Source organism: Felis catus, chromosome B2 (assembly GCF_018350175.1).
Source record: "Felis catus isolate Fca126 chromosome B2, F.catus_Fca126_mat1.0, whole genome shotgun sequence".
NCBI classification, from domain to species: Eukaryota; Metazoa; Chordata; class Mammalia; order Carnivora; family Felidae; genus Felis; species Felis catus.
In genome coordinates, this window is record NC_058372.1 from 44,504,331 (window position 1) to 44,792,688 (window position 288,358).

The window sequence follows — 288,358 nt, forward strand, 5'->3', positions numbered from 1 at the left end:
CGGTTACATAACCACCAACACAGTCAGGATATAGAATATTTTCATTACTCCCACAAGTTTCTTTCTGTCCTTGGTAGTCCGTCTCCTTCTACCGCCATCCTTTGGTCCCTGGCAACTGCTGATTTGGATTCTACTACTATAGTTTTGCTTTTTCTGGTGTTTTATATAAGTGGAATCATACAACATATGGTCTTGTATCTGACTTTGAGAGCTCAGCATCACGCTTTTGAGGTTTATCCATGTTCTTGTGTGTGCCGATAGTCCAATTGTTTTTGTATTGTTTAGGAGTACTCAATGGTGACAGTGTTTTATTGTGCATTCTATTTTATTTTAGTAGAAGTCTGCTGTGATCTATGTGATCAATGAATACATCATGATATGTTCATCTATTTCCCTTTGGCCCATCTTTACCTTGGGACCTACTAGTAACGCTGAGAGATGCTTGCCTCCCCATGATGTTCACCTCTATCTAAGCTCCGTGAGGGCAAGGACAGTGTCTGTCTGGTTCACGGGTGTTTTCCTAATGCCTAAGACAATGCCTGGCACAGAGGACGTGCTCAATAAAGGAACTGTGGACAAATGCATGGATGAACAAAGGAATGAATGAACCCGATATGGTGGTCTAGCTAATCAGCTAAGAAGGAAACTTCCCTGGAAAGAGAACCACATTACTAAGCTCATTTCTCTGTTTTGATATTTTTCAGGTTCTGGGTACTATATACAACCTCTCTGAGCTCAGGCTTATCAAATGAGGACAACAGTTTTTGCCTTATGGGATTGCTATGAGAATTGAATGAATTGGCTTATGTAAAGCATCTTACACAGTGCCAGGTCATAAGTGCCTAATAAGTCATCTGGTTAGTATCATCATAATCGCTCTTATTTGGATTAGAAGAAATGGCGCTCAAGGTAGGAAACTTTGTAGGCAGTTAGCAAAGTGCTCTTCCCAGAAATTCTATTAAAAAACCTAAGGGATGGCTAGTTTTCTTCCTTTCCTGTTATGTAGCGTCACTCAGCCCATCCATTCACAGGACGTCAGTGACTGGCATCCTCGCTTGCATGTTTGTGCAGAGCGGTCCTCATGCGTGTTTTGCCAAGTGGCTGCCACCGTAGTCTTCCTGCTCTCGCCATTGGTAATTAGAAGATGAATTTATGTTTAAAAATTTGACTGGCATACGAATGTGAACAGACCGGACAGACGAATGTCAGGAAGACCTCTTAGCTCATCTATTTACTGAGACTAATTACTCTCAGAATTTCCAGTAATGTCCCCACATAGGTCCTCCTGATACCTTCCCCCTGTGCTAACTCAGATTCCTATTAAGGTGTCAGATATTGCGACTGGCCCTGAAAATAGGAGATGGCCACTTGCATAAGAGAATCCGCTGTCCCCAAAACAATTTTGTGGTTTTCAAGGGGAAATGGGATTGTAATTCCCATTTGTCTTCTAAAACGATTGACCTTCTTGTTCTCTGGATTGAGTTACATGTGTGACTTACCATCATGTTGCTTCCATTAAATGACATCTGAAACTGAATGACCTCTCCCAGGACAAAGAAAAATCCTCAAGCCAAGCCTCACCCATTCTTTCTCCGACAGCATCTCTTTCTGAAGAATTTCATCTGTCCCCGCGTGACTCACCCTACCCTGTAGCTTTGGTGTTATTCTCAATGACTAACACTGTCTCCCTCCTTAAAACACTTTAGAGCCCCCAAATCCTCAGATGGCCAGGAAGGTCTTTGTATCTAATAATTAAGCATCCCTTTTGCAATTTAAGCTTGTTTCTTTGTACCCTAACTTCAAGGACAGTAGTGTTGAAATAAATTTCCAAGCCCAGATGGAGCCACTCTTGCCCAGTAAACAGAACTTCTGTGATCCTGTAAATGCTCCGTGTGACCAGAAATGCAATGTATCCAGTCAACCAGTCCCCAGCCACCAAGCCGACCTCAGGCTTTATGCTTATTTCTTGTTCCTCGATCTAAATAAGGTCAGATATGCGACCCCAGTCGATCATGCCCTGTTTCTGTTGCCACTTCCAATGCTTTGTGGAACATGCTCTTGCCCAAAATCCCTCAGGAGGAGCACGCCACTGTTCGTGAGCCACAGTGCCCCCCCACCCCCATCTGTGGATTATTTCCCTTGGATAAGGGACATGAAACTTATTGCTCAGTTGTTTTACGTTTGTCATTTGACACTAGAAACCCGAACTCTTCCTCTTTAGAACCACGTTTCCTTTTAAACGAAAGCCCATCCCAATGGTGTTCCCTTGACTCAGGAATTCCCATGTGTTTGGTCTTCCTCCTAGATGCCATGGTCTAACCTGGCCTCTTGGGCAGTAATGATCTTTGTAATTAGCAGAGGTTATAGATTTTTCCTAAAATCAGGGGCAATGCTGTGTCTTTCCGCTGAGTCGGTTTCAACTTCAATACGTAGGAAGGGAATCGGCAAACAGAAAAGCAAGTCTCTTGTCTGATTCTTCCCCACAGCATGAAAGATGGGTGACTGTATGCTCTTTCGGTCCTACAAAGGAGGAAAAGCTGAAACCGAACCCACTGAATGCCGACCTGGATACGGAGAGTAGCTTATCAGGGGTCTCAGTGCCCAGGATAGTAGGACGTCTCTACTTGGCTCTCCAATGGAGGCCACTGGGATTGGTCTTGGTTACAGGGCAACGTGGAGTTGCCTGCGCAGATCAGTGGGTCTCATATTTTCCATATAGGATTCACCGTCATGCTTGTTAAAAATGCAAAATTTCAGGCTGCACCCCAGAGAGGCTGTTCCTGGACGTGTTCTGAAGTGGATTTCTGCACCAAAGATCTTTCTAATTCTTAATATTGTATATGTCCCTGCTAGGAAAAACTGGAGGCTGCTATGATCTTTTGATTTTTTTTTTTTTTTTTTTTTTATTAAAAAGGAGCCGGGTGTAAGCTAACTACTAACCACGGTCAGAATGGAAGCATCTGGTTATTGTCAATTCCCCAGGGTCCCGTTAATCAAAGTGTCTTCCATAGACTACCTGGCTGTCACCCTCAGGTAGATTCCTGGCTCTTACCCCTGACCTGAATTAGAATTTCCAAGTCCCAGGCCCAGCCATGTTTATTTATTTATTTTGAGAGAGACAGCGCAAGTGGGGGAGGGGCAGAGGGGGAGAGAGAGAGAGAGAGAGAGAGAGGGGAGAGAGAGAGAATCCCAAGCAGGCTCCACACCTGTCAGCACAGAACCCGATGCGGGGCTTGAACTCACGAACCTCGAGATCATGACCTGAGCCGAAAACCAAGAGCCGGAGGCTTGCCTGCCTGAGCCATCCAGGTGCCTCAGGAATCTGTACTTTAAAAGACTTTCCAGGGTGCTTTTGAAAGATACTATAGCTGTTTTCCTAGCGGCTAAGTCTTCTTAGTAAAAGGTTGGAGACGGATGCTATTGGAATGGGGGCCCTACATGCTGCGGCCTGATGGCCGAGCCTCTCGCCTGGGCTGTAGCTGTAGGTAGAAACAGCTGACTCACAGGTGGTATTTTAGGAACATTGCCAGGAGCCCTGTGGGTTTGGTCAGGTCTCTTCATCTTTCTGTGTCAGTGTTTTAGTCTTTACCATGGGCATGAGAGGAGTGCCTGCTTCATGGAATTGTTGTGGGGATTCAAGGAATAGCTACACTTTAGATCCGCGGAACAGCGTCTGGCCCACAGTAAAAGCTGTGGACGCGACAGTTGCTGCTGCCGCTCACTTCGACAGTTTGCCAGTTCTTGCTCTGAGCACCTTTGAGCCCCGGTTACACGTCGATCGCCTGGAGCAACAGCAAAGGCAGTTGTGTCAGAGGTTAACCGATGGACTGATAGTCTGTTGAGGGCAAGCTCGGTGAGTGAAGCAGAAAGGGGCACGTGGAGGAGGCAGAGGGCAGGGAGCATCCCTGAGAAGGGCCTGGGGGGATAGGACTTTGCCGGTCTGGAGGGGGGTCCTGGCCTCCGCTTGGACGAGGCGAGAGGGTGTGTGACAACGGGGGACGGCTTCCCCGGCCCCACCTGCCACTGGCTTTTCTCTTCCAATCGTCACAGCACTTTCTCAATCGGTCAGTTTATGAAACGTCCTCCCTGGGATCAAAGCAAACCGCTGCACCCAATAGCTTCAGAGAAAATCCCATCTTACTGTGTTTCATCCCACATGATTACAAAGTGCCTACTGTGCGCTAGACACCGGAGCAGGTACGGAAAGTAAAATGTGACCCTTGCCCCGTGCAGCGCCTGATCTAGCTTTGAACTGCAAAGCCATAAACTCTTTAAACCTGGGACTTAAGACTCCAGCCTTGCTCACTTGACACTCCGGGACATGAAGTGCCTAGGACTGCAAACAGCTGGTAATTGATTAACGTCCGCAGTCAAGATCATGAAAAGAGTCGTTAGAGACAGGTTGCGTCTGCCGAAGACCTATGATCCCATCAGTGGATGTTCGCCTGAGCAAGAAGTGTGCTGGGCTTTTGTGTTCTTATGGCCTGTCTTTTGCCAGAAGGCAGTGTGTATGGTGGGAAAGAGCTATAGCTTACTGAGCGCTTCCTAGGTTTCTGGTGCCTGTGGTTTCCGTAGGTTATCTTTCAATCCTTACAGTAGCTTCATTAACTAGGCACTGCTGTCCATTTCACACACGGAAAGCAGGTGCTCAAAGTGGCACAGCTAGTCAACGGCAGAAGTGGGATTTGAATTCCTGTCCATCCGATTCCCAGAGCCGTTGTTAGAGTATATCGTTTAGATAAGGATACGAAGGAAGGGAACGATAAATGCACATCGGGAGGCAGGGAAAGGTGGGGAGAATTCAACAGCCCCGCAACTGCCTGTTTGAAAAGCTAACAGGAGAGATTTTAGCAGGAGGGGGACCAAGGCAAGAGTGTTGCCCTTTTCTTTAGAAAACAAATAGCAAAGTCCTAAACCCCTGCTTCCTGGCTTTGGAACGAACAAATATTCATTCTTTGCTTCAAAATTTGAGAAAAATTAAACTATACATTTAAGAAATTAAAGCCTCCTGTGTTTTCCTCTCTTATACTCAGAGCCAATTATTCTCACAAAGTTTATGTTTCTCATGTCCTATTTATCTAGTCCCTCCCCACCCTCCCTTTTTTTTTAATTAAAAAAAAATTTTTTTTTAATTAAAAAAAAATTTTTTTTAATGTTTATTTATTTTTGAGACACAGAGAGACAGAGCATGAACAGGGAAGGGTCAGAGAGAGGGAGACACACAATCTGAAATAGGCTCCAGGCTCCGAGCTGTCAACACAGAGCCCCACGCGGGGCTCGAACTCACGGACCGCGAGATCATGACCTGAGCCCAAGTCGGCGGCTTCACCTACTGAGCCACTCAGGCGCCCCTTAAACTTTTTTTTTTAATGTTTATTTATTTTTGAGACAGAGAGAGACAGAGCATGAACGGGGGAGGGGCAGAGAGAGAGGGAGACAAAGAATCGGAAGCAGGCTCCAGGCTCTGAGCCATCAGCACAGAGCCCGACGCGGGGCTCGAACCCACGGACCGCGAGATCGTGACCTGAGCTGAAGTCGGACGCCCAACCGACTGAGCCACCCAGGCGCCCCCCCCCCCCTTTTTTTTTAATCATTAAGATTGTATTTGCTGACCTAAGCCAGCCATCTTTAGCCGTTGGGCAAGTTCGGGTCCTTTTTGAGAACACTGGTGGCTTCCCGTGGTTCGAGAGTGTGGGCAATGGCTCTCTACCCGCCCTTACGACCTCACACTCGATGGCTGCAGTGACAAGGAAGTCCGTCGCAGATCTCTGCCCATCCAAGGCTGACTCCGGGCTGTCATGCCTCCTGTTTTATTGCTCCGGAAGCCCACTCTCTGCCTGAGGAAGTGCTCTTCTGACCACAGGACTGGCCCACCTGCCCACAAAGTAGGTCTGAGATGGAGACAGGCAGGCCCTGGACCTTGAAGATTGCTGATATCAGAGACTGTCATACGTCCTGCATGCAAGAGTCGGAGGGCATGTAAATATACGCAGTCCTGTGCTGGGGCAGGTACAGCCCATACTGCACACCTCTTCCTCACACTGCATTCGGTGGCATAGTGTTGGTAGCTTGAAATTAACCATGGTAGGGATATTTAGAGCCAGGAAATCAACAAACGCTACAGGTAAAAGCTTGTTCCCTCTGAGATCTGGTTGTTGAACATTTATCCGTGCATCACTGATACTTTCTTTCTCCCAGTATAAATACATTTTTCCAGTTCTTTACTATTACAAAAGAAAAAAAAAACCACAATGATATGGTACTTCGTTATATGGTACTTTGTATACACGTCTGTGAATCTCTATTTAGAGTATATAACTGGAAGTGGAGTTTTTAGCTTGTAAACTATGCACATTTCAACTAACTAGATAGCATCGATTGCTGGTCTGCCAGCATTGTGTAAGATTTCCTATTTCCTCACTTTCTTGTTGACATTTGGTATGGCCAGCCTTCTTCATTTACGCCAATCTGAGCTTGAGGTAGCATTCATTGTTATTTAAACTGATATTTTTTGGGGCACCTGGGTGGCTCAGTCCGTCAAGCGTCCGACTTCAGCTCAGGTCACGATCTCGCGGTCTGTGAGTTCGAGTCCTGCATCGGGCTCTGGGCTGATGGCTCAGAGCCTGGAGCTTGCTTCCGATTCTTTGTCTCCCTCTCTCTCTGCCCCTCCCCCGTTCATGCTCTGTCTCTCTCTGTCTCAAAAATAAATAAACATTAAAAAAAACCTGATATTTTTCTGATTACTTGTGAGGTTGAAAATCTTTTTACATGTTTATTGGACATTTGGGAGGTTTGTGGTAAATTTTGTGTTCACACTTTGCCCGTTTTTCTCTTGGATCATCTCTCTCTCTATTTCATATTTATTTGTAGGTATTCCTTTATATACCCCGGATAACTTACTCTCACTCAATTATATGCAGTATCAATGTCTTCTTCCATCTGTGGCTGATCTTTTAACTATACTGTTGTGTCTTTTGTCACAAAAATTTTAAATCCTGATATAATCAAACTTACTATGCTTTATATGGTTTTTTTTAATTGTTTAAACAATATTTTCTGATCTCAAGGTTAAAAGCATTTTTTCCTATATTTTTTCAAAGTTTAGATTTTTGTATATACATCTTTAATCTATTCAGTTTGTGTGTGTGTGTGTGTGTGTGTGTGTGTATGAATGGTGTATGAATTTAATTTTTTCCTCATGTGGAAATGCTGTTGTCCCCACATTACTGTTGAAAGACTAAAGTTTCCCTATGGACTTTTTGGCTCCTGTCATGTGAAATTCCCATATAGTCTTGCATCTGTTTTGATAGTCTATTCCATTCTGTAGACTAATTTTTCTGTCTTTTTTGGCAATAACACACTCTCTACTATAACTTCAAAAAATTCTTGATATTCCATTAGGGCAGTTCTTTCTCCTTGTTCTTTCTTTTCAGTTTTCTGATCTACTGTTGGAAGTTTGCTTTTTCATGTAAATTTCAGAAAGGGTTTGTCAGTTCATCAAGTTTCACAAGAAACTTGGCAAGATTTTTATTGGAAAATCATTTAATTTGTAGACAAATATCAAAATAATGACCATCTTTATTACATGAAGTCTTCCCATTCATGAATATTTTATAGATATAAATATGTGTGTGTGTGTGTGTGTGTATGAATAGATCTATGTCCTCTGATAATTTCTCAAAACATTTCCATAAAATTTTAATTATTTTTATTGGATTTAAGTATTTTATAGATATTTTATAGATTGTTTTGATTTATACTGTGGAATGGGTTTTTTTTTATCTGTTATATTACATGAACAGTTTTTGCTGCTATATAGGAATGTTATTGCTGGTGTATAGAAATGTTACAGGTTTTTATATATTCATCTCAATATTATCCTTTTCAAACCTTTCCCTGGTCTGGGGAGCTGGAGATTTTATGTTAAACTTGGTATCTGTTCTTAAAAGGATCAATGACATTTCCTTTGGCTATTTTTTTTTAATGCCACAGTACATATGTGAGGGTCAAAGTTTCTAAAATGACGGCCAGGGCAAGGTCCGAAAAGTATTTATCACAAGGTGTATTTGCTAAATGTGTTCACTTGCAACAATGATTTGGATTAGATCCACTTGTGTTCTGTCTTTCATCTTGTTTTGTGCCCACATAGCAGCTGTATCTGTAAGTAGAGTTCTTCTGTTATGAGTGTTCAGAAATATTAATTCTGGTATATGTTATCCATTTTCTGTATATTTATTTCTTTCAGATTAAACATCTCTCTGAAGGAAATGGTAAGAATCCATTGAAATGCATAGAGAGTGTTTCTGAACTTTCTTTTGTTCAGCAAGATTAATAAGAATTTTTCCCTACTTTTGACAGTGCATGATGAAGATTTTGATGAACAGAGGGATATTTCAGAAATCAATTTTGGTGGGTATAATTTCTGCATTATTAATGCCTTGAAATAATTTTAAATCTTATGATACAATTGCTGAACAGCTCTTATCTCCATGATAGAGTATTGGGTAACTTTAGGGGAGAAATATCTATTGGTGTTTCATTGGAATTTGCTAAGTTTCTGAAAAATGGCAATGATAGACCACATTTTCTAGAGAAACTAGTGAGTGCTCCATGGCTTTAGAAACATATAACATGATTTTTGTTTACAAAAATTTCAGTGTTCCTGTCTTTATTTTGAAAAAAAGGAAAGAAAAGTAGATGATTATTCTGCTTGCTATATATATATATATATATATATATATATATATTTTTTTTTTTTTTGTATGTACATGTAATATATGCCTAGGGCTATATTTAGTGGGGGAGGGGGGAACCCAGCCCCTCTACTGGTGTGTCATATTCATTAACACCTGTTTGCTTAGGATTTAGAGAAGAGTGTAAAGGTATTCCATTTCAACATCTTGGCTACAAACATTTTTATTGAAGGACTCCAGCAATCTGGTCCATTACCAAGAGGAGACAGAAGCTTTTCTCTCTCTTGTTCTGTTTCTAAAATGAAGGAGAAGCCTTTACATTCTGGGTATGTTTGGTTAGGATCGGTGGGAAACAGATATTCACGATCCTAAATACCTTATCAAGAGCTTTCCTATCCAATTGCCAAATCCTGTAATAGAGTAAGTGCTAATTTTCATTTTGCAAGAAGGGACAGGAAGCTCCTTGTGGTGGAGGTGATCTGCCCAGATCACAGATGACAATGATGGGGCTCACCTCCAGTTCTTCTAACTCAACCCAGTGCTATTTGCAGACTACAAAACTGGAAAAACCCAGAGCTAAAGGTCGAGTTTCCGTGGCTTTGTCCCATTTACAGGACAGGGAGGCTAGTTGACATAGAATTGGAAAAGCTTGAAATAGTTTTAAAGAAATAGTTCGGTAAGGTAAATGGGTGAACGGGTCCCAAGACTTCAGAGCCAGGCATGAAATCATCTCTCTTTGGTCAGGCAATCAAGGTGTATGTACCTGAGAGGATCGGCTGTATTTTAAAACAGGGCTGGCACTAGAGTTAGAGTTTTTTCCTTATCACATCCTTATTTTTCTAGACAAGATCATTCTTCTATCTTAGAGCCATTGTTTTCATTTCCACCACCCGCTCTGAGCTGTGTGACTCCAATGAAGAAATTTTACCATGTGGGTTTTTTCTCTCTTTAGGTCATTCCAACCAAGCTGCTAGGATTGTTAGGGTTAGCTACCTAACAATGTAGCCGGATCCTACATCACAAAAACTGTTCGGGAGAAACCACACACTGGAAATTGTTACCTTTTGACCTATCTTGCCTCCATGCCTCACAATTTAACCTTTCTAGCCCAAGATTTGCTTTTTTTCAGACTTTTCATTTCACTTAAAGAAATTCCCCCCGTCTGGATCAGTAGGCTCAGATCCTCAGAGCTGCCCCGACTCTTATCTGTCTCCCAACATGCACACCATCTATCAGCAAATGCTGTTAGATCTACCATCAAATTACATCACGAGTTGTGACTTCTGAGCACTTTCCCTTTTCCTGTGTTGCTCTAAGGCATCTGGGTCTGGCCAGGTCCTTGCGGTGGCCTCATAACAGTTCTTGCCTTCCTGCCCTCACCCTGCACAAGGCTCTTCCTCCCAAAGTAGACAGAGCTCTCCTTCTGATATGATTCGGGCCATGTCACTTCTCTTATCCAATCTTCCAATCTTCCAACACTGACCAGTGCTGGTTGACATCTTGTCCAACACAGAATAAAGCCCCTGGAACCTTGATTCCCCAAATGTGTTCTGCAGGTCAGTATCACTTGAACCACCTAAGAGCTTTCCTAGAAATGCGGCATCTTGGGTCTCACCCCCACCTCCCTTTTTACAGACCCCAGCTGATTCCCTGCACATTAGAGTCTGAGATGAGCTGAACTTAGCCAGCTGTCTGATCTCTTTTTTTTTTTCTACTTTTTCCCTTAATTATTATTATTATTTTTTTTTTTAATTTTTTTTTTCAACATTTATTATTTATTTTTGGGACAGAGAGAGACAGAGCGTGAACGGGGGAGGGGCAGAGAGAGAGGGAGACACAGAATCGGAAGCAGGCTCCAGGCTCTGAGCCATCAGCCCAGAGCCCGACGCGGGGCTCGAACTCCCGGACCGCGAGATCGTGACCTGGCTGAAGTCGGACGCTTAACCGACTGCGCCACCCAGGCGCCCCTACTTTTTCCCTTAATTACTTGGATTTTCCAGCCACCCTGACCTCATAGCTATTCCTCTACAAAGGTGGTTCTCAGTGTGTGGTCCCCCAGCCAGAAGCATTAGCATCGCCAGAGAACTTATGAGAAAATTCTCGGGCCAGAAGCATTAGCATCTCCAGAGAACTTATTAGAAATGAAAATTCTCAAAATTCTCGGGCCCTGCCCCAGACTTGCCCACTGAGAAGCCCTGAGGGTAGGCTCCGCCATCTGTGTTTAAGAAGCCCTCAGGGGATTCCCAGGCTAAAGTTTGGAAAGCTGCTCTGAGACATCAAGGCTTTCCTCATTTCTATTTGCTGTTGCCTTTGCCCTCAATACTCTTCCTTTATTCCCCATTCCATCAGATTTCTGCTTAAATGCCACCTTCTCAGGGAAGCCTCCCCTGACCACCCTTTATAAAATGTCAACCCTCCCCTGCCTCAACACCTTCCCCCTGTTGTTCTTTTTTTCTTTTATTGCTCTTTTCTCCATCTGATACTCAAGTTCATTTATTTGTGTGTCTCTCCTCCCTCCCCAGTCAAGAATATCACCTCCTTGAGGGCTTTGTTTTATTCCGTTACATCCCCAGCAGGTAGAACAAAGTCTGGGACGCATTAGGCGCTTAATAAATATATGCTGCACGAGCAACTTGGGTAGTGAATCTCCTGAGGCTTCTTTTTAAGGGATATGTGCTTCTTTGAGAATTCCTCCCCCCAGCTGCTCTACTCTCTCACACCTCCATGACCTCATCTATGCTGACCGGCCTGGGCGCCAAGGTCTGAATGGGCTTGTTCATATCACTCTGGCAGAGTCCAGCTCTCACCTGCATCCCTAATCCAAACCAGGTGTCAGGAAATGTATGCTTTTGTTCATGACATGCCTAAGGCAGAGAGGGGATAGACCAGCACATACTACCCCTATCAGAAAGGCAATTCTACGCCGATGAGGCAGTCGTGTCATTGCTATTTGTTTTTGTTTAATTGTGCTGTGATTGTATACATAGGTTAGGCTTATGGAGGTTAGGAAATGTGTGCATGGAGGGGCACCTGGGTGGCTCAGTTGGTTGAGTGTCTGACTCTTGACTTCAGCTCAGGTCGCGATCTTGCAGGTCATGGGTTCAAGCCCTGCACTGGTCTCTGTGCTGATGGTGTGGTCCTGCTTGGAATTTTCTCTCTCTCCCTCTCTTTCTGTCCCTCACACACACACTCTCTCTCAAGATAAATAAATAAACTAAAAAAAAAAAAAAAGAGATGTGTGCATGGGGAAAGGGATGATACAAGGGTAGCCTTAGTCATTAGGAAGTGAAACCACAGCTTCTCCTAATACCTACAACCCCAGGGGTGTCCTTTATCATGAATGAGCCATCAGCTTTGCCAAATGGGACCTCTGTTACCATGTGAGGCTGCGGTGATAATTCTCTAGCTTGGTTTCCCAGCTATAAATCAGGAACTGTTCTCACAATGAAATAATCTACTGACCCTGTTTGAAGTCCTTTGTGTTTTACAGGGGAGGCTGCTTATCAAATATAAGGGTTATGATAAGAAGAGACATTCTTTTACGTGCTCATAATTTTCCCCACAAGGGTCTTCCTTTTTAAGAATCCTATTTTCAGAAACACAATGAGGCCAGACTCAAAGGATACCATCAGGGAGAAATTTTATCGTGCTAAGCTCCTGATAGATATTTGGAGATACAGTTTGAGTGGATTTATCCATATTTGCCTGGTCTTTATTGCAAGGGCATTATCTTGAGTTTGGCTTTGGAGAGTATCATTGTTTATTCATGGGGCAGAGAAAAATCAACCCATTTACTTACAGTCATGAAGAAGGATGGAACAATAGCAGAGAGTGCCCTGAAAAGGAAGTCAGGAGTTCTCAAGCTCCCTCAACTGTTGACCACCTAGTGCCTTACTTCCTGTCTCAAGATTCCCTTGTGCCCTCCTCAAGTATGAGAGATTTGGAGTCAATGATCAAAAAGATGCCTTCTAATTCATTGCTTACTTTTAAGATTCTTGGACCAGGTTTCTTGTTCCAAAATGAGACCAAGGATGTGATAAGACATGATATTTATGGGTTGTTTACATTTACTCAATTAGAGGAAATTTTGCCTATTTCAAAGTGACTTTTATCACATGAAGATGAACACTGAAAGATTTACAATGGAAAAGATTAATTTTATTATGAGAAATGCCTTTTAGTAATGCTCACTCAAATATGTATATTTTTAAATCTGCATCTAGCTGAAGGCTTGGACCTCTTTCAAGGGGACATCCTCCTAAGGGTGAGTACCTGTTAAGGACATAATGACGATCCTCAGTACTGGCTGTTTTTTATGACTGGGAGCCTCTGCTGTGTCCAGCCTTGGCATGGGCACTGTGGAGGACATGAAAGAATCTAATCTATCATCTGTACCCACAGGGGCTTCAACTGTGGCCGATGATGACAAAAACAGATGAAAAATAAGTAAACAGTACAAAGAGTCTATAATTACCATATTACGTGTTCACTTATTTTTCCCAGTAAGTGAATGAGAGAAGGAAATGGACCAATATATGTATCTATTTTTGAGAGACAGAGACAGAACACAAGCAGGGGAGGGGCAGAGAGAGAGAAAGAGACAGAGAATCCGAAGCAGTCTCAGGCTCTGAGCTGTCAGTACAGAGCCCAACACGGGGCTTGAACTCACAAGCCGTGAGATCATGACCTGAGCCAAAGTTGTATGCTTAACCGACTGAGCCACCCAGGTGCCCCAATGCACCAATATGCTTAAAGTGACTATCTCAACTTTTAGAAATTGTAGGTCTTTTAAATTTTGTCCTTAATAATTTCTCTGAAGTTTCCAAATTGTCTATAATGAACTTCAATCACTTTGGTCATCAGAAGACAAATGTGATTAAATTGTTTGAAATTGTATGACAGGTTGTTTGTGGTGTGAAAATTTAGTGAAAGAGGAGGCCAGGGGGGCCTCAAGGATTGCCTTCCTGGTCATCTTTGCCTTATTTCCACAGAACTCCAGAAATGGCCTGAGAGACCCTAACACCAGATGGAAGTTCCCCATCCCTTACATTCTGGCTGACAATTTGGGTAATATTAATTGTTTTAATTAGACACTTTGGGTTTTACTCTTCTCCCTCCCCACTCCTCCTGTTCATCAGCTTCAGATTGGGAGTAACACCATTGCATATGAGGGGTTCCAAGTCCGGATGGTTCTTTATCCCATGGAATGGAATGTATGACATTACACTGACACCAGGGCAGCTTAACTGGTTGGAGATACAAGAGGTAATTTTAAAAATTACAGAATATCAAATAACAATTTAAAAATGCATAACACATTACATGTTAATAAAACAAAGGGCACCATAAAGAACAAAAATACAATGAAATATAATTTGGCTTCACCACGGTGAAAACCTTACACTTTATTTTTTTTTAATTAATTTACTTTTTTTATGTTTGTGTCAGTATTTTCTTTTTCTTTCTTTTTTTTGTTTAAATATGAAATTTATTGTCAAATTGGTTTCCATACAACACCCAGTGCTCATCCCAACAGGTGCCCTCCTCAATACCCATCACCTACCCTCCCCTCCCTCCCACCTCCCATCAACCCTCAGTTTGTTCTCAGTTTTTAAGAGTCTCTTATGGTTTGCCTCCTTCTCTCTCTAACCTCTTTTTTTCTTTCTCCTTCCCCTCCCCCATGGTCTTCTGTTAAGTTTCTCAGGATCCACATGAGAGTGAAAACATATGGTGTCTGTCTTTCTCTGTATGACTTATTTCACTTAGCATAACACTCTCCAGTTCCATCCATGTTGCTACAAAAGGCCAGATTTTATTCTTTCTCATTGTCAAGTAGTACTCCATTGTGTATATAAACCACAACTTCTTTATCCATTCATCAGTTGATGGACATTTAGGCTCTTTCCATAATTTGGCTATTGTTGAAAGTGCTGCTATAAACATTGGGGTACAATGCCCCTATGCATCAGTACTCCTGTATCCCTTGGGTAATTCCTAGCAGTGCTACTGCTGGGTCATAGGGTAGGTCTATTTTTAATTTTTTGAGGAACCTGCACACTGTTTTCCAGAGTGGCTGCACCAGTTTGCATTCCCAGCAACAGTGCAAGAGGGTTCCCATTTCTCCACATCCTCACCAGCGTCTATAGTCTCCTGATTTGTTCATTTTAGCCACTCTGACTGGTGTGAGGTGGTTTCTGAGTGTGGTTTTTGATTTGTATTTCCCTGATGAGGAGCGACGTTGGGCATCTTTTCGTGTGCCTGTTGGCCATCTGGATGTCTTCTTTGGAGAAGTGTCTATTCATGTTTTCTGCCCATTTCTTCACTGGATTATTTGTTTTTCTGGTGTGGAGTTTGATGAGCTCTTTATAGATTTTGGATACTAGCCCTTTGTCTGATATGTCATTTGCAAATATCTTTTCCCATTCTGTCAGTTGCCTTTGAGTTTTGTTGATTGTTTCCTTTGCAGAAGCTTTTTATCTTCATGAGGTTTGCCTTTGGGGATGTGTCAAGTAAGAAATTGCTTCAGCTGAGGTCAGAGAGGTTTTTTCCTGCTTTCTTCTCTAGGGTTTTGATGGTTCCCTGTGTCACATTCAGGTCCTTCATCCATTTTGAGTTTATTTTTGTGAATGGTGTAAGAAAATGGTCTAATTTCATTTTTCTGCATGTTGCTGTCCAGTTCTCCCAGCACCATTTGTTAAAGAGACTGTCTTTTTTCCATTGGATATTCTTTCCTGCTTTGTGAAAGATGAGTTGGCCATACATTTGTGGGTCCAATTCTGGAGTCTCTATTCTATTCCATTGGTCTATGCGTCTGTTTTTGTGCCAATACCATGCTGTCTTGATGATTACAGCTTTGTAGTAGAGGCTAAAGTCTGGGATTGTGATGCTTCCCGCTTTGGTCTTCTTCTTCAATATTACTTTGGCTATTCACGGTCTTTTGTGGTTCCATACAAATTTTAGGATTGCTTGTTTTAGCTTGGGAAGAATGCTGGTGCAATTTTGATTGGGATTGCATTGAATGTATAGATTGCTTTGGGTAGTATTGACATTTTAACAATATTTATTCTTGCAATCCATGAGCATGGAATGTTTTTCCATTTCTTTGTATCTTCTTCAATTTCCTTCATAAGGTTTCTATAGTTTTCAGCAAACAGATCTTTTACATCTTTGGTTAGGTTTATTCCTAGGTATTTTATGCTTCTTGGTGCAATTGTGAATGGGATCAGTTTTTTTATTTGTCTTTCTGTTGCTTCATTATTAGTGTATAAGAATGCAACTGATTTCTGTACATTGATTTTGTATCCTGCGACTTTGCTGAATTCATGTATCAGTTCTAGCAGACTTTTGGTGGAGTCTATTGGGTTTTCCATGTGTAGTATCATGTCATTTGCAAAAAGTGAAAGCTTGACTCATCTTTGCCAATTTCGATGCCTTTGATTTCATTTTGTTTTCTGATTGCTGATGCTAGCACTTCCAACACTATGTGAAACAACAGTGGTGAGAGTGGACATCCCTGTCGTGTTCCTGACCTCAGGGGGAAAGCTCTCAGTTTTTCCCCATTGAGGATGATATCAGCTGTGGGCTTTTCATAAATGGCTTTTATGATATTTAAGTATGTTCCTTCTATCCCGACTTTCTCAAGGGTTTTTATTAAGAAAGAATGCTGAATTTTGTCAAATGCTTTTTCTGCATCGATTGACAGGATCATATGGTTCTTATCTTTTCTTTTATTAATGTGATGTATCACATTGATTGATTTGCGAATGTTGAACCAGCCCTACAGCCCAGGAATGAATCCCGCTTGATCATGGTGAATAATTCTTTTTATATGCTGTTGAATTCGATTTGCTAGTATCTCATTGAGAATTTTTGCATCCATATTCATCAGGGATATTGGCCTGTAGTTCTCTTTTTTTTTTTGATACAAGAGGTAATTTTAAAAATTACAATGGTCAAATAACAATTTTAAAATTGCCCAACACATTATCATGTTAATAAAACCAAGAGCACCATAAAGAACAAAAATACAATAAAATATAATTTGGCTTCACCACAGCGAAAAATTTACACTTTAAATAATAATAGAGGTGAATCTAAATATATTGTCAGCATACTGATGTCTTCCCCTGTTGTTGCAAAACAAACACTCCATCCTTTTGAGAAAAAGAGAAGTCTATATTTCACATTTTCAGAGCCCTTCCTCCTCAGAAGTAATAATTTCAATTCTTTTCTCTCTTAAGATAAAGGACTGGATAAGTTATAGTTCGCTCATTGTTAGAAATAACACTTGGGGGAAATAAATAAATATTTGAAGCCACGTGTGGACACTGCCTGACCTCAAGCAGGTAACTGACAGCTGAACAGCCACGATGATGCAATGCCTGTGAGGCCCATCTCATGGATGCGGGAAGGTCAGAGGAGAGGGGAGGCTGGGACAGGATTGCTCTATCTTAATGGGCTGCCAGGCTACTCCCACTCTCAGGAGACATAGCTTATGTTTCAATATTTTCCACCGCTGTTATTAGTGCTGATCCCTTTTCTGGAGAAGAGCTAGATATAAACAAATGCTGTTGTCCTCAGTTATTTATTTATTTATTTATTTATTTATTTATTTATTTATGGAAATTTGAGTTCTTATTCCCCCAGTGTTTGCCAGCACGTTTGCAAATTCATGGAGCACCCATATTTATTGACATGTGATTGAAGAAACATCAACTTCTGAGAGGGGTATTTTCCCCATTACACTTTTTCTTCCTGTCTGTCGCACCTGCTCTGTCCCCCTTCCATCAAGACATGGACATGATTTTTGAATCACTATTATGTGCTGGCCACTGTGCCTTCACCTAATATTGTATTTAAGCTTCGCCATGCCTCGGTGAGGCAAAAGTCAGTGCCTCACAGACTTTAATGTGCGTAAGGCCCCCCTGAGGATCTTGTGAAATTGCAGAGTGGGTCAGGGGTGAGGTCTGAGATGCTGCGCAGTCCCCCAGCTGATGCTAATGTTTTTGGTCTGCTGGCCATGGCTTGAGTAGCAAGGTCTCTTTAGCAGTAATGTAGGTCACAGATTAAAAGAGCAAGCTGGAAGACAGATGGCCTGAAATAAGGTAGCAGCAGTAAAGATACAACAGTGGTTCTTAAGTAGTATCACAGGAGAATCACCTTTAGGGTTAAAAAAAGTTCAGATGCCTGGGGCCAAACCATTGGAAAGAGCCAACTTACTAGTTTCATTTTCGTTTATAATTCTTTTATCAAAGTTAAATTTACATGGATTGAAATTCACAAATCAGTGTAAAAGTCAGTGGCTTTTGATAAACACGTAAACTTATGTAACCCATGCTCCCATCACTCCAGAAATTTCCTGTGTGCATTTCCAGCCAATCTCTACCCCACGCTCCAAAAGACACGACCATTCTTTTACCTTATACATTAGTTTTACTAATGTATACCGATTTACCGATTTACTAATGTATACTGGTTTACCGATAAATGGAATCACACAGTATGTACTGTTTTGTATCCAGCTTCTTTTGCTCAACATGTTTTTGAAGATTTTCAAAACATTGTTTTGAAATTTTCAAAAGATTGTTGTGGACCAGTACTTAATTCTTGTTTTACTACTCAGAAATATTCCTCAGTATTATGGCAGCTGTTTATCCCTTTTTCAGTTAATGGACATTGGGTTGTTTCACATTTGTGAAAGTCTTGTGTACAAGACTCTGATCATTGTGTACAAGTCTTTGTGGATATGTATTTTTTAATTTATCTTGGGCCAATGTCTAGAAACAGAATTGCTTGATCATATGGCAAATATATGTTTAACTTCAATAAAAATGCCAAGCAGGTTTCCGAAGTGGCTGTACCATTTTTCATTCTCACTAACAATGTAGCAGTGTTCCATTTGTTCCACATTTTCAATAACATTGGCAATGTTTACCTTTTTAATTGTAGCCATTGTGGTGGATGTAGAATGGACTCTCATTGTGATTTTAATTTGCACTTTCCTAATGACCAATGATATTTCCCACATTGTCATGTGCTATTGGTCATTTGTGTATCTTTTTTTATTAAATGTCTGTTCAACTCTTACCATGATTTTTTAAAAAGTTTTATTATAGTGAATATTTTCTCCCAGTCTATGACTTGCCTGTTTTTGTTTGTTTTTTAAGCAGTGTATTGATTTATTAATCTTTTCAAAGAAGCAACTTTTGACTTGTTAATTTTGTCTTGTTTGTCTGCTTTCTTTTTTTTTTTTTTATAATTTTTTTTCAACGTTTTTTATTTATTTTTGGGACAGAGAGAGACAGAGCATGAACAGGGGAGGGGCAGAGAGAGAGGGAGACACAGAATCGGAAACAGGCTCCAGGCTCCGAGCCATCAGCCCAGAGCCCGATGCGGGCTCGAACTCACGGACCGCGAGATCGTGACCTGGCTGAAGTCGGACGCTTAACCGACTGCGCCACCCAGGCGCCCCTTGTTTGTCTGCTTTCTATTTTGTTGCTTTTCGCTTGTCTTTATTATGTCCTTTCTTCTACTTCCTTCCAGTTTAATTTGCTCTTCTTTTTTTATTTTTATTTTTTATTTATTTTTTTAATGTTTTATTTATTTTTGAAACAGGGAGAGACAGAGCATGAACAGGGGAGGGTCAGAGAGAGGGAGACACAGAATCTGAAACAGGCTCCAGGCTCTGAGCTGTCAGCACAGAGCCCGACGTGGGGCTCGAACCCACGGACCACGAGATCATGACCTGAGCCGAAGTTGGCCGCTTAACTGACTGAGCCATCCAGGCGCCCCTGCTCTTCTTTTTTTAAAATGAAGGTGGAAATTTACATCATTGATTTTAAAACTTCATTTTTAGAATATAATATCTAAATCTGTACATTTTATTTGAAACTATGCTTTTACTGTTTTTCACAAATTTTGCTATGGTTGTGTCTTCATTAAAATTTAGTTTAGATATGCTCTAATTTCCTTTGCAATTTTTTTAAATCAATGGGTCAATTAGAAGTGTGCTTTTCGGGGCGCCTGGGTGGCGCAGTCGGTTAAGCGTCCGACTTCAGCCAGGTCACGATCTCGCGGTCCGTGAGTTCGAGTCCCACGTCGGGCTCTGGGCTGATGGCTCCGAGCCTGGAGCCTGTTTCCGATTCTGTGTCTCCCTCTCTCTCTGCCCCTCCCCCGTTCATGCTCTGTCTCTCTCTGTCCCAAAAATAAATAAATGTTGAAAAAAAAAAAAAGAAGTGTGCTTTTCAATTTACAAATGTCTGTAGCTCTTCTAGATATTCTATTATTAATTTCTAGTTTAATTTTGTTGAGGTCAGAGAACATATTGTATAAGATTTCAATCTTTTGAAATTTACTGAGACATGTTTCGTGGTCTACCTTTGTAACTATTCCATGTGCACTGGAAAAGAACTTGTATTTGGCTGGTTTGGGGCATGTTATTTTATCAACGTCAAATAGGTCAAGGTGACTGTGGTGTTCAAATACTTACATCTGCATAGAGTTTTGGACTTATTGTTTTATCTGTTATTGAGAGAGAGGTGTTAAACTCTTTGACTATAATTGCGCGTTTGTTTATTTCTTCTTTTTGTACTTGCGTGAAACTGCTCTTCTGTGCAAGCACATTGTCATATCATCTTGCTAAATTAACTCTTCTCATTTAGAGAAGTATCTCTTTATGTCTGGCAATCTTCTCTGTTTTGAAGTCTACTTTGTCTAATTTAAATCTAGCTACACCAACTTTATAAAACTTACTGTTTGCACTGTGCATCTTGTGCAACTTTTTACTTCCAACCTATCAATTTTTTTATATTTGAAGTGTCTCTTTTTCAGACAGTATATATTTGGGTCTTACTTTTTTATACTAGTCTATCAACCTCTGAATTTTAACTACAGTATTTGGTGTATTTATATTTAATGTAATTATTGATATAGTTTGATTTAGAACTAACAGTTATTATTTGTCTTTTATTTTTGCTTTTATTTCTTCTTGCCTTCTTTTGGTTAAATCCAAGAATTTAAAATTTCACTTGGGGCCTGTAGTGGCTTTTCAGCTCAATCCCTTCGTATTGTTTTGTGGGACTTTGCAGTAGGGATTACAATTTGTAGACCTAATATGTGACAGTATCCTTAGACTTAATATTGTGCTGTTTTGCATAAAATGTAAGCATTTTAGAACAGTATAGTTTCATTTATAACCCTTTCTTTTGTGCTATTGTGGCTTATACTTTTCAACTGTATACTTTATAAACCTCATAATACAGTGTTATCATTTTTGCTTTAATCAGTTGTCTCAAAGTAATGAATGAAAAAAATTATCTATATTTACTTTTATACTTGATATTTCTGGTTCTGTTCATTCCCCCTGGAGATCTGGGTTCTTAGCTGGTGTCATCTCTCTTTAGCCTAATGAACTTTCTTTAGCATTTTTTGTAGAGCAAAACTGTTGGTGACAAATTCTCTTCTTTCTTCAAAATCACCTCTTTTTTGTCTTCATTTTGAAGGACTTTTTTTTTTTTTACTGGAAATAGAATGTAAGCTGATAGGATTTTTCTTTCTTTCTTTAAAGTTGTAATTATTATCCTTTTCCACATTTTATTATGAAAAAACTTAAACATACAAAAAGCTAAAACCATTGTACAGTGAACACTCATATACTTATCACCTACATTATACAAACAACATTCTGCTATATTTGCTTTATCTCATCTATCCATCCTGTCCACCTTTCTAAACTTCTGTCAATGCATTCTATTTTTGGTACATTTCAGAGTAATTTGCAGGGACCAGTATGCTTTCCCCAAACACCTGAGCATGCATATCTTTAACTGAAATTTAATATTTATTTATAGTTCTTTTTAATGTAAGATGTACAGAGAGTAAAATGCATGAGTCTTAACTGAACAGTTCAGTGGGTTTTATATATTACACTTCTACAATGTAAACATATTCATACAACTCCTATTAAGAGCACTTTTATCGGGTGCCTGGGTGGTTCAGTGGGTTAAGCCTCCGACTATTGGCTTTGGCTCAGGTCATGACCTCCTGGTTCATAGGATTGAACCCTGTGTCAGGCTCTGCACTGGCAGCATGAAGTCTACTTGGGATTCTCTCTGTCCCTCTCTCTCTGCTCCTCCCTCCCTCTCTTTCTCTTTCTCTCTCTCAAAACAAATAAATAAACTTAAGAAAAAAAAAGAGCATTTTTATTATCCCAGAAAGTTCTCTCATGCTTTTTATAGTTCTTCTCACCCTTCCAGAAACAACTCCTTTTTTGTTGTTGTTGTTTTTGCCTGTTCTAGAATTTCATAGGAATGGAATCGTATTTTATGGGGTTTTTTTTTGATTACCCAGTAAAATGTCTTTGAGATTCACCAATGTTGTTGTGTTTATCAATAGTTTGTTCCTTTTTATTACTGAGTGGCATTCCATTGCATGAATACAGTATATCACAGCTTATTTAACCAATCTCCTGTTTATAGACAATGGGCATTGATTCTATGTTTGAGCTATGATGACTAAAGCTACTCTGAACATTCTTGCACATGCCTGTTTGGAATATATGCATTCATATTCATGTCTCTGGTGTAAGTATCAAAAGTGAGGGATGCCTGGGTGACTCAGTCGGTTAAGCATCCGACTTGGCCCAGGTCACGATCTCATGGTTTGTGGGTTCGAGCCCTGCGATGCACTCTGTGCTGAGACCTCGGAGCCTGGAGCTTACTTTGGATTCTGTGTCCCCCCCTCTCTCTCTGTCCCTCCCTGCTCGCACTCTGTCTCTCTCTCAAAACTAAATAAACCTTAAAAAAATATTTTTAAGTGAAATTGTTGGGTTATAATACAGACATAGGTTTAGTGTTGGATCTCTTTCAAAGTGCTCGTACCTTTTTACAAACTTCTACAAATGAGGAATGAAAGTTCATTTACACCACTTTCCAACATTTGTTGCTGTTATTTTTTTAAATTTTAGCCATACTGGTGGACATGTAGTGGTATGTAATTGTGGTTTTAGTTTACTTATTGTCATTTTACGTTCTTTTTTATTTACTTCTTGTTCATTTGTATGTCTTCCTTTGTAAAATACCTGTTTAAATAGTTTGCCCATTTAAAAGATTAGTTATTTGTCTGTCTTCTTTGAGTTGTAGGAGTGTTTTACATATTCTGGATGCAAGTCTTTTGTCAGATATGTATTTTGCAAACATTTTGTCCCAGTTTGTGACAACTTTCATGACAACTAAGCTGTCTTGAGTACAAATATTCATATTACAGATGTCACAGAGGATAGGTAAAACTTCATGAAAATCTTTCATGTTGTCGTTGTTACCTGTGTTGCTTCCATAAGTAATTTACTGATTATTCCATTGATTATTTATTTAATGACCTTGATCTAATCTTACGACATCTGAACCGTGAATCTCTAATTTGGTAGTTTATTAAATGACATAGGGTCAGGAAACCATAAAGTAAGTACGGAGTAAACTGCCAAGAACTATAAACTCTTTGAGAGAATGCACAAAAGCAAATGTACAATAAATATAATGTAACTTGATATAACATAGCTTAATTTTTAACTTAGAGCCCTACCTTCAATGAGCTGATGGGAGAAAAAAGGACACACACTAAGTAAAACATAATCTCTGCTCCTCCAGAGTATCTTTCCTCCCCACCCCATGCTTATCTTTTGCAATGCCAGCATGTGTGCTTGTTAGGGGACAGGAAAGACATTTGATCTTTGGTCATTGGTCCTAACCTACAGTTTACCAGTAAGCATCTATTGTGCTGGCCTCTTCAGGTCCATTAGGCTTCTGCTGCTTTGGTTCCAAGTTTGGGTCATAGAAATCTTTTCCAGGGGCACCTGCGTGGCTCAGTTGGTTAAACGTCCGACTTCGGCTCAGGTCATGATCCCGCGGTTCGAGTCCGGCATCAGGCTTTGTGCTGACAGCTTGGAGCCTGGAACCTGCTTCGGATTCTGTGTCTCACTCTCTCTCTTCTCCTCCCCCACTTGCACTCTGTCTTTCTCTCTCTCTCTCTCTCTCCCAAAAATAAATATTAAAAATTTTTTTCTTAAAAAAAAAGAAAAAAGGAAATCTTTCCCAAGGCTGTTTCCAGCACTGTTTAGTCTTGTCATCTCTCCAGAAGCCTTGCCGGGAAGCAAGGTAAAATACCAGATGCGCTTCTCATGCTCTTAGAGCCCATAAACTTCTCAAAACTCTGCTGTCTTCCTCCAGCAAGAAGGTTCTCTTTTTAGACTGCAGTGAGCACCATTCTCACTGCTTCTCTACAAGGTACTTTATTCACACAGAAGACAAATGGCTTGCAGTCTTCTGCTCTGCAACGGGACTTTCCTGAGGCAATTGCACTCAGGATCTCTGCTTGAATGGGGAAAGGGGAAGGGAGGAAATAAGGAAGTCAGTTTATAATTTTGTTCAGCTACACATAGGAGTGTATTCTTAGTTTGTAGTTATATTTACATTATATATTTAAAGTTTGCACTTAATGTTTTTAAAACAATTTTTTTAATGTTTATTTATTTTTGAGACAGAGAGACAGAGCGCAGGTGGGGGAGGGTCAGAGAGGGAGACGTAGAATCCTTAGCAGGCTCTAGGCTCTGAGCTATCAGCACAGAGCTGGATGCGGGGCTCGAACCCACAAACCGCGAAACCGTGACCTGAGCTGAAGTTGGACGCTTAACTGACTGAGCCACCCATGAGCCCCAACACTTAATGTTTATATACAGGACTAGTTTTATAGTTGTAGCTTCCAAAGAATCTACTAACTACCAAAAACTATACCCATAAACCTCTGTGGATTTCATGTGGTGGCAAGATTTTCTCTGAACCATGTTATATATATTATCTAAGGTTTAAGTAACACTCATTGATACTTTTACTGATTTCTGCAGGGCTGAACGCCAAAGGAGCCATTCTTTACGCCTTTGAAATGTTCCGCCTCAGGTCCTGTGTGGATTTCAAGCCCTATGAAGGAGAGAGCTCGTACATCATATTTCAGAAGTTTTCTGGGTAAGTATGAAATTTTACAAAGTGTGAAGCGACACATGTCTTTCAAAAGAAGAAACTGGAAAGAAATGGAAGGCAGAATCAAGTCTTGCTCTGTGAATTTTGAAACTATCGTATTTTTAATGTTCTAGATGAAGAATGAGTCGTTTGGCTATGTCTGGGCAACAGAGAGATTTATCTCAATTCTTTTCCTGGGTTTAGGTCATGTTTTAACTTGCGGAGTGTTTTTTTTTTTTTAGGTCAGGTGTATTAAAGTATAAATTATACTCTTTTTATGGTACTGTTTTAAATTATAGTACTCTATTGGGTGGACCTATACATAGAAAAGTTCTATGTACAGTTTTTACTTTGTATTTCTCCTAGGAAATAAATGATACATCAAGAAAGAAGCTCTTCTTTCCCAGTGGTATTTATGTCAACCAACCTGGGCTAGATGCAGTGGGGAAGCCAAGCTGTCATCTGCTGTGACGGCCCCTCTGTGTCTTTCAGCACAGACACATTTCCTCATGCTGCAGTTCCCCAAACTGCCTCTAGGTGTTGCCTGGATTTGGTTGTCTCGTTCTGATGGTGGTTTTGTTAATCATGGATGGATAGGAGATGGGGAAGGAAGTTAGCATATGATTTAGCCTCTCAAGAAAAAAAAATATGCAAAAAAATAGCAGTGAAAAAAGTAAAAGTTGTGGCAACCACTTAGACACAAGTTCCTTACTTACCTGAATGGTTTTTTCCTTAGCTCGGACTTTTATTAAAACTGCAATTTATGCACACCTACTCTGTGCCGGGAAGTGTGTTAGTCTCTAGACACAAAGAAGCATGCCGCAGGGTTTTAGATCCCACAAGGTTTACAGCTGGCAGCTGGGGGTGGTGGAGAAAAACAATAGTTATATATGCTAAGGGGAGTGCCGTGGGCCATAAGAGGGCAGAAGCAGGAACTCTCACTTAGCATGTAGTGAAGCATCAGGGAAAGCCACAGTGCTTGTTAAATGAAGATGGGAGAAGGACATAGAGGCAGAAGAGAGGGAGGTACAAAATGGGGGATGGGAAGACAGGGAGAGAAGGGGGGGAGAAGAAAGAAGAGGAAGAGGAAGAGAAGAGAGACAAGAAAAAAGCAAACATAAACACGAATGTGTCTTACTCGGAGAACTCATGTAAGGGGCATGTAAGGGGCAGTGAGATGAGCCGTGGAGCCAGGCGATAAAACGGAAGCCTGCTAATAGACAAACCACGCGTGCAGGAGTGCCCTCTTCTGTGTGTGATTCATTATATGTTCAGTTTTCCATTTTGGAAAGATTACTCTAGCAACCGTGGATAAAGAATCGAAGTAGGGGCAAGACTGGTGGCGGGAGACCAATGAAAGAATGTCCCAGTCGTCCACGACAGAAATGAAATGGACGCACACTAAAGAAGAGACAGTTGGAATAGAAAAAAGGGAATGGATTTCAAAACAATGAAAACAGGGGGACCTCTCGAAAGCTGGTGGCTAGTTGATGGGAAGGGTTAAGAAGAACGAGGAATCAAGGGTGTCTCTAAGATTTTTGATTCAGTGACTGCCGGGTGGTTACTTCATTCACCGAGCTTGGGAATATTGCCAGAAGAACCGCTTTCAGGGTAAGAGAGTGAGTGTGTTTCTGGACATGCTCTGAGGTTCTTGTGGGTCATGTAAGTGGAGATAACCAATAGTGTTCCCACAGTTCCTCTTTTTGTGAAGGAAAAACATGTAAAGTACACCTCGGACCTCGCCAAGAACACGGATTTTAGACTTTCTCTCCTTTTGACATGTTCATTTTGTCCCTTGGCGACCTTTGCACTTCAAGAAAGTACGGAAGCCGGGGTGCTGGCTGGCTCAGTTGGTTAAGTATCTGACTTCGGCTCAGGTCATGATCTCATGGGTTCGTGAGGTTGGGCTCTTATGCTGACAGCTCAGAGCCTGGAGCTTGCTTCAGATTCTGTGTCTCCCTCTCTCTCTGTCCCTCCCCCACTCACACTCTGTCTCTGTCTTTCTCTCAAAAATAAATAAACATTTAAAAAAAAATTTTTTTTAAGTACCAAAACCTTTAATTATTTATTGAAGGTTTCAGGGAAAAAAGTTCATTTTCTTAACACTTTTATTTCCATTTGTAGCTACCACGGTTTCTCTTTTTTTTTTCTCTTAAAAATAAAATGAAGCTAATGCAATCACTTTCCAAAAGTTCTCTTTCCCCTAGTAAAATTCTCTGGACTTCTTCTCAGTTTGTAACTCAATCCCCAAGTACTTGATGAAGGGGAAGTTCAGTTTTAAGGGATGTTCTTTCTTGTGGAATCTGAGTCGGGGAGATTCTTACTGCCTGTGGCTTAAGTTAGGGGAACGGAAAAAGGAGGAAGAATGGTGAAAAAACTGGACCAAAGGGCCCAAAAACCTTCAAGGCCCTGGTCCCCTGAAGGGGGTGGGGGAGTTAACTGGGCTCTTTCTAGAAAGACAAGGTAAAAGAGTCAGACAGGCAGATTTGTGGCATTTTTGCAACTTACACATTACTGTTGGGAGAGGGATGTTTAAAAACAAGATAAATAAGTACTTCCTCTGGATTGTGGGTATTTTGCAGAGTCAACTCTAGTTTGGAATAAAATGCCACCGTCAGAGATGCAAAATGATCATGGTGATGCTTGCATAACTCAATACATTTACAAAAGAGCATTGATTGTATTCTTAAAATTGGTGGATTTCGTGGTATGTAAATTATACCTTAAAAAGTTGTTGGAAGATAATTAAGATCTATCTTTGAGTAGAAACCAAAGTCATTAGCATTTGAAGGTATATGATGTTAGCAATCTTGGTGACAACAATGGTGGGTAAGACAATGTGATTGTCATCAAAGAACTTGTAATCCATTGGTCACACTTAAAAGTTGGGCGGGGCACCTGGGTGGCTCAGTTGGTTGGACTTCAGACGTCAGCTCAGCTCTTGATCTCACAGGTTAGTGAGTTCAAGCCCCCATGTAGGGCTCTGCGCTGACAGCTCAGAGCCTGGAGCCTGCTTCAGATTCTGTGTTTTCCTCTCTCTGCCCCTCCCCTGCTCACACTCTGTCTCTCTCTCAGAAATGGATGAACATTAAGAAAAAATTGAAAGTATGAGCAGATCTCTTATTCTGTTGGGCACTGGTTAGAGTATAGATCCTGTTCCACAACTTAAAGCAGAGGAGACAATTCATGGAAACCTTCAGATTTGCTACTAGAGGCAGAAAGTTGGATTTATGAGAAAAGACAAAAAATAATTGGGAAAAAAAGGGGCAAGAGACTGCACCGTGATGAATTTAGAGAATCGGCCAGCAGTTGCTGAGTCTATTGCTTTCTGTGAGAAGTTATGGGTCCTTCTTGCCCCGAGTCTTTAGAACTGGTAGGCAGCCAGCCCTGTGCTTTCGTAGTGCTGCAGATTGGCCGACAGCCAAAGAAGTAGACTCGTCTCTTTAATGAGGTTCTTTTTCACGATTGTAAACTTGATACCTGCTCATTATAGGAAATTTGGAAATTCATTAAAGTACAAAGGAGAAAAATTTAAAGCAACCACAGCCACTACCCAGAGACAACTTAATACTGTGGTACAAAGGCAATAGTGTTATACTGTGGAATGTCCTTTGAGTTTGTGGAGGTGAGAAAGAATGCCAACTTTTACTTTTTTCTACCTGGTGCATTATTAGGATTGATTTGCCTCTGAGTAGGTATCAACTGATAATCGACCATCACTTTTATTATTTTTTTTTAATTTTATTTATTTATTTTGAGAGAGAGAGAGAGAGAACAAGCATGGACCATTGGGGGACGGTTGGGGGGGAAGCAGAGAGAGAACCTCAAGCGGGCTCTGCATTGTCAACATGGAGCCCAATGCAGGGCTCGAACTCAGAAACCATGAGATCATGACCTGAGCTGAAATCAGGCGTTGGAAGCTTAACTCACTGAGCCACCCAGGGGCCACTGGACCACCACTTTCAAAGACTGTATGTTATTCCCTGCAGGGAATGTTGCTCAGTTAACTAGTCCCCTATTTTGAACTATTAGCTTATGAGAATGCCATTGACAATTCCTTTTTTAAAATCAAACCTAACTTCCTTCAAATTTGTGTTCTGGAACCCCATGAATTACAGCCACTTGAGAGTTCTTTAGGAGAAAATCTCCCTCTCCTTTTCTTTAAAGGTGCTGGTCTGAGGTTGGCGATCAACACGTGGGACAGAACCTTTCCATTGGCCAGGGGTGTGACTATAAGGCCATCATTGAACATGAGATTCTCCACGCTTTGGGATTTTACCATGAGCAGTCAAGAACTGACCGGGATGACTATGTGAACATCTGGTGGGATGAAATTCTTCCAGGTGTGTACAGACCCAAGGGAGATGGGTGGGATTTACCTTTATCGCTTGTTGGGACCAACCCTGGGATGTCTAAGCCACACCGGTGTGCAGACAGAAGCTTCAGCTAGAGCACAGCGGAGGAAAAGTGTATTATCCGTTGGCCTATTCTGTGGGTGTTGCTCATCTGATCCTAACTGACCCCAGAGAAGGGCCTTAGGGAGTGATGTGTGTTGGCTAACTCAATGCCAACTGAAAGTTCATCGGAAGCTTTTGCTTTGTTTCGGTGTTTTTGTTGAAAATCCATCTAGAATGCTATCGTCCTGTCATTGTAAATTGAATTAGGCTTCCGAGGATGTCATGGCCATTTTTCTGGGTGTGAAATCTCATGTAGGTCTAGGAGTCTGCATGAAGTTTAGCTGAACAAAAGACGACTCTAATATATACTCAAGAACTTTGCTGGTGCTTTACCAAATCAATGATAGGTGTTTAAAAACAGACCAAAACAGGGGCGCCTGGGTGGCTCAGTTGGTTAAGCGGCCGACTTTGGCGCAGGTCATGATCTCGCGGTCCGTGAGTTTGAGCCCAGCGTCGGGCTCTGTGCTGACAGCTCGGAGCCTGGAGCCTGTTTCAGATTCTGTGTCTCCCTCTCTCTGACCCTCCCCTGTTCCTGTCTCAAAAATAAGTAAGACATTAAAAAAAATTAAAAAAAAAAAACAAACCAAAACAACAACGAAAATGAATTCTTTCATCTGAAATTGTCTCCCCAATTGTGTTAACTCTGGCTGATGATCTGAGTTCTAGTTAGTCAAAATTTACTGGCCTTTCTTCCTCCTGTACCCCTCCTCCCCTTCCTTCTCCTCCTTCTTTCTTCCTAAATACCTCTCTCCTCCTGCCCCCAGCCACATTGTGCAAGGGATAATACAGTCTTATTTCACTTATTGTTATGCAGGTATGTTATTCTAACAATTTCTGTTCTGTTCTGTAGTTTCTTTAGACTTCCTTGGCATTACCTTTCTTAGTTGTTTGAGACAACTAAATGGTGCTCTTAGGTATATGAAAAACACTCTTTTATCGAACAGCTTCCCAATGTGCTGGGAAGAAAGCCAATACTGTGTTTCTGAAAACATCTAGTTTTTAATTAGGACTTAGTTCAGGAAGTGGGAAAACATCTTTTTTGGCAGCAATAGATTAATAAAACTTTCATGTATTAAAATGCCCTTACCATTACCAATCGTGGTTTTCACAAAGCAAGTAATTGTCTTATAATTGTCTGTTTTATTTAGATACCAGTTTCACATATGGGTTCATATACGGCAGTGCGTCTATAATGATTCGACTTTGAGGGACTTGTCAGAACCACGATTAACCCCCCACACACACACACTTCCACCGATCCTACTACCCAACCACTGAGCTAAAGTAATATTTTTCTTGGCCCTTCAGTCCAATCTGGAGATATATTAGCAAGTATTCACCCGGACATGAAATAACAGATCAAATTTAATGCATTTGTCTCCTAGATGTGTGTTAGAACTGGGTCTGTGTAGGAGGGAAAGGAGAGTGGGGGGCATTGGTCCAGGGCACTGGTAGACTGCCTGTATTTGCCTCTAGGCTTGACTTTCTTACCTCCCTGTACATATACTTGGTTCTGCTGAACATTCAATAAGGATGCAAAGAACGTTCACATTTTTCAGTCTTGGAGAACACAACGGTTAGTGTTTTAATATCATTTTAGGCCAAATGATTTCTCTTTCTCAGAGGGAGCCAACGCATTTGACAGGGTAATTTTCAGACTGGCTCGGCTCTTGGCTGAACACGAATTACTCAACACATGTTGTTTCTCTCCTCCCTATATTTTCATATTCCATATATCTAAATTGCTCACTGTCTCTGGAGAACTGTTCTCAAATGAGACATCGAATTAATAAGACAGTAAGGGAGGGCACTATTACTGCTCAGCGTCTCATCTTTCGTAGATGACAATCTAATTGTTCAACCTAAGAAGATAGTATACTGGCAACGTAGTTCTCTCCCCAAATCCGTCTCCGTCTCCGTCTCCGTCTCTTAAGCCAGAAGTGTGTTTTCTGCATCATTTCTCTCCCACCAAGGAAAGACCTCAATCTCTGAGGTCAAGCAGGATTCCGCAAACCACAGCTTGTGGGTCATATCCACTTGCTCTTGTAAATAAAGTTTTATGGCAACACAGCCATGCCCGTTTATTCACCTATTTCCTATGGCCGCTTTTGTGCTACAATGACAGAGTTGAGTAGCTGTGACAGAGACCACATGGCTCCCAAAGTCAAAAACATTTTCCGCCCGACCCTTTACACAAGAGATTTGCTGACTGGCCTCTCTGGGGTACAAGATGGCTCCCTCTTCGTGGCTCTCAGCTGCGAGTTCCCTGAAGGCAGGACCTGGCCCATCCTACTCACTGCCAGGGGCCACCACCACTTAGCACAGCTCCTCAGATATAGATAGTAGGCACAGCAAAAATGTGTTGAATAAAATTTAAAAAATTACTCAAAACATTTATGTCGTGAAGCATTGTGAAAAGAATCCTTGAGTAGTAAAGAATGAAATGATCTATTCTAACCCGGTGATTTTAGTTAAAGTTAAGGAAAACCTGTCCGGTGAATTTGAGAGTGCTTTTCTTAAGGTTTCATCACAGGTCACCAGGAGATCCCAGACCAAGCCTCAGTCCTCACACTGGCTGGATGTTCTTTCTAGTTCTATCCCTTAGGGTAGGACAACCTAGGGCCAAGTGCTCTGGAAGGAGCTACTTTCCCCTTCTGTTTGGCTCATTTGTTTCTTACAGTCCTGTGCCACCTTCGAAAATGCTTTGATCCCTTTCAGGTTAAGTCTCCATGAAATCCCATGAATTGGGAGGATGAAGCGTTGGTATTCTCATTTACAGTTAAAATCAAGTTTTGATCAGCAGGGTTCATGGCTTTCCCAGAAACATTTAGAGACTCCCTCCAGCACTCGCTAGACCACTTCACGTTGTGCCACTCTTCTTCAATCCTAAATGCACCCACGTTGATGTCTTCGTAAGGTAGTTAACAACAACTGGATGGGAAACTAGAAAAGGAGAAATACATGAAGACGGGAAGTCACTATTGGGGGAGTTATGAGCCTTCTCATACAGTTTTCCTGCCACTCCCTAAGAAGGAAATTAAAAATCTGTGAACTTCTCATGATTGCTGCTGAAACAGTAAATTCCTGATGGCTAGTGGATTAAAGGAACATCTGATTGGTTTTCTGATTCCAGCATTTCACTCTGCAATATATATTATCTTACTTGTGTTAATCTCATAAAAATATTTTCCTTTTCTATTTTGGATGGAAAGTCAATTTTGCGCTTCCTATTTTATTTTTCTGTCCATGAGGCCATTTCTGGAAAAAGATGTGAGCCTTGATTGACAGGACGCCCCTTCCTTGGCAGTACTGACCTTTCCTTCTGCCCCTTGAATTGACTTTCTAACCTATGGAATTGCTGACCAGGCACAGCTTTTGGTGGATGAGGTACTTGCTTATTAGCAAGATGTATCAATCCTGAATATTTTTCTGAATTCACAAATTTCCTTTTCCTGCCTTTTGGAACACCTGCCTCTACTTTAATGTTTTATCTTCTCTTTCTTAAAAGCTTATATATATACACACACACACACATTTATTTATTCATTTATTTGTGAAATGAATCTTTGATGTAAATGTATACAAATATTTAATAAATTGTATGCAAATTTATAAATTAATTATAACATGTGTTTTTATATTTATTTTTAAATATACTTTTAATTTTTATAAGTGGACATACTATTATATAATATATTAATGTAATTAAAATATGATTTGTTAGGGGCACTTGGGTGGCTCAGTCAGTTAAGTGTCTGACTTTTTTTTTAACATTTATTTATTTTTGAGAGACAGAGTGAGACAGAGCACGAGTGGGGGGGGTGCAGAGAAAGAAGAAGAGAGAATCCTAAGCAAGATCTCAACTCAGGTCTTGATCTTAGGGTCGTGATATTCAGGCCTGTGTTGGGCTCCACTCTGGGCATGAAGCCTACTTAAAAAAAATTATTTGTTGCTATTAATTAATAATATGTATTGATATTATGTACATTATTCTAGTATAAAATATGTTAAGTATATATATATATATATTTGTATATTTAAATCAAATGTTCATTTTTTCTTTGTGGTCTCTGCTTAAGTATCTAGTCAAAGGGGGCACGACAGGGGAAACGATATAACTAAAAAGGACCCATCGATGCTCTCTCTGATAGGTTTTGAGCACAACTTTAACACCTACGATGACAGCTTCATCACAGACCTCAACACGCCCTATGACTACGAGTCTTTGATGCACTACGAGCCTTTCTCATTTAACAAGAATGAAAGCGCTCCTACCATCACGGCCAAGATCCCTGAGTTTAACACCATCATTGGGCAGCGCCTGGACTTCAGTGCCACTGATTTGGAGAGGCTGAACCGAATGTATAATTGCAGTGAGTACTGCTGGGTCTGAGATGTAGGTAATCGAACCTCAACAGAGCTTCCTCTGCTCCCCCAGTTTCCCCTATATTTCCCTTCACTATTCTTTCCTGTTCTAGTGAAGGACAGTGGACAAGCCACATAACTTTAACTTATCGCTAGATTAGAAAAAATAGTAACACCTGCCTCACAGGAGGGTTATGAAAATCAGTTACGTGGTTGTGTTTTGCAAAGTAAAAGTATTGGACCAATGATGTAAGAAGCTGTAATTGTCCAGCTTCTTTAGCATCCTTTTGAATGGTGCATCATTCTGTAAATGTCAAGATAGGGGACAAGCTTGGAAGTATTTTTTATCCTGCAAAATTCTTTACCCAGAGTAGTTGTTCTAGAGCAATCTACTGCTCAGAGATGGGATGTTTTCTAAAATGACTCCACTAGTCTTGAGAGACACATTCTTTAATTCTGTTCAATATGTATGTACAGAAGACTTACTACATATAAAGATCTACTAGGTACCTCCTTCTTGATCTAAAGGAGTTCTTGGTTGGCATTTATAGCAAAGCATGATGACAGGTCTTTTTATCATTTGACTCTGTGAGGTGGGTAGGGCTGCATCTGTGTTGGATGTCCTAAGATGTAATAGAGGACAGCAGAATTTGCATTTGAGAAAAGTCAAGAAAGTGTGCTGTATCTGAACAATGAGGTCTTTTTAGCACAAGACATCAGGTATTTGAAATAAGAGGACTTAAACTTTAAACCAGGTGACAAAAATATCATTTGCAGCCACAACTCACACCCTTTTGGACCACTGTGCTTTTGAGAAGGCAAACATCTGTGGGATGATTCAGGGGACCAGAGATGATGCTGACTGGGTCCATGAGGACAGTTCGCAGCCTGGACAAGTGGACCACACCTTGGTGGGACAATGCACGGGTGAGTGAAGGCAGAAAGTAGGAACTCTGCAGTGGTTCACCAGGTTCAGTCAGGGAATGGCAGCTTACATGTTTTGTCTCAATTGCAATGTTAGTTATCCAACATGAAAATCTGAACAAGCACAAAGAACATTTCTCGTATCTTAATTATTAGCTCAACAAAAAGCATGCAGGTTCTGGGCGTGCAACAGAAAGATGCATTTAGGTCATGACAAAACTAATACAGACATGTGGTTGCTAATACATGATTTTGTAAATAAAGGTCATGTCTCTAGAACAGTGCCCTCCAATTGAACTATAATACAAGTCACATACATAATGTGAAATTTTCTAGTAGCTATGTAAAAAAGAAACAAGAGAAATTGTCTCTAGCTACACATTTTATTGAACCCGATATATTCAAAATGTTGGCATTTTGACATGCTATCAATATTAAAGTTATTAATAAGCTACTCCACACTTTTGTACTAGGTATTTGAAATCTGGTGTGTATTTTACCCTTGTAGCACATCTCAGTCCGGATTGGTCACAATTCAAGTGCTCAATTACCACGTTTGGTAGCCGCCATATTGGATGGCACAGCTTCAGATCGTTCCTAGGTGTGTTTTGTACAGTGAAAAATTCATAAAGTCAGATGGACCCGGACAGGAAATCTGGCCCCACCACTTGCTAATTGTAACCACAGAAAGTTGTTTTTGTTGGTGCCTTTTTTTTTTTTTTTTGAGTCTTTGCTTTTGTCAGACTCTCCGAGCATTCCAGGATTTTGACACTTAAACATGAGGATGGAAGGAAATAATGCATACAAATCCTCTGGCTGCAGACCAGCAGCTGCCCTCTCTATTTTTTTTCTATCTTCCCTTTCTGTCCAGAGGTTCCATTCATTTTTTTATTTCTACTTTAGCAGCCTTTTATTTAGCGCCTGTCTTAGAAAAACATCTCAACCCTATAGATTATAGTCAGTTTCTAAAGACTAGACTGTTACTGCCTGTGGGAGTTGGTTATATTTCCTTCACAGAAGGGACCCGACTTGTCACCCAGTTGCCAGGCCACTGGGCTCAGAGGTTGTAAACAATTGCCACTCTCCCTCCAGCCTCGGCAAAGGGTGAAAGTCTCTGTCACACATCATATTACTAAACACATAATCTCAAGTGTCCAAAGGGTGATCTAAGTCTGAAGTTCCCTCTAAATTCCCATCAGAGCTTCCCACCCACTCTCTCCCGTGGGCTGGCTGACAGGCCAATGTACAGTTTCAGGCTAAACAGAAGGGTGACCTTCATGTGAGAGGTCCCAGTACCCTAACAGGAACAATGTCCCAGCACCTTAATAGGAAAGGAAAGAAGAAATATCTAAAAAGTTTTATCAGGTTAGCTTGACAAGCCATTATGCATCTTCCACAGGGGACATTTAATGGGAGTGTATTCCCTCTGCTAGAGGGCACTGGTGGTGGTAAGGTAGATGTATGGACTCAAAGAGCACAAAGGATCCCTTGGGATAGAAGCCACCTCCCATCTGAAACCAGGAGAGATGAATGGGCACCTTCTAGTTAGTGGCAGAGCATGGGCAAGAATTCAGGTGCCCCGATTCCCAAGTCTGAGTTATTGGACTTTCATTTCCTACCCCTCATTGCACCTGGGTGAAATTCCTCAGCAAGGACCACCTGGAGACCCTCTTAGCCATGTGACCTCTTGTATTTGACCCAAGCACTCAGTAATTCACAACGCAGACAATTCAGGCTAGTAAGTTCAAGTACTCAGAAGAACATGCAAGAAAATATCATGTTTCCTGATATAACATTAAAGCCATTATGATATTGTTAAGCTTTGTATAAAGCTTATTTAACCACTGATGCTTGCTGCCATTGGGGAAGGTACAGTGCCCCATGTATGACGCTGGATGAAGCGGAGAGTCATATTGCCAAAGTACCTAGAACTGTACTAGAAGCTCACTTCGTTTGTACTTTGTGAGATATTTTGAGTGGGATGTTTGGTAAGAAGTTGAACGCTGTGGTACAGCTTGAAGGACTTCTTTATATGCAAGAATTGTTCTTTGTGGTTGACTTTGATGTGCTGATTTTCCATAGGACATATTCCTTGAGCTGCCTGCTTCTTTTGGGGGAGAGAGTTCTGAGGTTTAGGAGTTGGACAAATCCCAGCCTGGTTACAAATAGAGACATTTTGCACCCTCCTTTTCAGTGTTCTTTCAAAGCTTTCCTTACAGGCAGGAGAAATCTTCAACTAGTCCCCTTAATATGCCTCGAATGCCCCTTCTTAAGGCACAGTAAGTGTGATTCTTTACCATCAATAATACATCCAATTGCAGGCTAGAAACAGGTGGGACTTTATTATCATAAATATTTAAATTCCAGTTTCCAAGTATGGGGAGCGCACAGTTTGTTATACAACCAGGAAGTCAGCTCTTTTCCTTGGAATGAATCTCTAATTCAAACAAGAAAGCCAATGAGGAAGATAGAATTCATCTCAGAGACGAATTTGCTTGAAGCCCATGTCTCCTTAAGTCAGAAGTATACATTTCACAAGCTTGGGGACAAAGGCATCAGAAGAGGCACTGGGGTGCTGGGGCTTTAGCTGGGGAGTCAGTTCATGGAGACACAAAGGAGACTTACTGACAAGCCATCTTTGTTCATTTTCCCCAGTAGAGTTCTAGCTTGTGTTGCCTGGATAATGGCCGTTGTTCACTATTTCACTTGGCTGGCATCCAGGGCCCCCTGGGGTGTGGGCAGCTGGAGATGGGTCATTGGGGTGCTCTCGCCACAGGTGCCGGCTACTTCATGCACTTCAGCACGAGACTGGGGGTGGCAGAAGAGGCAGCCCTGCTGGAGTCACGGATTCTTTACCCAAAGAGGAAGCAGCAGTGCCTGCAATTTTTCTATAAAATGACAGGAAGCCCTTCAGATCGACTCGTCATCTGGGTCAAGAGGGATGACAGCACGGGCAACGTTCGCAAGCTGGTCAAGGTGCAGACCTTCCAAGGTACCTAAAGACATTCATGCAGGGGCTGATTTGGCTTAAATCTGGGATCCTGCTCCTTCTTCCCCTTTCCCTTCCCCTTCTGTTGCTCCCTCCCCCCCCCCTTTGTTCCTTCTCCTCTTCTTTCTCCTCTCCTTCTTCTTCCTCCCTTTTCCTGCATCCCCCCCCCCCCACTCCTGCTCTTCTAAGAGCCCAGCATAATGTCTGGTATGTTTTAACCCCTCAGTGAATATTTTAACCACTCAGAAGTCAGAAATAGCATCAAAAATTTAAGTGAGGCTGAAATACACTTTTGCAAGAGGTCCTAGACCCTCAAGATCCTTTCTGGTTTCTTACACTGTCCAGCACAGGACCCCATGTTCTAGAATGACCTCACTTCTTACTCAGTTCTTTATTCAGAATTATTACTTCCCATTCAGTCTCAGGAAAAAAGCAAGTAGACCTAATTTTCACTAGAATGTGAATATCTGGATAGTAGCAACCCTGATTGTATTATTTGCTTCCTGAAAGAGGATGGATCCCCTACTTGGTGGAATTTCAGATAATATAAAAAACAGAAAAAATTAGGTGTTACTGAGTGAGTCGGTTCTGCATAGGGGAGATCCAGCTTGTCCTGTATATGAACATTCAATGTAGAGTCTGTCATATATCTCTCTAGCATCAAGTCTTAGGTTGGACCATATGAAGTTGCCATTATTTGACTTTGAGTTTACAAAATGATTGTTTTATATGGTTCGGACTAATATTTAGGTATTCAGTGCAAACATTAGGGGCTGGGGTGCATTTATACCATGAAACCCATGGGGGAACACAGAACCTATGGAATTTAATAATAATGGAAAACAAATTCTGGTTAAGATTTGAATATGAGGGGTGTCTGGGTGGCTCAGTTGGTTAAGCATCTGACTTTGGCTCAGGTCATGATCTCGCCGTTTGTGGGTTCAAGCCCTGTGTCGGGATCTGTGCTGACAGTGTGGAGCCTGCCTGGAATTCTCTCTCTCTTCCTCTCTCTCTGCCTTTGCACTCTCTCTCTTTCTTTCTCTCAAAAATAAATAAACTTAAAAAAAGATTTGAATATGCATGTGAAAATAAATTATAGTGTATCTTTTTACAGTTATTTTCCTTCAGTAGGTATGTGACTTTGGAGAAGTTCCTTAACCAGTTTATAACAGTATCTATCTCATAGGGATGCTATGAGGATTACATTAGATAATTCATATAAATCTCTTGGCCTGGTACCAGATTCATAGTCCGTGCTCAATAAATGTTGGCCACAGTTGTCACCAACCTTATTCTCTGTCCTTAGGAGATTTGGACCAAAATTGGAAAATTGCCCATGTGACACTTAGAGAAGAAACGAAGTTTCGCTACCTTTTCCAGGGCTCCAAAGGTGACCCCCAGAACTCAAATGGGGGAATTTACCTAGATGATATCACCCTGACGGAAACCCCATGCCCCACAGGCGTTTGGACAGTACGGAATTTCTCGCAGGTCCTTCAGAGCACAGTTAAAGGGGACAAGCTCCTGAGTCCTCGATTCTACAATTCAGAGGGATATGGTTTTGGGTTGACTTTGTACCCTCATGGCAGAGCAAGCTACATTCCATCTGGCTACTTAGGAGTTGCTTTTCACCTGTGCAGTGGGGAGAATGATGCTATCCTGGAGTGGCCAGTGGAAAACAGACAGGTGATTATGACAATACTCGACCAGGAACCCGATGCCAGGAATAGAATGTCCTCAAGCATGGTGTTCACTACCTCTAAGTCCCAGACATCTTCAGGTAGGTGCTCTAAGATCTGCCACTCGACCCAAAAGGGCCAACAGATGTGGTTCCCATCTGTGTACAAGAGGTCAACACCTCCTCTCACATTTCCTCTTCGGGTGTATCAACTGCATAGTCATGTGGGAATAGTCAGCTGAAAATTTTCAATGTCATTGTATCTCCCTTCTCTTTTCAGAATTTACTCTTCAAGCATTTACTAAGGACTTGCACTGGGCCAAACTCAGTGCCCTGTACCCAGCATAGAAGCAAATCAGGCAGTTCCTGCTTCGTCTAACTCAGTCTAAATGAGAGGACAGAAACTGCTAATCATTTATCAAATACTCAGAATTTCCTAGCCTCTGTGCCGAACTAATGCACTGACTCCTAAAATATTAGTGATCGTCAGCATGTCAATGAAACAAGCTTGTATCGATAAAGAAATGCACAGACTTTTTAATTTTCAAATGAAGAACCTTAAGCCTTAAAAGGAAGAGGCTATCGCCATCCTGTCTTTCCCTCTTCACTGAGGAAGTGACCTCGTAATGGACAAATGACCATTCAGAGCTCTGGTTCTCTGCCCCTCCCCCTTCCCAATTCTGAGTTTTGATTCTCCTGGAAAGCATAAATAATCTGATTTTTTCCAACTTGGTTTTTTTTTTTTTCTAAGAAAGCTCTATATACTCATTAAAGACAAGTTGGAGAGTGAAGTATAAAGAGGTAATGTGATGTTATGTTACCTATAACTTTGCAGCCATAAATGACTCCGTCATCTGGGACAGGCCGTCGATTGTGGGATCCTATCATAAGGACTGTGATTGTTTTAGAAGCATCGACTGGGGCTGGAGTAATTTTCTCTCCCACGAAATGCTAAAAAGGAAGAGTTTCCTTAAAAATGACGACCTTATACTTTTTGTGGACTTCGAAGGTACTTTTCCTGATTTTCCTGAATAACTAAACCTATGTTCTGGGGCTTCTACTGATTTTACACCGATTTTTAAGCATCTCATGGGGGATAGGGATTGTTTTGAGGACCAGTTTAAAAAAAAAAAAAAGATGTGCTCTAGGAGAGCTATTGCTCAAGGACTCTCATCTTTATTTTAACAGTCCTTGGGAGAAACTAAAACTTCAGTGCCGTCTTTTTTTGATAATTTATCACATATGACAGTTTGTTGACTTCAATTTAGTTTGGGTCAGTGTATCTATGCTAGCTTGGTGCTTCTTTTTCAAGCTGGATAAATAAAAATGTGATTGCATTAGTCTGAAAAGAAAAACAGCTAGCATGCGAATCAGCCGGATTCAAAGCCACCTCTCCATGGCACTGAAGGTGATGTCCACGAGGGATAGGGGTGGCCCAGGGAACTTTCTCCAGACGTGGAAGTTAATTGTAGTCAGATATTAAGTAGAGATGTTCCTCACCGCCCTTTGTCTAATTCCTCAAGATATAACCCACCTTCTCCAGACTGAAGTTCAAATTGAAGACACAAGGCTGATTCCCCAAGGCCTCGTTCTCCAGGGCCGGGAGCAGCAGCCCTCAGAAGAAGGCACAGGAAAGGGCTTGTTAGAGAAAGCCCTACCCAGCAACCTGGACCAGGAGCAGCCCAGCCGACCGAAGCGGTCAGTGGAGAACACAGGCCCCTTGGAAGACCACAATTGGCCCCAGTACTTCAGAGACCCATGTGACCCGAACCCTTGCCAAAATGAAGGCTTCTGTGTGAACGTGAAAGGGATGGCGAGCTGCAGGTAGGCTCCCTGGCCATGTTGGGGGGGGTGGGGGGGCGGGCAGGCGGCGGGTCAGCAGAGGTGAGCCCAACATTTGCTTCCCCCTCGTAAAAGGTTAGGACAATGACTACATCAGATGGTCAACTGGACGTGTCCGTCCCTGACTCCACAAAGCTGTGCTCTGAATCAGTGGGCCTGTGCTGTCGGGGCACAGAAGGGGTCCTGCCAGGGCAAAGGGGTCCCACGTCTCCTATCTCTTGCCGTTTATCCCTTCCCCCGCTCTGGGATGTGATCAACAGGGTCTTGAATGTTGTGATTTTGAACCCCACTGCAGCGCTCACAAAAGTTCCAGGGACTTTCTACTCCATGACCTGCCTCAGTGGGACTTAGGGCCAAGCTTATGTTTACTGACTGCCAATGTCGTTAATTATGATTTCTGTTGTCTGTTCTGTTGTACTATTTTTATAGCTATGTTTTTAATAATAGTAATAAGGACATCTGATATTTTTTGACTACTTGCTCTGGGTCTTGGGGTCTCCTGAGTAGTAAACATGCGTACTCTAAATTATTCGTCACATCCACCCTGGGGCATAAGGACCCCCTTTATCCCCATTTGGTGCTTAAGGGAGCTGAAGTTTAGAGAGGTTAAATAATTTGTCTAAAATTACCCAGACATCAAATACTGAAGCTGAGACTTGCATCCAGGTCTGTCTGTCTGCACGGCTCGCTGTATTTAATTGTCCTTTTTATAATGTTTGTTGTTTGCATAAAATATTTCATGAGAGGATATACGTGAGGACAGAAGCATCGATTTCATCTGGCGGGATAGAAGCAGAGGTAGCGACCAGTCTGCTCGGCTCAAAATACCTACGTTTCTTCGGAGTTCTTTTCAATCTCCACTTTGTTTCTTCTTCTGTAAACTCTTAGTTGGAAATAATTTTAGATTTACAGGTACATTGCGAAAATACTGCAGAGCTCCCCATTCCCTAATGTTCACATCTTACCTAACCACAGTACAATCAACAAAGCCAAGAAATGAACATTAATGCAACAAAATAGTGTTAACAATAGCATTACACCAAAATACAGACCTTATTCAGATCTCTCCAGTCTTTTCACCAATGTCCTTTTTTGTTCCAGGATCCGGAGTAGGGCCCCACATCATATTTAGTTTCACCCTCCTTCAATCTAGGACAATCCCCCAGTCTTTCCTTCCCTTTCACTACTTTGACAACTTTGAAGAGTACTGGTCAACTATTTTGTAAATTGTTCCTCAATTTGTATGTATCTAATGTTTTGTCATGAGTAGGTTGAGGCTGTACATTTTTGGCAAGAGTCGGGACACCTGATGCCAATGGGCGTTATGACTGGTGCTTCTAACCTTGATCATGTGGCCAAGGGGTGTCCGTTCCTTACTCTGTTGCTAATATATGTCTTGGGAGAGACATTCAGAGATCATTCAGCATCCTGCTTTCCTAAATTCCTCATCCACTGATGTCAGTGCCCATCGGTGAAACCGCAGCAACAATATCTCTGTAATATTCCAATGGTGATTTCCCATTCCCCCCAATCCCTCCGCATCCATTAAGTGACATTCTTCTGTAAAGAATAACTGTCCACTCCTCACCATTCATTTATTCATGCAATTACTTATTTCTATCGCTAGGGACACACAAATGTTGATTTTATTCTATGGGCTATAGTCCCATAATGCCAGTATTTCTTATATTGCTCATATTGTCCCAGCCTTGGCCTTTGGGAGTCCTTCCAGACTGGCTCCTGTGTCCTTTTTGCACACACTCATTTTTCCATGAACACAATTTTACCTTCTGGCACCACAGGATACTCCAGGCTTATCTTTTATTTTCCCTGTCCCAGCCCTGGAACAAACCGCTTTTCCAAAGAGCCCTGGTTCCTTTTATTGGAGAATGTCCTCCTTGTAGAGGGCTCCACAGCCATGGGTCTGCACTGCTTAGCTGATAGGTCCTTGGATGCCAGATTTCCATATTTCCCAACTGGCTTCCTCCTCAGAGTAAGGAAAGCCAGTGGTTTCCACTTGTGTGTCATCCTCTGCTAAACCCAATGATTCCTTTTCCACAAACTTACAGCTTGCGGTATAAGCTCCTCTAAGGTAATGCGAGGGAATTAATTAAACTGTATTTTGAGGGGACTGGGCCAGAAAAAAGATTGAATGAACTTGCTGTTATGCACTGATTTTTAAGAAGCCAACGTCTAGTTTGGAGGAAGATAAAATAGTTCCGGCATTAGTAAAAGCAGTCTGTGACTTCTGATTGTCACATTCCACTCTGTGATTAGACTTTGTGGTGAGGAGATTGTTTGAAACAAAGGCTAGAATGGCTGCCATGGAAAGGATGAAACATCCCCCTCAATGCCCTGCTTCTGAGGTTAGTTGATCTCTGTACCAAATGACATTAAAAAACAAACCAGCAAACCCAGGGGGTGGCCCATTGTGTGCCTACTGCGTACCAAACATGACAATAAGCACAGTGTGCTCACGATCTGGCATATTTCAGGGCAGCCTGGGATACAGGTGACAGGATGCTCATGTTACAGCAACATTCAAATTGATATTGTTGGAAGATCTTGGGCTCTCACCAACGCACTGAGACAGACTCTTTCTGGAGAATTTCCCCTGTAGCTTATAGTCCGAGCCAGCGTGGACAGTGTATTCTTCAAGTACCCCAAACCTTCCTCCTAAGCCTTGCACGTGGTGGCCAAGAGTCCCCGGTCTGGAGACGGACCTCCGGAAATTAGGCTTTTAAGTGTGAAACACTAACCGTGTGACCCATTACAGCAACATTCAAATTGATATTGTTGGAAGATCTTGGGCTCCCACCAAAGCACTGAGCCAGACTCTTTCTGGAGAATTTCCCCTGTAGCTTATAGTCCGAGCCAGCGTGGACAGTGTATTCTTCAAGTACCCCAAACCTTCCTCCTAAGCCTTGCACGTGGTGGCCAAGAGTCCCCGGTCTGGAGACGGACCTCCGGAAATTAGGCTTTTAAGTGTGAAACACTAACCGTGTGACCTTGAGCAAGTGATTTAACCTTTCCTGCAAAGACAGGATAATAAGAATAAGGATAATAAGATAATAAGGATAATAAGAAGGATAATAAGAAGGATAATAAGAAGGACCTGGGAATAACTACCACCTCCTAGGGCTGTTACAAGGTTGTATCGACTCATGCAAAGCCTGGAATGGGGCCAGGCACGCGGAGCCCCTCCGCCGGAGGCTCGGGTGGCTCCCACACTCCTCCTGTGTCCTGTTCCCCTAGGTGCGTCTCCAGCCAAGCCTTCTTCTACACGGGGGACCGCTGTCAGGCCATGCAGGTGCACGGCAGCCTCCTGGGCCTGATGATCGGAGGCACAGCCAGCGTGCTCTTCTTGACCTTCACCATCATCAACATCCTGTCTCAGAAGCCAAGGCAGTGACACGCCTGCTGACAGCAGCCAGATCACAGAAGCACCTTTGCTACTTCAGACCTTCCTTTCTGGGCCTCAGCACAGTTTGGGGCAATTTTTAGCAGCCTCGCTTTGAATAGGCCTCCAGCCTCCGGTGTGGCCATAATGGTTCTTCTGCCCCTGATTCCCACATGGTTCTGTGACCCTACCGTGTGCTCCGAAGGGATCTAGCGTGTCCTGGGACAGCATCCACGACACTTCAGTGCGAATCACTTATTTAATTGGCTGTCTTTCCCGTAGACTGTAAGCTCCATGTGGGCAGGCCCTCATTTATCACGTTAGCTCCAATGCCTGGGGGCACACCTGGCTGGCGCATCATGAGGACTCAATAAATACGAATGAATGAAATACTAATGAATGAAGAGCTAAGTTATAGAAACTCTCACTCTTACTGCAGATAAAATAGATACAGTGATACTTGTATGCCATTTATATTAAAATCAAATACTTATTTTTCATCAGACACCATAGTACTCAATACACAATAGTACATCAGACACAATAGTGTCGTGGGTGAGAGGAGCATTCTTCCTTGCAGCAGACTTAATGGCATTTGCTTTCTTCCTCCTCTGATTCTAAAAATAGGTCTTTAATAAATTCAATAAATATTGAGTCGGTACCTTCTGTGTGTCCAGCATTGCATGTAAATTTGTGTGTGTGTGTGCGTGTGTGTGTGTGTGTGTGTGTGTGGAGAGGGAGGGTTGTCCAAAGCTCCCTCAGATCTGTTTAAGTTTAAAGTATATTTTATCTACTGTTCATGTATAAAATTACTATATTAATAAACAGAAAGCATCTGGTAGAAGAAAGTTAAAAATTTTTTAATGTTTATTTATTTTAGAGACGGAGAGGGAGAGAGAGAGGCTGAGTGAACAGGGAGGGGCAGAGAGAGAGGGAGACAATCCAAAGCAGGCTCCAGGCTCTAAGCTGTCAGCACAGAGCCTGACGTGGGGCTCGAACTCACAAACCACGAGATCATAACTTGAGCCGAAGTTGGACGCTTAACTGAGTGGACCACCCTGGCACCCCAAGAAAGTTTTAAAGAAGTATTTTTAGATGCCCTTTCTTTCTGCAGTTCCTAAGGAGATTAAACTGTCTGGTGCAAGAAAGTTCCAAGATAGGTCAAGCCATAGGAAAGCTGAGATTCCCATCCCCAGTTGGCACAGACACCACAGAGGGCTGGCTCTGGATGTTTTTAATAAAGGAAAATACATCAAGGAGCCTGAGTGGTCCAGGAGTTAGGGTACCAACTTCCTAAGTACACATTTTATGGCCATTCTGTAAACAAACATGATGGGTTAAGAAGAATCCCTTGAATAGAAAGGTGTGGGGAGGGTACGTAGCAGGTGCAAACAGCACCTCTTGGGAATGACTCTCTAGTCTGAGTGCGTCGGTGTCCCTGGGGACCTGGTCAAAGCACAGATTGAGGGCACTACTGCCAGAGTTTCTGACTCAGTAAGTCAAAGGTGGGTCTAAGAATCTGCACTTCTAGCACATTCCCAGGTGACATTACTGTTACTGGTCCCTGGATGGCACTCGGAACCGCGGCTCTGATGGAAAACGGGTCTGGACGTCAGATACCTTAGACACATCTAACCAGCCGTGCAATTTTAGTAAAGTCACGTAAGCTCTGGGTCTTAGTTTCCTCATTTGTCAAACGGAAGTAATAGTGGACCACCTCCTCTCACCCCACTTTAACACGTCCCGGGGTGCAGAGTAATAAAGTGGGATCATGGGTCAGGAACGTATTTTAGAGTTGAATGCGTGCAGATGTTACCTTTTAGTTTTCAGACCAGATGAGACCCTATCCAGCCACCAGCCTAGACTTCTATCTCCAAAAACCAAATTGAAAATAAACAGCTTCCCTATGGGCTTTGCAGCCTACGAACCCACACTGCCTTTCCAGCTAGGCCTGGAGGTCGTTCCCTCCATAACCTTCCAGTGTCTTACCTCAGAAGGGAGCTCCGCGGGGCACCTGGGTGGCGCAGGAGGTTAAGCGTCCTACTCTTTATTTTGGCTCAGGTCACGATCTCACCTTTGGTGGGTTTGAGCCCTACACTGGGCTCTGTGCTGACAGAGGGGAGCCTGCTTGGGATCCTGCCTCCCTCTCTCTCTCCCCTTACCCACTCACACTCTCTCTATGGCTGTCTCTCAAAAATAAATAAATAAACATTTAAAAATAACCTTGTCAAAACAACGGTAAGAAGGTACCAGAGTGAGGGTCAAATATTTTGATATTTCTCTGTAGGTTCTCACAACCAGTAGCACACCTACTATATAGGTGCATCTCCGTTGATGATTGATGGTCATTTCTGTCGGTTAAGAATTGGGTACCTCATGGACTGGACATGGCATTTAGCTTTTCTTTGAGCCTGAAGTTTTCAATCATTCCAGGAGGGTTGGAAGATATCTTATGCTTCTGAGGTGTCGGGGTGGTGATGGAAAAAATAGGCATTCGTGACAGGCGAGAGAAATGCACATTTCATCACCTCTGGGCAGGATGGGATTTAGACGGGCAAGGTGAGAAGGCAGGAAATTCTCTGTATCTGGGTGCTTGGTTTCTTGGTCTTAGTGGGAAGGAGGCAGAGTAGTTTGAACATCTGAAAATGCCTCGGGCTTCCCCCGGCTTCTCCCATCCCTGGTCCTTTCCCCTTCCCCCAACCGGCTCATTTCCGTCTGTGAAGTGGCCTGGGCCGATCTGGCCATCCACCAATGTCAAGTTCTTCGGTTACATCTGGAGCATGTGGGTGGGAGAAGTGCTCGGGACCTATATGCCTTTACTTCAAATGTTACAATGAAACAAGATTCTAAATTCTGTCACACATTAACGTATTTGTCATCCATCAAGCCCACAAAGGTCATCTAACTTGTTTTGTAAATGTAGTGAAGTGTCTGCTCTGTGAAGTTTCTCTCCAACGAGCATCTTAGATTAAAGGTTCATTCTAGGAACGTGCAAGCAAATAATTTGAAGGCCAGGAACAGAATCGTCCAGCTCACGATCTCTCACCTGGGCACTACTGACATTTTAAACTAGATATTCTTTGCTGGGGGCTGTTCCGTGCATTGTAGGATGTCAGCTGTGTCCTAGCCTCTGCTCACTAGACATCGATGCACCACCTTCCCGGTTACAAAGACTGAAAATGTGTCTAGATGTTGCCCAATGTCCCATGGGGGCTAAAATCATCCTGGTGGAGAACCACGGATCTAACTGGATCAGCCAATGGAATATTCCCTCAAGTGAGGAAAATCAGAACCAAATATAGTTGTAATCCGAGATTCTCTCCACATTTAGTTCACTGGGCCTGCCAGAGTTTTGTACCTGTAAGTGTTTGATAATTCCATTTTACTGATGCAAAGACGAGTTCATCCCTTATACTAAGGAAAACCCTCTGGTGTGGTTTGAGATAGCAATATTCAAAAGGTTTTGCCATAGAGGGGCGCCTGGGTGGCTCAGTCGGTTGAGCATCCGACTTTGGCTCAGGTCATGATCTCGCAGTTTTTGTGTTTGAGCCCCACGTCGGGCTCTGTGCTGACGGCTCAGAGCCTGGAGTCTGCTTCCGATTCTGTGTCTCCCTCTCTCTGTGCCCCTCCCCTGCTCGTGCTCTGTCTCTCTCTCTCTCTCTCTCTCAAAAATAAATAAACATTCAAAAATTTAAAAGGAGAAAAGGTTTTACCATATGTATTTCTGCAGTACAGTCTTTTGGTTAGGGCCCTTCAAGGCTAACTACCTAACGTTGCAGAGTACTTTGACAAGCGTCTCACCCCCTCCAGCTGTGGATCACAGGTGACCCGAATACTGTATCCTGTGTAATATGATATCGATGCAGCCTTGCATGCAGGCAAATTACAATCTAACACCTGTTCTCCTTTCTGATGAATTATGTCATCCATTTTGCGGCTTGGGGGAAACCTAGGGATCCTGAGGTTCCATTCAGATATGTGAGTAAAGTGGGCCGATTCTAGAGAGAATGAGTGCTTTCGTCGGGCAAAGATCCCTTTAATAGCAGAAGCTATTGTCCCCTTTAGGCTACCAGGGAAACTTAATAAGACCAGTAGTTTGGGGAGGGGCGATGTGTGTGTGTGTGTGTGTGTGTGTGTGTGTGTGTGTACATGCGTATTAGAGTCTGTAAGAGATACAGCTAAAAGTCAGATGGGAGAAGACAGTGAAGACAAAACCCATCTTTCTCCACCTTTCACAATTTGGCCAAGGGCTGGTTCTGCAGTCCCAGAGTGGATTGAGACACGGCCTTGTGTTGGGCACAGATTCCCCTGGGCCTAGACAAATTTAGGACAGTTATAACCAAGTGTGACTCAACAGCTCAGTGGAAATCATCAGGAACATTTAAAGCTTTCTGTCCGGTCAAGAGAGTAAAAGGAGAGTAGAAGCATGGGATCACCACCCTCTATTCCCTAAACTGGCTGTCAATCAGAGCTGAAGACAGCCCAGCGCTCTCACAAATGAATCGGAGAATCCAAATAATTCACTTAGCAAATCGGCAGCTGCTTCAGTCTGCATATCACAGGGGACATCACGACGTAGCCAAGTTTATTCGGACAAATGTCTCAATTCTTCACTTGTGTTTAAACGCCACCTTAAAGTACCTGGGTGGCTCAGTCGGTTAGGCGTCAGACTTCAGCTCAGGTCATGATCGCGTGGTTCGTGAGTTCAAGCCCCGCGTCAGGCTCTGTGCTGACAGCTCAGAGCCTGGAGCCTGCTTCAGATTCTGTCTCCCTCTCCCTGTGCCCCCCTCTCAAAAATAAATAAACATTAAAAAAATTTAAACACCACCTTAGAAACATACTTCATTTCTGAGAAATCCTACTTCTCTTCTGTGTGTTTAAATGGCACCCAACACTCCGAAAGTGCTCGATGGATCTCTGGCAAGAGTAAAACAGCATCGCTGGTGACAGGAACCTCATGGAAGTTCGTCTGAATGAAGCCCAAGATTGAAATGGCTGCTCCATTTGGGAAGTCAACTAGGTGGCTAATGTGAGATCTGCTTTCAAGAAAGCAACACGGTGGGAATCCTTTTATGCTCCATCAGAGACCAAAGAAGGAAGTGGACCAACTCCCAAGTTTGCCAGAACACTGGTCATTGTGTCCTGGGCTGGCTCTGTGTGAAATCATAAGGTAAGATTAAGGTTGGAGACGCCTTCCCTTCTCCAAGCTTTCCATCACTACTGCTCTCTCTCTCTCCCATCTTGTGTACTCGGAACTCTCCCTGCTATTGGACTGTACATGCATCGGGTTGCATGAAGAAGCAACAGAGAGAGGTGGCGATGTGCACATATTCCAGGTCAGACCCTCTGCATTCGGTACCTGGCTCCACCATTCTTGAGCTGTGTGACCTTGGGCGTTATTAACTTCCCTGTACTTAGTTCATTCATCTGCAGAATAAAAAGAACGTCTACTCAACCCAAGGTTGCTGTAAGGCTTAAATGAGATTATATGCATTAAGAGCTCAGGGCGGGCACCAAACATGTGCTGAGAACTCAATAAACATTGGCATAGATAGATACTTATCAGCCATTTGCATTGGAGGGTAAATTTTATTTCATTTGCTGTGTACTTCTCTCCCAGAGGTTTTTGCACGGTAAGCCTCATCTCTCCTTGAGATTTGGTTTTCGGTTAGAAGGATGTCCCATAAGGGAGAAGGTGGCAGAGTTATTCTGGAAGGGGGGTGGGCTGTGTAAGCAACATCCCAAAGCATATGACATTGTCCCATGTTCAGAAGTTGCCTGCTCCCTTACACAAGGCCGGGTCAGCATGTTCCTTTGTGCCAAGGATTATTAGCCTTCGTAGCAATTGGTACTGTTTACTTCTTCTGGGTTTTCTTGGATCACACTCTGGTTGGCCAAGCCAGCAGCCTCCTCTTGAACGAGTGTCCAGAAACTAGACCAAAACTCACCAGCTGGCCTCAGCAGTGGGCTGCGTGTCAGAGAGCCCTGGGACAGCTGTGGGTCCAGCGTGGGTGGAAAATGAAAACCCAGCTTGGCAGTAATTTCCCATGGATGGAGTAGAATAGGGAATCAGGTCTACCCTAGTTCATCCTTTTGAAGGTGTATTTGTGGGAACAGCGTGAAGGCCCGGTAAAAAACGGAAGGCATCCGTCTGGCTTCCTCAAACTACCTTCCAGACAGACTGCTGTCTGAAAGGGGAAACCAGGTGATTTCTGGGCTTGCCTTTTGGCTTTGGCTTTGCCTTTGCTTGGGTGCAGAAGATTCGGTCAGTAAGGCGGCGCCTCCTCCGAGGACCACAAGGTGGCGATCGAGCCTCAGCAGAAACCTGTGGGCCCCGCGAGGAACCGCCCCCCCCCCCCCCCCCAACAGGAGGCCAGCTGTCTGTCAACTGCGGAGCCCAGCTGGAGATTCCTGTCGGTTCCGCTTTGACTCGGACAGACAGCTGCGGGAGAGCGCCTCCCGGGCCTGGGCCTGGGAACCGCTCACTGTTCCAGAAAAACATTCCTCCTCGGGAAAGCAAAATCGAACACCCCCTTCCACCGCAACCGGGGGTTGTGGAGGCTGGTTGGCAGGATGGAGGAGGAGGACACGGGATGGCACAAAATGGAAATTGCTTCCCAGAAGGCGGGGCCCGCGACGCTCTTGGAGGTGCTGTTCAAAGGAGGAAGTGAGCTGCGAGGACCGTCTTCCCGTGACTTGCCCCTTCAGTTCCTGTTGCTTTTCATGCTGAGAAAAAGCCTCTTTTTTTTTTTTTTTTTTTTTCCCTGGGCTCCTGGGTGTGTTATGTGTGTTTTGTGACAGTCGGCGGCCTGCCTCCCTGGGACTTGGCTCTGCATTAAAGAATGAAACCCTGGGGCATGATCCGTCTCACCTCTCCCCTACCCCACCGCCCATTTGTGTAGAGGGGGCCCTGGTGACCTTGCAACTCTCTCTCTCTCTCTCTCTTTTTTTAATATAAAGTTTATTTACTTATTTTAATTTTTTTACATGTTTGTTCATTTTGAGAGAGAGAGAGAGAGAGAGAGAGGGAGCAAGAGGGGCAGAGAGAGAGGGAGACACAGAATCCCAAGCAGGCTCCAGGCTCTGAGCTCAGCACAGAGCCTGAAGTCAGGCTCCAGCCCACCAACTGTAAGATCGTGACCCGAGCTGGGGTCGGATGCTTTAACCCACTGAGCCACCCAGGTGCCCCATAAAATTTATTGATTTATTTTTGAGAGACAGAAAGAGAGCGAACGGCGAAGGAGCAGGGAGACAGAGAGAGAGAGAGAGAGAACCCCAGGCAGGTTCCACACTGGCAGCGCTCCACGTGCGGGGCTCGAATTCACAAACCGGGACATCATGACCTGAGCGGAAATCAACGGTCGGTCGGACCCTTAACCCCCACAACCGACTGAGGCAGCCAGGCGCCCCGCCCTTGCAAGTCTTCATCCCAGAGTTTAAAGGTCAAAGGTTAAGAACGGGTAGCTAGAAAATCACTTAGAAAGCAGTAAAGATGATGATAGCTACGTTGTGGGGGACCCCCCACCCACGGGAAATCGGTGTCTGGAGATAAAGGACAGGGGCCTGCCTCGAGGTGGGCTTCAGGGATTGTACCTTCTCGTTCTGTGTGTTCCACAGTCACTGAGCATAGAAAACTCGTGAAGATGGTTTCCTCTCTAGAAGGTGCTAGAAGATAAACTTAGGTATCTGTCTGTACCGGACAGAAGGAGAGATGGGGTGGGGCTGCGGGGGAGGCGGCGGGTGAGTGGATAGAACCCTAACCCTTGAGGTTGGTAAATGGGAAGCAATCTGGTGCTTTCTCGCTGCCCCACTCCTTCAGAATCGCTGAAGGGGACCAGAGAGAAGGGGCGGATACATCACAGGCGTGGCCCAGGGGGCCAGTTCCACTCTCTCAAAGTCCACACTGCTGGGCATCTGCAGCCCCGAGGGGTCATTGATAGGAGCCTCCCCCCGGGGGTCAGGCTGTAGTTGGAGTTTGCTGCTGCTGCTGCTGGCTGGCCTGGAGGAAAGAGGCGCCTGGAGGTCTGCCGCTTGGCCCCATTTGATGCTGGAAAGCGTTACTCAAAGCAGGCCTTCCCTGGGAACCCACTAATCACACTTAAAAAACTTTCCTGCTTCCCCAAACTTTCATCCTCCTGGACCATCCGGTCTCCAGGCCCCGGCTCAAGGGCCCAGAAGGAGTTGCAGGGGAGAGTGGATCCACAGGGGAGCCCGGTCCTCAGAGTTCTGAAGGCCCCTGGGGTGGTGGGACAGGCCTGGGCCTCTCCGGCGATCTTCCCTGTACCGTGGGCGACTTCTGGGCTGTGTGTGCTGGGGACTGAGTCCTGACCTGTGACCCAGATTCTGAGGCAAGGAAGAAGGCCGGACTCTTCCGGGAAGTGTGGACGGTCTATGTGGAGGTACGTCCGCATATGTGCTTTGGGGCCTCGTAGGAAAAGTCATCTTGTTACGTACAGGATTAGCTTGCAGGAGGTCTTTGGAGCCAGTAATTTGTTCAGGACTCATTTCCTCATAGGTACCTCACGAACTGTGACCTAACCTTCCTGATCCAGGGTCCTCCTGATAACCCCCTAGATGCCCAGGGCTTAGAATGCCCCCCTGGAACCCCATTGGAATCACCAGAACTTAATGCCCCTCCTTACAGCTGTCTGTGGGCAGCCTCTATCTGCCTTTCAAAGAGATATTGGGAGTAATCTTTTGTTTGAATGCTTGACAGGCTTACGAAATCTGTTTTTATGTAAACGGTGCTTTGTAAGCCTGACCACAGCCTTGGGAGGTAATTAGAATGATCTCCAGGTTTTAGGTGAGCGAACCAAAGACCAGAGAGGTTTAGGGGAGGCTCGGGTGAGCGAGGAATCGTGTGTTTCTGTTCTAGGAGCCGTGTTCTTTCTGCTACACCATACTGACGAGACAGCAAGCTCCTTCCCCAAGAAAGAAGGCTGATGGAGGTTCCAGACACTTCCTCCTTCCTAAGGAAGAGGTGTAACTGTGATTTTTTTTTTTTTAGTTTATTTATTTATTTATTTGGAGAGACAAGAGTGGGGAAGGGCAGAGAGAGAGAGGGAGAGAGAGAGAGAGAGAGAGAATCCCAAGCAGCCTCCAAGCTGTCAGTGTGGAGCCTGATCCAGGGCTTGAACTCATGAACCATGAGATCATGACCGGAATGGAAATCAGGAGTCAGGCACTTAACCGCCTGAGCTGCCCAGGCACCCCAGAGCTGTGATTTTCGAAGGCAAATGCCCCATGCTTGTCACAAGTCTCGGAGGAGAGTTTTGAACGGTGTGGCTTTCCGGCCAACTTGGAGGGGCAGGGGTGACAGAAGAGAGGTATTTGGGGCCTTATGGAGCTCTGCCCCCTCCCCCCTGCCCCAATGTGTGCAGGGTCTCTGCACAGACCAGCACGGGTGGTGTGGTACGGGTTTTCTTTAAATTCATTCTGCTGCCTTCCTGTCGGCATACACAAGGCGGAATAGCAGAAAGCCTTTGTCTCTGGTTTATGCTCTAAAGCTGCGTTGTCCAATGCAGTAGCCTCTAGAGACGGGCGGCTGTTGAACACTTGGAATATGGCTGAGCCATTTGGTTAGTGTGAGATGCACACTGGCATTTCAACACTTAGTACAAAAAAGAGAGAAAGGAATGTAAAATGTCTCATTAACACATTTACATCAATGGCATCTGGAAATGACAGCGTTTGGGATATACTCAGTAACATAAAAGCATTATCGCGGTTAATTTTACCTACTCCCCTTTTGTAACTGGGCCGCTAAAAGTTCAAAATTCTCACGTTCTAGTTCCTCGAGACAACGCAGCTTACAAGGTGTTACCGAATAGTTCAAAGGAAGCTGCGTTCATGTTCACGTAAAGTGTTCATAGGAAGCCTGCTTTTCTTCCTGTTTATATGAAGAAAGTATAAACGTCGCAAAGCTGGGGTGGGGGGAAATCTTCAAAACACAAAAATAAACAATCTTCCTTCTGAAAGATGTATACGTTTTCTTACAAAGGAAAAAACTCGGTGCAAAAGAGCAGGAAACTCCAGACAAGTTGCTGTGACCCGTAAGAGCATATGAGAGATCTGTGGGTTTATGGAGGATGAGATGTTCCCAGTCCTGGGTGTGAACGACAGGCTCCCAGTGTCATCACTGCACGGGGAGCCTTGAAGGACGAGAAAGTGCCCAGCACAGGAGGAGCACTTCGGCTTTATTTTAATTTTTAAAAAATTTTTATGTTGATTTTTGAGAGAGAGAGAATGAGTAGGGGAGGGGCAGAGAGAGAGGGAAACACAGAATCTGAAGCAGGCTCCAGGCTCTGAGCTGGCAGCACAGAGTCCGACGTGGGGCTCAAACCCACGAACTGTGAGACCGTGACCTGAGCTGAAGTCAGATGCTCAATTGACTGAGCCACCCAGGTGCCCCGGCATTGAAATACTTGAGTCACAAGAGCCTTATTACTGACACTGCCTGAGAGACCCTTTAAAGCGTGATTACTGTTATGGATAAAGAAACATTTTCAGGTCACGGATCCACAGCTAATGCCTCAGAGAGAATCTACAGAGTGGTGTTGGGTCCTTAATGTTGTTTGCTTGTTTAAACAATCTGATGAAATATCTCGTGTGATACTCCCCCATTAACTGTGAGCAGGACCTGTAAATATGATATCACTCCCACGAGTAGATTCCATTATGTGGTAAAGGTGAAGGGATTTTGCAGAGGTAATCAAGGCCCCTAATCACCCGACTTTGAATTAATCACGAGGGTGATTATCGCGGGTGGGCCTGACCTAATCAGGTGAGTCCTTTAAAAGAGGGTCTAGGATCAGAAACTGAAGGAGGCAGGGAGATTCGAAGCAGTACAGAAGTCCTCCTGCTGACTTTACAGAAGCAAACGACCATGTTGTGGAGAAGGCCATATGGCAGGGAATGGCAGGACACCTCTAGATGCCGAAGGCCTCAAGCCTATAACTGTAAAGAACGAATTCCACCGAACAACCGATGAGCTTGGAGGAGAAGCCCAACGTTCCGATGAATCCACAGCCCCGGCTGACAGCTTGAGGTCAGCCTGGGAAGACCCTGAACAGAGGACCTAGTTAAGCCGTGCCCAGACTTCTGACCCACAGAAACCATGCGATAACAAGGCGAGTGCTGTTTTAAAGCCTCTAAGTTTACGGTAACATGTTACACCCCAACAGAATATTAATACAGGGCATATGGGCCCATGTTGCAGAAATGCCTGTTGCTAACAGAACTCATGGGACGCTGTTTTCAGCTGTCGGTGAAAATTCCAACCAAGCCACACACAACTGTTAGAATAGATATTTGTTTAGTTGGGTGCTGAGAGCTTTACTTCAAGGTCCCGTGTTTAAGCCCTCCGTAAGCCTCCAGGATTCACACGCTGCATCGGGGTATGGCTGGTGTGATGGGAGATGTCAGTGCTGCCAGCCAATGGAGCTCTGCTGGGAGCTTCTGGGAGCCCCCCACCCCAAGCCTGGAGAATGGAGTTAAACTCTGGTTGGATTTCCGGTGGGGGAGCCTGAGACCGCAGCACTGACCTACTGCGAAAGAGCAGACAATCTGTATAAAGAGAGTTCCAGGAGATCTCGCTGGGTATTTTCCTGTTACAAGCATGGAAAGCCCACATAGAGTTTGCCGACACACTATTATGACCCGATTTAATATCCCCAGTCATAATATTAGAAACCTATAGCATCTCGTTTCAGAGCTAACGGTTTTCAAATGATGAGACACGATTTCCATGGCCTTTTAAACAATAACACAAGGAAGATAAATCTCCAACCGCAAGCCCCTCCTTTATTTTGGACACTCAGGGAATCAGCCTTCCCCTGGCCTGTGTCACCGATGCTCTTTGGGATGCAGAGTGCCCTTTGACATCAACTTCCCACGCCACAAATAAAATGCATTTCGCCTACACGGGATTTCTGTGACTAGACTTGTTTCCTTTTGGTCTCCCCAAAATCGGTTGTGACTTTCCTTTCCTCTCACCTCAGAATAACTCCCTCCCCTGCATCTGCACTTACTGGTCACTGTCGGCTTCCTCCTCTCCACGTCACTTTTTTTTTTTTTTAGCCTTCCAACCCTGATCTCTCTGCCGTTCTCTACACAAACCACAAAACGCTATCACTTGCCAGTGTGTCTTTTTTTAAAATTCATTCATTCATTATTTATTTAGAAAGAGAAAGCAGGCATGCACAGGGGAGAGGGAGGGAGAGCATCCCAAGCAGACTCCGCACTGTCAGCACAGAGCCCGACATGGGGCTCGATCTCACAAACTGTGAGATCACGACCTGAGCCCAAAATCAAGAGTCAGGCACTTAACCGACCAGGCCACCCGGGTGTCCCACTTCGCAGCGTTTCTCAGTTTCTTAGCAACTTCTATCCTGAAAACCCCATGGATGTTTATTTACCTCTTTCTCCATATATAAGAGATGGGCAGGGTGGGGAGGGGGGGAGGAGAGTAGCCACATGGGTCATTCAAGACGTGATGTGTTACCAATATTCCCAGAGAATATTTCCATAGTTTCTTTTAATTTCTCATTTGCCTTTTTTTTTAAGTTTATTTATTTATTTTGAGAGGGAGGAAGAGAGAGAGAGGCAAAGAGAGAAGGGGAGAGAGAATCCCAAGCAGGCTTTGCACTGTCAGCAGGGCTCGATCTCACACATTGTGAGATCATGACCTGCATTAGACGCTTAACCAACTGAGCCACCCAGGTGCCCGAATTATTCACAAATAATTGCTATTTGTGACTGCTCTGACCTCACGACCTCTGAAGTATTAGCACAGATCCCTTTGCAAGAAACTGACTTACCAGAAGGCCCTTAATGCAAGCAAGTCCTGGCCCATGGAACTTTACCCACTGAGGGAGGTCAGGAACACACACACATCCCACTTTGCCCCATCAGAGCCAACATTCCTTCTCCCTCGTCCTCAGAAATCTGCTGCCAAACCCTTGCAATCCTTGCTGACTGAAAACCAGTGAACGCAGGGCCTGGCAGGGCTCCCGCTTCCATAGGCCTTCCAGATTCATGGGCTGCTCTCTCTCACAATTTTGAATTCTATTGTTTAGTTTAGGATAATCTTGGCAAACCGCAGCGCTTGAACTATGTATCTTGCAGTTGGGCGGAAAACCAGCAAGTATCGCTCTAATTTTTTTTTTTTTATTTTTCATAGGCTTTCTGGAATTTGGATCTGGTATTGTGGCTTGAAAGGTGGAAAGTGCACGCACACACACGTGTGTGTGCTGGGGGTAAGGGAACGTGCTCCAGTGAATGCACGTGGGCAAAGGGCCAAAGCCACATCCTATGGAACTCTGCAAAGGTTCCTGCCATTATGGAGGATCCCCCCCATGAACACAATGATTCCCAAGGTTATCCCTGCTGACGTGGGGGGAAGTTCTATGTTTCTTGTCCCGTTGTGTTTTTGAACGCCCCCTGAGTGCTACGCTTTCCTTGGCTGATCGTGTCACGATGGTCATGCTCACATGTTGTACTATATAACCAAGCCTCCATCATCCCTGCCATTACTACAGGAACCAGCCCCGGCAAAGCCATTACGATCTCTAATTCTCCTTCCATCCATCCTGGAGTCTAGCCTCCGGCTCTGTCTCCTCAGGACTGAGCTCTGCCCAAAGGTGACCATTCCTGGAGAATTGTATAGCTGAATCATTTCCTTTGTGACCATTTCCAGGCAAGCATGGGAGTAGAGGTCTACACCATTTGGGAACACGTAGAAATGAAGAGCTAATTTACTTGAAATGTGATTGGGACTTCTATCTGTCCCACCTCCTTCTCCCCATGAAGAACAGAGAGGCAGAAGTAAGAGTTTTAAACTACAAATAAAAAGAAGGGATGTCAAAGAGTTAAAATATTAAAAAGAAACCCTTGCAACCCTTGAGTTCCTTTCGGAACTCAATAAATAAACGGTTTCTGTGTCACAGCCTCTTGGTTCCTACCTTCCTGATGGTGAGGCCTGTTTTGGTTCTCAGCCCTTACGAAGACCCCGCAGCCCACATTTCCCGAGGAGCCTCACGTTTTTATTGTGTTTTGCTCTCTCTCTGCGATCAGACTTCACTTTGGAATGTATGGTTGCTGTGGCTACAGCCGACTTTAATATGGAGGCGATTTTAATAATAGTTGTATTTTTATGAAATGCACACAGCACGAGAAACACACACACCTGCACCTAATTCATAAACAGTCACCTCCTTGGGAAAAGCTTCACCATCTGCTCACTGAGGTAAAGGGTCATTAGGAGCGTAGACTGAGCCAGCTGTAAAATTTCTTTCCAGAAGATTGCCAAGTGGTCGGAATAAACACAAGTTAGACAATGCAAAACTCCTAACATATATTGGTCTCAGAACTCAAGCACTTAAAGAGCTAATGCATAGGGAGCTACACAACACACCAAGGGCCACGAAATCCACGGTAGCAACAACAGGAACAATAAACCGTGCCATACGATTGTTAAAATCTATTCTATTGTGCCCAGAGAAGTACCTGGTTAAAGCTGTTAAATACAGTATATGACAGGTGGGATCTGTTTTCAGTGCAATATATCACACTTATATCACATTATATCACATTTGGCAAGTGATGGATATAAAAAAATTATTTGTGGCCTTCAAAAAAGTGGAATAAACCAACACGTAAGGCTTTTCCCGATAAACTTTAGAAGATGCAATTAGCCGTTGGGTCTGCTGGGATCTAATAAAGAGCCTCAATCACGCTTCCTCTGCCTACTCGGTCCACTGAGCTCAAACCTTAGCACGAACTAATAGCATCTGTGTGTGTGTTTAGCATCAGGAGAATTACATCTCCTTCCATGCATTTCTTATAAATATTATTATCCACTTGAAAGCATCTTCATGTTACAATTTCCTCCCTGTCTTTTCCCACTGTCCTTTTTTTTTTTTCTCTCTCTGTCCCTCTCTCGTAGCTAAGAAAATACCAGGAAGATACCAGCCTTTCCCCCTGGCTTATTTCAGTTTCCGCTTTGAGCCATTTTTGTATTCTCCATGTGGCAGTGTCTGAATAACTACATTAACATGGAAGTAATGTAGTTTTTAATGTTTTTATCTTTTTCTTTTTTCCTGTTTCCTTCTTTCCTTCCTTCCTTCCTTCCTTCCTTCCTTCCTTCCTTCCCTCCTTCCTTCCTTCTTATGTTTTTATCTTTTTCTTTTTTCCTGTTTCCTTCCTTCCTTCCTTCCTTCCTTCCTTCCTTCCTTCCTTCCCTCCTTCCTTCCTTCTTAGAATTCACTGAAGTCGTTCCTAGGTATTAGCCTTGTACCTAGGAAAGCTTATTTTTGTGTCCAACGTGTGAAAAGGAACAATGCCTCTTTGAAATTCTATTTTACAATACAGACAGGGCAATTGGGCCTCGGGGGACTTGAGCTTCACTTAAATACTATACACATTTAGTATCACACAAGAGGTGGGGGTGGGGCAGCAAATAAACTTAACAATGACTTTGAGTCCGTCCTTATGAAAGAAAGCTTCTTCCCCTCACGAAACAGTCTCTTCAGCATCCGCTCCGGGAAGCCTGTGGAGAAAACAGTTCACCCGTGGCTTTGGAAGGACTTTTTTCAGAGCGCGTCCACTGTCCTTTAAGAAGTCGTATGGGTGGATTTTCCTGTTGTTAGTTGAGCAACGAGTAAGCACTGGATGTATTTTCCAGGGATGAGCTGGTTGTTTCTGGGGTGGAGACGTTGTACGTGCCTGAAAAACAGAGCAGCAGCTCGGCCTTAAGGACGAGACTTCCTGATCACCGCGGTGTGAGCCTCTCCTAATGGCCCAAGGGGAGCTCTAGCCCGAGAGCCAGGGAAGCTCGGCCATGCCTGGAAACACACCCACGCCTGCCCTCCTCCCAGGACCCAGAAGTGCCAGAGAACAAAGCTGTTGTTCTCAAGCATGCGCGGCAGCCCACGAGACAAGCGCTAACTGCTTCACATCAAACCAGCAGCCGGATTTCTACAAAGGCCAGGGACATACGAACTCTGGGCAGCCCTCCACATGCCACCACATGCACGGGCCTGGGGACATCTGTGTGAGGGAACCTCCCTGGCCCCCTGGGGTTGGAGTGACTTGGGAAGGTCTTGGCGGGGGGAGCCAGAGGCTGAGCTGAAAGGTGAGGGCGGCGGTTGGGGGAGGGGAGAAGGGGAACAAGAAACGAAAGGAGAAAATTACAAGGGAAGGAAAGACAGGACTGGGAAAGAAGCAGAAGTCAGGGGATGCTAATGAAAGTGCAGCTGAGGGGGCAGCCACGGAGCAACCACAGGGGCTGGTGTCAGCGGGAGGCGGGGACTGAGCACAGGGCGAGTGAGGGTGGTGTTGGGCAAGGAGGGGACACGGTGCCCACCCTACCATCAGACTGGTGAGCTGCCACTGCTAACAAGGTTTCCATCACTGCCTGGGGGGCCCTGCGGGGCTGCCGACAACATAAACCAAAGTTACAGTGATTACGGGACCCTCGGGTAGGCCAGCAGGGCGCTGCGTTAATGACCTTCGAGGGGTCATTGAATGGCAGTGACTGGAAATCTCAGGCCCTGGGACCTCAGGAGCAGAGCCCCAACTCCACCTTTGACTGGACTGGTTCAAAATCAAAGAGCACATTTTATCGGCCTTGCATATTGTGTCATTCTGATTCGGTAGAATCATTTCGCAGAGTTTTAACCCGAGCGCGAATGGTCAACACGTTCCAGCGACAGTGCTGGCCAAGTGCAGTGGTTGTACTACACCCTGAAGATTTGATAATTTCACACCAGCTGCCATCGGTGACTTGCCAAATCGCAAGTGAAGGTCCTCCGGTTTCATGAGTAACGCATCAGGTCGAAGCAAAAAAACACCAAGTCCTCCGGAGTTTTAACAAATGGTAGGCATTCTCAATTGATTTTATAGGAAGAGCCTTAGTCTGGAATAATGACGCTTTTCTAGATTCGGCATTTGTGAGATCTGTTCAGTTTCAAGAAGCTGGAGGGAGTTTTGGTGCTTATTTTCCTGGGGGTAGGGGCATAGCGGGCAGAGGTTTCAACTTGCCCGACTAGCTGAGACCCATTGCTTAAAGTCATTCACATTATTGATTTTATACCTCCAAGGCAGCAATTTAACTGTGCATGTTCCTAACAGAACAGCTAACTTGGGTGATTCCTCCTCTATGCATGCACGGTTTTATACATGCCCATATATAAAACAAGCACACTCCCCTCCACCCAAAAAAAAGAAAAAAAAAAGGGAAAAGAAATCCACAGCATGTGATCCTGTAGTAGTTTTCTAAATATATTTTTTTGCCGTACCTTAACTCATAAACATGACCTGCCTATTCTTATTTAACGCGAATAGCAATGAACTCCGCATTTGACAAGGCTAGCAATTTACAGTTCCCACTTTTGTGGTGGATACGGTTTTGACAGCTCTCCACGGGCTTGTCTAGATTCTCCAAATCTTATCCTTTTTAAGTTATTATCAGTTGCCCGCTGAAGGCAGTTGCTCTGTCTACAACCTGCTGGTGGTTTGGGAAATAGAAGCGAGTTCCTGTATTTAACCTCTGGCCCAGATGAGGCTGTTCATGGTAAACGCCACAAAGTGGGAAAGTAGGGGTGTGAGAGTCTGCATCAGGGCAAATTTCCTCAAGTCAACCCAAACTAAGTACCCCAGGGAGTGAGCTAGAGGTCACTACGTACCTGTTTTACCAAACAAATTGTTAAATCTTCTTGATATCGGAGAACTCATAGAAAATACTGGTGTAGATGAACCGAGGGATGTTGACTGAAAAAGAAAAAAAGACAATTAGCAAGCAAATGTTAAACCAAAGCCCTGTTTTGATTCCTCTTTTTTTTAATTTTTTTTTTTAACGTTTATTTATTCCTGAGAGAGAAAGAGGCAGAGCATGAGCTGGGGAGAGTGAGGGAGGCACAGACTCCGAAGCAGGCTCCAGGCTCCGCGCTGTCAGCACGGAGCCGGACGCGGGGTTCGAACTCACAAACTGTGAGATCATGACCTGAGCCAAAGCCTGACGCTCAACTGACTGGGCCACCCAGGTGCTCCACCAAACCCCTCTTTTGATCTCTCTGATGGTTTGTTTGCTGCCCTCTAGTGGTCACTGCCTGCATCTCTCATTCCGCTTGAAAGTGAGCCTGAAAGAGCATGAATTTCAAGTTCAAACAAATCAAGTAGGAGGGCCACCTTGAAACATCGGACTCTCACCAGAATTAGGAAAATAACTTTCAAATATGTGTTTTACTGTTCTATAGGGTTTAGTGTTTTCTGATGTGTGAAAACAGTCAACTCTGTTTGAGCGCAATCGTTATTTTCCAAAAAGAACCACCAACAATCTCTGCATTATTCCTCACATTCTGTTCTCTATTGTCTTCAATGTCCCCAGAAAACTTCTTGTTTCTCACTGAACTTGGATTTTTGACCTCCAGCTGGTATTGTCTGTGCTACCTGGTCCCTACTTAAAGATGTGGGACAGCATCTTAGTGAAAGCTCTGTGGCTGACTTTAATGGGCAGAATCAGGTGAGACGCACAAGCAGTGGAATAATCTATGGTGAATCAGGCTGTGGAGAGGGAAGGGTTTGCCAAAGTCCCTGCAAAGGAAGGACTTGCCTTTGAGTGCTGTGAAGACCATCTTGACAGTGAAAACTTCTTCAGCAAGGCTTCCTGCACCTGCAGTTGTTTAAAGGAAGCCCTCGTAAGTTCAACATGCCACAAACACTGGACTTTTCTGGGAGCACGAAACTGTGATTGTTCTTACCTTCTGATCCCAGAGGCACCCAAAGAGTAAAATGAATAGCCCCTGAAAAAAGAATTGGCAGGAAGTACATTTTAATCTTATGATTTTATGGTTTAAAATTATGATTATAATTCAATATGGTTTTAATCATGTTCTATTGTCCAGCAACATAGGAAGTATTGTTACCCCGGCAATGAATTCGTACTACGTCTTCCCACTTCTGTGTTTATGGAATGGGTCTGGTAGATAATAATGTTCAAAGGGATTCAGTAGGTCCACACCAAGAGACCTTAAATGTTATAATGTTATAAGGATATCATTCTATTTCCTTATCCCCGCCCCTTTGTGAACTGGAGGTCCCATTGGCTATGCTGTTAAGTACATCTCTTACGTCTCCATAGGGTTCACATAATTGTGATGAGGACCTGGGGCATGGGGTGACATTACCAGTCCCTTGTAGTCAAGCCATACTATAAACTTCATTAGATATGAGCCATATAGTTTGAGGCCACGGGCCTAGCAGAAGTTAGGATCTGGCATGAGCATCGGGGCAATGTCTCAACTTCACCTCCAGACCCACTGCCCCCTCACCAGCTCGTGAGGACCTGTGCTTACCACCCACCTACTGGTTGAATCAGAATTAAGCATTCCCTTCCCTGTGCTCCAAATGCTTGTTGTCTGTACCTCTGCTAAAGTTCTTCTAACAATTGGACTTATTTTATAGTTATTTATGTGCTATGTGCTATGTGTTATGTGCTATGGGAGAGCAAAGAGTGTGTCTTTTTTTTTTTTAAAGTTTATTTATTTATTTTGGGAGAGACAGAGACAGCACGAGTCGGGGGAGGGGCAGAGAGAGAGGGAGACAGAGAATCCCAAGCGGGCTCTGCTCTCAATGTGGGGCTCAAACTTACGAAACTGTGAGATCGTGACCTGAGCTGAAACCAAGAGTTGGACGTCTAACCGACTGAGCCACCCAAGCACCCCAAGAGTGTGTCTTTTTCATTTTAGTATAATACAGCAGAATGTCTACCTTACATAGGACATTCATTCTTCCTTCTTCAGCAAATGTTTCTAGGGAACTTACTATGTGGTACATAGCACTCATTTTATTTAGTAGATGGTTATCGAGCACCTACTCTGGGTCAAGTTCTTTTTTAGGTACTACTAGGGATACAGCGATAAGTGAGATAGATGTTATCCCTGACCCCACAAAGATAGAGTTCATTTAATGCTTGTAGAAATTTAACTGGAGAGATTACTTGGTTTTATAGTGGTATTTTCAATTAGGAGATAATAGGTGGCATCCTGATAATGTTGGATAAATAGCAAAATCCTGTGTAGGGAAGGGACTTTCCTCTTACGTGTATTATCAGGGCTTTTCAAAGAGAGTCATGCATGCAACTAAGTTATAATACCAGTGATAAGAGGTATGAGGTTCCATGGGAGCTGAGGAATGTGTCCATTCTATATCACCGAGTGCTTGTAATTACTTCTCTTTAGGGCTCTGAACTAAAATCCTTCCCCATTCCTACCCTTGTTTGTGTTGCTATCATTAATTTGTCCCACCAGTACAGATACTTCCTGAGAGCCCTGTAGAGTGGAACTTACCTGAAAGGCATTGAGGAGAGTGAATATGATATGGAACACAGCATTGCTTCCTTGGAACACAGTGGCAAGACCAAATCCCCAGGTGAGCCCCAAGAGCGGCGTGAGGACCCCAATGCTCTTGTTGATCTGAAACAGACTACTCTTCTCCTGCTTGCTTGGCTTGTCCCCGATGGAAGGTCTCAGGATCTTGGAGATGACCACAATCATGATGGTCATGTTCACCACCACGATGATCAGTGCTGGGATGACGAAGGCCAGCAGGGCCTTGGTATCCTCCCAGTTGAGCCAGCAGGCATTCTTCCTCATGTAGACTTCTTGGGGCTGGGTGGCCCCCACTGTGATGACCGAGATGACCAGAGGGCAGCCATAACCAAGAGAAAAGGCAATAGTCTTCTGAATGGACTTGCTTGCGTCATGCAGGATGAAAACCAGGCGGTAAAAGAGCATGAGGCCCAGAGTCAGCATCCAGAAAAAGACACTGAGGTAGAAGAAATGGATAAAGAAGGTGGCGGCCACACAGGCTGTCTTGTTGAGTGGGTGATAATGGTTACGAATGGCAGCGGCTACAATGAACCAGCTGTCAGCCACCAGAAGGGAGGCGGCGATGTTCACTATGCAGATGTGGCGCATATAGGAAGTCCGGTTCTTGGTCACTGATTTCCACACCACGGCTTCCACGACTAGACAGGCTGCCAAGCTCAAGATGGAAAAGCACAACCCAATGTAGGAAATGATGTCCAGTAGTATTTCCAGGAGAGAACCAGGGTACGGAGAGTCAGGGGACATGAGGATGGAGAACGACGTTAGGTGGTCACAGACACAGGAGACGCTGTCCTCATCGACTTTGTTCACGGAACACCCACTGCTGTCCCACCCCCCTGTGTGGTTGGCGAGGTCGAAATTCCAGAAGACACATCGCGGTACCGCACCTGAAGGGTTGATGTTCTTAAAAGTCATTGAGATGTTTGGCAAGGTTATATTGTGGCTGACGGTGGTTGTCATCACTAAGCTGTTCGCAAAATTCTTTCCTGGAACATCTTGGGTGAGGATGGTTTTGAGAGTTGGAAAAGCCACAGTGACAATAGATGAATCTCGCTGCAGGTTTCCCAGGTGGCAGTTTTCAATGGCCACATTACCCCACAGGTCTGAGTCTGAGAAAACAAAGCTCTGTTTGTAGGCTTTTGGATGGCCAGGTTTTATCACCATGCTCCTCATCTGCACATTAGTTTGGTTGATGGACAAAACAGTGCTATCTTCTGGCCGTAATGCTCGGGAAAATCTTTCCACTGAATCCAGTAGCTGTGAGCTCTGGTTGGTCTGTTGCTGTTGTACCACCTTCCATGTACTCAAGACGGGCTTGCTGAGAATGGTGTTAACCGTAGACAGAACGTGCTGTAATTGACATGGCATGGGGTCAGACCAATCAAATTCTTTCAATCATAAAAGGGAGAAAAAAGAACATCTCCCTGGAAACTGGTTGCATGGGTACAGGTAAGAGGAAAAGAGAAGAGAAAAATGAGGCCTCGCAGGCTGTAGGGACCTGTGTCCCACCTTCTTACGGCAGGGAGTTAGCAGAGGATGTGTCCCCAAGGCTATGAGACTTTGTTAAATTTTTACCAAGAGTCACCCCCAACACACACCCACTGAGACCAATTTAGCAGGCTGGGAGAGATTTATTAGTGGTTTTATTTTCCTTTAAATCCCAAGCCTGTAAAGGGTGATAGTTTACCGGCAAGGGCAAAGTAGTTTCAAAAAACCCTCTCCAATGCTGAGCACCAAATTGTTGGCAAGGGCATCATTCTTTTTTTTTTTTTTTTTTTTCCTGAACGTTTTGATGTTCTCTCCTATGAACTCGGGCTTGTCATTTTCCATTTGTGCTTTCTCTCAATATAATTTCTTTGCCCTTCTTTGCCTCATTCCGTTCAATCTGAAACTATGAGCCTTGTAGTTCGTCGAATGGTGGCCCCCCGAATAATCTGTCCCAATACCCAGACCCTGTGAATGTGACTTTCTTTGGGGGAAGGGTCTTTGCAGATGTAATTAAGGATCTTGAGAGGAAATCATCCCAGAGTAGCTAGGTGGGCCCTAACTCCAATGTCAAGGATCCTTTTGAGAGACAGAAGAGGAGAAGACAAATGGGGAAGAGGAGAAGGCCATGTGAAGACAAACTCAGAGGGTGTAATGAGGCAGCTGCAAGCCAAAGAATGCTGGAACTACTCGGAGCTGGAGGAGGCAGGGAAAGACTCCCCACTGGAGACTTCAGAAAGAACGTGGTCTGGCAGACAACTTGATTTCGGACTGCTAGCTTTGAGATCTGTGAGAGAATAAGTTCCTGTCATGGTGAGCCACCCAGTTTGTGGCAACTCCTGGGGCTCCTTGTAGCCCCAGGAGGTCCACATAACCTCCTTGGACCCTTGTTACCCAAGCTGCTTTCCAGATGCCTCCGGCTGGGTTGCACATCACGGAGCACTGGCAGGAGATGGGATGGTGGGAGAAGGAAGAGGCGGAAATATATTTTCCCACTACCCACCGCAGCCACGCCCTCGCCCCTACACACATGCTGTCCTCAACGCATCTGTGGTGCTGGTTCTGTTGCTACCGCTCGTGATCCCTCCTCTAAGGCTTAGTTGTCCCTCTGCTGTAGCTACGCTCTTTCCCCTCCTTTCCCCTTTAGTCCTCAGGGTAGTACTGTCTTCCATTCTTTCCTTTTTGTATCCCTGGTTTTACCTCTTTAAGTATTTTTTTTTTCATTAAAGCCTCTTCATTTGAACTCTTCACTTGAATCCTGGGTGAATTTTCTTTCCTCTCGGAACCTTGACTGCTTCAAAGTTCTTGTTCAGTGCTAGACCGCTGAGACGCCCACTTTGTACATAGTCTGAAAACCTTTAATGACTGGTTTTCTTAGGAAGCAGATACGGATTCATTCTATTTTCATGAAGAAACTAAGATGGGGATTCACTAAAGAAATCTTCTTAAGTGCCCCAAATGAATACTAGAAACACTCCCTGTGACCCTAATAGCCACAGCAGGCAGAGCATGCTACCTGACCCTAATATCCAGTGTATTTCTCCGGAGAAGACAAAGAAGGGGCTGCAGTGGGGGAGGGGTAGTTATGTTTCTTGACTACACGTCCCAGGGGGTGAAAAGATGAGACTCAAAGCTCCCGTAAGGCCCCAAACAAACTCACCGTCATCATTTCTGAATTCACTTGGGTTGGAACCGTTGAGAGCAAATCAAGGATGTTAATGATGGCTCCCAGGCTCCCAGGAAATGAGCTGACTTCGTGTTTCACCTTGCCTGTGCTAACAGAAAGATCCTTCAGGTACTTCGGGAGTTTCGCATCCTGATAGGGGCTCTTGATCAAAGCCTAGTAAAACAAAAGCCAACACAGACAAAGGGAAAACTTGCCGGTTGGTCTGGTCATCAAATCCTGCTGATCTATCATCCATGATGAAAATCTCTTACATCTGTGGTTTCCTTTTCTCCATTCCGAGAAGTACATCCTATAGGGTAATTTACTTATCTCTTAATTTAATCTGTGTGCCATTCAGACTAGAATATCACGTAAGTCCTCACACATAGAAAGGGAACAGTAAAACGCATGTTAACCTGATGACTAGTTTTTTTTTTTTTAAAAAAGGAGAGTAGATGTGATTGCTAGACAACTAGATTAAAATTGAGTAAATCGTCCCTTGGTGGTCTGTACGGAAGCCACGTTGCCACTCTGCTTTTTCTCATCGCTTACCTTGCTGGCCATTGGAGGGGTGACTGTCCATCCCAATTTTCCTGGGACAGTTCTGTTTTATATCTGCTGTCCCGGTGTAATGATTACTAGTGCCCTCTTTTGTTTTCAAAATGCATCCTGGTTTGGATGATAAATTATATGGTCACCCTATCTATAATGATCACACTTCTGTTTTCTAGTTAGCTAACTACCTATATTATAATGACACAATTAATTAAACTACTTATAATTAAAGATTTCAAATTCTACCTCCTCCATAAAGAACTTTGATGAGTATTCCAACCTAAGGGAGTTTCTTCCTCTGAATGCATAAGTGTTTGTTATTTTACATACTTTACATTTGTGACATTTCTATTTGTGACAATGTCATCTTGTGTTTTAATTTCAATATCTCTCCAATTAAATTATAAGCTCCTTAATATTATGAAATGTGTTATATTCCTTCTGATATCCTATAATGCCTCACAGAGCATAAGCCATATAGGTTGGTGCATAGTAGGTATTCCATAAATATATATTGAATGGATAAATCAAATAAAGCATGATAGACCAACATGCCCCTTTTCCATTGAAAATGTGTCTAGGTATCTAGAATTGGGACCAGGGCCCAACAGGGAGTTCAAGTTATAACATTTCTATCTTTCTTGATTAGGAAAATTTATATCACTGATGTATCCTTCATCAAGGCCCAAATCAGATGCCAAGTTTTTCAAGCAGACCTTTCCCGATTATCCTAAGCAAAATTAGTGTGTATATAACTACTCAACTGGATTATGTTCTCTAGAAAATCAGAGACCAAGTTCTGATTTGATCTCTTTACCCTGATAGCACCTACAATAATGCTTTGCGCCTAGTAGGTATTTTAATGAATTTAGTGTCAGACAAGAAAAGAGACAGAAGATGATCAGAGGAGACACAAATCAATATTACCCCTTTTCCTTAATTCTTCTTCCAATGGTGAGAGCATTTGGAACCACTTGGCTAATGATATCATTAATTATAACCACTAAATATAACTACTAGTTGCCTCATCAATGTTGACTTATTGTAATTCATTAGGATTTGCATTTTAGGAGTCTCTACTCTAAGCAACTTCAGTATGAGGTCACATTTATTTTGATGAAAAGAAATTTTTCCCTACCATATGGCAGTAACCTCTCTTCTAGGTAAGAGAGGCAGGCTAGTTACATCTCCCATTACTATAGGGTTACCTCTAAGATTGAGGAAATCTCAGACCTGTAAAAGCATAAAGCCCAAGTATATATATTTTTTGCACCAATGAACCTTATTTTTTAAGTTTCTCCTTTTTCTGAAAAGATTAGAGCTACTTGCTTGATATCAAGATTATTCAAAGGGGATCGGTAAGAGAGGATAATTCTACCTGCACCTTCAAGGTAATAGAAACAAGGCACTGAGAAGTCAAGGTAAAAAGGTATACAGCTGGTCCTAGGGCAGAATGCATATTTTGTTGTCTCCATATTTGTATGTAAGAAAAATGTAAAGCATTTCTAGGTTTGCATCTTCTTTGGAAATAAACAAGTAAAAGTCGCTTTGGGAGCAACACAAACCAGCCCAAGGCCCATTTGCTGAGAAATAAGATAAGCTAGAAATATCTCCCCAACAAGAGCTCGGAGTCAAATATATTTAAGGATCACCTTGGCCAGCTGGAGAAGACTATTTATTGGGGCAGAGATGCAGTCATTCTTCTTCACCTTCCACTGGGAGCCTACACATTTGTACGTTATGATCCCACCAGTGGGACTTCCAGGGCTGCTGGGAACTCTTGAGAACTGGCACAGTTTCTGGATGACTTTCCCAGGCTCCCCAACACCTATTATGGGATCTTGGCACATGATGTTCTCTCCTGCATTAGGAACATGGAAATAAAAGGGACTGTTTGAAAAGGAGGAGAAAAGATAGTTGAAATAGGGTCAGGCCTAGGTAGAATATTGATGTTTGAATTCACTTTTTTCTTTGCTTTCAATGACCTTTTCAGAGTTACCCACTTTTTTATTTTGCACCTGACTTTTCAAAACCCCTCTTTGTGCTTTCAACACAAATCTGACTTTAATCTGCACTTGCTTTTCCTAACAGAACTTATTTCCTCTATGCCTCATCACCATCTCCAGTCCGAAGATATCTTCTCTCCGCTGCCTGTAAAATCTAAAGCATGGAAAAATGAGAGCTTAATGTGTGCTCATCTAGATAAGAGATAATCAAGTTACTGGGAATCTTCAGGAACATAATGCCTAATCCAAGGGATTCTCAACTTTGGCATATTAGAATCACCTGGGGATCTTGGAAAATACCAATGTCCAGTCTCACTCCTGCTCAAATATAGGAACCTCTTGGGCTGGGATTTAGACATTGGCAGTTTTTTAACTTTCCCCGGTGATTCCAGTGTGCAGTCAAGGTTGAGAGGCACTGCCTTCATTCAAATATGTAATTAATGGTCGGAATTCCAGGCACCCATGACCTGAATATTCTAAGCAATATTTGTAAACGTTTGTTCCTTCTGGCTTCCCTTAGTGGTGACTCCATTTCACGTCTACTCAAGACCAGACTTGCATGGGAAAATGACATTTGTTGAAGAACCTCTAATCTCGAGGGGACCTTGATTCTCTGATGAGCAGATCCCTTTCTCACCGACTTACAAATTTAGCATTAAGTTCTCAGTCATTGTATAAAGTCTTGAAATACTAAGTAGTTTCTACTAGGAAAAGGAAGTGGAATCACACCTGGGATGAGGAAAGAGGAGAAGAACAAGGATAAGTCAATAAAACATGTCAGTGCCTGGGTGAAGATGCGGCATGGGGGACAGTGAAGAAGTGGCCTTGGTTACCCCCCCAAGAAGAGGTGTGCTTAGTAGGGTCAAGGGACAGTGACTCAGAGAGATGGGGAATTCTAAATTCCTACTTTGATGTCCAGGGCTCAGTCACCAATACACGTGAAAATGACCACAAATCACTAAGTAAACCCAAACATGATTCGTGATAGAGCTATGAGTCCCTGGGATATCAGAGGTGCTATTACAGAGAAGGGTTCTGGGGGAGGGGATTGCTTCTTGCAGAAGCCCAGGACCATCCTTTATTCACTTGCCTCTCTGCTGCTCCTGAGGAGAGCTCTTGGTCATGGGCCATTACAGAAATGGCCACAAACCATGACCTTCAACCTTGAAAATACGTGGGGTGATATTGGCCCAGTGATGACAAAGGATGACAAAGATGGTTGCCTATTTTTTAGATTGATTCTTTTCATGTAGCCCTGTCTAGTAGGGACACTTTTCCTTTGCTGGAAGTTCAAAGATACTGTGCACTTCCCAGTACAGTGCTTAGCCTCCCAGACTCCACTGAAATAGGGCTTCGTCCACAAGGTTTTCTTGATTGTTTGCTCCCTACCATCACTAGGAGAGTTAAACCTGGAAGCCTCTTTGGACTGCCCACAGCATCTCGAGTTCAGCCCTTACTGCATTAGATGTAATAACATTTTTTATCACATCCATCTTTTCCCTATGCCTGAGACCAGTCAACATGGCTTAGTTCTTTTCAAATCCCCCACCCTTAGCCCAAGGCCTGCCCCATGAAGGTGCTTAATACATATTTATTGAATGGATGAATGAAGGAATGGATGACTAAATGAATACCTTGCTCATGACTATAATATTTTAAAATAATTTAAAATGCTCTTACCAGGAACCAGGTTAAGCTTCATAGAGGGGCTCTGGACTGAATTATTAGCAGCATTGGTAAAGTGACAAAATACGTTGAGCTTTTTTGGACACCAGGAAACTGAGCTTGCCATGAAATTATATTTGTAGCACACTTGCTTTCCATTAACTTCTTTTTCTGAGATAGAATTATAGAAAGAATTAAGTCACAAGATGAGTCTCCAAAGCACACATTTTTTTTTTCAGATAATCCAATATGGATATGTGTGTCCAGACTTTTCCAAGGAATGTGCCACATTCATTTTTTGATATGGGTTTAAAAATGGCCCTAGCGTAGAAGTAAGTCAGCCCACATTTACACTGTGCTCACCTCACCTTTACCTCTACCATTCATGACTCCAAATCTGTGCCTGTACAGTTTGGACAATCAGAATGCCTTTCAGCTTCTCTCTCCTCCTTCTGCCTGTCCAAATCCCAGCATGTCCTGTGCATTTATTCTGTCTTGCCTTCACCACATTGGTTTAGAGTCACCTCTTTATGGACCTGTCTCCTCCATTAGACCATAAAGTCTTGGAGAGAAGGTATCTGGTCTTACTTATTGCATCTCCCAATGTCTAGCTGAGTATTTGGCACACAGAGAGCCTCGAATGCACGCATGTTAAACATAGAATGTTGAAATGTTTAAATACTTCGGTATCCAGATTGATTCTAGACCCTCCTACCATACAACCTTCTCTAAATTCTCATCTTAATTGGGTCCTGCTTTTCTGAACTTCCAGTGTTCTTTTGATCTGGGTTGCTCATTTTAGAAATGTATTGCTATACCCATTGTCTTTTTTGACATGAACACTTTCAGCTAGATATTAATATATGTGCCCCACCTTCTTTTGTCTTCTTTTAATTGACTACTATAGTGTTTTGCATTGGGCATGTCTCTATGAATAGTTGCTTAACGAACGAATGAATGAGCTTGTAAATCCTTCAAGAAGGTGTCTGTGTTTTGAGATTTGGGGTTGTGAGCTCATATTTGGTTGACCTTAATCTGTAGGAATCCTGAGGTCCATGGATTGAGGGTATATCCTACCTTAGAGGATTTGAATTTTTTTTGGCAGGTACCATTGGGTGCTACCAGTAGGCCACTTTAAATTAGTCACTCTTCAGTGTGGAGTTCCTGGACCCCATAGGTAGTATAAATTCAAACCCCAAACCTGAGTGGGGGCAAGACAGTTATAATTCTTAGGGGAAGTTTTTGCCCACCCAGAAATGAGGCTAAGCTCTTAACTCTGGCAGACAAATTTTGTTTTCCTGCTTATCCTCTTACTGAGTGAGCATCTCACCCTTTGAGGGTTCTGACATTGTGCTGGTGATGTAGGGTGCCTTAAGATACTGCCTAGAGAGTAAGGCCTTTTCCGGAATGTCCTTCAGAGCCTTAAAACCCAAGGTGCTGCATTTCTGACACTGGCAGATGCCTTCAGAGAAGGCCCAGCAGTACTAAAACATTTGTATTTTTTTTTTCTTTATGCTCTTGGCCTATTACTTTCTTGAATGCTCAACTGTGCATAGTTAAAAGGATTTTTGAGGTACTTTTGAAGCATGCTGATTCATAGCGTGGGGGGAGGGACTACCAGAATTTCTAGTCTGATGTACTGAGGAAGTAGAAGGCCTGTGAAAGTATTCTAGCACTGTCCTCGACAGCTCCCAGTAAAACCAATGGGCTTCCTTCACCCTCACAGACCCTCCAGATTTTGCCACAAACCAACAAGCCATGGGTCACACAGCAAAACAGAAGGTATTAAAGTTTCGTGGGGTTCTCTCTGTTACGTTCTGTCTCTGATGCAGTCTTCATATCTCTTTACCTCTCTTTTAAGATGAGATGTTTAGACTCCACATGAAGGAGGTGTGCCTCACAATGCAGCAATTACTGTCTTACCTGCAAGAAAGGATAGGGAATCCATTTGGAAAGTGACTTTGTAGTCTTCATTCTCCTCAATGCAACACTTGAAGTGATGGGAACCTTTACACGGAATTGTAGCTTCCAAGGGATCAACCATGATGTTTGGCTCCAGAGGCAGCGGGTAAACAGTCACATCTTTTGTAGCGACACTGTATGAATTCTTATATCTAAATATGCAATGATAGGTTCCTGAGTAGAAGGAAACAAAAGTGAGATGGAGTGTAGTCACTGCTCCAAAATAGCGTTTGCTGGGAAGGTTAAGAAGAGGATTAAATTTCCCTGTCAAGCACGGGCAAGGGCACATCATACCTTCCTCTGGACATTGGACAAGGGAATGTTTGATCACCTCTCCTCCTGGGTTCTCTATGTATTTGAAGGACCAACCAATAGCCTACATAAAACTCCAAATAAAATTAAGTGGCTTATCCAAAGTTATACAGCCTGTTGACTGTGGAATTGCATTTGAAGCCAGGTTCTTTCCCAATACCTACTCTCAAAGTTCTTTTATTAACCCAGGGGGAAAGATGGGAGTTTTGGTGTGTGCTGAGATGGGGTGTTCTCTGAGGGGAGTTGTCAGCCAGATGGAGCACTGAGGTGTTGTGATGTCTCCTCTCCCCATCTCTGAGTGAGTGGTTCCCTCAGGTTCCAGGGCACCATGATGCCACTAAAGAGTGTGGAAGGGGCAGGGGTAGGCTAAAATTCTTGAGAGAGCTTCATCTGTGGGCTCTGGGTTAGATGTATGATGCCTGACTCCTATCTAGAAAAGTCTAACGATGAGAGGCTGGCTGGCTTTGCCAGAGCACAGAAGGAAGGCTACAGCGGGAGTAGCCTGTGACCCTGTGCTTGGTGAGGCAGAATAGACTGTGCACAGTACTTGGGTTGAGCTTCTGGAGAGGATCTTTTCCCAGTGGACTTTATGGCAGAGCCCATCAGAGGATGAACCACCACCTGAACAGGTGCCATGAAGGCAGTGCAGGAAGATTATAACAGTACCTATAGCTCAGTGAGACCCTTTGATTTTCTTTACATTCCCTCTCTTTGCCCCAACTCTGGGGTGGTCAGAGCAGCAACTAGCCAGAGGAAAAACAGCTAGAACAAAGACCGAGAACAAACCCCTTTCAATTTCTGTTGGGAGGAAGGGAAGCTTAAATTCAACATAAAATAAAAGTGTAGTCAGTTCAGACGACAATAGATTTTTTTTTTTTTTAGTACCTGAGTATAGGACTGCTAAATAGTTTATGTGACTGGAAAAGCTATAGCTTCTTCTCAGCTACGGCTTCTCAGTAGGAACGAGCAGTTGGACAGAGTAGATGTAAGTCCAGCGTGAGAGAAAAATACTCCCATGTCCTGACTGTATTCTACCGAGGCCAGCCAAACAATGACTAGCTCTTTCTACGATGTTGCCCAGGCCTTATATGGACAAATAGAGATGACCTGGGACCTGGAGGACCTGAACTGATTAACTTTATGGTTAAGGAAAGGCTTCAGGGTACAGCGGTCAATCAAGAGTTGGCCACTGGAGCCAGTCAGTCTCAGTTTCACCCTGGATCTGCCATTTATCAGAGGTATAACCTTGGGTATTTTACTTATACTCACTGGGCCTCAGTTCCTTCATCTTTAAAGTGGGGGCACTAATACCACTATCCTCTAGGTTTATTGTTTTAATTGAACGAACCCACTTAAATACTTAGCACTGTGCCTATCACATACTAAGGACTCATTAAATGTCAGCTATTATTACAACCATTCTATCAAATTCTCTTTTTTCCCCTCCAAATATTTACATTTCTTTCCAACATGAATAATGTGTAGCGATAAATAGGAAATAAAAACGCTCCCTTCTTTGGAACCAGGCATATACATCCTTTACCTAGATTTTTTTTTTTTTTACATCACGATTGGGTGAAAAACTCTAAAAGTCTGGTGAAACTACTTTTTTTTAAAAAAAAATTTTTTTTTCAACGTTTATTTATTTTTGGGACAGAGAGAGACAGAGCATGAACGAGGGAGGGGCAGAGAGAGAGGGAGACACAGAATCTACTTTTTTTAAAAAAAAAAATTTTTTTTTCAACGTTTATTTATTTTTGGGACAGAGAGAGACAGAGCATGAACGAGGGAGGGGCAGAGAGAGAGGGAGACACAGAATCAGAAACAGGTTCCAGGCTCTGAGCCATCAGCCCAGAGCCCGACACGGGGCTCGAACTCACGGACCGCAAGATCGTGACCTGGCTGAAGTCGGACGCTTAACCGACTGCACCACCCAGGCGCCCCTGGTGAAACTACTTTTAAAAGTAGTTCTCTTAACTTCATGGCAAGAGCACAGGCTCTTGAATTGGAGACGAGTTCCAATCCTGTCTCTGCAACTTAAGATGTAGAAGCCTAGGTGTATTTGTTAATCTCTCTGAGCCTCAGTTTCCACATCTGTAAAATGGAGATAGTGACATCTTCCCCTAAAGGGCTCTTGCATGAAATGTGACGACATAGGCCCTCCAGGGGCCTCTCATAGGGTGTTTCCGGGGGTCCCGGCAGCAGAGTGGGGTCCGGGGTCTTTCACTCACCATTCCACTCCCGGGTCACGGTGTTCACTGTGAGTACTGACTCTGCTCCATCAGCATACCTCTTCGTGGTATAAAACTTTGGGTATATTTTAATTCCAGCAGAAGTGTTCCAGTATACCTCATCATAGTTACTCACATCGCTGATGCACTTTATGGAAAAGTTTTGCCCCTCAGAAACAGAAATTGGGTCCCGGGTTATTGTTAGGTTGGCTGAAAGAATGCAAACAAAACAGACAAAAGAAAAACCAACAACAGGCACAATGTTTAGTCTTGCTGGTGACATTGACACGCGAGTGAAATTTCAGACAGAGACAGAGAGTGTGGGCCGTCCTCACTCTACTTGTGTCAATGCGGGACTGGTACCTTGCTGTTCCTGGGCTTTACTGGTTTCTAGGCTGTTCCCGGTGGTGCTCTGAACTGTACTCATTTCCATCACATGCCTTAGGAGCTCGTGCACTTTCCCATTGTGGCTGGAATTATTTCCTGATGATCAGCAGGGCAAAAGGTTGCAAACTTAGGGGTGTTGACTTAACCCATGTGTTCATGAGGAATTCTTCAACAAAAACGTTAACCGGACCCTTAACAAATGTAAGAGCTTACATGAACATTCCACTGTGTTTGCCCCTGCTTCTCTCTTTCCATTCCTCTTTGAGCATGTCATTGACATTTCAAAATGCCATTCACTTTGGTCTTCTATAAGCGAACAGTTTCATGCCTTGAGCCCACTGATGCCAGCTTGCTTTTTCAATCAGTGTAAAATCTTACTCTTGGTCACAATCAAAAGAAATCAGGGCTCCCCATTGTGCCCTTTAGAAGCTGGGATCCCAACGTTCAGATACAGTCCCTCAGTTCCATAAGCATGGATTGCTGTGTCCCTCCCCCTGCCCTCATTGGCTGTAGGGATCTCGGGTAGAGATGCCTTTCTACAGTTTGGCGGTTTCTGAGAGTGGAAAGGTAGGAACCATGGATCCACGGAACCATGAATCTGTTCCTCTTGATTCTCAGGTGAGCTCCAAACTACCGGACCAGTGGTTTTCCGCGAAGTCTAAATACGTTTCTAAGACAGCCTGAACCCCACATAATCAATACAACTCAGAGTCAGAACTGGAAGTGTATAACTGCTCCCACTACAGACAATTGCAAATCATTGCTCAAAAGACCCCCGAACTCATCCATGGCAGTAATGTTTTTCAGATAAACATAGTCTTGATCTCTGTAAAAATGCTAAGTCATAAGAGCAGAAAATGTGAATGAGACTAATAAGTATTGTTCATATGAACCTTTGTCCAAATTGTTCAAAGGGGTCTGATGATTGACCTAAGTAGTTTTTCGGTTTTTGTGTGTGTGTGTGTGTGTGTGTGTGTGTGTGTGTGTGTGTTTTGTGAGATGGGTGGAAAAACAAGTTTGACCACCCCTTTTTTTGCAGATAGGGGTGAAGTTATCATGTTTTATTATGGGGAGAAGAAATGACACTTTTAAGAGGCCTGACTCAGTCAAAAGGCTAAAAACGACTCACGACAACTATAAAATAACCACAAAGTATCAGACTTTTAAAGCTTTCTGCAGCATCCTCTCTAGAACAGGTGGAGTGGGAGAGAAGGATGCCAGAGCAGGTGAAGGGTGGTAGGCAGTGAGCCAGGCTACTGGAAGGGAGGGAGGATAGGATTATGGGGGGAAAGGGGAAAATTAGGGGCGCTACCCTCATTAGAAATTCAGGGATTAAACAGAACTAATCCACGCCTGAAACTGTATTTCCCAGTTCACTTTCTGCTTTATCAGCACGATGCAGGCCTTGGCCTTCCCTGCAGCCATGTCTTCACAGCCCCATCCTCCTTTCTTTTAAAGACTCCCTCTGAATTTAGTTTTTATTTTTTTTAAATATAGCTTATTGTCAAGTTAGCTAACATACGGTGTATACAGTGTGCTCTTGGTTTCGGGAGGAGATTCCCATGACTCATCACTTACATACGACACCCAGTGCTCATCCCAACAAGGTGCCCTCCCCAACGCCCATCACCCATTTTCCCTTCTCCCCATACCCGCCCCCCCCATCAACCCTCAGTTTGTTCTCTGTATTTAAGAATCTCTTATGGTTTGCCTCCCTCCCTCTCTGTTTGAAACTGTTTTTTCCCCTTCCCTTCCCTTCCCCCATGGTCTTTGTTAAGTTTCGCAAGTTTCACGTAAGAGTGGAAACATGACTTCGTCTGCATTTCAGTGGTAGACAGGGAAATCCTCTTCTGTCTCCCGTTAGTGATTTACCCCAACCACACCCCCACTACCAGGGGAGGCCCTGCTTGATTGCTCCTTGGGATATTCCCCTGGGATTCATGGCCCTTGGCTTGAGGGGCAAAGCCAAAGATCCCAGTGAAGGAGTCCTTACCCACAGAGGTGAACGTCACTTCTATGCTCTTACTGCCTCTGGCTCCGTGCTCGCTGACGAACTCACACACATAGGTGACCCTCATGCCACCCAGGCTGCTTGGACACTGTCTCCCGTCGGCCTTGAGGGTGTATCTGCTGCAGCCAGAATCTGTGTCTGTTTCAGGGTTTCCTGCAACGACACAAGCATTTTGTTTGTTGGTTTGTTTGTTTGTTTTGCTATCATCGCTGGGTGACTATTTGATTTAGGAGCAAAGAGGCCAAATCAGTGCCGAGGAGTTATTATTTAAGTCAGCTTTCTTCTTTTTGGAGAAGGAGAATTGTTACGGTGGTGACCACTTACAAGCAGGGTAGTGTTGAGAAAGTCACTAGACTGCTCTGGGCAGAGAGAGAGAAGCAAGGTGTTTGGATATGATTTCAACGGCAAGGAAAAAAGATGTCAGATTATTTAGACTATTATTATTGAAAGGAGAAAGAAGCCTGGAGCCTGTGATATTTGTCTCATTGGAGAAATGTTTCATCATGACGTGTACCCTCTTACGAGTCTGTATGTTTCCGTGGAAGTTGCAACTTCATGCTTTCTCAGGTTACCAGCTGTTTCCCCTTCAAAATACCTCCTCTGCCTGAGGCACTTGGGTGGCTCAGTTGGTTAAGCGTCTGACTTCAGCTCAGGTCACGATCTCATGGTTTGTGGGTTCGAGCCCTGTGTCCAGCTGACAGGTCGGAACCTGCTTCGGATTCCGTGTCTCCTCTCTCTGTCCCTCCCTGGTTTGCACTCTCTTTCTCTCTCTCTCTCTCTCTCAAATATAAATAAGCATTAAAAAAAATACCTCCTCTTTCACATTTTCCTTTCCGTTCCCAAGTTGCCATCCCCGCCATCTTTACTTCCTGTTAACGACTCTCTAACTCCCTCCCTCCTTCCATCCCTCTCCTCCAACCCTGCCTACCACCACATCCTCATCAGGCTTCTTCAAATACTGTCCAATCTTCCAACAACCAAGGAAAATGATAAGCTTTCTGATAAGCTCCAGCATAAATGCATCTTTTCCAGCCTTGGTTGGATGACCACTGATGTTCGAAATACTCTGATTAATACATAACCAGCTTTCATCCCCAGTCCCCCAAATGTTCCGAACTCCAAACCGATCTCCATCTTCCCCCACTTGATTGGATGAGCTCCAAGCTCAGAGGCACAAGCTCAGAGGCTCTAAGGCTCACCTCTCCACTTGGCCCTTGAAAACCCACCTCTCCCAACTCTCCCAGGACCCCATTCTATCCTTTATCTTTTTCCCCTCCCTTGTGACTTGAATTTTCCCTCCTGTTCTTTCACATCAGCCATCAGATCTATGCAAGCCCACGATTCCTACCTATTTTAGATTCTATATGTGGATGGCTCCCGACTCTGTAAGAGAAACGCTCTTGTTGGAAACGTTAGAAACAGATTCCCAAGCATTGATTTCACATCTTAGGTACCTCCAACTCAACATGTTCAGTTAAGAGCTGACCTTTCTTCTCCTGGACAAAACCTGCACGTATTCTGTTTCTTCTCTTGCTATTGGCAGCTCCTAGAATTAAAGGTCTTAAAAGCATTTCCTCACATTCTACTCCCACTCACTTGTAAACATCTTCTGGCTTATTCCTCTGAAATATCTCAGCTGTCTTACATACTCCAAACATCCACAAGGTTTTGTAAAAATGGGTAGCATCATCACTATTTAACAGATGAAAGTGTGATCAGTGAGGCGACCCGACTTGCCCGGCGTCAGGAAGAGGGCACGCGGCAGAGACGGGATTGCAGCTTTCTGGGAGTAGGTTATGATCGTCCTGGAGAGCACGGGTCATAAGGAGGATTTTTTCAGGACAGACGACTTGGCTCAAGTTCTCCCTGTTTCTTGTACTCAATTCTGTGGGCATTCCCACAAGCAGAGGAATCACGATTGAAAATCGGATTTGAGGGGCTCAGTCGGTTAAGCGTCCGACTTCGGCTCAGGTCATGATCTCACGGTTTGTGAGTTTGAGCTCCACGTCGGGCTCTGTGCTGACAGCTCGGAGCCCGGAGCCTGCTTTGGACTCTGTGTCTCCCTCTCTCTCTCTGCCCCTCTCCTGCTCACGCTCTGTCTCTGTCTCAAAAATAAATTTAAAAAACATGAAAAAAATAAAATAAAATAAAATAAAATAAAATAAAATAAAAATAAATAAAATAAAATAGATAAGATAAATAAATAAAATATTTATAAAATAAATAAAATAAAATAAAATAAAATAAAATAAAAATAAATAAAATAAAATAAAATAAAATAAAATAAAATAATAAAATCGGATTTGTCCATGGCATCCGTGGGAACACATAGAGAAACACAGAGGAGGAGAAAGAGTAGTTGGTGAGATGGGGCATCCCTTGCTACTCTTGGGGAGACACGGGGCAGCACACAGAAAGCCTCCGTTTCTCGTGTGCAAAATGAGGAACTAGGCTAAAGACACAGTCCTCACTCCCCTATGCCCAACAAAAGTTCCTGCAAAATTCAAGAAAATATGCCACTGCCTGGATCCCAAACCCAGAGATCCTGACACGATTGCTCTAGGGTAGAGCCCTGACAGCTGGTCTTTTTCATAGACACCTGGGGTGACCCCGCGTGCAGAGGAACAGAGAGCACAGCCACCCATGATGCTGTCTGCTACTTCCAGCTACTTCCAGCTACTTCTCTACATAGGTCTTGCCTCAGACCCTGAAGCCAGCCTACCTCCAGTGGCACGTCATGAAGGGACTCCAAAGCCACAAGACTGATTTCTACTCAGTAAAGAAAAACAACCAGTCTCCCTTCTTTCTCTCTCACTGATGCCCTGTTTGGGTGCGAAAACAAAACAACACAAACAAAACACACAACCCCAAGTAAAATCCATTTGGGGCAGCACACAAGCACACAGATTAATACATGCTTAAACATTTCAGCAGAGCAATCAGAAGAAAAGACACAAGAAAGGGGACTGTGGAGTTTAAAGCTGTTCCCTCTAACGTCATCCAACGTCCGTCAGCCAAGAGGGAGCTGGCACCCTCTTATAAAGATTCAGTTTTTTTCTGAATACTCCACATGGTGATGGGCCACTGGATGCGGTAGGCAGGGCCATGAAGAAGTTTATGAACTCACTTGGGAACGGCTGTAACTTGTGAGCCAGGAGGGAATTAAGGCTCCCATTTTTTTTTTTAATGTTCATTTATTTTTGCGAGACGGAGAGACAGAGTGCGAGCAGGGGAGGGGCAGAGACAGAGGGAGACACAGAATCGGAAGGGGGGGCTCCAGGCTCCGAGCTGTCAGCACAGAGTCCGACGCGGGGCTCGAACTCACAAGCGGCGAGATCATGAATGAGCCGAGGTTGGACGCTCAACCGACTGAGCCACCCATGCGCCCCATGGCTCCATTATTTTTTATCATCACACCAAATAAGAGCCACAGGGAGGCTACCAAGTCTGTTGCTCGTCACCTCCCCCAGCCTGTCAATCCGTTTCCATGCAGGCCATACAGGCAGACTAGACGCTGCACTAATAATAGTAACTGTGAGTACCTTTACTATTACCAGCGGCAGGAGCAGTATTGATGCTCTTACCTCTGTACCGTTACCATTTATATCATCAGTTGCTTCCTGATGAGTTGAAAAGCTCCAAAAAGCCCTCCGCGTTCTACGAAGACCCCCTTCTTAACGCTAGAAATTCTACCAGGCTGATCACTGTCTTGCTGTCTTATCCCTTGGGTTTTGAAAATGAAATGCACCTGTTTCTGACGTGAGGCAGTACTTTCAGTCCCACCTGCGTTCCAGTGAATTATTTTGCTTGACTGTTTCCTACTGACCTTGACAGATGGGTGCTGATGACCTCGTGGAATTTGGAGAGAGAGAGAGAGAGAGAGAGAGAGAGAGAGGGAGAACTTCCGGAGCGGGGCACGGGGAGGAAGGCAAGGTGCTGAAGGCAGAGGCTAAGTTCATCAGAGAACAGACGGTACAGGTCCCCAGGTGGCCAGCCCCGTGGCAGGAAAGCCATTGTTCTGCAGTCGGACCGGCACTGGGTATCAGGAATGTCTGAAGCAGTGGCGGCCACAGAGAGGTCCCTGTGCATCTGTACTACAGGCTTCCTGGCTCCTCTGCCAGAGGGCAAGGTTTTTCACCTCTCAGAGTTGAAAGCTTATGAAGTCAGTACCAAGGGAACTTTGCAAGGTCTTTCTCCCATCTGGCAATTCCTCCAGGGTGCCTGCCTACACCTCCTCTTCCTGAAAAATCAAGGAAGTGACTAAACGTATCATGTGTCAACATTTTCAGCAGTTACCAGATGCCTTTCCCATTCTTGGGAGTATTTAAAGTGAAATACAAATGGGGCAGGTGAAATGTGCTTTGCAAATAGATGTGCTCAGGAAAAGGTGCATGGAAATTCATCATCGTTTTGTCTTTTTTTTTATAACTTAATATCGTCTGGTAGCAGAGGCTTTGTAAAATAGAGCCTTGCCACACTGATGGGTAAAACCACATTTTACTTTAATGATTTTTTTTAGTTTAAAAAGGAACACATAAAACTGTCATTTCTTAAGGGAAGGACTGGATCTTGTTACATGAAGTTTCTAGACAAAAAGCAATCTTCTGCTTCAGAACAAACTCTGCCAGATCAGCCGACTCCAGCACTGGCTCATCAGGCATGGGAAAAATAGTTTTGCCAAGGTAAACACTGGTCTTGTGAAATCAGACCTGAGGTGAATCTTTTCCTTCTTTCTTTCTTTCTTCCTTCCTTCCTTTCTCTTTCTTTCTTTCTTTCTTTCTTTCTTTCTTTCTTTCTTTCCTTTTTCTTTCTTTCTTTCTTCTTTTTCTTTTCTTTCTTTCTTTCTTTCTTTCTTTCTTTCTTTCTTTCTTTCTTTCTTTCTTTCCTATTGTGACAAACTTGAATAAGTCATTGTAGACCTCAATTTCCTTATTTGCAAATTGGAGGCAAAAAAAAGCCAGCGTCAAGTGTGTGATCAAGGTTAAATACGATTAAAAGTGGTAACAGATTTTCAAAACTGGTTAATCATAAAGTGTTATACAAAACAGGGTCTGTGTAGGGGATCAGAAATTGACGTGCAACAATTGAGAGAAAAGTGGGATCAGAAATTGACATGGAACAATTGAGAGACACACAGGTCTACACAGAGAGATTTTAAAAAGAGAGAGAGAGAGAGAGAGAGAGAATTAGGTAATACTGAAGGATCTGAATACAGAGGTGGAGGCATGAGAAGGACAGACACCAGGAGAAGAGACACAGAAAAGAGAAATTCCAAGTCAGGCTCCAAAGCAAAGCCAGTGACCTCATCCTTAGGTCTTTGCTGAAGATGAAGAGGAGAAAAAGGTGGGGCAAACTTTTGTACAAGTGGGAGATACTATGGTCCAAAGTCATCAGGTCTTCTCTGCCAGGATCTTGTCTACAACCCAAGCATGACAGTTATATGCATATATTTTTGGAATGTTCTAGAATAGCGAAGCTGGAGCTGGCATCAAGCCTAGTACTTTTTCACAGTGTGAAGTTTGGGAAAAAACAGCCGTCTGACATTTCCTCTTCCACCCGGTGCCTCTCCCATTTTTACTTGGCCAAGAGGCAAAAATGTATATGCACAAGGGCATCTAACATCCTTACCTGGAATGTTTATTTTCCCCTGCTGCTTCCATTCTACCGTGCTCCAATTCACGTTAATCTCGCTGCAGCAGTTCAAAGATACAGGATTGTTATCACACGTCACCTTCATTTCTTCAGTTGCCAAAATTCGGATGGGTGTAACATCCATTTTTTTTCTGGACTCATATTCAAAAATATCTAATGTCAGCTTGCAAATATATTCACCTGCATAGAATATACAAATGCATTTTTTATGGCCATGTATATGTATTTCCTTAGAAGAATGATAGCCTCGTCTCGTGTGTCATGACAGTATTTCGCCAAACATCGTTTGCAAAAGCATCCAAGGCTTGCTCTAAACAACCCTGAAGACACATTCAGGAAGCGCAGAAAGTCAATGCAGATCATTTCTGATGCCGCAAGTTAAATGAGTAGAGAGATGCTCTAAGGAAGGAGCAGAAATCTCAGTCTTTGCTGGTAAGAAAAAAAATGTGTGGGGATGGAAGAGGTAGCAAGGAGAGTTAGAAGACTGTGGATGATTTGGGCGTTCTATTTAACTCTGCGGCAAAATCAGAATCAATAAAGATGAACAGGACCCCTGGGTCTGCAACCCAACTTCTCAGTCAGCGAAAAAGAGGTGCCCGCCCCCACTGCCCCATTCACATCTGGGTTACAACGGGGTTATTAAATTCTAGAATGTCAGGTTTCAGACGTCTGCTTCTGTTGTTTTGGGGGACGGAGAGATTACAACAGAATGCAAGAAAACTGGGCAGGGGGTGATGGAGGGCGATGGTCCTGATGAGGGTGGTGGTTTCACAGGTCTATACATATGTCAAAACTTGTTAAACTGTTAAACTGTACAAGTTTTGAGTATGTACAGCTTATTGTATGTCTCAACAAAGCTCTTTAAAAGTTTTTGAAAATTAAAAACAAAAGTCAGCTTTTCCTCTCACTTTCTAACTCATAAGCCCTTGGTAAATGTGGAAGCCTGTTTTTGTCTCCAATGCTATCTATATTCGCTCACGCATGTGCCATGGGATTCATTTTCAATTTTGAAAAGTTGAGCCTGGTGACTTCTTTCCAGAGAGGAAAACACCAAATACACCTTCCACGGCTTGTTTCTTTATGAGTTTTTTGTTCCTTTCCCTGCACCAGTTATTGGATGAAATCCCACCTGCGTCCCCCTGAGTGATGTTGTAAATAGTGAGGCGCGATATCGAGGTCATGTTGTTGAGCACGAAGGTGTAGACCGAGAATCTGCTGTTGTTCTGGAGGTCGGAGTGCCTTTCGACGTGGTGCCAGGACACGTTCGAGGACAAAACTTCAGTTTCACACATCAGAGTGACCGTGTCCCCTTCAAAAATGATTTCTGGCACGATGGTGAACTTAGTTTCATCTGGAAACCCAAAGAAAAGGTAGTAAGATGCCAAGGCCAACGAATGTAATTCACGCTACCCACCGGACGCCCCCACCACATGGGTCCGTGGTGCTTTCTGGAATGAGGCAACACATCCTCCTCATTCCATGCCCGGATAGCTGGTGTCTGAGGCCCAGAGGCTTACCAGCTGCCAGATACCGGGGACATGGCTTCCAGTTTGGAATCTTTGCACAATGGTAGTAATGGAAATGGTAGTAAGAACCCTCAATGGTAGTAACGGGAATTTCAAAGCTCTTTTCAAAAAAAAAAAAAAAAAAAAAAAAAAAAGCTCTTTTCAATATTTCAAAGAGTCTGGTGGAAAATTGCTCGTTTGCTGCTAAAAAAGCCACCCCAGCTAATTTAAACATCGAGCTTCTTTGCTACTGACTCAATAATATCAACAGCTTCCTGCTGATAACAAATACCCCACACCACCAAATGCTCTGTCCTATGTCTTTGATGAATTACAAACAGGGAAAAAATAATTTCTTGCAATAATCTGTTAAGATTTTTTTTTTTCAACGTTTTTATTTTATTTTTGGGACAGAGAGAGACAGAGCATGAACGGGGGAGGGGCAGAGAGAGAGGGAGACACAGAATCAGAAACAGGCTCCAGGCTCTGAGCCATCAGCCCAGAGCCTGACGCGGGGCTCAAACTCACGGACCGCAAGATCGTGACCTGGCTGAAGTCGGACGCTTAACCGACTGCGCCACCCAGGCACCCCGATTTTTTTTTTAAAGACTCAATACCCACAGGCCCGTAAGAAGGAGAGCTTGTTAGACATACGGGTCCAGATTTGAATTTTGGTTCTGTGCCACACATAGCTGTGTGGCCCTAGGGAATTTACTAAGCGTCTCTGAGCCGCAGCTCCCTTGTCTGGGAAACAGTAGCAGCAAGAGATATCATGGGAGGTGATCTGGGGGAATGGTACCTATTACTGTTTTCACAGTAAAATTCTGGAGAACGATGGCATGAAGTCATTTTACGGGTAGAAATAAAACACAACATTTACTATTTTTGTGCGTGTGTTTTATGGCTGTCCTTTGCTCACACAACATGCAGTTTATGCCCTGTAAGCCGTGTTTCTTATTCTATGTCCTTCATGAATTCCACGTGTTGAGGGAATCAGAGGGGCTGGATAAAGAAGCTGTATGAGGCCTCTTTTACACGGGCGTCAGGCTCAGGCCAGACCCTTTCCATATTGTAAACATGGGACCAAAACACCGTAAAATTAATTTGGGGAGCTATGATGTTCCAGTCAAAATATCAAGGTATCTAAATATTTCTTATCTCTTTTTTTAGGCTCCTGAATTAAATAAGATTTTAAAATATCACATTTAACTGTTAAGAAGCCAGGCCTTCTGTGAATATTTAATGTAGTTGACAGATTCTGAAGTCATACAAACTTATGTTACTTACTATGTGTTCTTGAGCACATTATTTACCCTCTCTCAGCTTCCATTTCCTTGCCTATAAAATGGAGATAATAGTATCTATCTCACAGGATATATGAAGACAAAATATGTGTAACCCTCTGGGCTTAACACAGGAAAGACACAATAACCATGTCTCTCTTCATTATCATTGTCGCCAATAATAATGATTAGTAAGACTGCCATTAGAATGTGGTTATGTGGAATTGACCATAAATCTATCGGCAGTGATTAAAGGAGCATTCTGGTTAAGTGACCCTGCTAATTAACCAAACATTAATTATATTGATTGATTAATATAATAGAATAGAATTTAATATTAATTATAATATTTAATTTAATTTAATTTATTTATTTAATTTATTTATTTAATTTATTTAATTAATTTATTTAATTTATTAATTTATTTAATTAATTTATTAATTTAATTTAATTTATTTAATATTAATTATATTGATTGATTAATATACCACCAAATAAATGGAAATGTTCTGAACATTGCCCTGTGCCCTTTGCAGTTCATAAAGGTTTAAAATAAGTTCCTGATACTCATTCGTTCGGCTCTTTTTCTTTCTGGTTCTGTTCGTCTCCTCTGCCTCCAAATATAGCTATGAGTTAAAAACAAACACCCAGTCACTTGACCTTCTGGATATTTATATTCTAGGTAAATCCCACCAACACTATGGAAAGCAGGATGATGTCTGAGCTCTCCCGTGGAATTGCACATGACATAAGTTCGTGTTTCTTGGTCTGAGTCCGTGCACATCCCAGGATCATCCTGGATGTAAACCCTCTGTGGAAGCAGGGTCAAGTGCCGTTCACAATGGCTTCATTGCTCTTTGGAAGAATAAGGCACAAACTCCAAAGTGCCTTTGTGAACTGCATTGTCAACACCATGTTTCTGGACCGGCAGTCAGCCACCAACCAGTAAAACTCGTTTAAGCGGCTAACCTCAACACAATTGAAATTTGGAGGAGAGAGTAATCATAACCAAAGCTTACCTCTGCGAGAGGCCGATATTGTCCTCGGCCCTCAGAACCATAAATACAGGGACTTGTTCAAGGCAAAACCTGTGTGGGTTGGGGGGGTGGTGTTGGGGGTCAGGCAGGGGTGGCACGGCTGGCTGCCTTCCATGGGAGTCTGAATTTTAGGCCACTCACTCCTCTTCCTTCAGTTTTCCAGTTTTCACCTGTGTCGTTGCCGCCTTATTTATTCCAATTGTCATTTTTCTTTTCTCCTTGCTTCGGTTGCAGCACTTTCTTACCACTGTGCATATCTCTTTTAACATTTTGTTTTTGAAAATGACCTGGCATCTAAAACTACCGGAGAATGTAAAGACGAGCAGTGTAAATCTGTCGTGGGGACGGCCTAACCCCTGTGCCCTGTCTCCCAGAGGCGCCCGCAACTGACCTTTCAGAGTCCTCCCCGAATGGACCCAGCCTGGTTCTGAAGAGGCATAGACTTTATTCTGGAACCACGTACCAGAATTATCTAGAACATCTGCCTCCAAATTCCTGCCTGCCGAATCTCTGCCCAGCTGGCTCTCTCCTTTCTATTTCCCAAGTGACAATAGGTCCACCCACCTGGTAACACACCAGAACACAACTCTGTACCCATTTGTAAAATGGGGGAAAGCATCTGAAAATCCCAGGGTTTTCACCACTGCTCTATGGGATCCAAAGCAGAGGTTCTCAAACTTTCCCACACGTTAGAATCACTTGAAGGGCTTGTGGAAACACAGATCGCCCTGGTTGGTTGCGGTGGCCCTAGGAATTTGTATTTCTAACAAGTTCCAGGGGATGCTGACGCTGCTGGTTTGGGGGGGGGGGCATACTTTAAGAACTACTTCTTTATTTTTATTTTTTTAATTTTTTTTTCAACGTTTATTTATTTTTGGGACAGAGAGAGACAGAGCATGAATGGGGGAGGGGCAGAGAGAGAGGGAGACACAGAATCGGAAACAGGCTCCAGGCTCTGAGCCATCAGCCCAGAGCCCGACGCGGGGCTCGAACTCACGGACCGCGAGATCGTGACCTGGCTGATGTCGGACGCTTAACCGACTGCGCCACCCAGGCGCCCCAAGAACTACTTCTTTAAAATAACAGTAGCAATTGTTTAATATCAATGCATTTCATGAATGTCCCAACCCCACTCTAATGTTAGTTTTTGGATGTTTTGGGACTTTTTTTTTTTTTTTGAGAGCAAGAGAGAGAGTGGGGAGGAGCAGAGAGAGAGAAAGAGAGGGGGGGGGGGAGAGAATCCCAAGCAGGCTCCATGCTTTCAGGGCTCTGTCCTGATCACATGAACCATGAGATCATAACCTGAGCCTAAATCAAGAGTTGGCTGCTTAACCGACTGAGCCACGCAGGCGCCCGGATGATGTGGGACTTCCGATTATGTGTTTGTTTTTTTTTATTTTTAATTTTTTTTTTACCATTTATTTATTTTTGAGAGACAGAGCATGAGTAGGGGAGGGGCAGAGAGAGAGAGGGAGAGACAGCATCTCAAGCGGGCTCTGGGCTCCGAGCTGTCAGCACAGAGCCCGACACGGGGCTCGAACTCACAGACCGTGAGATCATGACCTGAGCCGAAGTGGGACGCTCAAATGACTGAGCCACCCCGGCGCCCCCAGACTTCTGACTAAAAATGAAACGAAACAAAACAAAGCCCTCCATCGACCCGGATGGCTCTGGGACCCTCCTGCAAAATCTCTCCCCACTGCAACCCCTTTCCCAACTGCAGTGACATTAGCCTGGTTGGCAGGATCTGTAATGGTGCCTCAGACGGGAAGCCTCTGTGCCAGGAACCAGACAGCCTGTCCCCATGGAGGACACTGTAATGTAATTTCCTGGTTTTAAGCATAATGATAAATACCATTGCTATAGCTAAATAGAATCCATATATAGGAAAAACGTGGAGATGTCCTACTTACTGCTAGTAACTACTTGAAAGGAATTGTAGTCCATTTTGTAGGTCTGATTAAGGTTCCGCATTACTTGATCATTTGCTTTACGCATCAATTCTGGTGATGGTGTTGTAGTCTTGACCTCGTATGTCACAACCACACTTCCGGGCCTGGATGGAGACCACTCAGTTCAGTAAGGCAGTAACAGACCTGGAAGAATCTAGATTCCTATGGCTTATTTACATGGGAAAACAAAATGGCAAGCACAGCCTGGGTACTTTTTATCTTCAAAGGTTCACTCAAATCAACCCGGTTTCAGGCTCTAGCTGAAAGCCTGCGACAAAGGCTTGCACACTCAAATGTCTGCAGACAGGTAACATAAGTGAGCAAAACGGCTGGACGGGAATGAGTGAAGTGAATCACACAAGTTGGTCATAGGGTCACAGCCACAGTGCAGAGACTGTTGTCACACAGCCATGCTGGCCCGAGGTTACCAGATATGCTGAATGTCAGCTGAAGCAGCATCCCGAATGTTTCTGTGAACATTCTTCGTTGTTAAAATTGGCATCTAACTTTTTGAAACACTGTGCATACCTCCTTAGGGCTGCCGTGGAGCCCAACTCCAGGCGGAGCCATTTACACAGCAGCGTGCAACTCTGTGCCCGTGGCTGGCTGGACAACTTTTCTTGAATAAAGGCATCATGCATGACATTCTTTCACTTTTATATTTTGGAACTCCCTAGTCTGTGGACTTATCCCTTATCTGTTTGCAAAACCCCTGCAGGCACAGAATAAACACAAGTCTTGGGCTCATTTTCCATTTAAGCAGGTGTATCTGTGAGGAGCGAGTTTCTGTTCTCAGTATTGCCTCCCTCTTTGCATTGTCTCCACCTCTACCAAACTGCTCTAGATGATGCCCCTCTAACGGGTTGTTTCTTCTTCACTAACGTAGTGGTCTCTGCCGTTGGGCAGGAATGACCCGATTACAGCTTCTTACCTGAACCCTGTCACAGTCACCAATTTGAAGCCTGGTAAAATACTGTAACCTTTCCAGAACTGGAAAACAAAGAAAGACAAGTGTCATGTATCAAGGTCCAGTGAGAGATAAGTCAAAAGGTTGAAAGCAGAGTAAAAGGCACATATTTTTTCTTATCATCCCAGGTAAAACTTTCTCCTGTATATTTTGTTAAGGCTAACGCTGACAGAACTTTGAAGAAGTAATTCCTCTTGACCTATGTCAGCCTGGGTTCTCCAAGAAGCAAACACCAGATTTAATGTGCCAAAAATTTCGCTCAGGGAAATGCCTGGCAGAGAAAATGGGGAGGTTTCTCTGAACACCCATCCCAGGGAATTCATTTTGATTCAAGTCACATTTACGAGTAGATGCAACATGCAAAGCACTGTGGGTGCAGAGCACCGTGCCAGGAAGCTGGGTTGGTAGGATCCAAAGATGAATATGCAACTCTCTCTTCCCTCAAAAGCATATAATTGAGGGCGCAGCGTGTGCGGAAGGTTCTCACGCTGTGTAGCGCTATCACATGCCAGATATGCACATCGAATGTCCAAGAGCCCTTCGGCGCTTCAGCATGGCACCCACAGAAAACGAAACCTCATTCATGTGGTTTCCAAGGGTAAGCTGAGGCTGCTCCTGGCCTGAGGCAGGGGCTTGGCTGCCCAGAGAGTTAAGGGAAGTCATTATCTCAGCCCCCCTGTAATAATTTGTACCACACCAACTGGGACGCTCTATCGCAAATGAGTTCACTCAAGCAAAGCCTTTAGGTTCAGATGAATTAATCCAGTGTAAATCACTTAGAGTAATGTCTGGCACTCAGTTAATACTCCGGGAATATTCTCTATTTTTATTTGAGTAAATCGAAATCTGTCTTAAGTGAGAATGCCTCATGACCTTTAATGCGGAATGATTTAAAATCACGGTGCCAGCCTTGGGCTGATCTACCCAAAAGACGTTAGGGCTTCATCCGTGAAGTGTGGGAAGACAAATAGAAATGCGCTTCTAGACCTGAATTGGATTCAGTGGGTTGATGACACCAAGTCTTCTCTGAATCAATTCTACCCTGGGTGGAAGTTCCACCTATAGGTCGAGATGATGTAAAATCATCCCCTGCGCACTGTTGGATTTGAACACTCCGTAATTCATCATCCCAGATATCTAGGAATATTTTTGATGCCCATATTCATAAACTCTGACAGAATTTATCCTTGGTGAATGCAACAGATTCAGTCCAGCCCAAAGAACTTGTTGGCTAAGACGTTCTTGGGGTCAAAACCTACCGCTGTTTCCAAGTCAGTCTTGTAGGACCTATAGAGAGCAGAGGAAGAGTTCTTGAGGTCTTGCTGAAAGCCCACATTGAGTCGGACTGACATTCTCAGGGTAACATCTGCTGAAAGAATCACAGGGCAGTATTTCAAAATCTCATGTTAGTGTTTGAATACACACAGGACCGAGAAACATTTGCCTGAGTTGATATCGGTCACTCAACAAACAAACAAACAAACAAACAAACACTTAATCAACAGTTACTTACCTCCCTGGAGCTGGCAAAAAGGTCCCTTGGGAGGTAGTCCTTTAAGGCAACTGCAACGATGTCCTGCAGGGAAGCCATCATGCTCTTGACAAGTGAGAGTGTGGAGACACCTTTCTTGAGGCCACCTATAGCCTGTCTCACACGAGCACCAGATTTCATTTCCGGTAGGTCTGCAGACTATCAACAACCAGAACAGTGAGGAGAGAGAAGGTGCTCGCCACCTTTACATGTATAGACTGTAACTATTTATACTCTGTAGAAAATTCTAACTTGACTCCACATTGCCCTTTGGGAAGTTCAACAGTACTACGTGAGATTCATGTGATTCCCGTACACATCATCACGCTATTAGGTGTGGCCGTCTGAAGGATGACTGCTCTGACTGTTACAGCGGATGCCTACAATAATAATGTGATAGACAGATTTCTGGGCACAAAGTGTATGGTAGCCAGCTTCCAAGGCAGCCCCTGACCACCCCTGTTTCTGACTATTAACACCGTTTTGTCACTCACTCTCATGTTGCCCTAGACTTAGTCTGTGTGACCAACAGAATATGGCAGAAGTGATGATATATCACTCGTGAGATTAGGATATAAGACGCTGTGGCTTCCTTCGGTGATGTCTGTCTCTCACCACTTGCTCCGGGGGGGAAGCCAGCTGCCATTGCATGAGGACATGTCATGGAGAGGCCAACATGGTGAGAAGCAAGTCTCCAGTCAACAGCTAGTGAGGAGCTGAGTCCTGCCAACAACCATGTGAGTGGGCTTCAGAGAGGATTTTCTAGCTGCAGTGGAGCCTTCGGAGAACTGCTACTCTGCCTGAAGCTTGACTGCACCCTCATAAGAGACCCTGAGCCAAGGTCACCCAGCTAAGCTCCTTCTGAATTCTTAGCACTCAGAAGCTGTATGGTACGATAAATGTTTGTTGTTTTAGGATGCTAAGTTTTGGGGTAATTTGTTAAACAGCAAATACAGAGTACAAATAAAATTGTGCCTGTTACATTTCTAGTCACACGTAAACAAACCAAATACTTTCTAATCCCCCTGGGGACATTGGAAAATGCTCTGAAAACAGAGGGCTTTGAATTTATTTCTAAAACTCGATCGAAGTCATGTCATGGGGAGCTGTCTATTCTAAGAGTGACTACCCAAAGGAAAGTCATCAGATCACTGCTCCTGAAATAGGAGAGGCACCCAAGCTCTAGTGAATCTGTGGACACTGATGCAGTCCTTTGTGGAAGGACTTTGTGGGAAGGGCATCCAGAGGGAGCTAGGAAGCAGCCATTTTGGGTTCAGCTAGCATATATTAAGAATAAAAAATTGGATTGGGGTGCTTGGTGGCTCAGTTGGTGACCTGGGTGGCTCCACCGAGTGTGGAGCCTGCTTAAGACTCTCTCTCTCTCCCTCTCTGCCTCTCTCTCCCATTCACATGCTCTCTCTCTCTCTCTCTCTCAAAATCAAAGGAACAAACATTGGAATGCATAGACTGATGCTGATGAACTATTTGAAATATAATTCAAAAAATTCTTGAAAGACAAGAATTTTATTCTTGCCTCCATTTTAGAATCATGAAACCCCAAATCTGCTAGTGTTTGCAAGGCAATACCTTTGTTTGGGACAAGGAGGACTCCCATATCATAGCTTCCCAGGTGATGGTGCCTGAGAAATAGGACAGCTCGCATGACCTCAAAAGGGAGGCAGCGACCAGAAAATCCCGTCGCACGGCCTTAGAGTTTCTGTATTATGTCTTGCTTCCAAATCCAGGTGTGTACCTGGTTCCCAGGGAACTTGCTCCTTATTAATACCTGAACCAGTCCTTGCCGGACCCACTGACTACCCAGACGGATGGGACCAAGTAGCCTGTTGTGAAGGACCTGGAAGTCTCTTGGGACCAATTTGTGACAACCAATACACAAACCACCAAGCAAACATTTGGCTCCCGTTTTGAGATAAGGCACTGGCTATGGAGTCTGCCAAGAGGGGCTGCATTCTGGAAGGCCGTGAAGTCATAAAATCACACATCAGGCCTTTTTGAGTCACGTCACTTGCCTGCGAATTGCAATTTGCTGTGACAGTAAGGAGCTCGGACAGCTTCTCTCCTGATATTCCCAACCCTCCATTCTATAGCAACGGGCCTTTGACTCACCTGTGGTCACCTCAATGCTTAAAATGGTGGTGGTGGCTTGGTCAGTGCTGTTCCCTTGAATTGGGAAACTGAGGCTGTTCAAGTAAGTTTTGATAGGCTCCAGGAAGGAGGCGTTTTCAAAACTGATCTCAACATCAACAGTGTACTCTTCAGCCGCACCTCTGCTTGAGGCAACTGAAAGGAAAACATAGGAACCTGTGAGAATTCACCACGGGGGGGGGGGGGGGGTTGGCGGGCAGAGAGGGAGCATGGCGGACAGTTCCACATTTAAAGGCAATTACAGGACTATGTGGATGCTGGCACATCAGCCTTGCCCCTTTCATGGTGCTCCCTGTCTATGACGTTACCATTTAAAGAAAGAAGGCAACTGATCTTTCTGGTCTAAGTGTAGTGGCCTCTGGCCATTTGAGAGATTCACAGGCTAAGCTCAGGACCTGTCTAGAACAGAAGCAGGGAGATCTAGCAGGGGGCCTTGGCAACATCCAGACAATAAAGCCACGGTCCTGACTCAGAGAAATGAGTCAGGGTGTTTCCAACACCATTCAACTGACATGTGTATATTTTGAGATCTGAACTACGCATGGCTTGAAGGCCTCCAGGAAGAGTCATCCTGTTAATTTCCTTTGCCCTTAGCCTACACGCATAGCATGGGTTCTTAGTTCTCGCTGTGTACCTCTGGTGTCCTGAACATGATGGGTACTCAACAAAAGTAAAATTTGCCCAGGAGAATGTAAAATCAGAGAGATCTCCAGCTCTTCATCGCCCTTCCAAATGGTCTCCAGGCTGTTTCTGTGTCTGGCATCCTAGATGCATTTGGTCCAACACATACCCACCCACCAGCAAGCCAGACAATATATAAACTGGAATGTCCTTTCATAATTTCCTGTATTACAGCATGTCTGGTTCACTAGTTGTAAGCTTCTCAAGGGCAGGAACTATTTCTTTCACTTCGCATGGCTTGACTCCATCTGGCATGGAGCTCACCCCATAATAAACATGTGCCCAATTAGCTCTTATTAAAATTGTGACCCTCTAAGAGAGCCACACATTCACCTCCCCATCACTGCCCGAATCTTTGGCTCATTCTTGGCTGAAATACGTAAGAGGAGCAGAAGCCAAGGACGAGTTTCATAGCTAATGATGAACCTTCAAAGATTAGGAGACATTTTTACACAGATGCGTTGAGAAGACAAATTGTGGCTTATTTGATCTTGTCAGTCAAAGAAGGAAAAGGTTAGAGAATACTTGCAAAAGTATTACTTGAAAATTTAAGTCAAATCTGATGTATATTTTGCATGATGTATATTTTGCCAAAAAAATCAATTCTATGTTTTCTAAAAGGGCAAAAATTTTTCCCATAATATTGCCAGGTTTGTTTAAAACTTCCCAAGGAATATTGATGTGAAGGACTAAAAATGAGTTAAGTTCATTGTGGGAAACTCCAGTAAATAAGTTTTTATTACAGAAAGCTGTAATATTTGTAAACTGATAGTTATAAACTATGCCTTGGAAGGTTGATTTTAGAATCACTCACTAAATTCTATTCCTAAAACCAATGCTACACTACATGTAACTAATTTGAATTTACACAAAATCTGGGAAGAAAATAGGCAAACAAACAAACAAACAAACAAGAAGAAGTTGGGTTTTACTCATCAACCTTGTTGAGAAGTATTTCATTTTGGCATCCGTCCTGCAACTTGCTGTAATTAACTCAAACTGTGAAAAAAGTCTTTGTCTATCTCTCAAAATTAAGACTGCATCTTAAGGTATATTTCCTCCTTATAAAAATGTATTTACAAGCAGAGCAAAAAGGCTTTTAAAACCCGACGCAGAGTCACAGGCTGTCATGATACCACAGAGATGCCTAAAATTTCCTGTTTTCTTTCTGATTCTCTGATGGTGCTGTGATGAAAACAGGCTTCCTGGAAGAATTGTTAACCTTAATCTGTGTGAGCCTAACTCTAGACACGGTGGGTTGCCCACAGGGAACATTTGAGAGGAGGGCGGCTGCATAATATTTATAAAGTCTGCCTTGGAGCATATTCTTTTTCCTGAAAAGCAATGCAATGTTTATACCCTCCAGCGCATTCCTAGCTCCAGGATTCTCTTTGTCCGTAGGCAGTCTATCTCCTCCCTTGAATGTAAACAGGATATCCTAGACGGTAGGGTTTTTTAGCAGAGTGAAGTCAATAACAATCCCACATCCCCCACTTCCTCATCTGCATCGTTGCACCCCAGGGTCTGACCCCCACCATAGCCTCAATGCCTGCCGGCTCACCATTCCTCCCGCTCATCCCTGAGCCCACCTCTCTGTGCCCTTTCCAGACACAGTTGCAGAACAAGCGAATGCCTGGAAAGCACATGGTGATTCATCAATGGCATCATTCCCCACTGAAACCAAGGTGGTCCTTCCAGTGAGATCTTGCAGGGAACTGAGCCACAAGCTTAAAATATAAAGAGGAAAGTTCCTATGGTTTTAGCAAATTCTCTTCCATGGGATTCGTGCAACTGTAATTAAAGCACTAGCCTCTAAGTTCCTCTCCGCTCATCTGCTTTTTATGTTCTTCAACAACTTCTAAAGGAGTTTCAGAACTCCTGAGTGCCACTTCTCCCTAGAGGCTGATAAAGATGGGGACCTCTACTAGAGAAGGAAATGCCGTCAGCATGGAAATAGTTCTTTAAAACAAGCTCAACAGCCCAATAGTAACTCAAAAAGCTAGGGGCTTGCCCTTGGAAGTCGTCTATTCCAGTGGTCTGCACTTGACTGATGATTATGTATCTAGGGAATTCAACACACATGAATACTTTGGAGTCTCAACCCAGGTGAGTCAAAGTAAAATCTTCATGGATTAGGTCCAGAAATGTGTGTGTGTGTGTGTGTGTGTGTGTGTGTGTGTGTGTGTGTTTCAATTCCCACTGGTGATTCTGGATCAGGCAGGTTTAGGATTTAATGTTCTAATCCAAGTGAGGAAACCAAGAAGGTAATCCTGGAGAGCCAATATTAGCGCCTAAACTTGTTTTTTTTACGTGTGTGTGTTTTGTTGTTTGTTTGTCTTTGTTTTGTTTTTGCTTTTGCTTTGTTTGTTGTTATTGTTGTTGTTGTTTTCAGACACCCCCTGCTTCTGGTCCTATGGAGACAGTCAGGTGGCCTCCAAGTGCATTTATGCACGTCTTTCTTCAGTCATACCAGATGGATCAAAAGTGATCATAACAAAAGTAACAATAATAATAGCAGCTGCCATTTATTCATTGGCCAGCAGGGTCTGAGGTCATGAGGAGAGTATGCATATACCCATTTTGCAGATGATAAAACTGAGGCTTGATGGGTTAAAGCCACATAAATAGCAAATGTTAAAGCTGGGATTTGAAACCATATTTTCTTGACTCCAAAGTTCATTTTACTTTTTTTCCCTTAAATTTTTTATTTAATTTTGAGAGAGAGAGAGAGAGAGAGAGGGAGAGAACATGAGTGGGGGAGGGGCAGGGAGAGAGACAGAGGATCTGAAGCGGGCTAAGCACTGACAGCAGAGAGCCTGTTGTGGGGCTGAAACTCACAAACTGTGAGATCATGACCTGAGCTGAAGTCAGACGCTCAACCCACTAAGTCATCCAGGCGCCCCAAAGTCTATTTTTAATTTTTAAAAAAATTTTTTATGTTTATTTATTTTTGAGAGGGAGAGAGACAAGAGTGCAAGGAGGGGAGGGTCAGAGACAGAGGGAGACAGAATTTGCAGCAGGCTCCAGTCTCCAAGCTGTCAGCACGGAGCCCGATGCACGGTTGAACTCATGGACCACGAGCTGAAGTCTGACAGTTAACTGACTGAGCCACCCAGGCACCCCAAGTCCATTTTCTTTTAACCACTCCTTGTCACAACTCTAATGGAAGAAGATAATGAAAGTGACCACTTTGTAAACCCTAATGTACTCTAAAAGACAAAGAAGGCATTATTATGAAATGTGTCTTTAGAACTAGTGTGCAATTCTCAAAGTGAATTTCAAAACAAAAGCATATCCAAGAGCAAAATTATTAATAATAAATGGAAGAATTATCTAAAACATTGTTCTATTTGTTTCAGCATCATAAGTGTCTTAGAAATCCACACTGAGGAAAAACACACTGTGACCCCTCATTGACACTCATGGATTTTGATCTTAAGTCTAGCTAGGTTTATTCATTTGTGCCCTAGTTTCTTGACTTATCGATTCATAAGTAACTTTACTGTTGGCTGAGCGCCTACTTCCCAGGCACGACGCTAGGTGCTGGGGACCTGGCGTAAATAAGAGAGGCAAAGCTCTACCTACTTCCATGGATCTCCTGCACCCGTGCGGGAGGTAAAAGTAGGCTGAAACTTCAGTGTCAGGCAGTTCTGGAGGGCATGGAGCTACTAAAGCAGGGTCAAAAAACAGTGGCAGGCAGAGTGAGGGCAGAGTGGTATTTTAACCATCTAGAATGGTTAGAAAAGACCTTTCTAAAGCCATAAACATTGAGCAAAGATGCAAGTGAAAGGAGGAGATTGCCATGTGCATATTCGGGGCCTCTTTCTCCAGGAAGAGAAAATCAGGACCGAAGCCCCGAGAGTGATTTCCGTGGCCTGCCTGAGGAACAGAAGATGCCCTCGGGATCTGGGTCATTCCTGCCCCTGTATGGCCCTGGGGGAGTGTCTGATTTGATGTGCAGGTGTCATTGTGACCCACAGGTGGGTGGGACCAGAGGCACACTGTAGTCACAGCCCTGAGGCAGACCCACAGTTTGGGATGGAAATGCCAACTCCTGCTTGCCTCGCCTCTCCCAAATCTGAGGACTTTGGAGCTGGCGAGAGTGATGTTCCTTGATCTGCCCCAGGCTACAAGGGGGCTCAGGAGGAACAGGGGATGGTTTTCCCACCTCTGTGTCATTGTGTGTCCTTTTAGAGGCCCTTAAGTTCTTCTCTGCTGCCTCTGGACCATCTGATTCCAGAGTTTAATGTGTTTGCTTTTTCTTGGGCTCCTGTGGCCCCCTGCCGTTTGCCTGAACTTTTCTGACTCAACTGATGCCCCAAGTGGAGGTAGCACATTCCAGGTGTCATCAGTGTCACAGATGGAGGTCTATCGGGCAGGCCTAGAGGCACGACCCCACCAGGATTTCCCTTCTCCTTTCCCATAAATCACTGCCCATAAATCACGCAGCACTTATCTTAAAGAGACATTTCTGGAAAGTTGGCCACAAAGTGCGACAAGGAGTTCTGGGTCTTAATCTCAGCTGTTTAAGCAAACAATATTATTTTTGCCCGGCAACTCTAATGGGAATTGTGGCTTCTCAGAAAGTGGAGACTGAGTATGCCTAAATCAATCTCCCAAGAGAAAGGAGGTTGGTGTAATCTTTCTCTTGACCAAAAAGGGACGATGCTTCGTGATCACTGAAGGCTTGGCTCCCTTGTTTCTCACCCTGGAGCAGGTAAATATTAACAGCTGCCTGTCTTTCTGCTTGTTTCTTGCTATGTTCTAGTAGGTAGCAATTTGGCTACACATCTGTCTCTGATTGCACCATTGTCAACAGATAGACCAAGGATCCTGTTCTCCATTTGGATTTTAGAAAGGTTTGTTCACGCAGGGGAAAACCACCAGAGCCCCAGGCTATGGCTCACCGGCAGGTGTGGATGGGAGAGAGGGTGAGCATCACGGCGTGTCACAGAATGCTGGGCTGTAAAGTCTGGAGAAATGAATCGTTTCTACTAGTTTGTCACATACCCAGGTCAGACCCGTAGAAAGCTCTTTTCCCGCTAAGTTGAAGACGGTGCTCTGTACTCCTTACCCTGTGAAGCTGCTCTAATAACCGTGGAATGGAATCTAATGGGCAGGAGCCAGAAACACATGTTGAAAATTATTAACTCTGCACTATGAGCGTGGACTGTGGAGCCAGTGAGAGGGGCAGCGGAATACCTTCCAAAAAAATTTTTTTTAATGTTTTATTTATTTCTGAGACAGAGAGAGACAGAGCATGAGCAGGGGAGGGGCAGAGAGAGAGGGAGACACAGAATCCAAAGCAGGCTCCGGGCTCCGAGCTGTCAGCACAGAGCCCGACGCGGGGCTCGAACTCACGAACTGCAAGATCGTGACCTGAGCCAAAGTTGGACACTTAACCGACTGACCCACTCAGGCGCCCCCGGAATACCTTCTTACCTGGACAGGCCATTTAGCCTCTGTGAGCCACACTTTGCCATGTGTGAAAAAAGGAGTGATATCTTCTCTGCAGAATTGCTGCTAAGGAGTCGGTATGAGGGCCCCTAGCAAATTGTCTGGCCTATAGTAGCCCTTTTGAAACAGCAGGTAGAAAGAATAATATTAATGATAGTAAGTGTGATGATGATATTACAGGCAGATGCCCCCTGGTAGGTCAAGAAAAGCTAATGCTACTCCAATGGTCTCACCTTTGAGACTGTTACACAAACAAACGACACTAATCAGAAATTAAAAGGGGGGTTCCTGGGTGGCTCAGTCAGTTAAGCGTCTGACTCTTGATTTTGGTTCAGGTTATGATGAGATCGAGCCGTGCATCGGGCTCCCTGCTGAGTGTAGTGTGGAGCCTGTTCAAGATTCTCTCTCCCTCTCTCTTTGCTCTTCTCCCCCGCTCATGCTCTTTCTCTCTCTCTCTCTCAAAAAAATTGTTTTAATTAAAAAAAAAAAGAAATTGGGGCACCTGGATGGCTCAGTCGGTTGAGCATCCGACTTCGGCTCAGGTCATGATCTCACAGTTCGTGGGTTTGAGCCCCGTGTCGGGCTCTGTGCTGACAGCTCGAAGCCTAGAGCCTGCTTCAGATTCTGTGTCTCCTTCTCTCTGCCCCCACCCCCCCTGCTCACGCTTTGTCTTACTCCGTTTCTCAAAAATAAATAAATGTAGGGGCGCCTGGGTGGCGCAGTCGGTTGAGCGTCCGACTTCAGCCAGGTCACGATCTCGCGGTCCGTGAGTTCGAGCCCCGCGTCGGGCTCTGGGCTGATGGCTCAGAGCCTGGAGCCTGTTTCCAATTCTGTGTCTCCCTCTCTCTCTGCCCCTCCCCCGTTCATGCTCTGTCTCTCTCTGTCCCAAAAATAAATAAAAAACGTTGAAAAAATAAATAAATAAATGTAAAATAAAAAGAAAAGAAATTAAAAGGAAAAAGCATTCCCAACACATGGAACAATCAACCCTAAAACCGACCCCAGACCTTGGGCCGAGAGCGCCTCATTCTTGCCATCTCACTCTGCCACCACCTCCGCTTGCTCAGGGCACTAAATGCCGTGTGTTATCCTAAGAAAGACAAAAACATAACCCCCGCTCCCCAAAATACGTTCCTCAACCTACACAATGCACAGCATTTCCTGCACCCAGATAAAGGACGAGCACACACTGGGGCCGCCAGGTCTGCAGAAAGATTGAGATTCCCACACCAGCAGCCAACAGCCCAATTTCCTCACTAGGTAGGTACGTACATGTGAGCCCTTCCTGCACGGGGCTAGGACACCCTGGGTCTCCCTTTCTCAAAAAGGTGTCCGTTCTCAGTCATTCCTTCTGAAACCAAAGAAGAACCCACGAGGACTTTTCAGCCCAGGACCCAAGAATATTCCCCAGTCGGGCTCAGAAACCTGGCAGAGAGCCCTTCCACACCGACACGGAGAACACATGCGTGTTACTTCTAACCAATAAAGACACGTCCACTCGCACTCCCCTGAGAAGATTGCCCTTAAGAGTAACTTTGGAGCTTCCTGGCAAACCTCCGAGACAAGATTCCCATTCCAGCTGTGGTTCTCCCTGTGGCCTCCACATCCCTCAGACACCCAGGTCTGTGTGCTCCTACCGTATCACATGGATCACTGCTACCCTTCACCCTATGTCAAGTCTGTCTCCACGTCTTCTTGACCCGCTCCTTGTAAGGTCTTTCACAAATGTTCCCCTTTCTCCTTCCCTGTTTCACTCGAGGAACAAGGACCAGTGATGATCCATGCTGCTGAGCCTCCTTGCTGGTCTCCCGAGCACTGACTTCTTCCTCTAATTCGTTCAGCCATAACCATCTGGCTAATTTTCACTTCAGGTGGCTTCCATCGGTCCCTTCTGTGTGCCAGCCTCTCGGCCGATCTAGAATCCACTTCCTGGTTTCATCGGGACATAACTCTGGATGCTCTGTCCTATTCTGATTTTCCCCCTGCCCCCCAGTAGCCTCTCTGCTCTAACTGGCAGATCCACCCTTCTTCTGATCCTCTGGCCTCTAAGTGTTTGTGCAGACTCCTCTTCCCCAACAGGGCTCTGAATTCGTTTTCCTGAAACACTACTGGTATGCCATGGCTTCCCTTCTCCTGCCTTCAGTGGCTATACGGGAACTTCTTTGCACCAGGGATTTCAGGCTCTTTCAAATGCAATATTATTTCAATAAATAAATCTTTGTTTTTAATGAAAAAAACACACGAATAAATCCCTAGATAACCCTAGTAACATTTAAATAAAATGTACATAATATTATTTAATCGTCTCAACAACTCTGAAATGTAATAACTCATATAGATACGTGCATGCAATTATATGTCTGTGTTTGTATGATGTATGTAATATACATACACATACACATATATGTACATGTGTGTGCATATCAGGGCCAAGTGAAGATATATAACTGACCAGAGTAACTTAGGAAGGAGTCCAGAGTGCTCTGAGCATAAAAGTGAGTGCTGATCCTACTTTTAAAGATGATTCTATCTATCCCAAACCCTAAAGCTTTGATCCAGTGCCTCAAAAGGAAATGCCTGTCGACAATTCTCTTGTCTTGGAAACTTTGTTTGCCTCCTGTTGGTTTCTTTCATTGTTTTCCTCGAGAATGGTGCTCTCCGTCGCAATTTATATTTCAGCTCTCTGAGGTCTAGCCCCTGAATCTTTCCATAGCCACTCCTTACTTTGGTGATTTTGTAGAAGCCCCAAGGTCAAACCGTCTTCTGCAGATGATGGGTTGAGTCATTATCACCTTCCAAAACGACTCTAAAAGCCTAAGCGCACAGAGGATCATGTATAATAAACGGAAAATATATTTTTATGGTAATTTATTATCATCATGACTGTTTTCAATGAAAGCACATCTGGAAAATTTTGGAATGTCAAATCCTTAGACACAGACGTGGCTTCCTTCCAAAAGGCTAACCTCTCACGATGTCACCACGGGTCACAGACAGCCAGGCCCGGAAGCGCAGGAAGACGCTACTTTTACAGCTGTATGGTCACCAACTGTCCCCGAGGAGGCTGGCAGCCTGGGCCTTACAGGAGCCTGGGAGAAACCTGGAGCTGGAACTCACCCGCAAGTACTTTGGTTCTTAAAAAGAAAATCGTTCAAAGTACCGAATGGGGACATCTCCAGCTCCGCTCCTGTCACAGGGTGCCAGGGGGCTCAGGGGATGGGAGCGCCTGCACTGATGCTTTGTTTAAACGCACAGGGGCGCCTGGGTGGCGCAGTCGGTTAAGCGTCCGACTTCAGCCAGGTCACGATCTCGCGGTCCGTGAGTTCGAGCCCCGCGTGGGGCTCTGGGCTGATGGCTCAGAGCCTGGAGCCTGTTTCCGATTCTGTGTCTCCCTCTCTCTCTGCCCCTCCCCCGTTCATGCTCTGTCTCTCTCTGTCCCAAAAATAAATAAAAAACGTTGAAAAAAAAATTAAAAAATAAAAAAAAATAAACGCACAGAAAGTGCCACCTGTGTGCTTCGGACCGCTTCAGGGAAGGAGGGGAGTGGGAGAGTGAGGGTCTATAAGGATATAAAACAAAGCCGAAACAGAAAAGGAAGGAAAGAAAGGCAAAGGAAGAAAAAATGAAGGTATGACCTTCCAGCGAACATTTTGAGTCCTTAATAAAATATGATCGAATTGTCATTTCAAGCCCTGGGCAGAGGTCGATCTGGTTGGTGCTCTGAGAAGCTCCAACAGACACCTTTATCCTGGCCCCCGCGAAAGCCCCACCCTCTTTGGCGGCTTTATGACTCCTGCAGATGACAAGGCCAAACAGACCAAACCACGGCATGTCTGGGCGTGATTCAGTCATAATCCTGAAGGTTAAGAAGTTCTACCTTCTCCAAAATTGGTACAGACACTGGGCCAGCAGCTTTGGCGGTAGGAACCCACCCTCGACTCACAAAGGGGCAGCTGCGACAGGGACACACGCTCTCTATTTGTTCACTCATTTACTGAGAAACTGGGCTCAGTGCCAGGCTACAGAGATGAGGAGGGTTCAAGGGAACTCACGTCTACTGGGGATGACAGACGGGAAGTAAAATTATTACAAAGCATTGGGACGCCTCTTGTGCTATGGGAATGTGACAAGAGCAGTGGGAACCCAGGAAAACGGCCCCTCCCTGTCTGGGGAATCAATAGAAAGCCTTACGTGGCAGGAGCCCATGTGAATGGAGTCTCTCCGACAAACAAAGGAGGGTGGTGGGTGGGCAGCGACCATGTGAAAGGAAACAGAAGGAGAATAAGTGGGAAAATCACGTGGGGTCTGCTCAGAATCCAGCAGGTGATTGGATTTGAGAAAATCCTTGGAGCGATCCAAGGCATTTGGGAGCCCATGAAAGATTTTATATGGGGAATCAGATTGGTGTTTTTGAAAGGCTAGGAAGTGGGAGTTGAGGAGAGAGCCACTGGGGACAGACTCTTCAGGATCTCGGGAGCAGAGACGGGGGAGGTGAGGGGCTTGTAACGTGCTGCTAAAATCCATTTAATATCATTAGGTAGAGGAGGGAATGGAGTTCCCTTGTAATTGCTTCTAGAAATTGAACCCTGATACACTCGGAGACTGCATTATAGGGATCACAGGGTTTGAAAAGTTACAGCAAATGTCATTTGATCGGGCTTACTAGAAGAGACTGCCAAGCAAAGGCTTCACCTACCTGCTCGTTTTTGCCTTAGTGGCTCCTTCCCCGCTAGTTCATGTTCACGGAGAATCTGAAAGAACATTTTAGGAGACTGTCAGTGAGGGTTAGAGATGTCCTATCTCCTTGGCTTCCTGCTCATGTGCTCTGAAACGTAGGAGCTGAGCGTAGGGCTGCGGATTCCGGGTGAGCACCTTGTACCCCGCGGATGGCGGGAACTCTATGAATGTGAGCTGGCGTTCACTTTTCATAGACCAGTCTCTAGGCCCAGGAGCGGAACCAATCACCACATCTGAGTTTCTCCGAGTCCCCGTAGTTTGAGTCGGGTCAAGAAATACAAATTATGGTGTTTTTAACTTGTGCTCTCTGCCTAAGGCTTGAACCCTGAGTCATTCCGGTGACGAGCCTTAGACAAGTCTGAGACATGACCTCTCCTCAGCACTCAGCCTGTCCCCACCCCAATCTTTCTGCTGCGTTAGGGCTGTTTACGTTATGCATGCTTAGAAATCATCTTCTCCTCCTTTGTTCCTTTTTCTCCTGGATGGTTCTATTGTTGCTTTCTGTGGCAGGGGCTGTGAGAGCTAGCTCTAGAGTCAGACTGCCCGGGCACAAGGTTGTGCTGCTTACTAGTTATGTGACCTGGAGGAACTTACTTACCCTCTCTGAGCCTCAGTCTTCTTTTCTGTAAAATGGAATAATAATATTTCCGACCTCATAGAACTGTTATAAGAATTACATCAACTGCATGTGACACATAGTAAGCCCTTAATAAAGTTGAATTATACCATAGACTATAATAGTTAAGAGCAAAGACCCTACGGACATTGAGTTCAAATCCTAGCTCTGCTGTTAAGTGGCTGTGTGAACTTGGGCAAGTTATTTAACCTCTCTGTGCCTCCGTACTCATCTATAATACAGGAATAAAAATAGTCTGCCTCGTGAGGTTGTCATAAGGATCAAATGATTAACAAATGTAAGGCACCGAGAATAGTTTGGTGACGTTGTAAGAGCTATTCCGGGACAAAGCGTCACGCTCGTCTAGAAGCACCATTGCCACGGACCCTTTCATCCACACATTGACACTCACTTCGTCTCTATAAAGCTCTTCTCCTGTCATCATGCAGCTTTCTTTAAGAGTTGACTTTGATTGGCTTTGTTGGGATCACTGCCAATTCTGCGGCTGGTAACCACACCTTGACCTGACCTGGGTTTCCTAGTTCATCCCTGCTAGGCTGTGCTTCCCAATCCAGACTCCCTTCAAGGCTCAACAGGAGAGCCATACGGCCCCTACCCTCTGTGGTGTGTCCTTTCCCATGAGCTCAACACACCCATGAACGTCACCCCAGGCAAAGCTCATTCTACCATCTGTGGTATTTCTCATTATTTTCTAGTTATCTCCTGTCATAACAATTATAAAAATATGAGTGCCTAAAATATATCCAACACTCCTGTGTCGGGCACTGTTGAGTACTCGATGTGTGCTTAGGTATTTAATCCCCACGACAATCTAAGGCATAGGTACTATGATTATTCACATTTCCCTGATGAGAAAGCACAGGTGCAGAGAGGTCAAATGACTTGCCTAAGGTCACACAGCCTTTAAAGGGCAGAACCAGGACTCCAACCGGGGTAGCCTGGCTCGAGTCTGCACATGTCCACACGGGCATTGAATGATTTTATCAGGAGATACCCCGGGAAACTGTGGGTCTGTCTCCGTGACCTCGGCTCTCTTACCTAGCACCCTTTCTTTCTCTGTCACCTCCTCCTATCCCCTCCTTCTTTTCGATGACAGTGTTAACAGCCATGAGGATCTGTACAGGAGTGGTGTGCCTGACAGTTCATAAATGTTCTTGAAGAAACAAGTAGAGGAACGATGCATGACGATTGGAATGTCAGAAGCCCAGATGCTCTTTTGTTTGCAGCGGGCTTATCTTAGCTGTACCTAAATGCGCAGCAACCAAGAGGGAGCAAAGTCAGTGCACAGGGCTGGTTCCTGTCCAGCTTCTCCCGGAGACTGCTTTGGCTCTGTGCCCAGGCAGAAGGGAAGGGGCTTCTGTTGTATTCCTGCCTGCATCCTCTCTGGGGGGCCAGGGGTAGGGAGTGGGGAGCCACCAGGAAGGCTTCTCCGTCCACTCTTCATGGGCTGTGGTTGGGGGACTCGGCCCAGGAGAAGGTGATCCCTGGCAGTCACCTTCGGGAAGCTCTCCAAGGTCTCGATTTCATTTGCTCCATTTTCTGGAGGGGCTAAAGGCTTGAGGTTAAAACAATTCAGGTGCAGTCAATTCCCTCGTAGATAGCATTTCAATCTGTGACCGTAAGGATCACTTCCCTTGGCTCCCCCCCAGTCCAGGTTAACAGGTCTGGGGTGCGGTGACAAAAACTGTCTTTTTAATGGGCACATCTCTGGACATGAGGCCATCTTTTGAGAAACACTACTTTTGAACTATTTCCTGCATTCTTATGGTGAGTATCGGGAACTGTCAGGGGACATCTCGGCAAAGCACCGCCTCTGTAGCTCTGTCACCTACTGCCTCTGTCGTCCTTCCAGCGAGGATGCACAGCCTCTTGTGAGAATAACCCATTTTTTGTTTTAAGTCCTGCAATCGTTGGGGCAAATGCGGCAAAAATACTGAAAGCAATAAAGTCTTTGAGGAGTCCCCTGCAGGGGTGGTGGTGAATACCCTTGGCTCTCCCAGATTTGAGAAGGTACAAAGAGATGGGTTGCAAGGTCAGGAAAGGGTTGCAAGAGATGGGTTGCAAGGTCAGGGGGGCCTGGATTTCAACAAGGCAAACGTTAGAATCGCACCAACCACCGAATCCCACCACCTCCCCCTCTTCCTGGTTGGAAAAGTCACTCGCTCATTCTGAGGCTCAGTTTCTCACGTCGTGGAAAGCAATGTTCTCAGGCACACCAGCTGCTCGTACGGTTTCTGGCAGTGGAATGTGTCTGTGTGTCAGGCTGGCTTGGGACTCACCAGAGGCCATCCTTGCCCTCCTGAGTCCTCGTGTCACCCCCATTCAGGGACCACTGTGACTCCGGCACTTGCCTTTTCTCTTAAACATTGGGTACTGAGGAGAACTCTTAGGGGAGCATAGATCTTCTCAGATGAGTCTTTACTTCGAAGAAGAAAACAGAACCTCCAGGGGACTTCCTCCTGCTTGCCCATGTAGAGGTACCCAGATGAGTCTCTGAGGACAATGGCCATCCCCATCCAAAGGGGATTTCCTGATGGCCAAGTCTCAGCCAGAAGACACAAGGTCACCAAATCCAGGAAATGCCCCACCTCTTGGACATGATGACTTTAAAATAATTGTGTATGGGTTTGGGTGGGGGAAGGGGTGGCCTGGAGTGATCATGGGCGATCAGTCAGGAATGAGAGGTGGCATTTTATGTGAAAAAAAAAAAAAATCCCAGGGAACAGGATGACAAATAAGGTGGTGACTAAAGGCTCCAGGGTCGTCAGATCTCTCTCCTCCTCGCCAAGGCCCTGTCCCTCACTCCTCTTTTTCTTTTGCTGGACTCCCCAGCTTGACATCTTTGTCTCCAGTTAGATAATTATCACCTCACAAAGGCATCCTAGCATGGGTTTACGTGTGCTAGCAAAGTAAAAGTAAATAACTCTGTACCAAATCTTAAGTGTTGGCCCTGTGCTCGTATGAGAGCGTCTGACCCTCACAACAAAGCAATGGAGGAGATGCTATTTATTCTCATGCTATGTAGAGGAAACAGGTTCAGGGAGACGGAGAAAAGACGAAATTTCCCAGGCTGACCAGAGCTGGGTGTCACACTCAGCGACGATGCGGGGGCTGTGTGTCTACAGTCTTGCGGCTCAAAGCACAGCCACCGGAGCAGGCACGACGTCAACTTGTCAGAAATGCAACATCCGGGCCCCACCCCAGACTTCCTGAGTTGAGATCTACACTTTGATCAGGTGCGCCGGTGGGTTCGTACGCACGTTGAAGTTTGAGGGGCTCCGTTGCCACACTTTGAAAGCCCACCACCCCACCTTTGCACACGCAGGCTCGCTGCGGCATTACTCAGAATAGCCTAGACATAAAAGCAGCCCAAGTGTCCATGAATGGGTAGACGGATAAACAAAATGTGGGATATACGTCCAACGGATCATTATTCAGACTTAAGCAAGGAAGGACATTCTGACGCATGTCACAACGTAAGTAAATTTTGAGGACATTATGCTAAGTGAAATAAGTTAGTCACGAAAAGGCAAATACTGGATGACTCCACTTACGTGAGGTACCTAACGTAGTGGAAATCATAAAAAGAGAGTAATAATAGTGATTGCCAGGAGCTGGACGAAAGGGGTGAATGGGAAGTTCTTGTTTAACGGGGTTAGGTCTTCAGTTTTGCAAGGTGAAAAAGTTCTGCACACTCATTGCATGGCAATGTGGATCTATTTAACGCCACTGAACTTAAAAACGGTTAAGGTAGGGCGCCTAGGTGGCTCAGTTGGTTGAGCGTCTGACTTGGCGTGGGTCATAATCTCGCAGTTCGTGAGTTCGAGCCCCACGTCGGGCTCTGTGCTGAGAGCTCAGGGCCTGGAGCCTGCTTGGGATTCTGTGTCTCCCTCTCTTTCTGCCCCTCCCCCTCTTGTGCTCTGTCTTTCTCTCAAAAATAAACATCACGGGCGCCTGGGTGGCTCAGTTGGTTGGGCATCCGACTTCGGCTCAGGTCATGATCTCATGGTCCATGGGTTCGAGCCCCGCGTGGGGCTCTGTGCTGACAGCTCAGAGGCTGGAGTCTGCTTCGGATTCTGTGTCTCCCTCTCTCTCTGCCCCTCCCCCGCTCAAGCTCTGTCTCTGTCTCTCTCAAAAATAAATAAACATTAAAAAAAATTAAAAAAAAAAACATTAGATTTTTTTAAATGGTTAAGATGGGAAATGGTATGTATGTTACCACAATATTTTTTTAAAGCCCATCAGCACAGGGCTGCATTTGAAATGGTAGAAGGTCAGCCTTGGGAACAGATGGGCATCTTAGGGCAGTACAGGCTGATGAGGCAGGTTCAGGTGTATCTCTCCAATGAGATGGTCTTTGGCCTTTGGGTTGTGTGAAGATATTATATCTCAAAGGCAGATCTAGAGAGGAAAAGTGGAGACCTCTGGGATAGTGGTGGGAGTTTCTAGAAAGATGGAATTTGAACCCAACCAGAAGCCTTGGGAAGTCACTGGCTTATCCTCTGACCAGCCAATGCCCCCAGATGGATGGAGGGGCATTGTTGGGGCCACAGCAATGGAGGCCATCCTGGTCTAGGGGGAGGGTACAGCTGAAGCCAGGAGGCCAGGAGTGCTAGGAAATTCTGGAATAAAGGTCAAGCTGACTGTATTGCTGAGATCACTTCAGCCTCGGGCTTTCTGCCCACATGTCTGCGTAACTAGAGCTCTGCACTGACCCCGTGAAGTCATAGGAGGTGTGAATGTTTCTCTCCCATTTACCTGGGCAAACTGCTGCCTATGATCACACAAGGGGAACCTCACACTGGAGTTTGGGAGAAGAGACACATAATGCACACCTCCCAAGTCATGACAGAAATAATGAAAAAGACAAAGCAAACCTAGGCCAAATGAAAGACACAAAAACAGAAAAGAGGAATTAAGTGCATCAAGTTCTAAAACACAACCCTGAAAGTAAGATCAAGCATCTTCTATATGACATTAAATGTGAATAAACTATGCTCCCCCAAGCAAAGTCAGATTTACTCAGATTTTGTTGAAAACAAAAAAACAAGACGAAACTTCAAACACATGTTGTTTATAAGAGGACTTCCAACACAAAGTGGTCCGTTAAAGGCTAAACAAAAAACAAAGAACAAAGATTGGGCAAACACGAATATAAAAACAAATTTGATAACGGAAACAGGGGACAAGAATTAAAATTAAAAAGTACCCAGCAGAGGGGCGCCTCGGTGTCTCAACTGGTTGAGTGCCTGACTCTCAATCTCGGCTCAGGTCATGATCTCACGGTTCGTGGGGTCAAGCCCCGTGTCAGGCTTGTGCTGACAGCACGGAGCCTGCTTGGGACTCTTTCTCTCCCTCTCTCTCTGTCCCTTCCCTGGTTATGCTGTCCCTGTCTCTCTCAAAAATAAATACATAACTTTTTTTAAGTACTAAGAAGACCGAAAGAGACAGTCTATAATGCCACAAAGTACCAGTGAAACTCTAACAATAGTGACAGACTGAATACAGCACTGCTAAAATACCTTTTAAAAAAATCAGTAGCAAAAAATGCCATTACAGTAGAGAAATAGCAGCAGAAACAACACCACAGCTTTTATTATGTGCCAGGCACTGTTCTAAGGCATCTCGCACATATTAACTGACCTAATTCTCGTAGCAAGCAGGAAATTGGTACTACTCTCATTATGAGACAGGTGAAGAAATTGAACCACAGAGAGAATTACATCGGTTTCCCAAGATTTCAAAACCAGTAACATGCCCTGTCTCTGGTGCACAAAGTGGCTTAAGGAAGGAATAACTAATAATTTCCATAAGGAAGGAGGGAGTATTTATTATCCTCTGTCTTGTCTTCCCAAAGACAAGACAAAACCACCTGGATAATTTGTCAGCAAAGAGTTTAAATGACGTCGACGGCCCCTTCAGCTATATCAATCTGTGATTCTCACACACACACACACACACACGCACGCACACATTTTGAAATGTGTTCTAGTCTGATGCTTACATTAAAATAAATGCTTTGAGAACGTGTACTGCCCCCAGTCCTCAAAATCTGCCTTCTGGTCATTGTTGTCAGTTTCAGAGTAGAGTTTCAGGCCTCAAAGTGGCCATTTACTTAAGGAGGGAAGCCTGAGGGATGTTCCCTTGACCACCACTAATGGCGGAGTATGGTAAGTTGTAGCCAGGTAGACAAACGAACATCCATGTATGTCTACCACCCCCTCCTCGCATTTGCAACATTTTCTCAAAGGCCCCAAGAAACATTTTTTAAAGCAATTTCCATCTGCAACAGTCCCAGGAAGTCAGAAAAATTTGACAGGGAAAAATATAGCACACATGGATGTACTCACCAAGGGATGAACAATAGACTCTAAATTCAAGTTCGGTGTAGCTTGGGACAAATAAATCACAATAATCATACAGCACAGCGTGGTTCTCCTTGGGGATTTCATTTCTTTACGTTTGAGGTGCTTTGCCTGAAATGTAAATATGATGGTTTAGAGATGGGAGAATTTGTTTATTACACATAGAAAGAACTAGCAAACCCTGTTTCGAGCGTCACACTACCAAAGGACCTTTGCAAACAGAGAGGAGAACAGAAGGAGCATGAAAATATCAACTATAGAGGACAGTCCTTGCTTCAGGCCCAGGGATGTGGATATGATCATGTCAGGATGGGTGAGGGTTGGGGCGGGTTGTGGAGGGACCTGTACATAGGACAGGTAGCAGATGTTTGGGTACCCTTCCTATATACACAGAGAAGGAGACAGAGAATGAAGGAGAAAGGAGAAAGGGGGGAGGGAGGGAACAAAGCAAGAAAAAAGGAAAGACTTCTCAGCAAGAAATACTTTAAACATCGTGATCCAGTATACCTAACATACGAACAAAAGGATTCAGAGAACATTACTTGCCTTTGCTACATACAACACACTGTGATATTTCCAATTGTATTCTATCCTACCTTACCCTATTTTTCCTTTTAATTCTGGTAGCAACCCATTAAATTGACTTGATGATGCATAATAATGGGCAAGGGACCCATTAGTATGAAAAATCTTGGATTTAGCCATAAAAATATAATCTGTAATTTATAGTCTTTTATGGTATTACAGTAAATAACACAGAATATTAATCCAATATGTCCCATCTTATGCATTGATTTTTGATATCAACCTCTTTATAATACTGGTGATTAAGATGAAGTTTTTGGTGACCAGATTAATCATCTATGCATTTAAAAGGTAGAATACACAGGGGCACCTGGGTGGCTCAGTCAGTTAAGCATCTGACTTCAGTTTGGGTCACAATCTCGCAGTCTGTGAGTTCAAGAGCTGCGTCGGGCTCTGTGCCGACAGCTCAGAGCCTGGAACCTGCTTCAGATTCTGTGTCTCCCTCTCCCTCTGCCTCTCCCTCACTTGTGTGCTCTCTCTGTCTCTCAAAAATAAATAAACATTAAAAAAATTTTTTTTTTAATTTTTTTTTTAACGTTTATTTATTTTTGAGACAGAGAGAGACAGAGCATGAACGGGGGAGGGGCAGAGAGAGAGGGAGACACAGAATCGGAAGCAGGCTCCAGGCTCTGAGCCATCAGCCCAGAGCCCAACGCGGGGCTCGAACTCACGGACCATGAGATTGTGACCTGAGCTGAAGTCGGACGCTTAACCGACTGAGCCACCCAGGCGCCCCTAACAAAATTTTTTTAAAGAAGAATATCACATTGCGTAATCCTAATCCAATGAAGTGGACCCAGACAAACCACTTCGTACAGATTCCTTTCCTTACCAACTTTTTTACAGCCATGTATTTTCATGAAAAGAACACTAGACCAAGAGACAGAAGATATGGGTTAAGACGCAGAATCACCATAAACTGTGTATCCTTGAGTAAAGTCACTCACTTTCACTGAGCCCAATATTCCCCATCTATGAAATGGGGATAATTATACCTCCTCTAATTTTCTCACAGACTTTCCTGAGGCTCAGATGATTAAAAGCCATGGGGGGTCTCAGTGGCTCAGTCAGTTAAGGGTCTGATTCTTGGTTTCAGTTCAGGTCATGAACTCACGGTTCATAGGATCGAGCCCCGAGCCAGGCTAGGTGTTAACAGTGCCCAGCCTGCTTGGGATTCTCTTCCTCCCTCTCTCTGCCCCTCTCCCATTCTCCCTCCCTCTAAAAATAAATAAGCTAAATAAAAGTTTGGGGGCGCCTGGGTGGCTCTGTCAGTTAAGCATCTGACTTTGGCTCAGGTCACAGTCTCATGATTGAGCCCCATGTCGGGCTCTGTGCTGACAGCACGGAACCTGTCTGGGATTTTCTCTTTCCCTCTGCTTCTCTGCTTCTCTGTCTCTTCTGTCTCTCAAAAACAAATACACTTTTTTTTTTAAGTTAATCTGTTAAAAGCCATGAAGACCAGCAGGGCTGCAGGCTGCCGTGGTTTCACCCTGATTGTTAGTGGAATCCAGAGGGCAGTCATCAGGAAGGGCAGGCCTTGGCCCAGGCATTCGAGGGGGTGCCAGGGGATCGTGGCCAGGATAACACACAGATGGTAGCCAAGACCTACGTGCCAGGGAGAATTGTGTTTCAATCACCAGCTGCTGACTGCCTCCTTTTCCTTTTCCCCCGTGGAAAAGGGGGAAGCAGAAGGCCCTGGAAAAGTGACCCAATTTGCAGATCTGGCAATCAAATACATTTCTAAAATTCTGCAACTCAATGGCTTTTGGAAAATGCTTTGCAATTTAGGTTGCGAGAATAGATATCTAAACCAGATGCATCTGCTGTAGGGCAATTGTAGCAACTGATTCTTTGTTCAAAGGGAACAGGCTTTTGTGGGTATTGAGCAGACTGAGCGGGGTGATAACAACTGCTCCCGGGATGAATTGGGTATTCAGGAGGTGATGTAACCTTTTCGTGCCTCACCTTCGTGCACTATGCTAGCTGGTTCTGGATTGAGACAGTTAATCAAAAGGATGAGATTTAGTCACTGAATGGTTAATGAGCCTCCCTTGACTCATGACAGCCAGGGAGGGACCCAGGTGTTAGAGGGACTGGAGCTGACTCTATATCCTTTTTACCATTCCCCAGAGGTGGCTTATCTGTCAGAATTAGCAAGAATTATAATGTCTCCAAGTGATCATATGTGGTCCTTTTGTATAAGCCACTGGCCAATACTGCCCATTGTCCCCATCTTCTCCCAGCTCCCTAGAGACAGGTATTGATTAAATTAACACTCTCTATTGACCTATTTGGTGACAACAAAATCACAAGTCAATAGAGATGTCGAAAGGACCCCAACAAAATCACAAGTCAATAGAGGTGTCGAAAGGACCCCACTGTGGGGAAGCGAATGTTCCCTGGATGCAGGGGCATGAGAACAGGTACATAGCCATTGCCCACCCAGTAAGGGTGAGAGGTGGGTTCTCCACTTGAGAGAAGAATGCCACCACTTTGAGGGAGAGGTAACGTTAAAAGTATTTGACAACCAGTTGTGTATGGGCCCGGCCAATCAGAACAGTGATACCAGCTGAAGATCAGTTCAGCTTTTGGGGTTCCTACACTTTGGGAGATATCTGAAGACAAACCTCCTTTACCTATATCAATAATTTTTCAGTAACTCTCCAGCTGGTTTTCATCTGTGAGGAGGCCAGTGGAGACTGTGGGGGCTACTTAGCACGGCTAACGGGCAGAAAAATCCAAATTCACCCAATCAAAAGCATGAAGTAGAACCCCAGATTCAAGGCAATATATCTTCACCAGAATCTCTGTAATTGTAAATCCCCTAGAGGTTCTTATGCATTCTATATTCCTGGATTAAGTGGCGGACGACTAAGAAACTCAGAGACAAACGGAGGCAGAGAAGAAAGAAAATTATCTGATGTTCTCAATTTCATTCTCTTTTTAAATTATAAATCTGGGATACTGTCTACTAAAACTCACCAACCTGAATGAGCTGGCTGTGTCTCAGAACCAACTGGGAACTATGATCTCATACTCAGTACAAACCCTGGGGTGATGAGCAACTTCCAGATCTTCTCTGGCCTTATTTTCCTGTCTGTGAAGTTAAGGAACAGGGAGAGGGAAATCAAGCACCCTGACATCATTTGCCAGGAATAGGTCCTCAGGATTCCCAGAAGCCCTGCACTTGCAGGATGAGGGTCTGGCTTCCTTGAAGCAGTCTATAATGACATTCTCTTGCAGAGTGATTATGCATCAGGAACTGCCACTGTGAGACTGGCCTGAAACACATTAGGGAATTATTCTCCCAAATCTTAAAATTACCCACTTTCCTGGAAACCCTTCATCAGCCCTGACTGGCCCATACTTTATCGGGGGAGTGGGAGGAGAAGTAAATGGCCTTGCATGCCTTTGCAAGGTTAGAAGCATGTTCACGAAATGGCCACATCTGTGAGGCTCGATGCCCCAATGTCACCAAGTTGTGTTTCCACACTCCGTCTAAGTAGGGCAAGAGTGAGATTCATTCTGGAAATGATTTATTTCCTAAGCCCTACACAGCTCTGCCTTTTCAGGCTCTCTGGTATCCTCAACCCCTGTCCTCTGGGGACCCTAGCCCAGATACTCTCCTGGTTCCTTCTGGAGAGGAGGAAGGTAAAATGACAATGTGAGCCCACACTTGCTCAGCCTCTGTGACCAGGGCTCTGCTCCCCACTCTAGTCCCACACACATTGCCTCCCTTAGCATTGCCTAGGGGAAAAAGTTCCCTGGAGTATTTGTACATCATCTGCTTCAGTGGTTCTTTGCCCTGGCTGTGCATCAGAAGCATCACCTGGGGAGTTTCTTATTTTCCTTTTTCCATTTGTTTGTTTGTTATTTTAAAATCACCCTAGGGGCGCCTGGGTGGCTCAGTCGGTTAAGTGTCCGACTTCAGCTCAGGTCACGATCTCGCACTCCGTGAGTTCAAGCCCCGCATCGGGCTCTGTGCTGACAGCTCAGAGCCCGGAGCCTGTTTCAGATTCTGTGTCTCCCTCTCTCTCTGACCCTCCCCTGTTCATGCTCTGACTCTCTCTGTCTCAAAAATAAATAAATGTTAAAAAAAATAAAAAAAAAAATAAAATCACCCTAGACCACTTGAGTTGGAATGTCTAAGGGGTGGAAGCTGAAATTCTCCATCTACCAGAGCTGTTTCTGATGCAAGGGAGGTTTGAGGTCTACAGATCCATATTTTCGGCCACCTATTGTCCTTTCTACATTTCCTTTCACGTTGGTACCTTCTATCACCAGCCTATAGCGCTCTCTACTAAAGAACTTACATAGAAACAGAAGTTTGAGGGGATGCATTTAGGAAGCAGTCAATTATGAATGAATGAATGAATGAATGAATGAATGGAAGTGTGGGCTCCAACGTGATCTTCCCACCAGTTTTTGATACAATCCAATAGCCAAGGCCGTTAATTGAGATTGTGTTCAACGTCTCATACAGTTATCAAATGTGTTGCACACTTGTGCACTGGCAAATACAGAGTGTTTTCTGCAGTCCCCAAATTGTGCTCTGCCTGCATAAATTGAAGTGAGCCATGGTCCTTGCCTCCGGGAAGCTCCCAGTCTCATTGGGAAGGCACGCAACATAGACTGAAAAAATATCAATGCAAAAACCACTATGTACTGACCGTCTACTACGTTCCAGGCACGCTGCTAAGTGCAGTAAATAGGTTAGCGCACTTAGTTTCCCTGTCACGATGACCCTGTGAGGTAGGTACTTTTATCCTAATTCATAGATGAGAAAATGAAGGCCCAGAGAGGCTGCAGAATTCACCCAGGCCACCCAGCTAGTTGAGTAACAGAGCCAGATCCGCCCCCACGAGGGCCTATCTCCCAAGTGAGCTGCACTGTGCGAGTGATAAGCATGCCTGGAACTGAAGATGGGGGAAAGCTGGGCGAGTTTGGGAGTGATTAGGGTCAGTGGCCAGACTTTGAAGGATGGGTGATGCTTTCATGTGTAACAAGGAAAGAAAAGAGAGTCTCAGGTGAAGGAGAACAGCATACGCAGAGGAACCAAGAGCCCAAAGGGGGAGATTTAGTAGTCCCTTGAGCCCCTCCTGGAGGTTCCCTTGAGCAGCTTGCCCGGCCGCTGTGCAGTAGGCTCAGCCACGGTCCTTAGGAGGGCTTTGTTCTCCTGAACAATTACTGGCACCAAAGAAGGCAGATCTATTTTTGCTCTGACTTGGAAGGAGAATTTGGTGGCATTACAGTTCAGGCGATTCCCTTTTTCCTGTAGTAGACTACAGTGGAAAGAGCACCAGTTTGGAAACGAAACAGGGTTGTATTCTGACTCAAGCTCCGCCGCTCGGTAACCATGGTGAGACACTCACCCCCACCGAGCCTCAGTTTGCTGATATGAATGGCAAGGATCCCAGCGCTCGCCTTGCGGCACCGCTGTGGAGATTAGAGATCATGCCCACAAAGCACAAAAGGGCCTGGTCTTCGTTGCAACTTGTTCTGGGCTGCGTTGTATCCCTCCAAAATTAGTATGTTGAAGTCTAACCCCCAGTCCCTCTGAATGTGACCTTTAATTGAAGATAGGGTCTTTAAAAAGGTAACTTAGTTAAAATGAGGTCATTAGAGTGGGTCCTCATCCAGTACAGCCAGTGGCTTTATGAGAAGAGGAGATTAGGACACAAACAGACACAGAGGAAAGACCACGTGAAGACCTTGAAAGATGATGACCATCTACCAACCCAGGAGAGAGGCCTCTGAAGAAATCAACCCTGCTGACATGTTGATCTCCAATTCTAAGCTCCAGAACTGTAAGAAAAGAGATTTCTGTTGTGTAAACCACCCAGTCTGTGGGACTTTGCTATGGCAGCCCTGGAAAATTAATTCGAATTCAGTAAAAATGGTACCATTCTTTTTTTATTTAAAAAGGGTAAGTGTGGCCCTCTGGTCTGTTGCTTAATATTTACTGAGTGTTTATTTTGAGTAAGTTTTTGATGAACATTGAAAAATGGATTATCGGTGTGTCTGAACAGAGCATAAGAACACACACAATCTGAATTAGAAGACGAATTAGAATTTATCTCTAGTTCCAGCACTGCCTCCATGGAAGTGTGGGCTCCCCTTAGTTTTTCAGATGAGAAAACTAAGGCCTAGAAAGGACTATGTGCCTCAGAAGACCCCACCAAGCATTCTTACATTCTAGATGACAATATCGTCCTACAGTCGGGCAAACCATTTATGATAGAATTGTGGATAGTGACTGTCATCAAAGATGATGATGAGAAGTATAGATCTCTGTAATTTATTAGGTGCTCACTGAAGTTTGCCTCTGAAGTCCCATTACTATTCAAAGAGTCTAAAATTTCTCACATTTATTTCAAATCCAAGGTAAACCTCACGTAGGCTTCTGAGCCTAACCATGATGACCTCTTGTATTTATCCAACCCACCTCTGACTTAGTAGGCAGTTCAGGCCTTCACTGCCTCTCTCGTGCACCATTGCAATGGCTTGTCTTCTTTCCCTCTCCGCCCCATTGTCTACATGGACGCAAGATTAACCTTCCAGAAGTGCCCTTCTCACATGTTATTCCCTGTTCAGCTCCCCATTGCTTTTTGAGTAAAGGCAGTTGCTTTCATTGATACTCAAGGCCTTCCATGACCTAGATTGTATATTCCAGAGCAAGTATATGTAATAAGCATCTATTAGATTTTCACCACTGAAGGTGGCTGATTTTTCATAATTGAAAATAGAGCGAGAGGTTTTCTGGTATTCACGCCAAAGTAAAAATGAAAAGCTTATCAGGATTGAGAATCAATCCTGGCGGTGGAGAGGAGCAGTTATTATTGTCAAACTATTTTTGAATGTTTGGTAAAACCAAATGAATCCTACCATTTACTTGGTTTGTTAATCTCCATCTTTCCCTGCCCCTTGGCCTCGGGATAATCGCTGCATACTCCAGTTCAATCCATCCTTCAATGACAAGGCAAAAGGCTGCCTCCTGGCTGGAGGTTCCTTGATCTGCCTAGCTATAAATAGTCTCTACTTCCTCTTAATCGAGGTCCTTAACCTTCCTCCTTGTATTATATTTGTTGTCGTAAGCATAGCATGAAGCAAATCTATTTATTCCCTTACTCATGTATCCATTTCTGTATTCATTCACTGGGGAAACATTTATTAAGTCCTGCTAAGTGCCAGGCACTCTGCTAGGTGCAGAGAAAGGAGCAGAAAACAAGCAAATGATCCCTGTCTCCATGGAGCTTAGAGTCTAATGGAGTAGATGAGCATCATTAAAGGATCAGTCACTGAATTCACTGTTTGACCATGACCATGAAAGTGTGACCAAGGAAAATAATCGTGACACTAATATGTTGTTGAGCACTTACTGTGTGCCAGGCGCAGAGCTGAGCATTGACTGTATTAACTCTTTTAATCCTCATTGCAATTCCAGTATAGGGATTTTAGTATAGTATCTACTTAACCGTATGATATCAAATGAACTGAGCCACAGAATGGTTAAATAATTTTCCCCAAATTACACAAGATGGTAAGTGGCAGAGCCAGAATGTGAACCGAAAAAGCCTAATTCCAGAGCCCATATTTTTCACCACTGGGCTGAATTTTCTAATAAAGTCTATTAACAGAGGGACATGACCTAGTCCTGGGGATCTGTGGAAGGTATCCTGAAGGAAGTATTTAGTTGAGCTGAAATCTGAAGTGTGAGTTGGAATTAGCTAAAAACAAAAGGGAGCTCAGAGGGGGAGGAGGTTGAGAGTTCCAGGTAGAACAAAGATCATGTGCAAAGGCCCTGAGGCAGAAAAATGCACGGTACGTTCAAGGAGCTGCAAATGGGCCAGAGTGGCTGGAACACCAAAAGGAGCAAGGGATGTATACGGGAGGGCTTGTGAGGTGAGCAGGAGCCAGGACAGGCAGGGTAATTGCAACCACAGGAGTGTTAAGATTGATTAGGAAGACAGGAGAGAGAGTAGAGATGACAGCCAAGAACTGAGGCCCAGAGAATTCCAGCAACCAGAGGTCCTGTCAAGGAAGATGATGGAGCGAAGATGTTTGCGAATGAGAGACCAGAGAGGCAGGAAGGAAACAAGGTTAGAAGAGAGTCTGGGACCAGGGAAAGCCAGGTTTCAAGAAGCAGACTGTCACAACTGTGTCCAGTGGTGCTGAAAGGCCCACACGGAGGGGGCTGATTTTGCCCATGGGATTTGGAGACATGATATGTTCTCAGCAAGGGCAATATACTCGTGATATGTGCTCAGCTCTCCTTGGGGCGAGTAGGGAGGAAATCACATTGGGGGTAGCTGTAGACTATGTGCAAGATGAGTGAGTGTATACAACTTAGGAGATTTGCAAGGTGGAAGAGAGAGTGGAGATGCCTCCCATTTGTAACCTGCTTGGCTCTCATGTTGCACGGAGTAGTGATATATGTGTGGCTTTCTTTTTTTTTTTATTAATTTTTTTAAATGTCTATTTACTTTTCAGAGAGAGAGAGAAAGAATGCCAGTGGAGGAGAGGAAGAGAAAGAGGGAGACACAGAACCCAAGGCAGGCTCCAGGCTCTGAGCTGCCAGCACAGAGCCCCACGTGGGGCTCGAACTCATGAACGGTGAGATCATGACCTGAGCTGAAGTTGGACACCCAACCAACTGAGCCACCCAGGAGCCCCATGTGACTTTCTTTTTAAGAAAAGAACTCAATGTATTGCACGTGAGGACTGTATCAAGGGAAGCCATGCCTCTTACTCAACCTTGGCCTGTGGCTGGCCAACTAGACAAGTTACTGTCCCCTTTGAGAGAGGCCACACGCATATCTCCCCGTGTCCTGCTTTGCACGTTCTGGGGAACAGCCTAGATGTTCAGGTAGTTATTTTTTAAACACGTACTTCTGATCAACATAGTAGGTGAGAGACTGAACATAGATCGGCACATACATCATTCTACTCCTGGAGAATAATTCAGAGCAGATTCCTTTTGATGACAGGTGCTAAATTATAGCACCAAATTCCAGGAGGGCTTCAACTGCAAATTCTGCTGTGATTATTACTCATCTCCATGAGGCACAGGGTATCAGCCATAACCTCCCTCCTGAACTTGAGGATTAAAAATCCTCACGTATAACCTTAAGAGCCTGCCTTCATAGATCTGTATTTTCCACGGCAGAGGTGACAAGACTTATCTTTGCCGACATTATTTAATTAGATGATTCATCCCTCACACATGCAGAAGTAGAAGCTAAATATTTATTTAACACAAACACGAAACACAATACCAATTAAAGGACTGCCTTGAACATTTTTTTTTTTCTATTTAATTTTCCCTTGCCTTGAAATAAGGTCCCGCAACAGCATTGTGTCAGGGCGGCTCGGTACCATCAGATTACAGAAGAACATTTGTTTGTACACAATGGGGTCAAGTTTTCCAAAACACACTGCCCGTGTGTGCAGCATTGATAACCTTTTACACTTCTTTCCCTGTTGTAAATCCCTGGAGAATTTGAGCCTTTAAGCAAGAGATTGCCATCTTTACGAAAACATTAAGTTCCTCACTCTGCTCTTATCTCATCGATCTTCCTACTTTCATTTACTGTGTGGAAGGGGTTCCCTAAGTCCCAGCAAAACAATGCCGGGGCTGTGCTCCAGCTATGATGGAGGGTAGCCCTGTGGTTGGCTGTAGGGATGCACCGAGCAGCAGAGGGCTTGGGTGTGGGGCCAAGCCTTGCAGATCTGTGGTCCTACCCTCCATCAGGTATTCAAAAGAATACTGGAGTGTTAATCATAAAAGTAATGGACCATTTGGAGCAGTCTCTGGTCACTATGCAGGAGCAGGGGCCGGGGACCCTCATTCTGGATGGTACGGAGGTCTGCGGGAGGGTCCGAAGGCTGGGTGGCTGAGGCAGAGGGGGTGGAGGGCATTTGGACACTCCAGGGGCTTGAGGGGCAGCAGTTATTTACAACATGGCTTAAAATATTCCAACATTTTAGGGGTGCCTGGGTGGCTCGTTCGGTTGAGCGGCCGGCTCTTAGCTTTTGCTCAGGTTATGATCTCATGGTTCGTCAGTTGGAGCCCTGTGTCGGGATTGGCACACTGTGGAGCCTGCTTGGGATTCTCTCTCTCCCTCTCTTTCTCTGCCCTTCCCATGCTCTCTTTCTCAAAACAAACAAACAAACATTTAAAAAATCATTCCAACGTTTTAATGATTGTCAGGGCCACTTTAGCCCTCTGTGTCTCCCGCTTTCAGAGACCTCATCATCTCTGTCTCCTGAGACCATGCATGGCTGTCCTTGGCCCATGACTTCTTTTTTCTGAAATTTTCATTTTCCCTTCTAGGGATTTTGTTAAACTTCAAGAATAAGGTGTGTGTACTACTCAAAATACAGTTCCCTGAGAAGTCATGGATATTCCAAGATTTCTTTAATCTGGAGCGTCTGATATTAGCCAGTGCCATTCTTCACTAGTCCTCGTCCTCCCTGGTTTCTTGGTTTCTGATGCCCTTAGTGCCTCCTCGTTCACGGGGCCCCCTTTCCTCTTCCATCACTCTCCCCTTCCTCTCCCATCACTCCAGCTTTTGCTCCTTTCCCTCCTCCTCCCAACTGCCCCACTGCGGACCTGGGTCCTTGGCTCATCCCCGCGACACCCTTTCTCTTAGAGAGCTTGTCCGCTTCCATGGTTTTCATTGTCAAGTTACATGAGAACTCCAAAACTTTATTTCCACCCTGATCGCTCTGCTCCGTATCAGGCGCATCTCCCCAGCCACACTCTTTCCCTCTGGGTGGAAAATTCAGCTCCCCAAAGACTGAATGTCATTCTTCTCTCCCACTGCTACCTCATAACCCATCCCTTTCAAGATTTCCCAACAGCTGGCTTCATCGTCCAGTTCCCCAGGCTCACCACCGCACGGGTATTCCTCACACAAGAATCCAGGGCAGGAGAGGGAGCCGCAATGCGACCAGCCACCAAGTCCTGTCACTGCCTCCGCCGCTGTTTTCTTTCCCTTGGCTGCCACCCTGGTTTGGACACGATCACCTCGCACCTGGATGATTGCAGCAATCTCCTGGATGGGCTTCCTCCCCACCCCACCCCCACTGCCCTGCTCAAGAACCCAACGCACCATCGGCAGATTCATTTGCCTAGAACGCGATTTCTCATAGATTGCTGTCTACCGCATTCAAATTCTTCAAACGTTCTCAAGTGACCAGGCAATATTTGGGCTACTTCACCTGGCACACACAACCTAAATATAAACCCAGCTCTGCCATGTTTTTCTTCCATAAAACTTGCCTGCAAAATAGGCTGACCACTCACAAGTTTTCACCGTACTTTCTTTGGCAAAATGTGTCATAAATACTAACAGCAAGTCTTGGTTGAATGAATGGCTGCCTCTCAGTTTCTTCTCAAACCATTCCTGGCCGCTGAGATGTCCCATTCCTCCTTCCTGAGCTGTCTTTTGGGGTCTCGCTATTCACTTAGTAATGGCAATAATTGCTATCATTTATCAAGACTCGGCTACATTCCAGGAATTAGACTAAACACCCTGCATGAACTAGGCTCATCTAATCCTTAGGTCCTACCTTGGTAGAACTATCATCGTCCCCATTTTATAGATGAAGGAACTGAGGCATGGGGAAATTAAATAACACACCCTGGTCACACGGTAAAGTAGTCGAGTCTGTTGCCAAGGCTGGAGCTCTTAATCTTTAGAACATCCTGCCTCTTTTCTTATCGCCTCCAGAGATGCATCTTTCTCCTGAATACACTGCATGTATCTGCCGTGTGGACCTTTCTGCAGTGCCCTGTGAGGTTTGCAGCATCGCATAGTAATTAGGCATGACTCATAAGTCAGACTGCCTGGGCTGGAGTCCCGACTTCATCCATTGCTGGCTTTGTGTGCCTCGGGCAACTTACTTAAAACTGTGTGTTTCTTCATCAGTAAAACGGCTACTATAAAAGCACCAGACATATAAGATTATCGGAATAACTACATGAGCTAACAATCTTTGGAAAACCCTGAGCCGAGTGGCACATAATAAACACTCAGTAAATATTGTCAGGTACTATTAAAACCCTCAATGCCTGTGTTTGGTCCTCTATTAAGAATCTAAGGTAATTAAAGGAAAGGATTCTCTGCCTGGGTAGCCCCATAGCACTTAGCGAGTCTATGCAGCACAGACGCTTTCACCACACTGTGACTTCAAAGGTTTCACTTTGGGGATTATTTTTAGGAAATAGGCAAGATTTCAGTTATTGAACCTTTATGACTAGAATCACACCATGTGGGCTGAAATGCTGTGTTGGTAAATTACTTGTGAATTCATAGTGTACCCACAGCCAATGCAGACACTTCAGTCAACAAGCCGCCCGGTGGTACTTACTATGTGCCGAAACCCAGGGGCACCCTGGACTCTGACGTAAAGCTGGCAGAGCCCCTCCTAACGCTCTCCATTCACACACACACACATGACAGCCACGAGCGATTCTAGCTTGAACTGTATTGAGAGATCTTGGAGGGGATAGTTCTAGGAGCACATTTTATGATTAAAAAATAACCCCGATTTATTGTCTATCCATACCTAGCTCAATCCACAAAGCGGCAGATCACGCAAAGGATAATTAGTATTTCTTTCTTCCCTTTTTTCTGGACGTGGGGACACACACGTCAACGTGCCGTGGGATAAGATATATGACCCCCATAATCATTTGGCACCAGAAGAGCACATCCTGTTTACCTCGAACATTTAATCTGGGTTCGTAAAATTCGCAAGGAACAAGGGAGCCAGTCTATCTGCGGTGAAGTCAGGGGTGTGGCCGGGCCCTTGGTGGGGGAACTGGAAATCTCTGCATTCTCACACGTGGGTGTGAGATGGGTCCGTTTCTCTCACGGGCAGACAGCAGCAGCCAGAATCCTAATGCACATTGCTCACGTGCTCACAGCTGCTGGCCCTTCCGGCCCCAAATGCTTGGCCACATGAACAGGTGTTGCTTCTGCTTCTCCATCTGGCAACTTTCTCTCTTACGGTTGGGACTCCATGGTTCCCAACCCTAGCTATATAAAAGAATAGTTTTGAAGAGAGAAAGAAAGAAAGAAAGAAAGAAAGAAAGAAAGAAAGAAAGAAAAAAGAAGGAAGGAAAGAAAGAAAGAAGAAAGAAGGAAAGAAAGAAAGAAGAAAGAAGGAAGGAAAGAAAGAAAGAAGAAAGAAGGAAAGAAAGAAAGAAGAAAGAAGGAAGGAAAGAGAAAGAAAGAAAGAAAGAAAGAAAGAAGGAAAGAAAGAAAGAAAGAAAGAGGAAGGAAGGAAGGAAGGAAAGAAGAAGGAAAGAAAGGAAGAAGAAAGAAGGAAGGAAGAAAAGAAAAAGAAAGAAAGAAAGAAAGAAAGAAAGAAAGAAAGAAAGAAAGAAGAGAGAGAAAGAAAGAAGGAAGGAAGGAAGGAAGGAAGGAAGGAAGGAAAGAAAGAAAGAAAGAAAGAAAGAAGAAAGAAAGAAAGAAAGAGGAAGGAAGGAAGGAAGGAAGGAAGGAAGGAAGGAAAGAAGAAGGAAAGAAAGGAAGAAGAAAGAAGGAAGGAAGGAAAGAGAAAGAAAGAAAGAAAGAAAGAAAGAAAGAAAGAAGGAAGGAAGGAAGAGAGAAAGAAAGAAGGAAGGAAGGAAGGAAGGAAGGAAGGAAGGAAAGAAAGAGAAAGGAAGGAAGAAAAGAAAAAGAAAGAAAGAAAGAAAGAAAGAAAGAAAGAAAGAAAGAAAGAAAGAAAAGAAGGAAGGAAGGAAGGAAAGAAGAAAGAAGGAAGGAAGGAAGGAAGGAAGGAAGGAAGGAAGGAAGGAAAGAAAGAAAGAAAGAAAGAAAGAAAGAAAGAAGAAAGAAAGAGAGAGAAAAGAAAAAAAGGCCCTGCCCAGATCTCTTTCCCAGAGATTCTGATCTAGCTGTTCCAGGGAAGTACCTGGGCATTGTTTTCTTTTTGTTAAGTTTCGACGGTGATGCTAATGGACAAGTGTTGGAATCTGCTAAAATCTGGCCCAGGCAATAGCTTGGTCTGTCTGTAGATTCCCAGCAAAACTGGGAACCCATGTTGCTAGGAAGCTGACAGAATCCAGCCACACACGTTAATTCTGTCCTCTGCATGACTTTTATTCTCACCTTACTGACCCCAAGAGGGGCTGGGAAGCCAGAGACCTGGGTTTTTTTCTTATCTTGGTGCCCCAAAAAGATCCATTGTGTGATGCTGGGCAATCCGCTTAATCTCTGAACCGTTCATTTTTGTATTCCATAAAATGAGATAGGATATGTGTTTCCCCTGAGGTGGGGTGGAAGAAGCAGCAGTCCCTGCATGGGGACACGGTGACGTGATTACTCTGATTAGCCCAGGAGAAGGGATCCAGGCTGAAGAAGGGCGGCAGAATGTCCAAAATCAGCAGGGCCAAATGGCCTTCTAGTTTTGGATAGGGAAACTTTGGAAAGGCCAAGAAAATACCAAATAGCAACTGAAAGTATTTTGTAATTATTCTCGGGTTTGACATTGTAACTTCTTTCCAAACGGTCTCTCCATGACCCATATCGACTGGTTCATAGGGAATTTTTCTTATTCGCTTGTCTCATGACATCGTGCAGGGGGGAAAAATAGATAGTTACCTTTTCACAGAGGGCCAAAAGAGGTAGAAACTGAACTTACTTTTTTTTAAAAAAAATCTATTATCCATTAAATAAAAATGGAATCTCTCCTACCCTCATCCTATCTTCCCTGAACCAACCACTCAATCTAACTAGCTTCTAGCTAGTTAGCTGGTTAGCTAATCATTCATCTATCTATCCAAGTTCATTTTCCTTTCCTTTCCTTTCCTTTCCTTTCCTTTCCTTTCCTTTCCTTTCCTTTCCTTTCCTTTCCTTTCCTCTTTTTTCTTTCCTTTTCTTCCCCCTTTCATTTCTAAAACAAGGCTGCCTTTGATGGCCTTCAAAGAAAGAAGGCCAAACCTCCAGAAAATCCAGAGTTTAATCTGTGGGATGCTCTTATTTTTAAAAAATTATTTATTTATTTATTTTGAGAGAGAGCATTGCACACATGAGCAGGGGAAAGGGACAGAGAGAGAGGGAGAGAGAATCTTAAGCAGGCTCCACAATCAGTGTGAAGCCCAGTGTGGGGGTCAATCCCACGACCGTGAAATCAAGATCTGAGCTGAAATCAAGGGTTGGACACTTAACCAAGTGAGCCACCCAGCCGCCTATGGGAAGCCATTATTAATAGTGATCGCCAAAGCCAAAATCAACGCAAAAGTAATAATGACAAAAATGAACAAAACTCTTTTGGACTTCTCTAAGAGTCAAAAGAGCTGTTGACACCTCCAGGTATCATTTTATCTTTCAGTGAGAAAAGGTCTTGTTAAAGATCGATAAATGAATCTGACAATGAGGATTTATTGCGCTCTGTGCCTTGGCTTGTCCTGAGAGCAGAGAAGACAGAAAACAACTGACAAGATACACAGCAAATTATTGATGGGATAATTTGGGGGAGGAGAAAGACATAGTGGGTACTGGAGGGTGTTAGAAATATTCTATTACAGGAGGAATATATTCATGTGCTACTTATATAATTCAGAAATGAAAGACCAAAAACATCAGCCCTTTATGGAAGGAAAAACGGAGTGGCGGTGAAATGGCAGGGCCTGGCTCTCTGCAAAGCGTAAGAAAACATGGTTTAAGCAAGCCACACATCAAAGAGCTTTTCCTCCTTCTAGAATGCTCAAGGCCAAGTCTGCCCAGCTCTTAAACTCAGCACTTTTCTTGACTTCCTTCCCAGCGCTGACTGTAAACGCTTTCCTCTCCATCATGGGCAGGAGGTGACAGTTTAACATTTTGGAGATCACCCGTTACCCCAAGGACTGCCTGGGAGCTGAGAGATTAGCTGGTGCTCCCCCTCCTATACACGGTACAGCCTCTTGGCAGCACAACGGCACATGGATGCCCGGCCATGGAAATACTCATGGCGGCCTTCATGCATGCTCTGGTCTTTATGGTATTTTCTGGCTCAGGGATGGGAAAATTCATTTTAAAAAGAAAGAAGAAAAAAGAAAAAAAAAAAAAGAGGAAAACTCTCTTCATTATAGAGGAAACCCTTAAAAGATGCCGTCTAATTGCCGACACTCAGTCTTCCTAAGCACAGCCTCGTCAACTTGGCCAACAGCCTGAACAATGCTCTTGAGCAGATATGCTTTATGCTGGCAACATACATGTGACAGCTATACAAAAGGAAGTCAGGCAAAGAGGATCATAACTGGACCGAGGCGCCCCCAGGGTCTTGCTACAAAGGGAGATGAACCACAGTAGAATGCCTGTTACCTGTTCAGCACCGCAGTCCCCAGGCTGGCTTCTGCTCTGATCAGATGTCTAAAATCATCCAGGTTTCCTCTATGAGGCCATTGGCCCCATGCTCTCCAAGGAAATCTACACCCGATGAAGGGAAAGCCAAGCAGGATTCATTGTGAGGGCTCCGTGCCGAGCTCTGCCTCACCCCTCTCCCGTGCCTCCCCTGCAGTGATCCTCCAAGCCTCACAGAGCCATCCGTTGAGAGGCTCGCTTCTGTTTGAAAAACAAGAAGCGATTTCCTGGTCCTCTTCCCCGGATGGCGTGCGCGATTTCCCTTACGCCCATGGGAAGTCCTTCAGATCCTTCTTATCTAGAAACCTCTCCACTGAGTGGTCAGACTTGTTTGGCCAATGCCCCTAGTTCTTGGTTTTCTTTCACCAAAGGAAAAAAATCAGAAAAATGAAACCAAAGCAAACGCCAAAGGGGTTAGAGCTAAGGAGTGGTGTAGGATGCACTGTTTCAACCTCTGAAAGATGTTCACTAAATCAGACTGTGTTTTCAGAGTGGAAGGAAAGTAGAATTATTGATGAGTTCTTATTTCTGGTAGCATCAAGAAGTCAGAGAATTTTTTTAAAAATCCCCAGAATATGAAAAGACCTAAAGATACTCTTAGCCCCAGCGCTGGGAGAGCTGCACTTCAAATCTGCCACATTAAGGGGACAACTGTGGGCACCTGGCTGGCTCAGTCGGCTAAGCGTCCGACTCTTGATCTCGGCGCAGGTCGTGATCTCACAGTTCCTGAGTTCAAGTCCCACATCATCAGGCCCCGTGCTGATGGCGTGGAGTCTGCTTGGGTTTCTGTCTCTCCTTCTCTCTTCCCCTCCCCTCCTTGTGTTCTCCCTCTCTCTCAAAGTAAACACATTAATTTTAAAAAAAGATTTAAAAAAAAGGGGACAACTAGTTCTCTCGGATTTCCAGGAACACTCTGGATGCTTATGCATCCGATGCCGCGATGCTTCAAATATCATCTTGATAACAGCACTAATATTTAAAGATAGGGAGATACATGGAAAAGGGCCGGTTGGCAGGCTGTATTCAGGTTGTCGTGTTTAAAGACGACCTATAATCAGAGTTTTGAGCTGGAAGTGACCTACCCATCCTCATTTTACAAGTCAGGCACCTGCGAGCCGGGGAGAAACAGCGACTTGCCCGCGGTCAGAACACAGATGAGACGTGATAGATTATCACTCTTGTTCTCATGCTTTAGTGCGGGGAGTGTTGTTCAGGTAGCCCTCCTCTGGACCCCTTCCCGTGGAAAGGCTGAGGCACGAGGCCTGGGCTGGGCTCGGCCAGTGTCAGACTGTAGGGATTCAGACTGTATTCCCATGGGTTTCTATTTATGTGGCCTCGTACGCATGACAGCACGTCTCTGAGACTTGGTTTTATTGTGTGTGAAAGTGGCTAACACGACCGCTGAACGTACAGGCTCCCATGAGAGCCTGGTATAGAGGAGGAGAACTGTTACTATCTGGGGCCCCAGGCTCTAATCCTACAAGCTCATACTCTTTTCCTATCCCACACCATCTCTCTCTCCTTCTCGCCCACCTTCCCATCTGGTCAAAGCTATCCCCGGGGCGCCTGCGTGGCTCAGTCTGTCGGGCATCCGACTCTTGGTCTCGGCTGAGGTCATGACTTCGTGGTGTGTGAGTCTGAGCCCCGCATCAGTCTCTGTGCTGACAGCATGGAGCCTGCTTGGGATTCTCTTTCTCCCTCTCTCTCTCTCTGCCCCTCCCCTGCTTACTCTCTCTGTCTCTCTCAAAAAATAAGTAAATACGCTTAGAAAAAGCTATCACCCGTAGGCATGTTGACAACTACCAGTAGTAATCAGCCCTGAGACAAAAGTGAACAATTTTGACCAAAAAAGAGGATAGACTTGCTATGATGAGCACTGGGGCTTGTATGGAAGTGCTGAATCACTGAATCATGCCCCCTGAAACTAATATCACACTGTATATTAACTAACTGGAATTTCAATAAAACCTTAAAAAAAAAACAAACAAGGAAATACAGGACATCCCAATACAGTTGTGACTCTCACTTGCAAAAACAAAAGATGAACCGTCACAATATTACTCTACCTCTCGGTAGTGATTCTCAGTTGTGTTCTCCAGTTAGCTTCACGTCGTCGTGGGCGGACTTGGTGTTTATCCACCACAGTCGACCCTCCACTTCCTCCTTGCTGCCAGCCCAGGCTGGCTGGGGAACTCAGGGAAGGCAACCTGGCTGTCTCGGGCCAGGTGGGCATCGTGATTGGTCTAAAGCATGCGGATCTCATTCTCCTTGCCGGACATTGGGGCATGCTTGGACACGAAGCCAAGTGAGGACGCACATTATCTCTGGATTCACCCTTAGTGGGGCAATAAAAGCCCTTATTATTTAATCCAGTTCCAGTTGGGTTTTCTGTTATTTGTAGCTAAAGCTAAAAATCGTAACCTGGTGAATCACGGTGAAGAATAGATCTTTTGAGCCTATCTGTAATACTACTCTTGGCCTAAAAAAATATTAGGAAGAGTATTAAAACACATACACACGGAGTCAAATGGCTTCAAATCATATCCTAAAATATTCCAAATTAATTTCCTATGCTAAATATACGAAGTACTGACTTTTTCTGTAAGGAATGGATAGAGATACTCTAGATTCTTTATTACACTAAAAATCCAGAATACTAAATGTACATAGTGGAAAAGCGCCCAGATCTTGAAAGCCCAGAGTAGGATGGCGGTGAGAGTGCCGACCCCAGATCTGCTAATAGCTCTGGGCAACCTCAACAGGTTATTAGTCCTTCTGCACCTCAGTTTCCTCATTTATAGAATCGGAGTAATAATAATACCTACCTAAGGGTTGCCGTGAAGATTAAAATGCTTGCAAGAGTGCCTGGCGCATAGAGAGATGGTTTAAGTGTTGGCTACTGTTATCTTTACTGAAAAGAAATTTTTGTTGTAATAATAGCTGTGCATGTGGATTTGGTATTCTCCTTTGCTTTCTGCTAGCGTTGATTTCTTTCTTCCTTCCTTCCTTCCTTCCTTCCTTCCTTCCTTCCTTCCTTCCTTCCTTCCTTTTCTTTCTTTCTTTCTTTCTTTCTTTCTTTCTTTCTTTCTTTCTTTCTTTCTTTTCTTCTTTCCTTTCTTTCTAGAGCACAAGCAGGGGAGAGAGGCAGAAGGAGAGGGAGAAAGAATCTTAAGCAAGCTCTACACTCAGCACGGAGCCCGACGTGATGTTCAATCTTACGACTCTGGGATCATGACCTGAGCAGAAATCAAGAGTCAGAGACTCAACTGACTGAGCCACCCAAGGCGCCCAGAGACTGGCACTTTGAAGAGAACTTTGGTATACATCTTGTTTTCATCATGATATTTGGTTCCTTTGGGGGTGACTTGGATGTAGATTAGGATAAATGTAGGTGTGTTGGAGAAGAATGAAGGAACAATAGGAGGAAACTGGACGTGGATGTGGTAGTTATAAAGGATGCCGAAAGAATTTTACTGGCTGACCGCTTTGGAAAAGGATCGCAGGCTAGAAGTAAATGTCGGGTGGCCCGTTAGCCCACTCCAGGCGAAAGGGAAGTTTGCAGACCTCAGACTTACAAAACAAGTAATGATACCAGGGAGCTTGACTTGCATCCGTCTTACCTTAAGAAACACCCTGCTGTTGGGGCGCCTGGGTGGTTCAGTCGGTTAAACATCCTACTCTTGACTTCGGCTCAGGTCATGACCTCATGGCTCATGAGTTCGAGCCCTGCATTCGGCTTCAGGCTGGCAGTGTGGACCCTGCTTGGGACTCTTTCTCCCTCCCTGCCCCTCTGTGATTGCTTGTGCATTCTCTCTCTCTCTCTCTCTCTCTCTCTCTCTCTCTCTCTCTCTCAAAATAAATAAACTAAAAACAACACACAAATTTAAAAAACACCCACTGTCAGAGTGAGCTCCCAGTAAATGCTTCTTTTAAAATGCTCCAAGACTTCCTGCTTTGGGTGGGTTGGGAGCGGGCTGTGGGCACAGTTGGCTCTCTGACATGGAACGGGGCATTGTCAAGGTGGCTGTTCCTTTGCTTCCCTGAGGAGCAATTCCTCTCTCACCCACAGTCCCGTTTGTTGCTAGGAACACTCTGTGCTTGTCCCCACTCACTTTACAATGAAAACAAAGACAAATAAAAAATGGAACCACCATATGGTCTCGGCTGCAACCCAGAATCAGCTGCCGACGGGGAGACTTTGCCCTGTCACAGCTAAGGATTCAAGTGGCTGTGACAGAAGCCCTTCTCCTGAATTCTAAGATGTTGGAGTTGGCGGAAAGATGAACCCAAGCTTCTTCAACCATCCTTCAGTGGTGCGGCCAGAGTAACTAACTCACCAGTCATGTTATATATGTTTGTTGGCATGACATGTCTCTTAGGACTTTCTGTACAGAGCTGTACAGAGCTATTTTCTCAGGCAGAAATGTCAGCCCCAAATTAATGCACATTCCCAGCAGGCTCCAGGCTGTTTCACTGCTCTGCCCTTCCCTCTTGCTCACCTGGGTAACTTTTAGTCTCCTTTTAAGTTACAGGTGTTATTTATTCCAAGGACCCTCCTTGCCCTCCCAGCCTGGGACACATGTTCCTTCTCCCTGGACCCATAATACCAGGTACATGTCTTTTTGCAATTACCTCACTGCATCCAAATGATTATTTTGATGGATTGACTTTAAGCAGCCTGAGGGCAGAGACTAGTATTATTTATTGTATGCCTAGCAACCAGTCTAGTGCTGGCATATAGTAGATGATCAATAAAAGCAAAAGGAAAATGAAACTTCCCCACCTCGGTTTCCATTGCTCGTTGCCCCTGTTAACCCTGGCGTGTTCCATGACCCTGTCTTTGCAACTCTTCTGTGTTGACACTTATTCCCCACGTGATCTCCAGCGGCTTTATGGTTTAAATCTTTGTGCTGATGGCTTTCAAATGCATATCTCTATCACGGACTTCTCTCCTGATTTCTGGACCCATATATCCAACTGCCTACTTTGTATCTGGATATCCAGTAGGATCTCAAAGTGAACATGACCAAACTGAAGTCCTGATCTGCCCTCCCAAACTAGCATTTCCAACAGTCTCTCCCATCTTAGTAAAGGACATGGCCATCCTTCCAGGTTGTCCAGACCACAACTCTAAGAGTCATCCTTAAGCTCCCCCTCGTACACTCTATATAAATTTGTCATCAAATCCTATCATCTCTACCTTCCAAATATCCACATCACTGGGCACTTCTTACCTTTTGCATTACTATCATTCTCATCGAGCCATCATTGTCTCTTGACCACATTATTATCACTGCCTTTAATTGGTGTCTGTGCAAGAACGCAGTTAGAATGGTCCTCACAAAAAGTACGTTATATGATGCCCAGCGACACTCAGCAATCCTGTGCTCCCATCTCTCACGGTCAAGCTGAAAGTTCCTTCAGTGGCCTGCAATGCCTACACCCCCCCACATCTGTGGGCCTCCCACTGTCTCTTCCTTTAATTCCTCTCCTACTTCTCTCCCCTTGGTCACATTGCTCCGGCCATGCTGGCCTCCTTGCGAGCCAGGCACAATTCCGTCTCAGAGTCTTGGCACTGGCTGTACTCTTTGCCTGGAATGCTCTTTGCCTAGATATCCTCGCATCTCCCTCCTCGACCTCATTCCCACCTTTGTCCAAACGGAGCTTTCGTAGTGGGGCCTCTGCCAGTTGTCATAGTTCATAGTTCAGCCTTTCCGATCCTCCCACCCCAATCAACTTTTTCCTGCATCACATATCACCTCTCGCGCATTCTAACGTAGTTATTTGTTGTGTTTATTGTCTGTTTCCATCTTTCGTCCCCCTCTCTAGCATGTAAGCTCCTTGAGGGCAGGGATGCTTATTTTGTTCATTAAAAAAGAGTACTTGAAAGGGTCACACACAAAGTCATGAATGCCACAGCATTGCTATATACACAGCAGAAGTACGTCCAAAAGTACATAATGGTTCAACTTGCAAAACACTCCCACCTTCATGTCTTGGCAGGGTAAGCCCTGGTTTTTTAATCTACAACCAGATGTTGGTAACCCTTTTGACCCCGTGTGGCCCGGGGTCAGCTCTCTTTTGGTGTTTCTATATCAAGGCCAGGAAAATTCCCCTCTGGCACTGACCTGTCCTTATGCAAGGAAGGAACCAACAAATAATCGGTCAGTTTTATAGTATACAAATGGTCTTATTCTTATCTTTTGTGTGTGTATCTTGGCAGAGTCTCTGCTAATTGGAGTTGGTCAGATTTACAGTCAGCTGGGGACTCTCAGGTTTAATCTGCACGTGCTGTTACTGGGTCCATTCCACCAATAGAGTTATTACACCTTCTTTGTGTTCGTGTCTTTCAGATACTTAGATTAGTTTGCTATGGAAGATCCCAAAGCTTCCATCTTTTGAACCAATTAGATACGGTTGACAGCTCCAGTGGACCCACCTTCTTATGCTTCCAGTGATGGCTCTGGCTTCTGTCAGAAATGCAAAGCACAAAGGCACACTCCAGATGGAACCCTGTTTTGCACTCCACACCCATCATTACTTTCCCTACATTTTCCCAGAAGAGGGAAGGGTAGCATATGGGGGACGTGGAGGCAGATTTAGGACATGGCTCCATAGAGATGTCATCAACAGCCCTCCTTTGACCTTTATTGACCATTGCTTGGAGAGGGTTGACCATCAATGGAGAGGATGAGCCATCCCAGCCTTCAGATTCCACCTTCAGTTCCCATAGGTGACATGTGATTCATAGAGCAGAAAGTCCTTGCAGATGCCCACAGCATGACATATGTCACCCACATGCTGCAGCTGTGATACACATGACATCAGTTATTGATTGACCAAATTTGTCATTGACTCCTCTCCCTTCAGTCCTTCCCTCAAAGCTTCTGTCAGCATCACGGCAATGAACAGGTTATTTGAGGACGCGGGGATTCTTTCTTCCATTGGTCTTAGAAGGAATCTATTTAGAAAGCAGCTGCATTTACTAGAAAGTGCACATGTTCTGTCCACGCTCACTCCTGTTCTAACCTCTGCTTCTTCACTGTGTATCTGGGGAGCACATACTCTGCTCTGCATCAGCAAGCAGCGTAGACCTCAGGTAACAGAGAGGGCCACCTGCAAACAGGTGGAAGGCCCGAGTTTGGGCCTGCAAAATCTTGTCCCCATAAGGGCAACTCCTATCCGGATTCCATTGCTCTCTACTGTTTTCAGGGTCTCAGCACTCCTGACCCCAAAAGAAAATTTCCCTCATTTTTGCCTCTGATTGCAGACGTAATTTCCTCAGATTTTATCAAGTTGATTAGCAGACAGCTATGATGCCAAAACCACTAGATAAATATGAGTTGAAGAGTTATCCAGGTGAGGATAAAAGTAAGAATCAAAGAATGTCATAGTAAAAGGAGTCCAGTGATCATTATTCCAGCTGTCTGATGTCAGAGGGACATTGAGGGGCGACCAAGGTCATAACACCCAGTAGTGTCAGAGCCGGAACTGGAGTTTAGGCCTTCTGTCTTCCCATACAGGACTCTCAACATTGTGCCCTGGTGCCTGCCCCTCCCCTGACCCCGCTAGAAACTATACAGAGAGCTTTCCTCTTATGCCTAAATTGGGACAATTGCACAATACAGGATGGAGTAATGATTCCTGAGGAGAGAGAGAGAGACGATATTAAACTTGTGTTAAACTTGCAGACTTTTCTTTAGGATGTTTGGTTCCCGTCATAATGAGTGCCTGACATGGTGCCTGAAATAAGTCAGCCCAATTTTTCCAGCGCCTATATTCTTTCATGGGAGAAAGTTCACTGTCGAAAGTTAAATGTTCTTTTTAACAAACTGGAATGTAGCTGCACTGAGAGTGTAGTGGATGGCACCGTAGTGGTCTGGAATATATGGGGCCAGGTGACATCAGTAGTATAGGCTGTCACGACTGTGGCAGGATTGGAGAAGCAACAGAAAAATCTCCAGTGAGTTGTAGAGAAGCTTGAATTAGTGTAGGTCATCGAGGAAACTTTCATATGGGAGAGACTCAAGATACCAGAGGGGGATGAAGCTAGAGAGAAGTGGGGAACACAGAGGTTGTATTTCAGACAGCGGTTCTTAGCTGCATCTGGGGGCAGACCTATAACATCAGGACAACCTTCTGCTAATTGTTGGTGGAATTGCTACAATCACATAGCCTGACAATCCCCAAAATGGCCGTTTCATTCCTTCTCTTCTCTCCTCACTCTTTGCAGGAGCCTTGCCTCATACTTCATTGAGAAAACAGAATCAATCAAATGGGAATGTTCATCCCCCCCCACACAAACTTTCAACCCTCTCGCACCTGCACTGCCCTCTCTGGCCCTCCCTCCGGGTTGAGAGGATGTGTCCCTGCTCCTCCTGATGGCTTGCCTCTTCCTCCACTTGGCTCTGGGTCCCATTTCCTCTTCCTCAGCACTGGATCAGTCCCAACAGCACACAAACATGCTCCAGAATCTCTCTTCATATGTCTCTCTCTCTCTCTGTCGCCATTGACTGCAGTGTTTTCCTGCTCACCATTATAGCAAATTTTGAGCAGAGAGCTGAATACATAGATTTTGTCTCCACATTCTCACTCTTCTTCTCTGGCCCCAAATTCAATCAAATCAATCTTCCTCCACTGGTACAGCTGACCTTTTACAATGTAGAGGTTTAGGGGCACTGACCCCCTGCTCAGCTGAAAATCTGCAAATAACTTCTGACCCCCCCAGAATTTAACTACTAATAGCCTACTCTTGACTGGAAGCCTTCCTGTAACAGAAACAGTTGGTTAACACATATTCTGTATGCTATATGTAGTATTTATTGTGTTCTTACAATAAAGTAAACCAGAGAAAAGAAAACGTTCTTTAAAAAGTCATGTGGAGAAGAAAATATACTTATAGTAATGTACTGTATTTCTCAAAAAAAAAATCCATGTATAAATGGACTTGTGCAGTTCAAATCCCTGTTGTTCAAGGGTCAACTGTACTGCACAAAGTGGCTTTCACGGTGTTCACCATGGCTTCCACGTCACCGTAGTCAATGGTCCATTGGCCGGTCTCACCTTCCTTGACCTGCAACACCATTTGACAGAGTTGGCCAGTCCCTCCTTGAAACCCAGTATTCTGGCTTCTGTGACACCCACCCTTCTGGCGTTCCTCCTACTTCATTGGTTCCTCCTCTCAATCTCCTTCGTGGCCTTTCTTCCTCTATCTGATGTTTAAAAGTTGGCGTGCCCCAGATTTGGTCCAGGGTCCCACTGTCCCTTCTCACCTGTGCTTTCTTCCAGGCAACCTCATCTGGCTCCATACTGGGAAGAACATTCACGCACAAGAGCAAAATAAAGATCTTTTTAGACATATAAAGACTGAAAAAGTTTGCATCTCACTGACTCTGGCTGAAAGTACTACAAAAATAGGGTGAAAATATTTTTTGCGCCATGGACTCCTTTGGGCATCTGGTCAGGACTATTGATCCTTCTTGGGATTATGTTTTTAAATGCGCTAAAACAACAACTACAAAAATAAAAAATAAATGCATAAAACAAAATACATAGGGTTACAAAGGAAAATAATTACCTTGCAATGTGCTTATCAAGATATTAAAACATAATGTGACTTAGTAATACACTGACTTCTTTGTTAATATATTCAATTAAAAGATTTCATGGTGCAAGTTTAATAACTACACAATTTTAAGTGGTAATGAAAATAAACTGGAGTTTAAGGATCTGCAACCTAGTGATGTGATGTAAAATTATCTGGAATTTTTATTGGTGACAAAGTCGTACATACAGCAAATACTACAGTGATTTGCTGTCTACATTTCTAATTAAAGGAAGTCCTAGATTTCAATCAGGGGTTAGTGAAAATAAAGGTACTTTCTCATTCAAGTTCACAGACTCCCTCAATCTTACTCATATGGCATCCATGTACCTAGGTTAAGGATGTATTTAAGAAAGAGGGAAATTGAACACTCAAGAACTGAAAGTTTAAGAACTATCTTTAAACTATTAGTTTTAAAAATTATTAGTTAAAAATGACTAACTTACAGATGGGATTATAAAAGAAAATATGAACTAAAATACTAGGTAACTGTGAAAAGGAACATGGTAGGTGTTCAATTAATATTTGCCTAATGAACAAACTGACCAAGAGGAGATTGGTTTTATCATCCTGTCTTTTTCAGCTGGCCAGATACACACCATCAGGGGATTCAGTACTTCCAAAGGCAAGGTCACAGCATGGTTTTGCTAATACACCGTGCACACTAATGCCCCCTGCATGACTCCCTGCTTGTTAATAGGGTTACAGGAGCCCATCTACACCAAAGGGAAGGTACTCCATCATCTTATCCAAACAGTGGAAGTAATTTCTGAGGTAGGGCTAGAAATCCCTGGCACATAACAGACGCTCAATAAAATGTCCAAGACCCGCAATATGAAGGTAACACTAATAGGCCAATAGCAGCTCTGGTCAACCAGAGAAGGCCACTCTGTGGCAAAAGTTGCCACCCCTCCCCCCAAGTATACATCTCACCTCCTCCAGAGTCACTGCTCTCAGCTTCTGCTTCACATCTAACAGTTATGGCTCTGAACTAACACTTCTCTCAATTCTTCAAAAGAATAACGCATCCTTTTTAAATGCCCTTTCAAGAATATATAATATGTCAGGCACAATGACAGTGTTTGCTTGAGAAAGAAATCGGAAAGAGACTGGTTGACGCCTGTGTCTGTGAAGAACAACAAAGACTCTGAAATTCAGCCCCGTTGAGGAGAAGCATAAAATTGGGGGCAGCAGTGTTGAGAATGGAAAATGAATCACAAATGAAAATTAATCAGAGCTTCTTAAGTTAAACTCCCTGGGGAAAGGAAGAATGTGCCTTTTAAAAGCATGGAGATGCAGAACGCTGAAAAATGACAGAGCTCATGAGTTCCGGGAAACCTAAATATTCCATAGTTAGCAAGATCTTGTTAGACCAAGAACACCACGTTTTATGTCACCTGTAGTGAATTACTTTTAACGAAAATGGTAAGGACACATAATTTCCAGATATCACCCCTACTACTCAGTCAAATGGCTCCTGTTCAAAACAACTTGTTTGTTTTAATGTTGGGAAAACCATCAGTTGTTCACTTCGAGTGGCTTAATAGTAGATTTATTAAATTCCCCATGTCCCCGAATCTAAGCCACGGATATGGCATCGCTTTAGCACCCTGTTTACTCACCGATCTGTTCCCATTTCATACCATTATGGCAAACCGAGAGTCTGTCTGACCTTCTAGTTGGCCCGGTAGTTGAGTTGCTCTGGGTTCCAGCCAGCACTTTTTGAGTTTTTTCAGAAATAGATGGGTAAGACATTAGGGGAAAGGTGCTCATGGAGGCTGCTACTGCCCTTTGAAGTGGCCTACCGTCGGGCACATTGTCACCCTAATTCATGGAAGCTGCCCATCTCTCCACAGCTCCATGGTCCATCCCAGGACAACGCGGGGTCTAGGTTTCCAAGTTCAAGACATCTCCTAAATACCTTGCCTTCTGTAAGTCAGAATATGCCTCTAGGCACCACGAAACTATTTTTAGACCTCATACATAGCACACAAAACACAGCTACATATCAACAAGGACATGATTATTCCAGGTCCTCACCCCTTATGTTTGCTTCATTTGACTTGGAACGTTAAGAGAGGGAAAACCACATATTATTTTTAGTCTTTTCCTGAATTCCTCTAATGTTCAATTTTCCATTTTTAGGGCCATTGAGATCTGAGCTTTGTGCTTTACGTGACAGCATGTATACACAGTTAGGGTGCACTTCTGTCTGGGACTCTCTACTTGAACCTGCTGGGCTCTCACCAAATATGGGCCCTCTTATGAATGACCTCTGGTCTTTGGATCACTTACTAGTAAGTTAGAAATGCTCCCACACTGTCCCTTCTTAAGTGCCAGAGCCACCTTATACATCAGGTGCCTGTCCCGGGATTATTTGTGTGCACTACCGGGAATAATATTTGAGTATATTTCTATGTTTAAAGCAAAATTTTCCAGGAGCCAAGAAATGACCAAGAGAGAATTGGTTCCCTAAACCCACTAATACACAAACACACACGCACACACACGTATACCCATGCCACACTCCTCCTTCTCCGCATTGCGAAACCAGAGAGAAGAGGTAGCCGCCAGCTCAGGGCATTCTGGACCCTGGGCACATCCAGCATGTTTGATTTCCGGACCAGATCTTTCACTGGCCCCTCCCTCTTTTAGAGGAGAACACTATTTGCAGTAATAATCCGTACTTTCTTGATTAAACTATTCAGATTTAAAACGACCAAGAAAACGTTTCACTTGAAAATATTAAAATTCAATACAACATTTCAAGGGGAACTAAAATTTGTATCTGCCATATGAAAAGAGTGCAATCTGGCGTCACTGTTTTAAGTTTTGAACACGAATAAAAACTCAGTGTGGTCCCGTAGAGTAACAGAATTGAAGCGACTCCCACTCAGTTTCTTTGTCTATACAACCACCCCGTTAACCTTGTTCATTTTTTTAAGGTTTGTTTGTTTTTGAGAGAGAGAGTGAACGCAGGGGAGGAGGCAGAGAGAGACAGGGACAGAGGATCCAAAGCAGGCTCTGTGCTGACAGCAGAAAGCCCGATGTGGGGCTCGAACTCAAGAACCGTGAAATCATGAGCTGAGCTAAAGTTGGAAGCTCAACCGACTGAGCCACCCAGGCGCCCCATAACCTTGTTCATGGTTTATTTTTGAAAGAGAGAGAGAGAGAGAGACAGAGGATAAGCAGTGGAGGGGCAGAGAAGGACACGCAGAATCTGAAGCAGGATCCAGGCTCTGAGCTGTCAGCACAGGCCTGACGCGGGGCTCGAACCCAAGAGCTGTGAGATCGTGACCTGAGCCAAAGTCGGACGCTCAACCAACTGAGCCACCCAGGCGCCCCAACCTTGTTCACTTTTAATCTCTGTTCAAAGACAAGGACATGTCATGTCCAGGGGCCAGAGACACTTCAAACAAGCTCAGACAGTTACAAGGAAGTTGTTTTGAAAGAAGCACATGTAGCTGAGTCCCTTTGTGTCAGGAGTCACTCTCTTACAGAGTTTTCTAAAGTAGGTTCTATGTAGAATACAATCTTTATTGAAAAATAAGGAATGAAAATATAATTAGGAGCTTATATTGCTGAAATTCACCAGGGACGGTGGCCATTGTTCAGAACTTAGACCAACAGAAGACCTTTTAGGAAGAGTATTTCGCCACTGACATCGTTTGAAATCGCTGGTGTGTGTCGATAGCTTTTTTAAAGGCTTTTCGTTGGTTTCGTTAATGATTTTAAATTCTCTACAGATAGTGTGCCACCTTGCTGCCTACAGCCAGGGGGGCCTGTCACCACGTCCCGCCCTCGGGGGCTACCCATTCCAGAGGGTTTCTTGTAAGTTCGTCATGCAAGCCCCGGGAGACCCGGCGTCAGAGGGTCGCCCGTTCTCTCTTCGTTCACTAGCCTCATCTGTTTGAACTTGAAGCAGCCCTGTCGGGGATACAGACCCACAGGGGGTGGAGGAAGCCACGAGCGAACGGAAGTGGAGGAGAGCTGGAGAGGGAAGGCCATGTGAATCCCAGGATGCCTGTCCCAAGGCCTCAACCTGCTCCTCACTTCAGCTCCATCTGGAAACCTCTCCCTGAGCAGAGGAAGGAAGAGCTGCACCCTCCTCTTTCTCAATACAGTTCTAAGGCCCCCAGGCCACCTAAAAAAAAAAAAAAGGTAGTGTGTGGCTCTGATCAGGGGTCAGAGGGAAACCAGCTTCAGCTTCACTTGACTTAAAGGAAGGAAGCAGGAAGCCCTGCTTGAGGACAGGGGTGAAGCCGTCCTCTGGGACCGGCTGTCCTATTACCTCCTGACCCCCTGTCTCTAATCGAGAACACGCACAGAGAGCAGAGCGTCTGCAGCACTTTCCACACCTCTCTCAAGATTAGAGACCACGTCTTGCACAAGAATCGATCCTTCTGGTTACTACTAAGTGTTTACACCCTGTCAGGCAGTGGGTCGAGCCCCGAGGGAGCCTCACAACTGCCTAAGGGAGGAGCCACTGTTGTCCTATTTTGGAGGCAAGAAACTCAGTCTCCGAGCTGAGTTGGAGAGGATGGAACGCACAGCGGCCTCATGGCCGAGGCCCCGTGTCCTGCCTCGGGTGGGGTTGAGCCCTCCCGGGACTCTAGCATCTGCGGGGCCTGGAGCGCGACCCTCAGAACATCGTGGTTGTGCTGCTGGATGGACAGCGCTGGGGCCCATCTGTTGTTAGTCAAACCTAGCTGCCCGTAGAGCAAGATTTAGAAACGCATAAAGTGAACTTCGGGATAACTTACTACTATGATACGTGTGGGATCAGATGCCAGGTATCCTTCTCATTCTGTTCTTCTGGGTCTGCTGCCTGTGGCACCTGCCCCTCAGAGTATCCCTTCCCACGGAAGCATTACACGCAAGGACGGATTTAAATACGGTAATAGCGGCGTTGTGTGGATTCGCATCACGCACTCTACGTCACGGCTGAAACCCTCTTTCCGTATGTCTCTTCTTCTAAGTCATGCGTCGTTCATTCATTCATTCATTCATTCATTCAGCAAATATGTATGAAAACCAGACACTAACCTAGACCCTGGAGTCGAGCATAGAAAAGAGAACTGTAACAGCTGTCCCTGAGTTCGCATTCTAGTCGGGGAGGAGTGCTGACTAGCCTCCAGGTCCCCCTCTGCCCTTTGCTGCCCTGCTGTGTGCCCCGGAGGCCGACCCCACACCTCGTGGTGCCTTGTCATCTCAGAAGGGGATGGCAGGACCGGGAGGGTGGGAAATCCCAGCAGAAGGCTGCAGGATGGAAAGAAAGGGGAGCCAGCTACTTGCTCCCTCCTTTCCTCCACCCTCAGCCCGATTCTGGGGAGCTCCCTCCGCCCCAGCCACAGATGTCGCCAGTCTCCTCTGACACCCCAACATCAACCTTCTTGCCCCTTCGTGCCCCACGGGAGGCAACCAAGGTCTTCTTGATGCTGCTGGTGCCCTGTTGACTTAACTGCCTCTACCTCTTTCAAGTAGCCTTTGACAATGTCATTTCTTTTTAATATAGACCAAAAAAAAAAAATAAGTTATATATCAGAGGAGCGAAAACGCTATGTAGAAACATAGAGCCCAGCGCAATAAAGTGTGTGTGTGGTGGGGGGCGGGGGAGGGGGCGCCTGGGTGGCTCAGTCCGTTGGGCGCCGACTACAGCTCAGGTCATGATCTCACGGTTTGTGAGTTCAAGCCCCGCGTCAGGCTCTGTCCTGAGCGCTCAGAGCCTGGAGCCTGCTTTCCGATTCTGTGTCTCCCTCTCTCTCTGCCCCTTCCCTGCTTGAGCCTCTCTCTCTCTCTCAAAAATAATAAGTAGTAATAAATTTTGAGAACCTCTCTCTCTCTCTCTCTCTCAAAAATAATAAACAGTAAAAATTTTTTTTTTTAAATGTGCGTGTGTGCTCGCACGTGTATGCACGTGCACATGAGCTTGTGTGTTGGTGGGGGTGGCATCACGCCCCTCTTTCTTCCATGTTATTGAAAATCCCTTTTCGGACCCTTATCCCACCCTTACCTAGCCTCAGAGACTCAGACCTCTTGCTTTTGGGTTTCCTGCTGTGTCCTTTTTCCTTATGTGTCTTAAACAGAGCAGTTCAGACCAATCACAGCTTCTACTTCCGAGCATGTGTCCCAGTCTTCCCAAGCAAAGTGCCCTCCATCAGTCACCATCCTACTTCCAAAGTGATGTTAGGAGGTATTGACAACTGTAAATGTTTTCTAGAACATGTAGTTTCTGAATAAACATGACTTACAGTTTACATGATTTAACACGATTTCTAGTTTTGTGTGTTTGGGAGGCATGTAGGCTCTTTAACCATGGAAAACCTGCCGGACAAGTTCCAATGTTCTCTCAGCACGTTCTTGCTGGAAGAATGATGATGCTCTGGGCGCCTTCTAAAGCACCGTGCTCTCTTTCCCTGCCTTTCTGGTGGCCTCATCCCACCCCCCACATGCCATTCCATGAGCAGAAAATCAGAGCTGAGCCTGATGGCTTCCCTTCTCCCACATTCTGAGAGCCCTTGATGAATACTGTTGACTAGCAAATAATTTTTGTGTATTTCCGTAAGTTTTTGTTCTTTCAAACATCTAGGAGGCTGATGATAGTGAGCAACTTGTGGGGTTGCTGCCAAAGTAGATGCGGCCACGGGAGGGGAGTTGTTCTTCGATGGAGTTGAGGACTCAGTACCCTCCAAATATGGCATCTTGGCATATTGAATATTTTAAGCTGAAGGAATGTGAGAAAATGGCAGAAGCAGGAAGATCCCCTTGATTTTCCCCAGCCCTTCTCCCCTGGAGCAGATGAGAAGACCCTCATGAAGGAGGTACACCCTACCCTCCATACCCAAGATGGAAGGACACTGAGAAGACTGAGCAAGAAGGCCCTGCTGAGTCTCCGCCTTTAGCTATACTTGGCTCATACTCTGTCCTACTACATCTTTCCATGGCTCTCCATCCACCACCATACCTGGCTCGAAGGCCCTCAGTTCTGTTTCTTCAGGCCCTCATTTCTTTAGAAAGGCTTCCATATCATCTAAAACTTATGTTAAATAAATGTATATGCTTTATCCTGTTGTCTTTGTCAGTGCAATTTTCACACTCAGCCAGGGACCCATTTTTCTCCCCTACATTCCCAAGCCATGGATGAAACCTTGGAGCATACCTGCTCTTCTCACCATAAGAGGGAGCATCTTGGTGGATGTGAACAAGCACCTGAGACTAGGTCCTGGTGATTCTCATGGGGAGAGTGCTTGATAAGCTCTTGGGGGTCTACTGACCAGGGCTTCCAGACCCTGCATGTGACCTTCTCCAGTGTCTCAGGATAGAGTCCAGAATCTTCATCATCAACAAGCTCTCTAGGTGGCTCTCGTATAAGATCGACTCTGAACACTTCTGTTCTAGGGACAACCAGCTATGTTCAACCACAAAGAGCTCCACAGTAAGCCTTCTCCTCTCCCCAAAGTTCACCTTATTTTTCTCCATTTTTCAGATCACATCAAAGCAGAAGTCTCAGGGACTCATTGCTCCCTCCTTTAATTAGGGGATCTTTTCTGCCTGTAGGTGTGGGAGTCTTGCTTGAACAGGGCAGTTGAGTGGTCAAGCTCTAGGTATCTGGATGGAGTCTAGGCAGGGATTAGAACTCAGGCAGCTCAAAGGTGTGGTGACGACATCGAACAATGGGAGAGCACTGGCTGCCCCGTGAGTTTGTGGAGGCTCAGGGCAACTATCTAAGCAGACAACCAAATCGATATATTTGGGAGACTTTGACTAAAATCCTTATGTGAAAATTAAATAAATGAGGGGATAGAGCACTCTGGTGCAAGCGTCTCGTTTCTTGGGCTCAATGAAAGCCATTTTCTGCTTACTTCCTTTTTATATAGTTACTGTTAATTTCAATTATTTTTAGTAACTTCCCTTTGAGCTCATTGTTTATAACTCAAAAGTGATTTTCAGTGAATGCTGACTTTTGTTGTGAGGATGTAGAATGCAGAGCCCTGGTAACTAATTTCGCTGGTAAATGAAGGGGCAAAATGGGGTAGTATAAAAAAAAATCTTAAAATGGGTATTTAGCCCATTTCTTCCATTTGCAACCGAGATTGTCAATGGAATTGAAGCTACTTTGGATGGATGAGGATGTCCAGATGCTTCCAAATATTCAGAATGGTAATTGCATTTTAATATTATAGATAGAGGAATTTAAGCTACTGGGCTGGTAATAAAACCCTCACAGAAACTTGGTTTTCTGTGATTTGTCTTTATTTCTGCTCTTGGGAGCCTCACTTTGATTCATCACTCATTTATGTTAATGATTGTTCATTTGGCCACTGGCTATTGTTCACATCAACCTTTTTCTTCTAGATCTTTGGTGTAAAAATTTAGTTTGTGACCATGACAGTAAAAAATGTACCTTTTTTTTTTATTGTAAGTAAAAGGAAACATTAAACTTCCAGGATCCTTTCCTCTCCATCCACCCTTTCACCCCTCCTTTGTTTGGGGTGATTCTGGGTTTCCCAGCCTCTTCCTGTCATATCTTTCGAGGAGGAAATAACAACCTTTGGGACATATGTTGGCCTTAGCCAGCTGGCCATACTCAAAGACACCAATCACCTATTTCCACTGTTCACAGGCCATTCCGTAAAGACTCAGATTCAAACTGTTTTCAAAGGTAGAGAAACTTGCTTAAAAGCTGAGGCTGTAAAGCCCTCCAAAGGGACAAACCCTTGACTTAAGTGTTTGCTTGGGGCAACAAGTGACTTCCTGCTTTGCAAACAGAAGTTTCAAAGGGTTGATTGTTGAAATTCCAAAGAAACCTACAAGTCACCGTATTTTGAACCATTTACAGAGCAAAATGAGCCTGAATAAGGGGAATATTTGGATTAAATTTTCTTCAACTACAGAAATATTTAGAAGTTAAAGGAGCATTATAGCAAAGAAAGTAAGAGACTTAGTCATGCATCCTGGCAGGAATTTTCAAATTTTAATGCGGCTTAAGAATGACCCAAATAATTTTGTGTAAGTTCTTGGCTATATGATCAGAGATTCTTCCCAGTAGCAGCACGAACACCACCCGGGACTTTGTTAGAAATGCCAATTCTTGAGACTACTCAGACCTTCAGATTCTAAAATTCTGGGGGATAGACCCAGTGATTGGTGTTTAAACAAGCTCCCCAGAGGTGATTTTCAGGCACACAAAAGTTTAATAACCACTGAGATACAGCATGATCTCTCTCTCTCTCTCTCTCTCTCTCTTTTTATCATAGTGGTTCTCACTTTGAGAAAAATACTGTTGCCTGGTTCCCAGGCCTAGGCCTGTCGTATCAAAACATTCAGAGAAACACTGGGGTACAGGTGTCACTTGCCTGATGCCCCCACGTGGTCCTTGAAGGCCCAAGTCAAGGTCATTCCCTCCAAGAACCTGCCTCTGACTCCCTCTGGTTGCATGTATACCTCTGCCCCTCACTACTCTGTCAAAGCACTTCCTGAACTGCACTGTAATGGTCTATTTGTGGGTTCTTCCTCTGCCCTGTGATCCCCCTTTCCCCGACTCTCACCCCGAAGGCCGGACCTTGTCTGTCTCCTGTTGTGCGCCTGGGACCCAGCACAGTGTTGCACATAGAGTAGGCTGGTGCTCAATCAGCGTTTGTTATGAATGAATTCTCCAGGCGGCACATGATTAGAGGTGCTTATAAGAGGTTAAGAGCAGGGGCTCCGGCACTGTTGCATCCACACGACTCCTGAAACAGAATGCTACGGGCACCAGTGACAGTCACAACAAAGTTTATTACAATGAGAGGCAAGGCCGACCGATCGGGACCAACACTCTTGATAAGAGTGCGGCCCCGAACAGCCGGGGTACAGAGTTTTTATAACCGATCACATTGTTTTATCATCACCTGGGAACAGAACAAAGAAACAGGTTCCAGATGAGTTAGAAACAGTTGCCTAATGAGGTGTTTACTTTAGACTTTCTGCCTCTAAGTTGCAACCAGTGGATCTCCTTGACCCTGCCTCTGATGCTCTTCTCTTTGAACTTTTGTTTCCTTAATTGGTGAAGCCTAATTTACAAGGGTATGAGGCCATAGTTTACCAGAGCAAAGCAAGGCTGTTATCTCTTAACCTTCAGTGTCAACACAAAGCTGTTATTTTTCAAGCTAAGCATTAGCCCTACACTACAATTTAACCCTTACAGGCACCAGAGTACCTAGGCTCAAGTCCCAGCTCTACCATTGACTAGCTATGTAAGTTTAATCTCCCTGTTCCTCAGGGGTTGGCATTGATGATATTTTGTTATTATTAATCACCGCTCTGGCAGAGAAGCAACTCCGCCACAGGGTATGTGCTGAGTGCCTTTCAAGAAATTGTTCCTGCACAATGTCACTTAATTGTCACCACAATTTGTGAACTACTTGGCGATTCCCATTTGAGAGAGGGAGGCTTAGAAAAGGTAATCAATTTGCCAAGCCTCCTTGAAAAACTCTATAGATTGGAGGGGTGCCTGGGTGGCTCAGTCGGTTAAGTGTCCACCTCTTGATTTCAGCTCAGGATCATGATTCTGGGGTCGTGGGATGGAGCCCTCCATCAGGCTCTGCACTGAGCGTGGAGCCTGCTGAAGATTCTCTCCCTCTGGGGGCCTGGGTGGCTCAGTCAGCTGAGCGTTCGACTGTGGCTCAGGTCATGATCTCACAGTTCGTGAGTTCGAGCCCCCGCGTCAGGCTCTGTGCTGACAGCTCAGAGCCTGGAGCCTGTTTCAGATTCTGTGTCTCCCTCTCTCTGCCCCTCCCCCACTCATGCTTTGTCTCTCTCTGTCTCAAAAAATAAATAAAAACATTAAAAAAAATAAAGATTCTTTCCCTCTGCCCCCTCCCCCGCTTGCATGTGTGCTCTCTCTCAAATCAAATATAATAAAGAAAGAAAGAAAGAAAGAAAGAAAGAAAGAAAGAAAGAAAATGGGTTCTGGAGGACAAGTAGTTTACTTGACAGAGAAGGGAAAAAAGAGGACTCTAGACAGAGGAATGGAGTGCAGCAGGGAGGTGGTATAGATGGAGGGGAGAAGGTGGTCCGGATCATGGCCATCAGGAAGGTGTAGGGAGAGCAGACCGAAAGGAACCTACAAAGAAAACTGGGAAGGCCCAGCGAGGGAAGGAAGAGTGAGACTGTAGTGTCCTAGCAGGCAGGGACCAGACTGAGGGAGGTGGTCGTCAACAAGTGCTGTGGGCAACAAAGTGAGATGTGTCCGGGGACACTGAGGTCAGAGAGAATCCTGGCAAGAGCATTCCTCAAGGTGCACGGGGGGAGGGCACATGGGAAGACAGAACAGAGCAGTTTTCAAGGTGCGTGGTTGGTGACGACTTGAAGACAGGCACATCCAAAATTCTTCAAAAATTTATTTGGCGAGGGGCGCCTGGGTGGCGCAGTCGGTTAAGCGTCCGACTTCAGCCAGGTCACGATCTCGCGGTCCGTGAGTTCGAGCCCTGCGTCGGGCTCTGGGCTGATGGCTCAGAGCCTGGAGCCTGTTTCCGATTCTGTGTCTCCCTCTCTCTCTGCCCCTCCCCCGTTCATGCTCTGTCTCTCTCTGTTCCCAAAAAAATAAATAAACGTTGAAAAAAAAATTAAAAAAAAAATTTATTTGGCGAGAGAAATGGAAGATGAATGAGGAGTGTGGGGTGGGGAAGATATGCTGTTCCTGTAGTTTTGAATTAAGAAGGACCTGAGTAGGGACATCTGGGTGGCTCGGTCGGTGGCTCAGTTCATGAGTTTGAGCCCCACATCGGGCTCTGTGCTGACGGCTCAGAGCCCGGAGCCCGCTTCGGATTCTGTGTCTCCCTCTCTCTCCCTGCTCTTCCCCCACTCGTGCTCTGTCTCTCTCTCCTTCAAAAATAAATTAAAAAAGAAGAAGGACCTGAGTAGAACTCAATAATAATGGGGAAGAGCCAATCACAGAGGAGAGTACCGAGGCCACTGGAGGTGCCTGGGAGGGAGAGGAGAGATGGCCTCTGGACGCAGGGAAAGGTCATCTCTTCCCTTGAGACAGGAAAGGAGGAGGAAGAGTTGAGTGTTGAAAACGGTCCTTTCATGGAATTAGTGGTGAGAAAGCAAGGGAGTTATTTCCTTTGGGAAGGCAGAGCTGTCCCCTGGGAGTGATGTGCGTGTGTATGTAGGCACCCATTTGTGTCTACCTGCACTCACACACTTGGCTTGGAGATTTGTGGACAGAGGAGTCACCGTGAAAATAGTGATAATTAGAGGCTCCAGCTGGGCGAGGGTTCATGTATCTCTTTTGATTGCCCTAGACTTAGACTATACAGTTACCTGGATTCTTTGCATCCTCACTTATAACATATGAGTGTGTGTGTGTGTGTGTGTGTGTATGTGTAACTGTCATATATTCTTGAAGTTTCTTGCAGGCAGAACTTCTGCTTTCCCTGGGTGCCTAGTAGGGTTTAGGCATGTAGTAAATGCTCAATAAATAACTTAGTTGATTGGACGATTCCAACTCATGGTGCCCTGCATGAGCCAGTAAGCAGACTCCAAACAAGAACAGCAGCTGTCATGCTAGGCAGGTCCTACCCTGGGGGCAGGGAACTGAAATCGGGTCAGCATTTTTCTGTAAGGCATATATGGTAAAGAAAGCAGACATTTCCCCGGGTCTGAACAATGACTGCGGGCATGCCGTGATACTGAATGAAAGCTTTTCAGATAAGATGTTTTGTGCTTTATCACCCATTTCCTCCACCCCCACACATGCACACTGACACACACACACACACACACACACACACACACACACACTGCAGGTGCACACACACACCCCAAGTATGAAATCTTTCTTCTTCTTCGAAGGCTGGAAACGTGACTCTTCTGTGATGCGGGGACACAGGAGTGGTGGGCAGGAGAAAGGGTTAAGTAAGGATCTCTAGTAATGCTTCCACTTGTTCTCTGAGGATTAACAAAGAGAGGAAACACAGCCTTTGTAGAAGGAAATTCCCAGGCCCCACTTCGGACATTCGCAACCTGCCCTGTGAACCCCTGAGGGGGTGTCTGATAATAAACATTCGCAAACAAAACAATCCATAAAGGCGTTTTTGACAACATTCTTGCATTTTCACCAAAGAGTTAGAACACCTTTTCCTGCATCTGCGGGCCCGGAGGGGGCCTGGACATCCACCTACTAGCTGAGCCCAAGGATCCCTGCCCAGGACTACTATTCGTACGTGCGGGTCTCCTTGCCCCTCGGGCCTGATTGTACAGGGGCCTCGTCCCCACACGGGGCTGCTAGCATGCAGGTCACAGACCCCACACAGAGTGGCCATGGACCGCCCTGCACAGACCTGAGACCTACTCCTTCCTCTTCCCTAGTGACCCCCAGACACGACTTTTGAGTGTTGCAACCTTGAGTACTAATGCAGTGACCTTCTCCAGCTGTGGAGACAGCCTGACAAGAGATAAAAACTCTACTAGCAAAATGTGTCAATGAAGTAAGAAACCTAATGGCTTCTCTCTCTGTAGTGGCAAAAAAGATAATAAAAGAATAAAACAAACAAAAACTAAACAGCGACCTCCAAAACAGCAACAACAGAAAAGCCCTCCAGACTTGATGGTCAATAGTTTTAGTCATTTCTTGTCAGAAGCTCAAAGCATATTAGGCCCCGAATGCAAAACCTTGAGCCAGAGTCTACTTTGAGTCAGTTTATTTGTGATATTGCACCTTATGCCTCCCCAAACTAATAGGACGTGAGGTTTGTTGCATCCATTTTGTAGATGAATAAATCAAGGAACAGAAACTGGCCCTAGGATAATAGCAAAGGTCCCGGTGATTCAGACAGATTTCTGATCACCTGCTCTCTGTACGTGTGTGTGTATGTAGCTGTATGTATGTACATGGATGCTTTTTTTCAAAATATCTTCTTTTTTAAATTTTTTTAATGTTTATTTATTTTAGAGACGGAGAGAGAGAGAGACGGATACAGAGTGTGAGATGGAGCTGAGCAGAGAGAAGGAGACGCAGAATCCAAAGCAGGTTCCAGGCTCTGAGCTGTCAGCACAGAGCCTGACGCGGGGCTTGAACTCACCAAGTGTGAGATCATGACCTGAGCCGAAGTCGGACACTTAACCGGCTGAGCCACCCAGGTGCCCCAACTTTTTTTTACTATAATATGCTTGACAACCCCTTTACTAAATGCAATCAAATGCAGGATCTTTGAATGACATCCTTGTTTCTGGGCTAGACCAGAATCCACTTCATGGCACGGGTGAGGATTAGATCCTCAGCTGCCAATAGAAAGCTGAGTCTTTATTTCTGAAATGCCATCACTGATCTCTGGGGTATTTTTAGATGAAATAATCATACATGTCTATTCATTTGCATCTGCCCAGAGCTGGCGGGCGACCTCCATGTTGACCCTGGCATTCAGGACCATGTAGACGAACGGAATGACAGGTTCCAGATCTCTCTCTAGGCGGGGTTACCATGAGCCTTCCACTCAGGCCTCCTGCCCTTTGTACTGTAACAATGCACGGAAACACAGCCTTGTTAGAGGAAATTCCCAGGGCCATAGCTTGGACATTAGACAGTTGCTTTGCTATGCTGGCCAGGCTGATGTGCATCTAAAAATAAACACACTGGTCTGCATGGGTTTCTATGATTTTGCCATGCACAGTTGATTATATTTCAAAGAGTTCTATTTTTCACTTGGCTTTTAAGAAAGCAAGCCTTTAGGTAAACCTGGAGAATAAAATATATCACGGTTTCATCTTGATTTGACAAAACATTCGCATTTTCTGACACCCATTTCTGTTGGAAGGACCACTGTCCTTTTGTTCTGTGACTCCACGACCAGACGGAAGAAGCATAGCATACTGAGTTGCTGCATAAGTGACTGCAGAAGATGTGAGGGTTCAAAACCACATGTCAGCCAGTTCTTCTGAGTGCAGGAAGGATAAAGTATTAGCAAAGAAGCCTAGGGCCACCCAGCCATAGATGATGCAAACACACAGGACCCACCTAAGCGAAATTCTCCCTGCCCTAAGTCTCGGGGTCCTTCACTGGCAGAGAGGCTGTTATCAGCTGTGGCTCGTTTAGCAAAGGAAAGATGGGTGGAAAGATGGGCTAAAGACCTCAACTCAGAGCAGGGAGACAGCCCCAGTTCTCCTCTCTTCCTAAGAGTCGAGTATTCTGCTTGTGGTCCCCGCAACTTAGAGGAGAGTAGAAGCACTTAGTTTGCACTTAAAATTAGATTTCTGAATAGCTAAGAATACATATTCATAGAGTAGTGTTTCTATTTTATAGATAAAGCAGAGATTGGAGACAAAGCCCTGAGTCTTGCTGTTACTTGCCTGACCCTAGTTTGGAGGGAAAAGTACCAGAACGTGGCAATTTTCCATCAAATAAGAATGTGTTTGCAGCCCAAGAAGTAACCCACAATCTAGTTACCGAGTAACCCAAGAAGAGCGGTTTGAGGTGAACTTTTCCCACCTCATTGTTCTCATTTCTTTTTTTGTTTTTTTCCTGGACGTCCACCGTAGCTCTATTGTTGTGGCAAAGGCCCTATTTAGAAACGATTGCTGCAGATGTGTAGAGCTAACTAATGAAAATGCAGCTAAGATCACTCTCCAGCCTGATGATTTTTTTTTTTTTTGCAACCCTCCTTTGGTGGTTTGGGCTGGGGCCCTGACATCACAAGACTCCTGGTGGCTTTGAGCAGGAAGGACCGAGAGGTCATCACCCGGACTCCACCCAGTGCGGGCATCCCTTTGGGAACACCCCGGCCGTGGGCCTCCAGGGTTCTGGAACACTGCCTGGGACAGGGCGTTCACCACACCGCAAGACAGCCAGCCCACCCTGTTTCAGAAAGTCCTGATGGGGGGTAAGCCCTTCCACACGTGGAACTAAAACGCGTGGCCCTATAATTTCCACTCATCAGTCTTCCGTTGACTTCTTTTCGCACATAGAGCGATCTTTAAGGATTTGACGGCAACCTTCACATGCTGCAAGGGCAACTTTGTACTTCGAATATCTCCTGGTTCCTTCAACCAATCTGCAAATGACAATTTTCTCATTTTCACCATCTTGGCCAGCCTCCTCTTTCAAGATCTGATGTATTTCTCGAGGCAACATATTCGATACTGAAGCCGATGAATCTCTACAACCTTGTGTGCCAAAGGTTATCTGCATTTTCAGAAACAAAACTAAGCCTTGACAAGATACAGCCACTTATTTTAAAAAGTGGCAGAAGGGGGACCCAAAACCAGGGCCGCCTCTTTGTAGCCCACCACATGCCTCTGATTAAACAAGAAATGTTGACCAGGTATGGCCAGGGTTGATCTCAGGCACGTTGTAAGACTGCTGACAGGTCATTAAGAATCTCGTATGTAGGTTGATATCCGTTTTGTTGCAAGTAAGTAACTTGTGTTTACTACTAGAGAGTCAAGTTCCCTGGAGAGGTTAGGAAATGACCAGCAGAAAACACCCTGGCTCCTGAAAGGCAACTGCAGACAAGGTGCGTGTGCGTGTGTGTGTGTGTGTGTGTGTGTGCAGGGAGTATGGAAGCAAAGAGGTGCATGAGTGACAAGAAGCAAGAAGGAATTCAGAAAGTCTGGGCGGCCTTTCCTTTGGAAGCTCCAGATGATGATGGAGCAAGACAAGAAGGCTTGAAGAAGGAAAGAGTCATTACCCGAGATTACCCAAGCGGTTTGCTTCAGGCGGTGGTTGTGTCTGCGGCACAAAGAGGAGGTATTTCTTTCCTCCCAGCTGTCCACGCGTCCCATGGAAGTGCAAACTATGGGGACAAAGGCTACGATGTCCTGCATAACATCTGATTCTAGGTGAAATATGGTTAAGACATACATCTTTGGGTGGAAAAAAAGAAAAAGGGAATCCTTGTAGCTGTGCCACAGTGGGGGTCAGGGATGGGCTATCTGTCTTTAAGCTTTTAGATTTTTCCTTCACTGCTTGATAGAGCTACAGTCTTCCCTTCTTCTGGCTGCTTTCCAAAAAGAGAGATTGCCTGAGGATGATATGGCCCCCTTCCTCAGCTGCCCTACTTCAAGCAGCTCTATACCCAGCAACTAATGCCAAATGGGTTTCTTTAAGCTGCAGGGCACTGCTCCCTAGGAACTATTGCCACACTGTGCCTGATGGCCGAGCACACGGCACAGTAATGCAATGACTCCCTTAAGATCTCTTCTTTGTCAGCGTTGCCCTTCAAATAACCATGCAGCATGAGAGAAGGTGAGTGCATAGGCTCCCTGGAGCCTCTCATGAAAGCAAGAGCTTCTCCTCCTTAGAGCTCTGTGCCCTGCTCACCGTTTGAGAAAATCAAGTTTCAGGGAATGGATGTGGCCCCACCCGAGTTCATATGGTAAGTGAGTTACAGGTGCAGGACTAAATCAGGACTAACTAAAGGCCAGCCCAGCTTTCTTTCTGCTAAATCACACTGCCTTCTGGTGCCCAATGCCTTCACCTGCATATGCCAATATTTATTACAGATCGGACTTTCAGTTTTTCTTAATCCCTTTCAGGAAGAAGTGGGATAGAGAATAATAAAGAACGTGTCCTCTGTACGGGGAGCTTCATGGTGGCAGTATTCGCATCTGTGTCGTTTGCCATCGTATCCTTACCACATAGCGCAGTGCCTGATATGTGGAAGGTGCTCAGCACATAGTTGCTGAAAACCGAGTAAGTCTCTGGCTTGGAGTGGTGGAGGAGGAGGGGCACAGGTAGAGAAACACCTAATGGGAGAGCCTGCCCACAGAGACGTAAAGAAATAGATTCCGAAAGGTATGGCACATAGTAGGTACTCAAAATCCTTGGTGGAAAAAACGAATTCAGCAAAGTCTCGTAAAAGATAGCAGGGCAAAATGTTGCGGGGCTTGGCAATCTCCTTGGAAAACCGCACACTTTAGACCTCAGTCTGGTTACTAATTTGGGTTCTTCAAACAATATATCCATTTATTTGTTCATTCATTTGTTCGTGAATTCAGTAAACATTGATTGAACACACGGTATACACCTGGCATGGTTTCAAGGGCTATAGCTTCAGAAATAAAAGACCAATGACCCCTCATGGATGAAAATAAGCACAGCAACCATAATTTAGTGAGCTAAGGGCTATGACAGAAGCATTTCACCAAGTGCCATAAAGGCATAGACTTGAGAGACGCTCGGTCTGCGGCGGACTGGATGAGGGGTAGGAAGGGGTAACTAATCAGGCCGCAATGGCAGCTGGGTAGAAGGGATTAATGGCAGCCTCCGGGACACACAGCACACAGAAATGTAAGTAGGCTTTAGAGCTCTCACATATTGGGGAAACAGAAGGTGTTCAGTACAACCAGAAAGACTAATGGACGGGATGAAAAGCAACAAACTTTGAAGGTCTTCTCTGCCTTCCTTAGGTCGGGGCTTCTCAGACTGTAATGTGCCTATGAATCACCCAGCGACCTGGTTAAAATAGAGATTCACTAAGTCTGGGGAGGGAATGGAGAATTTGCATCTCTAACGACCTCCCAAGTGATGTGTGATGCAGCCGGTCCCAGAATGGACTACCCCTTAGGTAGCAAGGAGATAAGCAATGGGGTGCAAAGGAAACATTTCACTGAGGAGAGTGACATTGTCAGAACTGCATCTCCCAAAGACCTCTGTGGCAGGATATGCAGGATGGAATGGAGAGAGACTGTGCTGAGGTAGAATTCCTAAGTGCAAGAAGTTACAAGCATCTGAACTAAAGAAGCTTTGGGAAGAACAGTTAACGTTGGCTGATATTCTGTGAAGTCACCACAATTTATTTCTCCCAGAGGAAGGGCTGGTTGTGATGACAAAAATGAAACACTAAAAACATAAAAAGCGAAAAAAAAAAAAATCCAGAGAAATATGTAGTGTTATTTGAACCTGACCCTTCTCCAAGTCTCAGTTCACACATCATCTTGACTCTCAGTAGTGACCAGCAAAAGCAACCAGTTAAGGGCTGAGCACCATCCTTGCAGACAATTATCACAACGGAGTCAGTAAAATCAGCCTCTCGGCCATCACTTGACAGACATTGTCACTGCTTGCATCTAATTTCAGGAAACCACAGAGAGAGCAATTGTTTCATAGCAAAATCTGGAAAATAACAGGGAAGTCCACCAGATCCTGAACAAAATGCTTATTCATTTACTTATGACTTACAGATACCCTAAATTAGAAACATCTATTTCTACTTCTGTCAGAAAATCCTCTGTAAACTCTGGTACATTTTCAACACCCCCCCCACCAATAAAACCCCCAAAAACTCAGAAAGAAGTAAAAACAACAACAACAACAAAACATGGTAGGGGTCTATGATTTGAAAAGAAAAGGCAGGCGGTAAGCTTTTCCCCTTTATGCGGAAGCCAAAACAATGCAACTTCTAATGAGATGTGACCTCCAAAGAAAATAAGAATCAGCTTCATGTTTTCTGTCTCGTGCTAGTTGGCATTCTTTATCCAAATGTGTTCACATTCAAAACAAAAACCAAAAACCAAGAAGCGCAAATGTCATCTCCCCACTCACAATTTTTTCTCACGGTCCAGTCATCAGGCAGTCTCAGCAAGACCCACATGTTGAAAACACACAGCCAGCTAGAGAAGCAATATGGACATACATATCTACTTCAGAGCACCTTGATTCACGTCAAGACAGAGCAAAATAATTCAGGGACCTACCTTTCTCTTCTGTGGCTTGCAGGCTCCTGAAATTTGACCCTGTACTGGAGATCTTCCTGGGAACCTCTTAAGTGAGGTGTAACTCAAGGGTGAGTTCACACAACCACAGGAGGGTGGGGTTTCACAAGACCAGACTTCAGATCCTCGGGACTCACACAGACCTTAGGGAGCAGAGGTGAACTGCCTTCTGTCCTCCTGCTGCAGGAAAAAGCTGGAAGACTGAGTATGGCTGGAGGTGGGGGCGGAGGCTGGGGGAGGGGAAGTAATATGGGAACCATAATAAATAAGAGATCCTCTCCACATGATTTCCTGTATTTGGTGCCTGTTGCCTTTCTCCAGGCTCCCTAGAGGAAATAAGAAATTTAAACTTGTCCTTTGGCCACTGGGAAGAGGAGAATAAACATGCTAAGACCCAAGAAAAGTGTGAATGAGCAGAGCAACAGGCAGGGAGCTGAGGGGCCAGCTAGCTTTACCTTTTACCAAGTGCTTTCTTCCTGAAGTTTCTCCAAGTGTTTAACTCTGAATAAGTCAAGAATGCCCTCATCCTCTCCCACTGAGCCGAAGCATTTTCTGGCCACGGTCCAGATGTGTTACAGAGCCATTGAAGGAAGACAGTTCAGAGCAGGCCTGGAAGAGTCTGTTTGCCAGCATAGGGGAAGACGCTCTCCTTTCTGTCTTTGGAAATGCTGGTGACATTCTGTGTCTAATCATGGGACAACTCCTAAAGTCCCAGGCCGTTTTGCCTCAGGGTTTAAAGAATTATCTGAAGGCTGCCATCCCCAGACTGCTGGAAGCAGAACACCCTCTATAATTTGAGGGGCTCAATGCAAAAATGAAACCACGAGGCCATTTATCCAAAAATTAAGGGTTTCAAGACAGTGGGGCACCTGGGTGGCTCAGTTCGTTAAGTATCTGACTCTTGACTTTGGCTCAGGTCGTGATCTCATGGTTCATGATTCGAGAGCCCATGTCGGGCTTCTCTCCCCTGACAGCGCAGAGGCTGCTTGGGATTCTCTCTCTCCCTCTCTGTCTCTCTCTGACCCTCCCCTGCTTGTACCCCCCTCCAAAAAATAAATAAATAAATAAACTTAAAAAAAAAAAAAGGATTTCAAGATAGTGACAGCAGAACATAGAGCCAAATACAAGGACCCTTTTGATAGGGGCTCTATGCAACTCTACAGCTTGTATGCCCACGAAGCCAGTCCTGGCTACGGAAAGAAGGTTGAAACTGCGCGTGTTGGTTTTAACCAGCTGAGTTATCAAGAGGCCTGGGCTGTAGACATGTTTTCCCGAGGGGTGACAGTCAGCCCTTGAATGCCGTGCACCCGGAGACTGGTACCGGGGGTGACGGAGAATGCATCACTGAGTTAAACCCACACCAGCGGTCTACTTGCAGACCTTTGACTCCCCTCCAATCTGTTCTCCACCTCGCAGTCAGAGAAATTTCCCTCAAGTGCAGTCCTCAGGATAGGATTCACATGCTTAAAATTTCTCTGTAGCCTAGGACCTAAGGCCAAACACTTCGGCCTAGCTTCCGGCCCCTTCCGCACTAACCTCTCTTACTTCACCTCAGCGCCCACCGCCACCACACTCGCCCCCTTCTCCTTCCCTCCTGCCTTACCTTTCCTCACTGCCGGGAAACCTATGAAGAATGTCCTCCCCGGACCCCCAACCCTTCAAATCTCACGTCCTCCAGGTAACATTTTTCTGCTTCCTGGGCCCCCTTGGTTTTCTCCCTCGGTAAACCATGCTTCTCGCAAAGTGCCGAAGACCTGCCCGGTGTCCACCCGCCCCCCACCCGTCGCAGCTGCACTAGAAACTGCAAGGTTGTAGACTATGTCTGTTTTATCCTGGACCCGGGGCCCAGGAGGGGGGAATTTGTGTACGTTGAGTATGAGCAGGAGCATTATTCATTATGGTTGTCCCCCTTTAGGGAGAGGGAAAAACATAGACTCAGAAGAAAACGTAAGGTTGTCGTTAAGGTTTTATTTACGGTTTAAACTCCTGCAGAGCAGAGCAATTTCACATGTGCTGTGGTTCAGCGTTCATTAAGATGCCTGTTTGTCATGTGCTGGCCATCCCCGTTCTCACAGGGACTATGTTATGGGTTGGAAATGACCTCTGTTGAGAAAATGAAGCCTTGGACAGGCCAGCCATGAGGATCAAAGTTGGTAAGGGCAAAGGAAAATGGGAAGATGCTGGATAGAGGTGAGGAAAGAGGTAGTGAAGGCCACGCAGGTGGGAAAATGGAGAGGACAGGGGACAGGAGGGGAATGCGGGAGGAAGAGAGAGGGAGGCAGGGAAAGACGGAGGAGGTGGCAAGAAGCACAAGGATCCAGCAAAGGCTGGAAACCAGAGGGGTGGAGGGGACGACAGGAAAATGACTGGCCAGGCCAGCGTTTCATCCAGAAACAGAGCACCCAAGGCAGGCTCCGTGGTCCCTTCCTGATGCCCATGGCTTTCTTAGCTCCCTAACAAATCAAACCATGTTTTCTAAACATCAGAAGACATCCAGCTGACCTGTACCTCCCTTTTCTGAGACCCAACCTCCCATCCACAGAGATGGACGCCTCCATCCATGCATGTGCCCGTGACCCTGTTCCACCCCTTCACGCTGCCCTGCTGTGGCCACACGGATTGGAGCAGGGGGGACACTGACCCCGCGGAGGCAGTTACACTACCTCCTATAAGAATCTGGACTTAGGGTTGAGCCTGGGTGGCTCCATCAGCTAAGCGTTCAACTTCTGCCCAGGTCATGATCTCACAGTTTGTAGGTTCAAGCCCCGTGTCAGGCTGTGTGCTGACAGCTCAGGGCCTGGAGCCTGCTTCGGATTCTGTGTCTCCCTCTCTCTCCCCTTTCCCTGCTCACACGCTGTCTTGCTCTCTCTCTCTCTCTCTCTCTCAAGAATGAATGCAACATTAAAAAAATTTTTAAGAGAATCTGAACTTAGGTCAAACAGGTACAAGTCAGTCTTTGTTGGTCACTTGAAACAAGGAAGTAAAATTTCCACGCACTTTGCACAGGATCTTTGCTTCACAACTCCCAAATCTTCATGGATCTGGGGGGACTGAGGGGAGAAGAGAACAACGGCAAGAGAGAGGAGAGTGGAGAGAGACAGAGAGTGAGGGGAGCTCACCCATGAGAGGACATGAAGTCCCTGGGGGGGAGGGACGGGCCTGGGGCCCAAACTCCATCCCAGGAGCCAGGGTTCCATGAGGTCCATCCTCTTACAGCCCAAATAAAATTGGACTTTTTTGGCTCCTGTTTTATTACAAGGACACACTGAAAAAGACAAAACTCACATATCTAAACACCAAAAGGCCCAAAGGTGAACCATAGCTCCCGACTGAAATATTCTTGAGGATTAGGAGGACGAGGAAGCTGTGCCTAACAGTACCAGCAACATTGCTAAAAACATTTTTAATGATTTCTCTTCTGAGTCCCCGACCTCAAGGTTGCTGCTCAGACCTCTCCGCCACTCCCTCCTTCTCCCTCTACCAATGCTTCCAGGAGACATCTTGTGAAACATCATGCCCTCGTTCTTGTGAAAGCCACCAGCTGTCTCTCCCGTCCCTGCCAAACACGCATGTGCAAAACAGTGACTCATCCATGGTCCCACGCACAGTGAGCGACCGTCGCCTGTAGGACCTGCTCGCGGGCAAGAAACAGGCAAGGCACGTTACCATCTAAGACTTGTAACTTAACACTTGGGTCCCTGTCATACATAGCTATGACCAAGTCCCCACTTTTTACAGAACCGAGGTAAGTGATCTTCTGTTACAATCAACCCAAAGGGCCTTGCTCCAAAAAAAAAAAAAAAAAAAAAAAAAAAAAAAAAATCCCTGAAAGCTGGCCACGCCTTAGCCTTTGCTCCACCCATGGGAAACAGCATGAGATTTGGGGCCAAACAGACATGAGGGCACATGTCAACTTCTTTAAAAAAAAAAAAAAAAAGGGAAACGACAAAGGTCACATTTCTCCATTCAGCAGGATGCTGCTGTGGGTTTGGGGTAAGCAGCCTTTCCAGAGTGAGCAAGTTCCCCTTCATTACTAATTCCCTGAGAAATTTATTATATTGGTGATGGTTGTTATGAGTGAGTATTGAATTTCATTGCTTTTATTATTATCCTTATAAATAGGTACTGAACTTCAAGAAAAGCCTTTTTGCAAAATAAATAAATAAATAAATATCAAAGCAAAAGGTAGAGGGGGTCAAGGAACATGCCACAGTGATGCTGTTACAACACAAATTAAGTTCTGAGGTTTGTTTGGATTTGGAAACATTCAATGTCATGGTTTTGAACACTTCCATGACAATATGATTTTTTTTTAATATTTATTTACTTTTGAGAGAGAGAGAGAGAGAGACAGAGTGCAAGAGAGAGAGGCAGACACAGAATCTGAAACAGGCTCCAGGCTCTGAGCTGTCAGCACAGAGCCTGAGGCGGGGCTCGAACTCATGGACCGCGAGACCATGAGCTGAGCCAGAGTCAGACGCTTAACCGACTGAGCCGCCCAGGCGCCCTACCCATGACAATGTTACTACTAGAATTGCTAAGCGTGTAATCTGGCTGCTTCTCGTGGTTCCTCTGAACCAACAGGTTACCTCATGCATGTAAAAGGGTTGCATTTGTCTGAGAAGCCCCTATTGAGGTTGTCTGATTAAAATATAAACTATAGTAACAGAGCCATAATCTAGCAGCTATAAAAACAGTCTAGGTATGCGTGATTCTGAATATCTTGCTTGGGGCAATTAATTATAATTTAAATACACATGTATCTATAATAAAGCAAAGATTTACTAAACCAATAGTTTGAATTTTCTTCATAGCATCTCAATTTTGTTTCTAATTAATGGCTATTACTGACATTTAAAATAGAAATGTCAATGGGCACCTGAGTGGCTCAGTCAGTTAAGCGTTTGACTTCAGCTCAGGTCATGATCTAGGGGCTCATGAGTTTGAGCCCCGCTTCAGGCTCTGTGCTGACAGTTCCCAAACGAGGGATGGACAGAGAGAGAGGGAGACACAGAATCTAAAGTAGGCTCCAGGCTCTGAGCTGTCAGCACAGAGCCTGATACAGGGTTCAAACTCTGGAGCTGCAAGATCATGACCTGAGCCACTCAGATGCTTAGCTGACTGTGCAACCTGGGTGTCCCCATCCATAATATTTTTAAAGAGAAATGTCAAGGGGCACCTGAGTGGCTCAGTCGGTTGAGCTACTGACTCTTGATTTCAGCACAAGTCATGATCCCGGAGTCATCGAGCCCCACATCAGGCTCCTCACTGAATGTGGAGCCTTCTTAGGATTCTCTCTGTCTCTCCCTCTGGCCCTCTTCTGCATTCTCTCATTCTTCCAAAAAAAAAAAAACAAAAAACAAAAAAAAAAAAAACGGGGGGGTAATTGCAATGGCAGAATTCTGTTTTCTTCAATATTTTGCTTAATTGTATATGTTCCCTGAATATGTAAAATATAAACAGGGAGTAAGTGAAGCATGTTGACTATCAGAGTAAATAACAGAACTGTCTCAGCAGAACAATTGGGAGAGGATAGGCTCCAGGTTGGCTCAGTCAGTTAAGCGTCCAACTCTTGGTTTCGGCTCAAGTCGTGATCTCGCCGTTCTTGAATTTGACCCCCTGTCGGGCTCTGTGTTGACAGTCCGGAGTCTGCTTGAGATTCTCTCTCCCCTCTCTCTCTCTGCCCCTCCCCTGATCACTCTCTCCCTTTCTCAAAATATATAAACTTTAAAAAGAATTAAAAAAATTTTTTTTCATGTTTATTTATTTCTGAGACAGAGAGAGACAGAGCATGAGCGGGGGAGGGGCTGAGAGAGAGGGAGACACAGAATCCGAAACAGGAACCAGGCTCCGAGCTGTCAGCACAGAGCCCGAGGCAGGGCTCGAATTCATAGACTGTGAGATCATGACCTGAGCCGAAGTTGGTCGCTCAACTGACTGAGCCACCCAGGCGCCCCAGAAAGAATTTTTTTTAAAAGAACAATTAGGAGGATACAGCATCTCAATTGGGGAAGAAGTATAGGCAAAGTCCAAAATGAGACTGTACAGAGTCGCAACTGGACCCAGGTTCACCAGGCAGAATAAAAGTGCCAAGGTTTGGGCTCATTTGAAAATTGTACCTTCTCACCTTGGCGGTGAGAAGATCTTCATGAGCAAAGGACACATATCTCAGGTATTTGATCGTTTTTTAAAACAGTATTTTCAGTAACTCAGGCTGCCTAGACAGCCATCCAGAAATACCTTACTGTCAATCAGCTATAGCAAAGCCTTCAACAAAGGGGTCAGTGGCACTTTGCCAGGAAGAGACCAGAAAATATTAATATATCTGTGTGATTTAGTTTCTCTTTAATTTTGATATTTGTTGCATTTTTAGTGGATGTAACCTGCAATATGTACTTGTAATATCAAAGGCAGACAATAACTTCTCTTTAAGGAGTGATCTGGTCAATCAGTTCAGTCTGCTCCCTAAAGTCCTACTTTCAGGTATGCAAGTAAACATAAAAGTGTCTTGTTTTGTTTTGTTCTTTAGTTTTGAAATGAATTCGTTATTTGTTCTATTATTTGGAGGGGAAATAAATAACACCCGTAGCAGCCCAACGTGGAAGTTCGGATGTTTTCCTGAGAAGAGTGATTCTTGATTTGGAAGGAATCATGAGAGGTATACACACAGTCATGGCAAGTAATATAAATAGGACACATGTGATCTGTTGGATGCTCAGACATCACTTACTGCACTCACGTAGCTCTTTCTTCAAGAGCTCTAAGCGCCTCTGGGAGGGAGAATCCATCCTGTCCTGACAGCTTTGGCTCCGCCAAAAGGTGGAGGCTAGTCTTGTTTCGTTAGCTGTTTTTCTCTTCGCCAACTACCAACACCACATCGGTCTTTGAGGATGGAACGCTATAGTCAGGAGTTCTGTGACCTTCAGTATTTCATGGAGAGATAAAAAGGAAATGTGTGTTCCCTAATACCAAACTTGTCAAAGAGGGAGCACGTGCAAGAGACATCAGTGGGATTGTTCTTTGAAAAAAAGAAAGTTTGCCTGAAGTAAGACCAACATCAGAATCCTCCCCGGAAAATAAAAATGTTGGAAGAAAGAAAGGAAGAAAGACGTAAATCCAAGTATTCGGGAGAACTAGGAATTCTCATACACTGATTGTTTTGTGGGGAATTAGGAACTCTCACAATGCTGAGGTTATTTGGTAAATCACTTTGGAAAGCAGTTTGGCAGATCCGCGGAAGTTTAAAATTCTGATCACTATATGCATTCTAGAAAAGTCTTTGTCCATATATGCAAAGCAGAAAACACAAACATATTCAAATGTATTGCTCTTTATTGTTAATAGTTAGACTCGAAAGAAACACATATACATAATCAGTTAGGAAATGGATAAAAAAATTAGCATTACTATAAGAATAGTGCTCTAAATCAACATGGATGGATAATATTTTAAAAAGTGGGGGGTGGGGGGAAGCCAGAGTGAAAAAAGTCAGTTGCAGGAATGTATGTACAAAATGATACATAATGAAAAATTACCCAATGGTATCCAGGAGAAGGAAGGTATGGAATAGGACTAAGCAGGGAATAAACAAGATTTTTCATGTTATTCCACGTCTTTGGTATAAAAACAAAAACAAAAATGGCAAAATATCTGTCCTTTAACTCTATATGGCACACAGTACAGTTGATTCTTTTTCTCCATAGCTTGTCTTTCAAAAAGAGACGAAAGCAAAGTCACTAAAATATTATTTTAAAAAAGAGACATTTGAGTCATAGATTAAACACATTCTTTTCACATCCTCCACCTGCAATTGTGGTAGAAAAAAAAGGTTGCTAGGAAAAGAACTCTAGGGAACATCATAATTGTGTTTAATCTTGATGAATGGCATCGTTATCCTTGGCTGGAGGTCAGATTCCCTCACTTCCTCTATGTGAAATGAAACCTGGTCTCCTCAGGGACCCCTCCAGGTGCCATATTTTCCAGGGTCCTGCACGTTGACTGACATCTCAGCATCCTTGACTGCACACGATCCTCCACACGAGAGAACCTGCCGAAACTCAGTGAATAGATCTAAAAACTTTCCCCACACAAGTGGCTTTAAAAATGTATGTATCTTAGAAAGTTTGAAAAAGGAGTGATTTTCTGTGGATGATGTAAAGCAAAACTTGTCTTAAAAGTTAAACTTAGGCATTCTACATCTGATGATAAATCCTGTTTTGTGTGGTTGGAGGAATTTTATTTATTATTTATTTTTAATGTTTATTTATGTTTGGGGTGGGGGAGGGCAGAGAGAGAGGGAGAGAGAAGAAGACCGGGGATCCAAAGTGGGCTCCGTGCTGACAGGAGAGAGCCAGATGTGGAGCTTGAACTCACAAACCATGAGATCATGACTTGAGCCAAAGTCGGTCGCTTAACCGACTGAGCCACTCGGGCACCCTGGTTGGCAGAATTTTAGCGACAGACCAATGTGAGTTGAGAATACACCAAGAAATTTGTTCCTAGTTCCAGAGGTAGAGGAGACAACTATGGCTTTGTGGAAAAGTCCTAAATTTCTCTAACCTCTGGCTTTCCTATTAGTTAAGGGATGGTCCTTGTTTCAGACTCACTCCCAGCCTTGCCGTTCCACATCTCAGAAGGAACAGAGAACAAATAGAGACCATGTCTCTTTAAAGATGGGAAGAAGGGAAGTCACCTGGTGGTCCAGGTGACCTGACTGTGATGACATCACAGCCCCTGGCAAGGCATGTCTTCCTGGATCTCCACACCCTTATCTTCAAGGAAAATGTGAGGGAGAGTTGAGTTCTTCTGAGACATCCTTGCTACACTGGAACCAACACCAAGTGTTTTACCGCCAAGCCATTACTCTTGGCTCCTGCCTTTGAACCCCACATCCTTCATTTCCCAAAAGCCCCATTAGCATAAGGCTTTTGGGTCCAGCAGATTTTTTGAAGGTCTGAGAAAACGGAGAGGGTAATTACATCAAAGCCCAGAAAACAGCTTACACTGATTACTGGAGCCATGGTCTTCAAGTCCATGAAAAAGAGTCCCTCTGCCACGGCTCCCCAGGGGATTTTTCTAGCCAATGTTCTCCTGAGGCCTCCATCTATATCATGTGCTTGGACTCTCCTTCCTTTCCAGGACCTCCTGGCAGCTCCCTCTTCCCTTTCCCCTGGGTCCCATCCTCTCACTGCTGTGGAAACTTCTAATGCGTCTCAATCCATTAATCAGAGCAGTGTATCTTTCTTAGTTTTGCACCCACTCATCCAGAAGCGCCCTCCCCGGGGAAGGGTTCAGTTTTCACCTCCAAACTGACCCAAGGGAGTTATCTTCTAAAATAAGCATCCACCTTTATGCTACCCCCTTCGGAGACTATAGTACTTATATCAATTTAATTTTTTTTTCAACGTTTTTTATTTTATTTTTGAGACAGAGAGAGACAGAGCATGAACGGGGGAGGGGCAGAGAGAGAGGGAGACACAGAATCGGAAACAGGCTCCAGGCTCTGAGCCATCAGCCCAGAGCCCGACACGGGGCTCGAACTCCCGGACCGTGAGATCGTGACCTGGCTGAAGTCGGACGCTTAACCGACTGCGCCACCCAGGCGCCCCTGTACTTATATCAATTTAAATAACAACATTTTCTTTTTCTTCTTCACCCGTGCCTAGCTGATCTTCCTGGATATGCATGGCTTAGCTTTTATACTATATTTTAAGCATCTCGATTGTATCTTTTATCAGCTCTGTATCCCTCTTTGTGCCACCTATTTACTGAATGAATAAATAAGACAAAGAATGATAGAAGGCGTGAGATCAGAGGGTCTTTACGAAAGGATATAGAGAAGGGAAGATTGATTTCTATTAATGATGAGAAAAACGTAAAGGCCTCTTTTTCATGGTTGCAGATGACCCAAAGCTGGGAAATAGAAAAGTGCACAGAAGTGAAATTCAGCAAGCTCTTGAAAATTCTATACGATTTCCAGAATGCGCTGCCTCTTTATTTGGCCTAGATTATGAAATGTGTTCTGTAAATACTGAATGTGTTAGGAAATGATGTGAGGTATTCCCCCTCGGCCTCCCTTTTATTTCTGGAATGAGAAAGGAAGAAAAATAAGCTTCTGCCACGGTCCCTCTGGACTGAACCGTCACACCAGGGTGTGTGGGCAGCACTTGGTTGAAACCACTTCCTTTGGTTTATCATTGTTGACATGGCCCCAAAGCTAACGTCTCAGTTCATTCCTGAAGGACGACTCCCATTCTCTCTGCCTCAACAAGCTATCATATCTTCTCACAGAAACAATGATTTTCCCAGCTATCAATTCTTTAAATCAACCAGAATTTATAAAAACATGTTCTTTATTCCTCTCTGAGAGTCACAAAGAATTTTCACTTAACGTGGTTTGTTCCTCATCATCCCCAGCTACCTTAGAGGGAAAAATCTGTCAACACCACCAAAGATTTGACTGTCTTATCACAGTTTCCATGTCAGGTTTTATCCCCAGGACTAGAGACTCAAGCAGCTCACAGTGTTAGTAGTTAAATAATTTCATAACTCTTTAAGTTTAGAAACACCTAAACTTCAGAACGTTGACCACGTTGAGAGTTTGAATACAACGTTAACGTCATTTGGAAAGAATTACTGTCTACTATTACCTCAACTGGCTTGCCCATATTCCCATGTCTGATGAAAATAGGATAGAAATGTGGGTACAATGGTTTAGAAGTCACAACAATGTTTTATTCCAAAACCTAGTCATTTATTTGTATATGCAGAATGGTTTTTTTTAAACAAAAAACATCATGTCTAAAATAACAACAACAATAATTGCTATCATGTCTTGAGTACTTATCATGTACCAGAGGTGATGCTAGGTTGAATGATACCTCGCTTAATTCTGATAACCACTCTGAAAGTGGGGATGAGGACTTCCATCTTTGATAGGAAACTAAAGCTCAGAGAGGTGATGTCACTTACTCATAGTCACTTAGCTGTGCTTTAAAAATGTAGTTATTTTTTGGCTTTCATAGAAAATATTGAATAAATAATTGAAAGAAAGAATTACTAAATATATGAACCAATGGCTTCCTGAAATGGACCACACTGCCATTGTTATTGTTCTTATGCAAAGAAAAATAAGCACAAAAAGTTACAATATTAATAATAAAATGATCCAGAAAATCAGCGAGGTAGGATGAAACAGATTTCTACATTGAAGTATGATATTTGGGAGGAGCTGGTCCAAATAGAGGGGAGAGATGAACACTTTCGGGAGATAATTCTAGTCCTTTTAACTTTTACTTGAAAAGTTTGGCTTCGCCTTTCCTTGATACTAGTATTTCTCTTTACTACTATTATCTTGACCATCACGACAAGTTTCCTTTTAGTTGTCATATGGAAGAAAATGAAACATCCCTAATTACAGGTGGCAGAAATTCCAGGGCAGTGACTCTCCACATTTTATATCTTAACATCTTTTGTCATTATTAGAGACTCTGGATCAAAATCTGACTGGAACAAAATTCTCAGCCATCCCCTTTCCCCTCGCCCTCTATATCTACTAAGGACAGCGATATGTCCATAAATACTGATGTTTATTAATCTTTCATTTTAAGTGTATACAATTTCAAAAATATTATATTAAAAATATTAATAAAAATATTATATAAAATAAAAATATCATATTAAACATTGCTATTAAACATCAGAGCACCAAAAATCATAAACATAGAAAAAAATTCTTAGTAGCTGAAATAATAATTCTATTATTTAAAAAGGATAATAGTGCTATTTTTTTTTTCAACGTTTATTTATTTTTGGGACAGAGAGAGACAGAGCATGAATGAGGAGGGACAGAGAGAGAGGAAGACACAGAATCGGAAACAGGCTCCAGGCTCTGGGCCATCAGCCCAGAGCCCGACGCAGGGCTCGAACTCACGGACCGCGAGATCGTGACCTGGCTGAAGTCGGACTGGCTTAACTGGCTTAACTGAGACCTGGCTTAACTGACTGCGCCACCCAGGCGCCCCTAGTGCTATTTTTAAAAATGTATATTATTCTGACTGAAACACAAGCAAACTTTCCTTTAAGTTACCAAATATAGGACTGATGATGTTCCAGGTATATGTGGAGTTTGAGGAAATATTAATTTATTAATGTTACTGAACATGCTTATCTGACCTAGTCTTTCTGCAGTCCCTTCACCACGTCTCGAAAGGAGCCCATGAAGAATCAAGACTTGGAAGCTGGAGGCATGGCGCTGGGTAGGGCAGGTGCAGACTGAAGGCCCGATAAAAAACAGAAACTATGAGGGCCTAGGTCTGGAGAACAGACCCAAGGCCCATCAGGCATTCAAAAACTGATGAGGTAGGTTAGTGGTCAAAGGTCTGCCAAAGACCCAATTCCAAGAGAGTTCGCCCGAATTAAGGGAACATGTTGGTAAGACAATGAACAGGCCCCCAGCATCAACCACAGAGTCCTGCGTACCTGGGGGAGGTGGGCCCTTTGAGTTTTAGCAGCCTTTATTCCCTCCCCCAGCTCCATATGGAAGTGGCCTGAAGGTGCCCAGCTCGAGGCTGCTACACCAAAGAAAGGAGAAGGACCAATTCTTCGAATGTCATTGGAAAAGAATTGGTAGAAAGGAACACAAAATAGTATTCGAAGCTGAATGGTTATGGATGAACAGGAAGAGCTTAACTGTTCATCTCTAGTTTACAAGTGAGAAATGAAATTAGTTTGTGAGATAATTTGCTGCACCCCCCCACCCCATCATTCATCTCTGAGGAGCATTTGTTCTGGACTATTGGCCGCTGGGCTCACTCGAGTACTGGGTAGAGCTGAACGGTGTTGGAGGTCAGAGGAAGAGCTTGAGATACATAGAATACCAACGGAATGGTCAAAATCCTGCTGCTGGGCAAAAAAAGACCAGATACAGCAAAGAGAAGATAAGGAAAGAGAAAAAGTAGCTATTGCAATTCTGCAATTCAAATTTGGAGAAGACATTTTGAGAAGGGCCAAGCTTTCAGGCCTTGGGCCTGCTCTCCAGACCTAGGCTCTCATAGTTTTTGTTTTTTATCAGGCCGTCAGTCTGCACCTGCCCTACCCAGCGCCACGCCTCAAGGCCTGTGTTTACGCTTGTAGGACTGAACAAGAGTACACTTAGAGAGCCACATCCTCTATGTTCCTATATCGAAAGATTATAAATGAAGCTAACTCTATCAATCAGGGCTCCACCAGCAAAACAGAGCTAGATGGAGATACGTATTAAGAGCTTTATTGCAAAAATTGGTTTATGCATTTGTGGGAGCTGGCTAGGCAAGTCTGAGAGCTGTAGGGCAGGTGGTCAGGAAGAATAGGCTGAACTCCGGGGCACACTCCGATGCTGCAGTCCACAGGCAGAATTTCTTCTTCCTCAGGAAACCTCAGTTCTGTTCTAAAGGCCTTTCAAGTCATATAATCAGGTCCACCCAGATTATCAAGGATAATCTCCTTAAGATCGGTGGATGATGGGGGTACCTGGGTGGCTCAATCGGTTAAGTGCCCAACTTCGGCTCAGGTCATGATCTCACAGTTCGTGAGTTCAAGCCCCGCTCAGCGCTCTGGGCTGACAGCTCAGAGCCTGGAGCCTGCTTCAGATTCTGTGTCCCTCCCCTGCTCATGCTCTGTCTCAAAAAAAATAAATAAATAAAAGTAAACATTAAAAAAAAAAGATCAGCTGATGATAGATATAAATCGTATCTATAAGATACCTTCAGGGCAACACTTAGATTACTATTAAATTGAACAACGCTTTTGCTCTGTGGGGAAGATAATGCTGGAATTATTTAAAAATGTCTTAAATAAATATTTAGATTGAGAAATAACCATGAACTTTACATTCCTTTTTCAAATATTATTATATAATCACATATAACAAATTAGCATTATCATAGAAAATACTATAAAATATTTTAATTTTAGTATATAAATTTAATCATATCACATATTGTGATTTTAACCATCTCACAAACCAAAATTTAGATATATATGATATCTAGATAGATAGATACAGATATAGATATATCATTTAGATCTATCTATATATATCATATAGATCTATATTTATATATCTATATAATATAGATCTAATTAACGTGAGTATAAGATATATATATATCTATATATATATAAAACTATATATATATCTATATATATATATATATAGATATATAGATATATATATATATAATTAACATACAGTGTAGTCTTGGCTTCAGGAGTGAAACCCAGGGATTCATCTGTTACATATGACACCCAGTGCTCATCCCAAAAAGTGCCCTCCTTAATGCCCATCATCCATTTAACCCACCTTTCCCTCTCCAGCAACCCTCAGTTTGTTCTCTGTATTCAAGAATCTCTTAGGGGCGCCTGGGTGGCGCAGTCGGTTAAGCGTCCGACTTCAGCCAGGTCACGATCTCACGGTCTGTGAGTTCGAGCCCCGCGTCAGGCTCTGGGCTGATGGCTCGGAGCCTGGAGCCTGTTTCTGATTCTGTGTCTCCCTCTCTCTCTGCCCCTCCCCCGTTCATGCTCTGTCTCTCTCTGTCCCAAAAATAAATAAACGTTGAAAAAAAAAATTAAAAAAAAAAAGAATCTCTTATGGTTTGCTTCCCTCTCTGTGTTTATCTTATTTTTCCTTCCCTTCCCCTATGTTCATCTATTGAGTTTCTCAAACTCTACATATGAGTGAAATCATATGATATTCGTCTTTCTCTGACTGACTTATTTCGCCTCGCGTAATACGCTCTAGTTCCGTCCATGTTGCTGCAAATGGCAGCATTTCATTCTTTTTGATCACCGAGTAATATTCCATTGTATGTGTATACACATCTTCTTTACCCATTTGTCAGTCGATGGACATTTGGACTCTTTCCATAATTTGGCTATTGTTGCTAGTGCTGCTATAAACATATGATCTTTTTACATTTCGTTTTCTTTCAAGTTTTTCAAAGCTGAGGTAGTGCAGAGAAAACTAAAAGTAGCATTATGTTGCTTCATTTGTTCAAATCTCTCTTCAGAAGAGAGCACACCTTGATCCACAATGGCAAGAAAATCATCCTTACAGAAATTTCTTTGGGGATTATTTGTATGTGAATCTTCTTTATATTCATGTACACATTTTTGTTTCCTTGTTTAATTAACTTATATTTTATTGGAATGTCCCTTTGCTGTACAGGTCACATGCAGTTTCTTTTGATTCACAATAACACTTTTCCTTTAAAAATTAAAAGCAAAAACAAAAACATTTTTACCTCTTTTGTAAGTGAAGTAGCCAAATTCTCATCTTCTCTTTTCATAAGATTTTGCCTAACTATTTATACCAAATAAACAAAGTTCACTCCCAATAACAAAACAAGGGGGCAGCTAATGTTCAAAATTAATTGCATTTTCTGTGGAAGACCACAGTTTGCTATTTATTTGAAGCTCTTTTATTGTGTCACTTAACTCCCCTAATCATCTGATATTTGGTCTAAATTAAATCTTATTGCCTAACAACATTCAGTCAGCCTTGCCCTGACGTGTCTGTTGATGGTCGCGTGGTCAAATTTGATATTGATTTCTTCCATTTTCCATCTTTCGGACATGGATACAGACAATACCATATAATTTTTCAATTGTTCCATAGAATGCCAATTGTTATCCACAAGTTGATGCTTTGTGTCCCGGTAACAAACTCAAACCACGTTGAATACTCTGGCTGATGTGTTTTTTCTTCACCTGAATACAATTCTCAACAAATGTTTCAGTCAATGCCTAAAATTGAAAGTTGTCTTTTCAGCTTTTCATAAAAGCCAGAACTTATTACACCAGATGTAAAAACCAAGAAGGCACTTGTAAATTTTGACTTCTTTACTTCTTCATCTAGTGTTTTTTTGTCATTTGTCTGATAAATGTAGGTGTACAAGAAGACTTTTATCATCATATAATCTCGTTGACCTGAGATATGCATACTTTAAAATTTTATGTGTTAAATATTCTTATTTTATTATTCATGATTTGCAATCCCTTTAAAAATTTTCCATTCCAGATAGTGATCATTTAATTTTTTTTATCTGTGGTTTTATCTGTGTGTCCAGTTTAGCCTCAAATTTCAAAATCACTTCTGCTTAACCGAAAAATTTTCCAGTGTTTTCTGTAAATATTGTTCTATTATTGCCACAAAACATCAGTGTGCTTGGATGAATATTGGACACAACATTATTCTTTTAATAATCTCACCCAATTCCTCATGGTCTATTTCAGTGATTAAATACTAGTAATTGTTTTCCATTTATTCAGCCTTTTTTTTTTTTTTTTTTTTTTTTAGTTCTGATAATTGCCATTTGCTTTGGGAGGGGGGGTTGCATTGTTTATGTTCTGTTTTTTTGAAAGCCTAAGAACTTCCAGTCACTAATATCTTCATTGGCCAAAGCTGACCTTGAAAATGGATTGTGCAACATGCATTAGTAGTATCAAAACACTGGCTTTGAACTTGCATTATAAAAACCAATTCGATTGTTAGAAGGCAGAGGTTTTATCGGTTTTGTTAAAGTATCCAGAAACTTTCATGCAAGGAAACCTTTAAATTAAAAATTTAAAGGACATCCTTAATTGAGTACATTAGCATCTGTTCCGGTATTTGTATCTATAAATAAATATGTTTGGGAGACAACAGCCATTTTATCATACCACTCAAATTATCAGGAAGGACTAAGGCAAAAGTTAGAAGCTTCTGCAGTGGTAGTTCTATTTATTTGCAGACCAAATGTCCTCCTTTAAATTATTCTGCCTGCAATGCTGAAGTATCAGCCTATTCCAAATGTGTTAATGAAACCAACTCCTCTGAGGTTAGCCCTTCCTAGTAGCATGGCTATGCCTCCAGTCCTTCAGCTGTACAGTTAGGGCTGTCGGATGTCAATTACCAAATCCTGGCAGTCTTACCTCAGCAATGTCTCTCTTGTCTCCTGCCTTTTGGCGTCTGCTAACACTTTCCTAGGTTGGGCCATCATTATCTCAGGCCCAGACTTCTAAATAGATTCTCAAGTCCTCTCCTAGGCTCTTTCCTGCTCAAGTTGAACCGCACACTGGTGCCACATTCGTTCTTCAAAATCTCAGCCTGATTTTCGCTCGTAGATATCCTCCTCGTACCTTGTTCAAAATCAAGCTCATTTGCCTCTTCTTTCATGAAGCTTTAGCTGATCCTTTCAACCAGAGGATACCTCCTTCTTGAATCTCCTAGTGTCCTAAGGACATTCTTCTTGCTTTGGTGTTGTCTGATTACTTCTCTTATTCCCCTTACTAAACTATGAGTTTCTTGTGGTCAAAGTCCTGGTATTTCTTTCTTTCTTTTTTTTTTAAGTTTATTTATTTATTTAGAGAGTGGCAGAAACAGAGTGAGCAGGGCAGGGTAAGAAAGAGAGGAAGAAGAGAGAGAATCTCGATCAGGCTCTGCGCTGTCAGCACAGAGCCCGACGCAGGGCTCAAACCCACAAAGCCAGAGATTGTGACCTGAGCCGAAACCGAAAGTTGGACGCTTAACCAACTGAGCCATCCAGGCACCCCAAAGTCTTGGTCTTTCTATTCTTTGTCTCCCCTGTATCCTTCACATGATACTATATATACAAATATTATCACTAAAGATTTGCTGAATTAAATTAAATGGAGATTTATAGAAGCTTCCTTTTCTAAATGAGCCAGTTTTAATATCTACTCAGATTAAATTTTTTATGAAAACATTTTCTTTTTCTTGAATAACCAGAAATTTATGGCTCTAATTTCCTTCTTCTGAGGAATTAAAGGTAATAATCTCTTTTCACAGCTCCCCATTGTATGAGTAATGTTTCCAATTCAAGATCTGTGGACAAACTCATTTCAGCCTAATGTTTTGGGCTAGTTGTAAGTTTTAAGCAGAAATGACTTGGAGTTGTCTTTCCTTCAGCGTTACAAAAAGTGGAAAAGAAGTGGAAATGAAATCCTACCGATTTCCCCTAACAGGGTTCCTCAGTCCTCCAAATCTGAGGGCAAGCTAACAGTAATACCTTATAATTCTATCTCATTCAAGAGATCCCAGGATTGGCAAATGACATAACCAATAAAGAATTAGCATCCAAAATCTATAAAGAACTGATAAGTCTCAATACCTCAAAAACAAATAGTCCATTTTAAAAATGGGTGGAGGACATGAACAGACACTTTTCAAAGAAGACATCCCAATGACCAACAGATCCATGAAAAGGTATTCATAATCACTAACCATCAGGGAAATGCAAATCAAAACCACAGTGAGATACCACCTCACACCTGTCAGAATGGCTCAAATTAATGACTCAGGCTAAAATTAATGACTCATACATCTCAGGATGTGGAGAAAAAGGAACCCTCTTGCCCTGTTGGTGGGAATGCAAGCTGGTGTGGCCACTGTGGAAAACTGTATGGAGGTTCCTCAAAAAGTTAAAAATAGAACTGCCCTACAGTCCAGCAATCACACTACTGAGTATATACCCAAAGAATACAATTCAACACTATAATTGAATACACTATTCAAAATAATTTAAACACTCATTCAAAGGGATACATGCTTCCCTGTGTTTATAGCAGCACTTTTTACAATAACCAAGATGTGGAAGCAGCCCAAGTGTCCATTGAGAGATGAATGGATAAGGAAAATATGGTATAGATACACATGGAATATTATTCAGTCATAAAAAAAGAAATCTTGCCATTTGCAACGACATGAATGGAGCTAGAGAGTATAATGCTAAGCAAAATAAGTCAGAGAACGACAAATACTGTACAATTTTACTCATATGTGGAATTTAAGAAACAAAACAAACTCTACAGCAGCAGCTGCCCATAGCATTTAACTGAGAAGGACTGTAATACAAAGTCAAGGCTAAGTGGCAATGATCAGTGATGGGCTGGCTGTATCTGCCAAGGATAGAGGAGAAGGGACAGCATGTGTGCAGTACATTCGATGAGCCTAATCTGGTTCAACTCTTTGGTTTTATAGGTGGAGAGATTGGACCTCAGAAAGTTGGAATGACTGGTGTTAAGCCACATTGCTCCCTAAGGCCAGAAACTGGGCTAGATCGCAGAATTTTGAATGTCAGCGAAGTTTCACATCTATTCCTGCCCCCTGTCCATATTCGTGTAAACAGTTATGCCAGATGCCGTTGAGTACTAGCATCACCAGTTTCGGGAGACAATGACCAATGACTCCTAAAAACACATACAGGGATAACAATCTAATTGCTGCTCCAGGAAAAGATCTCAGTTTTTATGGGCATGAAAACACCTGCAGAGAAAGGAATGACTACTGCTTTACAGGGGTGGGAGATTGTGGAGTCGATTTGTTTTCATAACTTCTGTTTGAAAAATCTCAACGGGAACTCCAACATCAAACAAGAGAAAACCTTTCTAAGGATGTTTGTTCCTGTTTGTTTAAATGAGAATATTCTAAGATATTTTGGCTACCTGGTCTGCTTGTTTCCATGCTGAGGGACATTCTGTCCTCTAGAAAGAGAAAAGAAAGAACAAAGCCTGAGCCTGGGAAAAGTGGAAGTAATATTTTTCCCTAAAGATAATTGTCTTGCAAAGCCATAAATATGACATGTTGTTAATGGAGGATAATTAATTCATTCCTCATAAATATCATTCTTATTTCACCTATGTGGGTATTTTCTCCAAGGTTCTTATTTTCCTCAAAAGTACAGACACCTCCTGATAAGATGTGGATCATCTGACAAAACTGAGAAGTCCCTGCATTAAGAAAGCAAACATTTTGAGATTTACTAGGGCAATTCACATAGAAGGCAAGAGATACATTTATTTCAACACTTTACTCCTACCCCTCTGAAACATTAAGACAAATATTTACCCAAGCCGTCAGGATATATGGCTGTGACCAACACAAAATTGATTTTTCACATACATACCAGTCTCAGAAAAGTAAGTTATAAAAGAGCAGGTTCACAAATACTTTGGAGACTTTGTAAAAATGTCAAAAGGAAAGCTGTTTTTTTCTTACACAACATTCTTAGTTTGAGGGAAGAGGGCTTTGAGACAACATGACATGTAATTTTAAAACCTTGAATTTTAAAACCTTATATAAAATGAAAAACCTTGAATGTCTGCAGTCCATTATTATTTTGTGTGCGTTACGCATGATTCCATCACACAGAGTTCTGACATAATACAAAATATTTGCAGAATCAACAGTATAATACACCTGTAAAGGACCATGGAACAAAGCAAGAACATTACAACCTTGAACTGTTCTCTAATCCTTGGCCACTTTGGAGGCTGCTAGTAAGGCCCAGACCTCACAGTGAAGACGTGGGGCTTAAACCATGCCCTGCTTTGTACCTTCAGCTCCCGGGCCCTTCTCTGAACTGGTGGGTGCAGTGCAGATAAAAAGGAGGGGGCAGATGGTGAGAAATATTTAGGAGGCAAGAAGGTTTTGCTAGTAGACCATGGTGAGGAAGAGGAAGGGACTGAAGACCAGGCCCAAGGTGGCCAGAGGGACTAAGGAGACCAATGATGGAGACATTTCCTGAGAAGGGGAAGACGAGAGAAGGATCTTGTTTGGTGTCTGAGATAAGGAAAGAATCACAGATGCCTGCACTCACTACCAGGTTTCTCGCATAGGATGTGATAGTAGAAATCATTCCCCTAGAGTCTGGAAGTAAAGAGAGACCTCATCCCTCCCAGTCAGAAGATGGAAGCTTCCCTATACCTCAGACTCCACCTGCACCACTACCTGTGCCCTCAGCCCAATCAGGTGGGTCTCCAGAGCACATCTAACTATTAAAGTTATACTGAATTAACTACATGCTGTCAGTAGAGGAATAAAAAAATAAAGACAGAACTAATCAAATAGTTGAGGGGATTTGAACTGCCACCCCTCTCAATCAACAGAGGCCTCCTAGCAAGTCAGAGGGACATGGGGCCCCCAGATCTGAGCAGGAATGGCCTCCCCCGACCTAACCCTCCTGGCCCCCTCCTGTTCCACAAGGTGTCTCACACATAATAGGTATGAACATCCGGGTTAGCACAGTGCCACTGTAACCTCACACTCTTGGTCATCCTGTGGGGTTAGAGATGTGCACACCAATGGTACAATCCATCCGGGGGGGTGGGGAGCTTACAAGAAAACAAGATTGAGGTCTTTGGCAGGGAGTTCCAGGATCCTGGGTTGCTGTAGTGAAGTCTAGAGACTATAGGGTCATGGGCTCTGGATGCACTTGTCCCTTTGGCCCTACGAGGAGACGTGTGGCTGGAGGATGGCCTGTCTCTGCATTGCCACAACCTGGCACAAAATTCTAAGGAGTCTGAAAAATTCCCAATTTGCCCTTGTCCATCCAGTCTGACCTGTCACTACAGGCATTTACATCGCGGTCTATGTCTAATGAAAGTATTTTTTGAAGTTACTGTGGACTATATTTCAATTTAACTATATTCACATGTACATGCTGATTGAATGACTACCAAGCTTTCCGGTGAAGGGAGCCCTTAGGCCAGTCATTGGAGTGTGAAGGGAAAAAAGGTAAGTGAGATGAATGGGGAATGGCTTCAACCGGAAGAAAAAGAAAAGATGTAGGATAATTTAGGTGTTTTATTCTTTTGCCAGCCCAAAGACAAACGAGAATGGCCAAGTCAACCAACATCAACCCTCTGACTTACCTACTTTGAAACTGATGAATTGATGGAGGAGTCAAGCAAGTCCTTTGTCGATAGGACAGATAATTCTATTCATAAAGATGGGGAAGAAAATACAATAAAAGTTCACGTTCTAAAATCCCACTATGAGGGTTGGTATCCTCTGCTCTTTGATAAAAGTTCACAAGATAACCTTCCCACTCAGCCTTAAGCCCACCACTATAGCCCCTGTGCCTTGAATTCATCAAGAGAAGGCCATGCCACCATCTGATGAAACTGGTTCCTCCTGAAGCTTTGAAACAAGTCTCCTGGGAACAAGCTGTTGGAGAGAAAGATAGTGTTACTGAATATGTAAGGCCTAATTTTCAATGACTGGAAAAAGCAACATTGCTTGAAGAAGGACAACACTGCCAGTAATTGAGTTCTTCTGAAGGAGGTTTGAAAAGATAGGATGGTAAACGCTCAAAGGGAACTAGGCCTTCAAAGAACTAGGTGCCCATGGCTGAAAACATCAGGGTTGTTTTTTTCTGTCTGGAAGATGGTTCAGATGCTTTTATTGTAGAGGAAATGTCAGTTATTATCTGAGAGCTGTTTATGATCTGGTTCAATGGGCTTAGAGAATCCAAAGTTAGCAGGAAATGAGACCACGAAAAAATTTAAAGAGTGGAATGTGCATCACAATGGTGAACAAAATTCCGAGGTGGAATCAACTATAATCATAATTAGAGTGGGATTGTGAGAAATATATGGACCGAGCGTGGAGGAAAAGCTTACAGATTCCCAAGCTTAGGTTTGATAATTGTTTATTAAGGCTACTAAACATATTTCTTTAAAAACCAGATTTTTCTCCTAAATTAAAATCTGAATATAACATCAAGATAGAGTCAATTATTCAAGAACAGATATTGTGTACAACACCTTCAATTTTGTAAGAGGTAAGAGGCCTGTAAAGAACAGGTCCTGATTTCCGAAAGGTTTTTCTATCGGGGAGGAATGCAAAGCCAAGACCACGGACTGAATTGCGTTGACAGAAACGAAGAGGGCTGCCCATTGAGTGAACCTACCTGCGCCATTGACTGTGCGTGTGACCCTGGGGAAGTTTCTCGGCCTCTGTGCATCCTCGTTCATAAACTGAGGATAAGCACTGTATACCTCTCTATGGAACCGCTGGGAAGATTAAGTGAGTTAATGTACGTAAAAGTGCTTAGACCAGCTTCTAGCACACAGTATGTGCTCACTACCTTTGACTATAATTATCGTTATATTTATCATATGCTTTTTAAATAGACTTAGAGACATAATACTTAGTTTTTGTGAAACAGGTTTCCCGCAGTGTGGAATAGCACGTTTGGCGATATAAAAATGAAGAATCAGGCTCTATGCATTTTTGATATAAGTTATTACAGTTATGGTATTTATAATATATATATATATATATATATATATATAATACGAACCAGACACCGATAAGCACTTCACGTATGCCATTTTTTCTCACTTAATGCTTATTACCACTTTAAAAGATGGGCGTGGGTGTGTACATTTTAATTGAGGTTCTAAAAAGTTAAGTACTCGCCCAAGGTCAGTCTCACAGTTAGTAAAGTGGTGCAGCTGATATTTGGATCATGCCGTCACCCCTAAACAAATTGGGAACCTCACGGCTGTATCACTGTCTTACACAAAGCAGTTGTGCTCTGCGTGCAGCCCCCATACAGCCATCACTTCTGAAATCCTCTGAAATATATTCAAAAACAAGAAAGAAATGAGCATGAAAGCAGGACAGAGCCTTCTGTTGAGACTGAAATCTAGGGTGAAGGCACTCCCTCGCCTGAGAAAAGAATTTTCTCCCTGGTCACTTAGGCGCACAAAGTAGGAGCACTTTAAATTTGACCTGGGCTCCAAATGTGGTTCGGTCTGTCTCTTCCTGGTTGTCAGGACTGCACCTTGCAGGAAGAGGACAGTTGGCTGATGACATTTTTATTCTCTAGCCCATCAAGCGAGGAAGTATCTAGTAAGGTACTCCTCTGGAAAGCTCAATTGAATGAGCTTTTCCCCTTTGTAATGCTAATAGTGAAAAAAAAAAAAAAAGTTCTATCATTCCAAATGAAGCAATGTACTAAAATGCATTTTCTCCCAGCAAGTTTTGCTGGAAACATTTCTTTTGTTGAAACCAGTGCTTCAATTGCTTGTCTCAAGAACTCTAGACATTAAAAATTAAGAGCTTTTTTGCATTTTTGTATTCTCGTGCTCTAAATGTTTACCAATAGTGACCATATTAGGAATGAAATCAGAATGTAAAAAATGTACATGGCAATTCATCTTGTTTTATTTTATTTTTATATTTTATTTTTTTAATTCCAGTGTAATTATCATGCAGTAAAAAAAATGCACTCTTTTTTAATTTTGGGTGTACAGTGTAGTGATTCAACGGTTCTATACAGTACTCAGTGCTCATCATGATAAGAGTGCTCTTAATCCCCTTCACCTATTTCACCCATCCCCCCCCCCCACCTTCCCTCTAGGAACCACCAGTTTGTTCTCTGGATTTAAGAGTCTGGTTTTTTTGTCTCCTTTTTTCTTTGTTCACTCGTTTTGCTTGCTTCTTAAATTCTACATACGAGTGAAATCATATGGCATTTATCTTTCTCTGATTGACTTATTTTTTATTATCACTTATCACTTATCGTTATACCCTCTAGACCCATTCATGTTGCAAATAGCAAGATTACATTCTCTTTTATGACTAATATTCCACTGCATACACATATGCAACATTTCTTTATCCATTCATATATCGATAGACACTTCAGCTGCTTCCATAATTTAGCTATTGTAAATAATGTTCCAATAAACAGAAAGGTGCATGTATCTTTTTGAATTAGCCTTTTTGTATGTTTTGAGTAAATACCCAGTAGTGGAATTATTGGATCATATGGCATTCTATTTTTAATTTTTTGAGGAACTTCCATGCTGTTTTTCCCAATAGCTTGGCTAGTGTGTACATCTGCATCCTTGTCAGCATCAGTTTTTGGATTTTTGATTTTAGACATTCTGACAAGTGTGAGGTGACATCTCATTGTCGTTTTGATTTGCATTTCCCTGATGATGAGTGATGTTGAGCATCTTTTCATGCGTCTGTTGTTCATCCGTATGTATTCTTTGGAGAAATGTCTGTTCATGTTTTCTGCCCACTTTAACTGGATTATTTGTTTTTGTTTTGGTTTTGGTACTAAGTTATTTATGTTCTTTATAGAAGTTATTTATGTTCTTTTTGTAAGAGGACACTAGCCTCTTATCAGATATGTCCTTTACAAATATCTTCTTCCATTCAATAGGTTGTCTTTTTGTTTTGCTGATTGTCTTCTTTGCCATGCAGCTTTTTACCTTGACATCGTCCCAATAGTTTATTTTTGCTTTTGTTTCCCTCGCCTGAGGAGACATGTCCAGCAAAAAGTTGTTATGTCCAATGTCAGAGAAATTACCGCCTGTGCTCTCTGCTGGGATTTTTATGGTTTCAGGTAGTACATTTAGGTCTTTAATCTATTTTGAGTTTATTTTTGTGTGTGGTGTAAGAAAGTCGTCCAGTGTCATTCTTTGGCATGTAGCTGTCCAGTTTGCCCCGCATCATTTGTTGAAGAGACGGTCTTTTTCCCATTGCATATTCTTGCTTCCTTTGTTGTAGATGAGTTGACCATCAACTGTTTTTGATTACTACAGCTTTGCTATATATCTTGAACTTTTTCAAGTTTCATGCCCAGGAATTTTACCTCATTAATCCTACTTTTATGAATCTAACGAAAGGAAATGGTGAAAGATACAAACAGATGTGTGTGCTATATATTACCATATTATTTACATTATAAAAAATTGAAGCAATTTGCCTTATTTTCCTAATTCTAAGAGCTGTACTTTAACACATCTCACTTCTCTAATGCATGTTACAGATGATGTATATCTGAGGTAATTTTTCTTTCATTCTATGAAATGTATTTTATTTTATTTTATTTTTAAATTTTTTTTCTTCGTTTTTCTTTATTTATTTTTGGGACAGAGAGAGACCGAGCATGAACGGGGGAGGGGCAGAGAGAGAGGGAGACACAGAATCGGAAACAGGCTCCAGGCTCTGAGCCATCAGCCCAGAGCCTGACGTGGAGCTCGAACTCACGGACCGCGAGATCGTGACCTGGCTGAAGTCGGACGCTTAACGGACTGCGCCACCCAGGCGCCCCTGAAATGTATTTTAAAACTATGTTTCATTAAAAAATCATTGACAACTTAAAGGGAAATATTAATGCTCCTGTGAAATTAGGGAGTACAGTCCACAAAGTCACCCAGATGCCAACTGCAGAGTTGGGGATTCTTTCTTTTTTTAAGTTTACTTATTTATTTTGAGAGAGAGGAACAGAGCAGGCATGACGGTGCATGAGTGGAGAAGGCGCAGAGAGAGAGACAGAGAATCCTAGTCAGGCTCTGCACTGTGAGCGCAGAGTCCGATGTGGGGGCTCAAACTCAAACTCATGAGTCATGAGATCATGACCTGAGCCTAAGTCAGACGCTTAACTGACTGAGCCACCCAGGTGCCCCGAGTTTGGGGATTCTTAAGGCCACCCTCAGGTTTGATAATTCAGTAGAAGGATTCACAGAATTCACTGAAAACTGTTATACTTACAGTAATGGTTTGTTAGAGTGAAAGAATTTAAAATCAGTCAAGGGAAGATATGCATATGGCAGGGTTCCAGAAAATTCCAAATGTGTAGCTTCCATTTGTCACCTTCCAGGAGAATCATGGGCCACGTGAAATCCCCTGGCAACAATGTGTGACAATATGACAAAGTATTGCCAACCAAAGAAGGCCACCTGATTCTCGGATGTCCAGAGTTTTTATTGGGACTCAATCACATATATATGATTGACTGCCCTATGACAGTGCGGCATATCCTACCTAAGTCTCCAGCCCCTCTAGAGGTAGAGCAAAAGCCACATGGCCTAAAGCCTGTGTCATAAATTGCATTGTTAGACTGCAGTACGGCACAAGATCCTAAGGTAAACAAAGACACTCTTATCAGGCAGGACATTCCAAAGGCCCAGAGAATACCTTCCAGTAGCCAAAGCCAAATGCCAAACCTCTCTTTGGGTAAGAATAATTCTTCAGTACAGAGCCCTGTAAATGGGGAATTGGCTAAATTATTAAATATAATTCAACAACATAATGGAACAGTGTGCAGCTCATTAAAATTGTTTTGAAACTTACTTATGACATGGAGAAATTTGGAGAGCATAGTCTTGTGTATATCCTCTAAATTGTGCGTGTGCATGTGAGTGTGTGAGGTCTTTGTGCTATATCCGCATTCTTCTGCATTAATGATTTTTTTCAGTTGCTCACATTTAGTTTTCATGGAATGAATTTTTTATTCTCCCATTCAGGTTCTGTGTTTCCTTACAGGATAACAGAGGCTTCTCCTTCCTTCCTATTGCCTTTGTCCCCAAACCAGGCCTTGTGTCAATGTTTAAAGTCAAAGAATGGAAATTTACCTTGGAAAGTCAGTCGTAGAGAGAAGAGTTTCTCAGCAAGAATTCTCTGTTTCTCTGTCTATTAAACACAATCTTTCATTTCTTCATTCAGTGAACAAACCTTACAGAATTAGTGTTAGGAACAAGGCCATCCAGATGAGTAAGATCTACAGTCTTCTGTCCGAAGGGCTGGGAACCTGGGGACACAAAGAAACATACAAAGGGTAAGCTACCACATATGACAAAGGTGTCTTCTTACCCCACAAAACCCCAAGTGTTCCCGCATGTTCCAATCTAGAAACTTAGAAAGTCAGTGGGAGGCTATTCTACCTGAGCTATAGAGGTAGGGCATTTACAGTAGAACTGTCCTTCCTCCATGGGTCTATAGTTTCCAGGCCAGGACCAAATCCCAGGATGTACTATTAAGCTGGGGACGAAAGCATCTGCGACCTATGGACGCAGAATCTGAACTATTTACTTTGGCATTTAGTCACTCACTCCCCTTTCAATTCCCATGCCCAAAAGGCACATTACATTGTTATTCAAGACATTAGAATGACAGGACAGACATCTGAAGGAGACACCGCAAGTGACACTGAGGTTTCCACACTTTATCGTTAGTGATTTCACAGTAATTTAACTGACACCATTCCTGCCTTTGCCATTTGTTTTAGGGCAAGATAAGCAAAACGAAACAATGACAAAATAGAACAAAATAAAAACACACGTTTCTTTTCCATCAAAATAAATAATTAATTGAATGAAAGAATAGATTTTAAATATTCTTTAATAGATACAAGTATAAGCACATAGACACAAAGTGGAAAATACCATAACATCAGAAAAACAAACAAAAAGATTGCAGAAATACCCAAACAAAATCAGCATATCTCACTTGGGGAAAAAAAATATTCCTCTCTTACCCCTCATATGCAGAATCCGCCTCAACCCCCAGTATTATTTGGTTCTAAGAACCATAAAAATTGTCTTCGGCGCCATTTCTAATGACCGTCACAGCTGCTGTGTGTAACATCTACGTCAGCTCTTTTGATGCAGTGTTGGGTGTTTTCTTAAGCACTCAGCATTGTTATCACTAAGTTAAAAAACAAGCTCCACTTTTCTGCCCCATTCAAAGCCCAGGGGTGTGGGGGAAATCTCTACCTACAATCCAGGCAGGGCGCACAAAGCACACGCACGCACAGGTCCACAGGCCAAACAACCACCAAGAAGGGAAATCCTTCTCATTTTGGCTTGTCCAGAAAGGCTTGGCAAACAATGGAGAAAATTGAGATGGGAAAATACTAAAAAGCTGCTCGAAGCATTCATTTGTGTGTTTCAAAGAAAACCAGGGAGGTGTGAGTGGCTCTGGATTATGGTGCGTCGAGGTGGGTATATAGTCATATTAAATGAAAGGGCCTCACTTTCCTGGTCTCCGTGACCATATTTTTTTCTGCCACACCCAGAACTACTACTTTTCTACAGCAGATTTACAACTAAATAATAAATAAAGCAATATGATTTTGACCACAGTGGTGACAATTTTCCAAATTGCACAAAGAGGGAAATATCTTACCCATTTTATCCCCTTAGGCCATTTTATCCAATGGCCTAGTTTTCCTGCAGACAATTTTAGCGTAATATAGAATTTGTCCAAAATAAGGCAAAGCTGACCTTTCCCCTTATCAACTAAATGTAATACACACCACACACACTTATGAAGGCACACGCACACATACATACACACACACACACACACACACACACACACACACTCAATTTCTTGTAACCAAAACCAAGAATTACAACAAGGGGTTATTTTTTATTTCAAAATTATTGAATCACTCCTTGGTCTTTCTTGGTTCATTTTGGAAAATGTGAACTCCTCAAGGGCATATATTGTGTTTTCAATTTCCTTTCTATATCCCCCACAGCACCACACTGCTTTGAACTTAATAGGAACTCAGAATATGTTCAATGAATATATACACGGATGATTCAGCACATAACTCAGAATTTATACACGAATGATTTCAAGAGTAGAATTTAGTGACTCATTTATATTCATTACATATAACACCCAGTGCTCATCACAACAAGTGCCCTCCTTAATGCTTATCACCCATCTAGCCTGTACCCCACCCAGCTCCCCTCTAACAACCCTCAGTTTGTTTCTATAGTCAAGAGTCTCTTACGGTTTGCTTCCTTCTCTTTTTTCCCCTTCCTTGTTCATCTGTTTTGCTTCTTAAATTCCACATATGAGTGAAATCATATGTTATTTGTCTTTCTCTGACTGACTTATTCCACTTAGTATAATACGCTTTAGTTCTATCCATATCACTGCAGATGGCAAGGTTTCATTCTTTTTGATGACTTAGCAATTTTCCATTATACTCTTTCCATAATTTGCCTATTGTTGATAATGCTGCTATAAACATTGGGGTCCATGTGCCCCTTTGAATCAGTATCTTTGGATCCTTTGGGTAAACACCTACTAGTGCATAGTTGGGTCATAGGGTAGTTCTATTTTTAACTTTTTGAAGAATCTCCATATGATTTTCCAGAGTGGCTGCACCAGTGGAAGAGGGTTGCCCTTTCTCCACATCCTTGCCAACATCTGTTGTTTCCTGTGTTATTAACTTCAGTCATTCTGACAGGTGTAAGGTGGTATCTCATCATGGTTTTGATTTGTATTTCCCTGATGATGAGTGATTTTGAACATCTTTTCATGTATCTATTAGCCATCTGGATGTCTTCTTTGGAAAAATGTCTGTTCATGTCCTCTGCCCATTTCTTAACTGGATTATTTGTTTTTTGGGTGTTGAGTTTGATAAGTTCTTTATAGATTTTGGATACTAACCTTTTATCAGATATGTCATTCACAAATATCTTTCCCCATTCCGTAGGTTGCCTTTTAGTTTTATTGATTGTTTTCCTTTGCTATGCAGAAGCTATTTATTTTGATGAAGTCCCAATAGTTCACTTTTGCTTTTGTTTTCCTTGCATCCAGAGATATGTCTAGTAAGAAGTTGCTACAGCTGAGGTCAAAGAGGTTGCTCTCTGTGTTCTCTAGGATTTCAATGGTTTCCATTCTCACATTTAGGTCTTTCATCCATTTTGAACTTATTTTGGTGCATGATGTAAGAGACTGGTCCAGTTTCATTCTTCTGCATGTTACTGTCCAGTTTTCCCAACACCATTTGTTGAAGAGATTATCTTTTATTAAAAGATTTTAATTAGCAAATGAAAAGGTGTATTTCAAGTGTATACAATTCATATTCAAATCTAATACAATGAGCTAGCTACCATCAAAGAATAAAGCACAGTCCTTGCTGCAGAGGAGGGTATAATCTAGCAGGTGATTTAAGATTAAAGGAAATGAAGAAAAAAAAAAGAAAAAGAAAGAAAAGACAAAGAACAGCAAATAATAGGAAAAGTATTCAATAAATACCCTTCATAACATCTTGGTGGCTACTTGAGTACAAGGCTCAGAGGAGAGGGAAGTTGACAGAGGCAGGAGCAGGCAGGAATGTCTTCACACAGGACATGGGATGTCACCTGTACCATGAAGAGTCAAAGAGATTTGCCAAGGTGGAAGATAGAGTGGGTGGGTTTTTTAGGTGAGTGGTAATGTTTTTCTTTTGCAACTATAGCATAAATGTAGATGAATACCAAGTTATTTATTGATGGGGCCTACATACTCCAAATCAATAAAAATAACAACTTGAAAGGTGGAAGAGGTTAGGAGAGAGCAAGAAACTGACCCGGAAAGCTGAGAAGTTATAGGCTTGTGCTAGGTTGGTAATCATGTGGAAATGCAGGGTGGATGAGGAACACATAGGTTCCACATAGATAGGCACCTCACCTGCCTTGTTCATCGTGCTCAATACTCTATGCCTAATATCTACAACAGTGCCTGACCCGTAACAGGAGCCCCGTAGATTTTTGTTGAGTAGATGAGTGAATCTTGGAAAGGCTCAAAGTAAGACTCAGGTTTGTATACTTCCAAGCAGAACCATTTTTAGAGACGTGTAGAGTGAGTGCTATGTTTGATTTCCTGAATGGATTGGTCTCCAGTGGTGTTTGCTAAAAACATAGTCCACCCCTCCATTAGAGTAAAGGTAAAAAAAAAAAAAAAAAAAAAAAAGCCCTCAAAGAATGTTCTTTCTCTTCCCTTCAGAAGTGCATGAAGGTAAATACTCTTTTCTGAGCCAACCTACTCCCTGCCCAGACCCTGTAGAATGAAATTTGATTGTTCATTCCAAAGTTTGCATGACTACCAATGTTAATAAAGGTCACAAAAGTGTTCAGCCCTTTACAAACAAGCCAGTTATTTATTTTGCCTGTGTCATCTGTGCACTCTGAGAATTTAGTATGTGTGGTAGAGTTTATTGTGCATAATGGTTTCCAGTCTAGTCAAATCCTCAGATTTAGCTTCAACTAAATACAAAGAAAGGATCTATCCCAAGATTTATAGGATATATTTGGGAGGAAGAAGTGCCCCAACTAAGAAAACATGGAGTGAGTTGACATGTCAATTCATAAGATGAATATTAAAAAGAGACTGCGTTCTATTCCTAAAACTAGGGGCAACTGTGCTCTTTCAGGGTTTTCTCATAATGACACTGTCCTCTTACGCTCTCCACCTGGACCTTTCACTTTTGACAAATAGAAGGAAGTAAAGAGATTCTCCCCAATACATATCTTTATCCTTGTGTGGTCTCACAAGCCCTTCAGGGAAAGAGAATGATCAATGCCCTTCATACAGTAACCTTCAGTGTCTGCACTTTGTTTTCTTCTAGGAACATGAAACCCATTGTGATTTCTCCAAAACATACTCTCAGTAGCAGTAGAAATAGAAATAATTGTTGTCCCCCTTTTTACTTTTTTTGTCCCTCTCAAGTCTTCATGCTTTCCAACATCCAGTAAGGGATTTTTACTTATGTGTTTATTTTTCATTTGTTTGTTGGCAGGTGTCCTCCGTCCCCATATCCCACAGAGAAGGGCTGAGAAGGCACGTGCAGTATTTCCCATGGCTTCTCAATGACCTGCTTTTCAACACCATCACTGGGGGAGAAAGAACAGCCGTTATCTTCCCATTCAAGAAATTCAGCCCGGAAGACTGGCTTCCTGTGAATGTGTCCTCACGCTCCTGGGAGGTCATTCAACCTTCTTGACATTCTTATCTCTCCGTGGCTTATGGGGGGTAAGTTTGGGGAAGCAAAGATTGGAGTCTGTGACAGCCTGTGAAGGATATAGGTAGACCCAGCAGAAGACCATCAACTGTGAACTCTATGGCCAGTATTTTAGTGGCTAACTGATGACATTTCTTGCTAGGGCTAAATAGGTTGATAGGAAGACATTAACCAAAGTAGAAAAACACGATAGATACCAGAAGGCATCTTGGTAATTTCTCTTTTACCAGCCTTTCAGCAAATCTTGGATCTTGAAGAGTCTTCGAACAGAAAGAACAAGGGTTTCAGAGAGAGTTTCTGACTTAAAATCTCACTTTCGTTACTTTCTAGGTAAACTTGGTCTCTGTTTCCTCACCTATAGAATCTAGAGGGTAATCATAGGGGGGATGAAGTGCCATTCTGTACATAAAGAATCTGATGTTGAGACATGTAACTGGGACAGAGAAGATTTGTAATAGAAGGCTTGTTGAGTCTAAAAGTCTTTAATGGGGGCGCCTGGGTGGCGCAGTCGGTTAAGCGTCCGACTTCAGCCAGGTCACGATCTCGCGGTCCGTGAGTTCGAGCCCCGCGTCAGGCTCTGGGCTGATGGCCCAGAGCCTGGAGCCTGTTTCCGATTCTGTGTCTCCCTCTCTCTCTGCCCCTCCCCTGTTCATGCTCTGTCTCTCTCTGTCCCAAAAATAAATAAAAAAACGTTGGAAAAAAAATTTTTTTAAAGTCTTTAATAAGTGGACTTGAGTGAACTCTTTCTGGACAAGGTGGAGATGATAACCATGAGCATTAAGTCAGTGGTGGCACAAGAAAAATGCACCTGTACCTAGGTAGATGTCCAACCAGGAGGCAGAGCTATGTCTTAAAGTGGTGTCTGTGCATGTGTGTGTGTGTGTGTGTGTGTGTGTGTGTGTACATATGTGTGCTTTATCCTGGACTCCCTACTCCCACTCCTCCTCCTGGGAATGTTGCAAGATAACTGAGCACACACACAATGTACTTTAGTTTATCCAGAAGAAGCGTTTGCAAAGGGAAAGCTAGAATTCAGTAATGAAGTCTCACTTCTTGGCAGTAGAAGTTGCTGGTCCCTGCCAAGGTGCAGATGACATCAGGTCTTGAACAAAGTTGCTCAGTGCCTATATCTACGTCCATTGTGTATTTTTACACACGAAACTGGTTTACCAGCTGCACGGAAGGGGGAATCCCAGAGTTAACACGTTTAATTGGGACTTTATAGCACTACCAGGCTGGCGTGGAGATGGGAGGAGGAAGGCCGTGTGTGTGGAGTTAACTCTTCTCTTGGAGTTACCTTCAGGGTCAGCCTCATAATCTCCTAAATATGATGACAGAACCAGCAGCTTTGAGACGGGTGTGAAGTTTTTGAGGAAATCAAATTTCTCCAGATCCATATTTGTGGATATAAGTAGCTGTACAGAACAGAGCAGTTTTTGTTTTGAAAGTTAGGTATGACTCTAGAGCTCTATAGAGTTAGAAGATCTATTCCCTCTGTATTTCATACTAGTTCAATCTCATGGAAATTTTCCAAATGTCCTTGATGTGAATGTTTGAAATAAACATCAAATATAAACTTACAAGGGAGAATGCATACAGCGGGTCCCCTTTGCGGGGCAGGATAGTCTTAAAAGATATATTCCAAATGTTTAATAATGATAATTTCTTGGGGGACGGGGTGGGGGGGGCTGGGGGAGGCAAAAGTATAATAAGGAAAGAGTTTTTTTACCTTGTATCTTATATACTTTTTATATTTATAACAAAATAAAAGCTAAAAGTGAGCTTTTAGATGTTCACTAAACATATACTGAACATCTACGATGTTCCAGGAATTTTGCCACACGTACAATTTGATCCAATTACCTTAACAACGCTGTGGGCAAGGTATTATCACGGCCTCAATTTTACCATTGAGGAAATTGAGGTCTTGGAGGAGATAAATCACTTGCCAGAGATACATGGCTGAGTATAAGAGCTATAATGTAAATGAGGAGCCCAGATTCTATACTTCTGGTCACCACACTAAAACTTCCTCAGCTGAATAAACAAATAAAAGTTCAAATTCCTCTTGGGGGAACAAAGAGTCAGTCTCATTACCTCGTCGTCACACCTTCCATACATCTTAAGTTTATACTTGGAATGTAAACTTTGGTTCACTTAAACATTCAATCAAATGTGCATAACTGGGCGCCATCACCCCTCCCAGCACCTGCCACGCCTGGGTCGGGGAAATGGACACATGTTGGCGGTCAGAGAGGGAGAACGCAAGAGAGCCCAGAAAAAGATACCGGAGGCTGCTGGTTGGTCTTCCTTAAAGTAAGAAACAAAAGGCAGAGAGAGAGAGAGAGGAGCCAGAAAGGCCTTGTAATTGGGGAAACTGAGAGCATTGCATATTGGGAGATATTCTGACTAGAAGTTACAGTAATGTTTTTTGATATACTTTAAAGGTTTTTTTTTTTACATTTATTTATGTTTTGAGAGACATAGAGAGACAGAGCACAAGCTGGGGAGGGGCAGAGAGAGAAGGAGACACAGAATCCGAACCAGGCTCCAAGCTCCGAGCTGTCAGCACAGAGCCCGAGGCGGGGCTCGAACTCACAAACCGTGAGATCTTGACCTGGGCCAAAGTCGGATGCTTAGTCGACTGAGCCACCCAGGCACCCCTTCTTTTGATATACTTTTCAAGTCCACTTTGTATTCACCAGATAAAAATAATTAGAAATTTCTTTTGGTTTGTAACTCTTCAGTATTCTTGTTTTTAAAAGCCTTCTTTTGCTTGGGCATTTTTTCTTATGACTTATCATGGGTCATTAAATAATGAACAAGAAAAAAAAAATATGCATAAGGGGTCCTTCTCTCCTTCACAGCTCCCTATGTCTTTCCCTTCCCTTTTAATTTTTTTTTTAATTTTTTTTCAACGTTTATTTATTTTTGAGACAGAGAGAGACAGAGCATGAACGGGGGAGGGGCAGAGAGAGAGGGAGACGCAGAATCGGAAACAGGCTCCAGGCTCCGAGCCATCAGCCCAGAGCCCGACGCGGGGCTCGAACTCACGGACCGCGAGATCGTGACCTGGCTGAAGTCGGACGCTTAACTGACTGCGCCACCCAGGTGCCCCCCTTTTAATTTTTTTTAATGTTTATTTTTGAGAGAGAGAGAGACAGAGTGTGAGCGAGGGAGGAGCAGAGAGAGAAGGAGACACGCAATCGGAAGCAGGCTCCAGGCTCTGAGCTGTCAGTACAGAGCCCAACACGGGGTTCAAACCCATGATCCGTGAGGTCGTGACCTGAGCCAAAGTTGGATGCTCAACCGACTGAGCCGCCCAGGCGCCCCTTCCCTCCCTTTTAAACAAGTATTTCCTAAGCCATCCGGATAGAATGTCCCATTATGGATATTTTCCTTGGTTAAATCTCTGGCCCACTGACTACTTAAAAACTTGTGTTTGTTTTCCCACTGAGAAAGAGGAAGAAAAATTAACGCCTATAGTATCTAGACACTAAACAAGCTACTCTACCGACTTCATTTAAGCCTTCCAATGACTCTGCAAAGTAATTGTGATCTTTCCCATTTTACAAATGGAGATAAGATAGCCTGTCCAAGGTGGCCAGTAGCAGAACTGAGTTTGAAGCTTTGTATTTGGTTTCTGAAGAGTGTATCTCTCCTCCTAATACACTGCTTTGATGTGCTAACAATGTCCTATGGAATCCATGCTCCATTATTAACATTAGCATTAGTAATATCATTAATAGTCGCCATTTGTTGGATGCTTACCAAATACCAGGCAGGGTGCTAAAAACTTTCAGCCTCTCTCATGTGCTCCCAGCATTAACTTTACACGGAGTTATGACCTTTGCTTACAGATGAAATAAGGTTTGGGAATATAACAAGTTAATACCTCTAGCAAGCTTTGGAACCCGGCCTCAAACCCTGCTCAGTCGGGAACACGCCCTCTCTGAGTTTGCTAAGTCAATGCTTTCCAAATCTGAGCACGCATCAGCGTCACCGGGGGGAGGCTTGTTAGAACATAAGTCCCTGGGCTCCACTCCAGAGTTTCTGCTTTAGGAGGTCTGGGGTACATCCAAGAATTGGCATGTCTAACAAGTTCTAGGTCCGATGCTGCTGGTTGGAGATACACTTGGAGAATCGTTGCTCTGGCCTGAGAGAAAGCAGGGCGTGGGCACTTCATGTTGTGGCAGACTTTAATGTGTAAATAATTGTCGATATAAATTCTGGAAATGATTCCGTGAGTGTGACTTCCTTCTATTCCTTTTTAAAATTGGTGAGGGTGCAGGCCGTATGACATTCCCCACAAGCGGGTGAAACAGCCGACAGGTGGGACCGGCTCGCCCAGCCAGCCAACGTCGGGAAAACAAACTCACATCATCACCAGCGCCAGGCGGGCCGTTCGTGCCTCGGAGAGTTGTCCTTGGCAATGTCCAGCAGCACATTGTCATGGAATTCACAGCTGCCTTGCCCACTCCCTGTTGGGGGACATGGCTGACATCTAAGAACCAGGAAACCTTATCCACAAAAGCACTGTGTCTCTTGGTGCCACGCCACCCTGGGGCACTCCGGCTTCAAGCATCGGGTCAGAATTCCAAAGGGGCGTTGCCTCCCATCTGGTTGGCACAAATGTAGCTGTTGGCGGTGCTTTATCTAGGATTCCTACCCAGCAAGATAAGGTCCCGCCAAACCCACTTGGGCTGGTTCTCGTTGGTGATAAATTTCTCTTCTCTCAGCATGTTACCTATGAGGGGACATGGGATCAGAGAAGGTCGGGACTGGCAGGGTTCTCTAGGCTTATCTAATGAGGGCAGATCTGCGCATCTCACTGATGGGAAACCGCAAGGCAGAGAAATGCCTGGCACTCCTGAAAGCCAGGCTTCACCGGGACTCCTTCCCAGAAAGAACCCTCCACGTCCACCCCAGGAGGCCATCAGGGAAATGTAACTAGGCATGTCTGGCTGGGATTAAGCCAGGTGAAATGTACACCCATTCTGGGAAGATGTGTTGTCATCTGCACACAGGGGACTCTTCCCCCATCGCTTCTGGCTTCGGTTGTTTCTCAAGTCCCAGCCCTCCCCCCTAGCCTCCCTCAAGTTCTCAGGAGAATCCGGAGTAAAGTATCTGGAAAAATTACATCATGGTATCTTAGGACCGTGATATCATTTTAAAAAGACAGCCTCAGGGGCGCCTGGGTGGCGCAGTCAGTTAAGCGTCCGACTTCAGCCAGGTCACGATCTCGCAGTCCGGGAGTTCGAGCCCCGCGTCGGGCTCTGGGCTGATGGCTCAGAGCCTGGAGCCTGTTTCCGATTCTGTGTCTCCCTCTCTCTCTGCCCCTCCCCCGTTCATGCTCTGTCTCTCTCTGTCCCAAAAATAAATAAAAACGTTGAAAAAAAAATAAAAATAAATAAAAATAAAAATAAAAAGACAGCCTCGGGGATGCCCTATTTATCCCCCAAGGGCCAATCTCTGTTCAGAACATGCCAAGCGCTGAGGCTGCTCGTGTGAACTGAGGCCAGAGGCTTTCTGAACACGAGAAGTTGAGGCAGAGTGGGGCACCTTGGTGCCGGGTCTCTTTGCTTCCGTGTTTGTTCTCATCTGATCCCTGAGTCCCCACATCCTTCTACAGAGGGGAAAATGATATACAGCATACTGTGCTGTTTTGAGGACCAAAAGATGTAATCTATGCTGAGTCTAGCACAGAAACTGGGATATTGAAGGCTCCATGGTCTCTGTTCCCTCTCCCACCCTTTCCTCATACCACACTGTGTGCTAAGGCAAGCTCTGGCAGTAAGGGGAGGGCTGAGGAGTATGCTTCAAGCACCTTGATCCTTCCGGAGGAAGCTGTGAGGGCCTAAAAACAGTTTTATGTTCACTTGTATTACTTTGTCCACCCGTAAGACCTTGGGTACAAAATGGAATCTATAAAGAGTTTGGATAGCACGGTCATGGAGTATGTGGCTCCTGGTCGACAAAACTCTAAAATTTGCTAAACTCCTTCCTCCCAAAGGAAGAGATGAATCCAAAAAGCTCAGGATATCCCCAATCTATTTTGTACCACGTGCTTGAATTAACTCTGTATTAGTCCAAAGTACCCAAGGACATCCTGTTGATGCAGCCCAAATTTAAATAAAACACTGCCTTTCTAGCAGGTGGAAATCTCGACCGTGCCTAATTCCTGCTTGGCTTAGATGCAGGCAGCCTTCGCTATTCACCAGCACCCTTGGGCACAAACCCAGGAAACAGAGGTATTGTTTGCTGTCCCAGAACAGCAATTATGTTCTTAGCTTCCTAATCTCTTTTACTGTACAAAACACCACAGAAACACTGTAAATTGTTCCTAATTAGAGTAGCTGGATTAAAACGGCTTTTATTCCCCCAAATTCCAAAGTGTATTTCAGGTGTGTTTAAGCTTTGAGCAATTTGTTCAGATCTATTTCTTGGTCAGAGTCTGCCCCCTGAAGTTTGATAAAGGTAAGTGCAGCACAGCCCTGCTGCCTTCTTAACAAAAGGTAAATTGTCTTTCCATTTAAGAGTCCTCTGAAAGGACATAGCTTTGGGGCTCTTACCAAAATCTTTATCAGTCTGAGAAACATTCTAGGTGCTACAGAATGACTATTCCTCAGCCCCTTTATTTATTCTGAAAGCGTCAGAAAAATCTGGAGAAAATTAATCTTTCTAAAATAGCTAGTTCCGGATCTGGAAGAGGTTATCCAATACAAGGCCAAGCAAAGTCTAAACATAATTCCATGCTATATATTCAGTATGAAACTTCCCAACAGTGGGATTTCTTATTCTGAGTGCCTATTATATTCTTATATCTTGATACAAGATGGGAAAAAGCAAGTCAGGGTCTTGACTCTCAGCAGTATTTAACCCGGTTGCTATCCTTGAAATCTTTCTTGAAAGCTTTTCTTACCTTCTGGGATGCCACATTCTCTTGGTTTCCCTCCTGCTTCACAGGCTGCCCTTGCTCATTCCCCTTTCCGGGATCTTTTTCCTCTCCCTATTTCTAGATGCTGGGGTGCCCTGGCTCAGTGCTTGGACCTCTTCACTTTTGCCCTGTACTCACTAGGTGATCTCGTCTGGCCCCATGGCTTTAAGCAACATCTCTAGCCCCGCTCTTCCTTTGACAATAGACTATTATACCCAGTGGCCTACTTGACATCTCAAATTGGAGCTCTCATAGGCATCTCAACAACCTGAAGCAGCTGGCCAAAGCCACATAAGCTTGGAGAGCCCTGTGACTTCTGAGTTCAAGGAAATGAATCAAGGGGACTTACAACTTTAAGATAGCCCATGCCTTCTTCAATTCATACACACACATTCCACATTTATTCATGTTTAACCACAGTTACAGGGATATGGTTTCAAGACAAAAAAAAAAAAAAACCTTTAATTTCCTGCTTCCCAGAGAAAATCTCTGTTAACTGTTTTATTCCTTTGATAGTTATTTCCATACTTCCAAATATCATGATTATAATGTTGCTTCTTGGTTTCTCAGTTTTATCGATTTTCAAACACAAAGAAAGATTTAGAGCTCTTCTGCCATCCCTCAAAATAGACTTCCTATTGTCCACTTTCCCAAACACTTATGGTGTTATTGTCTTGCTTATATCAAAATCACTTTTCATTATTGGTACTCTGTATACTCTATTCATAGCTGTGTTAGGTAGTATGTTTAAGTACTTTTTCTTTTCAGCACAGCATTTTGTTTCTGTTAGATGTAATGCTTTTTTTTTTTTTTTTTACTTGTTTGGATTTCTGTGTTCATATCAAAAATTTATCCCAACCCATCCCTGGGTATGTAAATCTCTTCTAGATAACACTCAGGGGTGCTTGGCCGGTTCAGTCGGTTGAGCGTCCAACTCTTGATTTTGGCTCAGGTCATGATCCCAGGGTTGTGGGATCGAGCCCTGCATTGGGTTCCACGCTGAGCATGGAGTGTGCTTGAGATTCTCTCTCTCCTTCTCTGCCCCTCCCCTGCTCACGTGCTCTGTGTCTCTCTAAAAAAATAATTAATAAAATAAAATAGATAACTTAAAAAAGTAGTAACACTCAGATCTATTAGGTATCCTACTCTCGCTTTCATCTTCTTGAGCAATCTTTCTTGCAGATCTAGCCTGGATCTGCCCCAGGTTGTTGTCTGGGTAGAAACTCCTTTTAAGCCCACCCTAGATAGTCCCTCTGCTCTCTCTTTCATAGCATCTTTTGTTTTTGGGGTCCCAAGCCTTTTCCTTTCTAGGTCTATTGCCACGTTTGGTACTATTTCCCAACAGCTTTTGGGAAGGGAAGCTTTGCAGGAAAATTTATGGAGAATTTCTGTGGCTGAAGTTATCTTTATTCTTCTTCACACTTAACTGCTTCTGGGTTTCAATAATTTCTTCTCAACGTTTTGAAACCATTCTCCATCATTATCTAGATTACAACGTTACTGCGAGGAGTCTGATAATATTCTGATTTTGACCTTTTACGTAAAACCTTTTTTCCCCCCTCTGAAAACATTTTGTTCTTCTTTTTTTTCTTCTGTCACAGAATATCATAGATGAAATTTCACAATGCTGTCATCTCAGTTGGTTCAAGCTGCTATAACCAAATACCATAGACTGGGTGCCTTATAAACATTTATTTCCCATAGTTCTGGAGGCTGGAAGTTCAAGATCAGGATGCCAATACTGCCGGTTTCTGGCAAGACCCTCTTCTGAGATACAGACTGCCAACTTCCAACTTGGTAGTAAGGGCAAGGGAGCTCTATGGAGTCTTTTGTAAGAGCACCGATGCCATTTGCAAAGATTCCACCTTCACGATCTAACTACTTCCCAAAGGCCCCACTTCCAACTACTATCACTTGGGGGTTAGGTATTAACATATGCATTTGGAGGGGCACAAACCTAACTGTGGGTCTATTTTCACCTATCATCTCCTTGAGTGTGGCCAGGACCTGTGACCTACTTCCAGTAATTGAATATGGTAAAAGTCGTGAGATGTCACTGACCTGACTATGTTATACTTTGTCTTAAAAGCCCACTGGAGTAACAGACTCTTTGGCAGGCTTATGGGCATTAGTGGCCATGTTAGAGAATCTCTTGTGTCAGGGAAGTATAGGCAGCCTCTAGGGTCTCAGGGTAACCTCTAACCAATAAGTCAGCAAAAAGTCAAGGTTCTCATTCCCATAACTGCAGAGAAATGAATTCTGCCAATAACTTGAAGGAGGTGGAGTACCCCAGTCAAGCCTCCAGCTGAAAATGCAGCCCTTGATTACAGTCTTGTGAAACTGAGCAGAGGACCCAGTTAGCTGTGTCTGGACTCCTGACTCAGAAGCTGTGAGATAATAAATGTGTGTTGCTTTAAGCCCCTGTTTGTGGCAATTTTTAAATTCAGCAATAGGAACTATTGCAATATTTTACTCTTTTTCTGACTCTTTTATTGTTTTTAGTAGCATTTTGGGAAGTATCTGAGATGAACGTGTGTGTAATCAGTGGATTAGACAAACGTGGCTTATGACATGTGATCAAACACCCTTTTTTTTGTCTCTCATTATCCTTATAAAATTTATTCAAGAGTAAAAGCTTTTCTTTCCCACCAGATACGTTCCAGAAATTACTCCAACATGCTCCAATAATAGCAGCTTTGTGGTCACTTTGGATAGTTCACACACTCTCAGTTTGGTTATTAAGACGCTGAGTCTCATGTAATAATAATAACTACAAATAATTTGGCTTGAATTTCTGTTCTCCCCCAACTCCCTCTCCAACTGAATCCTACTCTGGGTTGGCTCTTTGCACTGGCACATCTTTGCTGATGGACAGTTTTGCTTAACTTTTCTTCCTCTCCTTCTACCCGCCCACCTTGGGCAATGAGGTTTCTGACCTCCTTTCCCTCAAGTCCAGGAAGAGAGATTTGTATTACAAGATGGGGTTGCCTTCATATGGTGCCAGGTCTCTGGATGTAAGGGAGGGAGTGTTCGGGAACTCTTCTGAAATTTCGTATCCCTGACCTCTTTCACATGCAATTCCTTTAGCTCATACAAATTCATCTATATTCCAGGTGCTCATCCCCTAATCTGGCTTCACCTCCAACTTCTTTCTGCTCGATCTCCACCACTTTGTGTGGCCCCCTCACACAGCACCCAAGACAACCCCGTATTGTCTCTCTCTTGCTTGCTTGTCTCACCATTCTCTGTAAGAAACACACACACGTGCTTCACTCTGACAAACTGTAGGCATGTAGGCTGGTCTCAACACAGAGTCCATTCAGGGCCCCAGACCAGGGCTGTGGCCACAGTTCCAGGCAAGAATAAGAACTTCGTCTTCCCCCACCCAACTGGTCAGCCATAGAAGGCTAAGAAATCCTTCATTAAGTTTGAAGTCAGGGGACAAGTATCTCTTCTTCTCTCACCTCTTGGGGTAGATGAGGAGGTTCACGAAGCAGCTTTCTCCAAAGAAATTCTCATAAAATTCTCATTTGTATATCTCTGTGGAGTATGGAACATCCAATGGTCTCTGATCATTTCTTTTGAACATCTCACTTTGGTATCTCATGTGTACTCCATCTTGGTGCCACATGGAGCCTTACATCTTCATTTGCTGTATGCATGCCTATTCAATCCACCACCATTAACTGGAAGGTCCCCTTGCTCTCTTTATTTGTATATTATGAAGGCTATTCATGTCAGAAGGCTAACAGATACTCTTAAGACTTTGTAACTCTCGGGGCGCCTGGGGGCCTCAGTTGGTTAAGCATCTGAATTCAGCTCAGGTCATGATCTTGTGGTTTGTGAGTTCATGCCCTGCATCGGGCTCTGTGCTGGCAGGTCGGAGTTTGGAGCCTGCTTTAGATTCTGTGTCTCCCTCTCTCTCTGCCCTTCCCCACTCACACTCTGTCTCTCTCTCTCAAAAATAAATAGACATTAAAAAAATTAAATACAAAAAGTCATTTTAAAAAGACTCTGTAAATCTCAAAATAGCCCATTCAGAAATCTGTTCTGTGTCCTACTTGAACATGCCTAATGAATGTTCATTGTGTCCATGGGGCTGAATTCAGATGCACTGCCCTAAGTGGGACCTATTGCAGTAGAGAGCCTGGTCTAAAAACCAAATGGTTGGCACAAATTCACATGCTCTATTGCCTTCTTCCATCAATGACTCCAATGGGCATAATAAAATTGCATCCACATCTCCTCCCTTGTCAGTAGAAAGGTGGAAGAATGTGGGGCAGGGACTGTCCAACCTGGAGTTTGATCTTTATGGGCTCACTCTTCACTAAGTGCTGGCACTCACATCTGACCTCTCTAGCTTGCCAGACAGAACTGTTGACAGTGGGTATATCCAGGCAATATGAGGTGGAGACTGGGAGGAAGCTACCCCAACCCACTCTGATGCCATGAGCAACGGGAGCCTTAGAGACCTCTAGGATCAAACTCTTGGCGTGAGCACTGACACGTCCATGAGAGGTAGGGCGTGGCGGCGAGGCTTCACCAAAGAGATTCTGTAAGCAGCAACTGTGGATGAGTGAGAGGCAGAACAAGAAAGGGAGGCCAAGGCGGGTGGACCTAATTAGGGTTACCACAAGTGACTACGCAGCTTATGGCCTAGACCACTTTAGTTGGCACCATTAATATCACAGGTGTGAGAATGGCACCCTCTTGAGTACATGGCCTGTAAAGCCATATGTGGTGACCCTGGAAAACTATGATCATTGCACCTGAGATTGTCCTTCATCATTCCCTTGGGGACTTCAAGAAATAACTGAGAGGATACGTTGAAAGACCTTAAGTTCAATTAAACAGACAGATAAGAACCCTAGCTGCTTGTTAGGAATTGAACTGCGTGTCTGCAAAATTCATATTTTGAAGCCCTAACCTCCAATATGACTGTATGTGGAGACGAGGCCATTTAGGAGGTGATTAAGGTTCAGTGAGGTGATCAGAGTGGGATCCCCATCTGATAGGATGGGCGCTCTTAAAGAAGAAGAGACACCAGAGACCTCTATTAGCATACAAAGAGGAGAGACCAAGTGGGGACATAGCAAGAAGGTGGCTGTCTATGAGACGGGAAGCGTGGTCTCGTCAGAAAATAACCCTAAAGACAGCTTGATCTTGGAAGTCCTAGCTTCCGGAACTGTGAAAGACATGAATTTCTGTTGTTTAAACTACCCAGTTTGTGCTATGTTGTTATAGCAGTCTGAGTTAATATACTACTATAGATAGCCATTAAAAGTGGACATGACTTCATCTTGTAATCATGGTCTGCTGAGCTTCGGGACATGAGGACTACATGTAAAATAGGGGCTAGATGCTGCTTGAGATCCCTCACAGACCAGAGAGTGTAAGATTCTAATTACAATTAAATAAGCAGTGCCCTTGCCTTCTAGTCTGACTTCTAAAACCCACTTCCTGTTAAAATTAACATCCACGACTATTATATGTATAACGGCTATTCATCATCCGTGTTGCCCTGCTCACATTATTTCCCCTTTGTGCCTTCATTTCTGCTGCTGTAAACCAGGGACAGTAATGTCCCCCACTCCCAAGCTTCTTGTGAAGATTAAGAGTTAACATATGCAAGGCACTTAGTAGCCGGCAGGGAGTGAGCAGTCTATGAATGTTGCTTCTTCTTCTTTGACCTCTTACCATTATCGTCACCATCACCATCGTCATCACAATTATTGTTGAAAGAAATCTGCCCTTGCAGATTTTTAGGATGTCTAAGATTTCTAGAAGCAGGGACGAGTCAGATAAGGCTCAGTCTTTCTGGGCCCAGTGGCCAGGGTTGAAACATTGGCGAGCCCAGGGGGTGAAAGTATGGAAAGGAAATGTCACTTCGTGTGGTGCCTGTCCACCTGCTGCTCTCTGTCTCATCTGAAAGTGGCATTGCCTGTACATGTAAACAACCCCAAAAGTACTCACAGTGGTTATGAAAGAAAACCAGGAAAAAAAAAAAAAAAAGAAAACCAGGATGTGTTAGGGTATCTCCCCGGAAGGTGACAACCAAACTCTCCCTCAATTTGCCTCTTACATTGAAAGAATTCTGGGAGTAATGAAACTCATATCTGACCTTATAAGTATTGTTAAGGTTGAAGGTCATTTCTAAGGCCGTTATGGGCCATAGAACTGGACTAGGAACCAAAAGTCCTAAAAGCCCTCAGTACCCCTTTACTGGCTACACAATCTCCACCTCGTTGAACATCCGTTTCCTCATCTCTGCTTTAGATCTTCCTGGACATCTCACTTCACTGGACTGGGGGCCAGATGAAATTACAAGGTGTAGACTGAAAAACACCGCCGTACGTATAAAATCATATCATTATACTTCCCAACTAATGGCTACAAAGCTGTGTGAAATAGAATTTTTTCATTTTAGTTCTGAATGAGTTTCAAAGGTAAGTGACTGAACCTAAAAAAGAAAAAAAAAGGATAAAATCCAACTGGGAAATTTGGGAGGGAAATGCCTCTTCTCTAGGAAATGTGCGCCAATGACTTTTTGATAGGAAGCGAACGTGGGCCATCCATTTATCTCAGGTGATTTCGTGACGGTTTCTGACTGCAGTTCAGATGCCTGGGAATGCGACAAGAATAATGCTATTTCATGAAAAAGGAAACGGCAGTCTGTGGCAGTGAAAAGCTGGTACAACGGATGCAGCTTCTAATAAAACCTACTTTCCTACGTTTATGAAGCAATTCCTTTGAGTCAAACCACATGGAAATAAATGGTTTCGTTTAAATGAAGATAAAAAGAGCAGGGAGAGAGCTGCTGAAACCTTCTCATTTTATTCCAGATGCCCACATCAGAAAATTCCGTCTAATATTGTGCTAATTTTTTCACTGACATGTCGTTCGAAATGTCAAGTTGCACCAAAAATTTCCCTTGAGTTTATGGTTCGCAGCCTTACTCAGTTGATAAAAACTGGGTTAGCATGATGTCATTTGACGATTCTCCAGTATGGGAAAGAGCATAAATGCCTAGGAGAGGAAAGAGACAATAAGAGTTACTGCTTCTATGTCGGAATCAAGCATGAGACCAAAATGAAAATATGCCTAGCCAGGTCCTTACAACTCTGGACAGCTCCGGAAAGATGATAGGGAAAGCTACAGAATGTAGTTGGCTGATAGGCAGCCACATTTTCATTAATTCCCAAGAGACTTGCGTTCATCAGACATCTCTCATTGGAGAAGAGAAGCACCACAGCTTTCAGATACGGCTCAGAGGTGAGATAAAGTAGGTGTGAGATCATCAAATGTAATTGCTAGAAGGAAACTTTGCGATCTCTTAGGTTTTTCGTATTACCGACGAGGGACAAACATCCAAAAAGGTTAAGAGATTTGTAAACAACACGCAGGCTGGTTGGTGACAGTGATAACAGGACCCAAGGTTTCTGGGTGGGCACACTGGCCATTTGGGGAGGGAAGCCTTTTCAAGTTCAAGCACCTTAACTTTATTTGGAATTCAAATAATTTTTCTTAGAAGCTAACGTTGAGTGGCCCATTTCTCTGCCCTCATAAAGATATTAACCTAATTTAACATGTAGTGAGACTTGGGCATTTAAATGTGACTTCAGCTTAACTTGTAACACAATACCTCTTCCTCACCCCTCTTGATCCACTCTTCTCCTCCCGGCATATTGCAACTCTTTGCAAGGCATACATACCAGTCTTCCTGTAGCTGAATATCATTGACTTTAGCAACAGCCAATAGATGAGGGTAAAAACAATGCATGTCACAGCTGGAGGGGGCAGTGCTTTCTCACCCATAGCAAGTGGTGGCTTCTCCCTTTGCAGGAACATTTTAGAGGGAGGGGATACCTAATACCTGGCCCATGCCCACTGCTCAGTTGCTGACACAAGGGGAGTGACTCTCCGGTAAGGACAAAATTGGTGTCCATCTAACCACACTCCTGCACCCCATGACCCCAGTGATCAATGTCATCAATTTATATAATGTCTAAGTGAGGAAATGGTGGTAATTTGTGATGAAATTAAAAGGGACACCATGGGTCTCCATGACCCTCAAATCCCTAACAATGTTCGGTCAGCCCTGAGCACCATCCAGATGAACTTCAGACATATGACCAGCTCATATTCCTATACTTCCCACTTGAGGTTTTTAAAAGTACCCCTTCAATTTTCCTCATGTGATATATTCATATTCTTTCTTCTATTTTTTATTAACCTTTGGCTTATTGTTAACTCACCTTTGTGTTGCAGTGGATTGAAAGGCTTTGGGAATTTGGGTTTGGCAGATACATCTGTTGAGTTCTGCTGCATAAAAGAAAAACAAGTCATTCGGAAATTATTTCTATTCGTTTAGTGATGCTCTGCATTTCCGACATCTTAATGTCATTAGTGAACCTTTACTCCATTTACATGGTGCACTATTCTGTTTTATTAGAGTACTCCTTTCTTACGCTTTCTCCCGCTTTAATCTTTTTAAAATGCCTAAGGACTTATTTCTAAGTGAATCTTGTGTTCCTGTATATTCTCACAACTTCTGACAACAAACCAGAAAGAAGGTTTTTTTGTTTAATTTTTTTTTAATGTTTGTTTTTGAAAGAGACAGAATGCGAGTGGGTTAGGGGCAGAGAGAGAGGGAGACACAGAATCCGAAGCAGGCTCCAGGCTCCGAGCTGTCAGCACAGAGCCCGACGCGGGGCTCGAACTCACGAGCTATGAGATCATGACCTGAGCCGAAGTTGGTCGCTCAACTGACTGAGCCACCCAGGCGCCCCAAACCAGAAAGAAGTTTTAAAGAGGGCATTATTGGGGTGCCTGGGTGGCTCAGTCTGTTAAGTGTCCAACTTCAGCTCGGGTCATGATCTCACAGCTCGTGGGTCCCCATGTTGGGCTCTGTGCTGACAGCTCAGGGCCTGGAACCTGCTTCAGATTCTGTGTCTCCCTCTCCCTCGGCACCTCTCCTGCTCATAGTCTATCTCTCTCTCTCAAAAATAAACATTAAAATAAATAAATAAAATAAAGAAGGCATTATCTTTTTTCATGTCTATGCTTACATTTCTTTGGTTCACACATCTATCACTAGGAAAGAAACCCCAGGGGGGAAAAACAATAGTTCTATAAAAATGGTCTCAAATAAAACTTTGCCTTATTCTCACTCATCTTAGCATTCAAATCCCTTTGTGAATAATCCTTTAGCAACTGCTGCAGAGGCTAAATAGAGTTCAAAAATTTGAAAACTGAATTCTCTCACTGAAATCAAATTTTTAAAATGAAGAATATGTTCTTATGGGGAAAGGTAAATGTGTTAAGATACACTGTATTCTTTTCCACTCCCCAGTTGATTTATTCATCAGTTTAACATCTCCTATTGAGTACCACTGTATGCTAGACACTATGTTAGGCACCAGGAATAATTAGAAAGAATAAGATCCATTTTCTATCACTGTCCATATCATGAGGAAGCTAAATCAAGATGGAAGAAAAAAGGTTCTTGTTATATGCAGTGGGCAACCCAGTGATAGCTCCTGATTTTCATGGAAATATAGAAGCTGCTACCCCACATTGAGCTCTGGAAAAAAAAAAATTATCATAGAGAGAGGAATGAGAAATGTCTGAAAGTTCCAAAGCAAAATAATTGATTTTCTAGATTCAGGACTTAGTAAACATATACTAAAGAAAAATTCTACGGTCATTATCATTGTTTTTAAAACTGTATCCTGCCCCATAGAGAGAGAAGAATCTTAGATTGCTTAGATTTCAACACACTCAGGGATTCTACATGGTCTGGGGTAAAGCAGCCTCTTCAGACATGTGAATATATGGGGCTAAGCTCTTGGTCAAATAAAAGGACCTGAATCATTGGAACCATAAATAATTAAATATCTTCTCTCTGGAGGGAAATTCTGTAGAGGCCACCAGTGTCTGCCTCTTGGCGAAGAGTTGCAGAGAACATGGCTAGAGACGATGGAAGGGCCAAGAAGGGTCCCTGAGCCCTCAGCAAGGATTTGAGAGAAACTGCACCACGGGTCCACACAGTGTCATGGTGGCTTGAGGGATGGTCCTTTTGGAGAACACTGTGGGCTGCTTTCATTCCTTTCAGCCAACAACCCAAATTTCACTGCCCTTTTAAGACCCCTATTTTGCCATCCATTTTCCCATCTCTTATTGGATAGCCTTTTCTCCTACTGTAAAAACAAAACAAAACAAAAAAGTATCCAGGTCTGAATTCTCTCATCCCCTGACCCAATCTGCACGCGTTGCTCTATCTGCATCAAACTGATGCTTCCTGTGTCCAGGGAAGAGTCTGACCCCTCTCTCTTAAGTCGAGCTATTCCATGTGCCTTCCCAAGAATCTTCTTCCTTCAATCACCCTTCCCAACCCCCATTTGTCTTCAGACTATCTTTGCTGGCTCATCCCTCCCAGCATATGGACTTGCTCACATCCTCGTGACTCAGCTCTACCATCACGGCTGTCCTGAGTCTGCATCTGCTTTCCACCCTCACTCTCTTTTCTCTCACAACGAGTTTCTTGCAGGAACATTCCCACAGAGGTATCTTTTCCTCCCCTTCTCATTCCTCAACCGGGGTAATCTGGGTTCCTGTTTTACATTCAAACTTCCTCAGCATTTAAATGTGACTTCAGCGTAACTTGTAACACAATACCTCTTCCTCACCCCTCTTGATCCACTCTTCTCCTCCCGGCATATTGCAACTCTTTGCAAGGCATACATATCAGTCTTCCTGTAGCTGAATATCATTGACTTTAGCAACAGCCAATAGATGAGGGTAAAAACAATGCATATCACAGCTGGAGGGGGCAGTGCTTTCTCACCCATAGCAAGTGGTGGCTTCTCCCTTTGCAGGAACATTTTAGAGGGAGGGGATACCTAATACCTGGCCCATGCCCACTGCTCAGTTGCTGACACAAGGGGAGTGACTCTTCGGTAAGGACAAAATTGGTGTTCATCTAACCACACTCCTGCACCCCATGATCCCAATGATCAATGTCATCAATTTACATAATGTCTAAGTGAGGAAATGGTGGTAATTTGTGATGAAATTAAAAGGGACGCCATGGGTCTCCATGAGCCTTGGGAAATTACGAACACCCATCTTCTATTCTGCCAAATATACATTTATTTTAAAGCAAGTGAGCCACCTAACCCGAAAACAAAGTCCCACTTTTGTCATCTGATTTAAAAATGACATTGGAGGGGCACCTGGGTGGCTCAGTCGGTTAAGCGGCCGACTTCGGCTCAGGTCACGATCTCGCGGTCCGGGAGTTCGAGCCCCGTGTCGGGCTCTGGGCTGACAGCTCAGAGCCTGGAGCCTGTTTCAGATTCTGTGTCTCCCTCTCTCTGACCCTCCCCTGTTCATGCTCTGTCTCTCCCTGTCTCAAAAATAAATAAAACGTAAAAAAAAAAAAAAATTTAAAAAAAAATGACATTGGAAAAGGAGTACAAATCCACAAGATGCCTCAGTGACCACAGCTGCCTGCTGACCAGTGTCAACACTTTACATTAGAAACAGGGAGAAAAAACACTGTCAGGCATCCTTACTTTTGTTTTTGTTTTAATTTATGTTGGGGTGTTTTTCTCTCTTTGGTTTTCAAATGAGAAAAATTCTGACTTCCTGCTTGGTGGGGTGGGGGGTGTCCTGTGTTACCTTGTTAACGTCAGGTTTTTCTATAATGCAGTCACATATGCTGTAGCTCCCTCCTTTTCTGAAGAATAGTGAGTGATTTATTAGTTTGACTTTTCCTGGTTGAAGAGTTTGGTTCTTCAAGACATAAACTCAAAATCACAGAAAGTCAGAACTTCTGCTTTGAGTGACCAGCCCAACAGTTAATATTAACAGTTGGGAAAAAAAATTAAAACCAAAAGGCACCATGTGACTTTCCTAAAATCATTCAGCCAATTGGTTACTGAGTCAGAAATACAGGGCAGGTATGCTCTCACGGGCCACCGATCCCTAACTCACAGCAATTCCCAGTACTAGGAAATGCAGAGCCAGGGAAAAATTTTAAGGTCAAAGGTTAATTTCTTCACAGTTGGGCTTTTTTTTTTTTTTTTTACTATTATTATTTCAAAAGATTACCTTGTCCCTTATAAAATCTCTAAACACCATGTAGGTTTACATCGACTTAAGTCAGTTGACTTTTATCAAACACAAAAATCACTGCTTTAGAGCTTGTTCTGAAAGGCCTTCAGTGTTTTGCTGAAAAGCAAAAGACTAAATTGACTTCAAAAATACAAAATATGAACACAAAGGCGTTTGTTCCTACTATATTCTCCTTAAATGGATTGCACTATCGTGGCAAAGAATGAAACAGGAATCCTCTGTTGCCATACAAATGTCTCCGTTTGTAGATTTAAGAGCTGCAGTTGCAAGGGACAGTTATACCCACTTAAGAGGGAAAACTCAGAGAGGACATTTCACATATTAGAAGTTAATCAAGGACTTCACCGTTTACTTTTATGAAAGCAAAATGGTCTGCAGGAGGTCCAGAAAGTCATTCAGAGAAAAGGGTCTCACTGACTCTAGATATTGGCAGACAAGTCAGACTAAAGCAAATGATTGCTCTAAGGTATTTGCCCACAAGAACACCCACAGACCTCAATGCTTGAACATCTTTGTAACTTTCCCTGCCTTCTCATTCACTCATTTATACACTCATTCATTCATTCACTCATTCATTGTCTCACTCACTCAACTTTATAAGTATTGACGCTGTGCTAGGAACCATGCCAGATAACAGAAATATAATGGTGCCAGAAACTCAAGGGGTTGTGCAAAAGTGGGCTTGCTGTAAAACGGCACACAGAGAAAAGTATGAAACCGGAACTTCAGGCATTGGACTCATGGCAGCAGATGATTACCTTTGATGCTTGCTTCTGAGAGCTTAAAGGAGTCAATTTGTTGAACAGCAATTGTCGCAGCTATAAGGCAACAAAGAAATATTGAAGACAGGCACATATTCAATCATAAAAGACAAATCCAGAACAAAACTACAGATTGGAATTGTTGTTTACTAGAGGTATTTCCCGGAAGCGCTTAATAGACCTTAACCATGACTATCTGATGAAAGGATTTGTTATATTTGTTTGCTTTACCTATAAACAAATCTAAGATTCAACAAAGAACAACAGTACCAAAAGCTGTCATAATTCAGATCTTAGGCAATAGTAATTTATAATAATTGCTAAGTTGAAATTTATCTTTGAAGTAAAGACTTTCCTGACCATGTGAATGATGCCATTAAGAGAATTATTTAGGGGCGCCTGGGTGGCGCAGTCGGTTAAGCGTCCAACTTCAGCCAGGTCACGATCTCGCGGTCCGTGAGTTCGAGCCCCGCGTCGGGCTCTGGGCTGATGGCTCGGAGCCTGGAGCCTGCTTCCGATTCTGTGTCTCCCTCTCTCTCTGCCCCTCCCCTGTTCATGCTCTGTCTCTCTCTGTCCCAAAAATAAACGTTGAAAAAAAAATTAAAAAAAAAAAAGAGGATTATTTAGTCTCCTCAAGAACAGCAAATTGCTTCTCTGTAAACAGGGATTTTGTGTATGTGCTAAAATTGTGCTAATTATAAAATATTCTTATCTTCTTATTAAAACAAAGTCCGTATCGCTTAGCTTACTGTCTTTACGTCTCTCAACAGACTTGCTCAAAGCTTGGGCAAAATAATGAAACAAGTTGATATAAAATTTTTTCTATAATCTTTTGCTCACACTGGTTGTCCTTCATTAGAGATTTTATTTAATGTTAAAGGCTATTTAATATTTACCATATAAAACTCTAGAAATATGGGAAGAGATACTTCTTTCAGCATGTTCTAAGTAAATGCATACATTTAATCGAGGAGAAACAGAAAATTCAACCTTCCTGAAAGTACTTCCGCTCTTCAATGACTGCCAAACGGTGGATAAAAGCAGCAAAATGAAAAGTAAAAACAATTTCCCTTTTTTGTCTACAATGTTCACATTATATGTTGTGATTAGTTCTATATAGTTTTATTATCAGAGGTGAGTATTTCCACTGAGTCTTCCTGAGTCTGCTTTTTATAAAATTATAGAATTTGATTACAAAAGTACCCAGGGTCTCACCTCTATTGTGAATGAGAGCCCAGAAATCTTATTGGGTTGGATGCCTGGATTAGAAGAAGAAAGAGATAAAGAGAGAAATGAACACACATACCTTACTATCCCAGAGCATTCCAAAACATAAGATGAAAAAACCCTAAAAAAAAAAAAAAAAAAAAAAAAAAAAAAGAATAGATCACGTGCATGGTCTTATCTTTTCCAGAAAAATGAAGCACTGATATGTAATACTATTCTATCACCCAACATGGAAGTTGTTTTCTTGTCTGTCTTCCTACTAGACAGCGGGCTCCTTGAAGGCGAGGACCCTGGGTCACTCCCCAATGCCTGGCATAACACAAGCCCTCAAAAATGTTTGTGTCGAATGTATAAAGAAGTGAGTGAATAAAGTTTTAAATGCGTGCCAAGATTTCTTTTCCCCCTTGTGTCATCCTAAACCCAATACAAATCACTTCCATTTGCCTCTATATCTTAGTCTTTCTTTAGAATAGGCATTAAATAAACATTGACTAAACATTTATGACAGCAGTGGGCATTAAGGTCCAACCCTAAGATCAAACGGAGGACCTTTATCTGCACCCTTTCCATCAAGTCCACCCTTGAGGAACCCCTGGAAGAGGCTTTCTTGTACCTTGGAATCCTCTTCCCTGTCAGAGCACCCTCAACTGGTGCCTGTTCACACAGCTTATCACCATGGGTCTGCCCTCAACAGGAGCTCCCTAAGCCCGTCACCATTAGGTCGGTGCTTTCGAGGTTTGCCATCTGTCCCACCACTGAAAACATTCACCAGTATGCTAACATAGGTGGAAAACCACTTGCTTTTAGAAGATGTATTAGCATCTGCTATGTGCCAGGCACTGTGCTAAGAGCTAACTTATGCCATTTAATCGTCACATCTACTTTATGATACAGGTAATGATATTATCCGTTTAACAGATGAAAGAATTGAAAGAGAGATTAAATAATTTTTTTTTAGTGGTCACAGTTGATAACGTGACATATTTGAGCTGAGACCTCTTTAAGTACAGAGCTCAAATGTTTAACCACCACCTTCCCGAATCATTGTCCAGAGGGGACCAGCAAATTTTCATCAAACCAGGATTAAAGGCTCTCTTCCAGACTCATCAAATCCTAAAGATTACTTTGTCTACCTACTCTCTGACCACTCTCTGGTTGTGGAATGTAAAACCCATGCTTTGCAGCAGGGGTAGGCCAACTTTTTCTAGAAAGAGCCAGAGAGGACATGTTTTAGGCTTTGCAGGTCATGCTATCGCAACTGCTCAGCTTTGCCAGTGTAAAGAAAGCAGCTGCAGACCGTATCTAAACAAACTGGTGTGGCTGTCTTCCAATAAAACTTTATTTACAAAAACAGAGCTGGCTACAGTTTGCCAGCTCCTGCTCTGTCATGCTCTAGAGACTTCCTTTGCACCATGCAGAGTCAACAAACACTCTTGATTTCTTTCCCTTTCCCTGTGTGCTTTTGCAGAGAGAAAGGGGACTGAGTCAGCAGCAAGAGGGATTAACGTTAGCTATATGGACTCAAACAGATTTCAAATCCTGGGATGGAGGGGTGCCTGAGTGACTTCAGTCAGTTGTGTCCGACTTCGGCTCGGGTTGTGATCTCATGGTTCACGAGTTCGAGCCCCGCATCGGGCTCTGTGCTGACGGCTCAGAGCCTGGAAGCTGCTTCAGATTCTGTGTCTCCCTCTCTCTCTGTTCCTCTGCCACTCACGCTCTGTCTCTCTCTCAAAAATTAAAATCCTGGGATGGATTACTGAAGAAGTCTAATATTCTGCTTCAGTATAAGAATAACTCTTGGAAAATATGGATCCTTTTGTTTGTTTGTTTTCTATTCACTGTTCCCAGGCAGTGTTGGTTTACAGACCTGGTGGGGCTGGGAGAGGAGTGGTATTACCAACATCAGTTCTCTATAATTATTCCCATCACCTGATGATGTAAGAAGTTATTCTTATTGTTCTTACCTGGAATGCATTGAGTAATGCAAAAATAACATGCCAAGCCAGATTCTGGTTGTCCACTATTGTTCCTATGCCAAAGCCCCAGGTGAGCCCCAGCAGAGGGGTCAGGATGAGGAGGCTCTTCCCCATGCGGACAATAGTGGCCTTGTTGTCCTGACTCGGCCTTTCTCCAACAGTGGGCCTCCAGAGCTTTGTGAGAACTAATAGCACCACAACCAAATTCACAGCCACAATAGTCAGTGCAGGAACAGCAAAGGCCAAGAGGGGTTTGCTCTTATCAGACCAATTAAGCCAACACACGTCTTTCCTTTCATAGCCATTGCCAGGTTGCGTGACAGCAATGGTGATGACAGATATGATGAGAGGGCACCCATAGCCCAGGCAGAACCCGAAAGCCATCATCAAATGCAGGCCCATGTGATGGAACACAAAGAGGATCCGATAAGCTAGCAGGATGCCAAGCATGAGCATCCAAAAGAACAAGGAGAGGTAGAAAAAGTGCATAAAAAACACTGCAGCTATGCAGACTCCAGAAAAGCTTACTGGGGAGTCTGCAGTGGCAGCAACGATAAACCAAACATCAGCAATCAGGAGGCACAAGGCTATGTTCACCATGCAAATATGGCGCGTGTAGGAAGTTTGGTTTTTCTTGACCTGCTTCCAAAATAGAGCTTCAATGATTAGGCATAAGGTGAGACTTCCGATGGAGATGCCCAGTCCCACAAAAGTGATCCATTTCACAAAGGGGATGATGGCAGGGGGGACAAAGGGTGACATCAGTATGGAGAAGGAGGTCAGGTGAGTACATTGGCACGTCACTGTGTCTGGAGTTTCATTCACTAGGTGGCAGCCCGCATTGTTCCATTGCAAATGCCTGAAATCCCAAAACACACAGTGAGGCTGGCTCAGATTTGACTCTGTCTTGGGAAAAACCAGGAAAATTTCATTTATGGAATAGTTTTGGATAACCGTGGATATCACTGGCCCATTGACCTGAGCATTTCCATTTTTGGCAACGGATAGAATATTCCCCAGGGTCAATGAGGCCATGCTGATAATAGTTTCTGGAAAGGACCCCTGGAATTGGTCTGACCCAATTAACACATGGCCTCTGATGGGAATGGAAGTATTTGGGGGGGATATTTTAGCCTCATAGCTGTAACCCATCTCAAGTTGGCTTTGGGACCCTGGAATCCCTCTCCAGTGAATGAATTCCCGAGAGAAACTCAGGGGCAGAGCTGTTGAAGGTACGAGGCTGCTGATGTTTTCCAGTGTCTCCAGTAATCGTGAGCTGGCATGCTGTTCTTCCTGCAGTAACACCGTCCAGTTGGTTACCGATGCTGAATTAAGGATGTGGTCAGCAATACTGATGACATCCTGAAATACAAGGATGAAAGTCGGTTTGCATTTTGAATAAGCAGTTCAGAGGACTAAGAGCAGAGAGTCATTAGAATAGTAGGTATACTACAATTGCGGGGGCGCCTGGGTGGCTCAGTCAGTTGAGCATCCAACTTCGGCTCAGGTCATGATCTCATGGTTTGTGAGTTCGAGCCCTGCCTCGGGCTCTGTGCTGTCAGCTCAGAGCCCGGAGCCTGCTTCGGATTCTGTGTCACCTTCTCTCTCTGCCCCTCCCCCACTCGTGCTCTGCCTCTTTCTGTCTCTCAAAAATAAATAATGCAAAAAAAAAAAAAATTTTTTTTTTTTTCAAAAAGTATAGTACAAATGCCCAGAGAGTTGACTTGGTTGAGGACCACATTCAAATTCATCAGCAATAATCAGCTTAGTTGCTCTGCACGGTGGAAGCTTTGGGTTAAGAAACTTGGGTCAGCAGAATCATATAAGTCTCAGAGTGATCTCCCCAGGGCATTCATATGCACACTGGGGATCCAGCACAGCTGACAAAGAATCCTGTGATGTGGGTTGTAGCAGGGCTCATTTCTGTCCTCAGAGATGACCAACATGGCTGCCTTATTAATAGTTCAGCTGAGGCTCAAGGAGTAAGATGTTATTTTGAACTGCTCTCCAACATTATGTTTCTTTTGCTAACATCAGAAGTTCTAAATTCATGTCATAGACGTTCAAGTTTTAATCCATGTGTGTTTATGACCATTTAATAGAAGAGAATATAAAGTAAAAATCCTTAAAAACTGGACAAGCAACCAGGAAGCATGGAATTATTGTGGGTTTTAAGTGTCAGTCTTAGTTTAAGAGATTCCTTTTCCTAACAAGCCCTTGAAAGGTGGACCGTGTCTCTGGCTTATGGCTCAGGTTCCCAGGCATTGTCAACGCCCCAGGCGTTGTCACTCTGAGTCTCACCCTAAATGGGCCCTCTGTGGCTTCTGGCCCTGAGTCCCATAGCATGCTTCTTGTACTGCCCCTTGGAACCTCTGCCTTCTTTTGGTTTCTGTTTGCCTGCTCTGTGCTCTTCAGTTTATTTTTAAATTTTTTATGTCATTTTGTTTTAGCTGGCTTCTAGTAAACAGCACAAAGCCAGGCTTTAAAAAAAATTTTTTTGAGCATCTTTCCTTTGATTCAGGGAGTTTAACCTATTTATATTTAATGTCATCTCTGACATATCCATTCTATAATCCAGTTGTGTAAAATATTACGTACTTTAACATACACAATGCATGTATCCAAAATGGTTGGAAGGACATTTAGTTAAGAAATATTTATTGAGTACCTTCTATGTGCTACTTGTCATTTTGTCATTTTCTAGACCCTGAGGTGATACCTAAAATGTAAGCAATGGCTATTCTAGGGTGACCAGATTACATATCTTTATTATTATTTTTTGCCTATTTGCATTTCTTAGTAAGCAAGTTTTACTTGCATACACTTTAAGCTCATTTTTATTTGTTTGTTTGTTTTTGAGAGAGAGAGCATGTGCACGCTCGAAGGGGAGGGGCAGAAGGAGAGGAAGAGAGGGAGAACCTAAGCAGGTTCCATGACCAGCTTAGTGCTTGATATGGGGCTCGAACTCACAACCATGAGATCACGACCTGAGCCAAATCAAGGGTCAGACACTTAACCGACTGAGCCTCCCAGGTGCCCCTAAACTAATTTTTAAATATCCAAACTAGGGGCGCCTGGGTGGCTCAGTCGGTTAAGCGTCCGACTTCAGCTCAGGTCACGATCTCACGGTCCATGAGTTCGAGCCTGCGTCGGGCTCTGGGCTGATGGCTCAGAGCCTGGAGCCTGCTTCCGATTCTGTGTCTCCCTCTCTCTCTGCCCCTCCCCCGTTCATGCTCTGTCTCTCTCTGTCTCAAAATTAAATAAACGTTAAAAAAAAATTAAATATCCAAACTAAACCTTGAATTCCCCGGTCAAAATGAGGGAGTTCTTAAAATATATACTACTAGAATTAGAGCTTTTAGCCACAGGAAAGATAACTGCAAAGACAGGAGAAAGTTGGCACCTATGCCACACAGTGGAAAAGCTCATTCCTTCCTCTAAGCCTGCCTAGAGGCAGCCCCTCTTTGAACTCACATAATCCATCCCGTGACTTCATTGTACACTGTGGAGGAAGCAGTAAAGCTCATACAAAGACTGTTACATGACTCTTCAGTCTTTTTTTCCCAAAGGTTATTTTGAGAGAGAGAGAGGGAGAGAGAGAGAGAACACGAGTGGGGAAAGGGCAGAGAGAGAAGAGAGAGGAAATTTCAAGCAGGCTCCACACCATCAGCACAGAGCCTGATGTGGGGCCTGAGAGATTGTGACCTGAGCCAGAATCAAGAATCCACGCTTAACTGACTGAGCTACCCAGACGCCCCTCTTTGGTCTTTTTCAATGGTGGGTCTTCAACTCAGGCTTTTATCATTCTTCCTAAGAGACAGAGCACACCTAAGGTGAATTCTTAGGATGCCTAGGTGACTCCGTCAGTTAAGTGTCCCATTCTTGGTTTAGGCTCAGGTCATGATCTCACAGTTAAGGAGACCATGCCCCACATCAGGGATTCTTTCTCTCTCTCTCTCTCTCTCTCTCTCTCCCCCTCCCCAACCTCTCAGGTTAAATAAATAAACTTAAAAAAAAAAATACAGTGAGTTCTTCTAGCACAGGCAGACCATACCTCCATGGTTGAATTGGACACCTTGAAATGACTTGACAGTGACAGAGACAAGACGTTGTCCAGAATGGACACCACTGAAGCCAGATTGCCAGCTGTAGTTGATGGGTTTTGCCGAATGACGACTGAAAGATTTCGCACCAAGGATGACACAGCTGCCTCAGTGGCATTGCCTGCGATCACACTGAAATTCTAGGAATAAAAATGGTTAGGTTCTAGAGAACAACAAAATGCCTGTGTTTCATGTACATTTTTACCCTGATTATACAGAAACTGGTATTCAGTGAGATTTGCTGACTTTCCAAACTACACAGCGGGAAGTGGAAAGGTAGGCTCTACTGGCACTAAGTCCTATGTTATATCCACCATACGATGCCGAGAAATCCTTGTGGGATGAGAAGACAAAAGGACATATGTGGAGATAGGACTACACTTTTCATTGGATCAGGAGTTCTGCTTCTTCCTTCAGGCTCCCCTCTGCCTTCGCTACACTGAGCTAGCTTGAAAGGCAGCCAAGAAGGGATATTCCTTTCCGTTCAAAGTCAACCCAGGAATCAGATCCCATCTGTTTCCCTTTTTGCTCTCCACAACTGACAGTGCTGTTCTCTACTCAAAACACCTGGGATCTGCCTGCCCTCACACTTGGAGGGGACTAGTCCCAGCTATGGTCCCTGTCTGGAACCGATGTAGAGAAGGCAAGAACAAGGATAGACTCCAGAAGCCATCTGGTCCAATCTTCCTCCCCAGTTTGCAGATGAGAAAACTCAGAAAGGAAGCAGTAAACTTTCTATAGTCTTCTGAGAAAGATCATTCTGAGTTTCATCTACAATAGCAGGGTCTCTGGCTGGGAGATAAGTTCTGCTCAATATGGACATCTATTTGCAAAATAGTGTCTGTGAACTGATCTCAGAGTCCCTTCTTTCTTTTCCTTGACTTCTAATCCCTCGCCATTTGCTTCCATCTTTCTATCCACCTTGCCTTAAGGACCTGAAGCTTTCTAAGGAAACATCACGTGGAGGTCATAGTCCAGGACTGGATATCAAGCCATCACGTTTCTAGTTCAGTGCTATTGCTACCAGAGGGACCATTAGCCTCTTAGTCTTCCAATTCCTGATCTGCAAAAACGGGTTGACAAGCCAGATGGCCCTTGAGATCCATTGCAGCTCTGTCATTGTATATGGTTCGCCCCTGGCTGACCCAGTCCCTGCCCAGGTTTCTGATGTGTGATCCTCTCACTTGTACTGAGTTTACAGCTTCTGACTCACACCTTCACTTAGATCTTTGATTCCCTGGCTTTCTGGTCTTCTAAGGCCAGCTTAGTTGCTGTTTTACTATCTTAGAACTCTTCAGCTTTGACTCATTCCTCTGCAGCACCCTCCCCACTAGAAACATCAACTCTGACTTGTTCTGACTCTCTCGGCTTCCACCTGGACTCTGCTACCCATGCCCACACTCCCTGGGGTTGCCAGGCTCTAATAACACCCTCGACCTCTGTGCACTAACCACTGAGACAAATTGATATATCATCTACCGCCTAGCCCACGCTCACTGGGGGATGCCCACCGTGAAATTCAAAACACGAGACAGACACGCTTCACCTTCTTCAGCTCGTCCAGCTGAGAGTGTACACATGTCTCCCTGAGGACCTGCCACCCAGAGGGCTGGCACCTGGCTGTAATGTTTCCAGTGTAGCCGCTGCTACAGGGAAGAGTGTACTCGTCATTCCCGGACCCAAATCCAAAGACAATGCTGTTACACTGGGCTGGGAAAAAAATGGAAACAAAGAGGAAAAGTGTCTAAATATCCCGGCATGCCGTATAAACCATACGGCAGTGCTTCAGAAGTCATGTTTTCAGAGACAAAACCCAGGCAAAATTCAGGAGTAGAAATCTGTCCTTGATGCCCAGCTTCAGCCTTGTCAGTACCCTTTTGTCCTTTCTGGTGCCTTCCCCAAGGCTGGCTGGTGTCTGATCTGTGCCAGCACTCTTGCTTTTGATGGGCTATCAGCTAGTAAGCCGCAGGTGGAAATAAGACAGGGTGCAATCACTCTCAGGAAAGAGTTTCACTCTGCAAGGAAGTGTCAGAAAATCAGAAACTCTTCCAGGAGCGAGGGAACAAAGTAGTAATGATAAGGTTAAAAGAGGAGCAGTTGCCGTGGCAGGGTGGCACGTGTGTTCCTTTGAAAGCTTCTCACATTGTGACCAGTCACGAGTTTGAGTCGTTTCCACCACAGCCTGCTGAAAAGCCCATCTTCCACAGTGTCTGCCCTGGGAACTGGAGACCAGATCGCACGGAAATAGTCCACTGAAACTGAGTTTCATCATGGTGAGGGGGGAAAGGCTGACTGTGTCTATGGAAAGTCAGTCTTAGAACAATCCTGTATCAGAAACATTTCCAGTCTACTCCCCGAAGACACAAGTAAGCGGCTAATTAAAGGACTCCCGTAACCTGAGCCAGGGAAGGGAATTGGGTAGTACCTTTTCCAAATACTCTGAAAGAGCGGTCTTCTAGTGGGAACAGCTTGCGAAGGCCTGCCTTCACCTTCTCAGCCACCTGTTCGATGGCTGACAGCAGCTCAGATGTGCTGCTGGAACCCACAACTTCAAACCCAGCCATGATGCTTCCATCCCTATAATGACTATGTGGAAAGAAAAATGAGATTCATTCAGTCACGCGGGGCCTGCTGTGTGTATGCACAGCATTGGGTCCACAGGAACACATCAAACAGATTTGGTCCCTGCCTTCATGAAGCTTACATTCTAGTGGAGAAGACAAGGCAAATAGGGAACAAGTGACCAGCATACATAAACAATTATATATAATTTATATAACATAAAAATATACATATATATATATAATATACATTTAGTGAAGTGTTATAAGAGACAGGTGCAATGATAAGAATAGCAGGTGGAGGGGCACCTGGGTGCTCAGCTGATTGAGGGTCTGACTCTTGATTTCAGCTCAGGTCATGATCCCCGGGTCGTGGGATCAAGCCCTGAAGCTGGCTTCATGCTGAGTATGGAGCTTGCTTGAGATGCTCTCTCTCCCTCTGCCCCTCTCCCCTGCTCGTGTGTTCTCTCTCTTTCCAGAATAAAATAAAATAAAATAAAATAAAATAAAATAAAATAAAATAGCTTTAAAAAATAAGAATAGCAGGTAGAGATGAGGCTCACTTTAAATAAGGCTGGATAGAAAAGGCTTTTCTGTGCAGAGAGTCTCTGAAGCTGAGGCCCAAATGATGAGAAGAAAAGCTAGTATTGCAAAGAACATCGATGTAGGGTGTCAGCAGGTGTGAAGGCCCGCATGCAGGAAAATGCCTATGAGTGGGACACATTGAAAGACTAGCTTCCAGGGGTGCCTGGGTGGCTCAGTCAGTTAAGCATCTGACTTCGGCTCAGGTCATGATCTCACTGGTCCCAGTGTCGAGCCCTGCATCAGACTTTGTGCTGACAGCTCAGAGCCTGGAGCCTGTTTCAGATTCTGTGTCTACCTCTCTCTCTGCTCTTCCCCCGCTCTCTCTCTCTCTCTCTCTCTCTCTCTCTCTCTCAAAAATAAATAAACATTAAAAACAATAAAAAAAATAAAGTCTAGCTGCCAGGTCAAGAACCTGGTCAAGAAGTTGCTTCTCAATGTGCAAATTCTTCAACGTAGGCTTCAATTATCCAGGGAGAATACATTGGGTTCAACAAAATCAGTATAAGTTAGAAGACAAAAATTAATTAATTACCTAGTTAACTAATTCTAGCATAACTAAGTTTTCAATGAGCAGGAGAGAAATGGTAGAAGATGATACTAGATAAGCAGCCAAGAGCCAGATCGAATAGGGCCTTAGAGCTTGAATTTTATTTTTTATTAAAAGGTTTTATTCTTTAGTAAAGGTCAGTGGTATGCTCAGGTTTATTGCTGAAGAGCATCACTCTGGCTGCTGCATAGAATGGACTGAAGAGAGGGAAGCGGGGAAACAGGAGGACCCATTAGGAAAGAGGTGATGGTGGCTTGAACTTGGGTGCAGTGTATGTGGAGAGAAATGGCCAGGTTGTACTTGAAGACTGAGCCATTGGAATTGCTAAGGACGCTGGGAATGGAGAAAAGAACCGGTCAAGAATGACTCCAAGGGATAGAAAAAACAAATTGAGGTGTATTCATACAATGGAATAGCACTTGGCAATAAAAAGGAGGCAGCCCCTGACACTGAGAAAAACAAGAATGACCCTCAAAGACATTATGCTGAGGGAAAGAAGTCAGACACACAAAACAATTACACATTGGGTGATTCCATTTGTATGAAGTTCTAGAATAGACTAAACTAGCCTATGATGATAGAAAAATGAGCAGTGGTTATTTCTAGTGGCAGGTAGGGCATCGAATTGGCTAGAAAGGCACAAGGGAACTTTCGGGGTGATGAAAATGTTCTGTCTTATTAAAAGGTGGCTGATGCAAGCATTTGTCAAAGCTTATTAAACCGCACACATGAGGTTTGAGCATATCACTGTACATAATTATATCTCAGTAAAAAATGATCACAAAGGATGACTCCAAGTTTGGGTCTCTGCAACTAGAAGACTAGCACTGCTGTAACTGAGGTGGGCATGATAGCAGGAGAAGTAGGCTAAAGGTTCTGAGAAGAAAAGTTGGAGGACCCCTGTTTTGGACACATCATATGTGACGTGCCTGCTAGAACATCAAGTGGAGATGCTAACAGGCAGTTGGATATTTGGGTTTGGACTTTATGAGAGGAGCCAAGCTCAAGTAATAAATTTAGAAGCCATCAGCATACACATGGTGTTCGAAGTCATGAAAACAAGTGAGATCACATATATTAAGTTAATCCTGCAATAATTCCATGAGGTACACATTGTATTAGCCCCATTATGTAGATGAGGGAGCTGGAATCCTAAAGAGAACTTGGGTCAAGCAATTATTAGTTATTAACTGATACTCCAAATATCAAATTCTTAATCACTACACCGAACTACCACTCACAATGTATGAATAAATCCAAATATTCTTTTAGGTAGTGGGAATCACAATGTCTTTGCATAAATATGGTTCTTCTATCAAGAAAACATTGTTTACAAAATATTTTCCTGCCTATTATTTCATTTGATTTAATGAAGCTAAATCAGATTCCGCATGTATTAACAGTCCTGTTTAACAGAGAAGTAAATTGAGACACTAAGAAATTAAGATTTACTTTAAATCATATACATAAAGAGTGAAACCTAAATAATACTATTTTATAGACTTATGCCTACTTTAACTTTGATTTTTTCTACAAATTATTGGAGACAGCTTGTAAGACATTTGGAATGGAATATACATGGGAAATATAAATGGAGGGGCACCTGGGTGGTTCAGTCAGTTAAGCGTACAGTTTCAGCTCAGGTCATGATCTCACAGTTCATGAGTTCAAGCCTCACATCGGGCTCTGTGGTGACAGCTCAGAGGTTGGAGCCTGCCTACGTATTCTGTGTCTCCCTCTCTCTCTCTACCCCTCCCTGACTCACACTCTGTCTCTCCATCTCTCAAAAATAAACATTGAAAACAATTTTTTTTTGAAGAAATATAAATGGAAAGCCAGGACCAAGGTAAAGAAAAATATGAATATTAAAGACAAAAATTACTGATTAAGTTTCAAGTTTGTCTATGCATTCAGTGACTGCAAAGTCAGAAGGAAAATATGATTCATTGTATAGACTTTAGTATAAAAAAAAAGAGGTGGGGCACCTGGGTGGCTCATTTAGTTAAGCGTCCAACTTCAGCTCAGGTCATGATCTCGCGGTTTGTGAGTTCGAGCCCCGCATCAGGCTCTGTGCTGACAGCTCAGAGCCTGGAGCCTGCTTCAGATTCTGTGTCTCCCTCTTCCTCTGCCCCTCTCCCACTCCCACTCTGTCTCTCTCTCCTTCAGAAATAAATAAACATTAAAAAAAGAAAGAAAGAAAAAAGAAGTGGTGTCCTTGCTAGTGTTGAATTTTAAAGAAAATTATCCACGTGGGCCTGTATATAAGAACATGGGATATCTGGAAGGATAAGATCCAGGACAGTATATTGATGGCAAATGCTGTTGAAAATTTCCTATAGCTATTCTTTAAGTTAACTATGAAAAAAAAATATATATATATATATATATATATATATATGAAGTCAAGTTCTCTGACCTCTAAGCCACTTCCTCTATCCAACAGATTATAAATAGTTAGTAATCAATGTACACATGGCTAACTAACCATATCACTTTTGGAATGAAAGCATAAACAAAAAGATAATTTACTAAATATCTCTTTATTTGCTGTAGACAATGCCTACTGGGTTATGAGTTATGGTGCATACATGATACCTGCAGAAAAATATAATGGTTCGCCGTAGGCTGCCCCCACGGCTCCCAGTTATACAGCTTTGTACCATATCTCCCTGTGCTTAGGACAGAGAAAAACCATCCCTCTGCAACCCATAACCCTCATCTCCACCCCTCATCCTGTTCCATACGTGCACACCACGATCTCCTGCTTCATCCCAAGTTCTCCCACTGTGGGTTTGCAGTTCCAGTCTCTAATCTATAGCTTGGAGAAGGCCATTCAATATTTAAGTTTCCTCTTCTGACATTTAAAAGCATTACAGAATTGCTTCTCGGCCTTTTGGCTAAGCATTACAGACTTTTGTCTAGTTTTAGTAAGAATACTAGAAAGACCAGTTCTGCCCTATTTTCTGTCAAGGTCATTTGGGAACCTAGCACTAGGAATTCTGCAGGATGGGTGCACAATTCTGAGGATGCCCTTCTAAGGCCATTGTGTTACTTACCGAAATTGGGTGACATGAACCGACTCAAAATCTTGAATTCTTTTGAATGCTTCTTTAAGCTTACAAACAGAAAAAAGGGCGACATGTTGATCTTTGCCCCCATTCGAGGAAGATATTTAAGCAAAAAACTGATGGAGATAATAAATAAACCAATAGAACCACTGAGCAAAGAGATACCACAAGAGGTAGTTGCTATTATACAAATACAGTTCAAATGGCACTTGAGAATCTACACACACGCGCACACACACACACACACACACACACACACACACGAGTCACACCATTTATTTTTTAGTTTGCTAATAAAGATGGAAGAACCAATTTGTTATAAGGGGGGATTGGGTGCCAGATAACACAAATTTACCCCCGAAATGTATGTTTTCTCCCTCATAAAAATACGACATAAATTTCCATATGCATTGAAACTGAATCTATGGGAAAGTATTTGTGTATGTCTTCAGTGAAAATCACATCTGAACCATCATCCGAGGCAGACGGGCACTAACCGAATTTTTGGATGACTTCATTATATAGTCCAGAATTTTTCTCAATAATTCTATTCAGCCTCTAACAAGAGAAGCTTCTTTCCGGAACAAATCCCAGATGCTGACAATTGAGCCTAGATCATGAAAATTTTCTTTTGACAAATAAAAAAACAGAAAACAATCAAGAAGACTCGGTAGGATATGACTCACATAAATGAGCAAAAGTGAACACAAGAGAAATGGAACGAAGTCAATTACTAAAACTCTCCCAGAAAGAGAATGTTCAATGTACGTCAGTTGTGAGCTATGTGATTAACTGTTCTGTAATAACTCATTGAATGTGAATGATTAAGAATATGCATTAAATAAACACGCGGAATTGAAAACACTTGAACTTATGTTTAGCCAACAATTTCTTATGTAATAAGCAGAAAGTGCTTACTTGAATTTCAATTCCAGTTGTATACTTGGAATATGAAGGAGAAGATGAATTCAAAAGGTCTTTGGTAAATCGTTCATTGATTTTGAAAGTGCCCCAAACCTCTACGGGAAATAAAAAGAGGTTGATAGATATAAAAATTATTCGCTTGAATTTATGACAGCATAAAATTACAGAAGTACATTTGGAGCCCATCTATTTAACGGCAGTATTTCAATTTCTTTTTGTAATGAATGTTCACCTAAAATAATATAGGAAGTGTACATAAAACTAGATTTTCGGGGCGCCTGGGTGGCGCAGTCGGTTAAGCGTCCGACTTCAGCCAGGTCACGATCTCGCGGTCCGTGAGTTCGAGCCCCGCGTCAGGCTCTGGGCTGATGGCTCAGAGCCTGGAGCCTGTTTCCGATTCTGTGTCTCCCTCTCTCTCTGCCCCTCCCACGTTCATGCTCTGTCTCTCTCTGTCCCAAAAATATATAAACTTTGAAAAAAACAAAAACAAAACAAACAAAAAAAAAAAACCTAGATTTTCAACCGTGAATTTGTAACGTAACAGGAAAGTGCTGGTGATCAAGACAACTTTATAACTAGGTAAACGTGTGGCCACCATGTGTGGTTTAAAAAAAAAAAGCAGTCACTTAACCCTGAAATATATGCCCATCTAGGCATTGAACTTAAATACTGTCCCCATTAAAAATTAAAAAAACAAAACAAAAAATAAAACACTACTTGCTATCTCTAGCATATGCTTGTTTACCCATTGCTGGTACTTTTTTGTTCAGGGACAAGTTGTTGCCCATTTTTATATGGATAAATACCATTTATCCTTCATTAAGGACCTAGTGAAATGTACCTCCTGTGCAAGCCGTCCCCTGATCCCCAGCTGCAAAGATTCTTTCCTTCCTCTAAATTCCTATAGTCCTTTGTTCGTACCCCCTTTACAACCTCTTGTACAGACATATCTATCTGTGAGCATTTCTCACGTTTATATGTCCCTGCTCCACTTTGGGAAGACCTTTGTGAGTGTAATCCCTGTCTCATCCATGGTTGTCTGTCTTCAAGATGGAATAGACACAGACCACCCTTCAAAAGGTAGACTTTCATTCAAATTCGTTGAGGAAAATATATTATCTTCTTTCTTGTATTGTAGCCTAACCTCCCCAACTAGCCTTCTAATTCATACATAGAGAGAAGTGCTTCATTGTGTCCTCCCAGAATTTGCCTCTGATTCGGGTATAAAGATGGTGTTTCATAAATATGCATTGCCTTCGTGAATTGGCATCGTCCTGGGAAGGGGAGCGAGAAATGTCCAGAAGATCTGGGCTATTTCAGTTTCTCCGTCACTCTTTGCTCAGCTCTGCCCAAATCCAAAGCTTCAAGATAACTGGAGTAATCTCTGAGGAAACTTTTTAAAGACCTTCAAGCCCTGAAGCCCATGTCATTTGGCTCGCCTCATCACCCACTGAACATAAACCTAAGGTGACAGCTCACTCAGCTTCCACTGGTTTCCTAAAATAGACTTTTAATTTCTTGTTTTGTTTGGTAATGCATTCAGTACACCTACCTGTTGGCAATTTTGAACATGTATTTCAATATAATCACTATGTGCTGCTCCCTGCTCTCACACCTCTAGACTTCCCTTTTCTGAAAGCTGATGTTGGCAAAAGAAATGAAAGAAGGCAGGAAAGAAAATCATGTACTCAAGCAGCTCCCCTACTTGGGATTTCAGTGCATCTCCCTAAATCTCAATAAAATCAGAGAATTGCAGAGCTCAGCTAGATGAACTTCAGGGTTGAATTGATGCTCAAATATCAACTTGCATGTCTGAATTTTCTGCAATTAGGATGTTCTCACTGTGTATAGTTAAGCCTAGTGGGGTATACTGTTACCACCTTTTGATGACCCTGCAAACACTAGCTCTGCTAGTGGAATACGTGGGTGAAGAGCTAGGGTTCCCTCTCCATGGCTTGTTGGGTGCCGGGGTGCAGGCCTGGAGCTCTTCTCCCAGCACCCTGATGTGCTTACTTGCTCTCTCGCAGAAACTGAGGCTCTGGGTGAGGTTGTTGAGATGACAGTCACACCTCTGGAGGGCTCCGGCCGTGTGAAGGTAGCATTTCTGGGGATCAAGGCATGAGGGAGGGAACCAGGAATAGCCGTCCTCACAGGAACACTGCAGGACCCCATTCTGGTGCCCACAGTCTGCACAGAAAACAGAGCTTGGTCTCGCGGGGTCTGATTTATCAATTGACTAGCATTGAGTTCTCATCCTTGTTTCTGACTTAGAGTCTGAACCCAGTGTTTCCCACCAAAAGCCAGAAGGATAAAACTAGGATGGCAATGTGTTTAAGGTAAGGAAACGTCCAACTCAATAGATTCTGAGGCTGATGTCAAACGCTTGGCAAACATAAAATCAAGTGGCTTGGTCAAGCATCCAAAGGAAGGATGAATGCCCAGTAGATAGCCCTTGGAATGGCAAAGAGAAGCAAAAGAGGGTATACAAACCTGATAGCTATTTAAGAGTTCTAGAAGGTGTTTCTCCACTACTTCATTGCAGGCTCCTCTTATCTACCTAACACCGTTTTTAGGTAGGCCCCTTAAGCAAGATGGCAAACACCGAGAGACATTTTTGAGAGTCATGAGGAAAAATTCCATCAGCCAATTCTGTAGTCTCAGTTCCTAACTAACTGACCAAAAATGCCCCATCAAAAGGCATTCCTTTATAATAGACAAAAAACTGGAACAAAGTCACCAGACATCTTTGTGAAAACATGCATCATGATATGCAGTGAATGATTCTTTAATTTTGCCATATGTCAGAACCACCTGGAGGGTCTCATCCCAAAGTTTCTGATTCAGTAAGTCTGGGATGGGGCCAAGGATTTGGATTTCTATTAAGTTCCCTGATAATGCCGCTGCTGCTAATCTGGGCACCATACTTTGACAACTACTGCTTTAGACAAATCGTTTAACATCTCTGAACCCCAGCATTGTGGTCATTAGTGCTGTTGGTCAATTAGTTCTTGCTCTTTTCCAGGCACATAGTAAGATTACATATCTTGCCCCCACCCCCTCCCCTTCCCCAAGGTTGAATGGAACCATGAAACCAGTTTTAGCTAATAAATTGTGAGCAGAACTAATGTGTGTCACTTCTGAGGTGGAGAATTCAACTGCCAACGTGAAACCCTCTATTTTTCCATTTCTTTTTGGCTCAAACTGGGTACATTTGAGGTAGTTTCTGATTGATTAGCCTGGATTCCCAAGTGACACAAACACAACCATGCTGCCGAACTGCAGTAGAGATAAAGCGTGAAGAAGAAAGAACGCATGTATCCTTTCCGGCCACAGATATGGTGGGGATGGTTGTCTCCATAGCATAACCTAAACTATCCTGACTGATACACCCACCTTCCCCATTTCTACTCCCAGTTCCCAGAGGGCAGATTTACATGTGGTGGCCTTTACGCTGATAATCTTCATTGGTTCATGTAACCATAACAATGGAGGCTTCAAAAGCTTCAGAAAATTCTTCAAGTGTCTCTTCTCCTTGGAATCTCTGTAGGCCACCTGAAGCAGCAGCTCATATTCCTGGACTGAGCCTAAAGAGAGGAAGAGAGTCAGGAGTCTCCTCTTTCAGCCTGAGAGACAAATATTGTCAAGGAAGCAACCATGAAGCAACCATCACATGTAGTCTGGGGGGTCACAGGCTGGGCCACAAAGCTTGTTACTGACATCTGCTCGTCCAGACATTAAGTACAAATGAGTGTCCAGAGCAAACACTTGCAGGCAGTCCCACATGTGAGTGATATATGTCTATCCCCCCACTTCTGCTCAGGCAACTGCTCCCACTCTCCCTGACCCACCCTGGCCTCCCCCTGCTGACTTTACACAGTTCCTCAGGACGTCCAAGGTCATGTTTCAGGGATCAAGACCCAAGGGAGAAGATGGGAGAAAATCCGAGTCACTCTTTCTTCTTACTCTCTCAGCTCTGGGCTCCTTGAAGTATCTCTGGCATAAAACCCCCAGTCTCACACTTAGCAAAGAGCCCTTTTTTCTCCTGGGAAGAGGTTCCAGCAATTAGCCAAGTTTGAGTACCTTATGTGATGTGCAAAAGCCAAACGAAACCAGACCCTACTCAAGTCTCATCAATGCCTTATCACTGAGGAGCAGCACCTTTTGTTTCCCTAAGGAGAGGCCGTTAAGCGTTCTGGGCTCAGAGAGAATATGAGTCCTGTGAGTATTCTCTCACCCAGAACTCATTTAGGCACGTTCACGCGAAAGTTAGTGCACGATTTCATGGGGTTTCAAGATCCTCCAAAGCTCATCTATGGATCCCAGATTGAGAAAGTGAAGGACCTTAGAGAAAAAGGGGGAAAAGGTGAACATCCTTTTATCCTTTGATTTCCACTGGCAGTGAAATCTCTTAGAAGTCTTAGATTTCTCGGGACATCCATGCTTTTTGCAGGGACAGATGAGCTGGGAGCTTCTATGAGACTGTCCCATTTCTTAGGGACCTGGTGGGGATGTCCAAGCAAAAAGGAAATTTGTAGAGAAAAAAATCAGCAAATCAACCCCTAGACTTTTCAGAAGGCAGGAAGCTGGCTGAGGCTAACATGTTCCAGAACATTTATAAGAGCTTCCTATCTGCCATAACTTCCACCATCTCACTCCATAAAGCCTCAGCCCTGCCTCTTTCTCTCCCCTCCCTTTGTAGGCTGGAGCCTCTGCCCCAGGTTTGGGAGCCACACCAAGTAGAGAGAGCTAAGGGGACTCCTGTTCCCACTGCCCAAGCAGGTAAGAGGTGGGGGAATGGTCAGTGTCAGAGGTTAATGGCACTGGTTCTGGAGCCAGGTTGACTGGGTTTTAATCATTCCATTTGCCCCTAGCTCTGTTTTTAATTTCACTGTCTATAAAATAAAGATGACCACTGTTCCTAAATGAGAGGGTCAATGTGAGGATTTAATTCGTCTAATGCACTTAAAATAGTGCCTGGCATCTAGTAACAGCTCAATAAATACTAGCTGTATTTTTACTCCGAGGGAAAATGTATTCATGGCATTCCAAATTGAATTTTTATTTCACTTTCTGAAGAATCATAGCCAGCCTTGCATGGTGGTAAGTTCAATGACACCGTTAGAACGCTGTTTTATGACAGACCACTGCACTGGTGAAAGGCTTTTGTGGACTGACCCAGGAGCCGAACAACCATCTGTGGACATCATTATTTCCAAGAAATATATTCGGTGCTTGAAACGTCAGAATGACAAATTGAATTTCAGAACACAACCCATTTCTCGACTGAGAGTTGTACCCACTAATGACTTTGTTAGGATTGAGATAAGGAAGGAAAGGGGGAGCTATTTGTCAGGTATGGTGCAGGATGCTATGCCTTCGTATGTTATTTAACCTTCACAAATGTTTTGCTAGTAGGGATTGCTGTTATTCTCATTTCACAGATTTAGGGTCATACCACCAGTCACAAGCACTACTGAGGTTTGAACCCTGGTCCCTTGGCACCAGTGTCTATCACACCACACTCTACAGGAGTCTCACCTGGATGATTTTTCTTATTCACAGTGAGTCCTCTTTTTGTTTTCATGCCTTCATTTCTCTATTTAAGAGGGGAACAAAAGAATAATTACAACATGGCCTTGTAATGATATACTTCATAAGGCGCTGTTGGAACTCCCAGAACAATTGAAATTATGGATCTAAAAATCCAAGCCAGGGATGGTGGAGAGGTGGCCAGAGAAGACCTCACTGAGGCAACTTTTGAGCACAACCCTGAAGGAGGTGAGGAACTGAGAATCCCTGGAAAAGAACTTTCCAGGCAGAGGGAACAGCACATGCAATATCCTTGGGATGAGAACATGCCTGCATGGGAGGACAGAATGAGGAGGCCAGAGTAGCTCAGCGGAATGGGTAAGGGGAGAGGGGCAGGAAGTGAGATCAGAGAGTATCTCCAAGGAGACAGGCTGTGTAGATCTTTATAGGCTATAGCAATGGTTTAGCTTTTACTTCAGTGAGATAGGAACCCACCGGAGAGTTCTGAACAGAGGTGAGAGTGCTCTACTTTACTTTTTAGAAGGTTCAATCCCGCAGCCATGTTAGGAACAGACAAGCACAAAAACAATGAGAGCATCTCAAGAGTTAGTGCAATAACACAGGTGAGAGACACTGAAGGTGTGGATTGAGGTGGTAGCCGTAGAGGTAATGAGAAATGTGTGAATTCTGGGTGTGTTATAAAGATAAAGCAAAACAAAACAAGAGCCAACGGTTTAGATATGGATTATGAGGAGAGTCAAGCACGAAAATAAATTTTCTTGCCAGGCATCTAGAGGGACAAGGGCACCACTTGCTGAAATGAGAAAGGAGAAGCAAGCTTGGCAAGGAAAAACTCAAGAATTTAATTTTGGACTCATTAACTTAAGGGGCCTATTGGACACCCAACTGGAAATAGCAAGTAGGTAGTAGATACACGGGGTTAGAGTTCAGGGGAAAAGGCTGAGAGGTAGATGTAAATTGGGGAGCCATCAGAGAACATTAAAACCATGATCCTAGATGAAAGCATCAAGAAAGTGAGCGTAGAGAGGGAAGAGAGTCCAAGGATTGCCCATGCCAATCTGTATGCCTCTTCTTGGTCAAAGAAACCATAGGAAGGAATGTGCTGAGCTAGCAGAGATCTCCAAGATGGTTCAGTCTGAGTTCCTTATTTTGCAGTTCGATCATCTAAGTTCCAGGAGATGAAACTGTTTGTCCAAGGCTACACAGCTCATGTTGGTAATGTTGAGACAAGAACCCAGGACTTCTGATTCCAAGTCTACTAACTTATATAGCTCCAGTTGCTGAGGGAGTGATAGGTTCTCAAAGTGCAGAGGGAGAGAAGAGTGGCCGTAAGGAGGAAAAATGGGGCATGTGCCAACTCACCCCCAGGAAGCCTTCCCTGCCATCGGTGAGTGTGAAGAAAGAGATGAGCCAGAGCATGCGGAATTTCATCTTCAGCTGGTCTCCCTCCTTACCGTGGACTCAACCAGGGTCACGGTCTGTGGCCAGACGATTGATGTACCATGCAAGGCTGCAAAGCTAATGCAAGAAAACAAAAAAACAAAAACAAAAAAACCAAAACCAAAACCCCAAAAAAACAAAAAAACCAAACAACAAAAACCACCACCAACAAAAACAAAAACAAAAAAACAAGTCGTTCAAGCCAAAATTTAAAAATGCACACAGTGGTTGGGCCTAAATGAGCAGATCAGAAGCCCTGAGTGTTTGATGATTTTTCCATTTCACGTGTGTAGCCAGAGATACCATTACTTTCGCTCCAGTAGCAGAAGGTATTAAGTCTCTGTCTTTCCAAACTTCCCAGAAAATTGCTCAAGAGCACTCAAATTTGCCTAAACACAGGCTATTTTATTTTATTTATTAAAAAAAAATTTTTTTTTACATTTATTTTTGAGAAACAGTGAGACAAAGCGTGAACGGGGGAGGGGCAGAGAGAGTAGGAGACACAGAATCTGAAGCAGGCTTCAGGCTCTGAGCAAGTGGTCGGCACAGAGCCTGATGTGGGGCTCGAACCCACGAACTGTGAGATCATGACCTGAGCCGAAGTCGGACGCTCAACCGACTGAGCCACCCAGGCACCCCAACACAGGCTATTTTAAAATTATGACTTGCTTAACTTTGTGACTAAATGCATTCAACATCCAGCCTTTTTATATTTCACGGTTTCCTTTTTATCAGTAAAAGCAAGCATTAAAATAACCAATGATCTTTAGAAGCGTTAATATATATGGAATATATATTGGAATATATATGGAATAATATGGAATCAGTGTTTAAGCATAAAATAATGAAGCAATACAGCAAATTTCCTTCTTTATAGTTGACGTAATTATCAACAAATTATCCTCAAGTTTATGGTTATGTGAGAAGAATTGAGACAAAATTCAGCACATGGTCAGGGTCACAAAATTCATCATTTATACCCGGGTTATTTGGTGTCAACAACAAAAAATCACCGTAAGTTAGAATTGTTCTGTCCAATATAGTAGCCACGGGATACATGTGGCAGTCTGAATTTTAATTTTTTTTTAATTTTTTTTTCTACTTTTATTTATTTTTGGGACAGAGAGAGACAGAGCATGAACGCGGGAGGGGCAGAGAGAGAGGGAGACACAGAATCGGAAACAGGCTCCAGGCTCTGAGCCATCAGCCCAGAGCCTGACGCGGGGCTCGAACTCACGGACCGCGAGATCGTGACCTGGCTGAAGTCGGACGCTTAACCGACTGCGCCACCCAGGCGCCCCTGAATTTTAATTTTAATTACAATAAAATGAAATGAACAATACAACACCTCAGTCACACCAGCCACATTTCAGGTATTCGATAACCACATGTAGCTGGCGGCTACCAATATTAGGCAGTGTAGACACAGGACATTTCTGTTATTGCCAAAAGTTTTATTAGGCACAGAATGGTATTCAGCCTTAAAATAAAAGGAAATCCTGTCCCATGATACAATATGGGTAAACCTCAAGAGCATTATATTAAGAAAAAGAAGCCGATTGCAAAAAGGCAAATCTTGTATTATTCCACTTGTATAAAGTATCTAAAGTAGTCAAGCTCATAGAAATGGAAAGTAGAATGGCAGTTGCCAAGGGCTTGGGGGAGGGGGAAATGGGGACTTGCTATTTCATGGGTCTAAGTTTCAGTTTTGCCAGATAAGAAAGTTCCAGAGATCTGATGTATAACAATATGAATATACTTAATCAACACTACTGCAACCACACACTTAAAAATGGTTAAGGTGGCACATTTTACGTGGGGTTTTTCTCACAATGTTTGAAAAGTGGTATTGGACAGCATCGACAGAAATGAAGGAGTGCAATGGGCTCGCAACATTCTTTCACGTCGCCATAGGAAAGGACGAAAAAATAGGATTCCTAGCCTCCATAACCCACCATTAGAATAAGTGTGCTTGACCAGCAGCACAGAAAACGCAGAGTTGGACCCTGCCTTCCAGCTCTTACCTGGTTTCCTGGGTGTACCTTAACCCTCACACAAGTCCTGACGTCCCTGACAGGCCCCCACACTTTGCCCTCTGGTCTACAAGAAGAAAAAAAGGCATTAGGGACAGGATAAAGACTACCACAGGCGTGGCCTACGTGTCAGCAGCGATCCTTTCCAGGGCTTTCTAGGGAAGTAAGAAAAATAAGCAATGAACCACATACAACTTTTGTGTTTACCTTCTCCCCTTAGGTGAATTTCAGTCCTCTCCCGTCGCTACCTTCCCACTTGCCAAAACCCCTTCGAAATCTACTGATTTTAACTTTCTTTGAGCAGCAGCCTATGCTCCAGATTGTTCTTATAGATTCTTGCTTCTCAAAATTTATCTTCTTCGGGTCCTATTCCCAATGGCCTGCTCTGTGCGTTCTCAAAGTGATGGATATTTATGCTTAGGGCAGTGTTTTTCAAACTTTTTGACCAGGCTCGATAAAAAGAAATATATTTTATAACATGTGCATGTATAGACACACATATAATAAAATGTAGGAGTATGTATGTATAAATAACGGAATAGTTAAATAACAGAACAATTCTGTGAAACGGAACTTAATAATTTCTGAGACGTGCCCTTGGACATTTCTATTTGTTTTTTTGTGTGTGTGGTTGCTGTTGTTTTTATTCAAATTCCAGTTAGTTAACATACAGCGTAATATTAGTTTCAGGTGTACAAAATAGTGATTTCACACTTCATACATCACCTGGCGCTCATCACAGCAAGTGCCCTCCTTAGTCCCCATTGTCCATTTAACCCATCCTCCCACCTACCTCCTCTCTGGTTAACCATCCGTTTGTTCTCTTTAGTTAAAAGTCTCTTGGTTTATCTCTCTCTCTCTCTCTGTCTTTTTCCTTTTCTCATTTGTTTTGTGTCTTAAATTCCACATTTGTGGAAAGCTATTTGTCTTTCTCTGACTGACATATTTCAATTTAGTGTAATACTCTCCAACTCTACCCATGTCATTACAAATGGCAAGATTTCATTCTTTTTTATGGCTGAGTAATATTACACACACACACACACACACACACACACACACACACACACCACATCTTTATCCATTCATCAGTTGGTTATTTCCATATCTTGGCTATTGTAGATAATGCTGCTATAAACATCAGGGTGCATGTATCCCTTTGTATTCTTCAGGGAAATACCTAGCAGTAAAATTTTTGGATAGTAAAGTAGTTCAAGTTTGAACTTTTTGAGGAATCTCCATACTGTTGTCCAGAGTGGCTGCACCAGTTTGCATTCTTACCAACAGTTCAAGAGGGCTCCCCTTTCTCCACATCCTCGTCAACACCTGTTGTTTCTTGTGTTGTTGATTTTAGCCATTTTGACAGATGTGAGGTGATATCTCATTGTGATTTTTATTTGTGTTTCCCTAATGATGAGTGATGTTGAGCATCTTTTCATGTATATTGTTGGCCACCTGAATGTCTTCTTTGGAAAAATGTCTATTCGTGTCTTCTGTCCATTTTTTAATTGGATTATTCATCTCCTGAGTGTTGAGTTTGTTAAGTTGTTTTACAGATTTTGGATACTAACCCTGTATCAGATATGTCACTTGCAAATATCTTCTTTAATACCATAGGTTACCTTTTAGTTTTGTTGATTATTTCCTTCACTATGCAGAAACTTTTTATCTTGATAAAGTCCCAATAGTTCCAATACCTTCTTGGAGTGCAGCCACATTGCAGAGGAAGCCTGTGCTCTTTCCAACCCCATTTTCACTTTTTCTCCTCCTCCAGGGAAAACATTTTAATGTCAGTTCCTGAGCACTGTTTGGACCACGGTCTGTAGTGGTGAAGATTTCAAAGAGGGAAACAGTCTCTGTGCCTGTAAGGTGTGATCTATCCTGTCCTTGTGCCAGGGTCTGTGTCCCAGTGGGAGGCTCGCCCTCATATGGCTCTTTCTCTCAATTCTCTCTCTCAATCTCTCTCTGAAAAATCTTCTTTCTCACCTATGTTGTCCAGACTGGAGGCTGCAAACCCAACCCAATAAGGCCTAGATGACAGCCTGGGCGTCGTAAGGAAACTCTTTCTCATACTTTTGGCCCCTTTATCCACTCTTCCTCCCATGTGGAGGGTGTATTCCAGGCTGTCTCCTCGGACTTGCTAGAAATGGTAAACTGTCACTTACAGTCAGGACTTCAGAACAGTGATTCTCAGTCACCGCTCTATAGGCCAATCATGAATAGCTAGACTATAAAACAAGATGGGGAAAGAAGAAGCGGATGAGAAAAGAAAACACTGGGAAGCTCATTAGAAAATGCAAGTGTCTGCATCCCACCCTAAGCGTAATAAATCTCAAACAGGCTAGGCCCAGCCATGTGCATTATTAAAGTTACCAAGAGATGCTGGCCTCCAGGCAGGTTTGAGAGTTATTATTCTAGACTGGTTCTGGGATAGGAAAAAGGAGTTCTGCCCTAAGGCCAACCCTGTGATTTGAATTCTAATTTGGGGTTTGGGACCAAAGCTCAAACTAATCAAAATTTTTTCTTTGCTTCCTTGGTGTAAACACCTCCTCCTTAGATAGAGTTGGAAGACTGGATTTCAGGTAAATAATGGCTAAAGTTTCAGTGTTAAGTGTGTGCCATACAACATTTGGGACACGATTCATTGTCCAGAATTATTCGTTGTTTTTCTGAAATTCACATTTAACTGGGCATCCTCTATTTGCCAACTAGTCAAAGGTGGGAAAATGGTATCTCAAGGCACACGGATCAAAACAAGCACTGTAGTTGAATTGTCCAGGGTTCAGTTACCAGCTTTGATATAATCAAGTAGATGCCCTCTGACATTTTCTCAGGCTTCCCGTACCTCAGTTTACTAACCTATAACATGGAGGAAATAGTATATAATTCAGAAGTTCTTAGAGTTGAATGCATTATTGCATACAAAGTAACCAAAACAATACCTGGCGGGTGATAAGCCTCAATTGTGTTAGTGGTTAAAATGAACATTACTAACATTTCAATTTCAGCACCAGTTTTTACAGTTACTTGTTGAATTGTGTCAGAATTTGACTTCGATTGTGAACCAAATTAACTTACCAAATAAAGACGCTCCCAGGTCGATGGCCACCGCTATGTAAATAGAAGGATGGATTTCAGCCTCAAGGTAATACAGTTTCATAGTAACTGAATTATCTGACTCAAAGGAGAGTCATCAACAGTGTAGAAGTCAAGAAATACTGTGTGTGTGTGTGTGTGTGTGTGTGTGTGTGTGTGTGTGTGTGTGTAAGTAGGGTACGATAATCTTAAATCCCACTTAACATTGCCTTTACTCGAGGCAACCTTCATGGTATTCTCAGGACTTCCTTTCCAAACTGAAAGGATCCTGATTATTAAAATTTCTCTGAATCCGTGTGCCTTAGCCACAAACAAGGAGCTGTTGTTGTCATCAGAGTATATGTGTTTACATCACTTGCTTTTGGCAGCTGGGGGCCAATGATGCCTGAGCCACAGCTGTGTTGGCACTGGCTGCAGAGGGAAGGCTTGGCCATGGCAAGACTCTCGTCACTTCCTTGAATTCATTTAAGTGAATTCATTCCTGATAATCCCTGTCCTTCAGTTTGCAGAGAACAATCATTAAGACTTGCTGTTACGCCTGTGGAGAAGGCTGTCCATTGTCTCTCCATTCTTCCAGTTATGTATTTATGGGCTCCAAATATTATTTATTTATGTCAACAGCTGTCACCTTATCAACAGTGGTGCTTAGTTGGAACTGCTCACACCTACACTTCCCAGAATTTTTAGCAACATTCTAATCTTAGGCACAGTTGACCCGTTGGGCTGCTTTGTTGGCACCAATATTTATGGGATTGTTTCTTCCTCCATAAATAGAAGAAATCCTAGTAGAGTTGTCTCCCTCCTCTCTGTGTTGGACTCACATGGGCATGTGTATATAACACACACACACACACACACACACACACACACACACACACACATGCTAATGCAAAGAGCAGATCTCCAGCTAGGATCTGAAAGAAATCATGACTCAAATAGAAGTGCTTGCTTTACAGGCAGAGGACCTATACAACCTTGGTTTTATTTCATGTCTTATTTTATAACTCTTTGGTAACATTTTCATTGGATCTGTCTTTGTGTAGGAATCCCTGGGCCTTTTGCCTTTGAGAAAAGTTTCTTTGTGCTTCTTTAAGTAGGCAGATATAGTAGAAAAGGTGAAAAGATAGGTGGGGACAGAGAAGGCAACCCATTCACATCTGGAAAAATGCTGGGAGGTCTGGTGAACCTTATGAGCTAGACAAACTCTTTCTGGAAGAACTACAATTTAAAGTTATTTAAAATCTTGGGGGCCTTGGGTGGCTTAGTCGTTGACTTCGACTCAGGTCATGATCTCACAGCTTATGAGTTCGAGCCCCGTGGCGGGCTCTGTGCTGACAGCTTGGAGCCTGGAGTCTATTTCAGATTCTGTGTCTCCCCCTCTCTCTACCCCTCCCCTGCTTGCACTCTGTCTATCTCTCTCTCTCAAAAATAAGTAAACATTAATAAATTTTTTTTCTAATTTAAAGTTATTTAAAATCTCAGTATCTGCATAAATATGTGTGCACAGTAAATTTTAAGCCCATATTTCACATTTTAGCAGGTTTTTTAGCATGCTTCTGTTGTATAAACATAGTGGAAAAGACCTAGATTAATTAGAATCCAGCCCCAGGTTTGTCTCTTATCTGTCAGAACTTGTGAAATTTAAAAAACAAAACAAAACAGAACCTTGCTGGACTCAGTTTCCTCCTCTATAAAATAACCAATAGAATAAGGTGAGTTCAAATCCATTCACATTCAGATTCTATTGTTATATGCCCATTTCCCAAGTTCTATTTGCTTATTATTTATTTATTGTTCTTTTCCTTAGTGTGTGTCAGTCATCAAATAGAACCTGGGAAAGATAAAAAAAAAAAAAATTTACTGGGCTTTATACCTGTTTTCTCCTCAAACTGGTTATTCTAATTCTGGAACATCTTTCGAAATGGGCTGAAAACCTACTAAGAATGATGCCCTTGGGTTGAGAATAGAGGTGTGATTTTTAAGAATCCTAAAACTTTAAGCCTGGAAGAGACCAAAGGAGACTGAGACAAAGCTCAGTCATTCCTTCCCCAGGACATTTTACCAATCTGCTAAACTCTAATTTGAGAGCTTCCAATTTCCCAGGCACCGTGCCAAGCACTGGCGGTTCACAGCACAGTCAGGCGGGCTGTTCATACACCCTAACTCTACCCATTAAGAGAAACTCCAAAAGCAGCCATCCAGACCCACTTTTGAGGAGAACTTCTGGGTTGCTGGGGTCTCTGTTTCCTATTTAAACTCTCCAACATTGCATCGAAGGGATCTCCCTTGAGAGTCCAGCTTGTGACCCTACCTCCTCCTTGATCCTTTTTGTTCCAAAAATTAACATACGTTTTACAAGTCTGTGTGTCCTTTGCCACTCATGGGAACTTCAGTTGCAGGGAATTACTCCTAATGCTGGTGCTGTCAGCCTAGCACGGCTATGTGTTCCCCACGAACAAAGATTCTGGGCTTTTTTAAGTCATTCCATCTGTGCTTTGTGTCTTGGTTACAGGATGAACTGTTGTTCTGAGCTCGGCACCCAATATGGATGTTCTAATACAGTTCATTTTCTACAGACAAGTCCAACTCAATCCCGTTGTAAGAGCCTGACTGCCAGCCTCAGGGGTTGGCTCTATTCCAACGCCTTGTAACTGAAGCTTTTCTCCTGTCATTCTTGGTTCAGTAGAGTCAGCATTACCACCAAGCCCTTAAAGGATGATCAATGGCATTCCAGAGAAGGTGCCAAGCTGTTTCTTCCAGCCAAGGCTTCAGCTCAGCAATGGGGACCCAGCCTTCCTGGAATCCCCAGATGGGGTTTATCTCCACTCTTCCTCACATGACTCCATGGGTAAAACCCATGGAATTTGAACTTCCTCTCATGTTGTTCCTTTGAAAAAGTATTTGCATGGCACTTGAGGGAGGTGATGGTTACATAAGAAGAAGAAATAAGAATAATTCTTTCTAGTTTACAAAATACTTTCATATGGATTGATTTGGTTATTTTGGCAATGTTGTAAATAAAGGGGGAATTATTTCCATTTCACACTTGCAGAAAATGAAAAGGGCAGGCCTGAATCCTACATAAAGACTTATCTTTAAATGTTTATCCTTTAAAGAGATTTTTATTCTTTAAAAAGAATTTATCAACTATTTCTCTAAATTTCTCTCCCCAAAACAATCTAACCTTCCTCTTGGACTTTGAGCCAATGCATTTTGTTGCTTGGGAGATGATTTTAAGAAAATCCAGATTGTTAATTTGATCTCCATCTGACTTCCTTACGAATAAGGTTTCTTTGTTCAAGAAAAAGAAGAGTATACATTTCAAAGCAATCCTTCTAACAAATATGAGTGTCTTCAGTGTCAACGGATGAAAACACACTTTATCAGGCCTACTGGAAAGAACCAGAGAACAGGCTTTGTGGCAACTTCTTATGTGAAAGTTCAGATTAAAGACGTAACAAGCTCTTCCTGGGTATATTTTTAAATAACACAAATATCCAACTTCCATTCAATGCTTAGAGCCATAGAGTGATAAATCTTAATTATTTCAAATACACCAAAAAACAATCATTCTTTGTTTCCCTATGCCTAGTAACAGTATTTTCATCATAATTTCCCAATGAGTAAAAGCAAGTTTTTCAATCATATTCCCCAAGTGATTCTTCTAGAAATAGAACCAGTTTCCTGGCATTCCCCCTACCTTGCAAATATTATGGCAGTTGATATTCCAAAACCTTCCAGGCTCCACTCTATGTTCAGATAAAGACGCATTATGGTGGCAAATTCGTTATTTGGACTCTTACCATCTGCCCTCAAATGTTCCTTCTGTGAAACTTCTTGCATATCCTTAATTCCAGGCAAATCGGGATTTTTCCAGGTTAGAGTGAAGTCCTGCCTCTATGCACTTTGACTTCTGATCCACATGGCCAACGTGCCCTCCTCGTTTGTACCCCTGTCCACACCCCAGTGAGGTGTGGAAATGCCAGTTTCATCACCCTGTCCCCAGCATCTTTTTTAGTGTTTGCCAAATCAAGAAGCAAAATTTTTTTCTAATTGCTTTAATTTCCATGTCTTTGATTATCACTAAGAATAAGCATTGTTTTTCAGATGTTTATTAGCCATTTGTATTTTTTTTTTCCTGGCTTGACTTTTTAAGTCATTGTTCTAAGTTTTTCTATTGAAATGTTTATTTTTTCTTAAGAACTGCTTCTTTGGAGCTTTTATGTAACATGGATATTGGCTTTTTTTTCACTTCTGTTATAAATCTGTGCCCATTTGTCTTTGGTCTTTTAACTTTTTATGTTCTGCACAAGAGCTCAAAATGTTCGTGAAATCACATCTGTCGATCTTTCCCATTTTGTATTTTAAACTAGGAGTCAACCTCAAAAAAAAATGTTTTATAAAATGATTATAAAAATATTCTAGGTTTCCTTCTAAACTTTCATTTTAAAGTACATTTAAACTTTTAATCCTTCTGGACTTACTTTAGTTTTTGGTATGAAATAGGCGTTTACTTTCATTTTCTCCCAAATGAACAACCAGTTATCCCAACTATGTTTCTTGACTGAACCATTCTTTATCAAGACACCTTGATAATCCTTTATCAGTTTTAAAGGCCACCTTGTCACATAGTGAAATTTTGACTTAGGTATCACCACTGTGTCTTTTTTTTTTTTTTTTTTTTACCATTTACTTGTTTCATTGGTATCTTGATCAACAATACAGTAGAGTGTAACATACCTAAGAACTATATCGTTAAGTTTCTTATGGGAAACAATTAGCCAGATTCGCTAAGAGATTAAGTATACAAAAGTCTTCAAACAAAATTAGGCTAAACTACAAACACAAGTGTGCAAGGTTTTCATAGAAAATATAATCTCCTTAAGACAAGGTCTCTTTACCCAAAACTTCGCAGGTGTGAAACTGTTCCATTGTGACCAGTTATCCTAATACAAATTTACAGTAAATGGGTGCTTATCCCTAAACAATAAAGGAACTTATATGATCAGGGTTTTTTTTTTATTTAATCTTAGTATAAAAAAGCAAATAAGGAAATTATCTTAGACTTTATTTAACGTCTTAATTTTAAAAGACTTTATTTAAAACAAAACAAAAAAACTAGAGTTTCCAAGGTGTGTGGGCCTCAGAGATTAAACACTGACATTTACAATGAGGACCCAGAGACACCATGGGGGCCTGAGAACCCTCATCAACGATATTTCACTACAGTTTCACAGTTTGAGGGCTACATACCTCACTGCTATTCTCCTCTTTACTTGTTATTTATTCAACTGCCTACTCGCGGGGAATTTACTCCAACCTTATGAAGTTCCAGGCACTGTCACACTGATTCTTACGGAATTTCATTCTCAACATCTCAGAGCCCAGGTTTCCACCTGCCATTGAACAGGACCCCCTGAGATTATCTTTGGCTTTGAGGGGAGAGGGGTGGTAAGAGGGCCTCCCTTCCCCACGGGTTTTGTGTACCATTCAGCAAAGCTAAAATCAGCTGTGCATGTGACAGACTATGTTTCAGGCCATGATACTATAGACCTTTTCCACTATCCCTCCAAGTTTCTAGGTTATTTTCACAACTATTAAGAACAGGTGTCTATCTATACTTGAACTGTAGAGACCCTGACATCCTGTGAGCACTTCCCTGCTCAAACACAACTAGAACTCCCCGATGTGTCTGGGAACAGTTTCCCCTTTTCTGTAGCTATGGGTTTTTCCTGCCAAAGAGCTTGAGGAAGAAAACAAGGCAGAATATTGTTGAAGTGGTAAATACATGTTTAGATTGGCTGGACTACGGTTTCCTAAGCAGCGTTAAGCAAAACTGAGAATTCAGTGACATTGTACCCAGGATACCACTTCTCCACTGTCTGAGTTCTTCACCCTTTATGGCACACCCCTCCCGCTGGTAATGCCCTTCGATACTCAGTACCCTCTGGCTGCTTCCGGTTTACTGTTGCTCCCAACCAAAGTGCTAAATCGGTCACTTACAGACCCTAGTTTAAATGAATGTGTTCATTTATTTTTTTTAGGAGAATATTTATATTCCTTTAATTGTGGAATGAATGAATGACATGAGGGCATGTGGATGCAAAAATCTGGTGTTCCCCTTACCCTCAGCACAGCAAGAGACAAACTGTGTAACGGGAACCCTACCCCTACTTTAAAAAAATAAATAGGGGTGCCTGGGTGGCTCAACCGGTTAAGTGCAGACTCTGGTTCACTTCACGTCAAGTGAGGTTCAGTTTGTGAGATTGAGCCCCACGGGGTACATGAGGTCCAATTCCGCATTGGGCTCTGGGCTGACAGCATGGAGCCTGCTTGAGATTCTCTCTGTCCCTCTCTCTCTTTCTCTCTGCCCTTCCCCTGCTCATGCTCTCTCTCTCAAATATAAATAAATAAAAATAAACTTTAAAAAAATTATAGAAATTGACTGCCATTTTAGAGGGGCAGGGCGTGTACACCGGTGAGGCACGTCAACAACAGTTCCCATCAGTTTGTGGCTGTGTACAAAACAGAAGTGTTTGCAAGTCAACCTGGTAAATCTCAACATGCACGTGCTCTGATTTTAAGTCCTAATGCTTATTGCCACCATTCAGCAAATTTAGTAATCAGAGCACGAGAAGCTTAAATAATGTGCTCAAGGTTATGACCCTTGCTGGTATTACTAAGTGTGGCCATTTTGTAAGATTGCTCTTAATTTCGATGATGGTTGTATAAGTAGCAGTGGTCTGTTACAGGAAAAGAAAATAAATAAATAAAAGGCTGTGCAAATATTCTAATAAATTATAGAATATATGCTTATCTATTTTTATTATTTCTTTCCTATCTGTAATTTCGCACCAATGTGTGTTATTATCAAGATTAGTTTAACAGGTGTCGTCACGGAAAAGCCACAGGTATCATTTACCTATATCTTTTCCACCTTGATCTTCTTTCTGTCCTTCCTCCAGTGACTTCCCATATCTAGGATATCAGGCTCACATAAATGAATTTTTCATTTCAAAAAAAGGAAAAGGAAAAGAAAAATTACCAATTTTCAAGGCCCATCAGTCAGAAAATAGAGAGTTATCGCTTTATATATATTAGTGGGAAGGAGCAGGGAAATGATTGTAAGGGTCAATGTTTGGATTTTTTCTCAGTTCAGGGAAGGAGCTAAATTGCAAAGTACTTCCCAGATTTATACTGGTTCATGCAAAGCTTATATGAATTCATTCTAAAGTGAAAATAAATTTAATCTTCTCGAGCATATTTGTATTTTAAGAGATTGCTAAAGCTAATATATTCCTAACCAGTGGAAGTCGTGAGACTGATATTTGTAAGTTTCCTTGGTGGCACCTTCTTTATTCCAGCCAATCTACCTCCCAGGCACACCTGAAGAAGAGGGTACCCCTTATTCTGTGTTATAATCGATAGGGAGACGTGTGTGCTGACGAGGTCAGCAAACCTCGAGTTTGCGAATCAACAAATCCCCTCAATTTATATAGTCACCAAGAGGATGAACTCTCTGCTCGTCTCTGCTTGTTGCTTTTTCCATCCTCTGTTCCTTTATTTAACCTTCTTTGGGAAATGGGATGTTGAAATCAGAGTTTTCCCCGGGGGAAAGGGATCTCAACTCAACAGGTAGTACCGGGTTGATAGCAATACACAGTCTAAGGAATCAAATCTCAGCTATTGGGCTTACCTGGTGATTCTTCTCTTCACATCACAGCCTTAGGGAGCCCCTCCTCCAGTGTACCTGTGGTTCAATCACTTCTTAATGCTGTTTGGAAAGACATCGCTAATACCTGACCAGCAGCTCACTGGCATTCATGCAGGTCCACTGATTCATAAGCAACTCCTGGTGCATGTTGCTGCCCTTGTAGGCAGACAAGCCCGGGACACACCCCCTTCAAGAAGGAAAAGAGAAATACTTTTATGCTGACTCTCCCTCCCACTTGGAGTCAATACCAGGCCTGGTAAGAGGAAGGAGATCTGAGCCCAAGACCTAACGATTCTTGCAGCAGACAGATTTCTGAAACCACAAAAGGAAAGTGGGGGAAAAAATGCTCTAGGGGAACGCGGAACACTTCTGTCCTAGATCAGTTTGCTATCAAATGCCACTCTGTCGAGTTTCATGTCGAGCCTCAGGACACCCGCGGGTCATACCCCATAAAGCGGAAGGAATGCAGCCCTTCGTGTATAATTCCAATGGCGGGGGAGGTGGGCAATTCCAGTGGAGTGAAGATAGGGGTCAATATTATTTTTCCTTTTCTGACTTCTTTCCCAGACAAAGGAACCTCAGACTTACCCGTGGGATAATATGGAATGGGCAAAAGAGAACAACAGCATACATGCTGAGGGTGGAATGCTCTTTGGCCTTAGAAAACCTAGAATGGAATCATGTTAACTTTTTAATAAATGCTTCTTTGCTTTCTAAGGACCCATCTGATTTGAAAATTACCATACACACGTACACACACACACACACACACATATATTTTTTAAGTGTTTATTTATTAATTTTTGAGAGAAAGACAGCACAAGCAGGGGAGCAGCAGAGAGAGAGGGAGAGAGAGAAAATCCCAAGCAGGTTCAGCACTCTCAGCACAGAGTCTGATGTGGGGCTTAAACTCACAAACTGCGAGATTATAACCTGAGCTGAAATCGCGTGTCAGACGTTTAACTGACTGAGCCACCCAGGTGCCCCTAACACCCTTATATTCTGCAAGTGACTTGAGGTGGCCCACCATGTCAATGCATTTAAAAACATTATATTGGACTAGAAATAAGGAAACGTGAACTATGAAAGTTCTATGTACACTACACAAATGATAGAAAGGGAAGCTATAGAGTGTCAATGAAGAAAAAGAATGCAAATAGAAACCTATGAGGTATCTACACTATTTTATAAATTTGAAGCTTAACTTTAGGAGAAGAGCTTCCTAGCATTCAAGAAAAGGGGAAGTCAGTCAGGTACATTGTTCTCATCACAAAAGAGAAAACATTCATCTTCTTCAGAAGGAGAAAATGATCTTCAGAGCACTGACTGGATTCTAATAGAAATATCTCTTTTAGAGTGAACAATTCTCCGAATAAAATTGGAGCTCATAATTTCATGCTGAAGACCTTTGGTGTCAAGAAGGCCTAAACACAATGTGACCTTCTTGTTTCCAATACCAATTGAGCCACTTGGTCTATAGCATAATTTTTCATGATCAGGTCTAAGTCTGGTCCAGCGGAGAAGTTATCAAGAGAACAAAGACGACTTGACAATCCCTAACTGTTCAAAGGCATCAGCCATCCCTCCTTTGTCGGCCACCAGCCTGGGCAAAATAGAGCTGATCTCGTAGTCTAATCAAGTCAACGTCACTCTCTGCTGTGCCCTTTCTGCAGGGTTTGGCTCATTTTCCAGATCCACCAATTGCAAATGGAGACCAAATTTCCTTTCAGTACAGAAGGCCGAGGGCTTCCAGAAGGTCCTCACTCAGTTGATCTGATGTCTGAAGTTCTAGGATTAAATGCCATCTTTTCAGTTCAGTGCTATTTGTTTCCTATCGTCTGTGTTAAAATGCAAGTGCATGTAGGAGCACAGAAGTCACTGACACCGCAGTGGGAATGTGTTTATAAAATGGTACTAATAGTCTATTAATTACTTAGGGAGGAAAGTGACCGTGGAATTGGAAGGGGGTCAGGCGAAGGAGTAAGACAGACGAAATGGCCACTCACTCTGGAGCTTAATGGGGGAGGGCTTGAAGCTCAGATAGAAGGTCTGTTAGTGACCTCCAACTCATCGTGTTGCAAAGCCCAGCAACTTCCTAGGGGCTGGCATGTGGCCCTTGGAACCAAAGGGATCCCTATAGTTTCTTCTTAGACCGAAAACACTTTAGCAGATAGTAGAAAATTAGGCACCCAATAGACACCAATAATTCCTTGAGTAGATTGGTTTTGGAGAAAATCTGAATCCAAACAAATGAATATATTTAATTGTCTGTTAATTCCGCATTTAATGGAAGGAGATCATAGTATGCCCAATATTTGGGTTGTTTCACAAATAGGGTGTGCTTTTGAATTACTGATGGGTGACTCACCAGTAAGCCACTTACTCACCCCTTCTAGTTTCCTCCTAACCATCTACTAACACATGCGAGGCTGAATTCGATACTTCCTGGTTAGGTTATGGGGCTCCGGAGTCCCTGCGGAGGACAGAAAGCAAAAGAGAGTAACACGGGTTTTTGCACACTGTGGCAGCATGGTGACATATCATTCTTCTGAGCCCAAGGAGAGCTGGTCTTCTGGGAAGGCAGAGTTGAGGAAGGCTTGCCCCTCTGGTACAACGGCAACTCTCCTTTGGCTGCAAAATCGCACACACTCCCCTGTGAAGCAGGTACAAGGTGTCCACCTGAGCATACAAAGGCAGCTAAACAAATGTGTTTTGGTCCCTCTGGTATATTTCATATCGTCTGCTCATCTGGACCACAGAACTTCCTTGACTAAACCAGCCCCCAGCCCCGGCATCCTATAGATAGATGCCCAAGAGAACAAGGAGGAAGACCAGGGGCCGAGGAAGCACTTTGAACCCTATCAAATCATCTCTCTGTTTGCGTTGGTTTCCTGGGCAGTCTGATGGCTTGCTTTCCTGGTAAAAGAGTAGAGTCACAGCAGTAAATAGCAACAACCCTGAGGTCCCGGAGAAAGGACGAAGCGAACAGAATCTCGTTATTGGAACTAGTTTTCTAAATCTTATCACGCATTATCACCGGGTGTGAGGCACTATCTGAATGTGGTCAGCAGGTGAGCTGGAGAGGATCCTGGAGGGCAGTGTTTATCCTTCAGAGGTGCTAGGAGGTCTCTGCCCTTGGTCTTAGAGAAGCTCTAATCCAGGGGCTGTAAACACAGTTGGTCGCCTTGAATGATATGGTGACTCGAGGGTGTGATAGGCCCTGAACTGTTTCAGGTGGCTTTATTCCACACTGTGAAATGATTAAATGCAATAAGAAATATTTCAAGTATAATTTAAAAAAAAAAAAAACACAAACCTGAAAGGAACAGTAAAGAGAAGAGTTGAGTGTAAAATGTACATTACAGTGAGAAGGTTTTCCTAACAAATAAAGATTTTATCAAAACTGATATAGTCTTTTAACACTCAACACCAGGGCTTAAAAAATAAAGAGAGATGGGAATTATTAAGTTATTTGAGGATAAAGCTTAGTCAAAGGGGCTTATGAGAAACTGTTTGGGGGTGGTATTTAATCATTGTAATGCTACTTAGCCTGAATATAAGGTATACTCAAATAAACAAACGGAGAGCTCACAAAACTGTAGGAAATCTTTTCCCATCCATATCACAGACAAGTGTAGCAATCTATACACATGAACACTGGCCTGGGCAGAAAATCAGAGAAGAGATCAACAGTCAAGCACGTAGTAACAGCCCCCATTTACTAAGCACTTACTATGTTCCAAGTAGTGTTCTGAGCGGTTTCCAAGTGCTTTTATACTCCCAGCAACCCGTGAGGCAGTTCCCACCATCATTCCCCTTTTATAGGTGAGGAAATGGAGGGACAGAGCAGGTAAGTAAATGATGGGCCTGCCTTCAAAGTCTGTGTTCCTTTTTTTTGTTGTTGTGAATTTTTTAAGCTTATTTATTCATTTTGAGAGACACAGAGTGCATGGGGGAGGGGCAGAGAAAGAATGGGAGAGAAAACCCCAAGCAGGCAATGCACTGTCAGTGTGGAGCCTGATACGGGGCTTGAACTCACACAACATGAGATCATGACCTCAGCAGAGATCAAGAGTTGAGCGCTTAACCGACTGAGCCACCAAGGCACCCTGCGAGAAAAAGCAGGTGAGAAATACAAACAGAAGTGTCCGACCTTTCCAAAATAACCAAAGAAAAGACCAAGGCAACATTATGGTCTTAGGCACTAATGAGACATAGCATTCTTATCAGCTGAACCTTTCATAGTAAAATGAAGGGCCACCAAAGCCCCCGGAGAGAATCCACGTTTCCATTTCATTCAGCGAGTAAGCTTCACGTGTCCCTAAATTCAAAGCCCTGGACAAACTTAGCAAGGCCAAGCAGAATTCCCCCATTGCCTGTCATCAGTTCAGAGCTTACAGGGTTTGAATGCCAGAGGTAACACTGACTACGAAAATCATGAACTTTGCTTTTTTTCCCTCTGCCTGTCTTTAAAATGAGAATTACACAACATCAAGCAGCCTTCTCTCTAGACTCAAGGGACCCTCCCGGTGTGGCGGGGACAGTGCAGTCACAGGCAACAGAGCCCATCCACTTACACTCAACGTGATGTGGAAAAATCCATCCACGGGTCGGGGCAGCCTCAGTGGAAATGCTCAATCTGATGCAGTTTACAAGAATCCTGCTTTGACCATGCAGGTTCTAGAACACCAGACCTTTAACAGGAACGTGCATTTCTCCACTGGCCTATAGTGCCAGACAAAAGTAACACAAACAAGGCTCCCAAACAACAGTCAGGAGTCTGCTGGATTAGAGGCTAAAACCCAAGACACTGTCACTCCGTCTCCCAAGGGAGAGATCCTGTGGGTGAGAAGCTCTCCCAGAACAAAATAAATCCGATTCTGTCCCTGGGCACTTTTTCTTTGTCATTGTGGCTGTACTCAACTTCCTCATGAGGACAAACATCTGAAGAGGCGGCCTGAGATGAAGACATTCTATTTTTTGCGGAAGTATGGTTTCTGTTTAGCAAACTGCCAGTTGACCCCAGGGTTTCGGAATGTCCTTTAAGCAAAGGGAGACATCTAGTGGCCAAGATTTGCATGTTAGAAGAGGCCACCTGTTCATAAAATCACTGTAGGGTACAGAGGTTCAGTTGCCTTGAGGATGGACTGGGGCACTTGGCCAGAAGGGAGTAGAAAGAAGGAGTGATCTGAATCAGGTAACCCCTGAGACCCTGAGTTACTTTGTTCAGATGCTTGGCAGGGATCCTGCTTGTGGTGGAATTCATTCATTCATTCATTCATTCATTCATTCAGCTATCTTATTAAATATTGACTAGCTACAAGACTGCTAGGCCATGGGGACCTCAAAATCTATATATATACTGCCTTCAAGGATCTTGTAGCTTAGTAGAAAGACTAGACCAGCAACAACCAGTTAAAATACATCATGATAGGGGCTGAGCACACTATGTTATAGTAGCCCATAGAAAAGTCACTTAAATGAATCTCCAAGGGTGAGAGGAATAAATGTCTAGACCTCAATTCCCAAACTGACACCCTGTGGGCCCCATCTGGCCTCCAGATGTGTTTTGCTTGGCCCATGCAATGTTCTTAAAACTCTGAATTAGTTGCTAACATTTTAAACAACAGGGGATTTCACATGAAAATCCAGATTATAGCTTCTTTTGAAAAACGACAAGATCTGACAGCATGGTTTCCATATTGCTGTAGGGAAATATTAAAGTGGAGCTGGGTAGGGGCTGCTCACCTTCCTGTTCCTGTTTCATAACAATAAAGAATTTACTTATTTCAGTGAGGTTTTGGTAGATTTCACACGAATGGGGTACAAAAGTCAAAATTACAAAACTCTATTCATTGAAAAATTAGTCTCCTGCAATGCCTTGTTCTACAGCCAACAAATCGTCACCTACAAAGGCACTCACTATTGTTACCAGGTAGAGATTGAACGTATCCCTCCCTAACCCCTCACATCAAAATTAATTTCATCTGTTTTACAAATTTTAAAACAAAATATAAAACTACAAATACTAGAAGAAAACAAAAAAAGTTATTTTCTTTGTATTCTTTAAATAATATGTTCATTTATGATTAAGGTATTTTGTAAAGAGAGACCATAATTCAGGCATCACAAACACACACACACACACACACACACACACACACAACTGATATTTGACTACATAAAAAGGGGGAAAATTCTTCTTGGCAAAAAATACAATGAACAGCATCCAAACATAAATAAGTACCTAGAAAAACATTTTTGATTTATATCAGAAATGACTTTTTCTTAAATATGTAAGTAGTCCTTATAAATCAATAAGAAAAAGACACACCAGGGGCATGTGGGTGGCTCAGTAGGTTAGGCAACTGACTTGATTTTGGCTCAAGTCATGATCGCATGGTTCGTGAGTTCAAGTCCCATGTCGGGCTCTGTGCTCGTGGCATGGAGCCTGCTTGGGAGTCTCTCTCTGCCCCTCCTCCCCTCTTGCTTTCCCTCTCTCTCTCTCTCTCTCTCTCTCTCAAAATAAATAAATAAACACTAAAAGAGAAAAACATGCCCAAGGACACAAATGGGCCAACAGGAATAAGCCAAAAAAAGAATACAAATAGTTCTAAAATATATTAAAAGGATGAAAAGTGACGTTTCACCTCTCAGGTGAGAAAAAATTCAGCAGAAATGATAACATTTGTGCAGGTGGGAAGAAACAGGTAGTCTCATATGCAGCTGGTGGGTGGGTAAACTAGCAAGTCAGTATCAAATTTTAAAACGTGCTTGTCCCTTGGCTTAGCAGGTCTACAGGCAGACTTCCTTTAATGCATCTCACTTGGTTGTGCTCCACAGATAATGTGTTTTTTTTTTTTTATAAACTGAAGACTTGTGGAGACCCTGAGTCAAGCAAATCTATCAATGCCATTCTTCCAACAGCATTTGTCCATTTCATGTCTCTCTGTCACATTTTGGCAATTCTCACAATAGGTCAAACTTTTTCATTGTTACTGCACTTGTTACGGTGATTCGCGATCTGTGATTACAGCTCGCTGAAAGTTCAGATGATGGTTGGCAATCTTTAGCAATAAACTGCTTGTTAACTAAGGTATGTGCATTGTCTTTGTATACGTAATGTTACTGCACACTTACTAGACCACCATACAGTGTAAACATAACTTTTATATGCACTGGGAAACCAAAATGTTTGTTTGATTTGCTTTATTGCTCTATTCACTTTATTGCGTTGGTAAGGAACCAGACTGGCAGTATCTCCAAAGCATGCCTGTATCTCCAGAAATGTAAGCTACAGATATGCTTGCCCATGTGCAAAATGATATCCACACAAAGATGCCCAGTGCAGAATTATTTCTAATATGTGGAAATTAGAAGTGGTATAAAGTTCCATTAATAGATGCGGTGGATTGTATTTGTTTAAAATGTGTTATATGCTCAAACCATAAACCTTTTTCCTGTCTGTGTCAAGCAATTGAAATTCTGAAATTGTTATTACAATGTCAATTAGCTAAAGTTACAATGGAAATTGGTCCTAAGCGTGGGGCAAAAGCTCTCATAAGAGAGATCTGAAAATATATGGCATTAGCCTCTGGTCTGCCGATGGGAAGCAAGGAAATTTGTTGGAAAAGAACGGAGGCTGTGTATGCAATGCAGTGAAACATTTTATGAACTTGGATGGCAGATAACGTGCTAACCAAGCTTGTGGCTTTAGGCAAAGAAGTTAGAATCCCTTTTAGTGCAACAGTGGCTCTCCTGACAGGGCAAGCCTCTTTAAAATATCCTTGGCTTTTTACCTATCTCATTCCAGTTAGCCCTAGGTGCCTGTGATATGATTAATAAGAAGAAACATGTATTTGGCCTTTTCCCTGTGCTGGCAAAGAGCTCCTAAAACCCTTGGAATTTCCTAAGTAATGAATGCAGTAAAATTGTCTCATGTTAACGAGACGATTTTTGTTCAGCACTAGGATGCAGGGTGGGGGAGGCTGGCTGCCAGGCGAACCAGCTGAGTGGTTAAAGGATTAGAACTTTTAACCCCACCGCCCTGACCTCCCTCCCGGGGGAAGAGATTGGTGCTGGAGGTGCTTGAATCCATCGCCAATGGCCAGTGATTTCATCAACCATGCCCGTGTCACGAAACCGACATAAAAATCCAAAAGGACGGGTTTCAGAGGGCTTCCAGCTTGGTAACCATGTGGCGATGTGGGGAAAGTGGCACACTTGGAGAGGGAACAGAGGCTCCAGCCCTCTCCCCAGCCTTGTTCCATGCACCTGATTCATCTGGAAGTTCTTGAGTAATAACCTTTTATAATAAATTGGTAATCTCGTAAGTAAAATGTTTCTCTGAGTTTTAAGAGCCACTCCAGCAGACTGAGCAAACCCAAGGAGGAAGTCATGGGAACCTCTGATTTATGGCCAGTCGGTCAGCAGTATAGGTAACAACATGGGGTTGCAACTGAAGTGGGGGGTGTGGGGGACGGTCTTGTGAGACTAGCCCTTAACCTATGGAACCCGACCCTATCTCTGACGGTGTCAGAATTGAGTTAAATTCTGGGACACCCAGCTGGTGTCCAAGAATTGCTTGGATTTCTGTGGAAAACCCGCCCCCTGCCCCTCCCCCACACTGGATACAGAACTTTTAGTGCCAGTAGTTATGAGCCCAATTCTTTCCCAGACAGATAACCTTGAGGGAATCAGGCTTCAGAGGGACAGGCACACCTTTGGCCTCTTTTCCCTGAGCACTTTTTCAAAGGAGAGTATTGACTTAGAAGCACCTTAATCATTCCAGCTTTTTAAGCAACAGGTTTGATGGCCCTACCTTGACTTGTTTCTAGCCATGAGTCTTAGCTATAATTGGTCCTAATCACTGAAGGTCCATCTCCCTTTTATATTTTACCAGTTAGAGGTAGGAATTAGTTACCAGTTAGAGGTGGAAGTATGTTGCATCTTCTAGTTGGAATTTTTGTGCCTATTTTTTTTTCCTTTTTGCACCTGTGTGAGAATTCGTCATTGCTTTCTTGCAACATGTAGTCTAAGCCGGCCAATAGCAGCTAAGGCGTGCTAATAATTGGTGTTTCAGCTATCTAGCCATTTTTCCCACACCAATGACTGAACAATCCATCTTTTCCTCACTGTTTTGAGATGCCACCTGCGTTAAATATTACATTCCCGGGCATCTTTGGGTCTACTTATGGACTTTGTTGTTCTTTTCATTCATCTGTTTACTCGAGACTAAACTCAACACTATTTGCTGTAGCTTCATGATATATTTTCGCATCCGATACAATAAGTCTCCCTTAGCATTCTTCCTTTTCAAATGTTTTTCTTTCCAACGTTTAATAATTTTTTATAGAGGGGCGCCTGGGTGGCTCAGTCAGTTAAGTGTCCGACTCTTGATTTCAGCTCAGGTCATGATCTCACAGTTTGTGAGTTCCAGCGCTTCGTGGGGCTCTGCGTTGACAGCATGGAGCCTGCTTGGGATTCTCTGTCTCCCTGTCTCTCTGCCCCTCCCCTGCTCACATGCTTGTGCATGCTCTCTGTCTCTCTCAAAGTTAATAAACATTTAAGAAATACTTATTTCTGGGGCACCTGGGTGGCTCAGTCTGTTGGGCATCCGACTTTGGCTCGGGTCGTGGTCTCACAGTTTGTCGGTTCGAGCCCCACCTCGGGCTCTGTGCTGACGGCTCGGAGCCTGGAGCCTGCTTCGGATTCTGTGTCTCCCTCTCTCTCTGCTCCTCCCCTACTCGTGCTGTCTCTCTCTGTCTCAAAAAATAAAATAAAACATTTAAAAATTTTTTTTAATAAAAATAAGATAAAGAAATATTATTTATTTATTTATTTATTTATTTATTTATTTATTTATTTATTTTAGAGAGAGAGAGAGAGAGAGAGAGAGAAATACAGCATGAGCAGGAGAGGGGCAGAGAGGGAGACACAGAATTTGAAGTAGGCTCCAAGCTCTGATCTGTCAGCACTGAGCCCCACACGGGGCTCGAACCCACACACCTCAAGATCATGACCTGAGCCAAAGTCCAACACACTTAACTGACTGAGGCACCCAGGTGCCCCATTAAGAAATAATATTAATGTTATACATAAACTTTAGAATAATTTTTCCACATAGACTTTATTTTTTATTTATTTTTTGAATGTTAAATTGTTTTGGATTTTATTTGTTTGGGTTTTGCTAACTGATAATAGGTATATGACAGAATTTGATTTGGGGCTTATTTTCATTGTAGCATATGAAGTTAGGAGATACAGGTATCCTATGTGTATATATATATCTTTCGTTCCCTCTTAGTATTAAAGGATATAGTTATTTATGAAAAATAGTAATATAGTGCCTCTGTCTTATAGCAGTTTACAACAGAATAAAACAATAAATTAACAAGGTATTATTAGGGTGATGAGTGAAGTTCTTTCCTAAGTGTTCATATTTAAGTTGAAGGATGAGAACGATAACTATATTACTATCAATATATTGGGAAAATTGGGGAACTATATTCTGTATTTCAGAGAGAGAGCATGAGAAAGAGAGAAAAAATATTGTAAAGATCTTTAAATGGGAAGAAAACATGACACAATCCAGAGAATGTCAGAGGGATTTAAGACAAGAAAAAAGTCAAGAGAATGGAGAGCCACTAATAGTCAGCAGGTGAATTTGAGAGTTTGGAATTTCAAGGCCTTGCAAGGCTTGTTTAAAATAAGGCACAAAATTAAATATTATTGTAAGTAATATTAAGCATAATCCTGTAAAAATTTCAAGAGGGGCATTCATATGATCTGTTTGGGATATAAAAGGAATACTCAAGATGATGTGTGAAGAATGAAGGACTAAAAAAGAGAAAATAAGGCAGTAGAGAAACCAATTTAATGGCTAATAATAATAGTCATTTAGACATTACTAAGGTTGAAGAGGAAGATGGATGCAAATATGTTTTGAGGAGATCATTAACCTAGTTGTTGAATTCACCAAAGATGATGATAGAAGTATATAGGAAGATTATGAACCATAAATATTCTTAAGAAGGAGGCCTCTTTTCCCAAAGTATATGGTGTCAGAGAAGTAAATGTTTCCTGCTTATGTGTGTCACTGGGGAAAAAACATCATCAGAGAGTAGCCACATATCATCCACATAGACTTTAAAATCAGGTTGTGGGTCCCTCCTTCCAGCAAACACCACCCTCCCAAATCTATTAACATATTTATTGAGATTTTGTTAAATGTACAAATAAACTTGGGAACCATTAATGTCTTCTGAATGTTGAGTTCCCATAATTAAGAGTATGATTTGATTTTCTAGTTCAAATAAAATAAAATATTAAGGAATGATTCTAACAAATATACAATCAATGTGAAGAAATCTTTCTAAAGTTACTAAAGAACACAAAAAAGAATTTTTTAGTTACATCCAAAGCTTGTGAAGCATGTGTGCATGCTCACATGTATCATTAAAATATAAAACAAAACTAACCTGATGTTGAGAAATATTTCCACTCAGGATGATGTTCCATTGCAAGTTTACCATGAAATTGCAAAGAGGAGCTTCTGGGATAAATGGGTAAAAGATACACCTTTATTTTACTTACTTATTTATTTGTTTGTTTGTTTTGCTTTTCAAATTCTTATTTAAATTCCAGTTAGTTAACATACAGTGTGGGGCACCTGGGTGACTCAGCTGGTTAAGTGGCTGACCTCGGCTCAGGTCATGATCTCACAGTTTGTGGGTTCGAGCCCTGCGTTGGGCTCTGTGATGACAGCTCGGACCCTGGAGCCCGTTTCGGATTCTGTGTCTCCCTCTCTCTCTGCCACTCTCTCACACACACTCTCTGTCCCTCTCTCTCTCTCTAAAATATAAATAAGCATTAAAAAAAAAAAAAAACACTGCAGTATTGGTTTCTGGAGTCGAATTCAGTGATTCAACACTTACACACTACACCCAGGGCTCATCCCAACAAGTGCCCTCCTTAGTGGCCATCACCCATGTAACCCATCCCCCACCCACCTCCCTCCATCAACCCTCAGTCTGCTGTCTAAAAAGATACACCTTTAAAAATAGATACATTTTCTTCATAAAGAAAGGGTGGCAAGGGAAAGGAAAGAAGACAGGGAGACAAAAAATATATATACTCCCTTTTGCTGCTCTGGTTATTTCTGGTTGTTGCTGTTCTTTGATGACCTTGGAGTATGATGTGTATTTTCAGACAGCTTTTATTTGCCTGCACACAAATGAAATTTCAACAGGGCCAGAGCCTGCTCAATTATCCGTCTACATTTGCTATCCCCCCTTTTTTCTCTCTCCCTTCCACCTTTTCCTCACATTGGCGTGGTGGGGGAGGGTACTGCAAATGATGAAGAGTGAATCCAAAACCTTTCTTTTGAAATACGTGTTCCGTCCCCGGGTAAGCATCAACACTGATTATTGACAACCTCTCTTAAAAGACTTCTTTTAACTTGACTTAACTCTAATTCTCAAACCTCAAAAGCAGACTTTTATGTAAAGTATTCTCACATTAAATGTGTCTTTCACGTATTCTGTAAGCCTTTATTCATAAACTTGATCAAACACATTCTCACACTTACACTTTGCAAGCTGGAGACCTAATTTATAATTTGTCATATACAAAGCCTTTTAACAAAAACTTAAACAAAAATCCACATAAATCCACATAAAGGATATTAGGGAGTCGTGTAAACATATCTTCATAAATCTATATTCTCTTTCCTAGTTCACAGTTAGGCAGCAGGTCAGAGTTAGGGGTGCAGTTACTTAAAGTGGGAAAGCAAATTTAAATGGCTCATCAAGTGCCTGAACATAATACCATGGCTAAACAAAAGTATGTTTAGTTTACCAAGTGTATTATTAGTTAGGGTTCTCCACAGAGATAGGACCAATAGGGTATACGTATATATCTACTCAGAAAGAGATTTATTATAAGGGATTGGCTCAGGTGATTACGGAGGCTAAGAAGTTCAAGATCTGCCATCAACAGGCTGGAGACCCAAGAGAGGTGATGTATAGTTCCAGTCCAAAACCAAAGCCCTAAGAACCAGGAGAGTCAATGGTGTGAGTTCCAGTTTGAAAGCTGGCAAGTTCAAGATCCAAGATCCAAAAAGAATCCAAGTCTGAAGGCTTGGAAAGACCAATGTTCCAGCTCTATCAATCAGGTGGCAATGTTCTCTCTATTCACAGGGAAGTCAGTATTTTTGTTCTACTCAGGCCTTTAACTGATTACATGAGGGCTACTCACATTATAGAGAGCAATTTTCTTTATTCAGTCTAGAAATTCAAATGTTAATCTCGTTCAAAAACACCTTCACCCTCATTACAAGCTAACTAGCCACAGACTGTCCACCCCAAGGTTCTGGATTTTTCATGCTACTCTTATCAGCCTCCACATGATTTCTTTTTTTTTTTTTGAAGTTTATTTTTTTTCAATATATGAAGTTTATTGTCAAATTGGTTTCCATACAACACCCAGTGCTCATCCCAAAAGGTGCCCTCCTCAATACCCATCACCCACCCACCCTCCCACCCCCCATGATTTCTACCATGTTCTTCGAAAATTGTAATACTGTACTAGTTTGTTGAGACTCATCTATTTAACCAGCCAGAAATAGATAAAAATCAATGAAATATTGGGCATTACACAGAAGCCATCAGTAGATCAAGACCTGCCATCTTTGTCAATGGCGTGGAAAATTTCTGACACTTCATCTAGATCACCTTAGCCACCCTGATCCCACAGATAACTCCTGTCACCTGGTAGATATCGCGTATTTGGATACACAATACCTGAAGAACCCAATATTAAATCCAACTGTCCCCAACAACTCTGACTAGCTAAAACAATATCTAGACCCTTCAGACTCACTCAACAAGCATCAATGCTGTGTTTAACATGACCCAACATTTCAAGAGGTCTCCAAGGGTGACACCTTTTCAGAGCGAATACTTGGGAATGGGGAATACACTGAGAATGACAAATATCAGTTCTTCCCTGCATTAAAGCATTTTAAAGTATTGGCTTGCCTACCAGATACAAGAAACAAAACCCAAGAGACAGAAAAGATTTTTCTGAGCGTACACTATTTCAGGTGGTCTTTGGAAAAGAAGTATATGATATAGAACAGGTTTCTAAACTAAGAAACAGGGAGAACTGTCATTCAGAGAAAATGTGAGCATCTACCTTTCTCTATGATGTGGACAGGGGGAGCAGTGAATTTCATTCAGGCATAACAATACCTATGCAATTCCGCCACTGACTCATGGAACCTGTTGAAGCAGCTTTTCCATGTGGTTGTCCCACAACAAACAGACCACAACGCTTCCTTCAACCACCCATCCTCCTGTGCCACCTACTCCTTCCTAGGGGACACAAATAGGCTTTGAATGGAAATAACCAAGGCAATTCTACTAATTTATTTCACCTACTAATTTTACAGTTATGGAACACACTAATGCCGGGAAATACTTTGCATGGGCTTTCTCAATTAAATTTCACAACCACCACCTATGATGGGTTTTATTTTTTTCTTCCATTTTATTATGACAAAACCAAGGCTTTGAAAGCCAGTTCATTCAAGGTCACAGAATCAGTAGAAAAGCTGACTGTGGAAATCAAGTCTGCCTACCTTGGGTTTCTGAACTTTTCCTTATTTATCTTTAAATCATGCCTTAATGCCTGTCAGTCCAAACTTAGAAATCATGAGGCTTTAAGTATATGGTTTAAAGCAAACTTTATCAGTCTTGGGATATTTCAAAGGATGAAATTCCCCCATATGTGCAATGCATAAAATTTTCTGAACCTGCAGGTTAAAAAAAATGCTACTTCAGAGATTTTATTTGGGTCCCAGAACATAAATCTAAATTACTGCTTTAGATTCTTAAAACAAGTTTGACTGTTTGAGGAGGCGATGGGAGCCTTGCGCCTGCCTGTTTTGTAATTTTACTCAAAATCATATGGCTGGCATTGTTTTTCCCTTTTTTCTTTTCCCCAGCTTTATTGAGATATAATTGACATACATATACCATTGTGGACGTTTAAAGTGTACAATGTGAATAACTCGACACGTGTGTCTATTGTGAAAGGAGTACCACAAAATAATTTGATTTCACCAACTCAACTTGAGGACCTCTTGAAGGGATTGAGGTAACCGGAGTTTCTTTAATTACTGAGGGACTTAACTGAGCTAAACACTAGCAACCCCACCCTCAGGGGACATACAAATTAATAAAGGACATGGACAAATAATAATGGTGTAACCACCTCACGTATAAATTTGGGAATTGGGGAGTAACAGGGCTGGTGATGAGCAGACTCATCCGGGTCATTTCATTAGCCTCGCAATGAGCTGACCCTACACCCCATGAAACTGAATTTGGGGGATCTCGTTGACGTGGTTACAGCCGAGCTTTCTGTAACATTAATATAATAGCTAAGTGTTAGATCAACAGGTGCCCAAAGAGGTATTGAGCACCTAGCCATGTCTGACCGCAGAAAATGTACGTAAATCGCATCCGTTTTGCCAATCAAATCCACTCCCCGCTTCTTCCCAGAACTCCCTCGTGTCTCTCCTGTTCCACCATGAGAAGCAGATAGTGCAGGGGTTGAGAACAAAGCTCAGGGGGACAACCGCCGGGTTAAAATCCAACGCCACGTCATGGGCTGGTGACGCTAAATAAGCATCCCCCCCTAAACTCATCCATAAACCCACAGCACCTCGCGCCTACCTCGGAGGGTTGCTGTGCAGATTAAATAGGACAACGTATGTAGAACACTTTGCTAACAAGTAGCGTGTAATAAATGCTTTTACAAAAAGCGGCTTCAGAAACATGAAATAAAATACATTTCTAAAGTGGTCTCCTCCAATGAATGTCCATTTCCTTCTTCTCCATCTCATCAGGTTCTGTAGTGAATTGAAAGGCTGAATGAGGGGCGCCTGGGTGACTCAGTCGGTTGAGCGTCCGACTTCAGCTCAGGTCACGGGTCCGTGAGTTCGAGCCCCGCATCGGGCTCTGTGCTGACGGCTCAGAGCCTGGAGCCTGTTTTGGATTCTGTGTCTCCCTCTCTCTCTGACCCTCCCCCGTTCATGCTCTGTCTCTCTCTGTCTCAAAAATAAATAAATGTTAAAAAAAAAAAAAAAAAAAAAAGGCTGAATCAAGTGCTCTTCTCCATGGCTACTTTCTCCCTGACGATTCTGGCTCTTAACGGGAATGATTTCCTTTAAATAACCAGTACCACACATGTAAGCCCTGGATAATAGGTTTACTAGATTCTGGCGACTCTTGAAGAGGAGCTAGGTGGGTGGGTAAGGGACAAACGGGCAAGCACAGTGCTGCTCATGCTGGTCCGGGCTGGCCAGGATGTCAGGATGTTCCCAGGAGGGCACAAGAGGGGACCAAAGAGTGCTTTTTGACCTTACGTTCCTACCCCCGCAATCTATTTTCTAGCTGTACAACCCAAGATAAGGCCAGGTTTGGTTGGTGTACCTGTAAATGGGAAGGATCCCACTTTCCCTAGCTGCGGAAGGAAAGCTGAACCATACCCTAATTGCAAAACCCCTTTCACCGCCAGATCTGAAATTCTCCTGCCACGTGTGCCCCTGGGTGTGGGAGGCTGCAACACCCCGAAGCCAGGTGACCTGTACATCTGGCCTTTCTAGAGGCCTCCATACCTTCCAAGTGAGCAAGACATGTTGTTCTTACTTCCCTCCACTCCCTCCAAAATCTGGAATCTCTTTCCAGTCAGGCTCATGAGCCAACAGCTACTTGAACCCAGGCTGCCAGCAGGGCAGTGCCCAGGGCTTGCTGATGTAAACACTGATGAGGAATGATGGAAGTTTGGCTCTAGTCCGTCCCTTTCTGTGCTATCTTCAGCCAAGGGCCCGCAGGCTTTCATCTGCTGAGCTGAACAGTGTTAAACAACAACATTATTCTCCCTGCCTTCCTCAACGGCCACCCCTCCTTCTGGCTGCCGTCTCACAGGAAATAAGCAGCAAGGACGGAAGAGCCCCTGCCATTTAGACCTCTTATAAATGGGGAGGATTCTGGGAAAGACAGCCAGCTTGTCTACTTTCTTTAATACTGGCCTGGTGACTAATCTCAAGGAGAAATGACAAAGAGATAGAAGAGGGGACTGGGGCCTTCTACTGGCGGGAGAAGAGAGGAATTTGTGAGCCAAGAGTCCGGATCCAATCTGTAACCAGCCAAATCCTGTCTCCCCCCAGGTCTGCCCTAGGCATTACAGGAGTAGGTCCTTGGTGAGAGTGGCCATGAGCCCAAGGCCAATGCTGTACCTCACACACAGTGGGAAGGCAGCAGTCTTTGGAGGCCATTATCAAGGAACTGCATACAACTATGTAGGTTGTATCTTCCCAAGAGCACCTGGGACAGCAAAGGCTGAAACTCAGCTTGGTCTACACTTGCCAAACCATTGTATTGTCTCATAATATAATGCTCAAAATGTCCAAATTTCCGTGGCAAATCATTTGTCATATCAAGAACTGGAAAGATCCTGAAGCGAATAAAAAGAAGTAAGCGATAGATCCCAACATGGAGATGACAGAGGTGTTAGAATTATCCGACAAATATTTTAAAGCAGCTATAACAACGTTTCAATGAGCAATTATAAACATGCTTGAAACAAATGCAAAAATAAAAAGTTTCAGCAAAGAAACAGAAGATATAAAGAAGAAGCAAATGGAAATCTTAGAATGGAGAAGTAAAATAATCAAAATAAAAATCCAATGTATAAGATAAGTAAGTACTGTGAATGTAACGTTCTAAATGCGAACCAGAGTTAACACTGCTGTATGATATACAGGAAAGTTGTTAAGAGAATAAACCCTAAGAGTTCTCATCACAAGGAAAATTTTTTCCTTTTTCTCTTTTTTCTTTTTATTGTAGCTATATGAGAAAATGGATGTTAGCCAAATTTTTGAGGTAATTATTTCACAATACACGTAAATAAAACAATCGTGCTATGTGCCTTAAACTTATACAGTGATGTATATCTGTTATTTCTCAATAAGACTTGGGCACAAAACTCAGTGTATAAGTTTAGCAATAAAATAGAAGGCACCAGGAAAAGAATCAATTAATTTGAAAATATAACATTAGCAATCACCCAATTTGAATAACAGAAAGAAAATAGACTGGAAATAAATGAACAAAGCCTTAGTGACCTGTGGCACTATAACAAAAAATTTAATGTTCGTTGAAGTCATTGGAGTCCTAGAAATAGAGAAGAAAGCAGACAGGGCTGAAAAAAGTACTTAAAATGTCAGAAAATTTTCCAAATTTGACAAATGACTTAAATTTACAAGCTAAAGAAGTTAAACAAATCTTAAATAAGATAAATCCAGAGAAATCCACACCAAGACACAACAAATTCAAATATCTGAAAACTAAAGACATAGAAAAAACTCTTAAAAGCAGTTAGAGAAAATGATATTTTACCTAGTGAGAAACAATTAAATTGAAAGAAAAGAATTCTTTATCCAAAAGAATATCCTTCAAGAATGAAGAGCAAATCAAGACATTCTCAGATGAAAGAAAACTAAGAAAATTTATCAATAGCAATCCCACCCTAACAAAAATGGCTAAAAGAAATTCTCTTAAAAAATAATAATGGAGCATAATGTTAAAAAAAAAAAAAAGGAAATTCTCTAAATAAGAAACAATGAAAGAAGGAACTTTCGGGGGTGCCTGGGTGGCTCAGTCAGTTGAACATCTGACTTCAGCTCAGGTCATGATCTTGTTGTCTGTGAGTTTAAGCCCTGCATCAGATTCCACCCTGACAATGTGAAGCCTGCTTGGGATTCTCTCTCTCCTCTCTCTCTCCCCCTCCCCCACTCATGCTTTCTTTCTCTCTCAAAATAAATAAACTTAAAAAAAAAAAAAAGAGGGAACTTTGGAGAATCAAAAAGGACGAAGGAAACTGGTAAGCAAAAATATGCATAAATACAATAGGCTTTTCTTCTTTTGAGTTTTCTAAATTATGTTTTAAAGTTGAAACAAAAATTATACTGCTGTTTGGTGTGGTTCTAAATGTATAAAGAGGAAATATTTAAGACAATTATAAATGACAGAAGGTAAAGAGATTTACAAGGTGGTAGAGTTTCCACACTTAACTCCAACTGATTAACACCAGTAGAGTGTATTATGTATATATACACTTAACACAATCACTAAAAAAAGCTCTACAAAAAGACACACTCAAAAACACCATAAGTAACTAAAAAAAGAATTATAAAAATATTCAAGTAACCCACAGGAAGGCAGGAAAAAGAAAACAGAGAAATGATTGGGCAGAGAGAATAAACAGAAAACCAAAAATAAAATGGCAGGCTTGTACCCTAACATATCAATGTATTACCTTAAATGGTCTGAAACAAATGGTATGAAAACAGCAAATAAAGGGCAGAAATTGACAGAATGTACCAAGAATCATGACCCAATTATATGCTATCACAAGAAACTCACTTCAAAATATAATCATATGGGCAGGTTAAAAGTAAAAGAATGTATGTTATAGAACTATTAAGCAAAAAAAAAAAAAAAAAGATTAAGAAGCAGGAGTGTCTATATTAGTATAAAATCAAGTAAAATTCAGAGAAGAGAAATTATCAGAGACAGAGAAAGGCACTATAAGATAATAAAAGGTTAATCTACCCAGAAGACATAGCAACCGTACATATATATGGACCAAAGAACAGAGCTGCAAACTATGTGAAGCAAGAACTGAAAGGAGAAATGGAAAAATCCACGATTATAGTAGGAGATTTCAACATGCTTTGCTTAGCAACTAATAGAACAACTAGACAGAAAAGCAAGAAGAATATAGAGGAACTCAACACTATCAACCAACAGAATCTAATCAAAAGCTATAGAGCACTCCACTCCAAAACAGTAGAATATACATTTTTTCAGGTGCCCATAGAACATACACAAAGATAACCCATATCCTGAACAATAGGGAAAATCTCAAAAAATTCAGATAATTGAAATCATACAGAAAACGATCTCCAACTACAATGTCATCAAACTAGAAACCAATAACAAGAAAAATTACAAGAAAATCTCCAAACTTCTAGCAACCTAACAATACATCTTGAAATAATCCCTGGATCAAAGAAGGAGTTTTCAAGGGAATAAAAGAATATATTAAACTGAATGAAAATTTGAAAAAATAACATATTGAAACTTATGGGACAAAGTGAAAGCAGTGCAGAGAGGGAATTTTATAACACTACATGAACACTTCAGAAAAGTGGCATGGGGTGGGTACCTGGGTGACTCAGTTGGTTAAGCGTCTGACTCCAGCTCAGGTCACGATCTTGTAGTTTGTGAGTTGCAGCCCCACGTCTGGCTCTGTGCTGACAGCTCAGAGCCTGAGGCCTGCTTCAGATTATGTGTGTCCCTCTCTCTCTGCCTTTTCTCTGCTCACGTTGTCTCTATCTCTTTCTCAAAAATAAACAAACATTAAAAAAAATAGAAAAGTGGAAAAATCACAAATCAATATTCTAAGCTCCCACCTCAAAAATCTAGGAAAAGAAGGGCAAAATAAGCCAAAGCAATTGTAAGGGAAATAATAAAGATAAGAGCATAAGTCAATGGAACTAAAAACAGAAAAATAGTAACGTCAATGAAACAAAGACCTGGTTCTTTGATAACATCAACAAAACTAACAAACCTGTAGCAAGACTGGTTTAAAAAATAAGAGAACACACAAATTACCAATACTAGGAATGAAACAGGGGATATCATTGGCGATATTAAAAGAATAATAAAGTAATGAATAATAATGTAACACTACAAACATTATACATGTAAAGCTGACAACTTAGGTGAAATGGACTATTTCTTAAAAACCACCACAACTCACCCAGAATGAAATAGACAAATTTGAATAGCCCTATAAGTAAGGAAATTAAAGTTGTAATTAGAAACTGCCCTCCCCCATAAAAAAAAAAAAAATCTCCAGATCTAGATGATTTCACTGGAGAATTCTACAAAATGTTTAAAGAAGAATTAACATAATTCTACGCACTCTTTTCCAGGAAATAGAAGGGAGATGAACACTTCTAATTTGTTTAATAGAGACAGTATTGCACAGATTAAACACAGACAAATACACAGATAGACAAACACAGAATTAAAAAAAAAAAAACAAACTATAGACCAGTATGCCTCATGAATAATAGACAAAAATCCTTAACAAAATATTAACAAGTAGAATTCAGCAAAATATAAAAGTAATTATATACCATGATCAAGTGAAGCTTATTCTGGGAATGCAAGACTAGTTTGATATTGGAAAATCAATCAGTGTAACCTACCATATTAACAAGTGAAAGAGGAAATATCAAATGATCATATCAACTGATGCAAAAACCATATTAAACTTCAACATCTATTTGTGATATAAAAGAAAACCTCTTAGAAAACTATGGGGCACCTGGGTGGCTCAGTCGGTTAAGCAGCAGACTTCAGCTCAGGTCATGATCCTGTGGTTTGTGAGTTCGAGCCCCACATCCAGCTCTGTGCTGACAGGTCAGAGCCTGGAGCCTGCTTCAGATTCTGCGTCTCCCTCTCTCTCTGCCCCTTGCCTCCTCACGCTCTGTCTCTGTCTCTCAAAAATAAACATTAAAAAGAGTTTTTAAAAACCTCTCAGAAAACTAGAAATAAAGAGGAATTTCTTCAATTGATAAAGAACATCTACAAAATGCCTACAGCTAGCATTAGGCTTAATAGGGAAAAACAGAGTACTTTCCTCCTAAGATTGGAAACAGGGCAAGTATATCCACTCTCATCACTCTTGCTCAGCGTGATGCTGGAAATTCTAGCCAATGCAAAAGGGCAATCAAGGAAATAAAATGTATACAGACCAGAAATTAAGAAATAAAATTGTCCCTATTTGCAGATAATATGATTGCCTGCATAGAAAATCCCAGGGAAACTAAAACGCACACACACACATACACGCATGCACACGGGTGTTTGCGCGCGCACACACACACACACACACACCAACTGTTTGAACTACTATGTACATTTACCAAATCTGCAGAATTCCCGTGTAAAGGCAATTATATTTCTGTGTACTAGCAATTGCATTCCCAGGCAGCTTTATTCATAATAGCCAAAAACTGGGGGGTGCCTAGGTGGCTCAGTTGGTTAAGCATCTGGCTCTTAATTTTGGCTCAGGTCATGATCTCACAGTTCATGGGATCGACCCCACATTGGGCTCCATGCTGATAGCAGCGAGCTTACTTAGGATTCTCTCTCTCCCTCTCTCTCTCTGCCCCTCCCCTACTTGAGCTCTCTCTCCCTCTCAAGCTAAATAAATAAGCTTAAAAAAATAATGGCCAAAAACTGCAAACAACTCAGATATCCCTCAGCAGCAGAATGGTTAACAAACTGTGTTGCATCCTACCATGAAATACATCACAGCAATGAAGAGAAACAAACTACTGATACCTGCAACGTCCTCTGAGAGAATTTCCAGAGAATTATGCTGAGTGAAAAAAAGCCAGTTCTGAAAGATTATATACCATTTAATTATATTTATATACTATCCTCAAAATGTCACAGTTATAGAAATGGAGAACAGATGAGTGGTTTCAAGGGCCAAGAAGGGGGTGTGGATGGGAAGGAGATAGACAGTAAAAGGGCGACATTAATGATCCTTGTGGTGAGAGGAGTGTTCTGTATCTTGACCGTATCAATGCCAATATCTATATTGCACGGTGATGTTGAACTGTAGTTTTGCAAGATGTTTACAGTTACCATTAGGGGTAAAAATATACCGGAACCCCCTACTGTTTCCTACAACCATAAGTGATTCTACAGTTATATCAAAATTAAAAAGCTTAATTTAAAAAAAATTAAAAGGACGCATCATGCAGCAATGCAAGGTAAATATAGTATCCACTAAGTTTTCAAGAAAGCAAACAAATAAAAGTCATGCAAACAGTATTCCACCCAGTTCTGTGGGTTCCAAATGAGTCATAATACCATTCTACATTGAAGCAGAAGGGGAATTAGACCCCACCTATTGATGAGGGCATAACAAGGTCCCATTCTAGAAAAGCATGTGGAATGGGAGATGTGGCCATCTTTTGAAAACACAACCTCTGAGTGTTATTTACCACCATCTTCTTTTTTATTTTTCTTTCCGGAAAAGGGCTGGAGAATAAATGAGTGAATCCTTTTATCCTATTTTTATCATATCTCTTCTCTTTCATTACTATTCTCCAGCTCCCTTTATTTAGGTTTCTGCTATCTTGGCCTGTTTTTCACAGACTTCTTGATGTTGAGCTTGTTGGCTGGAGTCTTCTGAATGTTCATTCTGGGATGTTAGAACAGTTACAAATAGGTACTAATGGTAGGTCTAAGTCTACTCAAAAACTGTGTTTCTGAAAAGGTAAATTGTATTTTGTAAATCAAGTTATCCCTTAAAGTTCTTTAGGAGACTGTATTATTGAAAAAATATATATATAATCAACATTAGTAAATGCTTTTCATACATCTTCCCTGAATTGATATGTTAAATTGTCCTGAATTGGTCCATTCTGCAAAAAACAAAGGATATCCTTTATGTATTTGGCAAAAATTTGCCAACTATTTCCTTTAGGATATGATTGCCGTTTCCACCTCTAAGGGTCCCTCCGTCTTTGTGTATATGTAATAATGTGAATTGTTTTTCTAGTAGCAATGAAGAATTTGGGCAAATCCATTGGAAGCTCTTGGTTGAGTTCTTACTGCTGAACCTGCTACCATAAACTAGAGATAGTGACCTTTTATAATCTAACAGCTGTTAAATAAACAGATAAAAGGCCTAGATAAAGTGAAGGAAGGAGGTATGTTCTGCTTAAGTAATGTTATTTGTTCAGAATCTATAAGAGAAACCAAAGGCCTAAATACGATTTTTTGCTTAAAACAATGATTTAATGGATAAGAAAGATGTCTTGCCTCTCTAATACCTATAGAGATAAAGTTTTAATTGCAAGTATCCTTGGGAGAGAAACTCACTAGCTTGAATTCACACTAATAAATGCCTACTCATTCATTGTTTTCTGAGACATTTGGGGCAGTGGGCTCTGTCTATGTGGACCAGGTGAAGAGATATAGTAGCCTGAAAGAGAAAAGTACATTACACGGGCAGTTAAGAACCATAACAAGGGGAAGCGTGGACTTACCCCAAAACACCACAATTTTCCCTTTTAATTGGTTCCAGGTCCCATAATATGTGCACAGGAACACATGACTCATCAATTTACTTGGCCTCTTTCTTCCTTTGCAGCGTTTTCACTTCTATTATACGCAGAGTCTTGAAGTTGGCAGCTAAATATGTGGGGTCATAGAAGATTCGAGGTGGAAAAAACTTAAGAGACAATCACATCCATGCCTTCTGACTCTGGAAATCCTCTGCTTCACACAGAGAGCAGTTGAAAACATTAGGAAAGCTTAACCGAAAGAACAAACCCAGGGACTACATTGATCGTCTTAAGGTAGTTGTAGTTGAAACGTTCTCCTATGAAAGGGGTATTAGGTTTGTTCTCTCTCAACGTGGGGGTTCAGAGTCCAAAAACGGGCTAGAGGCCAGAGAATCCCAATGTTGGGAAGCAGTTCTGTGGCTAGATAGGCTCACTCAGGGGCCAAGCAGCTACTTAGCCTGGATGCTCTCTATGGGTTTCAGCCCTCAAAGAATGGTAGGATTTGATAACTTTGGGTTTTCTTTCTACCCTAGGATTCTAGAGCTGTGCTATACAATAGGGTAGCGTCTAGTTATAGAGCTCTTGAAATGTGGCTAGTGGAGTATGTAAAATACACACAAGATTTCAAAGACTTGGTACTAAATAATACAAAATACCTCATACTTATTATATTGATTATATGTTAAATAATATTTTAAATCAATTAGCCTAAAGTATATTTTTAAAATTAAGTATATTTTAAAATTAAGTTTCTTTTTTTTTTTTTTTGCAATGTGTCTCCTAGAAATGTTTAAATTAAACATCTAACTATGGGGCTAATATTATATTTCTATTGGAGAGCACTATTCTAGCTAATCTGAGGCTTTTTCCCAACTCAAGGCCTCATACTTTCCTAAAATTGCATATCTTGCAGCCAACTGTGGCATGACCCTTTCCCACTTCATGCTTTGAAATTTATTCTAAGACCCATCCTTTGGATAAACAATACTGGCACAGTATGGCATAGTTTCGAGAACACACTCATTATAATTTTCAATATGAATGGGAAAGATAAAGATTCCCTAACCCTCCTCCAATTACTTACTAACATAGATTATAAGATTGGAAGATTGGTATTTGACCTTGAAAAGAACATCTGGTTCAAGTTGAATTTCAGAGGGGTTAAATTTGAGCGCAAGAAATACACTGACACGTAGGTAGTCAGGGAGCATGAAAACTAGGGATGTAAGAATCACAGTAGAATGGGGACACCTGGGTGGCACAGTTGGTTAAGCATCTAACTTCGGCTCAGGTCTTATCTCATGGTTCATGAGTTCAAGTCCCTCACTGGGTGAGCATGAGCCCTGCTTTGGATGAGCCCCCCTTCTTTCTCCCTCTCTCTCTCTTTACCCCTTGCTCACTCATACCCTCTCTTTCTCTCTCTCAAAAATAAATAAATAAATAAGTAGGGGCGCCTGGGTGGCGCAGTCGGTTAAGCGTCCGACTTCAGCCAGGTCACGATCTCGCGGTCCGGGAGTTCGAGCCCCGCGTCAGGCTCTGGGCTGATGGCTCGGAGCCTGGAGCCTGTTTCCGATTCTGTGTCTCCCTCTCTCTCTGCCCCTCCCCCATTCAAGCTCTGTCTCTCTCTGTCCCAAAAATAAATAAACGTTGAAAAAAAAAATTTTTTTAATAAATAAATAAATAAGTAAATAAAATAAAATAAGATAAAATAAAATAAAATAAAATAAAATAAAATAAAATAAAAGGGGGAAAAAAAGAATCACAGTAGAATGATTCAACCAAGTCTTTATCCCAGGTAGTTATAAAGGATGAAGGTTTCTGGGTACAGCAAGACCCAGGATGATTGCCAGGTACTTAGAGGCCAGGGATTGGCAAGGATTCGCAGGTAAGCACCTATGCCTCCTTACCCTACTCTGTACAAAGACATCACCAAAACACATTGATAAAAATCCACAGTTGGGCAGGAATCTTTCTACTGAATGGCATGTGTACGGCCTCAGTTTCCCCTTTTGTACATGAACCCTTGCCTCCAGAGATTGTTGTAAATATTAAGTGAATGTTGTAAATATGTAAATGTTGTATGTAGAATGTGTCAGGGTAAGCGCTCAGTAAATGGTGGTAGGTATGATGCGTCTTTCCTCCGTCACCTTTAGGCAAAAATATTCTACGGAGGTAGACCTGAGGATGTATTCCTCACACCCACCAGTGAGTGAACTTGTGCTCCCGAAAAGTAAAACAGCACACCCCACATTCAAGTTAGTTGTGTTGCCAGTACCTAAAAGTCAAATACAAATCCATTTGCAAAACTTGTAAATTCAAATTGCTTAAGTGTTCTCTAAGCAAAATATTAAAGAACATTAAAAGCACTTACCCTGACAGAGCTATTGTAATTTTGACTCACAGCAGGGTGTGTTTCTGTGCTATCTCATACTCAGTAAACACTCCACAAACCCTAAATAAGAGAAAATTCATATTCTTGATTATTAAAAATATTGGGTAAACCCAATGACTTTTAGTTCCTTTCTCATAGCAGATTTATCTTCTAGGAAAAAACTCTTCAGTTGTCAATACTTGAGATTTGTAAGTTACCCTTGTCCAACTAGAAATGGTAAGAGTTCATTCATTCATTCAGAGGAATATTTATTCCATTCTGGCATGGTAATAAGGGGCCGGCATGGAATTGGGGGCTGGGCACGGGGAAGTTGTTGTAGGGGAGGTTCAAGGTTTAAAGAGGAAACCACGGTCATGGGAAGTATAATGGCTAAGTGCAGTTAGAAGTAAAATGTCAAATATAAAGTATCCTTTGTAGGATGTGATCTGGAAAGGGAAGGGATGAGAAAGGGAAGTAGCTGGGATGAAGGGGGAAAAGACACAGGTTAAGTAAGAGAGAATTTTTTTTTAAGTTTATTTATTTTGAAAGAGAGAGAGAGAGAGAGAGAGAGAGAGAGAGAGAGAGAGAGAGGCAGAGAGAAAGGGGGAGAGAGAATCCCAAGCAGGCTTCATGCAGTAATGACCTGAGCCGAGGTCAAGAGTCGGATGCCTAACCAACCGAGCCGCCCAGGTGTTCTAAGAGAATTTTTTTAAGGCTTATTTATTTACTTTGAGAGCAAGACAGTGCAGGTGGGGAAGGAGCATAAAGAGAGAGAGAGAGAGAGAGAGAGAGAGAGAATCCCAAGAAGTCTCCATGCCCAGTGCAGAGCCCAATGTGGGGGTCAATCCCAGGACTTGAGCTAAAACCAAGAGTCAGACACTTATCTGACTGAGCCACCCAGGTGCCCCCAAGAGAATGTTTTTAAAAAATAAGAGAGGCTTGAGCATTTTCATAGGATATGAGAATGGACCGGTTCATGGAGAAAAGGATATGACAATACAGAGCAGGGATAACTTGGGACAAGCTCCTGGAGGAGACCTTTGGATGAAGAGCACACAAGTAGGGACCAGCAGTAGCCTGGAAAAAGGCTGTCTTTGCCTGAAACTGGAGGAAAAGAGAGAGGCACACGGTGGGGGACAGCCTCAACCTTCCCTCACAGGTTGGAGGCCAGTAGGTCTGCCGGCAGGCAAAGGCTTGAGGGGAGTGAGGAAGGTTTAGGAGGGCAGATGTGGAAGTGACGACGTGCCCACTGTCACGACGATCGGAATTAAACCCTCTAAATGAATAAGAACATTCTGTTAGAAATGAAAAAGGAATTGGTTTAGGCTGCAATCCCGGGGGTGGTTTTCCTCTGAAGAGATACCCAGCTTACTTAGAATTTCTTTGCCCTTTATTTTTCACACTTCTGTGTTCATTTTAATTAAATTGGCCTTTATTCTTGTGAATAATCAAGGAATATTCTGGGATGAAGCATGCCACAGCATGCAAAAAAGCTACTCTCATTTCTCCCTGTGGATCGAGTTAGCAGCCCCTGAGAGCTCATCATCACTCTGTCTACTGAAGTGACACAACCATTCTTGTGGTGTAGAATTACAGTAAGTCTGGGTTGGCAATCTGCAGAGGTTGTCAAGGATCCTTGTGAACGGAGCGAGCCTCCTGGTACTGAGGGGAACAGGTCTGCTCTGTGTAACGGTATTGTGGTGAGAAAGCTCTGACAAAAAAAAAGGGCACAACATCTCCTTTGGAGACCAGATCGTGGAGCCAAGCAAGATGCTATCTGGGCTTGTCGGTCTCAGAGAGAAAGATTGTCTTGAAACAATTTGGGCAGGAAGACAATAGAATTCTTTATTTCTTGGCACAGGAATGAATGAATCTTTATCCCAAATGCAAAGCAGGCTTTAATCCAAGGACAATAAATGGTGAGACCAGCATTCCAGGAACAATCATGGGCTTTCTCTGTGTGCTCACAGTGAAAACAGTCCCACAGGGCTTCAAAGAGATACGTGGACTTCTTTTTCTCTTCTTAAGTAAACAAAATTAAGAGCGAACAAGCACTTCCTACAGCTGTGGATGCCAGAATTTCTCCCTACCCTATCCCAACCCTGACCCCAAACCAAGGAGCCGCCATCATCTTTTCTGGCTTAAAGCAGTGTGCACACAGTGACCTTGAGGTTGAACATGAAGCTATCTGGGCGCCCCATTTGAAAAGCAAGGTTGAAATATTCTCCAGGGCAAAATGAACTTTCCTAACCCCCCCGTACCTCACTGCTTTTTTTCCTATTCTTTGAAAATAAATACATGTGTCTTTGAACAAACTGTAATATTGATCATGTGTGTTTACAAAATGGATAAACTTGAGGAGAGTCAGATAGTTTACGACGAAAAGTGTGCACTGAGAGACTTTGAATTGTAAGCTCTTTGATGCATTTTAACAATTAGTTTTTATTTATAGAAATAATTGAATTTGGCCTTCCAGTACAAAGGAACATTCCAGCGTTCCTTTAGCTCAGCTTTCAACTCCTGAAGGAGAAGCTTTATGCTAAAAAATTAGCCGATAAAAAGCTGTTGCTGGTCAGGATGGGACCTGGAGTCAGCTGCCCCTTTGTTTTCTACTTCCTGTCAGGCTGGCAGAGTGCCATCCTCATAAAAAGTCTTGTCTTTGTAGGGGCCGGCAAGGCTCTCTGTAGAGTCACCTCTTGCCACTTCTCAGAAATCACTCCTGAGTCAGGGAATTGCGAACAAAGATTGTTCCACGTCACATGATCCCCTCCTCCTGCAAACATCCCTCTTTGAAGCTCATGGTTTACACATTCCCACAAGGTCAAGTCAAGGACATTTGGTCACATGCAGAGTTATGGAAATAGCACACATAGGGCAGGCCATGCAACAAACTCAGAGATTCAAAATTCCTCTAATTCCACGTAGGATGTCACATGGGACTGATTCCCTTTGAAAGAGGGTCGTCCTTTTCCCAGAGCAAGACCGAAGTGTGACCAATTCTTTGGGCCAGACAGTTCCTGTTCAGTTTCATGAAATTTCTGCCCTGGACCAACCATTTGCTGAACATGAAGGTCACAAAAGACATTGAAAAGCGGGTCTGGGCCTGAGGGATCTTACAATCCAGACAAAAACACAGGAAACACACACACACCCATAACATAGTTTATTGATTCATTTATCCAACGAACACATTTTTGTTAAGAATTCTACTTTGTGGCAAGCATTGCGTTAGATACTAGAGAAATAACAAACAACTAAGTCTTGATCCTGTCCTTAAAAAGCTTGCAGTCCACCTCCCGGAAACAGGCCCATCCGTAAACATAACCTCTATTGAAAGCGAATGTGTCAGGCCACTGTCAGGGACCAAAACGACTTGGACATCCGGCAAATGTTGTAAGAGGTCTTTACAGAAGAGATGAGCAAGTACAACAGAAATCAGGGCAAACTGCATGGAAAGATAAGATTTGATGTAACTCTTAAAGGACGGTTAGGATTGGGACAAGTAGAGAGAAGAGGTGAGGCCATTCCAGGAAGAAAGACCATCTGAGATTATGAGGAGGGAAGTTCCCAGGACAGGGTGGAAATAGCCACAGCTGGAGTGCATTACTATGAAAGCTTGCAGTTCTTTAAAGCAGCAAAGCCTCCAGCCCCACACTGAAGCAGTTGGCCACAGAGAGGTTATCACTGAAATGATGGTTAAGATATAATGCAGACATTTATATAACTCATCCAGTTCTGCCAGTTTTTTGCTGTACATCCTCGGATCAGTTACTTACCCTGTCTGAGCCTCAGGTGCCTCGTTTGAGACGATAGTACCCACTAGATGGGATTACTGTGAGGGCTAATTGAATTGTACACGAAATACGTCAGAACGGTGCCTGACCCATGGTATGTGCTTAATAAATAGATATGATTATTAAATACAGAAAAAGCACTGGGGGAATATGATAATAAGGGCTAGCGTTTATTGAGTGCTTACTATTTGACAGGGAACGTTCTACATGCTCTACAAGTATTAGATAATTTCACACACACCAAAATATTAACCAAGGTATCTCTGGGCAGGCGAGGCATCAAGAGATGGCTTGGAAAGATTTCTCCCCTACACTTCTTAAAACTTCCATTAATGCCTGTTTAAGGTAACACCTAGATGCAGAGCTTGAGACAAGGATTACAGCCCATGTGATGCACTGATGGAGCTTTCAGGAGAAAGGGAAAGAGAGAAGAGGATGGGGTAGGGAAAGTAGCTAGATAAGGAGGCAGCCTCACTGGGGATCTTGCTGTCGCCTAACCCAACAGGAAGCACTGGAGTGTGAATTGTACCATAGCATCAATTCTGCCTTGAGGGAAGGGGACCACCTTTTTTTTTTTTTTTTTTTTTTTTTTTTTTTTTTTTTTTTTACCAGTCAGTCATTGGCTGCAGGCTGCCCCTGGGGTGGGGGTGCTGGACATGACCTCCCTTGTGACTCCAGCCAGAACAGGGCAGTTCTCTGGAGAAGGGAGCAGCTGTAAACAGTTAGCAGCCCACATTCACAGCAGCTGGAGGATGCATGCATTGGCTGGATAAAAGGGATCTGGGCTCTGTGTAGCAAACCACCGCAGACTTAGTAACAGAAAACAACAGCAATCATTTATTTTCTTTACAAATCTGTAATTTGAGCAAGGTTTGTCTGGGACAATTTGTCTCTGTGCTCCATGCTATCAACTGGGGCAGCTTGAAAACTGGGGTGGGGGGGGGAGGTACTTGCCCAGGGATGGAACCATCCAAAGTCTCACCATGGCTCAATTTAAAGAAAATGTGTTTTGTACATGAGACTTTAACACACCTCCCTAATTGTCAACCTCCAACCAGTTCATTGCCTTTGAGCTCTTCCTACACAAAAATTCTGAAGCCACCACTATTCTGAGTGATGGAATTATGATGCACTTTATTTTTAATAATAATAAACAGGCCTTCGCAGGTAGATGCTATGTTATATAAAGGGCATAGATTAAGAAAAAGTTACAAAAGTAATGCACTGATGGAATGTGGCTTTGGTAAAGTATTGGTAAACTCTCCAGCAGAGTCAAAACTGTAGCAAAGTAGAAGACTGTTCTACCTACTGTGTGTCAGGAATAAAGGTCTCTATGTTGGGAGATGGTTGTCTTTATTTTTTTTAATTGTTTTTTTCTGATTAGAAATTAATACATGTCATGTCAGTCAATATTGATTGCCTATACAAAATAGCCACCTTCTCTTTTTATTTTGAAAGAGATGGGGGAGAAAGGGGAGAGGGAGAGAGAGGCAGAGACAGAGAGAGAGAGAGAGAGAAAGAATCTCAAGCAGGCTCCACAGTCAGCTCAAAACCAGACATGGGGCTCGATCTCACTACTGTGAGATCATGACCTGAGCCAAAATCAAGAGTCAGACATTTAACTGACTGAACCACCCAGGCGTCCCATCCATCTTCTTTTTTTTTAACATACTTTTTTATTGAAAAGATTTTTTTAAAGTTGGGGCTACATTCAAAAATTAAAAATTCACAGAATATAAAAATAAATGCAGTGAAAGGGCACCTGGGTGGCTCTGTCAGTTGAGTGTCTTGATTTCCACTCAGGCCATGATCTCAGGGTAATGAGATCAAGTCCCACTCAGCTTGGAGCCTGCTTAAGATTCCCTTTCTCTCTCTCTCTCTCTCCCTCTCTCCTGCCCATTCTCTCTCTCTCTCTCTCTCAAAAGTAATAATAATAAATGAAAGATATGTAGTAAGTTTTTTTCCACCCCTGTCATCTGCCCAGTTCCCACCACTTTTCTTAGCATATCTTTGCAGATTCTGTTGCATATCAGGCAAATAATATAAATATAGGTTTTCCTTTTTGTCTCCCTTTTACAAAAAAGGTGGGTTATTTTTCATAGTCTAATATACACAGCTTACCTTTGCTGTGTAGATCTTGGAGATCTTTCCAAATGAACTCACAGGCATGGACATATCTGTGATACACATAAACGTATTAGATTGCCCTTCGTAGAATCCTGCCAACAGAACATATTTTCAAACTTGTATTTTTACAAGTCCGATTGGTGAAAAAATGGTATCTTTGTGTAATTTGAATTTATATTGGTCTTACTCAGAATGATGATAAGCATTATTTTACATGTTTAAGAGTCCTTTCCATTTCCTATTCTCTGAACTGCCAATTCATCTCCTTTACTCAGAATTCTATTGGGTTGTTGGTCTTCCTTTTATTAATTCCTAGGAGCCCTTTATATGTTAAAGAAATTAGCACTTTGTCAAGGATGCAAATCCCATTCTGCTTCCAACCCCTACGTTTGTTTAGATTGTGGGCTACTTCAAACCTCCTGATACATACTATAGAAAACATGGAAAATAGGAAAAGAAAAAAAATAATCAGCATAATCTCACGCAAGAGCTCTCAGAGCTGACTTAAACATAAAACTTTTCTTGACCTATTTCTTTAAGGAGATGAGAGTTGCAGAAAAGAGTGGGAGGGAGGAAGGAAGGGAACATTTACTGAGCACTGGCTAATGCCTGCTAACAACATTTTATTCCTGTAATTCCATGTATAGAGCTCAATACAGCTTTATCTGACGCTTCATTTCCATTGTACAGCTAAGAAATTTGAAGCTCAGACAAGTTAAAACAACAACAACTACAACCAGACCAAGATCATACAACTAGTAAAGAGGTGGCAGTGGGGTTCCAACTTGGATCGGAGTTGGAGTTCCTTCCCTTTCTATAGCTCCCGTGGCTTCCTTGCCACCTGTGTTTTAAGAGTAGGCTGTTACATCCTTGAAAGATCAATAACAGCCAACATCATCAAGAAGATAGCAATCTCAAGAAAGACAACAAAGACCTTGTTGTTGTTTTGAATACCACTGGAATTCATTCACTCTCAGTTCTGGAACATTCAGAGGTCTGGAACTATGACAGTCAGCAGGAAGTAAGGCCCAGCTGGCTGCTGCTGGCTCCTGGCCACGTGTAGACAACCCTTGGTCATTTGTCAGTGTTCCCAGGGGTGCCTGCTTCATGTTAAAATCCTGGCAGAGTGCCCCACTCCACTGTATAACTGTACTGGCCATAGCAAGGCTAACTAACTCCTCTTGATGCTTCTGCTACTTCCGTGGGCCCTGTAGGCCAGAAGAACCCAGAAACAGAACAGGACACACCCATAAGTGCAATCCAAAGGCTGGAGACTCCTCCGGTTTCTTAAAATGGGTAAACATTTCACTGTCAGATTGTCAACATGCAAATAACAGGCAGAGCTTTCTTCTGGGCTAGAGTAGAATGTTAGAACTAGAGTTGGCATCAGTGTTTCCCTAACACAGCTTGGAGAGCCCTGAGATGATGGAGGAGGTTTCCATAAAGGCCCCTGTGGGGGACCAGGAAACGTTGAACAGGTGAGGGTGTTCACACCCCAAGTTCAACCAGATCAGTTCTACTTCTGCCTGTAGCTGCCACATAAGGTTTATTTGGAGAAAGGGCTCCCAGCAAAAACAAGTATGAGAACCACTTCATCTTGCTGGTGTACAAACTGAGGCTCAAGAAGGGTTTGATGCAGGCAATCACATGGGAAGTCAGTGGCAGGACTAGGCTTAGTGGCTGACTCAGCAGCCAAGGCTCTCTTTCTACTGTCTGGGCTCCATGATCACACAGAGTCCCCTGTTTCCTTTGTGCTGGGTCCTCATTCTATGGATTTGCAGCCAACTATTCCCCAGACCGTCAGTTGTAAATCAACTCATCCTGAATTCTCAAAAGCCCCTCTGTGTAGCAAGCTTTCAGTAACAGTGTTCTTGGCTATTCCCTCCTCTGCGGCATTCACAGCACATCCTTCTCTGCGGCATGACAGGCTGAGCCCTGTTGGAACCAGCGACAAAGGAATGATGTGCCCACCTACGGACACCAACCAAGATATCCTCCCAGACTTTGAACCAAGTGGAAACACCGGTGAAAGTTCCACAACTAAAAAAACTATCTATACATAAAGTCGTGTGATGCCCTATTTGTTTGCCCATCATTATCAACCATCATATACCCACTTGGGTGGGGGGGGGGGGGTGCATCAGCAGCACAGACCCAGGAACCAAGGGCTGATTGGAAACAACCGTCGCTGCAGCGGAGGAACTCGGGGTCATGATACAGACAAAGAGCAACAGCTTGCTTTTATGTAACATTTTTGATATTTTGTTCCTAGTGGATTGTTTTTCATGAAACTTGATTAAGTATTGTGTTAAAATTTCTATCTTTGGTTAAAAAACGAATTCTTGATTGCTTGATTCTTGGTTCTTGAGGTTTTTTTGGCACTCCTTCAAATTTTGTGCCTCCCTCACCTGACCTTAGGCTAGTGCTCCTGCTCCCTTGCACGGTCTCAACAGCATCTCCCACCTGGGGCTTCCAGACCCAGGCTAGTTCTTTATAGAACCCAAAAACACAATAGCCCATGTAACCAGCCAGTATTTTACCTCTTGTATCCTCCTTGAAAATCTGAAGGCCCACACTGTCACTTTTTTAGTAGAAACTTCCAGCATAGTGTGTTTATTCTTTTTTTTACATTGAAGTATAGTTGACATAATATTATATTAGTTTCAGGTGTCCAATGTAGTGATCTGACAATTATATACATTACAAAATGCCCACTATGATAAATGTAGTCACCATATAAACAGTATTATTGACTATATTCCCTTATGCTCTGCTTTCAATCCCCATGACATTTATTTTACAACGGGAAGTTTGTATCCCTTCATTTCCTTCACCAATTTCACCCGTCTCTCCATCACCCCTCCTCTCTGACAACCACCAGTTTGTTCTCTATCCACATTCTTATTTTACTATGTATCTTAGCCCTCTCCACCCACTCCCACCGGCTCCAATAAGGAATTCTCTCTCAAGTCATAACTCTTTTTTGGAAAGGGCTATGTTCTCCCTCCACCTAGCAATTCCTCCTCTTAACGGATGCTGAATTGGCCCCAGGGCAAGACTTGGTTACCTTCAGGACAGAATCAGACACGTACATTCTAGAAAACTACACAAAGGAGTTTCCAATATGTTCATACATGGTTTCAAGTTTCCAGTGTCATTTGTCTCCCCCACATTGCTTCAGTCATTGCAATTCCTTGTTTCGACAAAAGTAATGTGGAATTTGGGAATGTCTTAGTGTGAGCTTCTCAGGCACTTTCCTTCCCTCACAGCTGTTGATTGTGAAACAACCACCACTGACTTGGAAGTCGTATGCTAATGAAGTGTGTGGTCCGTGAACAAACTGAGGGATTGGTGGCAAATAAGTTGTGCAATGCCCCCCGCTTTGCAACACACCGACACAGGTGCAAAAACACGAGGTCGAAGAGGGTCAGGAAGGTGGTTTTGCTCTTTTCTTTCTTCTAGCAGTATCTTAGAAATGTAGTTAGCAACATGCTTGGCCATTTGCTTGCCCAAATTAGTCCAGAGTGGCTGGCTGTGGTTGGCTGTGACTGGCACTCACTTCCCAAAGCCTCACCAGACTTCTCTCAGTGGTAAGGCAACCAGCTGCGGAGATCAGGCTTATAGCACCAGCACCCTGAGCTTCTTACGCGTTCCCCACCTTCCACTCCAGTGACTCCGCCCATTTTTGTTTATGAGTCCTCAGTTTGGCTCACATCCTTAAATCTGGGACGTCCCTTCTGAATTCCATTTCTTTCCTTCTTGTTCTCATTAAGGCCGGAAGGAGTCAGGTCACTGAGGAGCTGTTTTGGAGGCTCACATCTGGAGTTTGCTACCCTTTGGTTCCATGGTTATAATCTGAGCCTGCTGTGGGATGGGTTTGAACATCTGCAGTGAGATTCATATCTGAATCAAACGAAGATAATTTGGAATTCCATTGTAATTTATTGACTTTCTAGTCGTACCTACTGCATTATGGTTTTGGTGTTTGCTGTAGAGATTACAATATATTTGAATTCTTAATGTGTTAAACTCAGCTTCAAGTTAATATTGTACTACTTCATGTAAAATACAGAAATCCACATCATTTATACTATAGTTCTAATATGTGTTACATCTACATACATTATAAATCCCACATGACAATGTTATAATTTGGGGTTTTGCTTATATGTAGACAATGTTGTTCTGTTTCTTCATATATCAACTAATTTTGGATTATATGGCAGACATTATGAAAAACATGTTATAGAGAATCTGGATTCTGTTATGTTCCTCTGAAGAGTATTGATTTTTTTTTTTTTAAGTCAATTCCTTGTGCATGCATGATTCAGAGATTAGTCAGAGATTTAGGCAGTTTAGAAACTAGAGTTTGGGGCTTTCCTTCTCTGTTCCTTTCGTTTTTCAGGGTTTTCTCTTCTTCCAGCCAGTAAGATATGATTTTCCACTTGCTTTACTCACCCCCACAAGCCACAGACGGGGATCTTCCCTCAGGCTAACAGCTATTAGAAAAAGGGGCAGAAGGAGAACATACCCAGTGCCCTCTACTTTGTCTGTTGCCATACTCTTCCACTATCTGTGTGCTTTTATTCACTTTTTGGTATCTTCAAGTAATTGAATTTTTTCAGTATCTCTTGTCCAGAGTTCTCAGTTTTTATCTTTATGTAGGTTGGCTCAATAGAGACCACTTAACCAAACCAAAAACAGAACTCTCTCAAATATATCGGTTGGATAATTCTCCTTATGTAAAAATGGCATAGGGCAGGTGGAAAGACAATTTGCAGTTTTATTAACAACCTGGTGACAGTTCCAGCTCCATAAATATTTTTGGAGCACCTTCTAAGTTCTAGGCACTGTGACAGTTACTGGGAATACATAAATAAAGCCCACAAGCTCTGTTACACTTTTATTCCGGTTAAGAGGGAAATACAACCTCCTTTCCTTCTGGCCTGTAACACGTGAGCTATTTATTACCTTAGCTGGGAAAAGAAGGGGTTAAATTCATGACCACAACTGACAGAGATGATAGAAAGACACACAGTTCTGTACCAGATGTATCCCTGCCTGTCCTATTTCACTTTCCCCCAAACCAACTCAAGTGATGCAATTGATGCTTTGTTCTTTTCCCTTCCTTTACAGATGGGGGGAAAAAGTGATGCTCTAAAAGGTTCAGTGTAACTTGTCTGTAGTCTCATCACTAGTAAAGGGAGGGATTGGTTCTAAACCCTTGTTTCTTTCCACTCCCATTAACCAAACTTGGAGATGTTTGGTCTCTACCTCAAACTTACTGTCTGACTCTGGGCAAAACAGGAGACTTCTATTTCCTCTCTGTAAAGATAAAACTTACATGTACCCTTGGTACCCAACCTCACCCTTCCAAGATAAACTGGATGACTTAAGAACCTTTCAAATACTTTAGGTCTACACTTCAAATACCACGAGGACGAATTGTCTCCAAGGTGCTTTGTTTTAGTCTAGGAACCTCTGAGTTTCAGACAATCTGTAAACATTAATATGCTGGGTCTTTCTCTGAACTCCTTATGGTTCTTCTTGTTCTATCCCTTATTCGATACCTCTTACACCCTGTCTTCTAGAGGGCACCATCTATCAGTCTCCTCTCTGTAAGGATTGCAGCACCTTAGATGCAGCAGTGGTATTTAACAATAATAGACAAGAACAACAATGCTTTATAGCTAAAGCGTGCTTTTTATTTTCCAACCTCCTCTTTCAGATATTATTTCATTTGATCTGCACAATGCTTTGGGGGTAGCCTCCATTATACTTTCTCCTTCACCAAATGAAATACTAATTACATTATTTTAATGTCTTTTTTTTTTTTTAATGAGAACATTACTTCTATTTTATGAAGGCAAGTTTTATGTGCCAAAGAACACAAGATCCCTAAGAGATTCTCAGTCTCTGACAGTCCCTCAATGTCAGGGTTTATTTCCTATTTTCTTCGTATCCCAATCGCCTAACTCTGTATTTATAACACAATCAGTGAGCGTTTGACAAAAATAGCAATGATAAACCTAGCACTTATTAAGTTTTAATGTAGTATCTCATTTTATAAATGGTGTATAAACAAATCTCAAAAAATCCAGGCTCCAGTTCCAACCCTGCCATTCAATGGTGTCATGGTTTGGGCCCAATTACTTAACCTCTCTGGGATTCTGCAACAGTCTACCTCACTCAAGGGCACAAAGTCAGTAAATTGCAGATCTGGGCTTTGAACCCACATTCCAAGACCCATGAGTTCTTTCCATTGATTCTTCTCCCTTTATGCTCTCTTTCCCACGGGAAAAAAATAATATGGAAATGTGACAAGTTATTGGGAAAATTTACACTTGATGCTATGTAATCTGGGGACAAAAAACTCCCTCATTTATTTTCTGCCTAATTGGTGCGGTTTTTTCTCTACTAGTTGACCAGGCGGTGCTGTTTTCGTGGACCCCTAAGGCACAGAGCACAGGGAGAACTTAGAAAGGCAGTTCACCCCAGCAGTGTTGGGCAAGGTGAGCCCAGTGTAACAAATCCACCAAAGGAGTGCTAAAGGCCCATGGGTTCCAGCATCCTTCCAAGAGGAACACGCTGAACTGCATCGTTTGGGTATAAACATGTGTTTCTTCTCAAAAGAAACAGACTCCCCCAGCAAGCCTTTTCTGAGCTATAAGCTGGACCAATCTGTTTGCTTGTGAGGGTCGACTCCCAGCTGATGTTTTTGGTTGTTCTTGGCTCCATGAGCAAATGGCCATAAGGGAGTGATTGCTGCGGCTTCCGCAACTTGGCAACCAAAGCTCTTGGGTGTTCACTGGGTGTTTTCAATCCTGACAGCTACTTTGGGCTCTCCGGAGAGACCAAGGCAGACAGGCAAAGAAGAAATCCTGGTGGTGGGCAAAGAAGAAGACCTGGGGCAAGCCAGAGATGGATAAAGAATTGTCAAATGACCCTGAAAACACACAAATAAGACAAGTGAGATGCATTCTGAACGTCCACAGGACTTCATCCCAGTACTGGTTCAGATGTTTTGCCTAGAGCTGTAGACGTAAGCTCTTCCCATGTAGAAACCTAGATGGTTTCTAGATGGAGATGTTTGAGTAGCCGTGTGTAACTGCTTTCAAGCTCTTTCCTTATGTGCCATGTTTACCACAGAGGTGGCACGGGGTGGATTGTGACAATGCTGAGTTATATATACCCTAAGGGCATGTAGACACCCACGAACCAACTAAGAAGCAAATCGGCCACAGTGGGAAAAGCAAGGGGACCATTTCTTTAATTTTCTTTCTTTTTTCAACGTTTTTATTTATTTTTGGGACAGAGAGAGACAGAGCATGAACGGGGGAGGGGCAGAGAGAGAGGGAGACACAGAATCGGAAACAGGCTCCAGGCTCCGAGCCATCAGCCCAGAGCCTGACGCGGGGCTCGAACTCACGGACCGCGAGATTGTGACCTGGCTGAAGTCGGACGCTTAACCGACTGCGCCACCCAGGCGCCCCTATTTCTAACCTAAGTATATTCACTTCACAAACTGAAGCAAAATCCTTAGCTTGTCCATGGCAGCAAAAATCAAGGCTGAGCAAGGAAATCCCCAGAAGACGTGGGTTCTAGTGTGAGCTCTTCCATTATTCAGCTTTGCAACTTTGTGGCCCCAGTTTCCTAAAATCTGGGCTCCAGATACAGAAGAGAGGCAGCACAACACGGGAGGGAAAAAGTGCATCAACTTTGGACACAAAGGGCCTGCAGAATGTCATTTAACCTCGCATAGCTGACTCAATGCAAAACTTATTTTTCAGCAAGTATTCATGAAGCATTGACGAGGCTCTGGGAATGTGGCAAAGAGCAAAACAGACCAAATCCTTGTTCTTGTGGACCTTTTACCTTTAGATAGGCAAATCGATAATCAGAAATAAACAAACACATGGACACGGGATATAATGCCAGATAGTAATAAGCTCTACGAAAAAATGAATAAAGCAGGAGAAGGAAAGAGGGAGGGTTGGCCATTTTAGTTAGAGGAGCCAGAGGCAAATAACACCAACCTCAGAAAGTTATTGTGGAAACGCTAAAAGGGAATATATTTCACCGGCAAAACACAAAGCAGACGTACCATAGCACTGAATGTTTAAATGGCTAACTGGACTACTTCTCATAAGATAAGAGTAGGGTTTTCAGGCTACGTCCACGACTGAGAAACAAGCTAAGCCTGACTATTGCTGCCATGCCACTTTCCCTGGCTCCTTTCCACGCGGCTTCCTTAGGTTTGGGGGTGTTTTGTTTTGCTTTGCTTTGCTTTGTTTTTCCTCATTCCTGCGGAGGGAACTTGACCTCTGGTAGCAGGAAGTGAACGAATGTAAAAATTTCTCGGAGCAGTAGTATTTGATACCACTGATGATGTATCCCCGGTTCGCTCTGTTCCCCAACTTTCAGGGCTCAACACAGGGCTCAAGGTTTGGAGCGTGACGCCTGTTTGTTTTGGAGCGATCCATCCACCAGGTGGTAGAACCTTCCCGTTCAGGAAATGAGCCCTGAAGCAATCAGGCCAGTGGACTCCATCTGCCCAGAGCATAACAAAGGGCTCCACTGTGCAGCCATATCCTGGCCCAGAAAATGTCCACAGGTAGCAATACCCAGACCATGCCCTAGCCTGACTCTTGGGCTCAAGGTTCTGACTTACATCTCTGCGAATTCATGGAGGTTAGGGCTTTAAGGCGGTTTTAAAAGGGAAGGCATCTGAGAGGTGACACTTCCCCGTCAAAAGCCAAACTCTCTGTTTTGCTCAAGTGTGACTCAGTATATACATTTCTGAGGAGTTTCTGCCTCCATGTTAGGGCAAAGCTTTACTGGAGGCTGTAGGATATTTAACAAAACAGCTTACAGATCATGATCTGTTGTCATAGGTAGCATTACGGGAGATTATAAAGTAAGAAAAAACATTTTAAATGTTTCTGGCTGTCCAGTCAACAGGCACTTTCCAGTGGAACGTGAATCTGTTGTTGTTCCACATGGTCCTCACCTCAAACACCATGTAGAATGAACTTTACCCTAGAAACCCACGCTGACCAGCTTCCAGATCCCTAGCGATCCTCGCATCCTGCTATCCACGCCCTTATGTAGCCCCCCTCCTCGCTGAATCAGTAGTGATTTGTGTGGTCAGTGGAGTAGAGCAGAAATGACAATATGTCATTTCAGAGGCTAGGTCAGAAAAGACACGGCAGCTCCTACCTTGGCCTCTTAGATTACTCCTTCTGGGGTAAGTAAGCCACCATGCCATAAGAATTCTCAAGCAGCTCTCCAGAGAGGCTCACACGAAGAGCACCTACACCATCTCACCTATAGGCGGGCATGTCAATGAGCAGCCTAGGAAGTGGATCCACGGCCCCAGTCAAGCCCTCCAATGACTGCACCCTCAGCAATGTCTAACTACAACCTAACGAGAGACCCTGAGCCACCACCCAGAGAAGTCACTCCCATGTTCCTGACCCACACTGTGAGAGGTAATAAATTATTATGGTTTGAAGACACCAGGCTTGGGGTAATTTGTTACGCAGAGGGTGATAACTAATACTAAACCAATTCTGAATTACTA

General features: G+C 43.2%; 3 protein-coding genes and 2 long non-coding RNA genes across 14 annotated transcripts; 3 read left to right on the top strand and 2 right to left on the bottom strand.

The window, feature by feature from the left end:
• Positions 1-8,091: 8,091 nt before the first annotated feature.
• On the top strand, positions 8,092-45,016 carry MEP1A (meprin A subunit alpha). The gene is made up of 14 exons (XM_003986218.6): positions 8,092-8,160; positions 8,246-8,270; positions 8,359-8,409; positions 12,917-12,957; positions 13,685-13,760; positions 24,589-24,706; positions 28,868-29,043; positions 33,309-33,530; positions 34,300-34,449; positions 37,223-37,438; positions 38,742-39,215; positions 39,949-40,122; positions 40,637-40,937; positions 44,211-45,016. Exons 1-14 carry the CDS (start codon positions 8,092-8,094, stop codon positions 44,365-44,367), a joined length of 2,250 nt encoding a protein of 749 aa, XP_003986267.1. The 3' UTR covers positions 44,368-45,016.
• Positions 45,017-51,617: 6,601 nt separating this feature from the next.
• LOC123385384 lies at positions 51,618-56,507 on the top strand. 2 transcript variants are annotated; one of them, XR_006597809.1, is made up of 3 exons: positions 51,618-52,037; positions 53,231-53,335; positions 54,146-56,507. It is a non-coding gene; the product is annotated as an uncharacterized LOC123385384 (long non-coding RNA). The 2 variants fall into 2 exon arrangements; XR_006597810.1 differs by lacking the exon at positions 51,618-52,037 and adding an exon at positions 52,059-52,754.
• A 2,181-nt stretch (positions 56,508-58,688) lies between these two features.
• Positions 58,689-159,432, bottom strand: ADGRF5 (adhesion G protein-coupled receptor F5). Of its 7 annotated transcripts, none has more exons than XM_006931787.5 (22): positions 159,211-159,432; positions 112,978-113,103; positions 105,950-106,004; positions 95,077-95,250; positions 92,932-93,108; positions 92,678-92,787; positions 91,383-91,441; positions 90,413-90,555; positions 85,804-86,025; positions 84,651-84,854; positions 79,005-79,175; positions 76,988-77,107; positions 76,625-76,834; positions 74,043-74,255; positions 72,135-72,290; positions 70,101-70,309; positions 67,888-68,067; positions 64,701-66,092; positions 63,114-63,155; positions 62,966-63,025; positions 62,040-62,124; positions 58,689-60,078 (listed from the first exon to the last, which is right to left on the bottom strand). In XM_006931787.5, the coding sequence occupies exons 2-22, from the start codon at positions 113,077-113,079 to the stop codon at positions 59,999-60,001; spliced, it is 4,164 nt and encodes a 1,387-aa protein (XP_006931849.3). In that variant the 5' UTR covers positions 113,080-113,103; positions 159,211-159,432; the 3' UTR covers positions 58,689-59,998. The 7 variants fall into 7 exon arrangements, with proteins under 7 accessions (XP_006931849.3, XP_023109814.2, XP_006931850.3 ...); XM_023254046.2 differs by lacking the exon at positions 159,211-159,432 and adding an exon at positions 159,059-159,163; XM_006931788.5 differs by lacking the exon at positions 159,211-159,432 and adding an exon at positions 129,894-130,197 and having other exon boundaries at positions 92,678-92,784.
• A 45,917-nt stretch (positions 159,433-205,349) lies between these two features.
• Positions 205,350-247,001, bottom strand: ADGRF1 (adhesion G protein-coupled receptor F1). 3 transcript variants are annotated; one of them, XM_045057625.1, is made up of 16 exons: positions 246,237-247,000; positions 235,436-235,511; positions 233,334-233,489; positions 231,960-232,017; positions 229,856-230,005; positions 228,435-228,608; positions 226,416-226,516; positions 225,486-225,544; positions 221,162-221,322; positions 220,283-220,446; positions 218,688-218,876; positions 214,622-215,995; positions 212,737-212,778; positions 211,428-211,487; positions 206,790-206,856; positions 205,350-205,560 (listed from the first exon to the last, which is right to left on the bottom strand). In XM_045057625.1, exons 3-16 carry the CDS (start codon positions 233,400-233,402, stop codon positions 205,487-205,489), a joined length of 2,742 nt encoding a protein of 913 aa, XP_044913560.1. In that variant the 5' UTR covers positions 233,403-233,489; positions 235,436-235,511; positions 246,237-247,000; the 3' UTR covers positions 205,350-205,486. The 3 variants fall into 3 exon arrangements, with proteins under 3 accessions (XP_044913560.1, XP_044913561.1, XP_006931853.3); XM_045057626.1 differs by lacking the exon at positions 235,436-235,511 and having other exon boundaries at positions 206,790-206,853; positions 246,237-247,001; XM_006931791.5 differs by lacking the exon at positions 235,436-235,511.
• A 22,379-nt stretch (positions 247,002-269,380) lies between these two features.
• Positions 269,381-275,169, top strand: LOC123385385. Its single transcript, XR_006597811.1, has 3 exons — positions 269,381-269,651; positions 270,570-270,777; positions 274,716-275,169. It is a non-coding gene; the product is annotated as an uncharacterized LOC123385385 (long non-coding RNA).
• The last annotated feature ends 13,189 nt before the right edge of the window (positions 275,170-288,358 follow it).

What these genes read in the sequence shown, in the direction of transcription:
- MEP1A (XM_003986218.6), top strand. Translation starts at nt 8,092, where the DNA reads ATGATTTGGATTAGATCCACTTGTGTTCTGTCTTTCATCTTGTTTTGT. An exon ending in TATTTCAGAAATCAATTTTG is followed by an intron (nt 8,410 to 12,916) that starts GTGGGTATAATT and finishes ATCTGCATCTAG; the next exon opens with CTGAAGGCTTGGACCTCTTT. An exon ending in CAAGGTGCAGACCTTCCAAG is followed by an intron (nt 37,439 to 38,741) that starts GTACCTAAAGAC and finishes CTCTGTCCTTAG; the next exon opens with GAGATTTGGACCAAAATTGG.
- ADGRF5 (XM_006931787.5), bottom strand. Translation starts at nt 113,079, where the DNA reads ATGAAATCCCCAAGGAGAACCACGCTGTGCTGTATGATTATTGTGATT. An exon ending in AAGCATTGAGGTGACCACAG is followed by an intron (nt 93,109 to 95,076) that starts GTGAGTCAAAGG and finishes GGTTGTTGATAG; the next exon opens with TCTGCAGACCTACCGGAAAT. An exon ending in GGGGAAAATAAACATTCCAG is followed by an intron (nt 79,176 to 84,650) that starts GTAAGGATGTTA and finishes GTGTCGTTGCAG; the next exon opens with GAAACCCTGAAACAGACACA.
- ADGRF1 (XM_006931791.5), bottom strand. Translation starts at nt 233,402, where the DNA reads ATGAAATTCCGCATGCTCTGGCTCATCTCTTTCTTCACACTCACCGAT. An exon ending in TTTCAGAGTATTTGGAAAAG is followed by an intron (nt 220,447 to 221,161) that starts GTACTACCCAAT and finishes TTTTTTTCCCAG; the next exon opens with CCCAGTGTAACAGCATTGTC. An exon ending in CTCAGAAGCAAGCATCAAAG is followed by an intron (nt 206,857 to 211,427) that starts GTAATCATCTGC and finishes TCTTTTATGCAG; the next exon opens with CAGAACTCAACAGATGTATC.